The 266,812-nt window shown below is 42.4% G+C and overlaps 2 protein-coding genes across 2 annotated transcripts; one reads left to right on the top strand and one right to left on the bottom strand.

Moving 5' to 3' along the window:
• Nucleotides 1-756: 756 nt before the first annotated feature.
• Nucleotides 757-45,057, top strand: SMARCA5 (SNF2 related chromatin remodeling ATPase 5). Its single transcript, XM_077815301.1, has 24 exons — nucleotides 757-1,101; nucleotides 4,499-4,573; nucleotides 6,691-6,857; nucleotides 7,785-7,885; nucleotides 9,504-9,604; nucleotides 10,645-10,824; nucleotides 14,828-14,983; nucleotides 15,074-15,205; nucleotides 16,464-16,532; nucleotides 18,517-18,626; nucleotides 18,952-19,178; nucleotides 28,230-28,351; nucleotides 28,433-28,585; nucleotides 29,786-29,922; nucleotides 30,925-31,069; nucleotides 31,292-31,411; nucleotides 31,646-31,756; nucleotides 34,726-34,839; nucleotides 35,077-35,199; nucleotides 37,553-37,685; nucleotides 40,604-40,722; nucleotides 41,818-42,030; nucleotides 42,996-43,106; nucleotides 44,764-45,057. Exons 1-24 carry the CDS (start codon nucleotides 967-969, stop codon nucleotides 44,827-44,829), a joined length of 3,120 nt encoding a protein of 1,039 aa, XP_077671427.1. The 5' UTR covers nucleotides 757-966; the 3' UTR covers nucleotides 44,830-45,057.
• A 2,430-nt stretch (nucleotides 45,058-47,487) lies between these two features.
• On the bottom strand, nucleotides 47,488-157,087 carry FREM3 (FRAS1 related extracellular matrix 3). Its single transcript, XM_077814453.1, is given in 25 exon segments — nucleotides 47,488-47,991; nucleotides 48,992-49,138; nucleotides 49,224-49,411; nucleotides 50,469-50,595; nucleotides 52,252-52,386; nucleotides 53,204-53,331; nucleotides 53,576-53,680; nucleotides 54,570-54,762; nucleotides 57,175-57,506; nucleotides 61,193-61,324; nucleotides 62,702-63,005; nucleotides 64,460-64,618; nucleotides 67,869-67,999; nucleotides 68,397-68,579; nucleotides 73,385-73,549; nucleotides 74,612-74,809; nucleotides 76,377-76,586; nucleotides 80,615-80,764; nucleotides 97,421-97,672; nucleotides 102,314-102,439; nucleotides 103,975-104,205; nucleotides 108,531-108,677; nucleotides 149,530-149,619; nucleotides 151,961-156,818; nucleotides 156,821-157,087. Coding segments are annotated over 25 exon segments (9,462 nt in total).
• Nucleotides 157,088-266,812: the final 109,725 nt, after the last annotated feature.

The following is a 266,812-nucleotide window of genomic DNA, read 5'->3' on the forward strand; positions in this document are numbered from 1 at the left end:
GCAGGAGGCCAGGTGAAACCGGCCCCTCTCAGCCCTGGGGCCAGGATAGGAAGCTGCACAGACCCATCACTCAAGGGCGATGCTTACAAGCAGGGAGCCGCCTGGGAGAGGACGGGTGGAGAGTCCCAGGGGCCAGGCGCTTCAGAAGGATGGAGGCGCCCCCTCAGTTGAAGGTTTTGCTCTGGGCCCCTAACGCTTTGCGCGGCCCTGCTCAGCGGTCTGGCAAAACGCGCAAACCAGCCGGCAAATAAACAGAGGCAGCCGTGATTTTAACAGTATTTTTTTTTTTAAATAACGTAACGGCTGTTGGGGGCCTGACCCCCGCCTGCACGACGCGTGGGACTGGCCCTAGCGCGCCGCTTCGCGAGCCCGTCCTATAGCAAACGCGTGCCGCCGCCGCCAGCACCCTCCCCCGGGCCCTGCGCCTGACCTAACCCCTTTATTCCATTCCCCGCGCACTCCACCCCCCAGCTGTGACGCTCCATGGGGGCGGGGCTCCATCATCAGGCTCTGCCTCGCCGCTCCTTTTACACCCCCCTATACGTGGGGGAGGGGGAGAAGCAGTGACGCAATAAGCCTGCGGTTGTCCCGACCTAAATCCTCGCGCGAGCGCAGCCCCGCCCCCTTTTTCGTAGGAGACTCGTAGTAGTAGGAGCACCTCGTGGGTTGGCGGGGGTGCGGGAGTTGCCCAACTGGGGAAGTGTTGGCTGCGCAGGTCCGTTCGCTCCCTGCTAGAGTTCTCGCGAGATCTGGAAGCCGGCTGGGTTGGTTCCTGGTTGGTGGGGAGCGCGCTGAGAAAGCCGGGGCGGCAGCAGTGACGGGGGGCCTCAGCGCGGAGTCTGTGAGCGGCGCCCCCCCACCCCCTCCAGCAGCTGTGTGAAGGGTCGCTCCTCCTCCCCGCCCAACCGGCACAGCGGGAGCGGGGTCCCGGCCCGGCATTGTCTGCGGGGCGGGCGCACCGGGATCATGTCCGCCGGGCAGCAGGAGCCGCCGCCCGATGAGACCCTGCCCCCCGCCAGCACCGCGCCTCCCGCAACCACTAACAACGGCAGCGAGGCCGCGGGGGCACCACCCCCCGCCGCGGGCGACGCTGACATGGAGGTGAGGACCCCCGTCCCCGAGGAATAGGAGTGTGAGCGAGGAGAGACCGCCCTGGGCTGTGGTGCCCCGATTCTCACTCCGGGGTTCTCCTGCTCCGGCCCCAGCGGTCCCCTCCGGACACTCGGTGCCCCTCTGCCCTCCACTTGGGGAGAAGGGGCCCGGGGCGGGGATGAGCCGGGCAGAGTCCCCCCCGGTCTGTTCGTAGCGCCACGCGGTAGCCGGTGCCCGAGCCCCTTTCTACCCGCCGCCCGTCGCGCCGTGCCACGAGGGTTGGGTGCGGGAGCCGCGTGGGGCAGAGACAATAGAGCGGGCGGGCGGATGAGGAGCCCTCAGCGGCGTGTGTGAGGAGGCGCAGAGCGGCAGCGGAGATGCCTCCCTCGCTGACCGCCTACCCCGCACAGCGTGTGCGCGTCGCCTTCCTCCCCTGGGTTCAGCAATGAATGGGGTGGGGGGTCAGGAAACGGGCGTTGCGTCTCCTTGTGTGCAGGGGCTGTGGGAGTCTCTCGAGTTACCAAGGGGCTGGGAAGCGGGTAGCTGTTGTGCGGCATAAAGAGCAGCTGTTACAAATGCTTCGAGCAGAAAGTAGAGTCTCCTCCCTCTCAACTTCCCTTCAGCGTTGTTGCTCTTTTTCTGTTCATTGCCCGGCCTGTCAGTTCGGTGGGCGCTGTGTACATCAATCCATTCAAACAGGAGGTCCCCTCCCCCTCGCTCATTGTTGGTGTACTACAAACTTCTAGAAAGATGAGAACACCAAGAAATATCGACGGGATGCACTTTGACTAACTGACGATTTTAAAAAATTAATCTGAAATATGGATTTTGAAGGCACACTGAAATCCTCCCACGTTAACAGTTGAATTCATTCGTCCTCTCTTCCAAAGTGAGCATCCCAACAAAGACTTATGTTTAGCTATGTTTTCTCTTTAAATTATGGAAAAATTGAGTACATTTAGCAATGTTTTATAAATCAGTGGCATTTTCTGTAATCTGAAATGTCTTATTTTGGCAATGCGTGCCTAATCCAGAAATTTCCAGGGTTTAGGAAAACCTGGGATTTGAACGAATGCCTAGAGATAATTGTTTTGAAACAGCATTTGTTTCTTTAGCCATACATGGACACCAGTTTGTTTTTTTTATTGCTGAACATTTCATGTTTTGTATCATTCTTTATAGTCAACCTACGTAATCTGACTAGTTTGCAAATTACATATTTTTAAGTAGCTTCTTTAGATGAACAAATCACTAAAGCATTGGTGTAATAAATACTATTTAAACCTACAAAAGTAAGGCAACGCAGAGTTAGGGCTGTTTAAAAAAAAAAAGTAAAAGCTAAGTGGGAAGCTGTTAAACAAGGATTTTTGATGTATGTGGTTTTTGTCTTTTGTATAGTTATAGTTCTATTAAGAAGAAACCAGACTACTTTGGATGTTTGTTTAAAATTATTTCTTGACACCTACTATATTTGGTATTTCTTTTTTTAACTGGATTGGAAAGTTTCCTGATGAAGATTTATAAGTGCTCTGCCTCCTTCCTCTAGAATATTGGTTTACGTTGATTCAGAACGAAAGGCCTTTAGCTGTTGTTACCAGATTTGCTCTTTTCCCCCCCTGAGGTTGCTTAACTAGCCAAAAAGGCAATCAGATCCCAGCCATAAACTCACTTCCTTCATCCTATATGAAGAGCTACTAGGGTCTTGTCTGCGCTAGCATTTTTTTTAATCTCCCACCATTGCACCACTACTGATGTAACTCTTCTATTAGTAACAATGGTGAAAAAGCTAGGGTAGACCAGCTGCTGGTGTTCTAAGGGTCAGAGGAGATATGGTGATAAAAATGTTGGTGGGCAGGGAATCTTGTTGCTATCAGTGGTAGGAGACTTGAAGGAAAAATGCTAATGTAGACACATCCTAGGAAGCCATGAAGAACAATGACACTTCTTTGGATAGAAAGTATAGCTTCCATTTTGGGAAACATGCCATAATTAGGTAATTTTCATCTGAGAATTTTTGTTCATGTGGTTCCTTCTTATACAGAGGAGGCCAGCAACATATAATGAAATAAATGTTCAAAAGAGGAAAAAAGAACAGCTGATTTATTTACAAAACTTCAAGCATTACGTGAATTCAAACTTGGTTGAAGAAGTGTCTAATGGTGTCTTGACTATTTTATGAACTCCTGGTTTCAAAATCTTATTGGCATGTTAAGAGGAAAATGCTTGTCCTAAATTCAGTCTACAGTTGCTGCCCATTCATTGTCTTTTTAAAGTTGTACAATGTAATCATTTGTGTGTATATAGATTTATGTGAATAACTTGTCAAAAGTGTCTGTCTCCTGTGCAGGGTTCACAACAGTTCTCCTTGTCTCTTAGCAAAAAGCAGGAGAGGGTTTCAAGTAGACCCTGGCTAGATGGGCAGCACAGTCTGGTATAGAAAAGGTTGAGAACTACTGCCTTAGTGCAGTGAATTTTCCACCTCTTTTCTGTTGGATCCTTCCCTCTTTACTGGCAAATTAAAATTCTGCTTTTACACTTTCATATCCCCTTTTGATAAGTCTTGCCTTGGCATAGTACTTACTATGTCTCCTTTTTATGTCTCTCTTCTTTCTTTTCCATCCTTTGCTTTGTGCATGTTCCTGCCTGTTCTGTTTTGATATTACTTGTCCATTACCCACTGGCCACTAGGTACTGAAGTGAGGTAAATAACTTTTTGCATAGGCCATCTATTCTAAACAGATGGTGGATGGTAATTGTCTGTAGATATCTCATTCTCTTCCCCAACCTCCTTCAGAACATATGTTGTAAAATGCTCCCTCAGGACAGTTGCATGGGGGAGGATCATGCCAGTAGTATTTCCACTTCCACTACACATTGCCTCTGTTCCTAGCACCAGAAGCAGAGTGAAACTTGTAAATTGTTAATGGAGATGCATTTGTGTGATGGGGTTATGGCGATGAAACAGAGTACTTTATTGCCAGAGGGGAGAATGGGATTTTTATTTATTCCCTATCTGAAAGGGTAGACAAAGAAAATACCTTCGCGTTCCAGCCCCCCCCTTTCCAAAAAGGGAAATGTGTGTGGGGTAGAATCAAATTACTGAATGGAGACTTGTTTTTCTGTCCCAAATCTAATCATCAGTGATAATTAGTTGGTTTGGTAGGCAAAAGAAAATCAAATAGCACCTCCTTATTAATTTACCACCCTGCCACTAGGTCAAAACTAAAATTAAAACAGTGCAATTCTTGGTAAGTAAAATTGATCTTGGTTTGAATGTATCAAGGAATTGAGATAGAGGTTTCATCCTCTGGGTAAATGGTAATATGAATAAAATAAGATTTCTGCGCAAGGCTGGATATCTTTATAAAGGAGAGTTCAATTTGTATTTAATTTTTTTCCCTCCTAGGAAGCTTTTGATGATGCATCACCAGGAAAACAAAAAGAAATCCAGGAACCAGATCCTACATATGAAGAGAAAATGGTTTGTAATTTTGAGCACATGTGCAATATGGTACAAATAGCCACTATTGATGTAATTGCTTTTTATAGAAAAGTTAATTTCTTGCTTTTATTTGAGACGTCTTAACTTGTTTCCTGGTACTCTGACTAAGCATTTCTGCAGAAATCCTCATTTTGAGATTTGTAGGCTGCTTCCTCTTCATATTTTGTCCTCTACTTCTCCCTTATTTTCCCACACACCTTGACATGGTACAAGCTTCTGCAATTTTTAGTGGTCTAAATGAAGTGAGATGTCCTAGGATTTTGGGGGTACTGTTTACAAGGAGTGGTGTAATGTGAAGATCTGCCTTGTGACACATTGTTCAGAACTTGATTCTTTCCACTTGTGTTGGGAGTGGAATGGTGGTGATGTATTGAGCTTCTGGAGGGAGGGAACACTTCGCATATGTTATACATCCTCTGGCTAGTTCAGAGCTGTGTCTATAGACTCTTGAGGCAGTTGTGCCTGGTCGTGCAAAGGACTCAGGCCACCTTAAGAGAAGTTGAGAAATAATCATTCACCCTCTGAAACAGGAACTTGTATCTGGTCTGAGGGAGCCCATCAGTATCTTAAATCAAAACCCCATAGAATTACTCCATAACTTTCTTAAAATATAGGGTCAGATAAAGTCTAATGACCACGGCCTTTATTTTCCTGCTCTAGGAAAAAAGTTTACTATCTGACATTTTTTACTACAAATGCTATAGCCCTATACCAGTTGTCCCCAAACTGTGGGGTGCCACACCCCTAGAGTGGTGTGGAGGAACTTTGGGGGGGCAGGGCTGGGCCAGCCCGCATGGGGGGTGGGGAGGGAGTGCCACCCAGCCCTGCTCCCAGCTGTGTTGCAGCCTCAGCACTTGGCTGTGGCTTCACACTCTCCTGCAACCCTCAGCCCTTGGCTGCAGCTTTGCTCCCTGCTCCAGCCCTGCCCCCTGACGGGAGCGGGAACATAAAAAGTTTGGAGACCACTGCCCTATACAGTAAAAGAGAGGTAGTTGTAGTGTGAGGGAAGAACAAAAAGCTATGCACCAGAAGGCTCTGTGTTGGTGCTGAAAGTTCTCTGAAGTTGTATTAATTACCAGTCAAAATAGATTTGAGATGGGAAGGCTTCAAAGTAGGTAGAGTCTTCTGAAGTAGCATGATTTAGTGGACTAGCGTACTAGACTGGGAGGCAGGAAATTCTGAGTTCTAATCCTGACTCTGAGTCATAGTGTGACCTTGGGTTGGTGACTTAATCCAGGGCTTGCAAAATGTACTAGGCATCAGAACCTGATATAGAAGAACTGAGGTGTAGGGGCAATACCGCTGTGAAGACCTGCCCTCTCTTTTCCCCCCCGCTTTAAAAGGGGATGTCACTGGCTGCTTTAAGAGGGGATATCACTAGCATTCATAACAAGTTAATGGATGATCTTCTGTCAAACTCTGGCTGGTATGTAGGGAATGAGGCCATCCACCACCCTATCTACTCTCCTGTCAAAATTTCCTTTTTTACATCCTTCCTATTAATAACTCAAGTACCTGTGTCTGCTTATAGCTTTACTAAGCTGCGGAAGCGTGAAACTGAAGTGGATGTTCTCAGTTCACTGCTTCCCTTGTGGTACTGAATTATTAACATTGAAAATTAAGGATCTTTGTCAGTTTAATACTGCTGTTTCCTGCCAAAATTATGGACAGCGGTTGCACTAAGACTTTGTGAGTCTGCACACTGACAACACTACATTGGTTTACTTACAAAAAGGTTGTCTTTGCCCTACTGGTGCTTCACCATAATAAACCAGACTTCTCATATACAGGGGTTTCTTCAGTCTTGGACATAGCAATTTGTATTTTGGAGCTTCCTGGTCTCAAAGTTAGATTTCAGTCTTATTCAGGTGTCCTCTGTGACCTTGGCCTAGACTTATTCTGGGATATTTGATGGGCTCTCGTTTGATGGGCTCAAATCCATTTCACAGCCATTAACTTTTGTAGCTACCTATTTTAAAGAATAGAATTTGAATCATTCTAAGCCATTCATTGTAAATAGATTCTAAATTTTTATAATATGAGCATATTGTAATGTCTCACTTGCTCAAGTGACTTGTTTTTCATTATATCAACAGCAAACAGACAGAGCAAACAGATTTGAGTATCTGTTAAAGCAGACTGAGCTGTTTGCTCATTTCATTCAGCCTGCTGCTCAAAAGACTCCAACTTCACCTTTGAAAATGAAACCAGGACGTCCACGAATAAAAAAGGATGAGAAACAGAATCTGCTGTCAGTTGGCGAGTAAGTAATACCTCTTCTTCTAGTTATGCCTGCAGTATGTTTCTGTATTTTTTTGCAGATTAGGAGCTTCCTTTAAAAGATGAGTGATGCTGGAGGGTATTTTGCTTTATCTTCTCAAAATTGCTGATGTTTTGGCTTTGTTTTTTAGACACCCATACAGCATTATAAAATGGAGAGTCATTTTGCAAAATAACCACGGCTGTTTATAAATTGAACTTTGGTCAGAATCCAAATAATTTTTGCGGTGATGAAGTGAATGAAGAAAGAAGGTGGTGGTGGGGAATAAATTTAACGTCTCTTGGGGAATCCACGTGTACTGAATTTTGTAGGGGAACCAAAATGCTAACAAGAAATATATTTTGTTTTTGCTTTTATTGCCGTTTATAAAGTTGTAGATATTTTTCTAACTCCTGAAAGAGAGCTCTAGAGCAGTTGCCTCTGAGAAGCTTTGCAGAAGCTTAGAAACTGCCTGTTAAAAGTACAACCTCCCTGTTAGAGGATAATGTTAGCATCCTTCCTATAGTCTTTGCATTTTTGCCCTTCTCCAAGCATTTTGCTCCCTACCCTTGTATTGGAGCCCTGGTAGTAACAGAAGGAGAGAGAATATTTCTTCTACACATAGGTAAATGCAGCTGGAAGTCGAGCTGTCAGCACAGCACTAAATACTCCAATCAACATAAATCAGCAAACATAGTGACACAAAACAGTAGATGAGCATGTAAGACCATGCTGTGGAAAGAGTAATTGTCCACAGCATGGTCTTACAAAGCATATTGCAAATGTTTATAAGAAATCAGTCTGCAAGTTTCTTCAGACCTCTCTTGTTTACCTTTATCAAGAATGGTATCAAGATTTTATTATGGAGCAGTCTGGTGTCTTCTCAATCTAGTTTGAAATTTGTTTTATATTTTACTTTTGATCTTTTAGCTATCGACATCGTAGAACAGAACAGGAAGAAGATGAGGAGCTATTGACAGAAAGCTCCAAGGCAACTAATGTATGCACTCGATTTGAAGATTCTCCATCATGTATGGTTTGCTCTTTCATTCTTTGTTCTTGGTAAAATCTCAGTGGACCCTACAATTCTTCTATTTCTAGTATTCTTGCATTCCTGAGAAGCGTGTCTTTCCTGCAAGATCCCCATAATCTAGAACAGTGATTCAGAAATCTTTTTTTCTGAATACCCAATTGAAGAAAATTATTGATGCCCGTGGCCCAGTGGAGCTAGGGGTATGTGTGGGTGGCGCGGGGGGTGCTCAGTGCTAGGGCAGAGGGTTGGGGTGTGGGCTTACTTTGGGCGGCTTCCGGTCAGCGGTGCAGCGGGGATGCTAAAGCAGGTTTCCTGCCTGTCCCGCCACTGCGGATTATGCTGCGCCCCGGAAGCAGCCAGCAGCAGGTCCGGATCATAGCTGGAGGTGTGCAAGCAGCTCCATGTGGCTCTCGCCCTCAGGCACCGCCCGCCCTCTCAGCTCCCGGCCAGTGGGAGTGTGACGCCAATGCTTGGGGTGAGGGGCAGTGCACAGAGCCCCATAGCCGCCTCCCATGGAGGAGGAGCCGGACCTGCTGCTGGCCGCTTCTAGGGCGCAGCGTCAGAACAGGTAGGAACTAGCCTGCCTTAGCCAGGCAGCACCACCGACGGGACTTTTAACAGCCCAGTCGACAGTGCTGACCGGAGCTGCTGCGACCCAGTGCCTTACATTCTGCGACCCAGTACTGGGTCGTGACCCGCAGTTTGGAAACCACTGAGTTTATGGAAAACTGTAAATTTGCAAATGTTTGGATTTTGGATATTCGTGAATCTGTTTGAGGATCTGGCAGTTTAAATTTTTAACTTGCTATGTGGCTGGAAATTTACTTTTTTAAGATGAGTTTTGATTCTGCAAAAAAAAATAATTTATGCTGAAGATGTGATACCTGTGCTTCAGTAGGGAATTTTTGCACTGTGTAATTTCAATAACTTTTGCTATGAACAGCAGATGCAGGACTTTCTTCTCTGCAGCTGGGGGTAGAAAAGTAGGACTCTACTCTCTCCTTCCTGCGTCCTCACCAGAGTATTTCCATTAACAGCAGTGCTGCCTGCAAGTAGCTTTCCTTGGTAGCATAGTGAAGTTTACTGTAATGTAGTTTGACTCCTATTCAAAAGATTCAGAGCAGCAGCTGGAGTGATTTTACTGTGAAAGACACATACTGGTACAGTACTTGCCAGTGGTGGGGTTTTATTTTTCAGATTATGCATACTACGTATTTAGCACCAGTCTAATCTATCTTCCAGTACAATTTAATCTAACTGATTGATTGATCTTAAATTTTGAGGAGAGATAATATACTTTAACCTGATATTGCTTGGTGGTTACAGCTTGGGTTTGAGATTCGAATTAAGATTATTACATTAGAATTTTACCACGTCTAGTGATGTTGAGGGAAACACGCTCCTTATGTTTTCACTCTTCAGGCTCAGAGACGTGTATTAAGAAATGCCACAGCCTCTGCTGGCAATGTCCTAATTACTCTCTGGAAAGTATTACTGTCACATTCTCCTACCTTTAGATAAGAAATACTGTCAGTTAGCAATAAGGGAATGCTGTGATGGCTTCAAATATATTTTTACAAATCTTTTAATCTGTTTTTGCATGTCCTCACTTTTAGATGTAAAATGGGGTAAACTACGTGATTATCAGGTCCGAGGGTTGAACTGGCTCATCTCTTTGTATGAGAATGGCATCAATGGTATCCTGGCAGATGAAATGGTAAGTGCTGCTAATTATTGTTGAGACTGTATGGGGAGAGAAGACATGAAGTGTAATCAAATTTTGGTCTAGTTAATTTTTTTAAAAAAGCTGTTTATATTATAAAATGCAAGATGTTACTTGTTATGATATGCTTTGAATGATTTTTTTTTGTAAAGTGTGGTTAATTCATACCACAACATTTTTGTTAAAACTACATGCATGACATTACTGCAACAGCTGTCAACTATGGAACAGCTTCCTTCGTGAAATGGAATCACTTGGATGTGCTTATCTACCTCAAGGAAATCCAAACCCAGAAAAAGTTTGTTTTATGGAACAAACGGCCCTTCATAATATTTTAAAGCTGCAACTGTTTTGAGTGGTATTCAGAAAGTTCTCATGGTAAGGAGCATTTAAGGTGCAAAAAGAATGGCAGCTGCAGGGAACCAGATGGAAGCCATTTTCCTCGGGCCCCAGTCACTATAGAACCCTAATAGAGTGAGAGAAAAACCCCCACTCCCTCTCTAGTCGTCATTGCTGTAGAGAACAATTTGTGGGACACTTAGTGTTGTGAGTAGGGTTAGCTGACTTGATTGCAAAAATGCCTGTTTCCTCTAGATTAGCACTTCCCCTAATGGGAACTGTAGCAATAGGACATTTCATAGGGTGCTACCTGGTGTGCTGCACTGTCTGGCTTGATAAGGTCAAGGGTTTTTCTATACCAAATGATAGAAGTACAATTCTAACTGGTTTCAGAGTAGTAGCCATGTTAGTCTGTATTTGCAAAAAGAAAAGGAGTACTTGTGGCACCTTAGCGACTAACAAATTTATTTGAGCGTAAGCATAAACTTTTTATTTCACTGTGTGCTTTAAAAATAAAGTAGTTGTCTGTCAGTTCAATGTATCTTGAGGATCTCTGTTTGTTGGGATTTCTTATTTTTACTAGTTTTGTTTTCACCTGCCTTTTTAAAGTTTACCACTGAGTTGCTAAGGACATTTTTTTTTTTAAGAGAGCCTTTCCCCACTAATAATAGAAATAAATTTTAACCTCTTAACAGGGTCTTGGAAAGACACTGCAAACGATTTCTCTTCTTGGGTACATGAAACACTACAGAAATATTCCTGGCCCTCACATGGTATTAGTTCCCAAATCCACTTTACACAACTGGATGAATGAGTTCAAGAGATGGGTACCAACACTCCGAGCAGTTTGTTTGATAGGTGACAAAGACCAAAGAGTAAGTATGAGACACTATTGCATATTCATATTTTTCTTCTCCCCTGCCCCAAAGTGTTTATATATGGTAGACCCAACATATAAACTTGCCACCTTGTTATGTTTTCTAATCAACAAGTAGCTGCTGTAGATTGTTCAGGAGGAAGACTAATGCTTCCAGAAGTAGATGCCACAGAATTTTCAACTTAGGCTCAGATGTGCTCTGTATTAGATACTAGATGACACCCCTTTTTTTTGCAAGCAAACAAAAATTGACAAATGAACATATAAAAGTATACAAATCTATTCAGTAACTTGGACTTTTGTTGGTCAATATAAGACCTAAAAGGGATGCTATTATTTGAAATCAACTTAAAAAAAGAAAAGTAATTTCAAGCACTCCCTGTCCTCTTTAATTTCCTCATTGAACAAGGGTGATTGGTTTGCTGCTCTTGATTTGAAGGGTGCCTACTTCTGCATAGACATCCATCCTACACACAGAAGATTCTGGAGATTCACTGTAGGTCAGGACTACTACCAAACCAGAGTGCTCCTCTTCGTCCATGCAACATCGCTATGGGTGTTCACAAAGATGATACTGGCAGCCCACTTCGGCTGCCTGGGCTCATCAGTTTCCCCTACCTCTGACTGGTTACTAATGGGAAAATCTAAAGAGGTGCAGATAGCAAACTGCTCCCTACTCACTCTTGCACTCATGGGGACCTTGAGCAAATGTAGAAAAGTCTATTTTAGTTCCCCCAAGGACTATAGACTTTATTGTGGCAACCCTGGACTGTATTAGTGCCACGCTTACCTACCTCAGGACAGATTCCAGTTCATAAGAATCTCATCACTCCACCTCAGCTGCATGCGCAGATGTCTGTTCATGCCTGCCTCCTCCTCTTAGGTCATATGGCTTCATGTACTTGTGACACCCTTCACAAGACTTTGCCTTTGATGTCTGCAGGGTTCGATGCAGATAGTTTACATACTGAGTAAACAGTTTGGACAAATTAGCCTTGCCACCCCACAGAGTGCAAGTTTCCCTCTTCTGGTGGGAGAACAAGGAAGTAGTGTGTATATGTGGTTCCCTTTGACCCTCCTCCACCTACAGAGAGATTGATCACAGCTACTTCCTTACAAAGGATGGGAAGCTCAATGTGAATATGTAGCACAAAGTATATGGACCCCCTCCCGCCAAATTCCAGTTGCACAGAAATCTCCTGGAGCTGTGGGTAGTCCATGAAGCCTGCAAGTGGTTCATACCATTTATTGTAACCTTGCATGTCCAAGTCACGTCTGAAATGGCAAGTGTTCTGCATCAATAAACAAGGAGTAAGGTCTCCCCCTTTCTTTGTATAGAAGAAGTCACGCTTTGGAGCTGGTGTATTTTCTCTTGGCAGAGCACCTCTCAGAGATACATAAGAAGTTAGGAGATAACCTCAAGAGGCACTTCTCCAGGGACCGGCGAATGGGAGCTACATAATTCAGTGGTTCATAACGTATTTCAACAATGGGGGCCCCTATCTTGGAACCTCTCTGTGTGTCAGGAGAACAAGAAATGCCCAATCTACTGTTCTGGGGGGACTCAAGGTTAGGGATCCTGAGGAGACTCTTTTCTACTACCATTGTTGGGACAACTAACATTCACACTATGCCTTCACACCTTTTCCACTCTTACCCTGAGCCCTCAGAAAGATCAAGCAAGTGGGAGCCTTGGTGATGCTTATTGTCCCAGATGGCCCAGACCATTCTGGTTTCCTGACATTCCAAATGTCAGCATGTCCATGCATCCGTATCCAGCTGTTCCTGGACCTATTGACCCAGCACAAAGACATCCCAGTCCAACTTTCCTTCACCTAACAGCCTGGTATTTGGATGGGCAAGAAACCTAGAAACAACATGCTCAGAAGAGCATATCTTTAGTAATAGGAAGGCGTCAAACAGGAATGTGCTATATTTCAAAGTAGAAATGATTTTCTGTCTGGTGTCAATACTTTCAGGTAACACCAGAAGATTCCGACATTCCTGTCACCTGAAAATATCTCCTGTCCTCAAAGACTTCAGGTGTTTCTCTTTGCTATCTCTGTGTGCACATAGCAGGTATCAGCATCTGTTCCCTTTGGTTGACAAACACTCTATCCTTACCCATCCTGTGACAGGTACATTGTTAGAACTTTTCCCCTGATATTGAAATCTATCCCGACTTGGGACCTCAGTCTAGTCCTATCAGCATTAATGAAGATTCTGTTTGAACCCTTAGACATATGTTCCTTAGCTCACCTATTGATTTGTGGAGGCTATCACTACAGCCAGAAGAGTGGGTGAGCTGGGAGCCCTTGTGGTTAATCTGTTTTACACAGCCTTCCATAGGGACAGTGTGTCTCTGAGATTATACCCGAATTTCACCCCAAGATGATCTCAGAATTAATTTACCAGTCTTCTTCCTAAAGCTGTATGTCACCAATGAGGATAGGAAGCTTTGCTCTCTGGATGTCGGTTGAGCGTTGACACTACCTGCAAAGGTCTAAATCCTTTAGGAAATTATCTAGATTATTTGTATCCTTTGCAGAATGTGAAGCTATCTCATCCCAAAGACTGTCCGATTGAATTTCAGGTTGCATGTTGCTCTGTTATGAGTTAACAGCAATTCCTCCCCTAAAGAGTGTGAGGGCCCACTCACTTAAAGCTCAGTCTGCATCAATAGCGGCAGTTTGAGAAGTCCCTCTCCTGGAAATCCTTAAAGCGGCAACATGGGGCTGTGTTCACAAGATGTTATGCCCCCAGTGCAAGCTGGTACAGCATGGGTCCTTGCACCCTCTTACTCAATGAATACTACTTGTTAACTCACCCACAGTGGAATACAGATCAGGACTATCACTCAAAGAAGAAAGATTATGTACCTTAGAGTAACTGGAGTTCTTTAAGATGTGTGGTCCGTATCTGTATTCCGCTACCCGCCATTCTTCCCCTGTTCTTTGGTGCCGTATCCTAGGGTTATTTTGTGGTCAGAAGGTACTAAAGAGGCAGCTGGTCTGTGCTTCCTCCACCATGACCTTGGTTCAGAGCACGAGGAGGAGAGGGGCCTAGGCATGGATTAATGTACGCTGGTAGCGAGAATCTTCTGGTCTCAAGAGCATGCACACTGGTGGTGGATTAGAGGATAGGGACCACACATCTCGAAGCCCAGTTATTGTCACATAAATAACCTTTCTTTTTGAATTCTCCACTGTTGGGCTGTATTGTAGTCCCTAGATGACTGCACTCAGTAGCTCAGTTTTTTTTAAATTAGCCTAGCGGAGTCACAGCTTGGATTTGCTTTACATACTCCAGACCCGTTATACTCTAATCTAGTGGTCCCCAAACTGTTTACCTCACACCTCCCCTTACTTCTGTCCGCACCCACCCCCAGAGCCAGGAGCATAACCGCAGCTCCAGGAGGTGGGAACGTGGACAGGAGTAAGGGGGCCGAGACTGGGGCCACAGCTGGGGGTGGGGTGGGAGCAGAGCAGGGGCCGAGGCCAGCAGCCACAGTGGAGCACAGATCCCTGGGTGCAGGGCTGGTAGCCGGCGTTGAGACCAGGAGCGGAGTTTGGTGGTGCTCCCCCGAATGTTCCTCTGCACCCCCCCAGATTGGGGACCATTGCTCTAATCCAACTTGAAAATATTGTAACATTACTGGTGTTAGTGCTCCTTTATGATTTTTAACCTTACAATTTACCCATTCAAAAACTTTTGCACCTACTCTTCTGGTAAAGACTGATATCTGAAGCTCACTTTTCTTCCCCACTTAAAAATGAGATATTGGCACTTGTTCAGTCTAGTGAATCTCTAAGACTAGAAAGCACATCTGTTGCATTGAGGCTACAATGAATTTTATTTTTAACCCCTAATTTTGCAATGTGAGGGGGAAATTTTGTTTTGAACACTAGACAGAATATACTTTGATTTGATTTAATTTAGTTATGAGATATGGTAGTTAATCTTCAAGAACTAAGTTTTTCTTTTTCTTTCTTTCTAACCAGGCTGCCTTTGTCCGAGATGTACTGTTGCCAGGAGAATGGGATGTCTGTGTAACATCATATGAAATGCTCATTAAAGAGAAATCTGTGTTCAAAAAATTTAACTGGAGATATCTAGTTATAGATGAAGCCCACAGGATCAAAAATGAAAAATCAAAGGTAATTTAGAATTTACTCAAAGTAGACATTTGCATAGATTACAGATCTTTACAATAATACAGTCTTGATAATTGTCTTGATCTTTTTCAGTTGTCAGAAATTGTGAGGGAATTCAAGACGACAAATCGGCTGCTGTTAACTGGAACTCCACTTCAGAACAATTTGCATGAACTCTGGGCACTTCTCAACTTTCTTTTGCCAGATGTCTTTAACTCAGCTGATGTAATGTTTTTTATTTTTCTTTAACTGAGTTTATTTAATTTTTAATCTGCTGACTTGAGAGAAATACAAATAACTTTAATAGAGCTGGTTAATTATGTTGTGACTGACAGTCCATTCATTTCTGGTTGTTGAAAGGTATAGTATGTAGATGAATTAATCCAGTATATTGTCCACTGTAAGTTGTTTTAAACATTATTGTCCACTTAGCACACACAGTGGGTGTTTCAGTCACTGTGATTTGATACTCATTTTCATGCTGATGATTTTTAAAGAAGGATTCTGTACTGTGGTATCTTAAATGACTAACTTTTATTATCTAATCAAATTTTAAGAATCATTTTGTTATTTAGTCTTCACATCTTGAAATTTAGTTAGCAAGATTTTGATTCCATATGAGTTGGGAAAGCCAATGCAATTGTGTAGTGCATTCACTGCCAGGCTTGAGTGCCTTGTGCCCACATCTGATGGTGCTGAAAAGGCAGTGTATTTAAGTCCAGATTCAGTAAGGTTGTTTTGCTTAAGGTTATGTGCTTTTGCTTAAGTACTTAGCTGAATTGGGCTTTAGCCCCTGTGGGAGAACAAGCTTTGCAATGTATTCAGGTAGCGTGCATAGCTTCCCACCTTTTCCATCCATCAAATGCTCAGTGGCATCCAGCCAGAGCGGATAGTGATATTCTTACTATAGAAGATCTGACTGTGGTTGCTCCCTTCAGCAGAAAAGAGTTGGTACATTAAATGTTACTATGAGTGTACAGAGGTGTTCCATAATGACCATGAGAAAAAATGACCTTCATATTGGAGCAAACAAGAAACAGCACTTCGATTCCAAAAGCAACTTACTTGGCTGTTTGCTTTCTGTATTTTTCTCTTCTTTGATTTTGAACAAACTGTCTTCCTCCTATATCAGCTTCTGTTGTGAAGTCATCCTGTTTTTGTGGACAGGGTGTGGAAATAAGTATAGTGTCAAAAAATCAGCATTGTAACTTAAGGGTGAGTTATACAGTTTTTGTACTGCTATAACCATATTACTGACATAGTTAAAGCAGTACAACCTCTTGGGGGGGATTCAGTCGTATCTAGTATAAATGTGCTTATATTATTATAGCTGATTACATATCAGTATACTTAATTACTGACGTTGTGAAATTTAATTTGAATTTGTAACGGTCATGTGGTGAACTACTTTCTTTATTGCAGTAGATTAACTTTCTTGGTGTAATAAAATGATTTCTATATATAAAACATTTTATTAATATAGGACTTCGATTCATGGTTTGATACAAATAACTGTCTTGGAGATCAAAAGCTGGTGGAACGTCTCCACATGGTAAGGTGTTTTTTTTTGGTGTGTTTTTTGTTTTGTATGTGTCACGTTCATATAATGTTGAATGAGTATTATGTCATTAACCAGTCCACTTGTTCCAAAGACTTTTCTGATGTCTTTGCTCATAGAACATTAAAGAAAATATCCTTATTCCAAAACATATACTAGACTTTTAGACTATTTTTCAGAATAATTGCATCCTGACTTCAGTGATGCAAAGGATGTATTTCGTTCTTAAATAGGCCTGGTTGAATAGCTTTAAGCCCAGATCTTACATTTTGAAAAAGGTATACAAATTCCAATATAAACAGGTATTGTGTGTGTTCAACCCCACCCCCCATGTTAAAAGATTATTATTAAGATTGCAAAGTCAAGCATTCATATTAGGAAATGCTTGAATTAAGGTTGTCTGTACAACTTTGAGTTCCCTTGTGCATATATATTGTGATACAATCTTTAGTTAGAAGATCACATACTGTTTTTTTCCCACAGAACCCCTGCCTCATTCTGTGCACAGGTTGGATGGTGCTAATTTAATGAGCAGCTATTTAATAGTTTGTTTTCTTGTCACTGTTCAAATATGTGGCCCAATGCCTTATTTACTGAACACTCTCCTAAACCCCTGTTCTTAAGACAGAATTTATTTATTTCCTCTCGCTTTTGTATGGCACTTATCTCTATAGTATCTGAGTGCTTCATAAATATTGGTAAATGTATTTTCACAACATCCCTGTGAGATGTGGGAGTATTAGCCATATTTTGCAGATGGGGAACTAAGGTACAGACAGATTATAGTCAAAAGTATCCTGTAATTCTGGGTGTATAATTTGAAATCCCTATCATTCTGAAAAATCAGGTCCTTAGCATTTTATATGTTCAAAGCACAACTCCCATATTCTTATGATCCTATTCTCCTCTGTAGGCCTGGCTCTCTGTTCTTACTAACTCTCCCATGGTGCATCAGTCTCCCCTTTTGATGAGGGTAGGTGATGCATTATGATGTCCCATGGCTGCAGTGCAGCGTGGGACATGACATCCAGCTAGGGAGGAAATAGACATTAGACAACCAAACTATAGGTAGTATGAGGCACTATGGGGGCATATCTGAAGTATTTTATTTTTGGCAGGCAAACAATTTTCTATGGAAAACAGCCACTTGTGAAACATTTTTATTTAATTGAAAAATCATTTTTTTGTCAAGACAGATTTGACAAAAAAATTTCACCCATTTTGAGTTGTAATGTAAGTGCATGAGAAACCAGAATATGAAACTGACCCTAAAGAAACTGAAACTGGTGAATCTAAATCTTTTTCCAGCTTGAATCATATACATTGAAAGTACCAGAAACACTAAAATGTGAAGAAAATTCAGAAATGTAAGGTGTTCCTACTCATCTTGTCTGGCACAGATAACTCATACCACTCGGCAGGAGTTGGGGGACGACGACAAAACAAAATTCTTGTGAGATCATCTCTTAGAGAGTTAGGGCTTGATGGGCAAAAATGAGTGTGGGCATCTCTAGCAGCTTTTCATATCAGTGATGCCACTTTGATTTATGGGGCATCCTAATGCAGCTTGGTTATCTGTTACTGCTTGCCATGCTTGATAACAAAAACAGAGGTGGGGCATTTGGATCATAGCAATACTGGTACTAACCATGCTAGTATTTCTTCCTTTTCTCCCTGTGGCTCTCAAGATGGTCTGATTTGGATCCTTCAGAGGAAACTCAAACGTGTTCCTCTGGAAGATAGCTGTCTATGTGTTAATCATTTTTCCAGAGGACCTAGTTATGTTCTGGAGTTTGTTCCTCCTAGAATTTCAATGAAACATGGCTTTAAAGTACCAATGGATTCGTTTTCAGAAATGTATTCAGTGAATCTTCTCTATTTTATTGATAGCTCTTGCTTGTCTAGGAAATAAGAAACATGAAAGACTTTAATTTCTTGCTTTATTTGAAACTCAGTTTAAACATTCAATCTTCTCCAGGTGCTAAGGCCATTCCTCCTACGCCGTATTAAAGCTGATGTAGAAAAGAGTTTGCCTCCAAAGAAGGAAGTTAAAATTTATGTGGGTCTAAGCAAAATGCAAAGAGAATGGTAAGTAATTCAGGCATTTGTCTGTACTACTGTTAAAGCTGACTAGAAATCTGCTGTCTACAACTGAACTAATTAAACTACAACTTCTGCAGAAAAATGCTGTTGTATTGTGCAGAACCTGATTTAATTGCTTATGATGCAACCAGCTGGGAGGAATTTAATGTGTTTCCTTGTGATAGCTTTACCTAATAGCTAAGTTGCTGTTTATGCAGTCATCAGTGAGCTCTTCTTATGGAATGGGGGAGGGTCTGCTTTTGAATTCTTGCTTTATAACTTATACAATAAGAGGGCCTTTACATAATTTAAGTATCACTTTCAATTATAGGTATACACGAATCTTAATGAAGGATATAGATATATTGAACTCTGCTGGGAAGTTGGACAAAATGAGACTGTTGAACATCCTGATGCAATTGCGAAAATGTTGTAATCATCCTTACCTCTTTGATGGAGCAGAACCTGGTCCACCTTACACAACAGATATGCATTTGGTTACCAACAGTGGCAAAATGGTGGTATTGGACAAATTGCTACCAAAGTTGAAAGAACAAGGTATGACTCCTATTTCTTTCCTGATTTGTTTGAATCATTTGTCTGATTTCTTGTCTGAGTCATTTGATTTTAATAGATGGAATTTAATCTCCAGATGTATTTTCTCTGTAGATCATAGATGTTGTGGAGGGTAGGGTGGCCTATAGGTAGTTGGATCACAATCCATTAAAGGTTTTATAGATCAGGATCAGGACTTTGAAATCTGTTCTTCAGTTAAGTGGGGGCCACTGAAGCTTCAGTTGGTCCTGAATGTAGTAACCTGTTTTCTCAGCAACAGGTGCCAAAAGCACATCACTGTGGAGTTCTGCTAACTATACTGGCTCTCTATAAGATGCCAGATCATATTCAAAACCTTGGTGTTAACCTTCAAGGCCCTCTATGGAATTGTTCCAAGGTACCTTGGAGCATGTCAGTCTCCCTTAATGGCAACATTCTCAGGACATATGAAATTCAAGGGGAAGCTTGTGAAAGTGGGGGAACTATGCTTTCTTGGCAACAGGGTAAAGGCTCTGGAATTCATTACTGCAGGAGCTCAGATTCACTACAGATATTCCTTCCTTCAGAACAAAGCGTAAAATTTACTAATTCAGTTAATGTTTTTACAGACAGACCTAAGCACAGCAAAGGAGGAGACAGTAGAAAACTTAGGGGCAAGGGAAGATGTTAAAGAAAAAACAGCCATAGGCAATAGGAAGTAAACCTAGGCTTAGCCCTTTGGCCTGTATTTTTGCTTTATCCCTTGGGAGATATCCAGACACTATAGTGATGGATGCCATAAGACAGGAGATAGGAGTTAACAAATCAAAATGATAGTGTTGGCATTTTTTGCTTATGAGGCTTGTTGCTATATACTGTTTCATTTTCAGCTGTCATGTGACCGTTGCCTTTAGTCCTAGAAAAAATTATCTGGATTAACTAAAAATGGATTGCAGTGAATAGTATTTATCTAGTGTAAAGGGTAAGCGTCATAACTAACTGAACATGGAAGAAATAATGGTGGCAATTTTTTTTGCCATTTATGAACACCATAAACAGGATAGGGAGTTTGCAGTTCTGTTGTGTTGCAGTAGAGCACATTCTTGACTGACTTACCAAGACCAGCATTCAAGTGGGTACTTGCCTCTCAGAGGATTTATTTTAAAAATGTGTTTAAATCTTCATACTTGTTAAATGCTTTAATGTCCCAAATTGCTCAGTTCATCTTTAAATTTTAATTTTCAAGTATTTGCACAAGGGTATGGGGGGAATGGCTTGATTTTAATTACACTTTTTTAATGAAAAGGTGAATCAGTGGTGGTTTCTATTGAAATCCTTATTTAGTGTGTGCCTTTGTGTTTTAAGTTGTCCTTGTATAGAACTTGCAGTAAAGGATCAATATCATTTTCACATTAAGGATGAAGAATTTTTAAACAATATTGATATGTCTATGATAATGCTATGGACATTTATTGAGTAAAATATTGAATAGCAATATCTGACTATTGCAGGTCAGCATTATATATGTATTTCTGTTGTTCCATATTAAATGAGGTGGTTCTTCGAGTGTTTGTTCACATCAGTTCCAATCAGGTGTGCACGCGTCGCATGTACGACTGTCTAAAATTTTTCCCTTAGCAGCACCTGTCGGGTCAGTCATGGAGCCTCCTGGAATGGCGCCTTTATGGCGGTCAATATATGATCCTGCCGACCCGACCCACCCTTCAGTTCCTTCTTACTGCTGGTGACGGTCATTGAAATAGCATTCACTTGCCTCACGAGTTCTTCCCTTAGCTTGTTGGTTAGGTCTATAGTTTAGCATAGGTTTCACTTCTTAGTTTAGCGTAATTTAGAGTTAGAGCCCGGGGTTTCACCCTATCCATTACCTTCCCTTGGGATCAAGTGTTTAAACCGTGTGGGACCTGCAGTAAGCCCATGTCAACAGGTGACCCCCACGATGTATGCCTGAAGTGTCTGGGGGAAGAGCACCAAACAGACAGGTGCAAAATCTGCAGGTCCTTTCCACCCAGGATGAAAAAAGAGCGGGACTTCCATCTCAAACAGCTTTTGATGGAGTCCTCTCTTTGTCCTCAACCTGCCTCTGAGCCTGGGGTCCTGGCGCTGAGCTAATCAGTGCGCAGCACTCTGGCCTTGGTGCACAATACCGCAGTGAGAACAGAGTCCAGAGATCCTCGGCACTGCTCTCCAGCTCTCCAGACTACTTGGCACCGTTCGCACTTGTCAGTACCGGGGAAGAAAACTGACAGAGGCCACTCACAGAAGCCGAAGGCGTCTCACCCTCTGGGTGCATCAGCAGTGCGTCCCGGGAAGGAGCACTCTGTACCCAAGGGTCAAGAGTCAGCACTGTTGATTTTGGTTCCCTGATGGGGGAATGTTGAGTCTGGTGCCCAGTAACTCCCTCAGACAGGCAGTGCCAGGTGGAGGAATTGAAGTTACCCTCCTCCCCGGACACTTTCAAAGCTGACAGGGAGTTGTGAACTGATGGCACCGCAACTCCTGGTGGTCAGGGACCAGCCCCCTTTACCTCCACGCCTGGCACCATCTACAGGGAAACCAGCTATGATGCGGCATTCTCCTCCTGTACAGTGCCGTTGTCCTTGGCGCCGCTCCCGCTCGCCATCTCCCAGGCACTGGCAGCCATCTCGGGACCCCTTACACTTCTCCCTGGTGCCGCCCAGGCGATCTAGATCTCTGGCACTGTTAGAGAGGCAGTGATCTCCAGCACCCAGCTCTCAGCATCGATCCCCGATGCGGGGACGTTGGTACTGATCCCCTGTGCAATACTGGTTGGTGCTGCCATGCTCGTCCAGGTCCAGATCGGGGTTGTTGGACTCAGATGCGGAATCATTCCACTGCTGCCACAGTGGGCGCTGTTCCCACAGACGTAGGAGCAAGACACCTGTGGCTTGGCCTCCGCACTAGCAGCCTCAGCTGCAATGGCCCTTTTGGACCCCCGGGCTTATTGCCAGGTCCAGGATTTGTTCTCCAGGGACTCTCGTTCGGTTGTCTCTGAAACCAGAGCACCCCAACCACCTAGGGATCGCCCAGCCCCTAAGGGATCAGAGACTGCTACTTTCTGTGAGCAGGTGGCCCAGGTCATCACAGAGGTTGTCACGGTGACCATATCGATTGCGGACCAGGCTACGGTTGCAATGTGGGTCAGCCCACAGGGCCCAGATATCAAACAGGAGGAGGCCAGAGAGTTTGAGGGTCAAGAGGACCCTGTGCCACTCCTAGCCTCATAATCCTCATCCCCGATGAGGCAGTGGCAGGGGCCTTGGCTTCTGGACCTCCACCGATAGATCATAGGGCATACCAGGACCTCCTGTGCAGGATCGCCTGCAACATGGGGTTGCAGGCGGGGGAGGTCATCAAAGCCTATGGTTGATATCCTAACACCAGAGGGCCTGCCCAGGGTTGCTCTGCCCAATTAAAGCTCTACAGACAATGTAAAAATGCTCTGGCAGACCCTGGCATCCATTCTCCCCCTCCCCGCCCAACTGCAAGGGGCGTCGAATGCAAGTACTTTGTCCCGTCCAAGGGATAGGAGTACTTGTTTCCTCAGCAGCAGCCGTGTTCCCTGGTGGTCACCACTGTTGATGAGAGAGAGAGAGAGACGGGCAACAGGGGCCGACTCCAAAATCAAAGGAGCCAAAAAGGTTAGACCTATTTGGTAGGAAGGTCTATTTTACTGGGGGCCTACAGCTGAGGATAGCTAGTCAACAAGCTATCCTTAGCAGATATAATTTCAACTCGTGGGCTTCGGTGTTTAAGTTTAAGGAGCTTATACCATCAGACTCCAGAGCCGAATTTAAGGCTATCATTGAAGAAGGAAATCAGTGGCAAGGACCTCCCTTCAAGCTTTTCTTGATGCGGTGGACTCTGCCACTCACACAGTTTCGTCTGGTCGAGCCATGAGAAGGGGTGCGTGGGTGCATAGCTGCAGGCGTCTGGTCTACCTCCAGAAGTGCAGCAAACCCTGCTGGACCTTCCGGGGCACAGAGTTATTCTCAGACCAGACTGATTTTAAGTGCACAGCTTAAAGGACTCTGGCAATGATGAAGTTGCTGGGGATGCATACCCCGGCAAAACATTTCAAGCTTCAACAATGGTTCTACCCTCCTCATCCCAGACAAGACTTTTACAGGTGGCTAGAAATTTTAGGTGCAAACCAATCCACTCCCAGTCAGGGCAAGGCCAGGGCCCAACCAAGCCATTGTCTGGCTCAAAGCAGGCCTTTTGAAAGTGCACCTGAGGATGGCATACCCACCATGGCACCAGATCTTCCCCCTTACTTTTTGAATTGCCTATCCCACTTCTACTGTGCATGGTCCCAAATAACATCGGACCAATGGGTTCTTCACATGGTAGAGGTGGGATATTCTCTTCAGTTCTGCTGCTTCCTTCCTTCCCTCCCTCCCTCACTCCCTCCTCAGGGACCCTTCTTACAAGCAACTTCTTATCCAGGAGGTGTAATCGCTCCTAGATGTAGGGGCAGTGGAGGAGGTTCCTCAGGAGCAAAGCAGCAAGGGATTCTACTCTTACTTCCTCATCTCCAAGGCAAAGTGGGGGTCTCAGACCCATTTTACATCTGCGTGGTTCATGGTAAAGTTGAAATTCCACATGGTCTCCCTGAGCACAATTATCCCTTCCCTTGATCCGGGAGACTGGTACGCCACCCTCGACATGAAAGACGCGTAGTTGCACATAGCCATTCAACCTCAGCACAGACAGTTTCTGCGGTTTGTGGTCAGCCATAAACGTTACCAGTTCACGGTCCTCCCATGCGGCCTATCGACTACGCCCTGGGTATTCACCAAGTGCATGTCGGTGGTAGCAGCCTTCTTCCACAGGAGGCAGGTACAGGTATATCCCTACCTAGAAGACTGGCTGCTGTGGGGCCGTTCCAGAGAGCAGGTGGAGTCTCATGTCCAACTAGTCAATCCATGTTTTAGAGACTAGGTCTCCTCCTCAGCCTGAACAAGTCAACCCTATCACTGACCCAGAGAATAGAATTAATCAGGGCAGTGCTGGACTTGGTACAAGAGAAAGTGTACCTACCAGACACATGATTTCAAGCCATGGCAGGCATCATTCAGAGCCTCATGCAGTACCTGACCACTATGGCGCGGGGTTGCCTGGCCCTCCTTGGCCACATGGCAGCCTGCACTTACGTATCAGGCATGCCAGACTCAGGCCACCCCAAGTGTGGCTCACTTCTGTATGTCGCCCATGGCGCAACAGGCTGGACTCAGCACTTATGTTGCTACAAGTACTCCAGTCCCTCCAGTGGTGGCTCGACCTCCGTACAGTGTGCGAGGGAGTTCCTTTCAACAACCCACCTAGACCCTAATAATGGACACGTCATCGTTGGGTTGGGGGGCACACCTGGGGGGCCGCCAGACGCAGGAGCTGTGGTTGCAAGATGAGCTCTCTCTTCACATCAATATCAGGGAGCTCCGAGCAGCACGATTGGTGTGCCAAGCGTTCCAGTCCATACTACAAGGCCATTGTGTGGCAGTGATGACAGACAACACCACTGCCATGTTTTACATCAACAAGCAGGGGGGGAGCGTGTTCCTCCCCCCTATGTGAAGAAGGCCTTCAACTTTGGGAGTTCTGCATATCCCACTCCATGCACCTGGAGGTGTCCTATTTCCCAGGAGTGCAGAATGAATGAGCGGACCACCTCAGCAGATCGATCACAATCACGAGTGGTCTATCTGACCCGATATCAAACACTCCATCTTCCAAAGGTGGGGATTTTCCCTAAGTCAACCTGTTTGCCACCAGGAACAACAGGAAATGCCCGATGTTCTGCTCCTTTCAGAACCACAGCCCAGGCTCCCTCTTGGGTGCATTCCTACTACCCTGGGGAGACGATCTCATGCACAGGGTACTACTCAAGATCTGCAGAGACAAGGCAAAGGTAATCCTCCTTGCTCCAGTGTGGCCCCATCAGCACTGGTACATCATGCTTTTGGAGCCATCAGTGGACGACCCAATAGCTCTACCACTCTGCTTTGACCTAATCACACAGGGCTATGGTTGCCTTCACCACCCAGACCTTCAGATCCTCCATCTCATGGCCTGGAAGCTTCATGGTTAAATCCGACAGAACTCCTGTGCTCAAGTCCTGTCAGGAATGTCCTTCTTGGTAGTAGGAAACCATCCATCAGGGCCACTTATTTAGCCAAGTGGAAAGGGCTCACATGCTGGTGTGAGGAGCATCCTGTAGCTCCCTTACAGGCATCAGTTCTGCTCATCTTAGAGTATCTCCTACACTTGAAACAATAAGGCCTTTCACTGTTGTCTATTAAAGTACACATCTCGGCCTTCCACCTGGGAGCGTCTGGCTGTTTCGTATTCGCCAATCCCATGGTAGAGTGTTGCTTGAAGGGGCTGGAAAGGTTATACCCACATGTTTGTCAGCCAGTACCCGTGTGGGACCTTTAACCTGGTATTATCCGGGCTCTTGTCTCCCCCCAGCCCTCCCCAAGCGATTGGCAACTTGCTTTTTGCTCTATTTGTCCTGGAAGGTGGCCTTCCTGGTCACTATCACATCAGCTAGGAGGGTGTCTGAGTTGAAAGCACTAACTTCTGATCCACTTTACACAGTCGTTAAGGTGCAACTCAAGCCTCACCCAGCTTTTCTTCCCAAGGTGGTATCTCGTTTTCGTACCACGGAAGATATCTTCCTGCTTGTTTTTTATCCCAAGCCTCATGTCAGTGCCGGGGAACAACTGCTTCATTCACTGGATGTTCAGAGGGCGTTGGCATTCTACATTGAGCGCACTAAGCTGTTCAGAAAATCGAGCCAACTGTTCATAGAAGTTGGAGATCGGATGAAAGACTCCTGATCTCTTCAAAGTGTATTTTGTCTTGGATCGCAGACTGTATCCACACATGCTATGAGCTGGCCAAGGCCCCGGCTCCACCTATTACAGCAAACTCCACAAGAGCTCAAGCTTGTTTGGTGGCATTTCTGGCCCAAGTCCTGGTACAGATTTGCAGAGCAGCTAGTTGGTCATTGGTGCCTACATTCACCTCTCAGTACGCCATCACCCATCACGCCGGAGACAGTGCAGCCTTCGGCAGAGCGGTGCTCCAATCAGTAGTTCCTTGACTCTGACCCCACCTCCAGGGTAGAGTTTGGGAGTCACCTGATTAGAATTGAAGTGAACAAGCACTCGAAGCAAAAATGGTTACTCACCTTCTCGTAACTGTTCTTTGAGATGCGTTGTTCGTGTCTATTCCAATACCAACCCTCCTTCCCCTCTGTCGGAGTAGCCAGCAAGAAGGAACTGAAGGGGGGTCGGGTCAGCAGGATCATATATTGAGCGCCATAAAGGTGCCACTCAAGGGGTCTCCATGGCCAACCCAACGGGTGGTGCTAAAGGAAAATTTGCCGACGATCGTCCATGCAACATGTGCACACCTGATTGGAATGAACGTGAACAACCTGTCTTGAAGAACAACGTTTACGAGAAGGTGAGTAACTGTTTTTAGAACCTTAAATGTCAGTTCTTTAATACAGCAACTCCTCGCTTAAAGTTGTAGTTATGTTCCTGAAAAATGCAACTTTAAGCAAAATGATGTTAAGCGAATCCAATTTTTCATAAGATCTAATGTAAATAGAGGGGGTTAGGTTCCAGGGAAATTTATTTCACTGAACAAAAGACTATATTTTATATATCTGTATATTAAAAAAATAGTCTTTTGTCCAGTTTATTTCTCTCTCTCTCTCTAACATTTAATACTGTATACAGCAATGATGATTGTGAAGCTTGGTTGAGGTGGTGAAGTCAGAGGGTGGGATATTTCCCAGGGAATGCCTTACTGCTAAAGATGAACTAGCACTCAGTTGTTGTTAACATAGCCTCACACTCTGCAAGGCCGCACAAATCGAGGGAGGGGAGACAGCATGGCAAACAGACACCCTGTGTGAGAGAGAGAGATGCGCATTGCCCCTTTAAGTACGCTTACCCCACTCTAAGTAGATCAGCAAGCTCCCTCTGTTCTGAGCCCTGTTGTGTCTCCCCTCCCCCTCCCCCCACCGCTCTATGGAGATGAGGTAGGCAGGGGGCAGGAGCAGGGGAACACCCCCCAGCAAGCAGGAGACTCCTGGGAATGGCTCCAAGGCAGAGGGCAGGAGTAGCATATGGCAGTGAAGGGAGGGACAGCTAAACTGCTGGCAATTGATGGACAGCTGCTGCATGGGGAACTTAAGGGAGCAGGGAGCTGATGGGGAGGAGCGGGGGGCTGCTGGTCCACCCTGGTTCCAAGCCCCCACCAGCTAGCTCCAACGGGCTGCTCTTTCTGCAAGCAGTGGATAAAACAGGCGGCTGCCAAACAATGTTATAAGGGAGTATTGTGCAACTTTAAACGAGCATGTTCTCTAACTGATCAGCAATGTAACAAGGAAACAATGTTAACTGGGACAATTTTAAGTGAGGAGTTTTTTAATCTAGATTAGATTTTAAAAAATTAGTTTTAGTAATATTTTTCAGGTATCATTTTATCAGTTTCTCACATTTTGAAAAAAGAAAAGGAGTACTTGTGGCACCTTAGAGACTAACCAATTTATTTGAGCATGAGCTTTCGTGAGCTACAGCTCACTTCATCGGATGCATACTGTGGAAACTGCAGCAGACTTTATATACACACAGAGATCATGAAACAATACCTCCTCCCACCCCACTGTCCTGCTGGTAATAGCTTATCTAAAGTGATCATCAAGTTGGGCCATTTCCAGCACAAGTCCAGGTTTTCTCACCCTCCACCCCCCCACACACAAACTCACTCTCCTGCTGGTAATAGCCCATCCAAAGTGACAACTCTCTACACAATGTGCATAATAATCAAGGTGGGCCATTTCCTGCACGGCTGTTACTCTGAAACCTGTCACATTTTGAAATAAATGTAATCTAACTAGATGCCCACATTGATTAATTTTTACAGGTTTAAGAGTAAATAAAACCCCCAAAGCTAGTGTTTATATATAAATTCTTAGCTATTTATTTGTTGAACAATTTTACTTTTCACCTCTAATAGGCTCACGAGTATTAATCTTTAGTCAGATGACAAGAGTACTAGACATTTTGGAAGATTACTGCATGTGGCGAAATTATGAGTATTGTAGATTGGATGGACAGACACCTCATGATGAGAGACAAGTGAGTTAATTAAAATAAAAATTAAATAAAATTGCGTACTCAAAATATACAGTTACATTGACTACTTTCTTATTTCTACAGGATTCTATTAATGCATATAATGAACCTGACAGCTCCAAGTTTGTGTTTATGTTGAGCACGCGTGCCGGTGGTCTTGGAATCAATCTGGCTACCGCTGATGTCGTAATTCTTTATGATTCAGACTGGAATCCACAAGTAGATCTTCAAGCTATGGTAAGAATTCCAAGCCAGAAATATCATTATATATCAAACTTGCTTTTCTTACAGAACTGCCATACAAATGTATATATTGCATTTCATAGTGCCCTGGGTTTGGTTCTATATATACTTTGGTCCATTTTAATTCAATAGTGCAGTCTTTTTAAAATTAAGACTGATGTCAGCTACTCTTGGAGCACAGAAATTAAAAAGGGCACAGCACTTAGGTCAAATTTGGCCTAAAACTTAAAAAAGCCTTAATCTGTCATTTTAAGACATTGGAGTAATCATCACTATTATCTCTTGAGTTGAATCAGCTTTTCTGTTACTAACTTGCATTATAGGGGCACACATGCTTAATCTTTATATCCAAAAATGTTGCTTCTCAGTCTTTGATCTTATGGAGATAACAATGTATTGACTTACACGTTACAGAACAAGAAAGTCAATATTTTTAAAACTTTCATATTAAAGGTATAAATTATAAAATATGTATGTACAAACCAGATATCTGTGTGCACATTGGCATGTTGAAAACCTGAGGATTTCAGCCAGGCTGCAGATATTTTCAGATATGCTTAATAAAGGTTGTTCAAAAGAATGACACAACAAAGGCGTAACAGGAACCACTGGATGGAAGTTAAAGCTGAACCAATGGATGGAAGTTAAATCCAAACAAATTCCAGTTGAAAATGATAGTTTTTTAACAGTGATGGTTCAAAGTAAGACTTGAAAGCAAAGCCTCTTTGGAAGATACTTTAGTCCAACACAAGTTATTAAACTCAATATAGGGTTAAGTGGCTGAAATTTTCTGAGCTGTTTATATACAGGAGGTCAGACGAGATGATCTAATCTCTTTTGGCCTTAATATTTGTGAAATATCTGTTTAAAATATGTACCATGTCTTAGGCAGGAATCTTAAGCAAAGTGCACTGTTCGCTGTGCAACAGACCTCATTAAATAAGCTTTATAGTGCCAATAACAACTTTTTTGAGCGGCCATGTCAACTGGATTTATGAAAGGATTTTAACTTGGAACATAGGGATTTTTTTGTTTTGTTTTTTGTTTTTTTTCCCCCACAAACAAGTATGGTGATAGCTACTCTCTTAAAACCTGATTTAAATTCAAGCAATAATTGTATGTATTTGTATTTCAATACAAACACTTTACCGTGCTATGTTAAATGACATGAGTATTTCATAATTTTCTGCATAGGACCGAGCACACAGAATTGGCCAGACAAAAACCGTTAGAGTGTTCAGATTTATCACAGACAACACTGTGGAGGAAAGAATAGTGGAAAGAGCAGAAATGAAACTTCGTTTGGATTCCATAGTCATTCAACAAGGCAAGTGTATTGACAGCTTTTCTACCTTTGTACTTTGCTATTTCTCTCCTTTGCCACTCCCCTTTTTTTCACATGTAAATTCTGGGTAAAATTTTGGCCCCATTGAAGTCAGTTGGAGTTTGGCCATTGAAGTCAGCAGGGCCATGATTTCATATCCTGTTCTTAGGATGGAAGGGGATGATAAATTTAAATTTGTTTTTTTTCTTGTGTGGCAATCTTTCAGCATAACACTTGTTACTGCATTATGGAATGACTAGGGCATCCCAGATGGCTAAGAATGCGTATACTTTAAAGCATTTTCACTTTTTATATTTTTATTTAAGAGGGAAGTGTAATAATAAAGTTTCATTTCTGTGTCTAGTTTTAGGGTAATGGAATAAAAGAGTAAGGCTGATGTAACTCTGTACATTAGCCTAACTCAGGGGTTTTAAAACTTGCACCGCAACCCCCTTCTGACAAAAAAAAAATTACTTCATGACCCCGGGGTGGGAGGGCAGGACCAAAGCCTGCCCAAGCCCCAGTGCCCCAGAGGTGCAAAGCCCGAGCCTCACCATTCTCGGCAAGGGGGCCAAAGCTGAAGCTCAAGGGCTAACTTTTTGACTAGTCTAACTTGAAATCAGTTATTTTTAAAAAGTACCATAGCTATTGCTGTCATGTGCACAGGGAGATGTGGACTTGAAATTGTGAAGATGCTGGCCAGGAATGAAAAGCTACATGGAAGACTTAAAATCCTGAGTCTGTTTTTTGATGGACCCCATTAATTTGTATTACTAAGCAAGAACCAGTCCTTGCTTAACTATCTAGATTTCTGTCAATTTTAAAAAAAAATTTTTTTAAATGTTGAAAATAGTTCTTGTGACTGATTTATGTATGGCCTGTGACAAACATAATAAACAAGGAGGGAAAGGAAGTGTTCTTTCTGTTCCTGACACATCCAAGTGATTGGCCTAAAATCACTAAGGTCTGCAATAAGGTATTGTCCTCCAATATTTTTGTCTTCAGGAAGACTGGTGGATCAAAATCTGAATAAAATAGGAAAAGATGAAATGCTGCAGATGATTCGACATGGAGCTACGCATGTGTTTGCCTCAAAGGAGAGTGAGATTACTGATGATGATATTGATGGTATTTTGGAAAGAGGTGCAAAGAAGGTGAGCTGCAAATTAAAGAAACCTGAGATGTGTTTCTACTATGGATAATTTGAATAACATTACAAATGCAATTAAAATTTTTCAGACTAAAATTTACATAGTAGATCAGGAGTGTGTTTTTTGGCGTTAAGATCCGTACTAGCAAGTCATTTTTGGAGTGTCTCTCATGAATGAGGAGGAGCTTTTTTGAAAAGTGTTTCTCATTGATAACTTCTTTTCCAGACTGCAGAAATGAATGAGAAACTCTCAAAGATGGGCGAAAGTTCACTTAGAAATTTTACAATGGATACGGAGTCCAGTGTATACAACTTTGAGGGGGAAGATTATAGAGAGAAACAAAAGGTAATGTCTGAATTTGTTTTGGAAGAATTCACTGGTAGTATTTGTATGTGTTTACTGCATGTTGCTGGTTTGGTGAACATGTGATACGTAATATGAAGGTTTCCTTGCTCGTTAACTTTGTGGAAGGCTATTATTGTTTCACGTACTTTAGTTCTAGTTTTATGTAAAATTTATACTTTGTATAAAATACCTTAGAACTTGAAGTCACTTTAATTTATTTCTTTAATATTATAGATGGCATTCACAGAGTGGATTGAGCCACCTAAACGAGAAAGAAAAGCCAACTATGCTGTCGATGCTTACTTCAGGGAAGCTCTTCGTGTCAGTGAACCAAAAGCACCGAAAGTGAGTTGACGTACTTTAAACCAGAAAATGATTGAAATGTATAGAAGACAGACTTATCTTACTTGCTTCCAACTATAAATCAATTTGTACACTTTTTTATAAATTTCCATCAGTGGAAAATTTTTGTAAAATAAATGAATGGTGTATATAAAGGCATTTTAAAGATGCAAACTGGTGTTCAAAGGAATCTCAACATAGGACTCATGGAGGGAGAGGAAGATTAAAAGAATGAGATCTTTCAGTCAGGTGGTGGAAGATAAGGACAAGAGAGGGTGAGAAGTCTAGAATTAGATTCTAAATACCTAAGTAGATTTACCTTAAATAAACTTTTTCTCAAGCAATTCTTTGGCCTTCCCAGTGGTCCTACTTAAAATGTTGTTATTCTCCTAGTTTCTAACTTCTTAAACAACTCAAATTACATTTGATGTGCAGTGGTGTTATCCTTCTTTCCACAATATGAACAGTAGCTTTCCTCATACAGTATTACGAAGTAGTGTTTTGTTGTGACTGTGTGATGCTCCCAACTGTGCACAAGAGCATGAGTACCAACCTGTTAAAAACCATGGCACAAACCCCAAATTCGCTGGTAGTTAAAAATTAGATTTCACCCACCAACTTCAGAGTCTTAAGGCACTTCAACAGCCTTAAAACGGAATCACAAAGTCTGTCATCCCACACAGGTGAGCGTTTCTCTGTGATACATGGCCCCTTACATCAAAAATCACAGCAATATTTGTTACTCCTAATTCCAAAGGACCAGTCACTTACCCCAGGTTGATTATACTTTAGGTCTCTCATCAAATACAACACTTGTAGCCAATCCTATAGTAAACCATATGAAGACTTATTAAATATGAAAAGGAAATTAGAGAGTTATTTACAAGGTTAAAGCAAAGAAACATAGACACAAAAGTGAGTTACAGTCTTACCTTTCAAAAGATAATAGAGGCTTCTATAATAAGCAAGCACTGTTCTTTAGGGTTAGCCTAGGTTAAGCAGCTGGGGATCTCTTGCTTATGCCTAGAAACACCTCGCTCCCACAGAGTCTGAGCAGCACGGAGATCCTTAGTACCTTATGGCTTTTATCCCCTCCAGGCATGCTCTGAGCTGCAAACTCAGCTGATGGGAGGAGTCCATTTTCATGACTCATCTTTACGGGGGATGGGAGCAGAACAACAATAAGAGTCTTTCGTCTTTTTGTTGATGGTTTCTCATAAGAACATAAGAATGGCCATATTGGGTCAGACCAATGGTCCATCTAGCCCAGTATCCTGTCTTCTGACAGTGGCTAGGTGCTTCAGAGGGAATGAACAGAACAGGCAGTCATCAAGTGTTTTGGTCCCCTGTTGTCCACTCGCAGATCCTGGCAGTCAGAGGCTAGGGACACCCAGAGCATGGGGCTGTCTCCCTGACTATCGTGGCTAACAGCTATTGATGGACATATCCTCCATGAACTTACCTAATTCTTTTTTGAAGCCCATTAGAGTTTTGACCTTCACTACATTCCCTGCAACAAGTACCACAGGGTGACTGCATTGTGTGAAGAAGACTTTCTTGTGTTTGTTTTAAACCTGCTGCTTATTAACACACAAACCAGTGGTCACCCAATGAAATTATGCAAAGGAGTAAATAACACTTTCTTATCCACTTTCTCCACACCATTCATGATTTAAATCCAGATGTAGGGAGTTTCCAGGTGTAAGATCCAACTGTAGCCTGTCTGGTGGTATTGCGTCCCCTCTTTCGGGAGGGGCATCACAATTTTTGTAGAAGAGCAACTCTTCACACTAATGTCCCTTTCCTGCATGGTGATTCATAGTGTCAGAGGCTCACAATACAACTGCTCAAATATTACATTACAATACGGAGCATGGATATTACAAGTAAAAGATTAATGCATGCAGCAAGTCAGACATTCAATAGAGTTGAAATACTAAACACTTTCTTATAATTCTAATACCGATTTTATCAATATTAACCCACAAGTGAGCCAGATAGATTCCAGCTATGTATCTTCATGTCTGGACATGAAGACTTTGGCATCAGCTGACACCTGGTCTGCCAGTGTCCGTCTCCATTGTGAAACAAGAACAAAGGTTATTAACCTCTTAACAAAGGTTCTTGTGTATATTCTTATACAACCAAAGCTCTAGCTCGGGGTGGGCAAACTTTTTGGGCTGAGGGCCACATCTGGGTGAGGAAATTGTATGCAGGGCAGGGGGTTGGGGTGTGGGATGTGGGAGGGGAAGAAGTGTGCGGGAGTGGGCTCAGGGCAAGGGATTGGGACAGAGGAGGGTGTGGGGTGTATGAGGGGGCTCAGGGAAGGGGGTTGGGGTGCAGAGTGCAGGAGGGGGCTTAAGGCAGGGAGTTGGGGGGCAGGGTGTAGGAGGGGTCTGGGGTGCAGGCTCCGGCCCAGCGCTGCTTACCTAAAGCAGCTCTGGGGTGGCAACGGCGTGCACTGGGGCCAGGGTTAGGCTCCCTGCTTGCCTGCCCTGGCCCGACACCACGTCGCGCCGCGGCCCCTGGATGAGTGGGGGGCACAGAGCTCCGTGCACTGCCCTTGCTGTGCCTCCAGGTACCTCCCCTGAAGCTCCCATTGGCCGCAGTTCCCCATCCCTAACCAGTGAGAGCTGCGGGGGTGGTGGTGCCTGGAGGCAAGAACAACGCACGGAGCCCTCTGCTGTCCCCCACCTGAGCTGCAGGGATGTGGTGCCAGCCACTTCTGAGAGCGGCGAGGGGCCTGTGGCACCACAGGGGACAATCCTGCGGGCTGGATCCAAAGCCCTGGATCTGGCCCGCAGGCCGTAGTTTGCCCAACCCTGCTCTACCTTCTGATGGACTACAATTTTACTTTTTTTTTTAAATTACATGGTTTCTGAATAAATTTAACTATAAGCAAAACATACTAAACTTTAAAGTGAATTAAATGTAAAGTATATCTTTGATTTTTATTTATTTATTTTTTTAAGGCTCCACGACCTCCGAAACAACCTAATGTTCAAGATTTCCAGTTCTTTCCTCCACGTTTGTTTGAACTACTAGAAAAAGAGATTCTGTATTACAGAAAAACTATTGGGTACAAGGTATTAAAACTGCTCTTACACAGTATTTGTGTATGTGCTCTTCTGTCTTGAGAAACTTTAATTACTGCAATTAAAAATATTTTAATGATGACACTTTGTGTGTGCTGTTTTGTCACTCATAATTCAGATGGAATACTGTTGTTTTGCATTCTGAAAAAATAATCAGTTCTTATCTGGAGAGTTCTGGTTAAATTCTGTGAAACTGAAATGTAAAAGCTGATGAAATTTCTCTCTCAGGTACCTCGTAATCCAGACTTGCCAAATGCAGCCCAAGCACAAAAAGAAGAACAGCTTAAAATTGATGAAGCTGATCCCCTTAATGATGAAGAGTTAGAAGAGAAGGAGAAACTACTAACACAGGTATGGTCATTCTCTTAAAATAACCTCCAGTTGTACCTAACTTCATTTGCTTTATCTTACAGATAGATATAGGAAAAGCCTTTTGACTCTGTGGAATAGACCACTGGTTCTCAAACTGCAATTGTGAATCTGGTTCTAGCATCTTTCTCCAACAGATATTCTGATACAAACCAGAATGAGACTTGGAAAATAGCTCCTAGGTGTCGCAGGCCGCTCGTTGAGCTCCCCCTGCTGGACACTCTCCATGCTACTGTATTTGGATCTAAACACTGGATCCTGTGGGCATCTAAGCCCACTGAGTCTGAACAGCATCAGGGCTCTGCCTCTTGCTTCTGGCTTTCTCTAGTATCCCTTCTCAGACCCTGCAGTCCAGCTGCCTTAGGCCACAAGATCAATGCTGACCCCTATCCCCAGTCTCCCAAGTAGCATAAGCACATCTTTTCCCAGAGTACTTCCAAGAACTTGAAGGTTTGCAAAGCCTTAAATGTGCGCCCCACCCCCAACTCACTCCCTTGCATAGAGGAAGCATAGAGACTTACAAACTCATGCAATAACCTTCCCTCCATTGTCCTCACCACTCTTAAGAGTTTGTTTTAGGCCAGTCCATTCAGAGTACCCAGATCCTTCTCTCCTACTAAGCCTTCAAGATTTCTCTCACCTGTTCAGGTCCAATAGTAAAATGGTTCGTGTAGCTCAGAGAACATGTGCCTTTTATCAGCAACTGTGAGCACCTCTTCCTTTGTTCTGTTCTGCTGGGGAATTTCTATTGCCCCAACTCCCTCCCTGCAGACAAACTGGAATAACAAATTTCCTTCACTTGGTCAATCTCTTTAGCATGTCCATTGGATTGCCACGGTAAAGTCATTCCATGTTAACAACTTATTTGATTATCCTGTAGCTGCTTTGTGACATGACACAGTTTTTGTCAGCAAACAGCTGATTTTAATACACACTGAGAGTTAGTTATATACACAGAATTAATAAAATCAGTCAGAATTCATAAGTTTTACATAGATTCCCCAAAGTATCATGAGGCAACAGGCAAAGAGGGGAAATTTGGTACTAATTAACGTAAAGTCCTACTCGTGAGAAGGAAATAAATAACTAAGCCGATATATTCATTAAAGCAAGTTTAATTCAGCTTCTCAATAATGTACTGATGATAATTTTTCAAATAACAAATCAAGTGAGCTGTCTCTAAAATAATGCCTGGGTGAATATTATTATTTTAATAAACAACAATGGTAAATAAAATTTGAGGTGGAAAAAAATGCTTTAAACTCAAAACTGGACCAATTTGGTACTCACCAGGTTATAATCTGGTAGCCGTTGGAGAATATCAGGGTATTTTTTTTATAAGCCAGTCTAGTTCCTAATGGATAAGTATCCTCATCAAGGACGTTTACTACTGACATTTATTGAAGCGTTCTTTGCTGTATAGGGGTGGGCAGAAGCCCACAAGTTCAAACCTAGAGCTAATCTTTCTTTTAGGGCAAAAGCATTTGTGCATGGGAGAGATGTAGAGACTATTCTTGCAAAATATACTGGGTCATGCTAGATGATTTTTAACATATATTTTGTGGTTCAGCTATCTATGACCGATGGAGCTGTTAAGAGGATTAGCTTCTGAGGGAGCTTATTCCCTTCAAAGAATATCCATGGATGCCTTTATAAGGAGAAACCTTTGAAGGTGGAGGAAGAGGGTGTTTGATTAGGACCTTGAAATGGAAAAAGAAAAGTGGACTTGGGACTGGAGAGACAAGTGGGGATAATGTTTATAATTCTGGGATCCTCCTGTGCAACAGTATTGGGGGGAGAGGAGGATGAGTAACCTCTCTCCCCCTCTGCTCTAGTGGAGAAAATGTTTTCACATTAGCATGAAACAAACTGTACAAGAACAGATTTTAATGCTACTGGTGTTCTGTTGTTGTGCTGAGGCAGTGATACTCAACCAGTACATTTACTCCTGGGGTACACAGAGGTCCTCCGGGGGTACATCAACTCATCTAGATATTTGCCTAGTTTTACAACAGGCTACATCAAAAGCACTAGCTAAGTCAGTACAAACTAAAATTTCATACAATTACTTGTTGTTCTGCTCTATATACTATACACTGAAATGTAACTAGAATATATATTCCAATTGATTTATAATTATATGGTAAATAAAAGAAAGTAAGCAGTTTTTCAGTAGTAGCGTGCTGTGATACTTGCACCTAGAGTCTTGTATGTGTGTCTTTAGTATTTAAATTGAAATTAATGTCATGAGTTTTTTTGTTTTTTTTTTTTTAAATGAAGAAAACCCAACACAGTTAACTAAAAGATGTCTGTATTGCTTCTTATTGCTTTCAAGGGATTTACCAACTGGAATAAAAGAGATTTTAACCAGTTCATCAAAGCTAATGAAAAATGGGGCCGTGATGATATTGAAAATATAGCTCGTGAAGTTGAAGGAAAAACCCCAGAGGAAGTCATTGAGTATTCAGGTAGTTTTCTCCTTGAATGACGTGAACGTATAACTAACTTGTAGTGGATGGTTCCTGATGTATTTTGGCACTTTTCCAGTTTGAAATGCCTGTAAACATACACCTTTTTTTTTTTTTTTTGCTTTTGAGAAGTTTAGATAATGGCTCTTTAAGACATGGTGAAATAATTGATGTTGGAAAAGGACATGGGTTATTTAGTCACGTATAGCCACTTAGTAGTTTAAAGCTGCACTGAGATTGAAATTAAGGAGAGTTAAGAGTTGGATCCCAGGAGGTACTTGTCTGCATCTTTCACTTAAATACTTTTATAAGTCTGGCCCCCGGTCTCCAACACTTTTAGACATCAGCCCTCCAGCCTTCTTGCCCCAATCCTAGTCTACCTCGTATTAGTAGCAATGGGGTGTTGAGTTGCAACTCCTCTGCAGAGGCAGCTGTGTCCTGTGGGTATGGGGGAGAATCCTGGTCTGATGTACCTGAGGGAGTGTGTAGCAATAGGACTTTTCTGCAGAGATTGCCCATAAGCTTTTATAGCCATAACTGGCAAGCAGTGCTGAGCAGGGGAGCATCTGCTGACTCCCTGGCCCCTCTGCCTAGTCCAGTTACTTGCTCAGAGTAGGTAAACTGCTCCCTGGTTCCAAGTCCCACCCCTCACTTTCCTGTTACAGACAAAATAATTTTTCTCTTTTCCTTTGTTATTGTGAATGTTCACTCTAATGAATGGTGGGGGGGGAAGTGAAGAGGAGAAATGCTTTTTCTCTTTTAGTTTGGAATGAGGTTGGGAGGAATAATGCCGGAGACTACCTGTTCAGATTGGTCCAATCAGGACAGCTCCTCATTCTGCTCTGATGAACCACAGGAGGCTTGTCGGAAGATGATGCACTCCTACAGTGGAGTGGATAGGCCTGCCCCTGTGGCACCTTCAGCTGCAATTCTCTTCTCTTCTCCTCTGACCAACCCTCTCTTTAGTAATACTGGCTTTGGACATGGTGGGAGGTAGACTTGCGGATGAAGAGACACCTCAGGCACAGAGCTGTCCACCCCACTTTGGGGAGATCGTCATCTTCTGGCAGACATCAGGTTTGCCAGAGAGGAGTCCCAGTTTGACAAATCCAACAAGGTGTGCCAGAATGGAACTCTTGCTGTATTTGGGTTATGACTTAACGAAACTGGAGGGACGGGCGTGTGTCTTGTGTGCAGAAAGCCCTCCATGTTCTATCACTTCCCCACTCTCAACTATGTATATAAGGCTTCTGCATGGTATGCAAGTGGGGGAAGGCATGGAAGTGCTGATGTTCCTGTTCATGACTGGGTAGGGAGGCCAGTCTAATACAGCCTAGATTACCCTTTAGTTTGTCCCACCTGTTGTGTTTCCCTGGTTTTGGGGAAGAAGTGGGCCAGCCAGTGGAGCTCCAAAGCAACAAATTGCCTGTGGATCACCAGACTAACTCTGCTTGGGTGAACCAGAGGTTTATTCTGACCTGCTTCTCACTTCCCATCTAACAAGGTTTTTAAACATTGATATACGTGTTTGAAAGCTTTAGTTGGTATGGGAGGTGAGCATATCAAGCAGTGGGGCTGCGTTTGGGAGCAAGTGTGGTGACGCAACTGTATAGAGAGCTCTCAAAGAAGGGGCCCTGAGGGTTGGGAGAGTGAGGAGCGGCCCGGACCAGAAGGAGAAGGGACTATTTGTGTAATCTTGACCAACTAACATTGCAGCCCCATTCTTATAAAATGGGACTATTGGCCTGTGTTTGTAAAGCATTTTAAAGCTTCTTTGAGAAGTAATGAACCAGGTGCTAAATATTTTATTTTTAGTATGTCATTAGTGTATCAGTCCCCATCATAATCCATATCCGATAGATAACTGGGTTCCCAGTTAAAGATCTACAGTTAATGGCCGCCTCCATTTTTCTATCCCTGCCTCTCAAAATAGTATTTTATGTGGCTTAGGACAGTGGTTCTTAACCTCAGGTACGTATACCCCTGGGGGTACTCAGAGGTCTTCCGGGGATACTCAACTCATTTAGATCAATGTTTCTCAACCTACGGTCCACGGGTGGTCACAGGAAGGGATTATCGGGGCGTTGCAAGTGCAGTGCCAGCATTAGGGGGTGGGTTTCAGCCCTGGGTGGCAGGGCTTGGGCTTCAGACAAGGCTCACAAGTGACAAACAGGCTCAAGTATCATATGGAAATGTAAGTATAATATTTATATTCCAGTTGTTTGTTTTTGTTTTATAATTGTATGGTACAAATGAGAAAGTAAACAATTTTTCACTAATAGTGTGCTGTGACACTGTTTTGTATTTTTATGTCTGATTTTGTAAGCAAATAGTTTTTAAGTGAGGTGAATCTTGGAATACGGAAGACAAATCAGACTCCTAAAAGGGATACAGTAGTCTGGAAAGATTGAGAACCACTGGCTTAGGGTATGTCTACACTGCAGTTAAACATCTGTGGTTGGCTCATGTCAGCCGATTTGGGCTGTGGAACTTTTAACTGCGGTGCAGAAGTTCAGGTTCAGGCACCCTCCCCATTTGCAGGCTCCGGAAACTGGCCTCTAGCCTGTTCCCAAATATGTACACTGCAGTTAAACAGCCCCATGGTCTGTGTTGGCTGACATGGGCTAGCCGTGGGTATTTATTTCAGTGTAGACATGCACTTAAGGAAGTGGAAAAGATGGTTTTTAAGCACAGCTTAGTTTCAGCAGCTGGAGCTTCTTTATTATGTAAAGTTTGTGCCTATGTCAGCAGTAGTGCCATGGCTATCACTGTTATGCAGGAGTAGGAATTAGTTTCTGACTAAAGGAAACTGCAAGTGAATAACATTTAACAGGGTTTTACCATATAAAGGTGTTTGAGTCATATGTGTGAGAAGAGACTAGCAAATGTGTTTTTTGTTTGTTTTTTTTAACTGTTAGCTGTGTTCTGGGAAAGATGCAACGAACTCCAGGACATAGAGAAGATCATGGCTCAGATTGAAAGAGGAGAAGCTAGAATTCAGAGGCGGATTAGTATAAAAAAAGCACTTGACACAAAGGTATTTGCTGTGGTTTTTTTTTCCTTCCTTTTATTGTCCTGTATCTTTTGGGCTAAACGTGATCTAATTCTAGCTACCAGTCTTTATAGGGGTGAGATCTGCACTAGTCGTATGTTTGGAGCCCATGTAAAAGGGTGCGGAGATAAAGCAACACTATTCTCACTGCCAGCAACTGTCTCCCCGGTCTTTCCCACCCCTTCATAAAAAGTTATATACTTGCATATAACTTGCTACTTTACCAATAAATTGCTGATCTCTTCCTGCTTTGGCTGATATCCATAATCTGTCAAACTGGGTGTTTTTATGGCTTAATCTGTTGCTAGTTACTTTAGCTCTTTGTGGTTTCATGATATGAATTGTTCATCCTGTGATCTGTGAATGTCTAGCACAGATTTGGGAGATGTGAAAAACACAAATTTGAAAAAATCCAGCTCTTCCAAAGTATTTAGCCAAACTCACTTTATACAGAGAGGGAACTCTGACTCCATTGTCAGAATGTAATTGAACCACAGTACTTTACTTTCATCTGTGGGGGTGCAACATGGGGTAAAATGCTCTTTAAGTAAAATACACATTTCTTAAGTAACAAATTTACTTTGTGCAGAGGTATTGTCCAGACGGTTACTGATTTTGATATTAACCTGTACTGATATTCAGAGCTTTTAATTGTAACAGGGTTTAATAAAAATATCTACCGTTCAGCAACTGGGTTAATATAAATCTACTCTTGAACTGCTAGTGGGATCTGAATATCAATTTTGCAAATATGACAGTGGTGTCAGGACTCAAAATCTTAAAGCTGGTCAGAAAAGATTACTAGTCACCAAACATGTCTGGATCAGCTACCCGTGCTGCTATTCAAACATTTAAACTGGTAAATTCATCACCTGAATTTGTCCCTTGGACAAGCTGGATTCATCTACTTGACTTATTTTTACAATTTTAATTGACTACCATTTGTGTGTCATGGACTGTTTAAATGATGTATTTTTAGTATTGGTTGCATGTGATCTGTAGCTTGATATGAAACATTTGTCTCTAATCTAAGTTGTTCCTTAATTTTGTGTACTCAAACCTTGTCTGTCTTTCCTTTAGATTGGCAGATATAAAGCACCTTTCCACCAGCTGAGAATATCATATGGTACTAACAAAGGGAAGAATTATACAGAGGAGGAGGATCGCTTTCTAATCTGTATGCTTCACAAGCTAGGATTTGATAAAGAAAATGTTTATGATGAATTAAGACAGTGTATTCGAAACTCTCCCCAGTTCAGATTTGACTGGTTCCTGAAGTCCAGAACTGCAATGGTATGTGTTGGTTTGGATCCTTTTGTTCATTGTTTTTATTCACAAGACATTCTCATCCACATAAAGTTTATATTTGTCTGTTCTGTTTTAAAACCTGTGTGTACAAACTCTACCAGGGAGAGAACATTTTCATGGCAGGGCTTTTAATGGCCTTTGAAATACGCAGGTTCCTATAGAGAAGAAATAGTGGGCAGGGGGCAAGTAGTCTGAGGTGCAGGATGAATTCACTGATCAAATGGCTGCAAAGCTCATCAGAATATGATGAGGGATGTGGGGGTGTGTGTGTGTGTGTGTGTGTGTATATATGTGTGTGTGTATATGTATGTGTATGTGTATATATATATATAAAAAAAGTTTTCACTATTGAAAATTGATGAATGAAGTTTAGGCTTTTGGTTCCTGTATGCAGCATCTGTAGCTTAATCCTGATTCCTTTTTAATCTTACGAATAGCTTTGACTGTAGAACTGTGTAAAACAAACCTGTTTCTGCACATTTGGAAAAACAAATATTCTTGCCTCAGTTCATATGAGACTTTAATATAGGCTTGTGTGGTACAGAAGGTCTTTTTAGAATACAGGATCTTTTTTTAATATCAAAACTGAAAATTAAAGCATAAACACTTAATATTGAAAGGGTTTGGTTTTAAACCAGCAAATAGCGGTAACTTTGGAATAAATAAATGGAGTTTTTGACTTCACTGTGGGTTTCATTCAAACCTTGTTGGGTGTTTTGAGACTGGATTAAATGTTAGTTATTCAAGACTTTGCACTGTTAAATACAGAAGTCTGTTAAAACACTGGCATAAGTAACAACTCAAATGGCACTAAGGTCTTGAATTTGTGAGTCTATAAAATTTTATAATTCCCCCCACCCTCCAAGTGTACAACTGATGTGAAAAACCATGTCTGAAGATAGGTACTATATAGGTGGAGTAATCAAATGGCTATCTTGTGTGTAACTTAGGAGCTACAGAGGAGATGCAATACCTTAATCACTTTGATTGAAAGAGAAAACATGGAATTGGAAGAAAAGGAGAAGGCAGAGAAGAAGAAACGTGGACCAAAGCCTTCTTCAGTGAGTTTTAATGCATCTTAAATCTCTGTTCAAATGCTTTGCTGAAGAAAATTACCTAGTTATAGGCTGCATCTCTGGTGTCTGAGAAGTACTGGGTACTTATCAAGTGTCTGGAAAATAGTGTGACTTCTCAAAAGTGGTGCCTAAAGTGCCATTCTATGGGTCCATCTACTTAACACATTTACAAACCAGCGTGCCTGGAAGCTAGGCTCCTAAAGCCATACTTTTGCACCTAAATAAGTGAATTGATTTTTCAGAGGGTGTAGCTTTTTATTTTGGGCACTTGGGTTTGAAAATCTTAGCTTAGTTTTGTAACTACAGACCTGGAAACAACCTGGAATCTGAAACACAGAGCTCTTTAAATTTCTTGCATCATCAGTGGCAATAGATTTGCAATCAAAAATTGATTGAGTTTTACAGATTTATAAAACAGAATAAAATCCAGGCTCATTTTCTTGTGTTTATATATGGTTTGCAGGGCTTTGCTGTATTTTAAGCTTTTTACTAAAATAAGTAGATATGAATTAGACTTTCAGGAGGCAGATGCTAAGCAAGTTAAAATGGGAATTTCTTTATCACAACCCTTCTTAGCACAGAAACGCTTTCAATAAGAAATGGGCAAAGAAATGCAAATGAAAATGTTCTCTAGTTTTTGGCATTATTTTTGCATTGTTTCCAAATTGGTTTAGCCACCACACTGTAGCTTATGCAAAAATATGGTGAAGATTTGATATCTGCCATGAGTAGAACCACCCTTAAATTTCATTAGATTTGAATTTAAAATGGGAGTCCTCTCTAGGGTATAAATTCAACAGGATAATTCTGACCTTCATTATTCACCCTTCTGTAAGTGTGACAGTGTTACTCTTGTTCATGCAGCTATTCAACTTTTGCTGACCTGCCATACCAAACTGGTTCCACCTTAAAGAGCTGTAGGCCTCTTATCCCTGATAACATTCACTTATTCAGAATAACAGGTATCAGAGTAACAGCTGTGTTAGTCTGTATTCGCAAAAAGAAAAGGAGTACTTGTGGCACCTTAGAGACTAACCAATTTGAGCATGAGCTTTCGTGAGCTACAGCTCACTTCATCGGACGCATACTGCAGAAGACTGCAGTTTCCACAGTATGCATCCGATGAAGTGAGCTGTAGCTCACGAAAGCTCATGCTCAAATAAATTGGTTAGTCTCTAAGGTGCCACAAATACTCCTTTTCTTTATTCAGAATAAGTAGTTGAAGGCAGCAGCTGATTGAGTAGGGAGATAACCATGGAATATGCTTTAGGCTCCAAAAGCATCATTAAAGTCTCTAATACTCACTGTTCAACCCAGTTAATATACTGGGTATTCACTTCTGCAAAAAATAAGCATGCATGTTATGTAAAGTCCATAGCTCTTTCTGCTAAGTAGAAGAAAGCCTGAGCCCTCCCCTATACTGGAAATTGACCAGGGTTATCTGAACTGTTTAATGTCCTTGCAAAATAAGGGTTGTCTGACTCTTCGTTTTAAACGGCTGTGCTCCATTGTTACTGGCCAAGCAAACAGTTAACTTGAACCCACTTTTAACATTATACAGTTTCCAAATAGGTGGGAATTTTTGTTACAGTAAGCAAATTTTGGGGACAATAACGTAGTGACCCATATATTTATCTTACAGGCACAGAAGCGTAAAATGGATGGTACTCCTGATGGTCGAGGCAGGAAAAAGAAGTTAAAGCTGTGAATGCTGAACTTTTGTAATCACTAAATTTTTAAAAAGTAGTTCTTTAATTTACGGGTCTTCATAAGATGTACTGTACAATGCTCAACTATTATGTCATTAAAGGACATCAGGTTCATCTGTTTACTGAACTAGAAACATAGTACTTAATGTAGTTTCACTTTTTTAAATGCAACAGCTGTGCTGAACTTTTTTTTACCATTAAAGTAATAAAATAGGCTTCATTTATTAATAAAAGGCTTCAGTTGACTTTTTCTTTTAAAGCGCTCCAGCTGAAAGCTTGTGAACTGGTTTTAGAGTTGTGTAACTTCAAACTCTTGTGGATATTTCCCCCCCCCCCTTTGACATTTGTGTGGTAATTGGAGTGACTGCTTACTCCAGTCAAGAGTGCTAAACAGACATGTAAGTGTGGTCCACCAACTTTTGTAGGCCTCTAGGGTTTTTTTCTGACCTGCTACTTATTTACAGACCTCAAACAGCATCTGTTGGTGAACTACTCAACAAAAAGTGATGGAAATATAACTACAGTGTTCTGCTTTGCCCTAACACATTGGAATCGATGATGGATATCCAGATTTGCCACGAATCTGTGGATTAGGCCAAAATAGCTCATCTCGCAAGCCAGAGTGAGTGTGGAAGTAAAATTACTTTGTTGAATCTCTGTACTCCACTGAAATTAATAGTATGACAACAGCCTTAGCTAGGAGCATTTGTATAGACGGCTTTCAGTAAGTCAAGACCCAGTCAAGTTAGAACTACATGGTTAGGAAAAACACAAGTGACTATCATTTTGTCTGATGTGAAAGAAAAGCATCTGAGTTCAGTGTTCTGGCCCAGCTCATGGCTTTCTCACACTTCTGTAATGTTGACTGAGTAACTTTGCAGGATGGGCACAATCATGTAGCGAGGAAATCGATATGCTGTCCCTGGTGTTTCTGAATGTGAGACTTTAATTCAGTGCATTTTCTGGAGGACTGGCAAACTAACTCTACAAAACCAGAAAAAGCTCACTTTGTGCAAATGAGCATCTTTGCACAAAGTTTTCTAAGATTAAGCCCTTTCTTAAATACCACAAAGATGGATGTGGTATTTGAGAATTTGGAACAGAGCAAAATAGTGAGAAAAGACATCTCTACAAAATCAACTTGTTTAATACTGTACAGCAACACTGCATCAGGGTTGGTTCACAATTTAGTGTTCCTTCCATTTCACTACTTGCAGATGGTGAATTTTTGTTTTAGCACACAAGTGTACAATATAATGCTGCTTTTGCATTTACTATTTGAGTTCTGCCTCTACTTTCCAAAAGCATAAAAAGACGTAAGAGGAGCCCCAGAAATGTTGTACCATAATTAACCTCTACAAATATTGTTTCCCTTTGAATACTGTAACAGGAGTGGTTGTATATGGCTTTTAAGTACATTTATAATCTAGCGCCCTGGCAAAACTGAAATTGGCAGCTAAGAGCACCACTGTGTTTACATCAAACAAAAGCCTGAAATTGTTTTGTTTCTGCTTTCAGCAAGGCCAAGAAGTTTATATATCATCATAAATGTAAATTTTTACAGTATACCTTTGTGAACTGGAGCGCAGAGCACATAACTTACCGGATGGATTTCTTAGCTGCAACTGCAAACTTTATGCTATGGATTTTTGTGATTATTCTGTACTTACTAATTGAGCTACAAATTGCTGCTTGTTTTCTATGTGACTAAATAATGCATCCTGAGGTCCTTTTTCAGCCAAAGATAGGAAACTAACTTTTTTTGAGGACAGACATTTCCCAGAGTACTATTGCCTCAAGTCCTGATTGATTAAATCCTACATAATTTTCACTCAGCTTAATTACACAGATTTGACAGTGATTTTCATTGGCGTTATTTACTAGGTGCTGACAGCCAAGAGGCAGAATTCCCACATCCTCCTCCTTGACCCATGACTGTTCATGTAGGAGCTTATAATTTGCTTGTTAAATTCAAGTGATTACAGTAGTCTTTAGTAGTAATCAAGGACATTCTAAAATAGTTATGGAGTAGCATGTTACGTATTCTTTCATTACTCAGAGTAATGTTTATAGCCTTTGCTTATTTGTTAGTTTACAGAACTTTACCATTCCCTTAAATTACTATTTTTCAAGGGGGTCAGGGAATGGTCTTTGTTCTACATTGGTGTAGCCAACAGGTACTAAGTTCTTCTTTGATAATCACAGCCGCTAGGCGTCCAATAATTCTGATCTTCCCACAGGTCTGACTAGCAGATTTGATTGGCACTGAATATCCCTACTAAGATCTGAGAGGAGAATTTATTGATTTTCTTCCTCAGAGATTTATGTAATTTTCACTATACATACTGCTGTTTTTCTTTTCACAAAAATAAATCTATAGTGTAGCAACTCAACATCAGGTTTACATAGTGGCTATAAAGGCAGAGTTAGAGCTGTACCTACACTGGTTCAAAAAGCCCCCAGGGTCCTCTCTTGTTCCTGGAAAATGGTTTTGAACTCTAAATCAATCATTCACACCTGAACCTGTTTTTAGTACTAACACATGCCCCAACCAATTACGTATCTGTGCAAAGTCGTGAGCCAGACACTTAATTGCAAAAGCAAATTCAGGCAAATGACATCTTAGAAGGACAGAGAACTGGGCTTTGAGAAGCCCCCTACACTTCAGAACGGTCACTACTGCTGTTAGGGGTGGTCATAGTTGCACTGCTGCTGGAGTAGGTGACAAATGGCTTCCTCTTCCTCTCAGAGGACTGTCCCCTTTGCTTTAACAGAAATACGACTACCAGAGTGCCGATCAGAAGCAGCAGCCCGCCTGCTCCTCCCACAACAGGTATTATGCTGTTTTCAGAGTCTCTACCAGTGATTTCCAATACTGGTCTTTGATACGGCTCACCTGCCAGGAACTGTTCATTCTGGGTGATTTTACTGGAATGGTAGAGGACTATATGCTGAATGTTTGTGCCCCTGTTTTTATTTGTTCCTATGTCTTGTGTGAGGGCAGGGCCATCAGGATTGGCTCTCCGACTGCGCTTCGGGGTCCTGGTGCTGCTGAGTGCCTCATGATGCTCTAGGCTTCTCTTGCCCATGCCTCGGTTAGCATTCTCTCTTGCCCTAACCATGTAAATTGTATGAATGTACCACTCTTGTCCTGCTGCTACCTTTGAACAAAACAAAAAAACTCTTTACTATACATTGAAATCACAAGGAGATGATAAAAAACAGTAACTTGCAACATCTGTGCCTAGACAGCTGTGCACAGCTTTCAAGTAAAAGTACTTTTTCCATTTGCTAGTACCCTCAAACCGGGTTCTTCAAATTGTGCTTCTCTATAAAAGCATCTTTAGGTTAATCTTGGCCCATCCCCATTAGTAATACCATTGGCTCTAGTTTCTGCTCCCAGTCACAAAGCCATGCAATCTCATTGTTTTCAGCAGTTCGCATCGAGATAGCTCACCTTAGGGCTTGGCTACAGTATGCCACAGTGCAGACTGGAGCAGTGTGACTTGTCGAGCACCCCAAAATACTGTGCTGTAACTGCCTTGTGTGGACATTGTACTAACACAAACTAAGTAACTTTGAGGTCAGTCTTCTTTCCAACAGGACCGTGTTAACGTGAACCGGGCACCAGCATCCACCCAGGGCAGTTACGGCACAACGTTCTGGTGTGCTTGGGAATTCACCCTCCCCATTGTCTACAGTGTGGCAGAGCACACACAATGCTGATACACAAGAAGAAAAAAAATCTAGTTCCTTCTTTTACCTGTGCTGAATCTACAGGACTAGCAGTAGTAAAAAGCAGTACAAATGACAATAAATACATGCAGGGAGCTGATCCGTTGAGTCAGAAGATCTCATGCTTTTCAAGGTAGAAAGCCATTTAAAGAAAGTGTAGCTAATTCACACAAGCAAAATACTGAAAAGCGCTGGTGAGGAGGGAGAGTTCACCTATCACATCCCTAGAGGCTCAGCAGCTGCTTGAGATAGGTTTATGGTTTTCATGGGGTGTTTTTTGTTTGGGTGACTCTTCTGGTTGGTTTCCAGATCACAGGTGAGCATGATAGAGTAAAAAGAACCAAAGTAGCCCATGATGATAAAATGGAGATAATATCCTTTTCCCATGAGTAGCTTTTTGTATAACATAAATACCAGAGAACTTACCTGGAAGAGAGGAGAGGATGACAGACTGAAACCATCAGAACCAGGCTGCTTTACTAAAGGAAAAGCATCTGCATGATCAATAGCTAATTTAGCATGAAACTTCACATTTCCAAACACTTCTGCCTGAGTGTCAGGTTGAGCTTTATCCTGGGGGAGTGAATAAAACATTACCAGATTACTATTTTCAAGCTTTATTTCTAAATTACTCTATGTGAACTAACCATTTACATACCAGGATCTTGAATCTGTACAATAGGCTAGGTGAGTCAGCCAGGCACCCATATTCCTTATTATCCGGACTGTATTTGGGCACATATCCATCAGCCCCAGTGCACAGGAACACCTTCTCAATGTTGCAGATGAAAGAGTCTCCTAAGTTCTGAACAGGGTCCACCATCACTAGGCCATAAATTTCAGACCCTAATAAAGCAAATTAAACACTTGGTAACCACACAGGAAGTAATTAATTTCACGTTGTACAAACAATGGTACGTAATAATAAAACCAATGCAATGAGACCCATGGCTGTGTAGTCAGGAAATGACCATGTTAAGGTCTCAATTGCCTGTAGTTGTATATAGTACCTTTATTACTGATTTAACACTGGCAACTAATCTGCAGTAGTTAGTGCATTGTAAGCAGTGTTTCCTGAGTAAGCAGGCTTTTTTCTTCTTCTCACTAGGGGGCAACCCATAGCCACGTAAAAAGGTATCCAACATGATAGCTATTATGCTCAAGTAACAAACTACTGATCTATGAAGTGTTGGTGTAGTCAGGTCCATTCCAGGATATCAGAGAGACAAGAAGGGTGAGGTAATATCTTGGATTGGACCAACTTCTGTTGGTGAGAGAGACAAGCTTTTGAGCTTACACAGAGCTGGTCCAATCCAAGATATTACCTTCCCCGCCCTGTCTCTCTAACCTACTGATCTAGCAGACTATCTAGGTTTCATAAGGAGGTCTTGTGTTGGAGACCAGTTACGCACATAATGAATTGTGCTGTAATATTGGCATAATTGAACTTTATTATGAATCCCTGAAGCACATCCAGAACTCCAGTCAGTGCACAACGTGAAAACACGTAACGTATGCTCAAGTCTTTGCCTTGGCTTCCTACTTCTGGTTGCAATTCATTGTGATGGTGATTGTTATGGGTGAGGCTCCCAGTTACTTGAGAGAGTGAGCTCTACTTTTCTGGTGGTAGGATCTTCCCAATTAAGTGGCCCTATCTGTCTTGAATTTGCTCACACCAGAGCTACAGTCTAACAACATTCAGGGCAAGAATAATTTATTTTGTTTAGCCTTTGATAAACATTTAGAAATCCCACAAGCACCACACAGGTGCCTCTGTAATAGGTGCTATAGAAATGAGTAAAAGAAACATTCAATTATTGTTCAAAGTAGAGCTATTTCCGTGTCCATAACAGATTAGCAGTATGTAGTACAATGGGATGCGGGCTACTAAAAGTGTGCTTACCTTCAGCAAACGCCACATCTGTTCCTTCCCCAAATCCCATGGAGACATTGGATATCCAGAGCTCCTTCTTGGACAGCAGGAACATTTGTGTATTGAGACTGAACTCAGCCGCTACTGGGTCACTGACCTGTGGCAAAAAAAAAAGAAGCTCTGAAATCTAGCTACAGTTTTACAAATGTCAGTGCTTACTGCAGATTCTGTGATGTTCAGCTAATCAGATCACTCAGTACTCTGTACATCTCAAATCCGAATGTAAAATTAATACATGCAGGGTTGCTGTACAGGATAAAATGGGATAAAATCATCATTTAAGAGCTCTATGAGCTCTGGCACTGGTCCCATGAATGATAATGTGTCACGAAGAAGATCTGTGAAGCTTGAAAACCTCTCTCTTTCAGCCTGTGTTCCTCTAGGGTGCACCTTGCCCCCACTCCTTCCTTCTGGGGCTGTCTACCACCCCGCTTGCCCTATGCCTATCAAGTTTCCCACCAGTTGAACCAGATGGGGTGGCATCAACTCTAGGAGTCAGACCATGACCAGTGAAGCTGGATTGATCACACCAACTCATTTCACATATGCCAAACACTCAGTAATGACTTTTGGTCATATTCAAACTAACAACCTAATTTGCTCCAAGTGCCACAACCCAATCCCCTGAGTTATGTTCTTCCATGTATTAAATTATTTTTAATTCAGGAAAAAAGTCAAACCCTACTGCTATAACCTTAAGATTGCATATTTGCATAGGTCTGAAAATAATTCAAAATTATTCACACAGCAACCCTAACCCCTTCCTTACCACATAAATCATGGTACAAAGTGTTAACTTCCTCTATGTACCTCTATATGGCTGAGTAATGACTACGCTACTGTGGAAGGCATATTTTTTAGTTTCTTGACCTTGTCTGCTTACAGCCATAATGCTGATTTAGTACATTTTTTTCATATAATTAATTACCATGTAATAAATAAGAGTCCTATTTACACTGACACAGATTTTTCAGGACTGGGTGCCTAAAATCAGGCATACAAATACTTACTTAGGCACCTGTGTTAGGGGCCTAATTTTTAAAAAGATGAGCACTGTGCAACTCCCACTGAAATCAGTAGGTGCTGTTGGGTGTGTAGCATTTTATAAAATCATGCATTAATTTAGGTGCCTACATAAGGCTTTACAAGCCTAAATTCTGGATATTTGAAAATTACAGCCACACTGCAGTTTAGTGGGAAGATGTGCTCAGTTTTGCAATCCTCTTGCTTAACTGCTACCTAGATGCTCCTTCTATCCACCGAAAGGGAGAATCTGCTACACATAAGACATCCTATAACACAAGAGAGGTAATTCACGGGACACTGTGTTCATTCATACCATTTAATTGCTTTCATAAGCACAGGAATATTCTGATTTAAATAGGCACATGTCCATGACAAATCTGAACGAAGTGTCACGTGTACAGGCCTGATTTTCCACTCCATTATAGCCAGGGTCTCAGCATTAAAAGAAGTGGGGTTCTCGTGCTACCTGTTAGGAACACAAATGATCTTATTTTCAGTCTGCTCAATTTTTAACATCCACGAACAGCTCCCATAAACATGGTGTAAAAAATATGAAGTAGTTGAGCCACAGGCTATAATAAATTGTGAAGGAAGGAAATGAAAAATATGAGTTTAATTGTCATGGCACAGCGTGAGATACACCAGACAAACACAGCTCTACAGCAATTTGAATGCATGAAGACAAGTACGGCATTTAAACAGTTAACCTTAAATAAAAATGCTGTACCTGTTGAAACCTGATATCCACTTCGAAGGTGATTGGTTCCCACGGGTTACAGGTGATAGGAAGGGTATATTCCTGGTTGGGTGCAGCAGTACATGGGATACATTTTACAGTGTAAGTGCCAGAATAGTCTCGTACCTAGCAAAACAAATCCACAACATTAGAAAGCGAACATTGCTCCATAGTCTCTGAACAACCAGTGCTTCAGTTCAAAATACAGGGCACTGCCACTACCTTTATTGTAATCCTTCAGTCTAAACAGCATGTCTATTCAAAGGCATAGGTCTTCTATCTGTTACCTTCCTACTTAACAGTGTCATATGTACACAAGGACACCCAATTGTAAATACTTTTCTCAGGGAAGCAAGACAGTTCAATCGATAGGAGTCAGAACTGGGAGCCACGAGACCGGAGTTCTAGTCTGAGCTGTGTATGTTGAACCTGCATATCAAAAGAGCTATTATATAATTTCTCCTTTTCCATAATTTTCCTGTCTTCGCCATTCCAACCCTAGGCCCCAAACCTTCATTGTAATCCACACGGTCCGCCTGCACAGATTACAATGTAGAGTCAGGGCCATGATTGTACCTATTTACTTACATGACTCCCACGACTGTCGCATCAGATTTCTCTGGCAATGACTCCCTTTGGACAAGTCACTTAAATTCTGTCTTATCTTAGGCAAATCATTTACTCTTCTTCCCCCCATCCGTATACTGGGAATAATAATATCTATACACCACACCAGGGAGTTGTGATCATTCATTATATAAAAGTAAAGCAGCTGGAAGCTGGCAAGCATTAAATGATCGTCGTTGTTATATCCTTGATCAAATCTATGTGAACAGACTCGGATTGATTTTGTAGAACCCACGGCAGGACAGCTTTCACCAGACCAGAAGTCAATCCTGCCTACTGCAGCCTCCCCAAATCCCCACTCTGAATGGGAACTCACAGCAAAGTCTGAGCTAAAGCTCCACTGCTGCACGGGCTGGTGGAAGGTTGGCTCACTTCGTAACAGGCTCAGTGTGAAGGTGAGGTCGGGGCGGTCAGCAGACAGCACCATCGATGACAGAGAAGTACCTGTAGAAGCGAAGGGTGAGTTATATCCTGGAAGGCATCAGCATCAATCAGCACACAATGACAGCCGACACAAAGGAATCTCCGCCATCCCTGAGAAGAATGGTTTCAATTTCCTTTCCCCCCCATCTGTTGAAACACGGTCTTTGTTATAAAACACCTCCCTTCCATCGGGAACAGACGGTGCTCCAGATGGCTGTCATGTCTCCTGGAGATACTAGTCCAGGAGAAGAGACCAAGTACTTACTTGGGTGAGACATTACAAGCTGTCCTCGGAACCAAATCTGAGTCCTGAAATTCACCACCAATCGCCCTTCATCGTTGATTCGCATGCTGGTTGGGTAGAGGGAACCTAGACGGAAAAAAGCCATCGTGTCTACCTAGAATGGTTTTCAGTTTGCTTTTTGAAAGAAAGGCTCTTTGTTAGTGTCAGTATTTGGGGAAATGAAATAGGTTGCTAAGTTCTGGCACTCTCTGGGTGATCTAAACCCTCCTGCATTATAGAACCTTACTGTGACTGATATTCAGACTAACTGACTTTAATAGAACTAAGGATCTGCTCCACTGGGACAGATTCCGAGTTACGCTGATATAAATCAGGGTAGCTCAGCTGAAGTAAAACTTCTACAGGTACTTCTCTGTCATCAATGGTGATGTCTGCTGACCACCCTGACCTCACCTTCACACTGAGTCTGTTATGAAGTAAATGGAATTACACTAGTGTAAAACAAGTACCAGTGGGAGTAGAATAAGGTCCACTGAGTTTGTCTTCAAGCTTTAACACAAAGGCTTCTGGCTCAATTTCCAGTAGGATCGCTCTTTTGCTGACACTCAAACATTTCCATTAACACAGGGGCTTGTCCATTGTTTTGTAAACCTACATCCATCTAGCACTCTGGGGGTTTACCCTCCTAAAAATGTGTTATCTACCCTCTGTTATCTATTTCTAAAATGGGGCTGTCTATTGTTTTTACTCATTCTGTGGTAGATTTAAAGGGCTATATGTTTGGGGAAAACTTTTAAAATATCTAATTCAACAACATATGGAATTAAAAACAAACAACCTTATTCTTTGGGTATTTTAATAGTGGGAATTGGCCTTGATGCTGCTTTTTGTGTGATTCTCAAGGCCAGGAGGAGTCTTGATTTAATCACACAAACTGCCGTATGCTTCCCCCAGGAAGGAAGGGGGCCATGATGGGACGAGTCTAAAAATAAGACGGAAAGGAGCAAGAACTGACCTTGGAGCTCTGATTCCGGTGGGCTGCCTATGCCATCTTTCCAAAGGATGGCGGTATCATATACAAAGGTGAGTCTCAGTTCCGACTGCAAGTCAAAGTGCTGCCAGCCACCAACGGCAGCAGGAGAGTGAAAGATGTAGGAGACATAGAGGGGCACCCGCAGCGTGACATAGGATTGCACCAGATTTAATACCTGAAAACCATTGGGGCAGAAGGTTACTGCACTTCTGTCTAATGCTGAGAAGTTAGTTGCCAAACTTTCATTCTAGCTTTCATTGTAATTTGTCAACCATAAGAAAACTCCTAATTCACTTTTATACCTTCAATTAGTCAAATGTATGGAAATGTCTCTTCTTTTTTGCCATTTGCATTGCTTACATTTCAGACCCTCCACGCATTTTACTCAATGTGTTTACAAACCTACTTTCTGCCTTTGGGAGTGACTTCCAGTGCACGTCAACGGAAGAGAGTTATGGCATAGGCTGAAGCACATCAGCTTGGGCTGCAGCTCTGGCACTGACCTAAGAGTTGTTCCAAACGCTACAGTCGTTCTGGGATATACAGACATATCCATTATGGAATAGATACTCGCAAGCTCACCTTCACGAGTGAACTCTGGTACACTTCAGCCCAAAATTCTGGAAATGAAACTAAGCTCTGGAAATACACTAAGCTCTTCCTTATTCAAAGCACCTTTTCAAACTGAACACAGCTGATGTCCTTTCAGAATTAGCAATAGCCAAGTTTTGTTGCTTTTTGTTTTTTCTTTCAGAATTGATTACAAGTTGCATGGTGTTAGAGATGGGCTGCACCAAAAGCCAGATTTGACAACCACATACTTTTGAGGCATTGAAAAACAGAACGTGGATCGAAAACCCAATTTTGAAAATGGCACGTGTCTTTATAGTATATTGAACCAAAATTCCAGACTGGAGTCTCTCCTCTGTTTTGTCCATGATGGGGTTGGAGTGGGAGAGTCTATACATACACATTTTGGCTCTAGTCCCCCAAGCTCTAGTCCCATTGGACTTCTCATTAAGGTGGCTGATTATAATGGAACTCGGTTATATCAAGGCCTTTTCTAAACCACCTCTGGGTGCAGTTACTGGCATGTCTGGCCTTTGCTGGACATTCTAGTAATTCATACATAATGAAGTCTGGGATCATGGTTGGTTATTCTCAGGAAAGTGGATGTCTGTGTGTGTTTTTTAATTTCCAGCATCCAGGCCTCTGGCTATGTTCTGTCACCTGTCTGGCAGCACTACCAAAGTGCAGTCATTGCTAAAATGACTGAGCACTGTGAATCTGTCCATAATTAGAACTCCCACTTTAAGAACTGATGAAGGGGTTTCTTTTCTTTCCATAGTCTAAAAGTGCACACAAGAGAGTTATGAGGCTTCTGACAATACGTTATGTATATATTGTCAACAGGGCCAAATCCTGCCTTTGTTTGCACCAATGTAGCAAATAAAGATAATTTGGTTGCTATTGTGTGCGCGAGCACACTTGGAAGAAGAAATATTTTGGGTTAACAAAAAGAGCTGAAGCCTACAGGCACATTCACACCCAGGTTAGGAGCAGCAGCCAACAGGAATCACACACACACAAGGTGTGTATGTGTAAAACCCGCACTGAAAAATTAATCATGGCAGCATGCAGAGGTACAGTGCCCCACCTAGTAATAAAATAAATAAATAATAATACCACTTAGCTCTTGTATTGTTTTTCATAAGTAGATCTCAAAGTGCTTTTTAATGTATTTAAAACAGTGGGGGAAAGAAAATAAACAGCACAGACACTCTTATAAAGGAGCAGTTGTTTTAAAACCAGATCTTGTCTCACTTCCTAGTTGGGTTAATTGTCAGGGTTTACTAATTAACAGAGCACTGTTTTATTTAAGCCAGGAAAGAGTAGCTTTCTATTGGAAGTCAGAGAGGAGTGAGGTGGCTCTTCTACGTTTCATCTCTCTCTATTTCCTCCTTACACTACTTCAGACAAAATCTAGAAAGGGGATTTGTGGTTATGCAAATAATCACTCTGGCTATACTGGGCTAAATCTGCCAGTCCAACTGAGCTTCTCTCAGTACAGTATGGGTGGAAGGAATATAAAGGCAGCCAGAAATCAGAAGGATGCAAGGTGAGCTGGCCACACTCCCTACACCTGGTGCCAGGATATGCTATTATCCAGCTGGATGCCAGCCTGCAATTTCCAACCGATTGGTGCAAAGCAGCCAGACTGGGAGTCAGGATCTGGCCCACTGTCTCTTCCCAGTGGTATTTCAGCAGAAATTGAGGGCACTCAGCACCTCGCTGGATTAGTCATTAGAGAGGAGACTAATTTAATGAGTGGAGCAACTGATGGAGAAGCTATTTATCAACAAATGAAATACAGGAAACTGAATGGGTTCTGGGGACTTCTGAATGTCTCTAAATTGTTCTAAAGGAATTGCGCCCAGGACAGCTGAACCTTTCTTGTGAGAATTTGTATCAAGTGATCTGTATAGCGGCTAACGCTTTTCTTATAAAATAAAGAAGTGTTTCTTGCTTGGACTTGGTTCTTCAACATTTCTGTCTCTTGTGCAAGTGCTTCCGCAGTGACACATACCTGGCCATCGGTGCCAACGGAGCCACCGCAGTCAGTCAGCAGTTCAGACACAGCATAGTAGCTGTTGAACTCCCAGAGGCAGGCCTCCAGGTTGAGGTTACGGTAAAAACGCAAGGTCTTAGTAGATCGCAGAGAGTTGCTGTACTGGTAGGGTGACGTTTCCCCAATCACTTCAGGGTTCTTGGTTTCATCTGTAACAAAACCATGTTTGGTCTGGAGCTCATTATAATCCAGAAGGTTGGAGCACTTGTGGTTGCCCACACGAGTGCCATCAGGGCTAAGAGTCAGCTCGAAGTTGGATAACGGATGAGTTGAGATGACAGGCAGCATTCCTGAAACACAATGCACACAGTCCATTTAGCATTCTCAGCTGACGAGACTGACTGGTCACATGTTCTAAGCATCTTGCAAATGTACTGACAATTCTGACATCATAAATGGGGTAGGGAAAACTTCACCCTTCTGCTACATGGGAACATTCTGAGGCTATAAGGCCATATGTACACTTCTGTACATTTGTGAGTTTGGAGACAGTATGAACGTCACGGATTCACCATGTTGTTCCAGAAGGACTTCCACTATGGCTTATGAGTATGTGAAGTATGCTATGTATATTAGCTGTGTTTGTTTCAGGTGATTTTTTTTTTTTGGTGGCTCACTATGTCTTGTGTAACAACGACCCTAAGTACAAAATCCATTGCGGATAGCAAACTTTACATTTCAGAAAAATTTGGCTTCGGCTGTTAAAGGGTTAAATGCAGACGTCCCTGCAACTGCCTAGATGCCTAATCCCTGTCACTGTAGCCGTATAGCAATAATACAGAGAACTGCATGGAAACCTTGTTCATAGTAGAAAACTGAAATGTTGCTGACCAAAGCTTTTTTAAGCAATGCTTCAACCATGTACCGGTACTGAAAAGGTTTTAGGCCTGAATGTATCTTTTGAATAGTTTCAGTGAGTATTACCGAGACTCAAATATGCTTTCTGCGATGGTATTGGAAATGATTTTGTCTCGCGAAGGCTAACATCTACACTATTGTGGAAAACCATGTTCAGCAATGGCTCAGTTTCCTAACAAAAACCAGTCTAGATAAAGTGCCCCTTGAACAAATGAAAGCAATTTCCATGGCAAACCTCTGTTCTGAAAACATAAGAGGCAAAGGCCTTGCCTCTACTTTGAGCCATGCTACTAATAACTGTGTTACAAAACATTTAACACACATGGTTCTACTAGACCTACATAACAACTCCCTTGTTCGAAGATGGCTGTCAACCACATTTTTCCAATCATTCCAACCAGGCAGTTGCTAGCAGAATTCTAACACACTGGTTTTTAGACCCATGCTAGCCCAAACTGCAGCAGCTACCTTCTGCAAACAGTCTATAGCAGTGTTTTTCAAACCGAGGGTCGCACCCCAGTACTGGCATGGCATGTAAGGCACTGGGTCGCCTTGCTCTGGTCGGCACTGCTGACCGGGACATTAAAAGTCCCATCAGTGGTGCTGTCCAGCTAAGGCAGGCTAGTCCCTACCTGTTCTGATACTGCATTGCACCCTGGAAGTGGCCAGCAGCAGGTCCGGCTCCTAGGCTGGGGGGAGGAGGCAGCAGCATGGGGCTCCGTGCACTACCCCGGCCCCAAGCACTGGCTCTACACTCCCATTGGCTGGTTTCTGGGGGTGTGCCTGCGGGCGAGAGTCCCACTGGCCGCTGGGAGCTGCGGGCGGCCATGCAAATGTAAACAAACGGTCCGGCTGCCCGCCAGTGGATTACCCTGACGGGCCGCAGGTTGCCCACCACTGGTCTATAGCATGGTTTCTAAACATGAAGTTGATTCTCCTCTCACTTTGCTTTAAGCCAGGAATCACTCTGTTGAGGTCAGTGGAGTTACACCAGTGTAAATGAGAGGAGGACCCAGCCTACTGTGAGTATGTTTACACTGCAATAAAACACCTGTGGCTGGCCCGAGTCGGTGGCCTTGGGCTTTGGCTGCAGGGTTATAAAATGGCAGTGCAGATGCCCAGCCTGAGCCCGAATGTCCACATTGCAATTTTATAGCCCTGCAGCCTGTGCTGCATGAGCCTGAGTCAGTTGACACAGGCCAGCTGCAGGTATTTTATTGCTGTGTTGACACAGCCTGTGTGTAACAAGATTTTTGTAATAGTTTCTGGTTCAGCTGCAAAGCATGTGATAACATACTAGGCTGTAACAGGGTTTGAAAACAGATTTAAACGAAGTATGTTCCATACTGTGGATAGGACCTAATCATAGAATCATAGATTTTAAGGTCAGAAGGGATCATTATGATCGTCTAGTCTGACCTCCTGCACAATGCAGGCCACAGAATCTTACCCACCCACTCCTGGAACAAACCCCTAACTTATGTCTGAACTACTGAAGTCCTCAAATCATGGTTTAAAGACTTCAAGGTGCAGAGAATCCTCCAGCAAGTGACCCGTGCCCCACGCTGCAGAGGAAAGTGAAAAACCCCCAGGACCTCTGCCAATCTGCCCTGGAGGAAAATTCTTTCCCGACCCCAAATATGGCGATCAGCTAAACCCTGAGCATGAGGGCAAGACTCACCAACCAGTCACCTAGAATTCTCTGCAGTAACTCAGATCCCACCCCATCTAACATCCCATCACAGGCCATTGGGCATATCTACCGCTAATAGTCAAAAGATAATTAATTGCCAAAATTAAGCTATCCCATCATATCATCTCCTCCATAAACTTATCAAGTTTAGTCTTGAAGCCAGATATTTCTTTTGCCCCCACTGCTTCCCTTGGAAAGCTGTTCCAGAACTTCACTCCTCTGATGGTTAGAAACCTTCGTCTACTTTCAAGTCTAAACTTCCTGATGGCCAGTTTATATCCATTTGTTCTTGTGTCCACATTGGTATTGAGCTTAAATAATTATTCTCTCTCCGTGGTATTTATCCCTCTGATATATTTATAGAGAGCAATCATATCTCCTCTCAGCCTTCTTTTGCTTAGGCTAAACAAGCCAAGCTCATTGAGTCTCCTTTCATAAGACAGGTTTTCCATTCCTCGGATCGTCCTAGTAGCCCTTCTCTGTACCTGCTCCAGTTTGAATTCATCCTTCTTAAACATGGGAGACCAGAACTACACACAATATTCCAGATGAGGTCTCACCAATGCCTTGTACAACGGTACTAACACCTCCTTATCTCTACTGGAAATACCTCGCCTGATGCATCCCAAGACCACATTAGCTTTTTTCACGACCATATCACATTGGCGGCTTATAGTCATCCTGTGATCAACCAATACTCCGAGGTCCTTCTCCTCCTCTGTTACTTCCAAGTGATGTGTCCCCAGTTTATAACAGAAATTCTTGTTATTAATCCCTAAATGCATGACCTTGCACTTTTTGCTATTAAATTTCATCCTATTACTATTACTCCAGTTTACAAGGTCATCCAGATCTTCCTGTATGATATCCCGGTCCTTCTCTGTATTGGCAATACCTCCCAGCTTTGTGTCATCCGCAAACTTTATTAGTACATTCCCGCTTTTTGTGCCAAGGCCAGTAATAAAAAGATTAAATAAGATGGTCCCAAAACCGATCCTTTAGGAACTCCACTAGTAACCTCCTTTCAGCCTGACAGTTCACCTTTCAGTGTGACCCGCTGTAGTCTCCCCTTTAACCGCTTCCTTATCCACCTTTCAGTTTTCATATTGATCCCCATCTTTTCCAATTTAGCTAATAATTCTCCATGTGGAACCGTATCAAATGCCGTACTGAAATCGAGGTAAATTAGATCCACTGCGTTCCCTTTGTCTAAAAAAATGTATCACCATACGAGAAAACCTCTCTAACCAAGAGCCTACAGTGCTGTTTCTTTCAAGAAAAATCCCTCTTTGCCAGAAGTAATGCTCAAGTTTGCTATAAGGTGGACACATGGCTCATGACTGCCACTTATCTGTGGCTGCTGGAGATGAAAGTCCAAGGCAGCATCTGATCACAAAAGGAATTCTGTGACCTTTTCATGCTTACCATCCATATGAGGCATTGTAACTGTTAATTTGATCAGGTTGGGGTAATCGGGATCATCTGGACCCGTGTAGCGAATCTTGGCTGAGAAAGGTTCTGCTCCAACCGTTCCTGGGATCCGAGGTTGACAAAGACCTGGGGAGAGGGAGAGATCATGAAGAGTCTGTTAAATTGCGAGACACTAGTCTAAACAAAAGCAAGTCAGAGCTTGTTCTACATGTCGATAGCATGGCTGGATTAAGGCAATCTGGGGCCCCGGCACACCATAATGTGGCGCTCCTTGTGTCTCCAGCTTTACCCTCCTGTCCCTGTTGCATGGCTCCAACCCTAATGCCAGGGCTCCATGTCCACTTGGAGTGGTGATGGCAGGATGTCTCCCTCCCAGAGAGGCAGGAGCAGCAGTAAAGGCCTCCAATCCCCTAAACTGTCAGAGAGGGAACGGTGGCAGCAATGGGGCCTCCCAGTATACCCCAGGAGCCAGGAGGTATCTAGGCCCATGGGGGAGTGGTCCAAGCCTGCTCCACTCTTCTCCTCCTGCCACAGGGTATGTCTACACTGCAGCTGGGAGTGAGCCTCCCAATCCAAGCAGACAGACTCCCACTAGTGGGGCTCAAGCTCGCAGGCTATAAATAGCTGTGTGGACGTGGCTGCACTGGCGGAGGCTTGGGCTAGTCAACTGAACTTGGACCCGGGGGGGTTGGGTGAGTCTGAGCTCAGGTGTCTAGCCTGAGCCTCTGCTGGTGCAGCAAGGACCACTCTGCTATTATAAGCATGCTAGCGCAAGCCCTGCTAATACAAATCTGTCCAATTGGGCAGGGAGGATCAGTCCTACCTGTAGGGGGGACATACAGACAGAGTGCTCTACACTGGGGTATTGCAGGCAGAGCCCTTCAAAGTAACGGGTCTTGGAAATAACACCGCACTGAGATGCATGGGGCAGTTCACACCATCAGAGCTATTGTTCCTGGCTCTCTGCAGACTCAGGCAGACCTCACTGCATCAGTTACACACATTTCCATGTTTTCAAGCTCTTCTTCCCACCCATCAGGCATGGAAACTTACATGCTTTAAAAAACTGAAAACAGAGATTCTGATCTAATCAGCCACATCGTTCTTGAGGAGCTGAGGCCCTGGGCATAGACCTACAGCGTCTATGCTTAAACCAGCCCTGGTCTGTAGATCTCTAAATGTTCCCATGTTCAGAAGTCCTTCGGTTCTTCTGAGCAGGCTTCACTGCTCTCTACTCATTGTCGGTAACTGTGCTGTTTTGATGTCTAAAATAGAAATATCCATATTTGCTGTACATACATATAAAGTGTAAAGCAGAGGACACACTCAGGAGTGATCTGGCTGTTTGGTTCACTAGAAATAGATGCCAAATAAATGAATCATTGTCTCCATTCCACCCCTCCCCCCCAATATGAATGACACCTGAATTATGGGTAGACATGAAATGCTGACATTACAGGGCTGATGTGGCACCTGCCTTTCATTCAACACGTTACCACATACCGTCTTCTCTGTTCACTGTGTAAATAGGGCTCAGCAGTTCCAGACCCACATCACCATTGGCACTGACAGCCCGTGCTGCACACTGGACCCTTGATCCAGCCTGGAAGTATATGGAGTCCAGGGAGATGGACTTGGTGTTGGTAAAGAAGGTGTTGGAGTCCACTGCCCGCAGGGGGCTGGTGACACCCTCGCTGCCACTCGGAGCACTGATAAGCCAGCGGTACAGGGTCAGAGTGTCATTGATGTTTTCAGCTGCACAGAGAGACCCAGTCTTGTCATAGTCTGAATACTTGGGATTACATGCCTGCACGTCAACAGACACACAAAATATACAGCGTTATCTCTAGTTGCCTGTGTGCTCTGGGAAAGCTAGCAATTAAATGCTGTTCTAATACCTACTTCTGGTAAAGTTTCAGAACTTAACACCTTCTTTTTACAGTTAGAGTCTCTGTCACACAACTCGATTGAGGAGACAGGAGCGAAGGTCTGGGACTTCAAAATTTAAGAAGGGGAAGTGTGGAAAACTCTTCACTTTATCATGTACTTGCTAACCGCATCTCCCTTTGCTGCTTAACCTTGGAACATAATGGGAGCTACAGGGCTCAGCACCTCTGAAAATCAGGCCACTTATTTGTGTGTCTAAAGATGGAGTTGGGTGCTTAGCTTTAGGCATCCAGGTTTGAAAATTCTGGTCAATCTCTGTGTCTTCATTCCTAAATCAGTAAAATAAGGGGACTTAGGCCTTACCTATATGGTCTGCAGGGTCTGAGTAACCACACATCGCAGTGAAAGGCAAGCTGTGTCACCACGTGTCACTGTAATGTGCAGCTACATGCAACAGTGAAAGGCTCCACAAAGATGGAAGCAACAGGAAAAGGTTCTGGCTGGGGGGAAAGAACAGGATACTTCGCTAAAAATAGACATGGGAGGCACTGCCTGGGTGTGGCGGGTGGGAGATCAGGCATGAAGGGCCCTCTACTTGCTTACGCCATGCCTCACCATCCATCCTGCTATTTATATCTGTGCTAGCTGGGTGTGCCGTGTCTGTACTCTGCACACCCCAGTAAGTGTAGACGCACCTTTACATACCTAAGTCACAGTGATGTTGTGGGGCCTGAATGATTAAGCTTTGAACTCTAATCCTGGTTCTATGTGACCTTCCAGTCTTAGTTTCTCTGATTTTCTTACCCACCTTTTCCCAGGGGTGTGTGCGGAATACTAAATTAATGTCCGTACAGCACTTTGACCCTGGAAACCACTCTGTAAAGGACTAATAATTATTATTTATGTACAACAACATAGCTGCACTGCTGTTACCCTGTTGGCAGGAGACCTTAAGAAAACAGAAACTTCACTGGAGGCTTGATCCAACTGTATAGGTAAACTAATTTACTGTAGACTGTAAGTTCTTCCTAGGATTGCCCTTATAAAAAAATACTATAATACTCTATAGCATTCATCCAAACCACTACACTGTACAAGTGTAAATTACTACAACGTCAGAGCCGTTGCTGTAGAATACACTAAACAAGCATGTGCACACATGGAGTTTTTTTTTTTTTTTTAAATCATGGCTATGATTGTCAGGGCTTCCCAAACTCACTCAGGCCAACAATAGCCCATAGTAACTGGCTGCTACTTGTAGTTCTTATCCAGGAGTTCTTTTTTCTCTATTTGCAGCCTGACAAGCACCAAATGCCTTCTAGGCCATTAGTAAGTAATATCGTTTAGACAAAACCATGCAGGAACAGTTCATACCGTTACACACACAATAGGGTAACCAGTTGGAGGATGTGGGTTCTCTTTGCTTTTAGAAGTGTCATCGTACATCAGGAGCGAAACAACCTGGGGCACAGCTGGGAAAGTCACATCTGCAATGCTGTTCACTTCTTCGATGTACACAATGGCTTTGTTCATCTGAATTGTGAGAACGAAAAGGTTACTACTGCAACTGAAAACGAGGAAAACGTAGTGCTGCAGCTGGACTCTGCCTCTGAAATTCGTTCGTTTTTTTCCCTCCCCAGAGTGTTCGTCAACTGTTGCCCATTGATCCTGCCTATAAAAGGATCGTCTGATGTTAAAACCCCCCCCTAAGTTTTGAGTCTCTCTGTATAAGGTCCGTTCACACACAATTAACTATTAATGAATATCACACCGCCCCTGTGCCTGTAAAGGGAAAGATAATTATTGGGAGCAAGAGTAAAGATTAATTCTAAATGCTTTCTCCACATATTCAGGTGCCATTGATACCAACAGCTGCATGTGCATGAATCCAGGTAAGTATAAGGGGCAAGATTGTTTTATAAAGGGTGGTTAATGTTAGGTTCCTAAATCCACATTTGGGTTCCTAAATGAATTCAGCCTGATTTTCACAGGTGTTGAGTACCTGATGCTTCAATTGATTTCAACAGTGCTTCTGGGTGCTCAGCACTTTTGAAAATCTGGCTGCTTATTTAGGTGCCTAAATACGGATTTAAGAACCTAATTTTAGGCTCCCAATTTTTAAAATCTTGGCCTACTTTGAGTTTACCTTGGTGGAAGTATAGGAATGGTATAACGTATCCTAGGGTTGTAGTATCTATTGCGATACATGTACACGCTGTTATATGTACGTTACCCAGATATCTCTTGATGCCAACTGCCAAAGGGCACAAGAGGTACATGGGGGTTACAGGAATCCCCAGGGCCTGGTATTTACATTCTAGCTCCCTAAAGAATGTCCTGTGAGGTTTCTGATGAAAGCTTGAGTCATACTGGGCATCAATATCACTGCAAAATGAGTGTACAGATGTTGTGTAAGGAATTACGTGTATATATTGAAAATTATGTTCTTAAGGTCTGTGTCTAGGGACTTGTCACCAGCAAAGTGAAAAACAGGTCTTCTTTCAGGCAAGAAATGTTTATGTATCTGTCTGTTTACATGTAAATTAAGTATTGTATGGTTCACAAAAGGTCTCCCCTCACCAGTCTGAACTGAATACTAAAGAGGGATTGTGAAACAATCAAACAGAGGAAAGAAACAGGAAGAGGTAAACAGCGGGAGGAGGAAACCCAGGCTTGAGGTGCACCTCGAAGGGCTGTGCTGATATATTTAGGGGTTCAAAGACACTCCTTGGCATCCTTCACCTAGTCAGTAAATGGACAGCAAATTTGCTTCATGAAAAAAAGGAATCTCAATCAGACGTGATTGAAAATGCTGGTGAGAGCTTTGGGTGAGAGAAGCTTTTTTAGAAAGAAGGATAGCCTGTTAGTTAAGCTTGGTCTCTAGGAAGCTTGTTATGATTTTGTTTGATATGTAACCGTTTGTTTCCAATATTCTTACTCACTATCTCTTGAATCTCTGTTCTTTGATAATTAACTTAGTCTTGTTTTCACTATAAATATATCTAAAGTGCTGCGTGTTCAGCAGAGCTGTGTTCTAAGGTAAGCTGCGGTGTATTGTGACCAGTAAGCTGGTAAATCTGAAGCGCATTCAGTGGACAAGGGGCTGGACACTACAGGGAATACTCTGAGGACTCAGGAGGTGGTGTGTGCCTGTCGCTAACCTGTATGGAGAGAGTGAGGCCTGTAAGGCAGTGTGTGTGTTGCCAGAGGCTGGTGGTTTCAGGGAGCTGATCCACACCAGGCACAACCAAGACTTCCTCGTGCTAAGGGTGGGCGGCGGCGAGGTGCCTCACAACCCTAGGTACCCCCAGGAAGTGTCACAATATAGTTACAAAACAAGAAGCTGTAAAAAGAGCTGAAGCCAAATCCAGTCTCTAGAATACAGTCCAAGGAACCAGGACCTTTTGGGTTGCAGTAGCCGCCAAACTCACGGTGCTTCCCTTCTGCACTTCCATGGAGTAGAAAGGAATGGCCAGGGGCTCCACATCATTACCAAGTTTGTCCCAGACCCACCTCAGCCCTGTCCCCAAATCTCCACCCATAGAGATTCAGAAGGAGTCTTTATGGACCCATACTCTGCAGTGCCGAGGGATATGGAACACTGCTCAGGATCCCCCAAAACTTCCTGTCAGAACAGCATTGTGTCTGTTGCATACAGAGCCCTCCACACCATGCAGTTTGTCCTTTACAATGAGTCTGATGGTTGAAAATAAATAGCACTGATATGGAAATATTAAAAGCTGGATCCTAACTATTGTAGCAGCCTCTGTCATGGTTTGCCCTGTCTGTAACTGAGATCAAAGTCAGTAGACTGCTGCAGAATGATTTGCATTTTATAAAGCTAGAGAGCAGAAACCAATGTCATATAGATGGGGAAATCACTGCATTCCTCTTTTTCTCCCTCCATCTGACAATCACACTGAAATCACTGGATCTATAATTCACTGTTTCCGGGGCCAGTTTTCAAAGTTTGATACCTCCATTTGTATCTAATTCATGTGCATCTGCACAGCCAGTTAGGGACCTAGCTGGCCATGTGTAAGCATGAACACCAGACTGTCATGCATGTATTGGCTATTTAAGCAACTAAATCGGCACACTGAAAATCTGAGGCTACATCTACACTTAAGGCAGCATGTAGAGCACAGGAACCACATTTGTAGATACATGCCGCAGTGAAAGGCTCTGTTAGGGGGGAGGCAGGAGGGAAAGGGTCAGGCCGTGAGGAAAGGCTCCAGCAGCTCTTTGCTGCTGGAGTCTTTTCCCACCCCCAGACCCCTTCAGTATGGCAGGGAAAGGCTCTGGCAGGGGAAGGCAGAAGGACATTGCTAAAAATAGCCATTAGATATGGGAGGCACTGTTTGGATATGTAGAGAGCTGTGTAGGGTATATATTTTGGGGGTTCAGGTGTATAGGGCACTCTACTCATATAAGCCATGCCTCACCTATGCTGCTGTTTATACCCATGTTAGCTGGGCATGCAGTGCCTGTACTCTACACACTGCCCTAAGTATGTCGCCTGAGGGGAAAGAATGTAGAAAGGGGAAGCCTTTGAAAATCTGGAGCTCTATATTTCACGAAATAGCCCTACAATTACTGCATATTATCACAGGGAAATTTTTTTTGAAAAATTTGCAATCTAAATAAAAAAAAGTATTTGTTATTAATGAATAAAGGGATATTTAAAACACTGACTGGGTTTAAAAAGCAAGCATACAAACCAAACCAAACAGACATAACAAAATTAAAAACAAAACAAAACAAAAAAATCCCCCATCGTTACCTGTGTCTCAGCCACCATATTCTCATCTGATTTCAAGTGGACTGTAAATGCTTCTCTCATTTCTCTCACTCCATCGTATAAGACCTCAACTTCAACAATATGTTCAGTTTCTCCTTCTTTGAATTCAATGTCTGGTTTAAAGACAAACAAATTAACCTTTTTTCCTAATCAATAGCAGAATCACTGTTTTCTCTATCGTGGATGTTCAAATGACACGTCATGTTGGAATGGAACACTTCGGCTTTTGAATGGAACACTTCGGCTTTTCTGTTGGTTCCAAACATTCAGAGGGGGCTATAAAGTATATGAGCTTGTTAAACTGTTGAAGTGGTCCTGCTGAATGACTGAGCCTAAGTACACTTGAGTCTACTGTCATCTGATACAAGACACATGAATCGCTAGAGTCATTTTTAAAAAAGAATTAGGGAATTATATGTAAAGCCAATAATGTTGCTGCTCGCTATACTTCATTCATTTGCATGATAACTTCCTGAACTGGCATTTCAATAATTCCATGACAATCCTTACCATCAGACATTGGATTATAGTCTTCCCCAGAGGTGGCAGAGCCATCTTTTGTGTGGATTCGCACAACAGATACTTTTGAGCTGTCACCCAGACGTAAAATGGAGATCTTTACGACTGCAATCTCTCCAGGCTCCTGAGGCTCCTGAATGCTGTGTTTGATTTTGGAGAACTTAATCACTGGTTCTGTAAGGGAATTGAAAAAAAAAAAAGTCACTCTTTCCCATTTGGATCAAGTGCAAAAGTCATTAATGGACTGCCAATAGACAGCTTACACGAGAAAAATAAGCCAAACAAACGTGGAAAGTCAAACAAAAGAGCTAACTGTTTTGTATCTTTTCTTAAAAAGAGAATGACTAGTACTGTGGTTGAGACAAAGTGGGTGAGGTAATAGCTTTTATTGGACCAACTTCTGTTGTTGAAAGAGACTTAGGCTATGTCTATGCTACCGCGGTAAGTCGACTTACGCTACACAACTCCACCTATGTTATTCATGTCACTGGAGTTGACATACCTTAGGTCAAGTTACCGCAGGGCCTACACTGCAGGGGGTCAACGGGAGAAACTTTCCTGTTGACTTAACTTACTCTTCTCATTGGGGGTCGAGTACAGGGGTCGATTGGAGAGTGATCGGTTGTCGATTTGGCGGGTCTTCACTAGACCCGCTAAATCGACCGCCAGTGGATCAATCTCAGAGCGTCGATCCCAGCTGTAGTGTAGACCTGCCCAGAGACAACCTTTTGAGCTTGCACAGAGATCTTCTTCAGCTCTGGGACAGGTACTCAGAGGTCACAGCTAAATGGTAGGTGGAATGATTGTTAAGCATAAGCGTTAACACACGTTATAAGGTACCATTCAAAATGAAGTGGGCCATTAACACCCATAGCCATAGGAACAAGAGGTGGTGGTTAGTGGGTTACAAATGGTTGTAAAGACACATAAAACCAGTGTCCCTATTAACTCCATGATTTTTGGTGTCTAGCAGAGTTAGGAATTTAAGCTCCCAGGTTTGTCTTTTGAAGGTGTTGTGCATGTTTCCTTTGAGGACAAGGACATAATATTGTGGTTTTCATTCAAGAAACACAAAGAAAAAGAAATGGTTATTTGTAAAAAATAAAACCCGTTTATCCAACTTGAATATATGCAGTAGGCTATGATAAGGCCACTGTACTTTCTTATCCAAGAGTGTACATATACAGTACTGTGTAAAAGGGTGTGACACTTAGTCTGAAAGGGTTCAGCAACTTGCAGGCTAAATGACCCAAATTTAACTTTTAAAGCCATATTAGAAAAGTATGTAAATTGTAATTGGGGCCATTCCTTATAAATAGTTAAAGCCATGTTAGACAGACTAGTGCTTTGAAATGTAGACTTGCATTGTTAGAGAATCGGAAGAAGATTGTGATTGTATTGGTCTGTTTACACCTATACATTGTTAGAGGTTAACAATATAACCAGACAGCTCCTGTCTGTCACTATTTTCTATTGATTCAGAGATCAAACGGGGATATTAACATTTAAACAGAACTTGGGTGTAATAATATCATTGTCTAGATTTCTCTTTGAAATTTGTAGTAAACTGTCTATGAACTGCTTAATGGATAACTACCTTATGCTGATGAATGCAACTAATTACCTGTGTATACACAGGAAATAGAAAGTTTTACTTCAAGGTCACAATGCTTCACCCAAGGAATACCTGCTGTCAAGAGGCTATCGATAGCCTGCCTAGGGCTCTGATCCTGTTATCTCAGATCTGCTTAAGCTTGGTCAGGGGAAGCTTGAGTTGGAAAACTGAGGTCTCTAGTGTCAGTCTGGATTACACTGCTACTTCTCATGGAAGAATTTGAACAAACTCTCTATATGGACTGCCTATTTGGACTATAACCTGATGGACTGGTTCGGGAAAGAATTTTTTTTGCAACTCAGCAGCTCACCATCTCTACTATGAAACTGACCTACAAACTTTATTAATAATCTGTATGTATAATGATCTTTTAACCACAATACTCTCTCTTTTCTTTTGTAATAATTTTTAGTTTAGTTAATAAGAATTGGCTGTAGGTTTGTATTTGGGTAAAATCTGAAATATTAATTGACCTCGAAGGTAATGTGTCTGATCCCTTGGGATTGGTAGTAGGGATGTTAATACCATTTAAAAATGTAACCTTTTAAATTATTAAAAATATTTTGTCTAAATGGTTAACTGATTGTCTAAATGGTTAACTGTGGCTGGGGCCACTTCGGCCAGGCACGGGGTTGGTGGGCTGGCACGGGGTTGGTGAGCCCGGGGTTAATGGTTAAGGCAGGTTAACCGCTAAGACTAATGTTTATCGGCTAACCTTTTACATCCCTAATTGGCAGACCTTTATATATGATGAACAAGACTTTCAGTAATCCTCATCACATTTGACTTGGCTGTCTGGGTGGGAGCCCAAGGCTGGATTGCTTAAAGGGAGCTGTGTTTATGGCTTCTGAGTAACCAGTAAGGTGTTGTAGAAGCTGTTTTGTTGCTGGCTTGGTGAATCTAATTATTAGAATAAATAACCATCAGTTGGGGGATTGTCTGCCCCATTCTTTGCAGTTTGCCCTGATTGAGCATTCTCAGTGTGCCCCCCACCCCAGGCAACCACAGGTCACACAGGGTCTTCTCAAACCCAGTGTCAGACCCTGCCGCTGTCTCAGTTTCCCTACTCTCATATAACCTAGCACGCCAACTTACCAGTCAGTGCACCAACAAAGCTCCCACCAGTGTCAGAATTTAATTTTTTCCCTGAGGGGTGCATTTATTGTTCAAATGTAAAATTCAACGTCGTGGGGGGGATGGAGACATTGGAGTCACTGCTTCATCTGTTTTGTTCTGGTGGAACCTCTGGATCTGGTGCATACTCCTCCTCAGCTGGATGAGGGGGCAGGTCCAGTTGCCTTCTACAAGGGAAGGGAAGAGAAGGGATGACTTCCCTAGCAGACTGGACCAACTCTGAGGGATACTACTGGTTCCATGGGCCCCAGTATGGCCAATAGGATGGATCAAAGTGGGGTTGTGGAGATCTCCATGGCACAGTGTACCAATAGTTTTGAGGCAGATGATGAGGTGGAGGTTGGTCCCAAGCTGGTGCAGGCCTTCTGCCCAGGAAGGTGTGTCTTTGGAGGAGGGAGTAATGGTTCACAGGGCAGCTCAGAATCTTCTGATGAGGAGAAAGCCGAATTCCAGATCCAAAAGTGGTAGAGATGGTGCCACCAGAGGGAAATCATAGCCAAAAGATGAAACAGGAGACAGACCCCTCCCAAAGGTCAGCTCTCCTGGTGGAGTCAGAACCTCTCTCGAAAGACAGGGATCCAATGGAATAGGAGACTCCGGGTCTGGGACAGCGAAGATCTCATCAGGAGGAGCATGGGTCTTGACTCTTGGGTCTGTCTGAGCTGCAGTAGAGACAGAATGTGCCACAGCCACAGAAGACAAATATGGTACCGTGGGTAACCAATGCTCTTGGTGATCGGTCTTCATTGGTGCTGGCAGATCCCAGGGTTTGTGTTTGGGAGATACCAGAGGCATCAGTGCTGCCGGATTGTGATCTGGTGCTGGTGGAGCCCTAGACTTGTGGGCTTTCTTGTCATGCCTCTGAGACTTAGTACATCCTAAGTTCTCTTGGGCTGAGCTTAGAGACTCGCTCAGTTTAGGTAGGGCTGTATCAGACTTATTTGAAGTGGATTTGGAGGAGGATTTGCTCTCATATTTACGAGAATGCTCCCTGCTCTCCCAACAAGACTCCATGGGGATAGATTCCGTCGCTTCTGAGTTGCACCCTGTGGTAAGAGATGCACTCCTTGCTGAGTCAGGCCGACACACAGTGGGGGTCCCTCGGCCTGGGTCCAACTGCGGCCTCATGGCCCTGTCCATTAGGTGCTTCCTACAGCTACGAGTGCTTCCCAGGTACGGCTGAGGAACGAACAGCAGGTACCGCAGCTGGTCACGACGCGGGCCCCCCTGAAGCACCACAGGCAGTGTTGGGTGTCATCACTGATTGAGAAGGACTGCAGGTAGGAAGCACAAATTTTGAAGGCCGGAGTACTGGGCATAATCCAGTACCCAAACAAGGTACAAGTCAGAAGGTGCTCCGAAGGTCAGGGAGGCCAACACTAAAAACTATCAGATAAAACTTTAAAACTCTCCAACTTCTAAAAACTATGTGCAGATATTTAAATATATGTTCACTGATAAAAGAATAAAGCTGAAGCTTTGGACTCCGGAGGTTCCGATCCAGACCAAGCAGTGGTGAAAAGGAACTGGAGAGATGGTCAATTCGCACTGCCCTGGATCTTCTTAGCTGGAGGCACAAAGTGAGCCCGGGCACGTGTGGACCAACAGACACTGCTTTCAAAATTCTCTGGCTCTGGGAGCATGGAGCGCATGCATATCTACAGTGGGATACACATAGGGACCAGCATTCGAAGAACTGCTATTCACCATGTATCATTACACAAGAACAGAGGGAAAATCAGTGAAATTGAAAGGTGTCAAATTCAAAACCGATAACCAGGAAAATATTCATAAAATGCACAATTAGCCTGTGGAACTCATTGCTACAACATCACATCAGAAGCTTAGCAGGAAACAAAAACTGTTTCGTCATTTATAAGGGTAGCAAGAGTATTCAGAGTTATGACAGTAAATACATAACAATAAACAACAAGATGCTTTGAAGGAATTAAACTTCTTGCTTCACATGTAAACAAACTTCTAAACTATTGGGATTAGGAGGAAACTTCCCCTAGGGGTGGGTTATTCAATAAATGTCAACTAGAGGGTTTCTTGTCCCTTCCTTTGAAGCATCTGGTACAGGCCTCCGCTGGCGATGGGATATTGGACTAGATGGACCAGTGGTCTGATCCAGAATAGCAAGTCCTATGTTCCAGCTTTCAGCTACCGCTGTGGTACTACTTTGAATTTGTATATTTAACAATAAACACAAAGATGCTTAAAAACTCACTGTCTTCTTCATCCTTAATCTTGATCAGGGTCTCTTTTTGCTCCCCAATGGAGGCACCAAACGTTGAGGTACTTTTTGGTGTTCCAAGCACTAGTCTGAATTCTTCCTCTTCTTCATAAATTGCATCATCCTCCAGTATTACCACACAGGGTTTCTCAATCTCTCCTGCAGAGAGGGGATAAAACAGGCATTACGCTCACCCTCACATGTGGTTACAAACCAATTGCAGCACAAAAGACCCAGGATAAAAACCAAATGCACCTTTAAGGTTCCCTGACTAATTTAAAAAAACAACAAAAACGACTAATCTCAAGAGAGTGGAAGCAAACAATGTAGTTCCAGGATAGGGTAACTCAGACCTTTCTGCTAGTTCTATTTGATATCACTCAACATATTTTCAGTGTGGTTTTCCTGCCATACCGTCCAGTGTCACAACAGGCACTCATGGGCATCCTCAGGAGCACTCAGTGGAGACCAAGGATTGAGTGATCACATAGACTGAGCCGCCTTCTTACCCTGGGAAGGATAGTTAGGATTGAGGTATATTGGTGGGGCAGCATAAAAAAAGCTCTTTGGTCAACAGAAAGTTCTGTCTCCAGGGCTGTTAATTCCCGTTAAACATCAGTGTTAAAATGTACTTTGAGAGACAAAAAAATGTCAGACCTAGTCTTTCCACTGAGAACTAGGACAGAAAGCCATAGTCACCAGCAGTGAAAGAGCTCATTGACCAGGTAAAACTCATTTTATTGGGAAATTAAGTGTGTCTTTTTTTTTTTAAAGATGACTCCGGGGTCCTCATGGACGGGTCCTGTGGGTGTTGGGTGCAGCCATGAAGAGTGCTGCTCGCCAATCATTGCTGCTGTGCTTCCACTGAAAGCATCAGATCTCCCTTCCTCTTATTTTTTCTGTATACGTACTCTGCTTCAGAAGGACAGCAGGGGCGACGCACTTAGGTAGTTTGATTTCCCTTCCTTCCCCATTTTTGGATATAAAATATTTGAAAATGCTGCAGACTGAAGCTGTGGGTACAGAGCTCTTTGCTGAAAGCCTGTGCTGCGGCAGCTTCATCTGACGTGAGATCCCGCTGGCATTACCTACATGGAGACTCCGCCCAAACTGTCCCCGGCACTCAGCTTTTATTCATTAGCCGATGAGTTCTTTTCCTCAAAAGCACTGAGAGTCACTATTCCTTATGAGGATCTCCAGTTCTCATGGGAAGGATTTTACCTGGCAGAAACACCACCACAGAGTCATCTGTGTTTGGTCGCTCCTGGTAGTCCATCATGACTTGAGCAGAACCTTGGCGAGTGTAGCAACGGACGGTAGATTTATGGTTAATATCACCACTACGATAAATGATAGCCACTAACTGTCCATCTTTTTCATTCACTGTGTACCATGGTTTCTTGAACTGGACTTTGGGTACTGAAAACAGAAGATTTTACACATTTCATTGTAGAGTCCACATGATAAGAATGCCCATGGCATGGGTACATTCTGGAAGAGAAATATTGGACGTGGACCTATTTCTCCTCATAGCCATTTGCAGCAATCAGAGGGGGTTCAGCTCAATAGGTGTTTTTAAAATAATACAGATTTTAACTCCTGATGAATTAAAACACTTTCAATCTGTATTGACTCAGCCACTGACTCAGGGACTGTCTACACAGCACACTAGCCTGCACCAGAGCTGTGTAAACATTAGTCCGCATTAGCATGCTGTGCACTAACTGGCCCATATGGACCTCGCTGGCGTGCACTAGAAGTTCCCTGGTGCACACGAATGTAGTCTATTTCAAACACTACTATACTGATGCTCACTTGACTAGGGAACTTCTAGTACACACTAGCAAGCTCCACATGGGTCAGTCAGTGCATGACGCACTAGTGCACACTAGAATGTACACTCCTCCGGTGTGAAGTAACACACCTTCTAGTCAAGCCCCTAGACTCTACTGACCTCACTGCCTTTCTTCAAAAAAAACAAACCAAACCAACCCAGCAGCTGAGAATTTGATGTATTTTGATCTAGTCTGTTTCTGAATGATGGGATTATTTTCTGTAAATGTGTGTTAAGGAGTCTTTTCTAGTTGGAGATTTAGGCATGGCATTAATACAAAAGCGATAGAGCAGCACAATCCTGCTCCCTCTGAAGTCAGTGTCAAAACTTCAAAAAGGTACAGGGTTGGGCCTGGTGGTTGCAAATTTCACACAGCTCGAGACTGGAACTAAACTTTGAAGAGCATGTTTAGAGACCAAACTGGCCTAGAACTATGTAACTTCATTTATTTATTATAATGGTGTTAATCTGCAGAAACTTGAGACCCCAGGAGATTACACCTGGCTACTTATCAAATAGCCAAGTGCTCTGAAAGGCATTGTGCTGATTATTAAATAATGAATATGAATTTTCCGTTTGTTATCTCATTGTGAGCAATGCAAGACAGTGAAGTAGTCTTACTCCTCAGCAGAAGAGGCACTACGTGTCATTTGATAGAGCTGCCTTTGAGCATCACAATTTGTACAATCACGTGAGAAACCTTTGAATTTTGCAGTCTTATACTAACACGGAGGCTGGATAACTCACCCACTTTTACAGTTTCATACTAAAGGCCTCAGTACCACTAACATGAACATTCATTTAATGATCAAATTCACCCAAGTGCAGCAGGCCCCGGTGAACGAACTTAAATGTATCTCTAGAAGGACAAGGAGAGCCAAGTCTACTTGTCCAAAAACACCATCTTCAACCACGTTGTGACCAAGTGAACAGGCTGCAGTATGGACCACAGAGGAGCTGTGCTACAGACTTACTCCAGCTTGTGCATAGAGTCCATTTTCCACCATGTCAGCTAAGGCAGAATTTCATGATAATGAACTGCAGTGCATAATTATACATGTAACAGCTAACACTATTGCCAGAAGATTTCCTGGACCTTGTATGTGTACTTTAAGTACTAAAAATAGAAAAAGCTTCTTGCTTTACACTTACAGTCAGTAATGCTATCATTGATGAAGATGGTAGTTTTGCTAGGCACCCCAAGCACTGCATTCATGGGCATATAGAGAATCAGCTCAAACTTCTCCAGACCCTCCAAAACAGGCTGTCCCAGGTCGTCGAGGACAGTCACTCGGAACGCCTGCATCTTGACTCCAGGAGCAAAGTCCAGATTCCGGCTGATGCCCACGTAATCAATTCCAGCTGTTTGGGAAGCAAAAAGGACATGGCCACTCATTTGCCATATATTAAGATTTTACCATTTATTTGCAGAATATGTTCACAAAATCAAGACAATCTGTGCCTTATTTTTCTGAGAAGTATTTATTTTGGATTTTTGTCACCTGTAAGTTAAAAAAAAACAACCTCCCCCCCCCCAAAAAAACAAACCAAAACCAAACAATGAGCATAAAAAGCAAAAAAAAAAAAAAAGCATAAAAGTCCTGATCCTCATTTGCACTAAAGGCTTGTCTACCCAGAAAGTTACTGTGGCAAGCCAGGGTGTGAATCTACATTGCACTAGCTTGATGCGCAGTAACATCCTGTATGGACACAGCTGACAGTACACGAAGTCCTGGAGGGCAGTTCATCTTACTGCAGTACTCCCAGCTGCACTCCAGGACTTGCACTGTGCTGGAGCAATGTCCACACTGAATGTTATTGAGCACCCAGTTGATGTGCTGTAGATTCACACCCTGGCTTACCATGCAGCAACATCCTGTATAGACAAGCCCTAAGGCCACTTTACTTCACTCTGGCTGTGCAAACGGACTAGAAATGTGTCTCTTTACACTGCCAGAATGGTATAAAGTGGCCTTGCTGTAAATGAGAATTAGGCCCATAGTCCTTACAGTTTTAAAATAACAATTTGGCCAATACATTGAGCATCATGCCCATGGGCCGTATTTGCTCTTAAAAGTTAAACAGAATTATTCAGCGATCAGAAGCAGTTTCTGAAGTATTACTTTACAGGTTAGCTTTTTAAAAATAAAGGAACAGACCTACAGTAATTCCACACAATCACTTGGGCTGGAAAGGGCCGGAGAAACCCATCTCCAGCACAATGCCAGGATTACTGTATCCCCAAAACATCTCTACCTCAGGATCTCATCATTAAGTGTTGACTTTCTCTCTCTCTCTATTTTTTTACAGTAACTTCAATACTGATGAACAGTGCTGGATTGACATTCTCTGGGGATGGATATTCGCTATTCACAGAAGAGGTAAAATATAAAGTCTTGACTGGAAAATTTCCATAGATGGTAACTCCACTGCTTCCCTGCCAAGCACATCCCATAGCCAAACTGATTTTATTCTGATTCCACAGCTCTTTGCACTATTTATTCCAAACTTTTCTCCTTCACTGCATCTTAAATGCACTATTTATAACCCTTGATCAATGAGAGCAATCATTTTCCTTCCTCCCCACAGCAGATTGAACATTATTATTTATAAACTGCTATCATTTCTTGCCTCGGCTATCTTTTCAGCAAACTCTGAAGATAGTCAGTCAGATGTAAATCTCAGCAGAATTTGACTTACGTGTTTAGCTCTCTTAACTTTTCTTTACCTTCACATGTATATGTGGACCTCCACATCATGAGACATGCCAACAGTAGAAAATAGTGTGTCACTCTCACAGTCTTCAAACATGTTATAGGCACTAGTTCTCACTGAGAATTTAGTCCTCACCAATTCTGAGCTTTATAAAATGTTATTTTGGTTTATAAAATTTTAGTCCAAAAATTTGTTTGAAAAGTTTCTTAACCAAATATTTCCTGCTTGGGTATCTCACACAGATCTAACTGGAATTTCATCAAACTTTACAAATATTTGGAAAGTATGAAAAATTTTAGAGGAAATTTTTTTTTCTCCAGAAACAGTAAATGTCTGAAAATAAGGGGTTATAACTGAAGCGTCTCCTCAAATCAGACATGTAACACCCTGAGTGCAACATTATTAAATTGCTTTGTAGCCAGCACAGAGCCCTATAGGAATCCAATAGCAATAAAAGCCTCCATTTCTTCCTGAACTAACAACTAGCCTTAATATTTACCACACGCCATGTGTGGTTGTCTAACTACTTCCCTGACTTACAGTAGTTCCATACAAACCCCCATTTCTCCTATTTCCCTGCAAGAATATCATAAGTTATTTAATTAAATGCCACCTGTACCTATTAAAGCCCTTTATTCAGAGGTGAAAGTAAGCCGGTCCGGTCCGGTACAGCGTACTGGCAAGAGCCAGTACGCCATGCAGGACCAGACTGGCTTCCCCAGGCTGGCGCTTTAAAGGGCCCTGGGCTCCCCACAGCGGCCAGAGCCCTGGGCCCTTTAAAGAGCTGCCTGAGCCCCGCTGCCGGAGCCCCTGGGGTAGCGGCGGCAGGGCTCAGGCGGCTCTTTAAAGGGCCCAGGGCTCCGGCTGCTGTGTGGAGCCCCGGGCCCTTTAAAGCACCCCCGAGGCTCCCCGCAGTGGCTGGAGGCCCCGGACCGTTTAAAGCTCCCTCCGAGCCCCACTGCCGGAGCCCTGGGGTAGTGGCGGCAGGGCTCTGGTGGTGATTTAAAGGGGCAGGGGCTCTGGCTGCTGCGGGGAGCCCCGGGCCCTTTAAAGCACCCCCCCGAACCTCTGGGGCTCCCCACAGAGCGGAGCCCCTGAGGCCTTTAAAGTGTTACCTGCGCCCCGCTGCCGGAGCCCCGGGGTGGCGGCGGCAGGGCTCCAGCGGCGATTTAAAGGGCCCGGAGCTATGCTGCGGCAGCAGCGGCCACAGCCCGGGGCCCTTTAAATCGCCCCTGAGCCCTGGGGCTTCCAGCTGCCTCTGCAGCTGGTAGCTCCGGGGGTGATTTAAAGGCCCCGGGCTCCCAGTTGCAGTTGGAGCCCTGGGGCCTTTAAATGTTGATTTAAAGGCCCCGCCTCTTCCGGTCGAGGCCACGCCCCACTGCTCAGGACTCCGGAGTACTGGTAAGTCCTTTAAGTTACTTTCACCCCTGCCTTTATTACTTGTTATTTTGGCAACAGCTCTGACCATTTATCACACACTTATTAAAAAAAAGAAAAGACTGCTTTCAACTTGATTAATGGGAAGGTCACTGAAGCATTATTTGTCTTTTGCCAGCAGATCACCAATGAGGAGGAATGAATGATCCTTAATAAATGCTGTTTGCTTCCCAATACCTAGCAGTTACCACAACCGCTCTTTATGTTGCTGGCTGCTTAATTAAATTCAAACAAACAGCATCCCAGCAAAACTCCATCCTACCCAAACGCTCCCAAAATCCCTCATAAAGAGATTGTCTTTGCAACCTGGCTGAGAGATGAGCTATTTTGCAGATGCAGTCAACAGGTCTGGGCTACTTTGGATCAAAGTGAGGAAGGGAAGGTTCCAGGGCTCTCATGGAAAATGCAATGCCAGCAGTTTCCTCTCTAATAACTGAGGGAGATCCAGCTTGTATACCCTCTTTCCCTGCAGCTGGGGCAACATTAAATGGGAAAAGAGGTAGTCTCTAAGGTAGACCAATCCCAACCCAGTTAGGGCTTTCTAGATTAAAAAAATAATTACACCTTGAATTCCACTCATGAACCAACAGACAGCCAGCACAGATCACAGAGCACTGGTGACATGTGATCCTGGTGAAATACACCACTTAAAGAGTGGACATTGGCATTCTGCCCCAAGCAGAGCGTATTGCAGTAATCTTATTACGAGGTGACAAAGACATCGATAACAGCAGTGAGGTCTACATCCCATAGAAGAGGTCATAAACTCTTTATTAGATGCAGCAGGAATAAAGCCATCCTGGCCACTGTATCTTATGATCATCTAAAGCAACTGGAGGCCTAACAACGCCCCTAAGTTGCAAACTCAGGTGACCCACGGCAGAGCAACATACTCAAAGGGGACAGTATTGTCTGTGCCATCTGTTCTAGTTGCTTCCCTCAGCCTATCCTCATCACTTCGGTCTTGTGTGGATTGAGCTATAATCAACTTATTAACATTCATGCCCCAGACTCTACCAGATGTTGGTGAATGAAATCATCTGCACTGTCTGAGTCAGACATAAGACTGGGTATCATCTGCCTGCCGAAAGCACCAGATTGCGCACTTCAATAACCCTGCAAAAAGCCTCATACACACATTTAATCAGAGGAGTGTCAGAATGAACCCTGATAGCACCCCACGTGAGTACAGATCAGAGAGCAATCTGAACAACATTTTTTATTTGAAAGCAACTCACCCTTCGCTGATACTGGCTCCATTTTCCTGGAACGTGCAGTAACGGAGGCCGGTTTGGAGAGATCTGTTCCAGTTCTCCAGACACGAACTTCAACGTAACCAGCACTTTCATCCACCCGATATTCAGTGTCGCCGAAGTATAAAGCAGGTTCTAAACAGAGAGAGAGAGAAAAAGGGGAACAGAATGGAGACAAAGGTAAATTTTCCAAAAAGCCTCATTTGTGCACGTGTAAATATGGGGACATGAACCTGCACTCTGCAGGTGCACACAGCTGGCCACCTTCTACCACCTGAACTCCCTCTTTCAATGCTCTTAACACCTGCAAGGAAACAAGTGTCAGAAACTGCACCTGCAAAGCCCATTGATACCAATGGAGTTTGCAAGTATAAATTCCGACACTTGTGAGCTCACAGGTATTAAATAACTGAACATGAGCATGCAGGTGCTAGAGTGTGTGCAGAAGCATGTATGTACATTTTTGTCCTCACAAGTGGAGGGCATGCTTTGAAAATGTGCTTTTAAGAGTGAGAGAGTATTACATTTCCTTAAGGTTTCTGTTTTTCCCCTCTGTAACTGGAGTAGGTCAGTTTAAGAACCTCAGTATTCATTCTAGCAGGTTAGAATAGAATCATAGAATATCAGGGTTGGAAGGGACCTCAGGAGGTCATCTAGTCCAACCCCCTGCTCAAAGCAGGACCAATCCCCAATTAAATCATCCCAGCCAGGGCTTTGTCAAGCCTGACCTTAAAAACCTCTAAAGAAGGAGATTCTACCACCTCTCTAGGTAACGCATTCCAGTGTTTCACCACCCTCCTAGTGAAAAAGTTTTTCCTAATATCCAACCTAAACCTCCCCCACTGCAACTTGAGACCATTACTCCTTGTCCTGTCCTCTTCTACCACTGAAAATAGTCTAGAACCATCCTCTCTGGAACCACCTCTCAGGTAGTTGAAAGCAGCTATCAAATCCCCCCTCATTCTTCTCTTCTGCAGACTAAACAATCCCAGTTCCCTCAGCCTCTCCTCATAAGTCATGTGTTCCAGACCCCTAATCATTTTGTTGCCCTTCGCTGGACTCTCTCCAATTTATCCACATCCTTCTTGTAGTGTGGGGCCCAAAACTGGACACAGTACTCCAGATGAGGCCTCACCAATGTCGAATAGAGGGGGACGATCACGTCCCTCAATCTGCTCGCTATGCCCCTACTTATACATCCCAAAATGCCATTGGCCTTCTTGGCAACAAGGGCACACTGCTGACTCATATCCAGCTTCTCGTCCACTGTCACCCCTAGGTCCTTTTCCGCAGAACTGCTGCCTAGCCATTCGGTCCCTAGTCTGTAGCTGTGCATTGGGTTCTTCCGTCCTAAGTGCAGGACCCTGCACTTATCCTTATTGAACCTCATCAGATTTCTTTTGGCCCAATCCTCCAATTTGTCTAGGTCCCTCTGTATCCTATCCCTGCCCTCCAGCATATCTACCACTCCTCCCAGTTTAGTATCATCCGCAAATTTGCTGAGAGTGCAATCCACACCATCCTCCAGATCATTTATGAAGATATTGAACAAAACCGGCCCCAGGACCGACCCCTGGGGCACTCCACTTGACACCGGCTGCCAACTAGACATAGAGCCATTGATCACTACCCGTTGAGCCCGACAATCTAGCCAACTTTCTACCCACCTTATAGTGCATTCATCCAGCCCGTACTTCTTTAACCTGCTGACAAGAATACTGTGGGAGACCGTGTCAAAAGCTTTGCTGAAGTCAAGAAACAATACATCCACTGCTTTCCCTTCATCCACAGAACCAGTAATCTCATCATAGAAGGCGATTAGATTAGTCAGGCATGACCTTCCCTTGGTGAATCCATGCTGACTGTTCCTGATCACTTTCCTCTCCTCTAAGTGCTTCAGGATTGATTCTTTGAGGACCTGCTCCATGATTTTTCCGGGGACTGAGGTGAGGCTGACTGGCCTGTAGTTCCCAGGATCCTCCTTCTTCCCTTTTTTAAAGATTGGCACTACATTAGCCTTTTTCCAGTCATCTGGGACTTTCCCCGTTCGCCATGAGTTTTCAAAGATAATGGCCAATGGCTCTGCAATCACAGCTGCCAATTCCTTTAGCACTCTCGGATGCAACTCGTCCAGCCCCATGGACTTGTGCACGTCCAGCTTTTCTAAATAGTCCCGAACCACCTCTTTCTCCACAGAGGGCTGGCCATCTATTCCCCATGTTGTGATGCCCAGCGCAGCAGTCTGGGAGCTGACCTTGTTAGTGAAGACAGAGGCAAAAAAAGCATTGAGTACATTAGCTTTTTCCACATCCTCCGTCACTAGGTTGCCTCCCTCATTCATTAAGGGGCCCACACTTTCCTTGGCTTTCTTCTTGTTGCCAACATACCTGAAGAAACCCTTCTTGTTACTCTTGACATCTCTTGCTAGCTGCAGCTCCAGGTGCGATTTGGCCCTCCTGATTTCATTCCTACATGCCCGAGCAATATTTTTATACTCTTCCCTGGTCATATGTCCAACCTTCCACTTCTTGTAAGCTTCTTTTTTATGTTTAAGATCTGCTAGGATTTCACCGTTAAGCCAAGCTGGTCGCCTGCCATATTTACTATTCTTTCAACTCATCGGGATGGTTTGTCCCTGTAACCTCAACAGGGATTCTTTGAAATACAGCCAGCTCTCCTGGACTCCTTTCCCCTTCATGTTAGTCCCCCAGGGGATCCTACCCATCCGTTCCCTGAGCGAGTCGAAGTCTGCTTTCCTGAAGTCCAGGGTCCGTATCCTGCTGCTTACCTTTCTTCCCTGTGTCAGGATCCTGAACTCAACCAATTCATGGTCATTGCCTCCCAGATTCCCATCCACTTTCTCTTCCCCCACTAATTCTTCCCTGTTTGTGAGCAGCAAGTCAAGAAAAGCTCCCCCCCTAGTTGGCTCCTCTAGCACTTGCCCCAGGAAATTGTCCCGTACGCTTTCCAAAAACTTCCTGGATTGTCTATGCACCTCTGTATTGCTCTCCCAGCAGATATCAGGAAAATTAAAGTCACCCATGAGAACCAGGGCGTGCGATCTAGTAGCTTCTGTGAGCTGCCGGAAGAAAGCCTCATCCACCTCATCCCCCTGGTCCGGTGGTCTATAGCAGACTCCCACCACTACATCACTCTTGTTGCTCACACTTCTAAACTTAATCCAGAGACACTCAGGTTTTTCTGCAGTTTCGTACCGGAGCTCTGAGCAGTCATACTGCTCCCTTACATACAGTGCTACTCCCCCACCTTTTCTGCCCTGCCTGTCCTTCCTGAACAGTTTATAACCATCCATGACAGTACTCCAGTCATGTGAGTTATCCCACCAAGTCTCTGTTATTCCAATCATGTCATAATTCCTTGACATCACCAGGACCTCCACTTCTCCCTGCTTGTTTCCAAGGCTTTGTGCATTCATATATAAGCACCTGAGATAACCTGTTGATCGTCCCTCATTCTCAGTATGAGGCAGGAGCCCTCCCCTCACAGACATTCCTGCCTGTGCTTCCTCCCGGTATCCCGCTTTCCCACTTACCTCAGGGCTTTGGTCTCCTTCCCCCGGTGAACCTAGTTTAAAGCCCTCCTCACTAGGTTAGCCAGCCTGCTCGCAAAGATGCTCTTCCCTCTCTTCGTAAGATGGAGCCCGTCTCTGCCCAGCACTCCTCCTTCATGGAATACCATCCCATGGTCAAAGAATCCAAAGCCTTCTCTCCGACACCACCTGCGTAGCCATTCGTTGACTTCCACGATTCAACGGTCCCTACCCAGGCCTTTTCCTTCCACGGAGAGGATGGATGAGAACACCACTTGCGCCTCAAACTCCTTTATCCTTCTTCCCAGAGCCACGTAGTCCGCAGTGATCTGTTCAAGGTCATTCTTGGCAGTATCATTGGTGCCCACGTGGAGAAGCAGGAAGGGGTAGCGATCCGAGGGCTTGATGAGTCTCGGCAGTCTCTCTGTCACATCGCGAATCTTAGCCCCTGGCAAGCAGCAGACTTCTCGGTTTTCCCGGTCAGGGCGGCAGATAGATGACTCAGTTAGCTTCACACCAGTCCAAAAACTGTACTATATGTAGACAAGATAGACGTAAAACTGTGGGGGTGACCCTCACAGTATCTTTTCTTTTAACTCAAAAAAAGTAGAAACATATCTGAAACTTACTATATTATACTATATTTTTAAAAAATCTCCCCAAAAATCCCAAGTCAAAGGGATACGTGTGTGGGGGTGGGGGAAGCAAATGGAACTTCAGGTATTAAAAGATCTGTTTTTAATTATTATCAAAGCAAAATTTTGACATGGACATGGCAGTTTAAAACTTAATCTTTCTTCTCTCTCTCCTGCGATCCTTCCCCCCTCCACCCCCCCACATAACAAACTGGCCTTAATTTTTAATGGGGAGGGGACAGAGTCTTAAGATCCAGATCAAGGAAAAGGTCAAAGTTAAAATGGGCTTAAGCAGTCACCCTGTTGTTTAGAGTAAGAGATCAAACATCACAAGACTGTTTCAAACTAGCAGTAATTTAGCAGCTTTTGGCAAATCAGGGTGGCTTGTGGAGGTAAGCAATGTCCTCGGAGTCCCAACCAAAAAGCATGAAGCCTGCACTGGGGGTACTTTGCACTATAGGAAAGTATAACACTACATACAGTGTCTCCTAACCTCTATTCACAGCTTCAGCTACTTCTGTCATCTAAACAATAGCTGTCTTTATATTATGACATGTATTATCTGAAATCAGGGTTACTACAGCTTGACAAGTTTTTCCCATGCTACATATTCTTACTGGTATGTATTAATGCCTAGTATAGGGAACACCGGTAATATCCAGGTAATACGATCTGTTTTCACACGGAAACCGGTACCTTTTTAATGGTAATCACTTTAGTGGCATGAAAATTTAGATGCCAGTTTAATACTTTGCACTTATATAGTACCTCTCAGAGGAAAGCTGCGTAAGTGCCATTAACTTCACTGAATAGCGGGGGAAACTGAGGCACAGAGGGGCTAAAGCCCAAATTCCCATAAATGGCCAGTAATGCAGGGTGGCTTGGTTTTCGGCACCCAGATGGTGATAACTAGGGCCTGATTTTCAGAGGTGCTGAGCCTGCACAGCTCCCAGTGAATTTAGTTGTGGGTGCTTAGCACCTTTGAAAATCAGGTCCTAGTCTATCATGTTGGGCTCCCAAAAATGAAGCCACTTCAAACTAATACCCAAATTTTCAAAAATGGTTACAAGTGACTTGTCCAACTCTGGACAGGGAGTCAGTGGCAGAGCCAGGAAAAGAATTTAGCTGTGTCTTTCGAGAATGGGAGCAGCATCTTTCAACTAACCCTTGCCACAGGCAGTATCTGCCACCCACCGACAGAGAGAGAGAGAGAGAAAAATCAAATAACCATCTGGCCTACGTCCAAACATTTGCCACCCAAGCTGTCAGACATCTTTAGGTACTTGCAGGAATTGTGTCGAATCACTGAACTGTGAACTCCTGTGTTACTTTACTAACCGACAGGTTTCAGAGTAGCAGTCATGTTAGTCTGTATCCGCAAAAAAAAAAGGAGTACTTGTGGCACCTTAGAGACTAACAAATTTATTTGAGCAGTCTCTAAGGTGCCACAAGTCCTCCTTTTCTTTTTGCTGAGTAAAACCTAATAATCACAAGAGACTCTCGGTTGCTGAAGAGGAGTCAGGGAACCTGGCACGTATTATTAAGGAAGGTACAAGTGTTCCAACTGAGGCTTCATGCATATTTACTTCCAGCCTTTTGACAGATTAGATTTAAATAAACAAAAATAAATTCTTCCTCAACAGACTGTGTAGTAGTAAGACTACCAAAATATAGACATTTTGGGATGGAGAAATCCAAGGAGAGATTTCGGTATGAAACCAGGGGCTTTTGTTTACAACAGTAAAGGCAGTAATCACTTCGCTTTTTCCCTTCAGAAATGTGCAGACTTCCGTAGCTTTTAAAACAGAAGTTTTTGGTGCTCTGCTGGATCACATTTCGGGCACTGTGGTGACCATAATTACTACTCCATTAGAACACTCCCCCACACCCCCGGAATCAGAATCTGACCCATTGACTCTGAATGGACAGGGAATAAACATTTTTTCTAAAGCACAATATAAATAGTTTATCTCAACTGTAATCATTCTAATTGTTTGGGGAGCGCAATTTTACAGAAATTGTGATTTTACTGATCTTGTTCACAAAGTACACTTGTCATTGTGCAATGTATTATAGTCCCTAGAACAGTGGTTCTCAGCTGTGGTCCACCGCTTGTTCAGGGAAAGCCCCTGGCGGGCTGGGCCGGTTTGTTTACCTGCCGCGTCTGCAGGTTCGGCCGATCACGGCTCCCACTGGCCGCTGTTCGCTGCTCCAGGCTAATGAGGGCTGTGGGAAGGGCGGCCAGCACATCCCTCGGCCCATGCCGCTTCCTGCAGCCCCCATTGGCCTGAAGCGGTGAACCATGGCCAGTAGGAGCCACGATCGGCCAAATCTGCGGACACGGCAGGTAAACAAATCAGCCTGGCCCGCCAGGGGCTTTCCCTGAACAAGCGGTGGACCACAGTTGAGAACCACTGTTCTAGGGACTATAATATATTGCACAATGACAAGTATACTTTGTGAACAAGATCAGTAAAATCACAATTTCTGTAAAATTGCGCTCCCCAAACAATTAGAATGATTACAGTTGAGATAAACTATTTATATTGTGCTTTTGAAAAAATGTTTGAGAACCACTGCCCTAGAAGGATAGCTAATAAGCTGTGCAATTTCTCTTCCCTTCTCTTCTTCTCGCCACAAAAAGAGATTGTCCCAGATACTGGACTTAGTTGAAATTAGCCTGGTTCATTTGCTCTATTGACATAGAAATTGGCTTTCAAATACCATATGTCCACTTTCTAACACGTGGCTTAACAGGTTTTGAAGTATGAATGGTAAATTCCTTTAAAATTTCAAGAGATCAAGCAATTTAACTTTCTTGCAGCCCAGGATAATTGTCTTGAGCTCAACCTTCATATGTCAGGCTCAGTGGTGCAAGCAGAAATAATTTCTTGCCGGTATGCTGCACTCATGGGAGGGACACAAAGGGGGAGCATGTGACCTCCCCACATGACCCCCCCCCATGCGACTCCTTCCCACACGGCCCCCAGCCCAGAGCCCCCACACTCTCCCCATCCACTCCCCATGATCCACATCAATCCCACGTTACCGGGGGGGCTCAGTCCTCCTCCGGCTGTGCTGGAGACTTCTGCTGTGCAGACCCCAGGCAGGAGGACTCAAGAGACACAGCTGTGTGGAAGGGCTGGGGGCTGGGCTGGGGGCAGTACAGCCGCGCCGAAGTTGCTGCTGGCATGGGGCTGCCCAGCAGCCCCATGTTCTGCTCCTTTCGCAGGGCTCTCCCAGGAACCGCAGCAGCAAAAGGAGCAGAATGTGCGGCTCCTCCAGCGGGGCTGTTGTTCCACCCTCTGCCCCAGCCCTGTCCTCCGGCAGGGCTGCTGTACAGACCCCAGGCAGGAGGACTCAGGAGAGCCAGCTGGTGGAGGGCTGGGTCTGGGCTCCTCCTGTGTCTTTCTGGTATGCTGTACCAGCTATAAATATCTTACTGGTACGGCGTACCGTACCACCCTACTTGCACCACTGGTCAGGCTCCTTAACTAAGAGAAGAGTAGCATTTTCTTTTAATCCACATGTGTCTACAAATACATGTACTGCAAACTCATTACAACTTAAGGGATCAACACTGCTTCCATTGAAAATGAGCCTATAGTTTGGAAATGGGACAATGAAAATTTGATGATCTGGTTATTGCATTGTTCTTCCTCCCCTGATGCTATCTACTGTTTGTCATTCCCATTGTAAAACCTTGTCTTAAACTGGATTGTAAGTTTTTTGGGACTGGCGCATACTGTCTATGATGAAGTGAGCTGTAGCTCACGAAAGCTCATGCTCAAATAAATTGGTTAGTCTCTAAGGTGCCACAAGTACTCCTTTTCTTTATACTGTCTAATGTATGTCTATTGCCTAGTGCAATCAGAAAATGATCTAGATTGGGACTTCTGAGCCTAAGTCTAACAACAATGAAAAACAAAAATACGTATTAAAACACTGTTCTTAATTTCTAATATTTGTGGTTACTGTAAGTTTCTAACTATGTACTTCTCATAATTCAAATGAATTTGTTTTTCATGCAATCACAATATGTCTCAAGAGAATAGTTCCTTGTGTTTATGTACATACTGTGTGTCCTTAGACCAGACTTGGAATTTTAGCATTATCAGTATTAGATCAGTTATTTTAATCTAGATACACTTATTCTCCTAGAAGTAGCAGCCATATAAACAATTAGTCAGTAGACTATGAATCAGAAATGACCTTAAGGAACATGACACTTGTCACGCCTCAATTATTACAGGGCTTTAATCGCTTGTCTCTGAAACATAATCCACTCTTACTACGTGGACCTAAACGTACAGCCAGTACCCTCTATAAAGCTGATCTTAAAAATAATTGGAGAGGAACAGAAGCCTATCTAACATATGCCTTCTTCTGTCTTGATAACAGATAACCAATACACAGGGAGTAGATTCCCAACTGAGTTAAAGCCACATGCTTTTTGTAAAATTATAACTGTGAAGCCAAACCAAAACAGTAACAAATCAAAGCCAATGAGTTAGATCACGGATCGGCAGCTTGCAGCAGGAGGACTGCATCTACTCTATCAGATCATTTTATTTGGCCTGCTGTTAGGGTCGCCCCTAGAATGTATTTATTTATTTTAAGATTGAGCCAAGGCACTGAGAGAGTCAGTCTTTTAGTACAGCTGCTCCTGACTCATACTGCTTGGCTTGGCTGCCTTCCCGTCAACACAGGCTCCAACTCCACCTCATGCCATCCAGGTCCAGTGATTGCCTCCCCACTGGCTGATTGGCTCTCAGCTCCCAAACAATCAGGTTCTGGCCAGGCCCCACCTAGCAGTGTTGTTACAACCTTAAAGCTGCCCATCCATGAGTTAGATTACAATCTCAGTGACGCTGAGGTAATCCAGAGCAACCCTATGAAAGAAAATGGTCTCATGGAAGTCACACACTTCCCTATGGTTGGTGAGAAAGCCAGTGCAAATCAGATCCCATGTTACATCAGTGGTACTTACAAATCCTGAAGAATCTGGTTCGTTAAATCACCATAAGATGTAGCTAACTCTGGCCTGGGGAAATTGCTGCTGAGGCAATGCTTTCAGTGATGACACTTATTATAAAGACAAAGAAGCAGGGCACCACACAGTATAGGAACGGGAAAGACCAATGAGCCTAAGCTGTTCTATCATTTTAACATTCATACATTGCCAGTGTACTGAAGTCACTAGCTCTCAGCTCAGCTCGGCAAACAGCACCTACAGCCCATAGTGCCCATAAATCCAGTGGGAGTTATGATCTACTGTGTTTGCTTACAACAAAGTATGCTGTGGTTCTACCTTAGAGCTACAGGGCCAGATTTTGGCCTTTTTGCACTGCTCTGATGCACAAAGCGTTCATAAACCTATCTGCAATAGACATCTGGAGATCCTCCTTGACACGGGTGGGGCTGTTACCAGAAAACATAATGCAGAGCAGCTCTAGCCTGGTTCAGCGCATGTGATGTCGCCATCTAGTGGCTGTCTGCAGAAACCAACAGTAGTACTTTAGTATAGTAGACAAGGCCCTTCTGATTTGATACCAAAATTGCTAGACTGATCCCTGTTGATGACTTTGGAATCTGTATGAGTAAGAGGCAGTAATTTGTTAGCTGTCAAATAAAATCAATGTAACTCTAACAGATGAATCAAGAAAGTATGTTGGTCTTAAAACTCTACAACAAGCCATTTGACTCTGGGATCACGCAGTCCTGAACAATTCCCCAAGAAATAGACAGTATAGCATTTTTCTCTTATCCAGGATTTAGTCTGTGTGGCCTTGCCATATAATCCCTGTAATGGTACATTCCCCATTTACCAGGGAAGGTTATGCTAATTCTTATGGGAGAATAGAAGGAAACTCTACCTTTCTTGTTTGTCCCCAATGACGTGATCAAAGAAATTCCCCTAGTTTTAATGACCATGATTTTTTTGTAAAAATTCTTTGCATTCAGAGGACATGTGCTAGTATGTCCCCTAAAATGCCTGGGTAGAATTTTCTATAGAGGTAACTCAATTTACAAAGATAAACATATCATTTGGATTTTAAACAGCTGATATTAAGTCAAAGAGGGTGGAGGGATCCCAGCCAAAGTAGTTTATCTTGAAATGCAGCGGATTAATAAAGAAAGCAACTCTAACAAAGGAGGTCATGCAAGTTTTTATCCTCTTCTTTCCTATCCCTTTCCATTCCTGCCAATGAAGAAACTATCAGTTTAATTACTAACCACTTGATTACATGAAGTAGAATGGCTTCTAAGCTAACTAATAATCTTTACTGATGGCCATGAATTGCCATAAACAAACCATTCATTCAAAATCCATATCCTAGTTTTCAAAAAGGCCTATAAAGTGTTTGCTCAGCGCAGACAACCTGGCATTCTCTTAACTATCGAAAAAACAAAGTTATGGTCCTGAAACCTTCTCTGTTTGTGATGCTACTCAGGCACTGCCAAAGAGCTGATGAAGATTTCTGCTTACTTATAAAATTATAAATTGTTTGCACCTCTTTCTTCAAAGCTCATTACTGAACAACTGGTTCCTTTTTTCAGTTACACACAGTCAGACAGCATGTTGCCACATAATATGAAAAAGATATAGAACCTAGAGTTTACTAGGATATGATCAAGGACCCATTACAAAACCCCCATTGTCTACTTGTATGTAGAGAACTTAGATCAAAGGACTGGCATTTTGTCTTGACTACCTGTTTCTGCTACTTCTTTTTTCTTTAGTATTTGAACAAACAGTTTCCTTTACTTAAATGCTACCTGTGATGTTACTGGTATGTGGAGTACTAATTAGCTTTAGATATGCTTATGCTTTAAATCTTTTCATCTGTTGAGTTAAATCAAACTGGTGCCTATGGAGGCTTTACATGAGTCCTGAGACCGAATTTTGAGTTTTCTCTGGGTATTTAGAACACATAAAAGATGTCAATTAGGGTGACCAGATGTCCCATTTTTAAAGGGACAGCCCCGTTTTTTGGGACTTTTTCTTATACAGGAGCCTATTACCCCCCCACCCCCGTCCCGTTTTTTTCACAATTGCCATCTGGTCACCCTAATGTCAATACAGGTACAGAGTAGCATAATGAAGGCCCCGATCCTGCAACAACACTGGCAGGCAGAGCCCTGCATCTGTGTAGAGCCCCATTGACTTCAACTGCACATGCTGTTGCAGGATTGGGGCCTAGGAGAAGTGACAGAAAATTCTAGTAGAAATATTATTTCAATAAACAATTACAGGATGTCTCATTATAAAGCTCTTCATTTTAAGGAACCACTTGATATATGCCTCTCAACTCCATTCAAATCCATTTCAAGCTCTTTTTAACATTCACTCCATTATAACATGAAAAATATATATGTATCCCAAGTAAAGATGGGTCAAAACTAGAACCTCAGATCTGAAACCCTTCAGAGTCTGAAGGAGAGCATGACTGCATATGAATCAGCTCCTGTGATGGTGGTCCCATGTCAGAACCAAAACCTGAAGGGGCCAATGTTTGGAAGCAGCCAAAAATTCCACAAGATTTTGGTTCAAGATAGTGAAAAATCTCATGGAATCTGGTGATCTCACAAGATTTTTGAGACTGGGCAGAAATCTCATTAGAGCTACTTGCAAGATACTAGTGCTGTCTCGTACCTACCCTAACCGTAACATGGATCTGTGACTGAACACCATCTCTTTACCTTTTCTCTAGCCCCCATACTAGACTTACAGAAAGGGAATAAGGACTCAAATTATTGCACTGGTGCTTGAACGGCTAACATTTACCTCAGCTACACCGTCTTTACTGTTAGAACAGATTTTCTGTAAGACATTGTTTAATTTGTTAAAGGTGCCATATAAATATTTAAATAACACTAATGAGGTAATAAAACTTTCTGCAAACACCTGCAATTTTTACTGCTAACATTTGAATTCACTTTCTTTCTGTTGTAAGGAGAAAGCTTAGACTGGTTACCACATGTGGCTCTGTGACTCTCACTGATTGTTGGAGCTTTAGAAATGCTTATGTCGATCGGCCCCTTAGTTCAAGGCTCTAGTGATCAAATATATAACTTAGCGCTGACACGTTTGATAATGGACTATCCGATAACCCAAACCTGTTCCATTAAGCATTTTGAGAAGTGTAAAGCAACAGACACAGGAAATAAAACCCAACACTTTGTCTCTTTACTTTCAGGAATTCTCTGGAAAGAAATCTTTTAAACCAAATCTTAAAAAATAAAATAAAATAAAATAAATTCTTTGGGCTTGATCGTGCACAGTGCAGTTACTGAGTGTTGTGCATATAAGTGCACGGTAAAAAATGATTATTGGTACAGGTAGTGCATGGGGAGCCTGATGCAGCATTAGTGAGAGAAGTGCAGTGTGGCTGCCAAGTTGCGCATGACTATTAAAGCGTAGGGGGAGAAGGCCTTGCTAAGTTTCTTATTAGAATGATAAGGATCATGCTTCTACCTACATAGCCCCTCTAAGGGTCTGATCCTACTCTCATTGAAACCAATGGCAAAATTCCCAGTGACTTCAATGGTACTAGATCAATCCCATACAGGCTGATATTATGCACTTATCTGAGTGCTAAAGTCTGTCTTCTCAGACACATCTGTTCTCTACTCACATCTCACCCCATTTGTACCCTGTGCACTTGCAGCTAAAGGGCTTTCAGAGCGGAGACTGTACCGTTCAGCGTGGAGGACTATGGCTAGCACTACCCCTTAATCTTATCTGCCCCCAAGTGCAATCTCCACTCAGACTTGTGCTGGAGTGCAGCAACCTTCTGCACCATGCAACCACTTAACGGCATCTTTTCTTGTAAAATCAAATCCTTTTATACATGGAGGTGCCTCTATTTGAGCCAACTATGGACTGTTTTTGGCTTAGCTCATGCTCCCCAACACTGACCATTTCTTCTAGGAGTGCAGTAAGCGGGAATGTTATCAAATGGATAATTTCATGCACTGGATCTTTCCCTTCAATACCATGTTTATAAGCTGCTGCTGAAGGCTGACATCCTAACTCTGGAGTAACAAATGGAAATACCTATAAAAGGGGTCAGCTTGTATACTAGAGCTCCCAGAACACAATTTACCTTACTGAGGCCACAACAAGGGTTTGTTGGGTTTTTTTTTTTTTTTTTTGATATTGTACTGTAGTAGGACAACTGTTTTGAATTCAAAAGGCCACAAGCCTAAAATGCATTTCAAGTTTTGGGTTCAGTTACTGCAAAACATTTTGTCTGACTGTGGGCCTGATCCTCCACTGCCTTGCACTTTGGGTAGTCATTTACATCTGCACAAAGTGAGGGCATTGTGGCTATGGAACGGTCTCAATCAAAATAGGAACCATTCACACGCACTTTTCAGAGGTATAAATCATCACACAAGGTAAAAAGCAGTGGAGAAGCAGGCACCATGATAGCAACTTTACCACTCGCGCTAGAGTCCACTTTCATTTGTTTTTGTCAGACCCTCTCATTTGCTCCTTCCATTAGGCTTTGGTGCAGCTCAGAGGACTAACAGAACTGTGGCACAGTGCATCTAGTCATGAGTAATTTGGTCAAAGAACTCTGTGATGAGTTACCAAAGAAATTAAACACATTATTTGGGAGGCTTGGGCATGCTCTTTGTATCTGTGTAGTTTTTGACTTTTAAAAGCTATCATTATTATTCCAGTAGGAAAGAGGCATTTTTCTGGTTTGAGAGTGCCTGCAAATCCCATTAAGCGTAACAATTTGAAATGTCAATTTGGCCCACGTGTTCTGTTTTGTTGTGTTCTATTTTACAAAAGATGTTTTTTTAAAACAAATGAAGAGATGATCTTGCAAACACTACCAGTGCTTCCTACTATGAGAAGTTCCTGTGACTTTAAAGGGACTACTCGCTGTAGTAAGCATTATGTCCATTTGTTGGATCAGGATTTTGTTCTGTAGGAAAAGGTACTGACTGAAATCCTGACTCCAATGAAGTCAGTGGGAGTTTTGCCATTCAGTGGATCCACAATTTTACCCTTAAACACTGTCTGAAATAATAGGTTGGAGAAGGATGGCTATTAGACAAACTTTATTAACTTGAAACAAACAAAAAGGTAATCTCCCCAAAAGGGAAAAAAAGATAAAAATGTTTTATTTAAAATCATAAAAACGTAATGCTGGAAGGGACCTCAAGAGGTCATCTTATCCATCCCTCCCTTGATGAGGCACGATTAAGTATAACTTAGACTATCCTAAAGAAACAACTGATTTGGAAAAGAGAGTCACATATAATACCTGCAGCAATAAGGATAGCAAAATATATTGCCATAGCTAGCCCACCATAAAATACAAGAAAACCTAAATATTGATGAAGCTGAGTGGGGTGGCGGGAGGAGGCAATGTGCCATAAATTATAAAGCAATAATATGACATAGGGACAGTACTAATTCCAGGTCCAAAGCTCATATCCAACACCAGCTACCAAAATTTGGGAGACAAAAAGTTGTTCAGCTTCTCATCTCTAGATCCAAAACCACCTATGCAGTTTTAGATTCCAGATCAGATCCCACAACAGCAGGGGCCTGTTTTCTGGATCCAGTTCAGATTTGGCTCAGGATGACTGAAATCTCATGAAATCATCCAGTCTCAGAAGACTTCAGTTATTTTCGATCAAACTCCTCCAAGGACAATTCACAAGATTTTTGAACCTAAGCCCAAGCCCTAGTTCCATCTGAGATACAAACGTCAAACCACAGCGGAAATGAAATCCAGATTTTGCCTAAATACCACTTCCTCAGACTACTGTTAGCTCTCAAAAACTCCTCTCTTGAAATCTGAAGGGAACATGTTTCACTTTGAAGTCAATGGAACTCAATTATAGTTAAGCATATACTTACGCTGGACTGAGGCCTTAGAAAGTTCTATGACTAAAAGAGACAAGCAGAATAGCCCGACGCCAAATCAAGGACCCATAAGAGGCATGCTGCAAAACAGTGGCAATTCTCAGTTGCACCCTTTGATGGCATTACGCTTGAGACAAGCACATAGCACGGGAAGCAGTTTTTAGCTACAGCTACTAAATGAATTTTTTTTCATGAAGGTAAAAATCTGGTTTTTAAATCTGGAAAAGCTCTTTTCTTTTCATGATGGCTTACTTCCTCCTTTATACTCTCCTCCTGATCCCAAAATAGGATAAAGAAGCAGCGATGTCACTGTCACTGTCAGCAGAAATTATAATGGCTTTTAGACAAGCCTCATCTAGTGAAAGACCATTATATTTTCATTAACCGAAATACCTTGGCCAAATTCATCCCTGATTTAACTTCACTAGCTTCAGGAGAATTACACCAGCGATCAATATGACCCATTCTCCTCTTTTCTTCATTTGAGAAAACAACATAGGATCTGTCCACATATCAATTTGCTAGTGTCTGTCTTGAATAGCTGAATTTCTGCAGGACAGGACAAGAAGGTAGACACAAACAATACTTAATAGTAATGCTTGTTTCTGGATCTTGGTTTTATTAACATCTCTGCTTCATTTAACACAGTGAAATACATTTTTATTGTGGAGCATAGAAAGGTAGGCCCAAAATTCCCATGACTATTGAAAGGAGTGGTAGGCCTTGAGCCTCACTAAAAACACAAATCACTGCTTCAAGAGTTCAATAGATGCCCTACTCCTACACCTAAAACTATGGAGTATAGTAAGGTGCTGTGGTTAGTTAGTGCACTAGCCTATTACCTCTAAAGCTCAAGGTTCAAATCCTGTTTCTATCACAAGTGAAAAATTGTTTTATAGTCAGAGCCTAAACCCTAAAGACTCTCCTTACAAAATCTCTGCCTAAAACAGCACAATTAGATTCTGATAAAAAAAGGACTGGATTAGCATGGACAGTGAAGATCAGTATTGAAATACATCCAATAAACTATGCAGCTAAAATACATAGCTCTTCCTTTGCTGTCTCTGTACCAATTTTTTTTCTTTCTTTCTCACCATCTCATAAAAACACATAATATCCATATCTTCCTAATAAAGTGATTAAACTAAACATATCAGGGTACAGGGTGTCAAAATAAATGAGCCATTCCCAGCAGCCTACTATCTACTTCTAATCTTCAACTTCACCTAATAATATATAGTAAAATTCTATCCAGGGCATGGTACTTCACAGAGAAAAAAAGTCTAATGCTAGATATGGATTGCATTCCAAAAACTAGACTAATCCTACATCTGTGCAAAATATTCAAAATAAGCGTAGACTTGTACTTCAGTGATACAATAGCCAGTCTAATCTAATAGATCAATCCTTGATTAATAAAATTGCAAGTCTACTCCTAGACAAGGAATAAAATTCAGTGTAATCCTGGACTCTTTACTTTAGTGAGAAAATAGCTAGTGTAAACCCAGATCTATGATTCAGATAACCATTTGATCCTAAACCTACACTTCAATAGAACAAGCAGTTAACTCCTCGGCCTATGCCCTTGTATCATAAAATAGTTTAATCTTAGTCTTTGTGTGATGGAAAAATACGGTGAAAAAAAGGCACCTAGCACTATAAGATCTACAAGAGAAAACCCCTACAGAATAAAATAACTTCTGCCTACTCACCATCCTCTGTGCTAGCCAGGATTACCACTTTGGTGCTAGGAAATTTAGCACCGATTTGCCCACCCATCGGCAAGCTCAGCGTGACATTGAAGGTCTCATCTTCCTCATACAAGGAATCATCAATAATGATGATGCGACAGGTTTTCTCTCTCTCATACTTATCAAAGTGGATGATGCTGGTGTGATCTTCAGGACGGGAGATGTAGTCAGAATAGGATAACACAGTGGAGGGATTTGTGCCTGTGGCAGAGCCTACATGGGGGAAGATGAGAGAGGGAAGAGAGAGAGAGAGAAAATGAATGAAAGGGAATCAGAATCTTGAGAAAAAACCATTCCTTCTGCGCTGAAACACAACAAAAAATGGTTTAAATGTATTTTATGCTGGTGCTGAAGTATAAATATGTTAAAAGTAATTACTTAAACACAGGTAAAAATTTGTTGAGTTCTCACAATTAACTGCATAAAGTGTTAATATATTTCATGACTGGAATAATATGCATGGAATAATGGGTAGACACTTGCATTTTTACTCCTATGTGTGTGTTATCACAAGAGTAAAAAAAAAAAACCTTTTGCTTCTTGAAGTTACTTTTTTTAAGCTATTAAAACACATTTGACACAACAGTGAATGAATGAGTTCCCTTTGAAAAGTAATTTTAAGTCGCAGCATTGCTTTTTAAACTAACATTTATGGGTCAGATCCTGCAGACGTTATTCAAGCACGATTCTGACTTCAATGGACTTGCTCAAGTATAGATAAAGGCAGATTTTGGCCTATAACGTATTTAATATTACTTCTGATCTCTGATGTACAGGATACTCAAATACTAGGATGTCAAGAGTGTGTATGCAAAAATTAATATACTGTAATGAAAAAAAACAACTATTTCTTTCTGTCCTGGCAGAAAAAGACCATTTCATTTTATCATCAAGTTGAGAAATCACATAGGTGCTCTGCCTGCAAATGGTGCCTGGATTGGACCTCCACACTGTTGAAAGTTGATGATCAGTAGACAAATCTACATTTAGACAAATCTACATCAATCCTTTTGCTCATTAGAACTGCTACATTTTTATTATGAACAAATCCTTTAAGGGCCGATCTTGTATTGCACACCCAGAACGCTCACTGAAGTTTAAGATCATGATCTCAGTCAAACAAATGGTAGGAATTCAGACTCAACTTCCAACTCGCTGTAATTTACTAGGACATAAAAATCACTCTGGCTGACTTAAATATATTTACTTAATCTAAACACTGTGAGCCAAAATTTAAGACTTAGATGCCTGAAGTGAGACAACTAAATCTGTATTAAACACCTTAAATTTGCATTCCTGGCTGATTCTCCAGAGGGCTGAACAAACTCTCATCTTGCAGTGACACCATGGTCCCCAATGTGCAGAACGTGGTCTTTCATGTGTCAGACAGGTACATGTAAGTGAGACTTTCAGGGATAGGAATGCATTAGGATAAAAATAGAAGTGAAGTGGAGGCTGCCACATTTAGGGCTTTGGATAAAATCCTGTTTTACTTGCAACCAGTTTGCTGGCCAAATAGAACAACATAGCAATTAGGGTAATTGATTGCCTATTTGGGTAAAATGGCCAGTATTGCTAAGGCCAGATAGGTTGATAATCCACAGGGATGTAAAGTCCTAAATCACTCAGTGAGATTTTCTGTGCTCCAGCATACCACAAAAGAGTGTGTTGGGGGGGCGGTGCAAGGGGAAATGCTAGTAAACCCTTGCAAATCTCTCGTAAAGGAACAAATGACCTTTGAGTCCTTTTCTAAAGATTCATGCCAGTCACTGAGGCTTTCTGACTATGACAGCCAAGGTAAGGAGCAAAATGGAAAGAGAAGACTTTAAACAGACTTTCTGAACTAGAAGTTAAAAAGAAAAAAAGGCTACAAAACTGAGAATGAGCTTCCATTTTTCTGCTCAGAGAGCATGCAGGATGTTGATATCACAGGCTATGATTAGCTGATAGAAGAATTCTTTCCACATGAAAAAGAGTCTCATCAAAATCTCCACATTTCACTGCTCAGACTAAATGCCAGTATCTATCTAAGCTTAGTTTCATTTATTAATGGTCATTGCCTTATCTTTATGAAATCTAGTCCCCTAGTACATTTTATTTTTCATCATCAAATAGTTATCTGGTATATATTACAATAGGCAGCATTTTGCCCTCCTCTGTCATCTTCCTTTTTCAATTTATAGTAATTTCAACAATAATCAGCTCTGACAGACAGATCCAGAAATTTCAGCATCATCCTGAGTGCGTTGTTTATGTAGGTAAATTCTGTTGGAAAATTTAAGATTTAAAAACAAAAAACCGCTCTGTGATAAAAGAAAAGGAGTACTTATGGCACCTTAGAGACTAACCAATTTATTTGAGCATGAGCTTTCGTGAGCTACAGCTACAAATCTAATTCTCAGTACTCTGCCTCTATTTATGAAAGTAATTCCATATGTAGCATCAAATTAGGAATGAGCACAATTCCAGGAAGCTGCATCTGGAAATCCCTGCACTTTTTGGGAAGCTGGGATCTGGGTCGGCATTCTGCAGCTGTCATCTACTCTTATAGGATATGTCTACATTGCAGCTGGGAACAAGACTCCCTGCCCAAGGAGACAGACTCGCACAAGCTTGGCTTGAGCTAGGATGCTAAAAATAGAAGACTGGCCTTTCTGGCACTGGGAGAGGCTCAGGCTAGCCACCCGAGCTCGGACCCAGGGGATTGGGTGAGTGTGAGCTAGGATGCTAACCTGAGTGTCTGCTGGTGCTGCAAAGCTCAGACTATTTTTAGTGTGTTAGCTCAAGAGTCTGTCTGCTCAGGTTGGGAGGCACATTCCCAGCTGCAGCGCAGATATACCTGCATATATATATTTGCATCTTGTCATGAGACCCCACAGCTGGGCTGACATATTTAACATCTGAAACTTCAACAGGCTCCTCCTTCCCAACAGCCGAAATGCTTCACAAACACAAACCAACTTGCCTTACTGGATCTATAAATCTTTCAGCATGTGCCTTTGTAGAAATCAGAAAGTGTTTCCTAAAAGTGAAAAACCCCAACAACTCTCTTTATATATGCTGTTCACAACCTCTCCCACTAAGGTCTGTGTAATCTGTGTAAGAAGGTACCTTTATCATAGGAGGGGTTGGTAGCACAGTCTATTATTAAGGTTGTCCAACGTATGTCCCATTATAAGAATCTATTTTCAGTTGTTTATAACTTTGAGAAACTACAGACAATAGTCTCTTTCACTACACAATCCTGATTCATCCCCAAAGCAGGTCCATCCTATGCACTGAGTGAAGCAGGGGCCCAGTGAAAAAAATAATACATGGTGATGTAATTAAAGATTGTATCATAACATATACACACAAAGGGGCTGAATTATGGTTACACAGGAAACCTTAATTCTGGCATTTCCTATCTTTTGACTGCTTGACTTTAGAACCTGAAGAATGTTAATTTAATGTAGGTTTTTGTGTTTAGTAAGAGATACGTTGTGTGGTTTACCACACAGTCACCTGTATTTGGTAAGGTGCAGTTTTTAAGACTCCAGCAGATTTCTTTGAAGGGCTAAGCTGAAACCACAAACGTATTTACATTCTCTCATTCTATGAGACTATAGCTATTATGACGTGATACACATGAAATAAGGGCATAACTGTGAGGTCAAGGTCCCCTTAGATCCCTGTACTATAGGTATTGTTTATGAATGTTCACTCAACTATCTTACAGATGAACTCCCAAGTTAAAATGAAAAATGCAAGCTAAGGCCCATATCCTACAAATTACTGTGGGTGGGTGGATCCCTTTACAGTCCCACCAAAACCAAATAGGGCTCCATGCAGGAAAAGCAGTCTGCCTACACCGAGATAGCCCCTATGGCCCTGATCTTTCAGTTAATTGTGTCAGCAATGCTACCAAATTATGCACTCCTGAATGTCCTTAGCGAAGCAGAGAGCACCAGAGGATTCTACAATCACTGAAAAGAATATTTTAAAATGTAAACTACAGTGAATTTCAGTTCTGTATTGCCTAGCCAGTGGCATTGTCAATGGGGCATTTAGCATACATTTCTGGGTTTATATATCTTGTAAATTAATTTCTGAAGTAGACCGATTGTAGAAACTTTTGATCTGAACATGGTCACAAGCTCCACAAACACAGTCCATTTTTAACACACATAAAATAGTTTATCATGAGTGACCCTAGTTACAATTTTGTGTATTTAAGCCACGTGGATCCCATTCCTGCAAATTTGCTTACATTTACACACTAAAGAGTTCCACCGATATCAATGGAAGTACTCATGGTACATAAAATTAAGCATGTGGACCAGAGTTTGCAGGCCACAGAATCCATGCAATTTCGCCTTGGAAGATGGGCAGCTAAACCACTGCTTGAAAGATGAAATAGTACTCTAGTGGCAACGAGAATTTCAGAAATATAGACAAAAACAAAATACATGTTAGCTGTAATCGCTTATTTTCCTCTATACTGTAGTATTAGATTCTGCATTTAATTTTATTAGTAATTAAAGCACAATTTTTGAAATTGGGCAGACTGAAGGCATCAGACAGATGATAACAATAGCATCTTGCTTAGAAAGTGTATACAAGACTTTTTGAAAACTATCCCTAAGATGGGCACTTGATAAATGAAAAATAATAGATAACTTGCAACCAAAAATAAGATCAGATCCAAAGCTTATTGAAATCAATGGGATCCTTTCCATTTGATTTCAAGAGGCATTAGACTGGCCGCATATTGCATAACATATATGTAAATTCATATTAATGAAGTGTCTCTATTACTCCATGTAAGGGCTGGCACAACATTGTATATCTTTGTTATCTTAGTAGGTAACATACCTTGATATGTGCAACAAATGACCATTAGTTCTTGGCTGATATCTCCAGATCTCCTAACAGGGATTAACAGCTCACCAATATCTTCCTCTACTCTGTACTCCAGCCAGGGAATATACACTATAGATTCTGGAAAACAAAAAGTGTAAGAGACAGAGTATAGTACAATGCTGATGTCATTGATGAATTTGGTCAATAGAGAGATTTAATCTGCTGCGCTAAATCCTTGTATATTTATGTGTAGCTCTATTCAAACCAATGGGAGTTTGACCTGAATCAGGATTCAACACAACAACTGAATCAAGACCCCAGGACTCAGCCCATGGACTGCCATGGGAGCTGTGGGTGTGTGATGTTACTCTCCGTGTTCTTTATGAAAATATGCTTATGATATGAATATGACATAACAGAGATATAATTTATGCAAGATGGCTCATGTGAGATATCATTGGAAAGGTTATGATTTACTGAATGTGATTATACAATGTGTATGCCTGTATCATTTCTGTATCTGAAGTTAGGAATATTGACCATGTATCTGTATTTCAAATGTGCTACTTTGGGTGTCACCCACAACTAGCCCTTCAGGTACAACAATGGAAAAGCCAGACAGGGCTGATTGCCCATTAGCAAAGACAATGGACTGTGAAACAGTTTAGTCTTCCTGTGGACACTCCAAACAGCCTGCGAGTAATGGCTGCTAGGGCCTTGCAGAGACATGTGACTGAGTCACCTAGTACTGGATCCCACCTTGGAATGCCAGTGTTTTTCCATCAGAAGACAAAGGGTTCCCACCATACACAAAAGTTATATAAGGCAGGGGAGTGACATCATCATGGTTCTCCTCTGCCTCCCCACCCAAAGAGACAATGGGAAACACCTGGAAACAAGATCTGAACTGGGGGGAGAAGAGTCAAGCCCAGGCTGGAAGGCTGTCTAACCTGTGAGTAATAATAATACCTGAAGTTTTAAGCTGCAGGCCTGTGCAGCTGGCTTTCAAGAATCTCTGTAATCTGCCGGAGACAACATTTAGGGTAAGGAACTACTATTTGTAGCCAATTTCTTTAGTGAATCAAACTTAGTTTGCGTGTTTTGTTTCATTTGCTTAGTAATCTGCTTTGTTCTGTTTGCTATCCCTTTAGCCACTTAAAATCTGCCTTTTATAGTTACTAAAATTTGTTTTGTTTATTATTAAACCCAGTTTATGTAATTTCTAACTGGCGGGGGGAAGCAAGAAGTCGCGCATATCTCTTTTCACATTGAGGAAGAGGGTGAATGTTATGAGCTTGTGCTGTGCAGATCTTTCTATATAGTGCAAGACATTATTATTTTGGGTTTATCTCCCAAAATGGGTGTGGACGTGAGTACTGGGTGAGTCCTCTCACACACAGCTGACTTCAGTCTGTGTCTGCAGCTGGGTATGGCCCTACCTGTGTGTGTGCTGCAAGAGGCCAGAGAGCCTAATTCAGCAAAACAGGAAGAGGGAATCCAGGCTGGTGGAGCAGGAGAGGCTCAGTTAAACCCTAGTACATCAGGTGGCATCCCGGGGGTGGGGTGGGGTGGGGTGGGGGGGTGTCCAACCCATCATAGGGTGATCCACACTTCTCAGGATCATGAATTTTGTGTTACGGAATGGAAGAAGGGGAGCAGTAAATGCCACATACCGTCACCAGGATCCACAATTTCAACTGTCGCTATTTCTGGAAACTCAAGGGCAGCCATGATAGGATCAGACAAAATGATCTGGAAAGTTTCAGATGCTTCATATTCATCATCTATGGTTATCCTCACTCGCCAGGTAGCCATGGTCTGTCCTGGATTAAACTGGACTTGTCTCTGAGCTTTCCCTTTGAAATCTTTATCCTTTTTTGCTGTTCCATCTTTAGTCCCAATACCTGAGTAAAAATTGGAAAAACTACTGATTTCCCAAAAGTTTATGTTTGTGTACTGAATCAATTGAATAAGACAAGATGGTGGTTTTTTAACAAGTGTCTGCCAATTACAGATCTTTAGGAAAAAAAAGTGTTTGTAAGATAGACCATACATGGCTGAAAAATGTATTATGGGGCACATTTTAAATGTGGTACTCAGGACCTGACCCTGCAAACACTTATGAATATGAAGGACTTTACTGCATGAATAATTCCACTAATTTATCCAGTGTGTACCTAAAACCTATATTAGCATGTACAACTACTTCAGTGTACGGTTTCTTGGCAACTATAGATTTGAATTGAGCACGTCTGCTCACACTGCAAAATTTCTCTCATGCATAAGTGTTTTCTAGGTTAGGCTCTCAAGTTGTACCTACAGAAAATGTTACATGTGCCTGATGACGCATGAAAAAATCTACATGAACTAATTGCATACTTGAGCAGTTACTTGTGCACATAAATGCACATTTTTCCTATTAAATGGATGCACACATATTCATTGCAGGCACAACACAGGCATCCACATTTAAAATTTTTGGTCCCATCCTAGCACAAATTAGCCACTACATAATCACAGTAACGTCTTTATTGTAATATCTCTTATTGCTTTTTATTGGTTTTGTGCTTGTATTAGTTTAAGTTACATAGAATTCTTTCCCATTGATGTAATTTGTTCCCCTATTAGAGCCCTCAGGATTTCCCCCATTTATATAACCCTTACTCTTGTAGACCTACCCATGCAGCCACCAACTTGCCAGAGAGAATGACATCACTGGACCCTTTTCCAGGAGTCACACAATATAGAGATGGACAAGCCCTACTAGGTCATTAAATCTGTAGGGTTCTTTCTACAGAAAATTTAAAACTAGACTGGGAATAAAACAAGTAAAGTGTTGTATGCACTCAGGTTTCCATCACTTCCATTGAGACGATATCCCCCCAGCTAAGAAGGTTTTCCTTTGAAGTTGCACATGGATCCATTTAGCCTAAGCCAGAATTGTACTGATAGAGGATTTAACCCTAAGAAGGTTTAGAGTGATACCTAAAACAGATGGCTAGGGCTGTGACAGCTCTAGCGAACACTCATAAAAGATGTGTGACTCAGGAGAGAAGTTAAAACAACCAGAATGCCAAAGCAGTTGTTACAGTATGCGAGAGAAATACATACAGAGAGATATAGTCTCAAAACTTGAACATACGCTGGAAATCTAAGAGAAGTATGCCACATCTGTGAGTTGTAAGATGCATTTTGCTTTTACTATTTACTATCCTTCAAATGTGTATTTCCTGTTTCTGTGTCAACACATTTCACCCCAGCAAGGAAATAACTCATTTCTGAAGCCCACATTTTCCTGACTGTGCAAGTGCTCTAGCTTCATACAACTGTACTTAAAGACTTGAGGAACTGGGGTCTAGTGGAAAGATCAAGATTCTTGTATTCTCTTCCTGGCTTTGCTTCCAGCTTACTGTCTGACTTTGTTCAAATCACTTGAAACCTCTCTGCATCAGTTTACCCATCTGTAAAATGGTCCTCATAATGACGACTACCTATTAGGGGTGTCATGAGGCTTAAACTGATTAATGTTTGTAAAGTACTTTGAGATCCACAGACAACAGCATTACAGAAGTACAGTGTTTTTAATAAGAAACATTTTGTAACAAAGTAGAAGGTACCATATTTTAAACATATAGCATAAACCAACCTAGATGTGTATTGCAGAGAAAGAGTTATTTCATTTAAAATGTAAAGGGTTTTTGCACTTTAATTTTCCAGCTGTAGAAATTTTACAGTTAGGTAAATCAAAAGAGCGTGAGCAAACTAACAGACTCCAACTGTGAGTTTAATGAAGCAAGGCTCTATACCCCACTATGGGGTTTTGGTGTTCATTACTGTCTAAAGGTTTCTACACAGCATCAAATCAAATAGGTGGACTTGTTTTTATTATGGTTTGACACTAGCAATTATGAAACACTCTACTTCCCTGGGATGAGAATAATGAACCCCTGTCATGTTGAATCCCTTACCTGATTATGAAAGAATCTGATATCCTGAAAACTGCAGTGTGAAATCATTCCCAAATTAGGACTCCCAGTTCTTACACTTGAGAAATATTTAGGAATGCTTGATTTAATACTCAGACCAAATGGGCCAAATGGACACTACTACTTAAAATCCTGGATCTGAGGCACATGAAGTGCAAGCACACCTAGAGCAGAACATCCATAGGGACACTACTTTAAAAAGAAGGAAGAGTTTTTGTCCCTCTTGACCTAGACTTTTTTCTAGATTAAAGCAAAGAGCTCTCTCATTCCTGACCACAGGCATAGGAACCTATTTGTCAAATCAATCCCTCCTGTACAAGGATGCATGGAAAGAGGAAAAGTTACTATTTCTACATATTTGAATGAGTGGAAAACTTCATGCATTCACTAATCGGGAGGAAGGATTAGTTGCCAATAGCTAGTGTAAATGCCTGACTTTCTGAAGGATGATGGATTATATATATACTCACTATTACAAATTATGGTTTTACTGTAGAACAAATCTTTGTAAAGAGAGTTTTTTTCCTCCTTTTTCTGCCAGTTCATTTAAAAATGTCAAAATACCTACTAGCTGTTGCATCACATCTTACAGTTGTGGGCAGTTGTAATAACAGGCCGGTGAGAAAGGTTACCAACCAGGCCAACACAAATCATTATAATTTATTCATAGATTTTTAGAACAGAAGGGACCTTTATGGTCATCTAGTCTGATCCTCCTGCAGAATACAGGTCTGAGAATTTCACCCAGTAACTTCTGCATCAAACCCATAACTTCATTTGAGCTACAGCATATCTTTTACAAAGATATCCAGTCTTGATTTAGAGACTTCAAGTAACGGAAAATACACCAGATTCCTAAGTAAGCTGTTCCACTGATTAATTACACTCCCTGTTACAGATTTACACCTTACTTCTAGTCTGAATTTGTCTAGCTTCAGCTTCCAATCATTTTGCCTGTTTTTGCTAAATTAAAGAGCAGTCTACCATCGAAAATCTCTTCCCCCATGTACGTACTTGTAAACTGAGATCAAGTCACCTCTTATCCTTTCCTTGGATAAACTGAACAAACTAAGCTCCTGTTGCTATAAGGCATGTTTTCTAGACCTCAGATCATTCTTGTAGCTCATCCGGAGGTTATTTTGAAACAAATAAACAGGTATGTGGGGGACAAAAGCCAGGATCCAGAAACCAAAAAGTAAATTGACGTATAAGAAACAAACAATTATTATCTTCATTATCTGTCATATGTTTTCGCTTCTTCTTTGGAATTCATTTTATTCACTGTGGGATTTTCAAAGATCCCGAAAGAACCCAACTAGGTTCCCAACTCTCAGTGAAATTTGATGGGTAGGACACCTGGCTTTAATTAGGGGCCTTTTACGCCAACAATAGTATCATCTACACTGGTGTCAGCCTGTTGAGTCCCCTGTTCTAGCTCAGTGGTTCCTTTTTTCAGCTGCTTCACAAACTGCTCCTGCATAGGAGCTTCAGCCTCCTGGTACAGAAAGCTGAGGAGCAGAACGGGTTAGGGACTTTTTCAACAACATTTTCTTTGTTGAAAAATGCTGATTTGTCAAAACTGGAAACTTTTCACAGGAAAGGCTCAGTCAGTTTAGAGGAATTTCAAAAATGCTGAAACAAAAGTTTAGAAATTGTCTAAACATCAACAATTTTCACATTTTCATAATGAACAAATCTGGTTTGCTGGTTTGAAATTTAGAAATGTAAACAAATTATAGTAAAAAAATTAAATTAAAAATGTTCAAAATTGAAACAAAAAGTTTCAACAAAACTGACTTTTCCCCCCCGATTTTTGGTTCATATTTTTGTGTGTGAGAGATATCTACTTTTCATCCCAATTTGGAACAGGAAGCGTAAATAGCTAGCACATATTGTAAGGTAGAGTGGCCCGTTAACACCTCTGTAGTCACAGGACTAAAAGAGGGGGTTAGTGGGTGGCTTGAAAGCTTGTCTCTCTCACCAACAGAAACTGGTCCAATAAAAGATATTATCTCACCCACCTTGCCTCTCCAATATCTTTGGACCGAGATGGCTACAATTACACTGCACACATACAGAGCCCTGTACCAACAATAAATAACAACTGTGGTGTCACTACCGTGGTCCCTGGATGTTGACTTGGTAAAAAACAGCAGCACCAGCTGAACAGTAGCTACTGATGCTCCATAACAAAGCTGCCGCTCCCCCCATATGACATCTAGAACAATTACAAAGTAACTCACTGATGAAAGATGTCTCTCCTAGGTATCCTCTGCGCTTGAGAGTCACCTCCAGGAACTTGGAGTCCTCGTCTACAATGTAGTACTCTTTCTCCAGTGAAATCCAAGCCCAGTTCAAACGGAAGCATTGGCCCTTTAGCTTATTTCCTCCTGTGATTCATGGAAATAACAGACATCATGATACAGCACATGAATTCCAGGACAGGGCTAGAATTCTCTGAGATTGTCATTCAAATGTATTTGCTTTGGCATCAGGGCAAATTAGGAAGCTTTTCTCCTCATCTAGGTATACTTGAGAAAACAAGTGCCCAAGCATGGAATAACCGAATACCTTCCCACAAGCTCCCACAATACACACTAAATTCACACTCTACAGACCCGAAGGCCTGGCCAGAAGGCAGAGGTCAGTGTGTTTTAGTGTACAGACTCTCTAACTGAGCTAGCCATTACTTTGCAGAAATTAGTCCTACTCCTGATAGGAAAAGTCTGGGAAGGTGGCTTTTCAAGGAGCCATGGCTAGGTCAGAATGTGGCGTTGCATTAATGCTGCTTTTGCTATGCCAATGTATACCATCTGCACACAAAAAATTGAATATAGTCTGAATTTACACATATGCCACATGTTTGGCTACTGAGTAATAAAGTGAGATACGACATTCTTTATTATGTGAGTAATACTTTGCACAAGAGGAATAATCAGGAGTTGTGATTAGTGTCCCTTCTTATTCTTAGGAAAATAATTTAACAACATTTACTTCAATAACATTTCAGATTATTCTCTGTTTTCTTTTATATAGATGAGACTAAGAGAGAACTATGAATGTAATGTCATTTAAAGCTAAAAAACCTCAAAGATAAATCATACTAAACACTCTTGAAAGGATACTTAGGGAATTTGCACATCTAACTTATATTCGAACCAACAGGAGCCAGATGTAATTTCCTTCCAGCATCAATGGGAGACCACATTAATATTGTTATTTGTATTATGGCAGTGCCTAGAGGTTGCAACTGAGATTAGGGCTCCATTGTGCCAGGCAAGATAAATGCCTTTACAGCAACAGTAAAGGCCTAATCTAACTCCCACTGAAATCAGTTGAAGGACTTCTGTTGACAGCAGCGGGAGTTGGATTGGACTCTAAATCAGGAGTAACTCCAATAAAAATCTATGAAGCTCCATCAGTGTAAAAGATAATAATCAATCCTAACATGATTCCTTCCTCTTATTCCATCTGACATTTCCAGCTTCTAATCAATTGTACTCCTGAATTAAAGATTTTAATGGCACCTAGGAAACTCAACATCCATCAATAAAGAAATCCTGAATATCACCTTTGTTAACTGCTGAAGCTTAGGGCTATTTACCAATCCACAACCTTTTCAGTTTAGCTGTTTGTTTACCGCTCTGGCTGACATGGAGTCACAATGTGTAGTCTGAAAAATTACCTCTGAAAACATAATCCACACATGCATCTTTATGACTGGTGTGCAATGGCCAGTGGAGGTGGTGATATTTTTTTGTCCTCAGAAACACCCCAATAAATCATATAATTATTTCTGGTGCAAAGTGAAATTCAGTGTGATTAATGGCCAACAATCAAAGTTGTTCTTGGTTGCTATTTGATACAGCCTTTCTTCCTTTTTCTCTACTTATCTAATCAACTGTTGTCAGGGTTGGGTTATTTCTTTTAAAAAAAAGCACTAGGTGCCCCAAATTGCCAATGCTACTTTAGCCTGGAAGTGGAGGATTGGAAACAAATGAAGTGTGAGTGTGATTCAGAGCCAGATTTTTAAAGAAAAAGACAACTTTTAAAAAAGAATCTTTTGACTCGTTGAGGGATAAACACACTCCTACAGGTGACAGTTATGCGAACAGACTACACAAGTTTTCAAGCACTTAATCCAGTCTAGGATAAACTGGAACATTTCTAATTTCTTAGCATCTACAACCAAAAGAGAGGTTTCAATTTAAGAGTACAATTTGCAAATTATGACACTACACAGACACATAGAGGAGAGAGAGTGCAACTACATGTCTGACTACATCTGTTTCCAATCATGAATACTGACTTCTTTGAAGTCAGTGTTTGCATTCTAAAGCACTCACCCCCTTCAAATCACAAAAAAGAGCAAACAAGAGTATTTTCCACATGCCTGAACTAACTGCGGAAAACAGAGGTTAGTGATGGGATGAGGAACTTGTGCTAACTTCCATAGGCCTTTACAACTTGTACATTATGAATGGAGAAAGAGAAAGCAAACTAAGTTGTTGGTCATGCACTCTTCATGGGAAGAAACTTGTGTCCACCGTGTCTGGGTGGGTTAGAATACTCTCTGGAATTTCTTCAGCAGCAACATTCCCCACACACCAAACATATTTGCATCAGTCAGTCATTAGAAATGCAATTTATGATGTGGCTCTGCAATCTATCACATATGTTCATATGTACACACTCAGGAACACACATGTATAGATACAATAGAAATATCACAGAGACAATTGGGATATCCATGTGAAAAACTGCCTTTGGTAGTCGCCCTTTATGTTACTGATATTTGCCAGTGGGGAGAGCTGTTGTTTTTATAGGCGCTTTTCGCTGCTAGAGCATTAGCATTATTAAGGCAGCCTGGTTTTTCAGGTACAGAGAGATGAAAACAGGAATGAAAATGTATTTTTAAAACTCAAAATATTTCTGAAATACTTTATCTCCAACATCCATGGTAGTCTGGTAAAAGCTTTGTTGGGAAATACCTGCATAACTCACATTCAGCTTACCACCCATGATTAACATGGACACTTAAATAAAGCATTTTTTCTCCCGTGTGAATATAGCAATCTTGTTGCTAGTGTGACAGGAGAGATATGGGACAGAAGACATCAGCGTGCATTTGCTGGTTTCATGAGCTAAGGAGGATTCGAAAACTCACCTGTAATAAACAATATCAAAAGGCGGGCGTACATATTCATTCTTACTGATCAAAACCAAAACACTGTCTAAATATTCTTATTGTCATGTTACATAAATATTTTGCCAAATGTAGGAACCATTTTTGTTCCACTTAATGTTGCTAATGTTATTCATGAAGAAAGAAAAGCATAGTTCACGGAGAAGTTTATATTGTTATGGTATGAAGATACCTACATTCTCTCTTTAGAATCAGCTAGTACATGGAAAGAGCCACAATACAGACACCAAAAACAGAAGAAAAAGAAGTGTTTTTTGCATATGTTCACCTATTAAAGCAACAGTGACCTTGGCACAATGCGTATCTTGAGGATTAACGACTAAATGGAGGAGCTGGTGACCCAAAGCAGATGGTCACTAATCCCCAGGAAATGCCCTGTACCTCTGCCATCACCGCTGAATAAAAGAGCATGAGAGGTACAGGCACACACCATTTTTCAGCAGTGCGTGCTTCAGGCTTTGATTTAGTTACTGTGACATTTTGTAAATTCCCACATAAAAATCCCTGTTAATTTACAGTTAAAGTTGTTCAAGCTCATTTCCCATCAATGCTATTGAAGAAATCAAGAAACTCCCCAGCTGAGGGAAGATAACATCCATAGCAATCTCATCCTTTATGTCTTACCACTCAAACACCACAACACCTACAAGTTCTCACAGACTCTTCACCTCTACAACAGACTTCTATTCTCTTTCCATACAACCTCCCTTACAGGGCTGGCCCTAGACCAAATGGCGCCACAAGCAAGGAGTGTCTTCGCCCCCTCCCTTCATTTGTTAAACTTTTGAATACCTTATTTTTTATTGCATTTGGAGCCCATTTCATGACTTTGATGCACAATTTGCATGCATGATTTATCCCTGTCATAGAAGAAGGTAAATTTGCACACTAAGATCTGTAAATCTGTATTTATTCATGCCATATATAAACAAAATAAAAAAACTGTTTCCTCAAAGCTTATAGAAACTTTCTAATTTTAAGAATAAGTGAAATGGACTAACATCAAGAAATTGAACTGTGCACTCACATTGGGTAGACCAGTATTAAATAGTGTTACAGTAGGTGACAGCCTTAGAATGTTACCCTAGCCTTTCAATTCAAAAGGTAGCTTTTCTCGCCTTTGCGAGCTGAAGCACAGAGTCAGAGAGATCCAAAGAGTGGCTAATGGCATTTTCAAGTGATAAAATAACAAGTGATGTCAGGCTCTCATTGGCCATCGATCCATTGAAGATATGTTTTAATGAGCCTGAGCTTCAAAAAGTTGCGCTCATCGCTTGCAACTGTGACCAGTAGCATGACCGAATCCTCAAAGCTATCCACACATTAGGGAGAAAAAAGTGTTCTTCAGCTCTGCATCATGAATGAATTGGAGAACTTGTAGTGGAGAGTGCTTCACATATTGCAAAATGTGACGGATGTTGTCCATTTAGACATAGAGGTCTTTATCATTAACTTCCGAACATTCATTGACGTCCAAACATGTGTCAGCATCCAGTGAAGGTCTGTATAATTGTTCAAGTGTTTTCCTGTCTGCCGGCAGCTTACTAAAGTAATATAAAAAAAAACAGATCTTTTCGTGGTGCTTCATTTGTCCAAACCTTCGTCAACGGATACTCGAGCCGCATCAACAAGTGAGCAAAAATATTCTCTCTTGATTTTTTTCTTCTGCAATTCCTAGCACCTCACCTCTGCCTTCGGAACCAAACTGTCTCTTCTTCTGATGAATATGAGTTTCCTTGAAGACAGGCTCAACTCCTATGTTTTCCGCCATTTCTTTGGCAGCAGTGATGGCATCTTCAAATCCGTTGTCTCTGTAGGCCACAATGAAATCAAGGCAGCTTCTCATCAAAGTAGTAGCAGTTGCAATGTCCATTGACGGAGTTTGTAATGCCTTGCTTACAATGTTTACTTGGAACAGGATATCATGCCAAACCACAATTGAGATCAGAAATTTGAAGCCAGTGATCTGGTTTGCCAGGCTTTGCTCCTTGTCGGATTCCAGCCTTAGCTTTACTTGATTGCACCAGTTCCATCAGGGCATCGTCAACCTCAGTCACTTGGTACCTCACTGGCCTTACACTGTCATGGCGACTCCCAAGTCACTTAGTGGCTTCACAGACAGATTTGTAACACTGTCTGTGAGGACCTTCCACATAATAGTTGATGCTAAAACCAGGATATATATCCTTTGCAGTACTCCGAAAAGAGATACTGAATCTAAAGATGATGACGCTGCATCTGACATAACCAGGTTGAGGAATGGCAGCCACAAGGCACGAAGAAAACTCTTGGATTCAGTGCAAGAATCCTTGCCTGGATGCCACTGTTTCTTTCCTATGTGCACATGCCATTGTTGTAGCTTTGGCTGTGGCAGTCCTGAAGCTTTATTTTATTCTCATTCAAAATATTCATCAACAGTTCTGTTATGCCGACAAACCGGAAACAGATAAAGTGTTCCTTTACTTGGATACAGCCATTCTTGTCAACAAATCTTACTGTAAAATGACATCTTTTCACTGTGACTAATGTCGGGAGTGCAGTCCATTATTACAGGATAGTACTTTGTTTTGCCGAGCCACATTAATATGTTATCAAGCACCTTCCTTGCCATAAGGTCAATGAATTTGTTTTGATTTAGTAATGGTCCATAGCTTCTTTACCAACTACTTGATGTAGGTGCTCACGTATGACATATTTTCTAAGGAGCTCTACCAAACTAAGGAAATTACCATTATGTTCGGTGAACAACTTATCCAATGAGCCCCGGAAAGCTAAATTATTCTTTGCAAGGAAGAGGATAATTGAGATCAGACGCTTGAGCACGTTCCTCTAAAGCTGTTTTTCTACATTAATAATGTGCTGTTTTTCTGTGTCTATGCATTTATTTAGTTTGAGCCTAGACTCTACCTCCATCCATTTGAAGCAGGCTGTAAAATGGTGGGATAACTTTTTATGTAGATTCAGGGCATCAGCTAAGTTATGCCAGTGATTGTACCCAGAAAGCACAAATAATGATTTGGCATTCTTATGAAATATTTTGCAACAAAAACAGAACACTTTGTCAGTTGATTTTGAGTAAACCAGCCAATGCTGATTCAGTTTCTCACCTTTCATGAGCACTCTTTTACAGTCTGCTCATTTACTGGAAATGTTATAGCCTCAATTTTCCCTGGCCCATTCAAAATTGTACAATAATATCAGCAGAATTAAGGATCACTAGCCATAAAGCAGGATCTAATATATTGATTTCTGGTGTGCAATTTTTCTCACTGCTGTTTCTGTCATCATGCAAGGCTGATTCTTGTTTATCGTTTCTCTCCTTCTCATATGAGCCACATTCTTCTTTATAAAAAGAAAAGGAGTACTTGTGGCACCTTAGAGACTAACCAATTTATTTGAGCATGAGCTTTCGTGAGCTACAGCTCACTTCATCGGATGCATACCGTGGAAACTGCAGAAGACATTATATACACACAGAGACCATGAAACAATACCTCCTCCCACCCCACTGTCCTGCTGGTAATAGCTTATCATTCTTTATCATTCTCATTTACCTCTCCAGGAAAACTGGATGATTCTCCACCACTTTCCTCAGATTTCCATTCCTTATCTTCAGGTAAATCTGCTAATTCCTTAGTAACAGAACTTCCATAATTTTACATTTCACTCCTCAATTTCTTCTGCACTGTGACGACTGGTTCTACCTAAAGCCCGGTCTATGTTGTTCTGTATCAGATATTTTCCTATCAAATTTGCCCCTTGTTGCAAATTAGATTGCAATTGAACTTTTCGCTTCCTATACTGAGCTCCTGAAGGCTTCTTCATGGGCATCTTTTATTTTCTATGGGGGAAAACAGACATTATTAGGGAGAGCAAAGCAGACATTATTAGGGAGAGTTACATTGTTGCGTAGATAGGAGTTTGACAGGAATCTCTGGTGTCTCATTAAATACGTCCTTTATTAATTGCTACTAATACTCTTCAAGTCTTAAAACATAAGTACACTTTCACAATTGCACAATAAAACAAGGTTCACAATATCGCAGTTGCGCTCTCACTTCACATCATTCTTACATCTCACTGACTGGCTGGTGATGCCCTGCCCCCTATATACCCACGAGGGCATGGCTGACAACATTCTAGGAGGTTCGAGGAAAATGTAGTTCTCATAAAGTCTGGAAGTTTCCGTGAGATTCTACAAAGGTACAGAACATTCTAGGAGGTTAGTGAAAAATGAATCCACATACAGAGTACCTGAAACATTTTAATTCAAACATTCTATTTTTCCTTGTCGTTAACAACAAAAACAACTCCCTGAGCCTGGCGCCCCAGGCAGTTGCCTGGGTTGCCTGCCCCTAAATCTGGCCCTGCTACCTCACCTCATAATGTGCACATTCAATTGCTACAAGTCGCACTCAAATGCACAAATTTAACTACACCTCCAGGAGATTAACATATTTTACTGACATACGACCATCATAAAAAAAGCAAAGGATTCTCTTCTGCTCCAGAGCTCCTCTTGTCACAGGCCGGTGGTGCCATCAGGGAATTAGTTGTGGCTTCCCAATCCTCTGCCACCTGACCCCAGTGCAAGTTAGAGCACCTGAGGAACTGCTAGACCACACTGTTACAAGGTTTGATGCCCCCCTCCCCACCGGCTCCCCACACCAGAGGCAGCTCGAGCAGGAAGTGGTTATGCTGCCTTCACAAGTTTCACACCAGCACAGAACTCCCCTGTGCAAGGATAATTCTTCAAAGATTGCAACTTGAGTGGCGACAAATGGATAAAATGGACGACGGAATCAAAGCCATAATTTGTTATTGCTACTTTAAAAAAACAAGCTGTCTGGTCTTTTCAGCCATATTATTATTTATTTATATTGCCATAGCACCTAAGAGCCCTAGTCATGAACCAGATACATGCACTGCACAAACAGAGAACAAAAAGAAGGTTCCTGCCCCAAAGAGCCTACAATATAAGTATAAGACAAGGGACAACAGATGGATACAGACAGACAGTACAAGCAAACAATGAGGAAATACCGGTCATGATGGCAGGCAGTGATAACACAGCAACAGGGATCCGACAAAGGGGAGGGTTTCAACCAACTTGTGCTGACAAACCCAATTTGCATCTCTTCAAGGGCAGACACACAATCTGGGTTTGTGGTTCATCAGACAGAAGAGCTGCTGCTCTTCCAATGATTCCTAGGTGGTTTATGAGAGAGTGGGACTTCTGCTGGTGATCCTAACATTGGCCAGCAGTTAGGGTCTGAGGAGGGGATTCTGAACAGCAGGCTCATGAGCTGACCAGCTGGCTGTCTCTACCAGCAACCTGTAGACTTTGAAAGCAGCCAACTAAACACCCAACAAGCCAATTCTGGATCAGTAGTGAAGCTGTGGAATAGAGACTGGGGTTAGGAAGCAAGGAGGCTTATGGGCTGAGGACCAAGTTCACCCTTCTGGCCAGCCTGTTTTCCTGACTCCTCACAGTTAGGAGCAGCAGAGATTGTGTATGAGAGATTATGTAGGAGATGAGCCGATGAGTCAGGGAGGGAGCCTGGCTGCATGAGGAAACTGAAGTTGACAGAATTTTACAGTTACACGGGCTACTCATTCAGAAGACCAGTTAGGTTATAACAAATTAGAGTTATTTTCCTATGTGTTTAATTGTAAAAGTTCAAAAGTGACTTGTGTTTGTGAAGTCTGCAGTTTGTGGGGATTGTTGTTATTTAGCTAGACAGCAATCACAGAAAAACTGAAGACTCTCAGGCAGCATTTCATAAAGGGGGTATTAAAAATTCCTCTGGAAAAAAGTTTGTAAATATTTTTTAAGAAAATACATGGAAAGTTGAGTTTTTTTGTGAAGAGTTATTGTGCCAAATTTGGAGTCTAACAAACAGATACTGAGCGGGTGTAAAACAGCATAGCTTTATTGACTTCAACGAAGCTATGCTGATTTATACTCACTTAGAATATGTCCTTAAATACAAAAAAATAAAAAGTGAAAAGGAAGGATTTAGTGTAAAATTCAACACTGCCTCCATAATACATTTGGTCAAATTCATCCCTGGTGTAACCCCAGTCAAGTGCAGTTGCACCATGAATTAATATGGCTCAATGTTTCGATTTTCTTTCAGTGTATTAATTTCATTAGCATAGTACTGAGGCCTTGGCTACACTTACAGATGTAGAGCACTGTGAGTTAAACCCGCCTTTGTACAGCTGAGTAGGGAAAGCGCGGCAGTCTGTTCACACTGACAGCTGCCAGCGCACTGTCCTGGCCACACTTGCAGCAGCATTGGGAGCGGTGCATTATGGGCAGCTATCCCAGCATTCAAGTAGCTGCAACATACTTTTCAAATGGGGGGGGAGTAGAGTGACAGGGAGCGTGGGGGGAGAGAGAGTGGGTTTTTGGGGTCCTGAGAGTGTGTCATCACACTGTCTTGTAAGTACAGACCCTTCTCCCTCCCCCGCCTCTCTCTCACTCACTGAAAGCAAACGGCAGCGGTTTCTTTTTTTCTCATAGACGAGATAAACAGCCGCTCGCCAAAACGGACCCCAACCCTCCAGTGCAGCCTCTCTCTTCAAGCAAACATTAGCTGTTGGCACTCCAAACGGAGCCCCCCTGCCTGCCTCTCACTCATTCAAAGCAAACGGTAGCTGTGTTTGTTTTTTTGATAAGCAGCCCCCGAAACGGAGCTTTGAAACAGCACTTCTGCGTCCGGAGTTCACAACAAAACAAGAGAGGGTGCTTAAGTTAAAATGATTATGGGGAGTTTCCGGAGGTCAATCAGTGCGTAATAATGTTACTCCCCCTTTACACTACATTTACATTGCGTCTCAGCCAATGCGCAACAGCTGTTAATCCTCTCGGGGAGGTGGAGTACCAGGAGCGCTCCAGCCAGGGAGTCAGAGCGCTCTACGTGCCTTGCCAGTGTGGATGGGGAATAAGGTAGAGTGCTCTGGGAGGCTTTATTGCGGTATAACGTGCAAGTGTAGCCAAACCCTGGGATTCGACAATACTTGACATGTGTGTTAAGAGAGAGCAAAAATAACTTGGGAAAAACAAAACCAGGAGAGTGGCTAGGAGAATGGTGCTAAAAAAAGCACTGAAAACTGAGAGAGCTTGTTTTTGGCTTAATTGACGCTCAGGATGTCTTCTTTACAAAAGTACTTTTTGACAGGAGAAAAATTGTAGGCTTTGCTTGACAGGTAAAATTGGCAATATCTGTCATTCCTAGGAGGTATGCTTTACGGCAGACATGGGCCTGTGGGCTCTGTAGTGAAAGAGTCACAGGCCTTATAAACTATAATCGCTTGATGGAGTACCTCAGCTAATTGAAGCTATGCAACTGTCATCCAGGGTAATCAGAGTGCAAAATTTCAAGGTCTGGTGTATGGTAATTCGAGTTTGAGATCCCTGCTGTAAAGGATGTAAAACTCTCTCATATTTACATTAGCTTTTAGGTCTTGAACTATGATTTGAACACAGATCTACATCAAGTGACAAAGAAACAGAATGATACAACTGAGTTGCGGACACATCTGTTCACATGTCTAGAAGCCTACCTTGGTAGTGTGCATTACGTTGGCACAGTGACTGACTGTTGTTAAAACAGCAGTAAATGGAGCGTTAAAGATCAAACAGCCTTCCTGCTGCAGTCCAGAAAGCTGAATGGAGAAATCTAGCTGCTGAGCAGCCCACAAATAGCAGGGCAGGCTCATTTCCCATGCTCTAGATTTCGCATATATTACAGGTCCACATCAAGGCTTACATTGGTGTAAACCAGGAGAAACTCCACCAAAGTCCATGGAAATAGAGCAGTGCGAGCAAAAGGACACTCAGACTCTAGAACTCTAAATAATGTACAGTTGTGTAACACTAAAAGTGGGAGGGGGAATAGAATTTCAAGCATGGAATCTAATTCAGAAAGAAAATTTAACTTCTGTAACTTGCATAAAGAAAACATATAGGGATCCTCAGGCCCACCATCCTACCAGACTTGGGGAGCCCTCTGTTTTAGCCTGACTGGCTGACCTTCATTCTATTCAGCTCCAGCAGATGAAATAATGTTCATTTACCACACATGCTCTGTGGATGCCAATATTTTTGCAGGTGACCATTGCCATTAGCAGGATAGTGGATACTAACCCATAGCTTGAAAATAAATGGGTTGCTGTCAGGTGATCAGGGAGAAGGTGCAGAGGAAATGGGCTCAGACCCTGGAAGTTGGAAGGTCTATCTTCTTGCTGCTGAATGTCAGTTATTCACAACACAAAGCTTTATAAAAGCATTTGGGCATACTGTTACTCACACAAGAAACAAGTAACCGCTGTGTGAGTAAATCAACTAAAACAGCTGTAGTGCATCTCTAATCTTGTTTAAGCTTCCTTTCTTCACCATGGATTTGCACATAAGGTCTACTGCAGGGGTAGGCAACCTATGGCACGCGTGCCAAAGGCAGCACGCAAGCTGATTTTTCAGTGGCACTCATAGAATCATAGAATCATAGAATATCAGGGTTGGAAGGGACCTCAGGAGGTCATCTAGTCCAACCCCCTGCTCAAAAGCAGGACCAATCCCCAATTAAATCATCCCAGACAGGGCTTTGTCAAGCCTTTAAAAACTTCTAAGGAAGGAGATTCCACCACCTCCCTAGGCAACGCATTCCAGTGTTTCACCACCCTCCTAGTGAAAAAGTTTTTCCTAATATCCAACCTAAACCTCCCTGGGTCATACTGCCCGGGTCCTGGCCACCGGTTCCAGGGGCTCCACTGCTGGCCTGGTGTACCGGCCGCCAGCCCGCTGCCAGCTAGGGTTCCGTCTGCCAGCCCCACTCAGCCCGCTGTCGGCCCTGGGCCCAGCCATCGGTCCAGGGGACTCCGCTGCCGGCCTGGGATACCCACCGCTGGCCCCCTGCCAGCTGGGGTTCCATCTGCGGGCCCCGCTCAGCCTGCTGCCAGCCCCGGGTACCGACCACCACTCCTGGGGGGGGCTCTGCTGCTGGCCTGGGGTCCCGGCTGCCAGCCCGGGGCTCTGCAGCCACCCCCAGCTGTGGCCCACTGGCCCCAGCCTGGGGCAGTGAGGGGTGAAGACAGGGGCAAGAGGGGGCACAGCTCAGCACCCCCACCTTTAAAAATTGTTCCAGCGCCACTGTACTGGGATATTTTTAAGTCCTGATTTGCTGCTTACATCATGTCACGTGGAACAGCACACTGCATTTGATATTGAGATTAGAATGTACATGCAAGAACTGGAATCAGAATTTTCTGACAGATTTCAAGATTTCCAGAGATCTGGCCCAATGCTTTCTTTTCTCATTAAACCTGAAAAGTTCAACAAAAGCGACTTGGATTTGTCTGTATTTCAGTGGATGGGTGTTGAAGATTTCGAAAACAGTTAAAAAGCTCAAAATTGTGGGCATCAAAGTTTGGAGATCTGCGGAGTGCACTTGAAGCTACCGAGAGAGATCATGGGGCCTCTATGCTGACCTGCTGGACGTCCCTGCCAGCGAAATTTAACTGTTTGAAGAAAATTGCATTTGCAATGCTTTCAGCATTTGGATCCACATACCTGTGTGAACAGGTATTTTGACACATGAAAACTGTCCTCTGTCCCTCTCGGAGCCGGTTAACAACTGATCACTCAGAAGCCTGTGTGCAGCTTAAAGTACCCAAATACGTGCCAAACATTGGAAAACTCAGTAAGGAAAAGCAAGGGCAAGGATCAAACTAAACTAATAAGATCTGCATTTTAATTTAATTTTAAATGAAGCTTCTTAAACATTTTAAAAATCTTATTTACTTTACATACAACAATAATTTACAGACTTATTATAGACTTATAGAAAAAGACCTTCTAAAAACATTAAAATGTATTACTGGCACGCAAAACTTTACATTAGAGTGAATAAACGAAAACTCGGCATACCACTTCTGAAAGGTTGCTGACCCCGGGTCTACTGTATACTTAGCCGCTCATTCAGGCTGTGGGCAAGCTCACTACACTAGGTAAAGGAAAACCTCGTTTTCACAAAATGTAACTTCTCAAAGTTTGATGATATATCAAAATATTTCTGTTATTAAAAGTAAAATTGGATGGATTTTTTCCTTATGAAAGGACTGTTCCTTCATATGACCCAAAAACAACGTAAATGACAAATAATGAACTGATCAAAAAGATACTACCTCAGTCACTGTAAGTCACATTGTTCTGGAAAGGGTTATCTTTTCAGACAGACATATCTTAAGCCTTAACATTCTACATTTCTGCACAACAAAAGACAAACATTTGGAGAAACATCAAGATATCAGTACAATTACTTTCTTATATACAAAGTCTCCACCTGTGCTCTCAAATACATGGAATGCAATATCATCATAAATTCCAGTCTAATGACACACCGGCACTTGCAGAATAGATACAGAATAGTTGCTGTCATTGAGCAAATCAATACAAAAATGATGCGAAGGTTATAAAATAACATTTATTTTAAGTCAATTCTTCGAGAGAGTGTCCAAATACAATAGGCAGAATGGATAACAAAGCTGGTTGTTGAATATTAAACCTTTCGCTAATATTAAATGTTCACAGTGCAGAAAGGGGATCATTTTAAAAGTGTTGCAAAAGAGTATTGGATTTCAACTGATTAAAAGTTAGCTGATGAAAAGCTGATCCTTATCCATTGCAGAGATCAGATACGTCCAAGTAACTAATTCTACAACAGCTGTACTGCCACATATGGTTGTATACATAAAAGTTTTTGACAGGCATTAAAGCATTATTTCACCCAAAATAAATCATTTAAAGTGTCTTATGTTCACTATCATTGGGAAATGTTAATGTCTTTATAGATTTATTTTAAACTATTTACACAATGAAACAGTTTTCCACTTGGCCAACCATGTAAAAAGAGAAGGAAAGGCATATCGTTGTTTATTTTCATTGTAGCAAATTGTGTTACTATAAACTATGATCTGGGGCTGAAATGCACAGTTCAAGTTACCTGGCCTCCAGATTTTAAATTTAACATAAAAGGCAGGTTTCTTTCCCCAAGAGACCTAAAAGTTCACTGAAAGAGTTGTAATTTGAGACCAATGAGCCAATGCATACAGAAAAACAGAAAGTCAGTTTGTACAGTAGGAGGCTGAGAGGCACACCACCCCCTGGTCTTTGCCCACCCAATCTCCCTCCTCCAGAGCTCTCTTAGACTCTAAGGTTGCATGTGCTGTCATTGTAGCAAAAACTGCAAGCAATTTATAAAAACCCAATCTGCTTAATGAAATAAAGCAATGCTCCTTCCTGATCAAGGATATTATTTCATGTATGGCTCAGACCTTTTGCCTCATTCACTTAACTTGATTCCATTCCATTTTACAAGAAAAACAGAACAATCCTTATTCGGACTTACTTTCAGAGTCCATTTCCCGCTCCCTCTCCACCTAAATCAAGTAGCACATCCCCCACCAAAACAGATTTTTTATTGTATTGTTTCCTTAATACTGAACACATTTTTTAAAAAGCAATCCACAATCTTGCTCCTTCGGGTAACCACTAACTCAAAAGTTGAAGTTTTCTTTAAAATCTTGACCTAATGTGCCATGATGTAATACCCCATTCTATATTATAGTAAGTTACCCAACCAAAGTCACCACAATATACCTGTAAAACACTAACTCAGTGAAACACAACAGACCATTTTTTTTTAAAACACCAGCAATGACATATATGGATAACTTTGATTGGAACACATCTAAAAGTTTTTGATATTTCCTAGTTCTAGAGGGTTAGTGTGCCAAACAGAAGAGATGACAGTAAAAGAGGCTTTTCCTCTGAAACAATACAAATGTTCTTCACAAGGTTACGGTAAAAATTTTCAAATGTCCAAGTCTAAGGTGAGCCTGCAAAATATTCATGCATACATAAAATTCACATTTACTCACAAAAAAGAATATTTTGGCTACTCAAAAGAGATAATTACCTAAGCTATTACTATTGCATGTATACATATGCTGAGTTTGTATGTACAACTTGTGAATGCAAATTAGTTGTCCACATTTGAACATTTAGCCCTGCAATCACTGCCTGCCAGAGCTGTGTCCATTCTGCATTTTAAAAAGGGATGGGAAGTAGGTTTCTAAACTCAATATGGTGTTGCTATCTGTTTCCAGTGCATTTTCTCTATGAATTATAATTTAGAGGCCATATAAAACCAGAGTAACTCCACTAAAGCCACTGGTTTACAACTGAGAGTAAAATTTGGATGTAGGTCTTTAATCCAATCAATATTTATAAGCACAGGAGGAGTGTGGATGTCCAGTACATTATAAAGAAAAAAAATCTTTACATAGACTGTGTATTGTGTCTTAATAAGGACACTGCATGTTGCCTTTTCACTGTAGATTTTAAGACTGAGATCAGAAATTTTATCAGTAGGGACTCTGAAATCTGTACTGAATCACACAATTCTATTTATAAAAAAATCTCCTTTGTTGCTAGCACAGTAGTAAAGCATTAACGTATGACATTGTCTTGTGGAATATCTGTTTAGGAAGATCTTGTTTGAAAGGACTATCCCTCGCTTGCTGCGAGAAATTTAGGTTTTCTAAAACCATCACTCTCATTCTCAGAATGGCAAAGATTCCTAAGGGGACCCTGAAGACAGGCCTTTAGATTTCCTTTTGGCAAATGTATAGCTACAAAAGGAATTCTCTTTGTAGGGACTACATATCTGGCCACTACTTGTAAAACTGAAGTCAGGACTTCCCACACCCTGAGCAAGAGGAGACCGACAGAATTGTGGAGGTTAGACAATGAGATTTACTGGGCCAGATCCTCAGCTGAAGGAAATCAGCCAAGCTTTCACTTAGGGTGCTCAGTACAGGACAACAGAGAAGAAAAGAAACAAGGAATAAAACTTGAGTCAAATGCTAGGCCCTTCTCGATCTCCTAATCCTTTTGGGTTGTTGTTTTTTTTCTTCTCTGTATGGAATAAAAAGAATTAAACCTGTTATAAATAACCTAATGTGATAATATCATCTGCATTCCCTGTTATAAATCATAATGTATTATAAACTTGTTTAGTGATCATTCATTCTTTCCAAGTTTGTTATTCAATTGCCACAGTATGAAATCCCACAACACCTAGCCGCATACAACTGCTTGAAATCATAGTCTGTTGGTGACAGTCGATATCAGTCATTTCCAAAGCGCACTGAAAAACAAAAAGAAATCTAGTGCTCAGTAAAATCTCCACACTGCATTTGGTGCTGTTTTCTTTTATAAAAATTAAAATCTTCAGCCCGACATTCTGGCAGCATTTCAATCACCAGTTGTAGAGCTGAATGCTCAGGTGTATTGACACACCACATGGCATAAGCTGTCAGGGCTAAAAAGGTAGCTCTGATTTCTCTGCCTTGGTTCCTAAAGCCAGCTGAGGGCTGGCTCGAATTTTTGCCAGCTTGGAACAGCCATTACTACGGTCAGAGATCACCAGAGTACAACATGGTCCAGCCATGATCTAGAAACACTTCCTACTTTGTGAAGATTTAGCAAGTAAGGGGTGGCTTAGGCTGGTGTAGTTGTCTGTATGCCACCCAGAGATTCCGCTCACGCCAAAGGAATCCCCACTTGTACTTTAAGGGAAACCTTATGACTACCTTGCACCACTGCAGAGGCAAAGCAACCTGATTAGGAGGCCAGCATCTGGCCTGTTGTATTCTTCCCATTCACAAGGAGAAATTGCCTGTCTAATTTTTTGCCCTAGAGGGTTCTCAGATTGCTTTACTGTCTAAGAGAAATCTATGAGATTGAAAAATAAATTGTCTGAACAAAGTTAAGATCTCTCTGCTGTACAAGTAACCTGAAGTGTCATGATGATGCCACCATTTCTTTCCACATACCCCTCATCCCCCAAAACTGTCTGCAAAGTCAGTCTTTGGGACCCAGGAAGTCCACAGCTGAGAGAGTCCCTGATTTGGGCTAATTTCATCTTTTATTTTTAACAAAATTTAAAAAAAGTTTATTTTCCTCTTCCTGGGGAGGACAGCCTTGAAAATGTAAGCTGATTACTAGGGTTGAAAGTTTGTCATGAATTTTCTTCAGGTACCACTCGTTATTCATGGTTTGCACTACAGCTGTCCAAGGACAACAGCCTTTCAGATTCATAAAAATTATTGCCACCAGTCCCTCAATTTTCTGGGGGATTTAAATCAGTTCATAGCTACAGGGGACAGTGTGTCTCAGACTGCCACTGATAGCATTAGGATAACTGCAAGCTCCTTCAGCCAGCCTTCTGACACTGAGCCAGCTTCTCTTCTGAGCAACCATTGTGACCTCTGGCTACCGGAGGGGCAGCTCAATGGTGAAAAATAACATTACATCAGTGGGCTGGGCATGAAACTGAGACTAAGAGCTTTGACATGGACGCCTTCTGTAGCCTTTGTCAAGTCACTTAACCTCCCTTCTTTAGCTTCCTCCTCTGTAAAAAGGGGATAACAATAGTATTATAAACATACCTCACAGGATTATTGTGACAAGTAGTTGAATGTTTGTACAGCACTATATTAGTGTTACAATTCACCAGAAACACCGCAAGAGCCCTCTGTGATGCCCAGCTTACACTAACAACAGTTCCTTGCAAAACAATTTTAGATGTTGGCAATGATGCACAGAGACCACCTGGACTTCACTGTGCCTGCAACAGGAGGCTAAGGGTGTCTGGAAGCTTCTGATCCCCCCGCCCCTTTCTTTCCTTACATACCAAATGAGTTACATTTGAAGTTGCATTCCGAAGAACTAACTTCTTTTCACTGTTTTGGTTCATTACATAAATCATCCAATCACAGACCAGAACAATATCAGGCGATCCATGTAAATTGCCAATCTAAATTCTGAACATTCACAATTCATGAGCAATCTGCAGACCAAAGATTATCCACTGAAAAAACATTTGTGAATGATTCCCAATAAGAAACACATTCCAGCATTTTGTGATCTCTTTGAACACAGAAAAAAAGGCACAATTCATCAAATAAATCTGGCATTAAAAATTATTCACACAGCTCTACTTAATGTTTACTACATCTATGTTCTGCCTGTGGTTTGATCCTAATCCATTCTAGTATGTCATACTTAGTTTAGACATTCTCACAGAGGGTCTAAACAAAGCACCAATCATTTTAAACATCTATCAGTGCATTTAAAAGCTGACTAGTCTGATTACCTATCCGGATGACCTGCCAAGAGTCTCAGATGTCACAAGATCAATATATACAATATGAGTTTTAACAATGACCTTATTAACACTGGAAATATAAATGCCTTACAGGCCATATTGTAGGCTGATAAACGTGCTTTGTGAGTGCTAGTACAATGCAGTCAAGTAAAACGAATACAGGATGTAAGAATAAATCAGTTTTAAGAATAGACTGACTGTTCATTATACAGATCCTTGTCTGTATTCTGGAGAAGTGCCAAAACGAGGGTCAGAAATGTAATCTCCTGCTATATGCCGAAAACATTTTTATACGTGCTTCCTGGCCCAGAGCAACCCATAAGGAGAAAGGGGCTCAAAGGCTCTCTGTGGCTTTTACAGCCTCAGGTCCATTTTCTAATTGTATCACCACACTGATACTTGCTTAACTTCCTGGGTTTGTTGCCAGAGCAGCTATAACTCTGACTCCCTCAATGATCAAACCCACTGTACTTCATCCACCTCATTGCCTTGCTCACTAATTCTCTGCATTACTGCTCCCTTGGTTGATTATCCATGCAGTTGTTTTGTGGCCTCCCTTTATTAATCGACCTGTTGCATTATTGATCATTGGCTAATTAATTTCTCTGCCACCCCGCTATCTACTTGGCATTACCCTGTCCACATGCCTGACAGACTTCTTTGCTCCTTCATTCTTTGTTTCTCCTTCCCTCTTTCCCTGCATCACTTTCCATCGCTTCTGTTTCCCCTTCCCCCTTTTCTGTTCCCACCAGCTCTATCTCCTCCGATCTCTGGTGATATCTGCATAACCCCAGGCCCTCCTTCCACCCTTTCCTTCCCCATCACCATCTCTGCCCACCTGGATCATCTCCCTTAAACTTCAAGCTCAATGCAACCTGTCTCTGTTCCTTCCTTCTCTTCTTCTACTTCCTCTGAAATGCCCTCTGCACCTCACATAAGATCACTGCCACCCATTCCCTCTGTCTCTTGTTTCTCCACCTCCCAGAACTCTCTGAAACCTGGCTCCCTCACTCTCTGACACGATCTTTGCACATCCCCAATCCCCTGATAGCTGCAAAGGAACGTGCTGGGTATGTCCTGTGAAATAGGCGTGCTCTGCTCCAGGCACACATGGACTCTTTATAACTATATCTTCCAAACAATCAGGAATAGCACTGACTGGGCTATGATAGCAGCTCCGTTCAGAGCTCCTGGTCAGGATACCATTGTGGTAAGGCGCATGTAAAAGAGAGGGAGTAAGATACCCAAGAAGAAAAATCAAAGCCTTCATGAAGGTACAGCTGCTCCAGTCATGGAATTCATAAACCAACTGGTTGTCCCTGTGTGACAATTTCCTAGTCTCTTGTGTATTGTACCACAGGGAAGAAAGACAGGTGGCAGACACATCGTATTAAAAAATGGATGGTGATAGTGGTGATGTTTGAATATAGAACACACATGACAGCTAACTGGTCCTACTTTTATCTGAAAACTTTTAACAGAACATGCTATATCCAAAAACTAAACAGATTGTCATTGCTGAAAAGTTGGCAAGGAGCTAGTGAGATGTATTACACACAACGGAGAGGAGGCTGTCTTCTGCCTGTGGATGTATTCCACCTAGTATTTCCTTCCTGCAGGTTCTTGAATTTCCAGACAATACTGTGACTCTTCAGACTGACTGATGCATAGTGCATTGACTCATTATAAATGCCCTTTACCTTAGCCACTGGAAACTGCATCACCTAGCAGAACAAAGCCTTGTGTCTGGGTCTATGTCAGGCTCCAGGCTCCCTGCTAAGACTAAATGGCTCTAGAAACAAGTCTCAGCCAAAACTCTGATAATGAGTGGCTGGGGTTAATGGCACTCAGCTAAGCCTTGGGCCATTAACTCTTCCCAGATGGCCGTTGATCCCCAGAAAATTGTGCTCTGGTTGTTACTGTTATGAGTGTCTGCTCCATGTAACAAAATAACAATGATGAGAAGTAGCCATTATCCATTATCTGAATGACAGAGCAGAATACCTACCTGGTATCTCAAATAAAGATTTATTAACAACCAATTCCTATAATCATAACTATGACAAACACAGACTATTTACTGGATCTATGTATGAAATCAAAAACTCTACAAAACTCCCCACCTGTATTTAGGTTTTATTACAAATCCAAAACTCAGCGCAGATTACTGGAAAGGTCCATAAACCTTTCAAGTGAACTTGGGCTGATTTATGATTCCATGGCCAAAACATGATAAACTTGCAGTTTTGATAAAAAAAAAATATGAAACTCCATGATTTAGATCGATTTTTGCCTTGAACAAACCCAAAGCTCAATCTGAAAATCAGGCTGTACAAACCAGTGCAATCTGTAGCCAAAGGAAAGTCAATGGAGTTACAGAAGAGATGAACTGGCTGTTGGTGTCTAATGCTAGAAGCCCTATCAGTAAGGGACACCAGATGCTAACAGTATTTCCAGCAACTAATGCCAGGCATAGCATTAGATATTAGGAGTCAAATTTTGATCTCACACTAGTTTTACACTCTGTATACTTCTATAGAGTATTTCCAGACATCTATCAGTGCAAGTAAGATCACAACTAGGTTCTACAAGATGTCTAAAGCTAGTAGCACTGCTAATAAGTAATGTGAACAATACTACTAGGAAAACCCAATAGTGTGTCATGCCTTTCTAATGGGATAAAATCTGCACAACCTTAGATCAAGATTTTGAACAGTCCCACACTTTGAAAGTTAACTTTGCCTGTGACACAATCAGAAGCGATGGAATAAGAGAGAATTAAACATCAAACAGAGTGGATATTCCTGAAAAGTACAGACCAAATGTACTTAGAAATGTATTCTTTATATGTTTGTTCCTCTGTCAGATACTGATCATGCAGTTTTGTGGGCAATTCCTGCACTAGAAAAGGAAGAACCCTTCCTTCAATATCTGAACAGTCCCGCCTTCACCTCCAGCAGAAAAGAAGGAAATAAAAGCACGTATGTAACATTACAGCAAACACCATCTCATTTAAAATGAAGTCTATTCTGTTTAAGATATGCCTACTACAGTGCTAAAAACATTCCATTCCACAATATTCATTAAGTAGTAAGACAAGATATATTACCTGTATTTAATTATCACATGGCAACCACAACTCAGAAGTGCCTAACTATTATTATAAAGGAGGAAAAAAATCATGTTTTCCAAGGCTGACTTTGTGCGTGTGCTAGCATGAGATAAAGTTGACTATGTGTAATGTGAACATTAGCTTTAGTCCTAAATTAAGTTATTCCTCTGAGTCAATGCTCTTTTGTGACACATTTTAATATGTTTGGCATTGCAGGTCCCTGAAGGTGCTGAATCTATATGGAGCTCTCAGAGACACTGTAAATCAAGAATCAGTGCAGGAGATTTATTGTATAGTTTGACCTTTGAAGAGTTCTAACCAGAGCAAGCTGACTGATTCATGGCTTGAAGCTGCCAGGTTGGAAAGTTATTGCATTTGTAACTCCCAAAATTACATCAACATGTCAAAATGTACCAATACAGCTGATGTTATAAACAGTCGCTAGGGAATGCTCCTCAGAGTGGTGTAGGCAAAGCTCAGGATGAATCACAGACAGCACCTCTGGGAAGTGAAGAAGAACTTTGCTATCTGGGAACTATAAGAATAACTAACTCATTTATCACTTGCTTTCTCACAGAAATCGGATAAATCTTCATGTTGTCAATAAAAATAGCTGCTTAGGTACAGACGTATTTCTTTCATAGACAAGCTGACATGATTGTCACCAACCTGTTGTGGCGAATCTTGAATAGCCTGATGAAACATATGCTGGCTAGCAAGGACAGAAATGAAAGCATCAGATTTGAATATCACTGAACCTGGGGAAGGTCAGACCTAGATCTGAACTTTGCAGGTAGGACCCACCACTAATACAAGCTGATTTACAGAGGTACCTGAAATGTCAAACATATTTAAGCGTGCTGTAAAAGAGCATTGTCCCTGGCTCCAGCACAAGGAGAAGGGCCCTTCAACTTTCCCCCACATTGGGCAGCTATACAAGGGCAAGGGAATGCAGACACTGCATTAGGGGGAGCACAAGGTCTCCCTCCTTCTGTGCACCCTCTAGGGTGCAGTCTATCTCAAAACAGAATGGGCCTGGGAGAATAGAAGATGAGACCACCTGCAAAGGGAACCATTTTGACTTTTGTAGCGGGAAGAATGCGGCACCATCCCAAGGAGGAGGGCTATGTGCACATCCTTGCTGCACTCCGAAGAACTGAAGGAGGATTTTGCCTCCCGAGACAAAACTCCTCTTGGTGCTTTCAGTCGCAATTAATCTGTGGCATGTGCAGTTTGTACATTCTGGCCATCAAAATGTAGCTTTTACACTTTATTGTTAAGCTCTTTGTTTTTCTTATTGTTTCAAAATATCTATTTTTTACAAAACAGACATCAGGCCAAAATGAATGGAGGATGCTAGGACACACAACAAGAAGGCTGACGTTGGGAAATTCTATGTTAATATCCAATCACTACTCTGATTGTACCCACATGTGCAGTTTTAACCTCGCATCAGTGGGCTAGTCTGCAATCAGGTTCTTCCTTTTCTAAGGGAGGTGGGCCCAAACCAAACTCTCAGACAAAAACACTACAGAACTTTGGGAAAATCTGCATCCGAATCCATATCAAAAGTTTTCAGCCATTCTCCATTTCTGTAACTTGCATAACCCAAGAAAATCTTATCAGTTCTGATATTTTTATGAACTAGAGATTTTGCAGGGGGGGACAGAATAGAAGGAGTGGATTAAAAATGTTTGAAGAGGTGTAAAGACAAGATTTTTTGGGAGCATGGGTGTGAGGATAAAAGGAAAGGGTAAGAATGTCAAAGCTGTGAGTATAAATGATGGGGAGGTTACTGGAGTTTTCAAGGGTGATAAAAAGTGTGAATATGATTAAGAAAAAAGAAAAGGAGTACTTGTGGCACCTTAGAGACTAACCAATTTATTTGAGCATGAGCTTTCGTGAGCTATAGCTCACTTCATCGGATGCATCCGATGAAGTGAGCTATAGCTCACGAAAGCTCATGCTCAAATAAATTGGTTAGTCTCTAAGGTGCCACAAGTACTCCTTTTCTTTTTGCGAATACAGACTAACACGGCTGTTACTCTGAAACCTATGATTAAGAAGAAACTCTTAGAAGTTAAAGGTTTGTCCTGTACAGGTGAAGGAAGAGGTTGGACATCAAAAGACTCAGAAAGTGGCTCAATGGAGACTGAGAGGTAGATTCAAGTATAATCACTACAGAAATGTTAAAATCTAGAGGTATTTAAATTTTGTTTGAAGAGTAGATTCTCTCTACAGCTGTAGTTTACTTAAATAAATTGCTATCAAGTAATTCTTTGATATGTTTAATTCAAAAAAGCTAAACTGGATGAATATGTTCAATATTTTGCATTTTTTAACAATAAGTACTCAGCCATGTGTAAAGAGGCCCTTCCGTGTGGGACTTATATTAAACCTTGCCAATTTCCCATCTGTTTGCTGTTTAGTTTCCATGGTGTACTCTTAATGCATACTTTAAAAACAATTAAGGTTTCCTTTTTTATTGGCATCTCTCTTTATAGTTGCATACTCCACCATAAACTTTTAAATATGATGCTTATTTAACTTTAAACATTTTGACAAATGAAGTAGCACTCAGAAGCAGTTCTCAGTACATGTCTTTGAGCAAGGACAATAGGGTAGACTCAGATGAAGACCTTGGAAGGCAAAAGCATACTTGCCCGGTTTACCCCCAATGATTATCTTATCTATACTATGAGAAAGAAGCTATGTGGCAGATCTCAGCTAGTTAACAAATCAAAGGTTTAAACACCATTCACTATGCTGAATGCAAACGCGGTCAGGGGTATTTTTTTGTTTTGTTTTGAATCCTGGTACATAAATGGCCCTGCAATAATTACTGCACTACCAAGAAAATATTGTGAAAAAGCTCATGCTTAGATTGCACCAATCCCTTCCAAAAGCACACACTGTTTTTAATTATTCTCATGTGCTCAAGCTATGATGAATCAGTAATAACACTAATAGTGCTCTATATTTATAGAACATTTTTCATCTTTTAGGATCTTTAAAGTTCTTTATTGGCTCTCTATGTAGGGATTACGCACCTAAATGAATCTAAAACAAAAATAAATGGGTCTTTGTGCAGATCTCCAAATAAATTAAACGGAATTTCTGAGTGAGACTGACAGAAGCATCTGGCAATTTATATCTAAAAATCAGTCCTATTCTGAACCTAGAAACACTATAGCTAAGGCTAGAAAGTAATTTCTAGACAAAACCACTTTATCTAAAAAGTCATAACTATAGCAAAAACGTTCCTTCCAAATTTGGTCTCAGAGTGAGAGTGGATATGTTTTTGCTAAGTTTGACCAAATATGAGTCTCCAGGTTAACATTCATGTGTATGGAGAGGACAGGGCCTGATTCTGATCTCATTTATATTGGTGCAATTCAAAAGTTATTCCACTGACATCAGTAGACTTACTCTGGAGTTATTAGTATAATAACTAACTAATATTTGACAAACTATTTGAAATTGACACTGTGGGCCTGATTCTAGATTCATGCTAAAGTCAGTCACCTAAATATGTGGCTTGATTTTCACCTCTTTCTTCCTCCAGTGTCAGTATGAGTGTTAGGTAAGAAGCACCTCTGAGAATTAAGCCGCTTTTTTGAAAGGAACATGCCTATTGGCTGGATTGTGGCTTAAATGCCACAACCCACAGATGGGAGTGGGACGAAGCCATCCCACTCCCGAAGAAGAACTGGAGCCATTTGTCCCATTTGTCCATTAGTATGGAGCAACAGATTACTTTTTCACATGCACTGATCCTCTACGAGTCAGCGCAGGGCCATGAGCCCAAACTCCTCCCTGCCCCCTTTTCAGAGTCCAGCTCCTGGGCAGGGAGCAGGAACAAGAAGCCCGAGATCCCCAGGGACCAATATCTTGAAAAATCTCACAAAGTGGGGAGAGCATCTTGCTCAGTGCTGCACCATCACAGAGTGGCAGTTCACTGTATGGGCCTATGAATCTGGGTGCCTAGCTGTGGATTCCAAACTTCACACAGAGATGCAGCTCGTTATACATTTGGAAATGGGGCACAGGAGTGTGTTCTATCGAGGCAAGAATTAGTTAGAAATCTTAACCCTTAAGAATTGAAGCCATAGGAAGTAGGAAGGGATCAGGATAAACAAGTCCATTTTATTATATTGGTAAGCGTTCTGCCTGAGAAGTGTTCTACTGTTCTCTGGAAGACTGTAGAAGAGATCAGAATACGAAAGAGGGAACCCAGGACGGGGATGCAGGAGGAAGAGGAGTTGAGACAGGAGACCAAATGAAGAGGAAGGAGAACAGAAAGACAAACCCCTGGGATGGTGAGTGGTGGGCAGGAGGTGCAAGAAAGTGGGGACTGCAGATGGGGGGATCACAATGGAAAATGGAGAGGTGAACCTGAGAAGAGGGGATGTGGAGGCTAGAGAAGACAACTTGAGCTTTTGGAGATTCTGAGGCTAATTAGGCTAATCAAGCAGCTGAAGATCCCAATAAGTTTCATCAGTGTAGCTGAGGCTTGGCCCAACGTGAGTAATTAATACATGGAGGGAGGCCTCATTTTTTGGAAGACAGAATTAGGGAAGTAAATGAGTCGTACGCTTGAAAACACAATATTTGTGCTAAATAAAGTAAGGCAATAGGTCAGTAGTTTAAGAAGACAATGTCTGAGCTAACTAAGATAAGATGGAGAACACCCAGGGAACTATATACTATGAACTATATAACAAGGGACAAAATAAGTTGGGAATGTAAAGATGAGGTAAAGAGGAAGTCAAACCATGGACAGCGCATGCTGCACAGGGACTGGTTACTGCAAAGTTACCAAGCCAATCTTAAAAGGTGTGATGCAATGTACAGTAAATACAATGAGAGGTGTAATGAATATAAGGGAAGGGGGTAACTTTGGAGCTGTGGTGTACCCTACATCCATCCCCACTTTGTTTAAGTCTGATCAACTCTATACAGCTTTGCTATATGCCAAATAAAGACACCTGAGTGATAAAGTCTGGAGTCAAACTGAGTTCTTGGGAAACTGAGTGGAAACAGGTCTCAGAGGGAATCCCAACAATCAGCATGGTGGGGAGGGGAAGAGAGGCGCCTTGGGAGTGAATAATTCTCTTCCCTTCTGCATCTATCATTTAAATGATGTTCTCCTGGCCCTATGCAGAGTGCCCTGGACAGTGAAAAAACACCTGGTCCCATTTCTACTTGCTTGGGATCCGGGGAGCATGAAAATGTCACCACTTTTTCAAAAACAAAAGAAAATTCTCAGGAAAAAATGTTAATTAAGCTGTAGCTGAGTTTGCAAATATATGTGGGTAACTTAATGGCAAAACTACTTTACGTCATTGGGAATGGTGGGTGCTCAGTGCTCTTATACAGATGACTAACTTTTAGCTAACCACAAGTTTGAAAAATTTTGGCCCTAGAATTTTAATTTACAACACTGCGAGCAGCGTATCTTGAAATAATAAGGGATGATTCAAAGCCAGTCAAGAACACTTGGATGTTTTCATTCCACTAAAGCTCATGTTTGTTCCTTCCAGCAGAAACATAATGCCTTTGCAAACACCAGTATCAAAATAAAGCATCCCGCCCCTCATAGTTCTGCACTCCTGAGGTCAACACAGGTAACATACATCATTCAATGTTGTCAAGCATGAAAGCAAAATTACAGAACATTTAAAAAGAAGTATTAAAAAGAGGTCTGCATTCTCCCGCTGAATTCTAAAGATTCCTGTAGTGCAAATTTCTTGATAAGCTTTATTGTTCAAGAAATCACATGCCTTTGTTGACTAACCTTTCTAATTTTTATTAAAAATCAGTGATATAAGTTTAAAAAAATCTTTTATTTAACTTGCTTGGGAAGGAATTTGGTTTCTTATTTAAAGCCTGGAGAAGGTGGGCCAAGAATTAGAAATCATGTGTTCTATTCCTGGCTCTGCCTTTGTGTCTCTGTACCACAGTTCACCTATCTCTAAAATAAAGTATAATAATACTTACATCACAATTAATGTCTTCAAAGTATTTTGAGATTCTTGGGTGAGAAGGGTGCAAGTACAAAAGAATATTACAACAGAATTGGCAATTCTGAGCAACAGAAAGCACTCTTTTACATGTGATGTGGTAGTGCAATGTTCTGGAAGAAAATGTTTGAGACAACTTGTACAGTCAATAGAACAATGCTTTACTTAAGCCCTAATTTAGGCTTACTACATATTAGATATAACCTGTCATTAACTACATGTCATGCAAAAACTTTACCACAGATATGGAATTTGGCCAAGAATTGAACTCTACTCATTTGGACTGTCAAAAGATTAATCAGCTGAGTTTCTCATATACAAGAAAACGTTATTATGGAAAAAAATCACCACACATCATAGGCAAGACTTGGACCAGTTAGCAGAAAAAAGAACACATACGGACATAGGTTTGCTTAAACATGCATGTATCAAAAAGTGAAGAGTAAGTAATTACTACACAAGCAATTTGTTTAGAATGTTTAAAATATTAATGTTTGGGGGGAAAATGTTTCCATTTACTACAGCAAAAACTTATTTAAAATAAAGAAGTGATAATTCTGATGTTCATCTTTGTGTGTGTATTATGTGCATGAACAAGAATCGTGATTCCCAAAGCGCTGGGACATGAACTCCAACACTATTTAAACTGTGGGGGAACTGTGTCCTACTACTTCAAGGAAGCATTTGATTATTATTGTTGCTTGTACTGCTGTAGCATCTAGGAGCCCCAATGATGCACCAGGACTCTATCGTGCTAGGCATTGTATAAACGGAACAAAAAGGCGGTCTCTGCACCAACCCAACTCCTGAACCAAAAAACACCAAAAAACCCCCCAAAAAAACAACATGGTGGAAAGAATGAAAGAATGAAATGGAAAGTTAAATAAAATAGGAAAGAAAGGAGGATGAAAAAGAAGAAAAGAGAACAGTTATTTGACAGATGTTATTAGATCTTACTGTAAACCGGTGCTAATGTTCCCCATGGACGCGTCAACCTGACACAAATTCTGTCTCCTGTGCATAACCTGAGCAGCCTGCTGCATGCTGGGAACTCCCTTGGAGCAGAAATCTTCCCAACTAGACTGCATAGCTACAGCAAAGCCACTCTTCAGCTATTACCTGCCCCTCCCTCTCATTTGGAGCTTAAATAGCTTGTGCCCCTCTTATGCCTGAAAAAGGTAGGACTGGAGAGAAGCTGGCTGATGAGTCCCTCCCGCAACCTCTCTTCTGAACCTAAATCTGTTTTGTGGATTGTGTGCGGTGCATACCCTCACTTCAGGTTCCCCAAACTCCCATACTCGAGAGAACCATGCTGATTCTACCCAGGACAGACCCTCAGCACCAACAGAGGAGGGGTCTCGATTTCACACTGATTTTCCTTACATTTTTCCCTGATTTTGACTGCTGATACTAATGTATACAGATAATTCACACCAAACTCTATGGCTCTAGTTCTTCCATCACACATACAGTAGTGTAAACTAGGAATAGCTGTACTGAAGACATCAGCTACATCAGTGTAATCAGGCCTTATCTATGCACACCGGTTCAAGACCTATAGAAAAGCACATACATATAAAAGTACAACTAATCTTAGTATCATAATGCTAGCTTTCTTGGGGGAAGATACGGGTTCTGCAATAAGGAAAAGCAATAGGGTCATATTATATTTTACCTCTCAATTTTTTCAACACTGTTATCCTAGTGAGATAAGTGTACATTTTAAAACACTCTTTCTTTACCCAGGACAGGAGAGCAAATCCTGACTGACAACAAGATTAAAGGCAAATCAGAGTAATGCAGGGCATGCACAGCACCAATTAGACTTCCCCCTTTGATTCACAGTCTATCCCCTACTGACAAAAAGCAAAAGCACTACTCGCCACACTTCTAAAAGATGTGAGCTAGTTACAGTAGCTGAAAGCTTAAAAATAAAAAAAAATGTTTAATGGAGATTTTTATAAAAAACAGTGGAAAAACAAAAACCAAAACACATTGGGCCACATTATGATCACAGTTACACTCACATGTCCCCAATGATTTTACTGGATATGTTTAAACAGAGGGCAAAATTTAACCTATATTCTTCTTCTTAAATCCAGATTTTGACTGGCCTCTGTGAGGTCTGAAAGGAAGTGGAAAGGGTGTGTCACAGTTTCACGCTCTATGCTCCGCTAAGGATAGAGTATGCTTTCTGTTAGGCCCAGAGGGCACTATCCGACCCAAGGGGTGCATCAAGGAGGTAAGAGCATGGCGGGCTTTGTAGGTATGCTTCCCCTGACCCTGCACAACTCCCCCTCCCCTAGGTTTTCATGGATACCAGGCACCACGTTATAGTCTCTAATACTACAGAATGGAAATCTCCCAGTCATAAGAAGATAGCTGGGATGATGACAAATGACATAACTTGATGGAAATGGAGAAAGTCAAACCCATAAAACATTTAAATAAGGGAAAGAAAGACGATATTATGGAAAAAGAGTGGAGGAACAGAGCCCTCGAAATCACCAGAGGAATCCTCCACATGCTCAACAAGATTAAATTAATCTGAGTACCTGGATGGAGGTGTTGGATCTGTAACCAGGTATAGCTCTTGTCACTTCAAATCTGGCCCCAAATCAGTAATAACCAAACAATACTGTAGTCAGTGTCTGGCTGCTGTTTGTCAGTCTATGAGCATTGTGTTAAATCAGTGCAACTCCTGAGCAGCAGATGAGCAGAGGGTAGGGGGAATCAAAATGTTTTTATAGCATTTAACATTCATATTAGAGATGGAGCCAAACCAGAACCCTGGATCAGACCCCATCTCTTATGCCAACCTTGAACCAGTCTGAATCTGGATCTGATCTAAATCTGAACTTTGCAGTTTAGACTTCTAACTGCAATGGGCATGGGCAGAACACACATCTTGAACTCTGAGGAAGTTCAGACCTGAATTTGAACTCTGTAGCTGAATCTCCTCTTTTAATTTTGTGATTGGTATAAAACAAGAAAAATGTAGAAAATGTCATACTTTTAGAGAATGTCAGGATTTTCCTTAACCCCACATGTAGTGTACTTGCACCATCACCAGTCTATGGTGGGTGGGAGTCCACAGTTGAAATCCTGGCCCCATTAATGTCAGTGATAAAACTCCCATAAACATCACCCCAGGCATGCTTGGAGCTATGCCAAGCGGGACCCACAGAACAAAAGAACCCCACATACTTTATATTATTAGTGTGGTAAGTGTCCCTTACCTATAGGCTTATTTTGGGCATTGACCTGATAATAGGGAAATGTTCTTAATTTTTTTTAAATGGTCAGCAGACAATCTTTAAAACAGTGCAGTAAAATTCCCTATACAACAGAATTGTAAGCGTAAAAACAGCTTTCCATGCAATGCTTAGAAGATGTCTGAACTAGTCTTGCAGGATATCAGCAAAACCCTGTAGCCTTCAGCATCAGTTAACTCTCCTTACTCTTTTTGCTACAGTAATTGAAAAGAGGTCTCCAGGGCAGCAACGATAGTGGATGTCAAAAGGTTAAGGGTACTAATAACTATAAAAAGAAAAGGTGAAGCCTCCAGGTGGTAGAGAGTTATTTATACATAGCATCGCTGAACATAAAAGAACCTGGAGAGGTATTGTTTGGTGCCCACTACTCCATCTACTGTGCTTTGCATGAAGAGCATCAGGAAAAATAATGACTTCTTCAGTATTTAAATGTCAGCATAGAGTAAAGTCAACAATAATAGGCTCAGAGTATATTGCAAATCATTACATATTGTTTCTTTGAACAAACATAATATTATGACACTGCCTCACTCAGATTTAAAAGTACATTTTATAAATACGAACCATACCTCCTTTTGTGGGTTTAATTTTTGCCAACATCTGTGCCTGTAAAATGACCCATGGACATAAATCTGAATACTTGGGCATTTAACTGCACAATCTGTGGTGTAATCAGTTGATTATAGGAGCTAGTACTCAGATTTTCACCGACAACTCAGTAGTGGGTACAGTTTGTGCAGGTAAAAGGGATACCCCACCGTTTTGAAAATTTGGTCCTGAGTCAGTCATACTCTCTCATGCACGCACACCACCAATAAACTTACCCAGTAACTCCCCTAATTGGCAAATCATACTTATGTTGCAGATCAAAACAACTCACATTTGTAATTAGTGTATTAAAGAGGGCTTTCTTTCCCCCATAAATTAAATTATGTGATTTAAAGGGAACACCATCAACTTAAAAGATCACACTTCTGTCTCAATTACTTTTGCTTCTTATTGGTACAAGTAACTTCTAACATTATTGCAAGCCAAAGTGACTGGACAGAAAATTATTTTCCCTCTAATTTTCAGTTTGCTTATTTTCTGCATTGGACAGCTGCTACTCATTGATATGATACCCTCTTAATTGACAATGGTCATGTAGTTTTTCCTGAAGTTACGGCAGTCATGTTAGCATACAAAAAACCCAGATAATAAATAACTTCAGCCACTTTCATTTATAAATACACACAGCTACATTTTAATTTACTCCCACAGTACAACTGCCTTAATCAGACACCAGCTTTCTTATTCCATTTTTATTTATATAAAGTAATATCCCATAGTACATTTATGGCCTAGTAATTTATCTAATAGGACTGCTCAGTTTAGCAGAGACTAGAAGTATTGCTGATGAAATGTCTAAAAACAGGCTCCCAGTTAAACAGACCTCCTTGTGTCCCCAGGTCGATAAGTAATGAAAGTCACCATCTGTTCACTGTGTGTGGTTCCCTCTCTCCCAGGTTTTCTAATCATTTTGCAGTTAGCCAAGTTAGTCATGCCATGGCCAGTGAAGGACTCACATATTCATCAACTGACAGCAAAATAAGACTTCTGGAAGAAAAGTAGGTGGCACTTCATAGCACCTTCTCCTGCATACTAAGTGCAATGTTAGCAAAAGGAAACAAGAAATACATCTCCAACCTGTCATAAATGACTAGACATATGTGTTGTTTAACGGCATCAGTTACATGGCATTACAAAATGGTCTAGAAAATAATTGGCTCGAGAAATATATTTTCTTTTTTGCCAATTTCTTCCCAGCTGGCTTACGTTCAACTTTTTTCTTTCATCAAAGGGAGTACAGTCCAAAGGCCATTTGCAGGCTCTCATAGCTTTGTCTATTGACTACTCTATTGGCTCCTAAAAGGGAAGATCCTTCCAGCTGTAATGTTGCCAAGGATACAAAGTGCCAGCTATGAAGTATGGCTTAGTGTATTCGTTGATTATGAAGTAGAGGCCTTCCAGTTCCTTGAAAATCAATGTGACTAAAGCTGAATGAAATAATTTACTCACCCATCTTAAACCAGAAAGGAAATTAGTTTCATTCAGACTAGGAAGGCTGTACACTTCCAAGCTGCCTACTATTCTATCTTTGTTTGTAAACATAAGACAAATTCTTCCCAGATATAATTCCACTAAAATCAGTTGAGTTATATCAGGGTTGAAATTGTTCCAATATTTTAAATTATTCTAACCTCCATAAAATGATGTAATGGTTCATAAATCAAGAAACAATAACAGAAGAGAAAACTGAAGATAATGCGCATAAAAATGAAATGTGATTGTGGTTTTACTAAAGATTTGTACTGAAATTGGGTGAGGAAATATAATAGGTACAACTAGGGACTACTAGTTCCATCATTAACAGGAAATGTACTGAACTGAACTGCCTTATTCACTCAGGGCGCAGATACTTTCATAACAGTAACTCATTTCTCAAGTATGCACCTACCTGCACTCTGATTGGCTGTGGGCAATTATTAGCCAGAGCACAGAGATTTGCATAATAAGGGTATGGGTATTTTTAATTACTTATAGTGATTGCACTACTGTGGTTGACCACTAGAAATGTCTGTGTAGACCTTCTGGGTTGATTTCTGACTGGAAATCCTCCACGGCCCAAGGAGAACTTATCACAAAGAGCTCCTCCATTTTTTCCATCCCACTTCAATCCCACAAGCCACAATGCCCTGATCTCCTAGCTAGTTTCCACAGTGTCTGGAGACCAACAGGGAAGAATCAAAGCTTCTGCTCCACCCATCCCATTGTCGGATTGCTCCTATTCTGCAATATTTTTCCTGCATTATTCTCTGATAGAAAGATGCTTGCATTATTCAGCTATGTCAGGGATCGGTAACATTTGGCATGTGGACCGCCAGGATAAGCCCTCTGGTGGCCAGGCCGGTTTCTTTACCTGCTGGGTCCATAGGTTCAGCAGATCGCAGCTCCCACTGGCCACAGTTCACCGTTCCAGACCAATGGGGGCTGCCGGAAGCAGTGGCCAGCTCATCCCTCGGCCCGTGCCGCTTTCCATAGCCCCCATTGACCTGGAGCAGTGAACCACAGCCAGTGGGAGCCGTGATCGGCCAAACCTGTGGACATGGCAGGTAAACAAACCAACCCAGCCCACCAGGGGGCTTACCCTGGAGGGCCAAACGTTGCTGATTCCTGTTGTATGTAGTGGAACAAGATAATGCTTGCCCAATGCTATTCCAGTATATGCAAGGAGGAAAGTTCCTATCAGATTCAGTCATCTTGTTTCGAAACCAAAAGAAATCCAGAAGTGATCATTAACCTTTGTACAATGGTGTCAGGATATCCTGGAAAGTAAGAATCTTGTCAGATTCACTCATCCAGCATCTGAATCAACATGATACTCAAACTAGAAGTAGGTGATAATCTATATCAGCCAATCTGCACTCACACTCATTATAGGACACTTTGGGACAAACATATGTGGCCTCCTGCCAACCACTCACAGCTGTCAGCCTCCTATACCTACACCTCAGGAACCAGACCTGCTCCCATTGAAATTAGGTGCACACAGATTAATCCAAAGACCTTCTACTCTCATCAGTGGAGATTCTCCAGATTTACAATGGTGTAACAGAGAGCAGAATCTGGCCGATTGACACTTCTGCTATTTTATCAGGATCTGGCCCTTACTTACAGGTGGTCAGCAAAATGAAATCAAGATTTACAACTCCCAGATTAGCCCTTGGTACACCTATAAACAGAAGAGTGTATTTAAAGCACATTTTAATGTTAATTTACAGGATGTCTTCCTAATTTCTTAGGTCTCAGAAGTGCTTCCAACTGCCAGCTCCCACTATGGTCATCATGCCAGGATGCAAAATCTAACTGGGGCTTATTTGTTCGATGTTTGTACAACACCTAGCACAATGAGGTTACTCCCGATCTTGATTGGCACTTCTAGGTGCTATTGTAAAACAAAGAACAATAGTAATGCATTCTCTTTGGTGGCCTATCACTATGATGAAAAACAGCATTCATGCTGTCTACGGGATTAAGGTAAGTGACTGTTCCCTTCCCAGTATTCCATAGATGTCCTAAATCTTCTTTTCAAATAAAGGACATGTAGTAAGAACCCTGGGATGAGTCCTGCATTCCTTACCTTGACAAAACTTTCATTGAAGTGAATGATAGTTTTAATAACTCCCTAAGGACTAAAGCCAAGATTTAAATAATTAAATAATTAAATAAATCAAAATCAGTGCCTATAAACAGGCCCCTGCATAAGTGGCCTGATTTTCAAAAGTGCTGTCACCTAACAATTCCCACTGAAGTGCTCAGCTCTTTTGAAAATCAGGCTGCTTATTAAGCTGCAATGTGAGGATTTAGAAGCCTAACTTGTAGGCACAGAATTTTGTAAAGCTTGGCTTTTAGATTATGGCCAGCTGACAATTTTAAAAAGCCATGAAATACTGGGGGAACCTGGGGAGGAGGGCAGGAATTAAGCTAAATTGCTATCAGTCTGCATGTTCCAATGCTGTTCGATGGTGAGTTTACAAAGTACACAATGGGACATCACACTATGATGGAGTCTAGGACTGGGAAAGAACAACACTTCCCAGGCATATCAAAGGAGGAAAGCAGCAAAAATTTACATTACAAGTGTGCTGAAATGCCCCTAGCCTGCTTACGTGGGGCACTGAGTGCTCAGTCCAAAGCTCTCATTTTTTGTTTTTAAAAACACTCCTGGGTAAAGAATCTGTACACAAAGCTGTTCACTTAACAGCAACAGGACAGCACCTTTGCTTTCCTTTTTGCAGTTTTGCTTTCAGACAAAAGTGAATGTAAAATAAGAGAGGGAGAACAAGTCCCCTGTGGGAAAACTTGTAGAAATGATCCTGAGAAAAAGCTCTTGTAGTTTCCTCCAAATTCTCTCATTGGAGCTGCAGATGGGATTTGCTCCCCTGCAAAAGTAGTACTGAGTTTGGCTTCCAAACCCCAGTGTCTCTGAATTTGCTCCAGGGCAGTGGCTCATTAATGTGTCTCCTGCAACTCTTTGCAGCACATGGTATTAAAACACTGTGTGATTTAACTATTAATCAAAGTTATTAGCCACCCAGGATGCTTTTACTATGTTATTGACCAATTAAGTTATCAACCTGCACTAAGTTAACTTATTTGCTGTGAGAATATTTGAGAGAGAGAGAGAACTATATTAAATGAAACAATGAATTTACACTACTGTGGCTCTTCTGCGTAATGTTGATTGCTAATTTGGCTCCTGAACTACTGAGGTCTGAGTATCACTGCTCCAGGGCCTTCTGGCCTATGGCCTTAACTGTTTAAGTAAAATCATCCAATAAACTAGCTCTCCATAGGATTTCAGAAATGCCTGTATTTATTCAGTTGGGTAAGAAAAACAGACATTGTTGAGCAGGAGTCCTGCACGGAGGAGGCAGAATCCCTAAATTTGGCCCATCCTGAACAACATATTAGGTATCTCTAGAGAACAGGGTGAAAGAGAATATATCCTCCCCACTCAGGCTATGGAGCTATCCTGAGTCGGCTACGATAGCCTAATAGCTCATCCTTCCCCAATCTGAAAGTGCTCTGAATCTTGTTGCTTACACACGTTACCCCACCCACTCCCACCCATGCTGTGAATGCGACAGGTAAGGAATCCCTGCAGAGCTGGGCTCTGTTATAAAATGAGGTGCATATCTACTATGTAGCCTTCCTTTTGCCCAAAGCCATCGCCCAAAGTCCATCTCCATCCTGTACGTAGAATAGCCACACCATTTCCAATGCCATAGGGTGCTCCACCGCTGCAGAGGGATGGGCTGCAATTGCCCTGGCTTCATATGCTGCCTTTATTTTAGAAACTTGTTTTCAGCAAATAGAATGTAGCCCACCTTTTCAAAACACCACAGCATCACATTAAATTTCTCTAGCTTTCCACTAAGTAATTGATCAATATTAAAATCTAACTAGACACTTTTATAGCCACTAGCTTTTCATTACTTACATTTGTTTTATCTTCCGACTTCATTCTAAAAATCCTTTGCCCTTCACACCCATCTTTCGGCTCATGAGACCATTTTGTTAAGCATCTTTTGACGTCTAAACAGAGAGCAACCCTGAAAGCCATTAAGAATGGAACTCTTTTATTGCACATTTATTGTAATTACAGAAACCTTTATAAAAGCAGCTCCTTTTCAAGCTTTGGATGCCAGATCTACCCAATAGGTTGTAATTCCTTCCTGCACTTTGTTAGACTTCATCCATCTGCTAAGTCATATAAACATATACCACCAACATACATGGCCCACATTCCCATAAGTCTCCTGGAGTAACTGGCTGGCAAACAGATTTGTTTTATTGCGATCAGCTTTCTTTTTTCCAACAGATGACCTTGTAAGGGTCTGTGTAATAAACTGTTGTGGGTAGAACACTGACATTTATGTCAGATTTCTGTTCTCTCATTTACACAGTGTGTCTTAATGAACTTTAAAGTGATACCAAAAATATCAGTGCGCTTTGGAATCACAGAACGTTAAAGTTGGATCCTCAGCAGAAACAACACGAATGAGGTAAATTCACATAATTTTAAGCAACAGTTTAGCCCTATATGTACAAATGTCCAAGCTACGGTTGCTGAAAGAGGAATAACTTAGAGCTTTAGTGAGGTTGAATTTTCATCTACAATGATATTTTAACACATTTTGATTTTAATAATATGAAGTATTTTTGAGTACTCTGAGGAGAAAGTACAAACTCTGCTCATGACCACTTGCCTTGGCTTTTCTGCTGTAAGTTAGGTCTTTTTCCCAAGCTCATTTATTTTATTTATTTATTTGTACATTTCCTACATTTTAAACTCTGTAAATCCCAGGCACAAGCTAAACACCAATTTTTATTGGAAGTCGCTAGAGAATACGTGAGCTGTCTCCATGCAACAATGTACGGTTCAACTATTTTTGTATTAACACAACTGCACATTGTGACATTTGTCCTATTTGTAAATAACATGTTATTTCCATATGATATGAATCAATAAATATGCAAAGTCATTCTTGTGACTCTATTTCTGTGTAACTATAAGCCCATGGACCTGATCTTGAAACCCCTACACAAGGCTAGATTGTGGCTGGGTGTGACATGCAGTAACATCTCCCCACTGCTTAGCAGCTGCCTGAAGCTCAGTCAACAAACTCAGCTTTCCACGAATAGAGGTATGGCTAACTGGAGAGGGAAGGAGTGAGGAAAGAGGCACTCTGCATGGTACAATCCCCTTTCAAAGGGTCACAATTTACAAGGCCACTTGCACAGTGAACTACAACTGTAGGAAGCAACAGCAACTCCTCCTCTCTGGCTTTGACACACCAGAGGAGAGTCTGAACTAATGGCAGGTGGTAAAGGACATCAATGAGAAAAGAAAACGTTCCATCCACCGCTGCCTGTGCTAATGGGAAGGGTGGATATCAGGGTGCCTTTCAATGGCGAGCAGTGCAGCATGCCAGCCTCGGCATGATCTGCAGCCCAAACTCCCTGCTGCTCGCTGGCTCTCCGAGGCAGCCCGTTTTCTCCTCTGGACAGGAAGAGGCGGTCCAAAGAATAAACGTGATCATTGGTCCAGAGTCTAATTTTGGACCAGTTTTAAACTGGCATAACTCTATTAACTACAGTGAAGTACACTGGCACAAGTGAGAACAGAATCAGTTCCATTTTTCAATAGACTACAGCGCTCACCATTCAAAAAGAGCACCATTTACCGGGCCGCTTTCCTTGTTTCCTATAATTAGAACAGGATATAACACACTGAACTAAAACAACATGGTGACAGTCATTGTACCAGAAACTAGATTTGATTTTGGGTCAACCATTTTGGAGAAAGTATTTTAATGCTATTACAGCCTTCGTTTAAGGACTGACAGCGAACAATCAAAAGGGGTGCATTTAAAAAAAATGTAATTTTTATGGAATGTTACACTTAGGGCCTGATCCTGCAAACCATCCACACACAGAACTTCCATTAGCCTCATTACATTGAATCAGCCAGGAAGTTTGCAGCACTTATTATGAAAGCATATAATGATAGATGTTAATCAGTCTGCAAAATTCAATGGACAATTTCTGCTATGGTAATACCACAGAATGAATCTTCCTGTCTTCCCTCAACTAGGGCCCATATGCAGAACTCCTGTAACTTCAATAAGAATTCAAAATGCAAAACACTTGCAGGATTGAGCCCTTGTTAAAACAAACAAGCAAAATACCCCAACTATTTCATTCAGATAAATCGTTACTGCAAAGGGCAAAATAGTGCATGCATTACCAGTGTTCATAAGGTGAATAATGCCAAACTGACATTACTGAAAGCTGAAGTACTCAAAACAGATACCTGCACAGCAGATCCTTGACTGGTGTGCTTTGTCATAACTTCGTTTAAGTCGTTATAGCTATGACAATTCACATCATGTAAAGATGGCCCCAGCATAGGTGACAGCAGTACAAATTTAACCAGGCTGCCCTATCAGCAGCATACCAGTATCTCAGTCTTGATCTAGAGCATGGGTCGGCAACCTATGGTACGCATGCCAAAGACAGCACGCGAGCCAATTTTTAATGGCACGCTGCTGTCTGCTGCGGACCCCAGCAGACAGCAGCGTGCCACTAAAAATCCTGCCCGGCCTGCTCTTCTCCGCCCTCCCGCCCACCGCTCTCTCCTTGCAGGACAGGCAAGCATCCCCCTTCCCCCCGCCTCTTCCCCCAGAGTGCTGGGTTACTGCCCCTCCTTCTCTCCCTCCCTGTGGCCAATCAGCTGACAGCCCTTGCTACAGAGGGGGAGAGGGAAAAGCGGAGCTGCAGCGCACTTGCGCTCTCTGCTCCGGAGACCTTGGGGAAGGGGGGTGGAATCAGGGCATATCCCCTCCAGCCACCTGCCACTCAGGGCAGGTGGCTGGGAGCACCCCCACGACCCCAGCCCACACCCCCCAGCCCTCTGCCCTCACCCCTGCACCGCCCTCACACACTCCCAGGCCTCTGTCCTTACCCCTGCACCCCCCCACAACGCCAGCCCTGACTCTGGCACCCTACTCACACACCCCCAGCCCCCTGCCCTGACTCTTGCATCCCCCACATCCTCACCTCCACCCTGAGCACCAAACGGGAGTTCCTGCACACACACGCACACACACACACATTCCCACCTGCACCCCTTGCACCAAATGGGAGCTGCCCAGGTAAGAGCTCCACACCCAAACCTCCTGCCCCAACCCTGAGCCCCCTTCCTCATTCTAGCTCCTGGCCAGACTCTGCACCCCAACCCCCAGCCTGCTCCTTCACCCCCAGCCCTGTACTCAGTGCACTCCCGCCCTCATCTCAGTGCAGAGAGAGGAAGAGAATGGCTAGAACCAGGGAGAAGGTAGGTACTCACTCTATGTGGACAGGGCCGGCACCCCAGACCAGCAGCGGGGCTGAGTGAGCCGTTCAGCCACTGCTGGTCTGCGGTCCCGGCCGCCGGCACTGCTCAGCCCGCTGCCGGTCTGGGGTTCTGGCTGCCTGCCCCTTGCCAGCCGGGGTCCTGGCCGCAGGACCCGCTCAGCCCGCAGCCGGCCTAGGTGAATGGAACCCCAGGCCGGCAGCGGGTTGAGCGGGCTGGCAGCGTAAGATCAGCATTTTAATTTAATTTTAAATGTAGCTTCTTAAACATTTTGAAGACCTTGTTTACATACGACAATAGTTTAGTTATATAATATATAGACTTATAGAGAGAGACCTTCTAAAAAACGTTAAAATGTATTATTGGCATGCAAAACCTTAAATTAAAGTGAATAAATGAAGACTCGGCACACCACTTCTAAAAGGTTGCCGACCCCTGATCTAGAGGGACCACCTAGATGGTGTGCTGGCAATGTAGTGTTCAGTCTCCATGCTGATTCTGTTCTTGGTCTCTCTGCTGACACTATTAACAAGAGCCACCTATAGTAATATTAAGTTTTTGTAATGAGCATGGCTGATCACTAGGAACTAGACTAGAACCAACACTTTCCACTGAACAGCAATCATATGGTAACATCTTCTAGTTACTACTGAACTGTGAGAAGATTTGAATTAGCAACACCATGGTGAAAGATTTTGTAACTCATTAAGAACTTCTTACACCATTTAGTTTTCCTTAGCAATTTACATTAATTTTAACATTATATATTTAATAAGTGATTCATCCATTATCTCAGTATAAAACTGTAAGCAAAACTCATGAACTTGCAGTAAAATAGAGTGAAGTATTTTATAATTCCAATATCAATACTATTCTGTTGCTGGATCTCATTTTAAGATATAGTATATATAAGAAGTATAACCTTACCATTGTCTTCAATGGAGAAGTAGATGATGTCACTGGTAGAACTATCGCCCTCTTTCAAGACATAGCTGATCTTCATTTCATCAATATCAGCTGATAAATGAAACATGCTAAGTGAATCACCACAGCATTTTACTGCAGAATATAACACTTACCAATAGATTTTGAACTTTAGTATTTTAATTTAGTAAACAATATTTGATAACATTCTCATAAATTACTAATTGTTTTTGAAGAATAATACTTTAACACTGTTCTGTGTCAAACAAAGAAAAAGCCAGTTTTAGAAGATGTATCACTTTAAATTGTATAAACAAGAACTCAAACTCTATTGCAGTAGCATTAGTTCCTACCATGGTCCTTGCTCTGCAGTTCAGCAGTAATTAACCTGATTATTAATTTTAAGCTAAAAAACTAACTTCTGTTTTGTTTTAATCTGTTCTTTAATATAGTATTTAAAAGTTTAAATTAATTGCAAATTCTAGTTTTCAGAAACCCTTCACCCATTATAATGAGAATGACTATGCTACACCTAAAATGTACATTGGGGAATAAAACTTGATCCCCATAGTTTTGTGCTTTAAAAAAAAAACAAAATAAAAAAAAACCCCAACAACCTGTACCACACAACTATTTCAAATGACTGGGTATCAGATGAAATAGTGTGGAAATTTTAATTAATTTTACTTTATAGTGACTATTTCTGAATTTACTAAAAGTCTGATTCAAAGCTCACTGAAGATCTTTTACTTTTGCTTCTTCACACACAAGAAATAAGTTGACAGTTTCAGTTTTAAGTGAACATTCTTTGTGCATCTTAAAGTACCCATTTCTTCATACCCAACTCAGCAATGCAAATGTCCTGGATCTAATGCTACCCTGCCATACATGGGTGTTAACTCCTGTGGACTTCAATAGCAGTGGTACCAGCTTGCCTCATGGTTGATTTCAGTACTTTTAGTTAAACTGAAATCCTAATTCTTTACAGGTGTGGAACATTTGCAGCTGAATTGTAAACAAATTTTACTACATTAGAGCTTGAAAGATTAACCGAAAGACTTTTAAGTAAAGTGATAATAAAGAACGAAAAATCTGAAATCATGCAGATTTTCAAACTAATAGCTTTTTCTTCTTTCTCTAAATCCAGAAACAAAGGTGGCTGCCTTCCCCCTTTTACCTTTGTCCCTACTTTGTTCAGGAATCTACCCATGGGAGGTGGACCAGAGATCTAGGGTCAAAGCACTTCTGGGGCCAAATTAAGACTTGATTCTCCCCCATAAGAGATGAGTAACTCCACATTGCTATCAATGGGAATTACTTATGTCCTGTGACAGAACAATACACACCATCAGTAAATCTCCAGACATTTTCAGCCCATTTTTACAGATGGTGAAACCAAAGCAGAAACGTGGAATGACTTCTCATAACTTACACAGCAAGACAGGAATAGAGGCTAGGGCTACACTTTTCAAAAGTATTTACTTGATTTAGGCTCTGAAGTCCCAGTTTCAAATGTGATTTAGAGTGATTTAGGCACCCCTTTCAAGTCTCATTGAAAGTCAATAGGGCATGTGCTCCTAAATCACATAAAGACAGGTTTCAGAGTAACAGCCGTGTTAGTCTGTATTCGCAAAAAGAAAAGGAGTACTTGCGGCACCTTAGAGACTAACCAATTTAAGCATAAGCTTTCGTGAGCTACAGCTCACTTCATCGGATTCATACTGTGGAAAATACAGATGTTTTTATACACACAGACCATGGTGCCACAAGTATTCCTTTTCTTTTTTTGTAAATCACATAAAGTATGTCTACACAGCCTGTGGAAACAAACCAGCAGCAAGCCTCCCAGCCTGGGTCAACAGATTCGAGTTTGCAGGGTTCATGCTAGTGCTCTAAGCTGCGTTGACACCACATTGAAGTTGCAGCTCGGGTTCTGAAACCCACCACATCTCTAGGCTTTAGAGCTTGAGCTCCAGCCCAACCTGCAACTTCAAAGTGCTGGCTACACAGCTAGTTTTAGAGCACTAACGTAAGTCCCACAATCCCAAGTCTGTTAACCCAGGCTCACAGCACGGGCTGTGTAGAGAAACGCTCAGGTGCTTTTGAAAATATTACCCTGTGCCTCCTGATGCATCGTACCAGGACCTGACCACACGTTAGGGATGTTATCAAGTCTTGCAAGTAAGAAAGAGAACTTTAGGTTAAGTGTTGGCAGGTAAAACAAGCCTTTCAGCTTCCTTTTAAAATGTATTTATTTGTAATTTCAAGGCTACCCATGTACCTTGTAAATGGTTTAAGATCTTTAAGTTTTTGTCATTATTTTTAAAAGACAATCCAGTTTAACCTTAAATTACCTCATAGGTGAGCAAGTGAATTGTCTAAGGTATATTCCTGGATCCAAAGGCTGTAAATGAATAAATCCATTATCACCAACCTTGTGTAAATGTGTTAATGCTCTCATTTCCAAGGCCAATATTCATGATGAATCCATGGTCTGGGCTATCTGTGATTTTGTACTTCAGCAGTTTGTGTGGGCTGTCTCGGTCTTCTGCCTTCAGTGACTTGCTGGTGATCAAGAAGCCCAAGTGTCCAGACGGAAGGTTTCTCAGAGTTGGGGCACCTTTGTTGACCGCTAACTGTGGCACCCCATTGTCCAGGGGATTGATCTGGATCTTCAACGTCTGGGGTTGATGAGTCTCCAGAATGGTGTCAGGGAAAATGTAAAAGTCTGTGTGGGTCCCGTCAGTCATAGTGAACGAGAAGCTATCCTGGCTTGTTTCTGTACCATCATGTCTATAGCTGATCAGATTCTCATTCAAATCTAATTTGGTGAAGCTGGTCACAGGATAGCTGCTGTTATATAAAATCCAGCCATGGACAGGGACCTGGGTAACTGTGAAACGGAGCAAATGGTCAGGGGTGTCCTGATCTTCCACAGTCAACTCAAAGGGGGTAATCAGTTTGGTCTTCCCTTCCTCTACTACAAGGTCATTGATAGTCAGAATTGGCTTTTTATTGTCCACGTCTGTAATGGAGATTCTGAAGGTGCGGAAGACCGGATTATAGCCATCTGTCACTTCAAACTCGAAGCTGTCCATCTTCACCTCATCCTCTGCAGTGTGGATGTAGTAAATCTTATTGCCAGCTAGCTGGAGCTGAGAGAAGGAAGCAACAGGCACCCCAGGACTGTCTGAGCTCTCTAAGTGCCCTCGGCTAGGGGCCCGGGTGATGCCAAAGCGCAGGTTCTCATCAGGGCTGTTAATGTCACTAGTGCTGAGCAGGTCAGTTGTGAGCGTCACCTTCCCACCCTCTTTCAGAGTTACCCCTTTGTTAATCACCTCAGGAAAGACTATGTCAATGCCGCTGATGGTAATATAAAAGTATCTGTCTATCAAGGGGTTAATGCCATCAGTGACATCAAATTTAACCAGGTCACGGACCCCTTGTTGGCCAGTATGAGCATAACGGATAAAACCATGGTCTATATCATCCTGGGTGAAGTTCATGCCCACTGTAATATTGCCTAATGGCTCCCCACGTCTGCTCACATGCTGCAGAAGACCCTGCCTGGGTGCCAAGCGGATGATGTAGGTGAGGTTCCTGTCTTCTGAATCTATGTCTGTGGCTTTAAGGTCTCTGTTCGTGATGACCTTAGACCCACCAATCTCTATCTCCAGCCCATCATTGATAGTCATCCTAGGGGTCTCATCATCCATAAGGATCACCATGATCAGCACTTTCTGTTCCACTGTGTGCTGGCCATCACTTAGCTGGACTTTGAAGCTGTCCTCTTTAATTTCGGAGTCATCATGCTCATAGACAATGCTGGAGGCCTCCTGGATCTCCTCCATTGTGAAGTTGCGGATGGGTATGGCACCAGTTGTCAGCTGCTGCACAATTTGCCCATGCTTGGGGAGAACACTGATGAAGAAGTGCAGGTGGTCTGGGGGAAGATCAGCATCGGCGCCATTGAGGATGGGCGTGTCAATAACCAGACTCATCCCCTCCAGCACCACAAACTCACGCACAGACAGCTCAGGCTTTTCATCATTGGTAGGGATGATGATAATGGGGAAGAAGTGGTGTGGGGAGACGTTGACACCATCAGAGCAGCAGAAAGTGAATCTGTCCTCTAAGGGCTCCACCCCCTTGTGGATGCTCTGAACATAGCTGATATGTCCCAGGTGAACATCTTTGATGGAGAAGGTGCTAATGGCAGTGCCAGCCCTAGACTTTTCAGACCCCGGGGCTGGAGAGATGTTCTCCAGGTATCCGGAAGTGGACTGAACAGTGATGGTGCACAAAATGTCATCTATGGGAGTATCCACATCCTCCACATCCAGTTGCTGCTGGGCCAGGGCTTTCTTTCCTCCCTCTGAGACAATGAGCAGCTCGGGCCCCACAATCACTTTAGGTGCAATGCTGTCCACAGGCAGCACAGTCACAGACACACATACCCCTTGCACCGTGCTGCCTCCCACCACCCGCTCATGGGAGAGGTCAGAGATGGTCAGATTGAAAGAGTCATATCTCTTCTTCGGGCCAATCTCTCCACCAGTGTGAGCATAGACTATTGTCCCACTGATAAGGTCTTGCTGGGTGAATCTCTCCATAGGCACCCGATTTACCAGAATGTCACCCAGCTTGGGCGGATCCTTCACAAAGAAAGTCAGTGCCAGATCATCAGTATCTTCATCTGTGCCCTGGAGAAGGGAAGTAGTGATCTCAGTGACACCATTTTCTAGCACATCAATAGAGGGTCCCAGCAGCTCATTACCACCAGGTAGAGTGATGCTAGGCCTTTCATCGTCCACTGGCTGCACAGTGATCCTAACAATGATTGGCACATGGTGAATGCCATCACTCACTTCCAGTTGATAGAAGTCATTGGTGGACTCATCACCATTGTGCTGGTAGGATATACGCCCACTGGCAATATCATCTAGCAGGAAAGATTCCCCCTGGACCATCAGCCCCTCCAGGTAGCGCAGGTGGCCATGCTGGGGTGCCTGGTTTAAGATGAAGACAATTTGGTCTGTGTCCGTGTCCTGGTCAGTGGCATCCAACTGACTGGTGGTGAGAAGGAAGCTGCTCCCCTCGAGCACAGTGAAGCCCATGTTGGTGATCTGGGGTGGCTGGTTGTCCACTGGCTGCAGGAAGATTGTGAAGGTCCCTGGCACAGAGTTGCTCGCTGAGTCCTCTACACTGTAGTTAAATTGTACCACCCTTGGGGTGATACCCAGCTCCTGGTCAGGAGGCCGGTATGCCACCTTCTGATGGTTGACCTGGACTTGGGTGAACTGAGTAATGGACACCAGAGGGTTGTCAGCCAGCACGATCTCTCCAGCCAGCAGAGGGTGGTTCTCATCTATGTCAGTTGGGGGTGTAAGCAGGGTGTATTTCAACTCGCTGTCATCTGTGTCCAGGTCAGTGTAGCGCAGATAGCGCTTTCTGAATTGGGTCACCTGGTACTCCAAGACTGTCATCTGTAGGCTAGTGCCTGGGTATAGCTGTGGGGGCAAATTGTCTACTGGTTGCACTTTGACGGTGAATATTTGCTCCCCAGACTGGTTAGGGGGCTCATTGTCATCCTGGAGGCGGAACACAAACTGGTCTATCACAGGACTGGTGCTATGGGGTCCTGTGTGCCTGTAGAACAGCCTTCCATCCAGGATGTCCTGCTGCAGCCATTCACTCACCACCTTCTCATACACACCCTCACTTTCCACAAAGTGCCATGAGGAGGAAGCACCACCAACCTCCTCCATGTCCTCTTCCCTCTCATAGGATGGTGGTGTCTCTGCCTGGCACAGGAGAAGCTCACCCAGGCAGTGGGAGTGTGAGGCGTGGGCAGACTCCTCAGGGTCCTTCTGAAGTATAAAGCGAATTGTCGACTCTTCAGAATCAATGTCAGTGGCGCTGAGAACGAAGGGTGAGATCTGGACAGCCTGGCGCTCTCTCAGCACCAGCCCAGTGTTGGCGTTGAGCAGGGGTGGCTGGTCATCAACAGGGGCAATGATGATGGGGAAAAGAAACTCCACCTGGTGCTGCCCGTCCTCCATGAGGAACACGGTGTTGTCACTGTAGCTGTGCTCACTGCCATCGTGCTGGTAAACTACCTGCCCAGCCTCCAGCTCGGCTGCTGTGAAGTACTCGCGGCCGGGTGGCGCGCCCAGTACCCTGAGCTCGCCATGTCGCAGGCCCCGTGTCACCCAGACCTTCACCTCGCTCAAGTTGTCCTCATCGCTTATCTCCAGAGTGCCAGACAGAGGCCTCGACTGCCCCTCAAAGAGCATGAGCTGGGGGCCAGCGGCTTGGCTGAAGGTAGCCACTGGGGCTAGCGTGTTCATGGGCTTCACCACCACCATGAAGGCAAAGGGCTGGGAAGAGGCGCCCTCAGGGTCCAGCACCTTCATTTCCATCTGGAAGATGCGCTCCTGGTCCGAGTCCACAGTGGGCGGCTGGTAGGCGACCTTCAGCTCCCTCAGCTCCCGCTGGGTGAAGGAGGTGAGGGGCCGGCCGGGCTCGTCGGTGCTGAGCAGGTAGCCCCGCAGCCGGAGATCCTCGCCTTCCCGCCCGCCGGGGCTGGGGCTGGGCCAGGGCGCGGTGAGACTGAAGAGCAGCAGGTCCGGGGGGCTCTCCAGGTCCTCGGCCGCCAGCATGTCGGGGGTGAGGGCGGTGAGCACGAACTGACCCACCTCGGCCACCAGCAGCGCCGCGAAGCCCAGGGAGGGGGCCGTGTTGGCCGCGCCGCCCCGCAGCCGCACCGCCACCTGGAAGTACTGCGGCTCCGCGCCGGCCAGCAGCTCCACCCGCATGGGGATGGCGTCGCGGCGGGACCAGGGCTCGGCCGCCGTGTGCTGGTAGCGGATCCCCGCCTGCAGGAAGCGGCCGCACTCGCTGCTGTAGCCGGGGGGCAGCGGGCGCCCGTCGGAGTCCACCAGGCGCCCGTGGGCGGGCAGGGGGGCGCCGCCGTCCGACGGGGGCCGCGCGGTGAGGCGGCAGCGACCCTCGGGGAAGCCCAGCACGCTGGCGTCCAGGGGCGGGCTGAGCCCCAGCCGCGACTCCACCTCCAGCGGCAGGTGGCGGCGGAGCAGGCGCGGCGGCCGGGCCAGCACCTCCACCGGCAGCGCCAGGGGCAGGAGGCGCGGGCGGCGGGGCGAGCCCGAGCGCAGCTGGAGGCGCAGGCGGTAGCGGCCGGGGCGGGGGGCGCCGTAGTGGGTGTAGGTGACCTGGCCGGGGCCGAAGCGGCAGGGGAAGCGCCTGGGGGAGAGGGCGCCGGGGCGGGGCGGGGCGGGCCCGGCTCTTCGGTCTCCAGCGCTGTCAGCTCGCACGTCTCTCCCGGCGGCACGCGGATCGCCAGGTCCCGCGCCGGGTCCAGCGCCACGGAGCGGCCGCAGGGCACCCGCAGCCCCCTGCCGGCCACCAGCAGCCCTCCGCCACCGAGATCCGGGGGCAGGAGGAGAGGAAGCGGGTCCGGGTCCTGCTGCGCTTCTCGCCGCGCCGCCAGGCTGCACAGCAGCAGCCCGGCTAGCAGCACCAGGCAGTGATCACTAGCCATCGCCCCCTTTGGCCGGGGTGTCCTGCTCTGGGAGCCCGGCTGCTGCACTGGCTGGGGCGGCTCCGCGGCAAGGTGCACTGGCCGCCTCCTCTTCTAGCAGCTGCACGCGGGGCTGGGCGAGCGGTGCGCTCTGTTCTGCCCCAGCCGGCTGCAGGTACGAAAGAGAAGCGGGCGGCAGCTCCTAGCACCGCCCCGGCGCAGCCTGACACAGCTCACCCGGGGACCCAGCGCCTGCCCTACAGCCTAGAGGAGAAAGCAGCTCCTGCACAAACTAACCCAGCCCCCAGGAGACAGGAACCCTCCTGCTGGGCTCTGATTTTCCACTACAGGGACTCACTCGTCTCTTCTGGGACTGCAGTGACTTCAACTGACTGGGGCTCTAGTCCCACCACAAATGGCTCTAGGTTAGTGTATACCCCCCTAGGGCACAAAGACTTCAGTTTATTCTCTGATATACTAATCTCTCACCTCACATAAGATGGTTTGTTGTGAACTACAGCTTCCCCATGCTTCCTTGGATCAGCTTTCAGAGCCAGACTCTGCACTCTGTTTAAACGCAATGTCTCTACCTTTACACAAGTGTCATTAAGAGCAGCATAGGGCTTTTCATCTCATCTCCTTCAATCAACTAACTATGTAACTGTACTATGATACAACTAATACTAAGCTCTTACATAAGAACCACAGCTGAAAATAATTAAGCTTGCTAAGTGCTGTCCAAATTGGGGAGAGTGACACTGGACCTGCTTCAAATCCCTTATTACCATAAACATCTTTCTCTGACTCTCCAACAGTGTTTAAGGAACAGGAGGGCATTCCAGACAGTTTTTTTTTTTTAAAAAAAAACACACCTGGTACTATCAACGCCTTTCCATACAGCATGCTATACATCTGGAGAAAACATACTTGCCCCTTTCCTAGTTTGGTGTCAAGTTCCATGGTGTGTATATTAAGAAGTGAAGTTTTGAGCCTACTTTGGAAAATTTCTGTTGCCTTTGAGTCACTATCTAGTTCTGCTAAACAAACACTAGCAAATCCATATGAGACAAGGCTGAGATTTTCAAACTATGGCATTAGGGAGGGAAGAGGAAGGCTTGAAAAACCAATTTACTGAATGGCTACTCTTACAGAGACAAGAAGGATCTTACCCAAACATATGCAACCATCATGACAAACTACTGTAACAGCCTTTTCTGTAAATATTGGTACGCAAATTACATTCATGGTGGTCTTTTTTTAAAATAACAAAAATCAAAAGCAAACATGCATTTAGTGATCACTAAAGTTATCACAACATTATGTGCTCAGTTTTTCTTAATTATTAAAATGGAAAGAATTGTAAAATCATATTTATGTTTTATGCTTTATTCTGTTCTACTGTTTGCAGTTTGGATAGTGAAAATAGCCTGGCCAGTGTTACATTTTCAGTAAGTTTCTTGTTAATTTCACTTTCCATCTTCATGTACCAGCTCAATGCTAGGATTGCCTACAGGGAAAATGAATGTTTATTTAAATCAATTTCCATTGGAATAAAACACAGTCTTCATTTTTTTAAAAGCACATTTTTAACAAGGTTTTTGACTAGATTTATCCTAGTACTAATCTGTTAAGGGGACAAGAGTATAAAATACTTTTATCATTATATTTTATTTACTTTCTGTAATATCCTCTTAAGAGCTTGAAGAAAAAAATACTAAAAATATTAACCCAGTTTATTTTCTTTAATGTTTGCCCTGCTACTGCTTCCATTTAAATCAATTGGTCATTTGCCATGGACTACAATGAGACCAAGATTAGTCCCTATAAGTCTTTGTGTTTAAAAAAAAAAATTTTGGTCTAATTTGTGGTTTTTGCAGCAGAAAAGCTTTCAAAAAACTTCTAGTTTGTTCGTGTAGAAGCAGTAGGGAGCACACTGGGAGACCAGATACTACTTTTATCCAGAGCTTTATACAATTTACTGCTTCTGTTAGTTTTTAAATTTGCCAATGGTGATGTAAAGAGTAAAAACTTTTCCTCTCAGATATAGCGTTTTAAGGTACAGTAGGATAAGCTATAGTTCTACAAACTCCTTGGAGTGTTCTTTGGAGTTAAGACTTCAAGATTAAAGCATGGTTGGGAGCAATCGACTTTTATTGGGATTTGCTTTTCAGTGACTTAAAGCTGTACATTGTACATCAATATATGCATAAAATTATTTGGAGAGAGACAAGGTGGGTGCGGTGATATTTTATTGGACCAAATTCTGTTGGTGAGAGAGAGCAGCTTTGGAGTTTACACCCGAAGAAGATTATTTGTAATAACGATTGTATTAAGAATGCTATCCAAAATGAAGGCCAGATCCTGCTCATCGTCCTCACACAAGTAGTTTCACTGAATAAGGTGCTTGAATAAGGTGACCAGGGCTTGGCTATTATGTTGTCTACTATTCATCATATAAGCAGCGTTCCACGTAATATGTATAGTGTGATCAGGGAATGTGCAGAATATATATTAGTCAAGCATTAGGAAAAAAGCATATCAAGGGCCTGTCACCACTGTGTTGCTCCAGTTGTACACCTGTGTAACTGACTGAAAAACAGGTGTACCATAGTGGTGAATCAACCCCTATATTTTCTTGAATACCTATCTAGCATCTATATTCTACACATTCCCTGATTAGGATCTAGTTTTTTTTCTTTATGTTCTTCACAATTTTTGTTTCTTTATGTTCTCAGATGGAATTAAACAATAAAAAAAACCCAAACCCCTTAGAGCAGCTCAAGATACAGGGTCAGATCCACAGCTGGTGTAAGTCAGTGTAGCTCCATTGACTTTAGTGAAGGGTCTGGCCCATCATTTCTAAGGAAGGATGAAGTAAGAGTAACACCTGTTTTGAGGGTTTAGTAAATGATAAAACATGTCAGAGGAAAATAAGATACTGACACAGTGTTCCAAATCTTCCCATGGAGAGTTAAACTAGCCGTGGGTGGTGGTAAGAAGTTCTTTGCAAGCTAAGCAGGAAAAATGAAAGTATTTGCCAGTCTTCTCTGATGTGAATCAATTATGTTGTTTTCTTATGACTCTAGTACATTTTGCTTTTTGTTGTGAAAGCATTGCTGCACAGAAATAACTTCTAGGAGGTGGCTAGGTAGAGTAATCCATTGTGATGACTCTGATGTACTACTGGGCTGACATTTCACAACAGACTACCATGGCAATTACAAACTGCAGCCTAAGTGAGCAGAAGGGTCTTTAACAAAACCTGATTTCTGGTAATGGACCGTGTTGTCACACTGCGATTCTTTTTCATAATCACCTTGATGAACAGGCATCAAGCTGATCGCCAGAAAGATCTCTGAATGTACAGAGCGTTATTTGTTGCACAAGTAGGTATGACCCTCTTAACACTGAAACTGAGGAAAGGTCTTTCAATAGAGGTAGCTATTTTGTAGCACTACAAAATTCCAGATTATAAACCAAATGCTACACAGGTGTCAAACTGAATGGACACTGGAATGTCCAAAGATACATCTCCTTCCCTATTTTAGGAAGTGTTGAAGTACTCTCAACTGACATTCATCAAAAGGTCTGGTTGTCTGAGCAGTGCATTGAAGTGGTGCTTCCATATTAGCCTTGGTTCATGTCTTCTGAATCAGGATAATACTCAGCTTCCAGGCCCATTCAAGCTTTTCATAGATCAAATCCCTCTTTATACAAAATGTAATGAAGAGGTTTGTTGGATGAAGCTCTGCTGCAGTATTTGTGTTTTAGGGAGGGAGGCTTTATTAATGGATATCCAGAATAGAAAAAGTACCAAGCAGTCTGAAAAATAAAAAAGGTAGAAGAGGCATGTAATAAATCATATTTCTAAATTTAAGTGTAAATATGGAACTGTTTTCTTTTGCAGATGGATGCATTTAGCTACATTAGCTAAAAAAAAATGAAATCCCCTTCTTTTGGGAGTGGTAGTATGAGCTGATCTTGGTGCATAGATATTATGACATGAGACATTCCTAAAATAGGCAAATAGATCTCAATGCAGGGTAGCAGCTTCAACCATTGCTTTATGAGGATGCACACACTGGACATGTTTTCACTTGAGATATCTTTCACAGCAACTAGGACAAAATCAACATAGCCCCCATAAGACAATAGGCAAATTCTGCCCGAGGATGTGCAGGTGGGGCTCATATTAACTTAGTTGGGAACCACACATAGCCATTTGAGAGCATAATTTGTCCTTTTTGCTAATGATATTAGGACAAGATGAAAAAATTTATCCTGGTTTCCAAAGCCTGGTTCCTCTGATTGTAATATCATAGGCACAAATGAGATTTCCAACTCTAATGCCTACACAGCAAAGAAAAAACTGAGCCCGGAAGGCCACACTGCAATGAGCCAGCCTGAGCCCTGTGAGCCCAAGTCAGTTGGCATGAGCCAGCCATAGGTTTTTCTTTGCCGTGTAGACATATCCAGAAACTCCATCCACAGGGCGGGCCTCAAGGTAAGTGATAAGCATGCAGCTGTCAGGGCCTTGCTTTGTTAGCATTCTCTTTCCCACACTGAGTAGAGGAGGTTGTTGATGCATGCTATGTGAGTGGTCTCAACTGACATTGACCCTTTGACCACCACCAACTTGAAAAAATGAACTGCAGTAGCTCAGTCTCCATTTTAAGTGCTAAAATCCTCCATTCCCCACCTTCCTTGCTGATCAAAATCTTTGACTTGTCCCCACAATTACAATGCATCCTAACCTTCTTTCCCTAATTGCAAAGTCTCCCATACAAACCCCCCACCCAGCTTTCAAACTGACACACCTAGATGTACTATACAGGTTATAGATGTTTGCCAGAGCCCCAGCAAACTTTAGCTCTCATAGCGTTTGCAAATTCCTAGTACTAACCCTGCTCCTACATCAGGACATTTGGAAGTGTTTTTAAAAATTGAATTCTCAATTCTGAAACAGAAAGAGATACACATTAGACAAACCACTTTTTTTTTTTTTTAAAGGAGTGTTAAGGAAAAGTTAGCATATGTGACTCCATTTTGGTTTAAGGCCCACCATTGTCTAAAAGCAAGCACATCATGCACCAGAAGGAGTGTTCCTTAGATACTGCATTCCTGTGAAAATCCTCCTCCTTGTCTCCAGCCTGCCTTGACTCCCGGTATCTGTTCTTTGTCAGTCCCTAAACTCCCTATCTCCTGGCCTTTGATGTGAGGCCTCCCACCCTGATAATAAAAGTTACTGATGCATGGCTGTAGGACCATGCTGTGTAATTAACATACTAGTTTAGCACGAGGAATGCACCAAGCAGGGATAGGTGGTAGATAAGAAAAGGGTTTGTTTATTGGCTAAGGTTTCCAATGCACGAGGGCAAGATGCTTTGCTAAAAAGTATATAACCTTTGTATAATCTGTATTCGGGGTCCCCTCCTGGCTAGCAGGGGGGCACCATGCTCGAGCGTAATAAACTTGGTGTTTTTTGGGAACGCGGCAGTTGTGGACTTTGTTTATGTGCCTCAGCCTAGATTCGAACTGTGCGTGTCCTACCAGGTGTAATTCGCAACAGGAGTACATTGTGTACATCTGAAACGTGACCACAAATTATGCATGGTTCCCTGACTGAGATACATAAAATTTTTGATAAACTGTTAGTCTTTAACTGACTAAGACCCCATCCTGCAAAGACTTACATTTAACTTTACACCTTGTGGGTAGCTCCATTCTGTTCACTGGGATTACACACAGTGCACATGTCTTTATAGAATTAGGGCCTAAGTATGTAGAACAGTTTCAGTACTATGCACATTGTATCCACTAGAGTTGCATCTGATGAAGTGAGCTGTAGCTCACGAAAGCTCATGCTCAAATAAATTGGTTAGTCTCTAAGGTGCCACAAGTACTCCTTTTCTTTTTGAGGATTATATGGTTTTCTTAAAAGAGGGGACCTGAGCAATAATCATGAAAATAATGCACTTTTTCTAGCTTTATCTTAGGAGATCAAACATTTCACCTAGCACCCCTTTAAAGTAGATAATGAAAGCACTGTCCCCTTTTTAAAGACAGGGAAATTTGGACACAAAGGAGCAAAGTAACACGCACAGAATCATACATCAGATGAGAGCTAGTGGACTAGAACTCAGGTTTCCTTATGTACAGGCCTGTGCTCTAGATACCACAGTTTCACATGCAAGGGCCATATCATTAGAAATATGGATGTCAAAATCCCTCCCCCCCGGAAGTCTTCTTCCAGTATAGCATCAATAAGTCAAAGAAAGTCACCAAATTGGCTGCAGCAATGACACACATGAAGGAGTTAAGAGGGCATTTTAATATTTAACAACTATAACTGATCTTTAATTTATGACAAGCAATGTACTTAAAATTGTCTGCATATCCAGTATAGAGTATGTTTATGTGATGATATTTCAGATCCTTAGAGTGCTAAATTTATTGCTGGATCAAGCAGGTACAATTCCATTAAGTTGCAAAGGGTACACATACTAGCTTTCAATTTGGCTCAGGGTTTTGGCCTGTAATCTTCAGTGTGTGAGCAACATTATGCGTATGTCCTTTCAGCAAAAGGAAAAACAAATGCCTAGTACACTTGTTTGTATTGCATGATATTAGGGCATATTGTATCATGTGATTTATCTAACTGGATATGAACGAATGAGAAAAGGTAATGTAAAACAGAGGTTGTGTGTCATAGGTTGGGCACCTACATGCAGAAGGCTTGCCACCCATGTAGCTCGATGAGAAGGTGAGCATCCGAGATTAGGCTGCTGGAGATCTGCAGGATATGATTCAGTTTGTATAGAATTCTGGTAGAATGCTTCTAAAATCCCCCCTGAAGTGTTCTATACTGGGAGCAGCTGTTGATTCTCATCAAGTATACGTAATTAGCTGCAACAGAGTTTATTTGTAAAATTCAATAGTTGTGTAAGAGTCTGGTATGGACATGGTACAGTACATGAAAACTGGATAATTAAGTCCTGAGTCTGAAAACCTTATGCAAACACCATCACTTTTATACTTTGTTCAATTGACGGCACTATGCAGAATTATGGGGAATAATTAAAATGGTGTCTGAAGAGCACTGGACAATTTGGCAGCTTTCTGGTGGGACTTTTGCAATACCTTCATCCAAAGTTTACAACTTCAGTAGATTCTATTGGGTTCTAGTAAACAACAATAATTTTGGGTGCTGTTTTCTTTCCCCCTTCTGGACAACTCTCTTCAAATCTTACCTTAAAACGTCCCATTTTCTCTTTAAAGATTGTATATTGGAATAAGTTATTTTTGTATCTTACAGTAAAAGTGATCAGACTATTTAAAGAGAAGAGTGGAGAGGACAGATCTGTAGATGCAGACCTGGGTCTTTTGAGAGCATTTCCACTATGACTAAAATATTAAAATCGAAATATAACTGAAAATGCATAACCCACTGTAACGTGACAGGGTACACACAAGCTGTGGAAGTGATAATTTAGATCAGCTGTCCTCAGATTACTTTCTGTCTGGTTTAATAAGATGTCAGATTTACTAGTGTCAGTGATTTAGGACTCGTAACTCTTTATCCTTCCTGAAGCTGAGTTTGTTAACCAGATACATGAAGAGCAAGACAAGAATATTATGCATATAAGTACTTCCTATTTCAAAACCAGCATTAGGTACCTCTAATCCTAGTAGCGAAAACCGCAATATGAAACACTGCAGTACCTAACAAATTGGTGCTGTTCTGAGCAGCACTGAAATCAAAGGGAGTTGCATGTGGGCATCTCAGGGTAGAGGGAAAAAATTAACTCCCAGAAGTGAAACCCCCAGAGAGGACTGGAAACTGACTCACTGACTGTCAAAAGGGTGGAGTCTGGTCTCTTTGGAATGATCAGGGGAAGAGGGTGGTGACCTCATTGAAAAGAGAAAGGCATTGCCAGTGGAGCAGCTGTAGCTCCATTAGGACTGTGCTATCATGGAAACCTTCTGAGCTGCAACCTTGGGGGTGGGGTGGGGAGGGGGGAGACAGACATGGCCCTCCACAACTTTTTACCATTCTGTTTTATGCCTACTTCAAGGTGGCTGTGGGACCCCCAAGGAATGTGTGTGGTTGCACCCACTGGTGGTCCCCAGCTTCTCTCCATGGTGGTGCTCCTAGCCTGTAGGAAATCTCGGCTTTAAAAAAAAAAAAAATGTTGAGAGCAATAGCATTATTGGATGTCATCATAACCATAGAGCTAAGGGTAGCCTAGAATTCCTCCTTATCTGTAAGGGGTTAAGAAGCTCAAATAACCTGGTTGGCACCTGACCAAAAGGACCCATGGGGAAAGAAGATACTTTCAAAGCATGGGTGGGGGAGGGGAGGAGGCTTTGTTTTGGTGTGTTCTCTTGGGAAGCAGAGAAGCATCAGGTCAAATCGTGGGTGGGGGAGGGGGGGAGGCTTTGTTTTGGTGTGTTCTCTTGGGAAGCAGAGAAGCATCCGGTCAGAAAACTCCTTCTCCTATAAACCATCCTAAGTCTCTCATATTACAAATTGTAAGTAAAAGCCAGGCAAGGCGTGTTAGATTATCTTTTGTTCTGCTTGTGAATTTTTCCTTTGCTGGAGGGAGGTTTATTCCTGCTTTTTGTAACTTTGAAACTAAGCCTAGAGGAAGTTCTGCTGTGTTTTTGAATCTTTTGTTACCCCGTAAAGTTATTTTCCATCCTGATTTTACAGAGGTGATTTTTACTTTTTTTTAAAAATAAAATCCTTCTTTTAAGAACCTGACTGATTTCTTTATTGTCCTAAGACTCAGGGGTTTGGGTCTGTGATCACTTTGTAACCAATTGGTTAGGATATTATTCTCAAGCCTCCCCAGGAAAGGGGGTGTAAGGGCTTGGGGGGAATAGGAACTCCAGGTGGTCCTTTCCCTGATTCTGTGTTAAATCACTTGGTGGTGGCAGTGTACCGTCCAAGGGCAAAGAATTTGTGCCCTGGGGAAGTTTTAACCTAAGCTGGTAGAAATAAGCATAGGGGTTCTTTCATGAGGGTCCCCACATCTGAATTCTAGAGTTTAGAGTGGGGAGGGAACCCTGACAGATGTTGACAGTTTCCATGGCTTCTGAGGGGGGGTGATGTTGAGGATGCAACTATCCCCCCCCAACCTCTCCCATCTATACTAGGAGATCCCTGAACATACAAGCACCTTAGACCCACAGAAAAATCTTGAACAGGTCTTAAGTGGAGAATAAGTACATCTGTTTTAGCACAGTTCCTGTGTTGAGCATGTATAGGAGCCAATTTTGACTGGTACTTGGTGAACTTTCAGCTCTTGTGTGCGTGTGCAGGTGACCCTGATTTTTTGGGATAGAATTTGGCTGACAGCATCTTGACCTAATGAACATGTCTAATAAGATTATGCTGTAAACTGAGAATGAAACCACCACTGCTTGCTTTTACTTTTACACAATTGACTTTCAGGATACTCTTATTCTCCACTCTAGTTATAAAAGCACTTCTCCAGCTGTCATGTGATTTCAGTGTTGTTAAGCTTGTGTTAATAGATATATTTCCCTCCCACCTGGGAAAAAAAAAAGTTTACTTTTGGAAAAAAATTGTTTTAAATACTTAATTTTTCCTTCAAAATGGTAAAAATTATTTTTTTTTCATAATTGGTCTTCTGGTACAGGGAAGGAATGTATTAGATTCACAGTTTAACTCTTTCACCCCAACTACTACTTCTCTACACATATACAAACAGCACATCTTGTATTGATGCTCAGGGAGTTTGCATCTTTTATCACTAAGCACATTCATTTACTTTTCACTTTACACTGCTTTCAATCACTGGACGTTCAGTAGGTTGACCAGCACAGACAGACAGACACAGACACAGACACACACACAGAGTCTACTTACCAGCCATGAGGCTACATTTGCTTTCGGGGTTGCTCAAAACACCAACGATCTCGTGATCTGCCTCGTCCCTTTGTTCTGTTAGCTTTCTCTCTTCATCTAACAGATGGCTGTTTTTCTCTCAACACAGAAACCCAAATGTACATAGAAGTATATTACATTAACTGTAGTTTCAAGTAAAGCAGATAGTCCATAAAATGATGGACACTTACAGTATACCACACTACCTACATACTGTAGATGCATTTTAAAAAGCAACTGATACAAATATTTCAGGCTCAACAGCTTTAACATTTAAAACAAAATCATGGTGTTGTGATGAAGCAAAATTGCCAAGATCCATACATTTAAAACAAAATTAGGTAATTAAATATTTTAGAACTACACACTGGTCAGTTCTGTGAATCCTAACTCTCACGACTGATTCTTATTAACATGAATAGTCCCATTGTCTTTGAGAATATGGATTACTCCCACTAGTAAGAGTACTAAGGACAGGGCCTATGTTACTAACCTAAATCCAGGTTTATTCAATAGTATTATGAAGCCTGTACATAGGCCAAATCCTGCTGGTCTTCTCTAGGTGGGGATGGGCCCGAACCAGAGTGTCTCCATTGCAGAAAGAAGACAGGATTTGGGACTCCCTGTGCTTCAATGCACATGGAGTTTTTGTGGCTAGGCAGGAGTTTTTGTGGCTAGGCCAAGGCCAGTGAATGCAGGACTACCACCAGCTATTCCCTTGCATGGAGGAAGGATGTATCAACTGTCAAGGATACTCCAGATTCTGCAATCTGAATGGAAGCAGAATTAATTCATTCCCAGCCATGATGAAGCAGCTCATAGCACAAAGAGCCATTTGGGCTACATGCTGAATTGAAGAATTGGATGCACCTTCTCCTGAGCTATTCATCTTCCAGCTGCAATTTTAATTCCATTTTGAGATTTGTGTAAAACACAGTAAAGATGAGCCATGGCAGCTAAATTTTGATTGCTTAAAAATTCAGGTATGTTTTGGTTGGCATAGCTGGTGCCCGCTCCTCTCTCTAGTGAGAGCTGAAGATGCTCAGCACTTTTGAAAACTGGACTACTTTTATTTAGATGCCTAAATGGGGATTTCACCATCACAATCTGGGCTCCCAAATGCTGCTTAGAAACCTTTACTATTTGAAAATACTTGAAATCATTTTTAGTATCTGCTGGTTTTAAGAAAAAACTAAAACTCAGATGAAATTTTAACTCATCTGCCCCTTGACTGAATTACTAAATCACATTTAGTCATTCAAGTTCACATTTAGGGCATCCTGCTATATCCTCTCTTTTGAATCGACTCTTGCCAAGAAGAATGGTATTTTCTGTGGACGTGGGCCTCACCACCATTCCCCATGGTTTGCCAGAGTTACCCATGCTTTTGGATTACTGCACTGTGCTCTACTTATACCGTCTCCTGAAGGCGGCTCAGAAATTTCAGCTGGTGCAGAATCTGGCTCACTGCCTCATTACTTGCTTATTAATGCTTCCTGCAATGAGTGTATTAGACCTGTGCTATAGAGACAGAACTGGCTGACAGCATGATTATTCTATAAAGCCCTTTTTGATTTTGGTCCTGCATTTAACTGTTACCTCTCTCTTCCTAGGTGCAACTTAGGCCAACTGGAAAGCTCAAGATGATGGTCCTTAGTTACATTTGTTTGGAGAAAGAGGGAAGGAGTTTACAAAAGAGGGCCCATGACTTTGGAACTTACTCTCCCCTGGGCTACCAGAGTCACATTCTATTGATCTAAAGGGGACCTTGCAAGATCATGGTAGACTGGAAAACACATTAATGTGACCATTGGATCAATTTGAATTTGTATTCATGTATTTTATGTTGAGCTGCACATGCGTCTAGAGTTCTGGATAAGCACATTTTATAAATAGGAATAAAGAAAAAATGCACCAAAGTTCTATAGAATACATTGTTTTAGAGCTCAAGGCTTCATCATTATAGTGCAAAACCAAAACAACTGAATAGTTAGCAATTAAGTACAGAGGTGCTTAACAGTAAGACTAGTCCTAGAATCTAGAATGATTTCTGAAGTCTAGTGAAGCCAATGTATAGACTGACATTCTTTAATTAGGAGTTAGAATCCTCTATCATTACACATGAGTAAAAACGGCTGCTTCATGACTCCCAAATCATATTTTTACATACATCACTCACACCCCGCTGCTTTTCCTTTGTGTAAAAATACTGTTGCTCTAGCATGAAGATTCATGGAATTATTAGGAAACAATCACAGAACTTTACTTTTAAGAAAATAAGCCAAGCTAGAGCAGCTATGACAAGTTCACCTAATCAAAAGATTTTGAGTACAAAAGCTTATCTATGTAATACCTGACCAACATAAGCCACATGTTTATAGAAAATAATAATATTGAGAAATACATTAGGGAAGTAAATAGTGTTAATCTAGGTGTATTGCTTTTTCTTTAGAAATAGTTTTGCAACTTACAAGATAAAGTTTGAGGATTTCCAAACTTGATATTGAAAATGGCCAACTACTACTCAACTTTTAGAGGGCTCTGTTCACTTTTTAAAAAAAAAAATATTTATTAAAGGGCCTCTGCAGCTGCTGTCACACACAACTTCTTTGGTTTTCTTAGCTCTGCAGCTGCAGAGGACAAATACAGTTCAGAAGCTTTTATCCAGAGTTCTCTGTGGAATGCCCCAGTAGGCATTTCCTACCATCCCCCTCTCCTACTATGGAGCCTGTAGCTCCACTGAGTTTGATTGACAAGGTGGGGCAATTGGGCAGTGACAGAAAAACATTAGGGAAACTCTCTATTGAAAACAAGACTGCTAAACATGTGGATAAGCTGTCCCTTGTTTAGCGGGACATTGTACTCTAGGGGACAAACAAAGGTTGCAACTAGTGCAGATAAAAGACTTTGTAAGAAGTTAGTGTTTAAAATCTTTAAATTTGTAATCTTATGTCTAAAGTAGTCTCCACAACCAGAACTCTGAGAATGACTAGTGGATCTGCATAGTCATGGATCTACCAGTCTTACCCTCAATGTCCATCTATGGCCATGTGCAGGGATTCCTCCTAGACCTGGGCTCTGCAGCATGAAGGAGTGGAGATCCTCCTGAAAACCCGGTGGTCACCCCAAATCCTGTGCTTCTGCACAGTTGAACACCACCTATTCTGCTGTATGCAAGGATGTCAGTACTGCTGAGGACAGAAAGGCCAGCATTTCTCTCCACGTACATTCTCGAATTAGCTGAGTAAAAAATTTCCGAGCCCCAGATCAGAAAATTAGCTTATCAGTAGGGCTGTCAGGTGATTAAAAAAAATTAATTGCATGATTAATTGCGCTGTTAAACAATAATAGAATACCATTTAAATATTTTTGGATTTTTTTTTTTACATTTTCAAATATATTGATTTCAGTTACAACATAGAATACAGAGTGTAAAGTGCTCACTTGTAATAAATAAATATAAAATATTTGCACTGTAAAAAACAAAATGTTATTTTTCAATTCACTTAATACAAGTAGTGTAGTGCAATCTCTGTCATGAAAGTTGACCTTACAAATGTAGAATTATGTACAAAAAATAACTGCATTCAAAAATAAAACAATGTAAAAAACTTTAGAGCCTACAAGTCCACTTGGTCCTATTTCTTGTTCAGCCAATCACTCAGACAAAAAAAAGTTTGTTTACATTTATGGGAGATAATGCTGCCTGCTTCTTGTTTTACAATGTCACCTCAAAGTGAGAACAGGCGTTCACATGGCATTGTTGTAGCTAGTGTTGCAAGATATTTATGTGCCAGATGCGCTAAAGATTCATATGTCCCTTCATGCTTCAACCATCATTCCAGAGGACATGCGTCCATGCTGATGACAGGTTCTGCTCACCAACGATCCAAAGCATTGTGTCCCGACACATGTTCATTTTCATCATCTGAGTCAGATGCCACCAGCAGAATGTTGATTTAAAAAAAATTTTTTTTTGGTGGTTCAGGTTCTGTCGTTTCTGCATCGGAGTGTTGCTCTTTTAAGACTTCTGAAAGCATACCCCACACCTTGTCCCTCTCAGATTTTGGAGGCACTTCAGATTCTTAAACCTTGGGTCGAGTGCTGTAGCTATCTTTAGAAATCTCACATTGGTATCATCTTTGCGTTTTATCAAATCTGCAGTGAAAATATTCTTGAAACAACCAGCATGTACTGGGTCATCATCTGAGACTGCTATAACAGGAAATATATGGCAGGATGAAAGTAAAATACATAGCAGGAGACATACAATTCTCCCACTAGGAGTTCATTCACAAATTTAACTAATGAGGACTTGTAGGCTCTAAAGTTTTACATTGTTTTGTTTTCAAGTGCAGTTATGTAACAAACAAAAAAAATCTCCATTTGTAAGTTGCACTTTCACGATAAAGAGGTCGCACTATGGTACTTGTATGAGGTGAATTGAAAAATACTATTTCTTTTGTTTATCCCTTTTACAGTGCAAATATTTGGAATAAAAAATATAAAGTGAGCACTGTACACTTTGTATCCTGTGTTGTAATTGAAATCAATATATTTGGAAATCTAGAAAAACATCCAAAATATTTATTAAATTTCATGTGGTATTCTATTGTTTAACAGTGTGCTTAAAACAGCGATTAATCGCAATTAATTTTTTTGAGTTAATCTTGTGAGCTAATGGTAATTAATCGACAGCACTACTTATCAGACAAACTTCCCTAAAATAATTGGCCTACAGTTAGTTCACATAGGGATAGCACTATACAGCTGTATTGAAAGGCTGTTTCAGCTTGTGTTCTTTTCTAAATTAAGATTATTTTTAAACATCTGATAAATTTATCTAGCTATTAATATGTTGGGAAATATAAAGTGAGGATAAATGGTTTAACCATATAGGTCAGTAAAGAATATAGATATTCATAGATTATTTTGTGTAATTACAGAATAATTATTATTACCAATACTTTAATGGGGAACTACTACATGTATTGATATTCCTTACAATTAGATTGCTGTACTTAGATTTAAAAGATGGTCTCCACTCCAAAAAGTGGACAATTGTGTGTGTGCGCGCACGCCATGACAAGCACTTCAGGATTCAAATCTTGAATAGGCCTTTTAGGAGGTACAGCAATACAAATAATAATCCTATGGTTCAATGCACAGAGTGCCACTCAAAGTCCTCCACACTGCTTCAGTCCCATGTAGCGGCTGTGTGGGGGATTGGATGGCTCAGCAGTCATGTGGCGGTGTTTGCATAGCCCAGTGTGATATGGCAAAGGTACCTTCTGCTCCCCTTCCCCGCTCCCACACAGACCTATGTAGTAAGACACATTTCCTGACCTTTAAAAAAAATAATTAAATCCTATCTTTCTTTATAAAAGCACTGAGCAAGAATAAGGGTGTTAATTGCCTGGGGTGGATGAGGTTACTAGTTTACTTACATTCTGATCTGGTCCTCCGGTCTTCATAATAGTTTTTACTTCTGTATTTTTTTTTAAAAAGGTGGGAGCAGCAGCAGCACCACCACCTTAAAGATCCTTCGGTTTCTTATGTAACTAGGGTCTCATTGAGGAATAGATTCAGAGATGTACTAAAAACCTGATTCCACAGCTCCTTTTGTTGAGTAGTACTCTCAGAAAAAGTTCCATTGAGGTCAGTGGGACTAATCACAAGTGCTATCCAACGTGAGAGAGGGTTGCAGAATCAGACCCTACACAAGGAATCACTTTCATGGCTCTGCGCAGGTGTGCTAGCCTTTTTGGGTAATTGGGTCAAGACCCAGGAGTTCTGGACTATTCCGGTCCAAACTCTGGCAGCAGGTGGAGGGGTTATAAAACATGTGCTTCTTCACATGTATACTAAGGGAGCTGCTTACACATCTCCATGCAGAATTGTGACATGAAGCTCCAATGCATAGAACACTGGACAAACATATTTGGGAGGCTCTCTCTGTGCGTGGCCATTACAATGGTCACACCATGGGTACACAAGAAGAAGAGGGATTGTTTTAAAGTCCTGGGCTCCTGGGTTCTTAGCCCAATTGAAGAGATCTTCAATTTTAGGATCTACCCAATCATCAGGAGAGCCAGCAGGTACCAAACATGATTATGAGAGTCCACCAGCCCTCAGGAAAAGGAAACGGAAACCTTGGACAGGCTGAGGTTTAAACTTGAACTAGCTCTAAATCAGTAGTTCTCAAAGCCAGTCCGCCGCTTGTTCAGAGAAAGCCCCTGGTGCGCCCGACCGGTTTGTTTACCTTCAGCGTCCGCGGGTTCGGCCGATTGCGGCTCCCACTGGCTGCGGTTTGCCGCTCCAGGCCAATGGGGGCTGTGGGAAGGGTGGCCAGCAAGTCCCTTGGCCCACGCCGCTTCCTGCAGCCCCCATTGGCCCGGAGCGGCGAACCGCGGCCAGTGGGAGCCGCAATCGGCCGAACCTGCGGACGCAGAAGGTAAACAAACCTGCCTGGCCTGCCAGCGGCTTTCCCTGAACAGGCGGCGGACCGGCTTTGAGAACATGGCTCTAAATGACATTGGGTCTGAATGCAGTGTATGTTACCATAACTTTAAAAAAAAAAAAAGTAACTCAGGGATAGAAATTATCTTCATAAAACAAAGTACTTGTGGAAATAAAAGGATTTCACATTTTATAATTTAAGAAATGAAGTTATAGTAAATCAAGTACCCAAATACATCTTTTCCATTTTCATTATAAATTCTTCTTCCAGTTGGAAACCAGATGAAAGTACTCTGCATACCTCCAAGTTCATGAGTAGTCTGCATATCCATTTTCATTTTGCTTTCCTATCACACTTCTTTTTCCATTTCATGCTGAATTGGATAGTCTCTACTCTGACAGGGGCTGGCGGATGCAAGCTTGAGCCTCCAAGGTCAGAATGCCTCCAAAGTCAGCTGCATCAGGTATTCCACTGTGTCCAACATCTTCTGGATAACTGGACAATTTTTGCTTGTAATTCAATGAATGCTGGGTAATAAAAAGAAAAAAAGACAATAGCATTATTGAAGGTTATACGTCTATAGAAACTGAGCTGTTGGAGCAAGGGAAGAAAATCTGAGGAAACTGAAACCAGAATAATTGCCAGCTCAGTTTCTGAAATCACTGCCATTCTCTCTCTCGCTCTCTTTTTTTTTTAAATTAAATGTGAGTGTCCTTTTCCTGAGTTGAGTGCAAAACTGGCATAATTAGGAGTCCCAGTTGAAGTTGCTCTGAAGATTACAAAGCCCAATGGCCGTGATTCCCATTGTCCTTTCTTTCTGCATTGGTATGGAGGAAGCAGTTTGCCAAAGGATTATCTAAAACCATACCCAGCCCATGTGTTGTGCTTGTGGCTTCCCCTAACTTCTGTATTTTATTTGTCAGTCTTTACACACAAGTTCATCTTTAACAACACACTATAGATTTTTGTCATGTGATGTGCCACATTGCTGCAGTGATATGTTTGGTAAGGACCTATGAAAACAAATGCTCCCCTTACTGTATGCACCATTTGCTCTGTCATATATATACTAGAGGATCTAGTTTATATTTAGCATACAGTAGCTAGCATATGGAGAGGGTTTACTTGGCTCCAAGTCAGCAGTGCTTTTGATTGCAATGCTATCTTGCTTCAGGAAGTCTGCTGGCACTCAGACGTTTTCCCTGATTTTCAGCTTTTATATACCTACCTTTTCTAGCCTCTCACAGCTTCACAGTTACTGCCACAGCCCAAAGAATTCAGAATGTTAGGAGAAATTAGGGGGAAGAGAAATATATTGTAGGCATTTATCTCCTGTTACATATGCACGTGCTCGCTTGCTCTCATGCTCTCTCTGAGAGAGAGAGAGAGAGAGAGCGCACGCAATTTTTTTTGGAGAAAGATCTCCTCCTTATTTAGATCCTTTGAGAAGCAGAAAGGTATTAATACCCTGTCAGTGATACCAGTTATCTGGAAAAAAAAAAAAAAGCTATAGTTCCACAAACTTTTTGTGTATGGGGGGGAGATTCTAATGGTACATAATATCTAGTCAGATTTCTAGGACTGCTGAAGAAGAGGTGGTAACTGAATTTAAATGAAATACATCTGCCAAACTAAGCCATTCCAAAAAGCTCTATTTTTGAGAAGGCATTTGAACAATTAGGAGAAAAATTAAAACAAAAGATGATGAAGCCATTTTATCACTGTCTACATGCCAATTAAACAAGATTCTGATTGATCACAACACAATTATAGAGAAGCATTCAGAGCCTTTAAGAAAAGTCTCACATTCTTCATGTAAGAGTTTTGACCAGGATGGTAAAGTATGGGAAAAGAGCAAACACTTGCAATCCTAATTAAGAAATCTCTCAGAGGGCCAAATATTCAAAGTTATGTGCCAAAACCATGCCTACAAAATACACGCATGCACCTGTTGACACAAAAAACTCCACATTAGAATGCACAGACATATTGGGATTGTACTCAAACACATCAGCGTGGGCTCTGTGCGAGCAACAGCTGCATTCACCTGTTTATGAGGATCAAAGATAGGTAAGCAGTTAAAAATTTGTGATGTTATGCAAGAGTCACCATGGCATTAGGAAATCAAGTACAAGGTTTGGTTGTTAAAGGACAGCTAGTAGTTGTGTCAAGTCTTGTCGTAGGTGCTGGAACTCTGGGTGCTGCCGCATCAGGATTCCAGAAACTGACCTACATTGTTCTGATTCTCAGTGACTGGACTGCACTACTACTATGAATTTATCATGCTGAATGTTGAATTTAGTTAAATCACTTGGAATATAAAAAAAATCATGTAAATGTTTCAAATTAGCCTTTTTTAAAAAAATAAAAATAATATGCATTTATAGGCATTCTATGCTGTTCATTTTTATGGTATATGAATGCCTGCAACTTGAATTTGAGCTGTCCTTGATGGCCAGTTCATACATTTTCAACTGAGGTATTGTTGCTCTTACTGGTAGTTCTTTTCTGTAAGGGACAGCTGTGTGAATTGCAGTGAACTTAAGAACACATCTGGAAAGCAAAACTCATTACAAAAAGTAAAACGAAAACTCTCTTTCAAGCTTCTTTGCTTAGGTAGTGGCTCTAATACAATCACTGGTCAAGTCATCATGGAAATAAAATTTTGCCCTCAATGTACTTTCTCTCTTCTGAGCTCACAAAAATCTCTCTAGCTCCTCCTAACTAAGAGGAGATAGTATAACAACTAAGCCTCCAGTCAAGACAGAAGAAAAGATTATGGACCTCATTCTACTTTCACTCTGGTATTTACCAGTGTAACTTTATTGAAGTCAATATAGTTACTTCTGATTTATACTGGTTAATTGAGAGAAGAATCAGGGCCTACATTTCTCCTAGCTACAACCAACAGTCCTTCCTGCAGCTACATCTCTTTCCCAGAAATAGACACTATCTATGAGCTATGACAATTTAGAGACCGATTCAGATGGGGCACAAATTTCATTCTGATCATCTTGCAGTTTCAGGGTTTGAAACAGTTTGAAATTTCTGATAGTTCAGTGCTGCAGATTTCCATTAGCCAATATATGGCTAGATTTTCAAGAGGACATGTGTTGGGGTCAGGTGGGCTGGAAAGTTGTCCCTAAGGCTTGTATTTCTTTGCAAGGTCCAGTGTGAAGTCAGAACTTCACTGTTCAGCACAAATACAGTACCTGGAAGTTCTTCTAATATTAAGACTACTAGAGAGTCACACTCTATTAATCAGACCAACTCTTCTTAAAGAAAAGGGCGTTGTATTAATTTAGATGAAATAAATGGGCCTAAAGAGTCAAAGGTGTTAACATAACCCTGAAACTGTCCAACATTAAACAGTTTGAACAAAGTTTGGGTTTGATACACAGAGATCTTGGTTTTTTAGCAAGATACATTCCTAAACTACTTAGTGTATTAACTAAAATACAGAAAAAAAAGAGCCAAGACAAGTTATAAAGCAGTCTGAAATTAAATTATTATACGAGACAAACTTAACCAAAAACCTACCAAAGTGCTTTTGTAAGACAGGATATCAGGTACAGTCCCCTTTTCAGTTGGATAATTCTTTTTAGTAGGGAGGAAAAGCCTAGTTTTGTTGCTTGGTTTCGAGATGTAAAGAAAGAAAGAAAAAGTAATCATTCTTTCGACAGAGACGAGAGCTAGAAGAGACAGGACAGTAAAGCTGGAGAAAATATGGCTTTTATTAATGTCCTTGTGATTCTGGGCAGCAGGTCTGGGTGGGCAAGTCAGCCACAATGGCAGTGCTCTGGCTCATTTTCTGGTCTGGAATGTCCTCCAGTGTGGTCTGGTCTGGTCCCCCTCCTTTCCCGGTCTCTCTCATGCTGGACAGAGCTCGATGGGCTGTCTGACCTCATTTGCTGGTGCCATGTGGTACAGCTGATCTCAAGATCAGATCAGGTGGAAAGCTGGAGGGGAGAGAGAGCACGCGAACAAACGGGAGGAAAATTAGTGGGGCAGAAAGGAACACACAAGAGAAGGGGGGAAAAAAAGCAAAAAAAAAAAAAAGCATGTGTACCTGGCTGGAGTCTCCACTGGTGCAATGGTGATGACCAGGTGTCCCCACTGGTGTGTTGAGGTCTGGCCTTGGCAATGATGCAGTGATTTTCAGCATCCTCAGGTGAAGGACAAAGTCCCTGGAGCAGAGCAGTATGGAGGCCTGACAGCCTTCCCCTCATCCAGGAATTCCCCCAGCTGGTTTGCTATTGCCCACCCTCAAAAGTCTTTTTAAAGCACCCCAAAAGGCAGTGAGAGGAGGGGCTATTCCACCCTTCATTTTGTCCCCCAGGTAGGCCTAATTTCCAACACACTAGTTTTGGTTCATTGGTTTCCAGTCTCTCACTGTTTTTGTTTACCAGCCATAATTTTCACATAGTTATATCAGTAGGCCTTTTTGGTTGGATTAATTCAATGTCTTCCCAACCCCGCCCCCGCCGCATCTTTTTCCACCAACATTTGTTATATGTTATTGTGACATCTTATTAACTTTCACTCACTTTTTACAGTGTAACCAGGGTAAATCTGTAGGCCTAATTATTATGACAGGGGTGAATAGTATCAATCACAACACCATGAATATCAAAAGATTTCACATACTGAGAACTGTAATTTTTTGTTTCAGAGAGCTACAAGCTGCTCTAGACTCTAATAGGGACCAGATCCTCAGTTGGTGAAATCATAATGCCACTAATGTCAGTTTATGCCAGTTGAGGATATGGCCCTAGGCCTGCTAACAGCAATTGGGAAGTTTATGAAGCTAAGCAAAAGTGTGCCTGTTGTTCCCTAAACTGGAGGACTTCTCTATTACCTTTAATCCGGGGTTTCCATGATCAATCAATCATCTCTGTATAGACAATACTGAGTTTCAAATGTACACACATAAAATAATGTCACCTCGCATTGCCTTTGTAAACAGAACCACACACACCTAAACTGTAAGCATAATACACCAATCATGTAATCGGTTACACTATGGCTTTCGCTCCCATGGAAATCCTTTATTTCACTCCCTAGAGTCATGCCCTGCTGTAGACAGATCAAATACATTTCTTCTGTTTATCTCTCCCAAATCATACTATTGAAATTCTTTAGCTACAGTAGTGGTGAACTCAGATGATAATTGTAAGTCAGTGGAATCCACTTCTTTATATGATGGTAATTGTTAGTGTTACCAGCTACTGACTTTTAAATTATGCAGGGCATTGCAAGAGTTTCCAGTCAGCTTGAGTTCTATGTAGACAGTCAGAGTGGGAAAATACAATGGGGACAGATTCTTAGTGGATGTAAAGTGACAACACTAATGGATTGTATCTACAATTACAACTATCAAGAATCTGTCCCATAGTTTCATTTTCTCTTGCACTCAGCGAACCGGATTAGCTGTTATATATTGGTTGAAAAACCATACTCAAAGGCCACGTCTACACTACCCGCTGCATCAGCGGGTAGTGATCGATCCCCGATCGCTCTGCTGTCGATTCCAGAACTCCACCAGGGTGAGAGGCGGAAGCGGAGTTGACAGGGGAGCGGCGGCCATCGATCCAGCACCGCGAGGACACGAAGTAAGTGATTCTAAGTCGATCTAAGATACGCAACTTCAGCTACGAGAATAGCGTAGCTGAAGTCGATGTATCTTAGATCAATCCCCCCCCATAGTGTAGACCAGGCCAAAGAGTAGTTATCTATGGTTTGCTCTCAAACTGGGAGGTCCTATCTACGGGAGTCCTACAGGGGTCTGTCCTGGGTCTGGTACTATTTAACATTTTAGTTTATGACTTAGATAGTGGAGTGGAGAGTATGCTTATAAAATTTGCAAATGACACCAAGCTGGGAGGAGTCACAAACACTTTTGAACATGGGATTAGAATTCAAGATGCCCTTGATAAATTGGACATTTGATCTGAAATCAACAAGGTGAAATTCAGTAAAGTGCAAAGTACTACACTTAAGGGGGATAAATCAAATATACGCATTGTGACAAAGCTCTGTCCTTGCCTCCGTGGGTCCCGCATTTCCTGGTGGATTTTGCTAGCCTCAGAGGCTCACTGTGACCCTCCACGTAACCCTTCTTTCTCTCGAGACAAGGGTCACAGTCTACTGAGCCATTTTCATCATAAGCCAGCAAGGGAGGTGAGGAGAAGTTATCCTTCCTTGTACAGTCTCTGTTGTCTCCCAGACTCAGTGATTAATCAGAGGGCAAAGGTGGGGGGGAGCCCGGGCCCACCCTCTACTCCGGGCTCCAGCCCAGGGACCCTAATAGTATCAGCTATGGTAGCTGACTTTTTAGAAACATGACATGTACAATTCCCTGGGCTACTTCCCCCACAGCAGCCCTCACTTCCTCAAGCTCCACTTCACCCTTACCTCAGGGTCTCCTTCCTTGTGCCTGATATGGTGTGTACTACTCAGCCTCTCCAACAGCACAACTTCCTCCCACAGCTCCTGACATGCACATCCACCTGACTGACTGGGAGGCTTTTAACTAGTTTCAGCCAGCCCTTGATTGGCTTCAGGTGTCCCAATCAACCTAGCATTCTCCCTGCCTTCTGGAAAGTTCTTAATTGGCCCCAGGTGTCTTAATTGACCTGGAGCAGCTTCCATTTCACTTAACCTGGTACTAGGGATTTGTTTAGCCTGGAGCTAATATATCTATCTCCCACTACTTTTCTATCACCATCTGGCCTTGCCCCATCACAGCATTCAAAATGGGGAATAATTAGCTAGGCAGGAGTGCTGCTGAAAAGTATCTGGGTGTTGATGTGAATCACTGATTGAATAAGAGTCAACAATGTGATGCCGTTGCAAAACCAGGTAATATTCTGGGCTAGGCTTAAGAGTGATGCAGCCTAGTGGTTAAGATCCCCTGGTAGCAACCCTCCCCCATTTTTAGCATCTCCCGCCAGTGGTTGCTCCACTGCAATGGTGGTCCCTCTTCCAGTAGATAGAGTCTCGGCCCCCAGACTAGGTAACCCTAAGAGTCCACCCCTTTCCAGAGCAACACGACTCCAAAGTCCAATATCCCCCCCGAAAAGTATCTCCAGCCCACCTCCAGGCCCCATATGCCTCACACCCTTGTCCTGGTTCCTCTTATCTTTGTTTCCAAACTTCTCTCAGTCTAGCATCTTGATTTTCTTTTTAGCACTAAATTCACTGAGACCTTCTACAGAACTAGCAGTACCATGCAAGATCCAGGAGGTCATCACCTAGGGCAGAAATGTACTTGGGTCAGCAAGCTGTATCGTAATGGTTTATCTGGCCAAGCATAAACTAGGGGAAGGGGATATTTTGCCTGGTTTGCACACAATAAAAATCCCTAAATTTGGTCCTGACTAACAACTTTTCATGTTTTGCTATGCTATTACTTCTGCATGCCATGTGTTATTTCCCCTTAGTTCTCATTTACAGCACATTCTGCAGTCCTTAGGTATGCCAGGTATAGGAAATCAAAGCACCTGCAACAGGCAACTCAAACACTGGGAAAAAGTGATATGAAAATTAACCTCCTGACTCTTTTGGGAGGGGCAGAGAGAAATCTGTGGGGGCTTTCCCCCCTTTCTTCTATTAAATACTTAGTTTTATTTTATTTGTCCTTGCAGTTATTGGAGGAGAAGCATTGAAGGGGATTCTCTGGGACACCACCAATGTGTCAGTGTCATGTTGAGACATTCATGACACCTGAGACGTGTGAGAGAGGTATCAAGGAACCAGTAATGGGCTTACTTCCTTCTGCAATCTTTGTGGTAATAAGCAGTTCAAACAGACAAATACTTATGCTGACCCTTGGGTCAGCAAGTGCCCTCTCCATCTATACATGCTTACACTTCTAGAGGCCTGAACAAAGGAAGGCTTTCTGGCACACCTTTGGAGATTTCTTTTTGAGCATCAGTATAGCCATAGGGGAATGTTTGTATATGAATTTCTCCCTTTTGAATCCTGTTATTAGGACCATACTCCCGTATTGGGGTCTGCATTGTTAATAAGGCTCTCTTTCAACAGGTTTCTCATTAAACCACTTGTGTGGGTTACTGATTTTCTGCACCAGCACTTCCATTTCCTCACAACAAAATTGGTTCTCTTCTCCATTAGCTGTGAGAGCCCCAGCAAAGATCAGTCAGACCCAGGGGTGAAAGTAAGTCAAGTGACCTACCAGAACTCTGGGGCCAGCTCCAGGAAGGGGCAGGGCTGAGGGGGTCAGAGCCAGCCCCAGCCCACCCTGTAAGGTAAGTGCCCCCCAACTGGGGTAGCAGTAGCAGCCTGGGGCTCCAGGGGCTATTTAAGGGCTGGGGTGGTAGAAGCAGGGGAGTCCTGGGCCCTTTAAATAGCCACTGTAGCCCCGCAGCTGCTACCCTAGGGCTCAGCAGCAGGGCTCTGGAGGCAATTTAAAGGGCCTGGGGCTCCAGCCACTGCTGGGAGCCCCAGGCCCTTTAAATTGCCCCCTGGAGAAGCCGGGCTGCCCCAGTATGGTGCAGCAGCTCTTGCCAGTACGCTGTACCAGCTTACTTTCACTTCTGGTCAGACCTTGCAAACTGTTTCTGGCCCACAGCAATGGAGGCAGAAGTGAGAGGGAAGGGAGGTGTGGTTGGCATTCTCCATCTAGAAGAGGGGTGGGCAAACTTTTTGGCCCGAGGGCTGCATCAGGGTTGCAAAAACGGTATGGAGGGCTGGGTAGGGAAGGCTGTGCCTCCGCAAACAGACTGGCCCCCACCCTCTGACTGCCCCCCTCAGAACCCCTGACCCATCCAACCCCCCCCGCATCTTGTCTCCTGACCATCCCCGCCCGGGACCCCACCCCGTATCCAACTCTCCCTGCTCCCTGACCCCTATCCACACACACCCCGACCCATCCAACCCCCCTGCTCTTTGTCTCCCCCCTCCTGGAACCCCTCCCAATCCCAGCCCCCTAGCCAACCCCCCGTGCTTCCTGACCGCCGCCCCCAAACCTCCACCCCATCCAACCACCCCCCGACTATCTCCCGGGACCTCCTGCTCCTTATCCAACCCCTCTCCCCCTGCACCCTTACCATGCTGCTCAGAGCGGCAGGACAAGCTTATTGGAAAGCCTGGGAGGTGGGCAGGCGCAAGCCGTGCTGCTCCCGCAGCTGCAAAAGAAAGAGGACAGCAGGGCGGGGGCTAGCCCGGACGTGGCCCACGGACCGTAGTTTGCCCGCCTCTGATCTAGGAAGAGGCTTGGATTTTGCCATCTAGTTGGCATGTACATTTTATTCCTTTTGTGCACTAAACACCATGAAGAGCAACTTGCTATCCAGTGCTGTCATGTGGGCAGTCTGCCAAAGCACCTCTGGCCCAAGGTGAGTGTACTAGAGGGATGGAAAGGGCTGCAAGGAATGCCTTTACTCTTTCCCCATGCCAGCAGGAGACTTCCTGGGTGAGTGGTGGCTCCCAACCTCCCTACTTTATTTTTAGTTTCTGCTTACAAAACAGGCACGAGCTCATGAAAAGTGCAGCACCATCACTCCACTTCCTCAGAGCACTTGTGGAAGCCGTATGTCTTCTTCCTTCAGGGCAGCTAAGGAAGTTAGGGAGTGGCAGATTGGGGACCAGGGAGGCCCCACACCACCCCAACAAAAGTCGCAGCTGCAAGCCAGAGTGCCCCTGCTCCATGTTCTATCTAGAGGCTGGAGGCCCAGACCCCTACCTCACCCCCGCACAAGGCTTTTATATGAATGACTACTACCCTAGATTGGCAATGAGAGGGGACAAGGATCATAGGGCTACTCTGCGGGGCTCTGATGAGGGCTGGATTGCCATAATCCAGCCCTGCATACATGGTATGGGTGGTGGTGGCAGTGTTTTAAGCTTCAATTTGTGCGCACCTAGAGTGGTACAATAGGCTCACTATATACACTGGAAGCTGAAATATTAAAGAAATCCCCATTACAGTCCCAGAAATCCCTGTTTGGCTTTAAGCACTTTCACTGGTGGTGTGATTTTTCTGTTTGTAGTGCTGTAGTACCTAAAAGAGCCATTTTTTGTGAATGAAAGTCTTCCAATAATCCCATTAAGAGGTTCAACTTCTGTTTATTAGTCAGTACATTGACTAAATGCAATCTGGCCACCTGGTTTACTAATAAGTGGACAAATATTTCTAAGAAGCTCTGTAATTAGTTAGAACAGAGTCTTCAAGCTTTGTACAAAGTGAGTTGCTTGTTTCTATGTACCATGTCAGTTTTATTACTATTGAGGACTATGAGAAGATAGGGTTAAAGTCTGTCAAACTGCTGAAAGCCAGGAAATCAGGATTAAAACTGAAAATCCATCCTTAACCTCCCCCATTGTGCCCAGATATTGCAGGTGAGTGATGTTTGTACCATAATACCTAGAAGACAGACATAAAAGGAAGAAGCTTAGGAGGGGATTTCAGCCTTCCCTCTGAATTTCCTGGTTTTTGTGTTTTAAAAACAGATTTGTAACATTTTGAACATCTACAGACAGCATTAAGAAAAATACACTAGCTTTAGAATGACAGGATATGGGGAGTGCCCCAAATAGGAAGGGTCAGAGAAGCATCCAGCACATCATTTTAAATTTGAGGACATATATTAATATCTTTCAGAAATTTGTATAACCCTTCATCTCCTTATGCTCATACGAACATAAGAATGGTCCTACTGGGTCAGACCAAAGGTCCATCTAACCCTGTATCCTGTCTTCTGACAGTGGCCAGTGCCAGGTGCCCCAAAGGGAATGAACAGAAGAGGTAGCCAAGTGATCTATCCTGTTGCTCATTTCCAGCTTCTGGCAAACAGACTAGGGACACCATTCCTGCCCATCCTGGCTAATAAATTCATGGAGGATCTGAATGGCTATCTAGTTCTATTTTTGAACCCTATTATGGTGTTGACCTTCACAATATCCTCTGGCAAGGAATTCCACATGTTGACTATGCGTTGTGTGAAGAAATGCTTCCTTTTATTTATTATTTGCTCCGTGCTTGTGTTGTCACACCTGCTATGGAAATCCATCATGGAATCAGCCTGTGGAATACAAGGAAGTATTTAAATTGGGGACTTTAGTATATTCAGTGGAAAGGAAAAAAACCCCCAAACTAAAATACTAACCAATTGGGTTGTGTATGGAGACAAATATTAGTTTCAGATTTTGGAAGGCCAAAATTTGACTTACAGATTTCCTATTCCCTGCTACTGTTCCATTGTCTAATTGTACCCTAAAATGTGAAGATGAGGGAACTTCTCCAAGCCAAAATATTTTACTTTTGCCAGCTCCTAACTAACATTTAGCTGACTCCTTCCAGTTCTTTGGTGGAGAGAGTCTCACAGGTTTATCTATTTAAATTCTTCTGTGGAGTTTGCAACACTTTTCTCTCCCCCTTTCAGATGTTTGCATCCAACCAAGCTGGTTTCAGCAGCTTCTCAGAGGAAGTCAAGTTCAGCTATCAGTGCAGCCTTTGCCCACTCAGTGTTATTTAACAAGTACCCTTGTGTAGCCAGCTACACAAAAGATACTTTCGAAGAGTATAGGCCAGTAGCGCGCAAGCTATGAGGAAACTTGGGGAGCTGGAGCAGGTTTTATTCAGATTGTATCATTCTCTCCTGCATCTTAAGTGCTCCACTAAAATACCAGGGATTTATTAGAGTTTGCAGGGTAGGCAGGTTCTGGACTGACTTACTGCTTTGGCTGGCTGTAAAGGCCAGTGTTTAGGGCAACCATCATTCAACTTCAGATTCAAATTTTCCCCTCAGATATTAAGCGTCCCAATATTCAATAGTCCAAAAATACAAATATGGTATATCTTTTCTGGGTATCCACACTTAAGCATGGAATGCAGCCTTACTAGTCATTTCAGAAGATGAATGGAGGGACGACGACAGGGGATTGTCTTGTTCTTTTTTGTAGAAATTTTTAAGCTGCATAACTGGACCCACTGGCTGGCTGAGAAGAGATTAGGCACAAGTAGGATTTGTTAAAGCCCATTGCTTAAGATATGACAAAGTCAGTCAACTGTGAAGCTGAGCTACTCAGACATCCAGGAAGTCTTCTGAAGACAGGAGATTATATATTGCGCTCATAAAGAAGCCAAGTCAGGGGCAACAAGATCAAACAAATGCTTTAAGTGCCATTGCCAATAAGAGTATTGTATTTATTAAGTAATGTTGCTTGAATCTGTCTGCTAGTTCTTTCTACATATGTAAGAGATTATAGAGCGGACAGTGGGATCAGTTCAGTACAAATATGTATGTCAACCTTCTGAGTGATTATACAATAAAATGAAAAGAAGTGAAAAGGGAATATCTAGACAGGGAAATATAAACCAACACAACCTGTAAGTTTTTTCCACTCCTGTTATGAAAGCAAGGCATTAACAAATATAGTATTGTGTTATATGCTGCATTATCCCTGATAGATAATGAAAAGTCTGAAAGATTAGCTTATTTACAGTTCAAAGAGGAGGTCTGGCCATACTATGATTGTGAGAAAGTGGACAGGCAAAAGTTTATTACTAGTATTACTCCCACCATTCTGTAAAATAAATTGCACCACCTCACACTATTATGCCTCCACCAGAGGAGTTATATGGCTCCCATTTATCTAACATCAAGCCAAATTCAATGTGTGGGTCATTACATCATTTTGCCTAACTACAGTAAAAATTCCCCTTTACTTTGCATTAGAGATCCTATAGTTAATTTGGGTTTTAACTTATTGTTTAGCACCCCCACTGTATATGCTGTTACACAGTGTTCATCCCCAGGGTAGCTGCACTCTAGGACTATGGCCCAGGGCTGCATTCACATCTGTGGCCCAGATCCACAAAGGGACTTAGGTGCTGGGAGGTGGGAGACCCAGGCTTCAGTGACTCTGTACAAAGTGGGACAGCTTCAACAGGAGAGCTAAAGGGAGACCCTTCTCTTCCCCTCTGGGAGGGCGGGGGGTGGGAAAAGAGGGGAGAGAAAAAGGGGGATTTGAACCTGGGTCTCCCACATCCTAAGCAAGTGCTCTAATCCCTGGGCTGAAAGATGTAGGACGGACAGCAGCTGCAGCACCACTACCAGTCCCACTCATATGCCCAGCAACCACTCTTCATAGATCACCAAGCAGAGTTAGGCACCTATCTCCCAGAGAGGGATGGGGCTTAGCCCTCATCACTGTTCCTGGCATCGCCCATTGGCTCATTTAGGTGGCTCCGTGCCTACCATGCTGGGCTTGTGGATGCTGAGGGGTCTATCTTTCCCCATTAAATTGTATGGAGAGTCTACTCACCTAATTAGGTTTGTAGATCACAGTGCTGTTCCTGTGATTTTCCTAGGTGACTAAAAGACAGCAACAGTGAGTATCACAGTGCCAACGCCTAAGTGCCTTTGCGGGTCCCACCCAAAATCCATAGCTTATTTCCATGTGTCTCAGTTTCTGGGTAACTGCACCTGTATTCCCTCCTACCCTCCCTGCCCACCCAATCTGTGTTCCATCCAGGAGTACCCTGTCAGGTCTCCAGCCATCACTTGTATCTGGGCAGGGACCATTGTCCCACTCCCTTCTGACCTGGGAGTTTTAAGGCTGCACAGCAGCGTCTCTGCCTTACACTATGATATCCCCAGCAAGCCAGTCTGCCTAACAGCCAGTGTCTGTGTATTGCTTTCTATCAGTGCTATGAACACTGCATTTCTAGCAGTTGCACCTCATCACACAGCTCTAAGCAAGCATATTTATTTTTAAGGTAAAAGCCTCCAGAGAGGACAAAAAACACCAATACAATTTCCTATATGCATGCTAAAAGATGACCAGCGGTCACCCATCAGTCTTACGGGGCTCTTGTAGGCCAAAAAAAGTCTTTCCAATCCTTCCAAAGGTCAGGGCTCCCCCTTAGAAAGAAAGAAGGTCCTGAGTCAGTTAAATGCAACCTTTTAGGGCAAAAGCTCTTTGTCTGTTGGTCTCCAGAAAACGCAGTATCTGCAAGTTCTCCCAGTGGGTAGTACCTGTCTGTTTGGAACCCAAGTGATTCACCTTAATGACCCCATTGTTTTTAGTTCCTGTAAGAGCTATGGCAACCTCCCACCCTGGAATTACATATAATTCCTGATCCACAGTGATACATAAAACTTAATACAATATATTCCTCTAAAGATACTCCATATGGTTGCAATGTCACACCAGGTTTCTGATCAGGTGAGTTACTCTGATAATTGTGGTTTCAGAGTAACAGCCGTGTTAGTCTGTATTCGCAAAAAGAGAAGGAGGACTTGTGGCACCTTAGAGACTAAGCAATTTATTTGAGCCTAAGCTTTCGTGAGCAATTGTGACATCAAGATGCTGATGGGGGAGGTGGGAGAATTTAATGTGACTGAGACAACAAGTAGTGACAGACACACCCTACTGCTGCTCATACCAATGTGCTAGCTGAAAACTGAGATAGACGCTCCTCAGCCAAACTATTATTTAAAGAAATTTGGTTTTGCAGAGAAAAATGTAAAGGATACACTTACATTAAACAGTTTCATGTTGCGTGCTCAGTAAAAAAGCTTGATAGATAAGGTGACAATATTTTCAAAATAAAATCAGGACATTTTTGTGGTGACATTTTTAAGATCACAAAATAATTCGAAAGACAAAAAGTACACTTAAAAAAAAAAGCATGCTGTCACTGCTTCCAGATCTTACTCAAGAGCACCACATGCTCTTTCCTTGAGCACAGGATTCTTCCAATAATTTAATATTCTGAATGAGTTTGACACACTAAACAAGTATTGTTAGCATTCATTCCATGCAAAACAGTAGCTTTGATAGCATAAACTTTAAATTGACTTTTCTCTTCCCTCTGAACACTCCGCATGACACAGTATTCATTCCATGGGAACATTCTAGTCACCACAGAGCAAATTCTGCTCAGTAGAGGAAAACGTTTTAGCTCCCAAAGTTTCCTACTACATTTTTTGTATTTTTCCTGCCCTCTTTTAAAATCAGAGAATAAAAAACTTTAGAAGCATATCTTCCAGTCATGGGGAAGGGTGGGGAAAAGAAATCAAAAAGTCAAATCCAACTAAGAGCAATCTAGGGAATAAGGACGAAATGTGAGCCTGGCGACAACTGTGAAAGCTTAAATCAGAACTCTCAATGACATTTTTATTACAACCATGCAAGGAAACTAAGGGCTAGCAACACAGAACAAAGGTCAGATGTGAAGTCAACATAAAGCATTTTTCCAAGTGAAGTGCAAAAGCCTTACAACAACACGTCAGCGTAAAGAAATATTTCCCAGACCTCTGAACTGTAGTCACCAAATTTGTGCAAGTTAACACATAGCAGCTCAGATAGAAAGTAAGTCCTATTTTAACCTTTGTTAAAATCTTTACAGAATACAAACCATAAGACCTCAATTTGATAACTTGGTGCACAGTTAAGGTATTCTTATTGCAAAAGACTGTTTCAGAGTAGCAGCTGTGTTAGTCTGTATCCGCAAAAAGAAATTGGGTATTTGTGGCACCTTAGAGGCTAACAAATTAGAGAATAAGCTTTCGTGAGCTACAGCTCACTTCATCGGATGCATACAGTGGAAAATATAGTGGGAAGATGTTATATACACAGAGAACATGAAACAATGGGTGTTTCTTGTTACAGTCTGTATGGTATCACCCATTGTTTCATATGTGTATATAACATCTGTGTATGTAACATCTCCCCACTATATTTTCCACTGTATGCATCCGACGAAGTGAGCTGTAGCTCACGAAAGCTTATGTTCTAATAAATTTGTTAGTCTCTAAGGTGCCACAAATACACCTTTTCTTTTTATTGCAAAAGGACCCTTTTTCATTTGCTTATAACATTGTCAAGAGTTTCATCTTTTCAGTTCAAATTTGGTAGGTTTACTTTGAATAATTTGTTGCTGAAAGTTTCTTCTAAAACATTAGAGCCTACACCCTGGCTCCATCATATCAAATCAGATTCCATTGATTAGAGCTTGGCAAAAAACAGATTTTTCAGTGTGCTGGAAATTCTGGGGGAAAAAATGTTTTGGGTTGAATGAAATATTTTATTTCAACAAAACAAAATGTTTTGTTTCAATTTCAACCATTTTAAAAGTTGATTAAAAGTTAGACTTTTGAAACAGTCATTTCAAGCCCCAAATTGAAACATTTTGATTTCTCTCGTGTGTGTGTGTGTGTGTGTGTAAAAACAACAAAACAGAAACACTGATGTGAATTCACAAAAAAAAAAAATTGTTGTGCCAAATCTGCATTTTTTTTTTTATTTTTATTTTTTTCAGAAAATAGTTTTGGCTGAACAATTCTGCCCAAATTTATCACTGACTAAGGAGCTGTTTTGAAAATAGCTATTTGGATAAATTGTTTTTATTTAATATTTGTGACTTAATACAATTCAGTCTCTTTTTTCAGAAAAATGAAATCCAGAAAGAATGTTGATTGTTGAAGACCCGATCTCGGTATATGCCTGGAATTCCTAGTTATTTTATTTTGTAAGGGAGTTGCTTTATATAAGCAAGATAATTTACAATTTTTCTCCCTGTCCCTCTCTGCTTTCCTTTTCCTCCAAGTGCTTCTTTGCAACTGTGTCGATATAGTGATTATAAAACTGCAGGAAAAATATCAAATATACAGTGATATAATCTTTTCTGGAAGCTCAGAGACTTATGCGTGTGACAATTAGCAGGCGAATTTTAATCTCCATACAATAACAATCTACCTCACCAGATAAAAATATGGGGCCACATTCTCAGATGATGTTAACTAGTTTAGCTCTACCTGGCCCACGATTTAAATTACTCGTTTCCATCCTATTTTAGATATGATCTGTCTTCACCTACCACCCTCCATCAAGTTATTCAGAAGAGTGAAAAATTAATGTAAAAGTATGAGTGGAGAGGGGAAAAAAAAAAAGAGCACAGAGGGTTATTCTGTACACAGAGATAGAATCAAACCCAGAACTTTTATCTAAACTCTCCCTAAACTTCGATGCATCTGATAAAAACAGAATCCACATCCCATGAGCTTCTTCTTAGTTTGGTCTGGCAAAACAAAAACCCAGCTGACAAAGTTTTGCAAAGCGAACATCTAGCTACCTTGGCCTCTCTAGAACCAATTGAAGACTCTCCCCCCGACCCCGCAAGGGTTCTGCTTAGCCCTCTCAGAAGGCAATAGAAGGCACTGTTGTGTTTTAGGTTTTAATAGTACTCTTCTCTTCATTGCTTGCTTTTCAAGCCTCGTGAATTAGGTATCAGGAGTTTAGACTCATGGTGCACTGCCTTTCATAAGGGCCATTTCCTTCAGCAAGCTTCTAGCTTTGTGGTGAATGATTAACTGTTAGCTTCTAGGCTGACCATGTATCTGAGGATTAGTTTGGCATCGGTTCTCATTCAGCTTTACCTAAACTGTCATTCCAAAGGCGCAGTTATGAATCTGAACTTTATTCCCTTTTAGTCCATTATTCTTTAAATGAGCCATGCCTGACAAGTGTCTGGGGAAAAGGTCTGAAATCTAGTCTTTTGTTTTAAAGCATTTTTTCCCCTGTGGTGCTGTAGGTATGGTAGATTTTGTCCCCTCATCCCAGAGAGTTTTTCCATGTCCCTATTGAAACAATGATCCTTCACTTCTTACCACCTGACAGCTGACATACCTGAGCTAGCTTGGATCTTGGAACAGTGAAGTGTGGCAGTGAGTAATTTCCCAGAGTTCCAGATGGGCTTGTATAATCCAGGCTGAAGCAGCTTCAAGGTTCTGGAACCAGAGCTAGTTGATTAAAACTAGCTTGGGTATGTCAACTTGACCTGCAATCAAAACCTGTGACTGCAGTGTAAACATACCCACCATAACTATATGTTGCAAGACCTTACTTCCCTTATGTCTCACCAATACAGCTCTTTGACCAAAGGCTAGTGCACACTATTTACATAGTCACCTACCAGAGTCACACATCTAATATTATTATAATACACTTTCTGACAGGAGCTTAGTGCTGGGGATACTGGACAGCTATTTGACAAGCATATTTATCTGGCAAAGAGGCTGCTCACAGTCCAAGAATTGCCCATTCTCCTTAGTTCAAAACTTTTTAATCATGAGTTAATGAGTATACCAGTGCCTTAGGCCAGCAAAGGTCAAGGAGCCTGTGGAAAAGTAGTAGCTAGCTACTCATTGTTCTATGGTAGAACAACTTGTATTGAAGAAGATCGGAGTGTTCAATGAAGGGATTTATGTAAACAATTAGATTAGAGCTTTTTAATTAGTATTTTTTTAAAAAAAGGGGAAGAGGCCAATTTTAGGATCTCTGCTGCCAGCAGCTAATTTTTTTTCTTTTTAATTAAGAAGCCAAAACTACATCCAATTTAGAAACCATTTTGGATCAATTTAAACAGATAAGCGTGAGCATTAAACACTGCTCATGGCCACTTTTAAGCATGTTAGGCACAGTTCCAGTTATTCTCCCATGTAAAACAAAAAAGTAGCAATTAAAACCAGAGTATTCTAGAACGTAATAAACAGTCACTGTCCTACGTCTCTCAAAGCTGACAATGACTTCTCCTAGCACAGAGGATTCTCCTGCTTGTTTCACCTTCACCTAAGTGACCACATGACATGTTCTTTTCTGGTACATGGCTATTTTTCAATTGATTGTCCCAGTCTTTAAGAACTTAAAACAGGATACCAAGCATCTGTTTTGTGTTCAGGAGCGTGTCTGGGTAGGGAGTGCTGTATATGCTTTAGGAAGCTGTTCTCTCTAACTCCTGTGGACAGCAGCAGCTCTTCAGGGAAGAGACTGTCAGTGGTACCAGGACAGCATCACCATCTTGTGGCCACCAGGCTGACAGCAGTGGGACCTATCATTCTGGCAAGAATGGGGCTCAGTCAGCAGTGATGAGGGTTGAGGAGGGCAAGAGCACAGGCTCCCTGCTCAGTGGGGAGTGACAGGTGACCCATTTTTCCTTTGGAAACCTGATCACATTACCAAAGGCCACTACACAGAGTTTAAATACTGAGCTGCATGCAGTTAGCTGCAGTCTGATTCTTCTGTTTAGCATTCTTCCCTTTGGTGTGCAGTAGTCTAGTAGCACTGCATTTGGTCTTTTGAGTTATCATTTTTGGTTACTTATGGATGTAATAGTGAAAGTGCTGTTCTGAGGTGAGGAGTGTGGTATTGGGAACTGTAACGTCAAGGGTTTTAGCTTCCCAGAGAAAGTCTGGGGGAAGAGATGCTGAAGAAGCCACGTTGTGTTATGCAGAGGCATTTTGGAATTAAGTCCCTGTTTCTCCTTCATGGACTTTGGGCCCCAGAGTGATTCCCGAACATCCACATGGTATTCAATCACCCTGATATCTGTTGGGAGAGCAATACAGCGGTGCACAGACAATCCAGGAAGTTTTTGGAAAACGTAGGGTACAATTTCCTTGTGCAAGTGCTTGAGGAACCAACTAGGGGCAGAGCTCTTCTTGACAGGCTGCTCACAAACCAGAAAGAATTAGGAGGGGAAGCAAAAGTGGATCGGAAACTGGGAGGCAGTGACCATGAGATGGTCGAATTCAGGATCTTGACACAAGGAAGAAAGGAAAGCACCAGAATACGGACCCAGGACTTCAGAAAAGCAGACTGACTCCCTCAGGGAACTGATGGGCAAGACCCCCTGAGAGAATAACATGAGGGGGAAAGGAGTCCAGGAGAGCTGGCTGTATTTTAAAGAATCCTTATTGAGGTTACAGGGACAAACCATCCCGATGTGTAGAAAGAATAGTAAATATGGCAGGCGACCAACTTGGCTTAACAGTGAAATCCTTGCTGCTCTTAAATACAGAAAAGAAGCTTACAAGAAGTGGAAGATTGGACAAATGACCAGGGAAGAGTATAAAAATATTGCTCGGGCATGCAGGAGTGAAATCAGGAAGGCCAAATCACACCTGGAGCTGCAGCTAGCAAGAGATGTTAAGAGTAACAAGAAGGGTTTCTTCAGGTATGTTAGCAACAAGAAGAAAGTCAAGGAAAGTGTGGGCCACTTACTGAATGAGGGAGGCAACCTAGTGACAGAGGATGTGGAAAAAGCTAATGTACTGAATGCATTTTTTGCCTCTGTCTTCATGAATAAGGTCAGCTCCCAGACTACTGCAATGGGCAGCACAGCATGGGGAGGAGGTGACCAGCCCTCTGTGGAGAAAGAAGTCGTTCGGGACTATTTAGAAAAGCTGGACATGCACAAGTCCATGGGGCCGAGAGTGCTAAAGGAGTTGGCGGATGTGATTGCAGAGCCATTGGCCATTATCTTTGAAAACTCATGGCGATCGGGAGAAGTCCCGGATGACTGGAAAAAGGCTAATGTAGTGCCAATCTTTAAAAAAGGGAAGAAGGAGGATCCTGGGAACTACAGGCCAGTCAGCCTCACCTCAGTCCCCGGAAAAATCATGGAGCAGGTCCTCAAAGAATCAATCCTGAAGCACTTAGAGGAGAGGAAAGTGATCAGGAACAGTCAGCATGGATTCACCAAGGGAAGGTCATGCCTGACTAATCTAATCGCCTTCTATGATGAGATTACTGGTTCTGTGGATGAAGGGAAAGCAGTGGACGTGTTGTTTCTTGACTTTAGCAAAGCTTTTGACACGGTCTCCCACAGTATTCTTGTCAGCAAGTTAAAGAAGTATGGGCTGGATGAATGCACTATAAGGTGGGTAGAAAGTTGGCTAGATTGTCAGGCTCAACGGGTAGTGATCAATGGCTCCATGTCTAGTTGGCAGCCGGTGTCAAGTGGAGTGCCCCAGGGGTCGGTCCTGGGGCCGGTTTTGTTCAATATCTTCATAAATGATCTGGAGGATGGTGTGGATTGCACTCTCAGCAAATTTGCGGATGATACTAAACTGGGAGGAGTGGTAGATATGCTGGAGGGCAGGGATAGGATTCAGAGGGACCTAGACAAATTGGAGGATTGGGCCAAAAGAAATCTGATGAGGTTCAATAAGGATAAGTGCAGCGTCCTGCACTTAGGACGGAAGAACCCAATGCACAGCTACAGACTAGGGACCGAATGGCTAGGCAGCAGTTCTGCGGAAAAGGACCTAGGGGTGACAGTGGACGAGAAGCTGGATATGAGTCAGCAGTGTGCCCTTGTTGCCAAGAAGGCCAATGGCATTTTGGGATGTATAAGTAGGGGCATAGCAAGCAGATCGAGGGACGTGATCGTCCCCCTCTATTCGACATTGGTGAGGCCTCATCTGGAGTACTGTGTCCAGTTTTGGGCCCAACACCACAAGAAGGATGTGGATAAATTGGAGAGAGTCCAGCGAAGGGCAACAAAAATGATTAGGGGTCTGGAACACATGACTTATGAGGAGAGGCTGAGGGAACTGGGATTGTTTAGTCTGCAGAAGAGAAGAATGAGGGGGGATTTGATAGCTGCTTTCAACTACCTGAGAGGTGGCTCCAGAGAGGATGGTTCTAGACTATTCTCAGTGGTAGAAGAGGACAGGACAAGGAGTAATGGTCTCAAGTTGCAGTGGGGGAGGTTTAGGTTCGATATTAGGAAAAACTTTTTCACTAGGAGGGTGGTGAAACACTGGAATGCGTTACCTAGGGAGGTGGTAGAATCTCCTTCCTTAGAAGTTTTTAAGGTCAGGCTTGACAAAGCCCTGGCTGGGATGATTTAATTGGGGATTGGTCCTGCTTTGAGCAGGGGGTTGGACTAGATGACCTCCTGAGGTCTCTTCCAACCCTGATATTCTATGATTCTATGATTCTATGGAATACATGAGTTATGAGGAGAGGCTGAGGGAACTGGGGATGTTTAGTCTACGGAAGAGAAGAATGAGGGGTGATTTGATAGCTGCTTTCAACTACCTGAAAGGGTGTTCCAAAGAGGATGGCTTTAGACTGTTCTCAGTAGTAGCAGATGACAGAACAAGGAGTAATGATCTCAAGTTGCAGTGGGGGAGATTTAGGTTGGTTATTAGAAAAAACTCTCTCACTAGGAGGGTGGTGAAACACTAGAATGCGTTACCTAGGGAGGTGGTGGAATCTTCTTCCTTAGAAGTTTTTAAGGTCAGGCTTGACAAAGCCCTGGCTGGGATGATTTAGTTGGGGATCGGTCCTGCTTTGAGCAGGGGGTTGGACTAGATGACCTCCTGAGGTCTCTTCCAACCCTGATATTCTATGATTCGGAGTAAATAGAAATTAAATAACTAGAATGGAAGAAGAGAGCATCTTAAAGCTCCACCAGAGCTGAAACTCTCCGGAAACAGACAGTGAGAAGAGATTTAAGTTGAGCTTCAGTCTGTATCTGCAAGCTCTGGGAACCAGTGACAAGGAAGACTATCAGAAGGTAGTCATTTCTGACAATAGCAAGTTCTGATGCACTTGAGGTGCATAACAGTTTTCAGTGAGCCCTGTTTGCCTGAGTTACCTATGAAACCGTAGTGCAGAAATTTGGGGAACATAGCTCTCATTTTACATTAAGTGCAAAGATATTTTTAGCCAGAGGTTACACAAAGAACATGAAAACTATACATGAGTGTATGGTTGATCTAAGGCTGAACAGCCAATCTTGTAATTTTATTAGAGACCAGATTATAGCTGGAATACAGAACAAAAATAAAATAAAAATCAGAGACTACTGGGTCAGAATTAGTCCTGGAGTATTTGCCAAGCAAGGGAAGTCCTCCCATCTGGAACAAAAGCTTATGAACATAGAAGTGCGATGACACTATAGACATGATTGCAAATCCAAAATATGACAAGAGACTTGAGGCCGCAAGACAAGAGAAGCTCAAAGTCAGACTCAAGCAAGACCAGCACATGGAAATGCACACTGTCATCTAACACAAGTCAGGAAAATGCTCAGTATGTGGGAAAAGATGCAAATATCACTTTGCAAGAGTTTGCAAGCACCAGCAGAGTGTGCAAAGCATGGACCAATGGGATGATGACAGCAGCACCACTATCTCAGGTGAATTTTTCATAGGAGCAATGGACATTGTTGCAGCTGCAGATGATTGGACTGTCAGCCTGAAAGCAAATAGTCCCTTTATTCATTTTAAATTGGAAACAGGTACACAAGCCACTGTATTTCCAGACAACCACTGTTAATAACACTAAAAGAAAAGCCACAGGTAATGAAAGGTAAACTGGGAAAACTAATGACAGGTTTCAGAGTAGCAGCCGTGTTAGTCTGTATTCCCAAAAAGAAAAAGAGTACTTGTGGCACCTTAGAGACTAACAAATTTATTTGAGCATAAGCTTATGCTCAAATAAATTTGTTAGTCTCTAAGGTGCCACAAGTACTCTTTTTCTTTGGGAAAACTAAGGCTCACAGGGTGAGCCCATCCCCACTAAAGGTATAGGAGAACTAGATATATGGGTAAAGCAACTGGAAGTGATAAGACTTGTAATAGTACTTGGCAAAAAAAAGAGCCCCCATTATTGGGTTAAGAGTGTGTCAAGCCCTTGTTCTCATCAAGAGGGTGCACTCATTGGAGGGGCAGTGGACCAAAATACTTGAGAAAGAGTTTGAGGATATATTCCAGGGGAAAGGAAAGCTCTCAACAGAGTACAGAATAGAGCCAAAAGAGCCCAACTATCCCACAATTCAGACCCCTACAAAAGTTCCAGTCGCCCTGAGGGAGAGGCTAGTAAGAATAGCTGGATAGGCCTATTGCTCTGGGAATCAGAGTGAGTAAAAGAACCAACAGGTGCACTTAGTCTTCGGGGGGGGGGGGGGGGGGTGAGAGAAGAAAAAGAAAAAGACAGAACAGAAGCCTCCTCTTACATGTAAATCCAAATGTTAAATGTTAAAAGGGAACACTTCTCACTATCTACAAGGGGAGACATTTTGGGGGAGATGTCGGATGCCAGGAGGGTTCAGGCAGATGCCTTGAGAAAAACAGCACATATCTGTGCACATGCCACATCCCCGTTGGTAAACATCATTTCCGCAGACCATTGCTTAGATTGTGTTCTGCACCCAACATGTTTCACTAGAAACAACAATTTTTTAAATGCTATAGAGGGTACTAAGCTCTAAAATAGATTATGTTGTCAGTAGAAAAGCATGATCAAAGATCCAGTGTAGCCAACGATTTTAGTTTGTTATCCATTTATTGTGTGATGTTATGATTAATCAAGGTTATATTACATATATTCATTGTATGTTAGAGTTAATTTGTAGGATTATAAAGGTATAAGATTGATCAGTATTTAGAAGAACCAAGTATTAGACATGAGTCAGACAAGCTGAAACACAAGAACCTGTAGGTTGAGGCATACAAGACTTTAGCTTAGCTATTTTAGGCCTTGGAAACAAGAAATTACATCATAAGTGACCGGAAAATAACTCGATGCCCTAAGATTATGGGAAAAGAGGTACCAAGTGGTAATATTGTGAAAGATTACCCAGAAGATTAATATTAAATCATAAAAATACTGTAAAGGAGCATATGTCTCTGACATGTGTCTTAATCACAGGATACAGCTTGGGCATCAATGCTAATGAGAATAAAGAGAATTTACACAGCCTATATAAAATTGGGGTCCCTTAAGTTTCTAGGGGACACAGACTGAGAAGAGGGTTGACACTTTTATGGACATGCACAGAATGTAGGTATAGCCAGAATCACACTATAAAAAGGGGATGCCCAGAACAGGAAAATTGAGCTCCCTATGAGAGACTCCAGTAGAGACCATCCCTCTACTGATGATTAAGCCATGAAAGACCCATCAGATCCTAACACTGTTGTTAAGGTTGAGAGTATAACTATATTTGTAACTTGTGCATAGGTCTGTATAGAATTTCTATATGCTTGGGTAATCATAACTTTAATTGTAAACTGTAATAAAACTTGTAAAGCAGACTAGACCTTGTACTTGTGAATGTATGTGTGGTCACTACCTTTGGTCTTTATGTGTGGTCCTAGAGACTCCAGATCTGAAGCAAGTAGCAGAGGTGATGTTCACTCTGTTAAGCTTGCAACTGTGGCTGCTAGAGCCGAACCCAGGGTGGTGTAACACCACATTACAAAATTTATTTTAAATAAAATAAAAGGCTACACCAGGCAGCTCTGAAAAGAGCAAGAGCTGCTGGGTCTAAAGCTGAACAAACAAATGTGAATTTCATATAATGCAAATAGCATATCCAGGAGAGAAGTGAATACAGTAAGGTGCACAGATAAGATCACGGCAAGGTTGAGGCCATCCACAACATGCCTGCCCCAACAGACAAGGAAGGGGTACAAAAATTCCAGGGAATGGTGAACTACACAGGGAAATTAATCCAGCTGCTCAAACCAGCAACCCAAGAGCACTACCTTGCAAAAGATGTCCAGTGGACACAGGATGCAAAATCATGTCCAGTTCAATGTATAGCCTTACTTTAGGCCTCTGTTTATTCTCCAACAGAAAAAAAAGGTAATATCTTGTTCCTAACCTAGATTGTAGCTACCACCCAGGCTAAGAAGTCTACAGAGCCTCTTTCCCCTTCATACTCCTCTGTTGCAGCCACTCCCAGGCCCCCATTTGTATCCCCCAGCTGGGAATCATCAGACCCAATCTCTTGTTGCCATCCATCTGGGTTTAATGAGGCCCAACACCTACCTGCCAAGCTATTTTTCAGAACAGAGCTGGTAACTCCGCAGCACCCTGACCGTTAAAGGGGCAGACTACTCTGTTACAGTGTGCGCAAGTAATTTGTTGGATTCTGGGTCTTCAGCTCCCACTGAAGTCAGTGAATGTTTATGAACGGCAAGGAATAGAGCAGCAGGAGGCTTTGTTTATAATATTCAGACAATTGGAACAAAAATACATGAGTGGAAGGTACACTTCATCCTGACACCAGTTTTTACCCACAAGACATGCTAAATCACCAGGACACAGAACCTCAGTACATGAGTGTATTGTCTAAGCTAAAAGCAGGCTCTGATCCTGAAAAGGAATCTGTGTGGAAGGACTCTCATGCCCATATGGTTCCTTTTGCAGGAATGGGGTTTAGACTAGGAATTCAAGGATGCATAAATCAATTTAACAACTCATGCCTTTATTCCTATTCTTTCCTCAGTATGGAACCATGATACTGAACAGTGGTAAATGTCACCTTTCTCTGCATTGCTTCTCTATGCAACTGCTTAGAAAATTAAACAAAAAAACAAACCAACCATCTTGACATGCAGGCTGCTGGGGAACCCAGATTTCAAGGGTCCATGGTTCTGGGACAGTGCTGTCCTTCACTCAGGGTGGCCACTAAAAGGCAGGGCTGCCTTTGTGGGGAGGGAGGAGGCAAAAGGGGCTCTTTGCCCCAGTATCTCTGTTTGAGAGGGCCCCCAAACCAGTGGAACAATATGACAGGGGGTGATGTGGATGGCTGGGCCTGTGACCTGGCATGCAGGGTCACAGCACAGCATCAGGTTTGGCCTGGGTGACTAGGCCAAATTTGCATGAGTAGCTTTACAAGCTGGGGTGTGGAGTTGCAGCTCCACAGTAGCTAGATCAGCGCTTGCATGCAGCACACTGGGGCCTTACTTGCCAGCTGCAGAAACCATGGAGGCTTCTCTCAGCACTGGGGACCAGCCAGGAAGCTGGATGGACCTCTCTCACTGGAGAGTGAAGCTCACCAGCAGGGAGGGATAATGTAAGGAGTAGGCGAGGGGAGTCCAGGGCTCTGGGAGGAGGTGGGTTTACAGGCCCATGGGCCAGGGGTGGGGTGGGGTTAAGGCTTTTTGGAAGGGTGGGAAGCTTCAGTCTCAGATTTTGCTCCAGACCCCCCACAACTCCTGCTGAAAGGCACAATTCCTAATACTACAAGGAGCACCTACACTGACTAGCTACATGGGGCACCAAGATGGAAATGCAATTCTCTGTAGCATAGAGAGGTCAGGTTCTGTGTCACTACACACACACACACACAAAATTGCTTCTTCCTGTTCACTTGAACTTAAAACAACTGCTTCCCATTAGGTCCTTGCACTGTGTATATTTTCCAGTGTACAGAGGAAGATCTGCAGGCCGTGATTTCCTACACTTGCACCTCGGTGACATTAATAGATAACACCACCACCTTACAAGACACCCTGAGTAGGGACAGCACATAGTTGTGCTTCCTCATGTTCACACCATGTACTGAATTGTGACTCAAGCACTCTTTGGTCCTTGCCTTCCCTCCCACTTTCTCTGCAGGGGAAGTAAGCTGCACCAGCCCTTTTTCTGGCACAACTTACTTCCCCAAACATGCTGGCTCAGCTGTATTCCCCTTCCCCTTGTAAGGTGATATCTTTTGCTCTCTTACTTTCTTACTGTGGGCACAATGTAGGCAGCTCACAACTGAGCACTTAGAAAAGGGCTGCCCAGGTAAAGAAATGGAACTTCTATGCTCTTGTATCCTTTGCTGAATTCAGGTATAGGAGCCAATTGTATTAACATTTATTTTTATTAGTACAATTGATAGAAAGCAAAAACAGGAGAAAACTGACAAATGCCATTGCTTCCTCTTCACCTCTCTTCTAATTTTGTATTTAACACCATCCTCCCCAACCCAAGGAAAGTAGCAATGCTAGAACTAATATGTTTCCCTCATGCCTCCATTCTTTACTCAAGGCCAAATCTCCTTTGAAGTCAATGGGAGTTGTTTGTCCTGCAATGGACTGAGAAAGGACTGCAAAAGATTTGGGCATTACTCCATTAATAATGATCAAGAACAGTCTGGTTTGTGAACCATTTGTTTGGACCAAATTCTGCCCTTAGATAGGTCTGTTCAATTCCCACTGAATTCCCAGACAGAACGTGGCCCCATGTTTTAAAGGTTGCTGAGCCTGGAAATGGCCTGCCATCTCCACATTCTTTAGTGAATGCAAATAAAGTATATTTTGCAAGTAACTCAAGCTGTTTTTACGAGGAGCAGCATTACTGAATGCTTAGTTGATTGAGCAAATGAACTCATTTCAGAGTTGTCATTATGTCCATCTGACCCTAGAATGAAATGAAAAGCATTCCTGAATGTTAGCAAAATTTTCCCCCAGTGACATAATAGTACCATGAGAGCCATAGGAAACACAGCAAAGGAAAGGAGAATACATTTCCCTGCACAAGGCCTTTCTAGATTAGGAAATTGGCAAATACCCAGCTCAAGTAACAAACTTTATTACAATATACTTAACTGCTGTCCAGTTTCAATAGCCTATGAAGGTGTGAGTTTATCAAGCCACTGGCTAATGAAAGATCTCACATTTGGAAGCTGCTCATCAAGGGCAAGTTACACCAGAGATCAATTTGCCTCAATGATCCTGCCACTTTGCGTTTGAAATCTGGAGCCATGTAGCAGTGGGAGGAAATGATGAACATCACTGGAGCAGCTGGCTATAAATATACACTTTTACCTTAAGGGAAGCAGCCAAAAAACCTATTTGCAGAGCCTTAGCAGAAATATATTTTCTCTGTCGCCTTATTCTATAGGTGCTGGAACTAGGGATGCTGCCACACCCCCTGGCTTGAGTCAGTTTCCATCATATACAGAGCTTAGAGTTTGGTTCAATGACTCAGTATCCCCACTATACGCCCTTGCCTCATTCACCTGCTTTGTAACCATGGAGACCTTTTGTGAGCAACAAATCACACCCTGGGTTGGTTTCTGTTTCTGGGGTGCAGGGCTTGCAGTGTAGTCAGTGCCAAATTCATCGCTGTTGAAGGATTTACCTATGGCATTGCCTTTTTATCATGTGCCCTAAGTCTGTCTTCAAAGCCCAAGCATTAAGAGGAAGCAAAAATTGAGTGTAAATCTAATTCTGGAAGCAGTTTCAGATGCTATATTAAGGTCTCCACTCTAAAGTATCCCTTCAAGTTTCTAAGCCATAAAAATAGATGCTCTTATAAAATTATGCTAAGTTCTTGCAGTACCATTTATACCCTATTTCCAGCCCTCTGACCTCCACCCAGGAATACGTTTGGTCCACAAGCTTGGAAAAACATAACATTCTGGTTGTTCTCTGTGATCCTTTTGTTCAAACTTTGAGCCATTTGTTTTTAAAACCATCAAAATAAGCAGCTGCAAAACTGCAAATACTTGATTACTGCCCTGTCATGTCTGTGCATCCAGCTCCTTGTCAATGACAGCTTGGGATTGCCTCACTGTCAGTTCCTTGCAGGTAACCCATCCATCATTTTGGGGCACTTCACAAGGACCTTTGTTCTTTCTGTAGTTCAGAAAATTGCTTTGACTGTTCAGACTGATGGTTATTGGAAAACCAAGTGCCTGACATTACCCCTTCCTTGGCTTCCTTTCAATAGTTTGCAGAGTTTTCAACTGTTCCCCAGTATGGGAGAAAATCCTATCACAGAATAATTCGCCACCCTTCAAGAGCCAAAATATAAGACATTGACTGATAAAGTGAGAAGTAGCCAAAATGGGAAGAGAACAAAACAAAAATATAGCTAGGAAGAAAGCTTGATATGTGGGATTAGTGATGTAAAAAGCTCTTCTTTTCCTATAATCTCAGTTTCATAGCTCAAAGGTCAACAATAATAAACGGTAAGATATCAATAGTTTATATACCTCATAATCAAATACCATTGACCAGTAAGATTCCAAGAGTTGTAACAATAAGATAGTATTTACGATAAACTCCTGCCCAAATTCTATTTTGAATTCTGCTCCTCTAAATTCACCCTGTCCTATGATATAATGTTACTGCAAGCAGTTAAACAGTTGCTGTCCTGCACCCCAGAAGGAACTGCTTTTTGTTGGTAGGAAAAATAATTCCAATTAGGATAGTTAATAGATCTGTTTTCAGATTTTAAAGAACTTTGGAAGCTTTGCAGATTAAATGGGCTAAATGTAAATCTATTAAAAAATAGACAAGATAAAAAAGAAAAGGGGGCTGGATTTATTTTGATAAAAAAAAAATCCACACAAAAACAGTCATGCCTTCTTATCCCCATAACCACATGTACTTTGTATAGTTACCAAGTAAAAAATAGTAACAGTGAAGAGATGGTAAACCTATCACTAATCTGTTTCTACTATTCACAAATTAGTGTACTGATGTTTAAAATTCCATTATACTATTTGGTTTAGCATCTTTCAGAATGAACTGTAGCCCCTAATGCTTCAGAAAGTTTAATAAAATGATACACTGTAATAATATAATTAGAAATATAATAATTGGGTGAGATAAAGGCAACAAATACAAGATGGCATAGGTCAGACGGGTTTTTCATCTTAGATTTAAATGTGATGGGGAGGGATACAGAAGGCAGGAGAATCAGCATAAGCGCTTGAACAAATCCATTGCCACACTGGAAGATCCCTAACCCATTTCCATTAATAGAATGAAGAGGGGGAAATGCTTTTTAGCCTGCTGGGGACTTAGGATGAAACACAATTAGTCACTCTTAAGTATTTATCTTCCTAAACCCAACACAAAGGGTCTTCTCTTCTTTGGTACACCAGTTTTATCTCATCATAATTCCATTTACTTCAGCGGAGCTACTCTTGATTACCATTAGTGTAAGTGAGATCAGAATCTGCTCCAAAAATAGAACACTAGTTGGGACATAGAGCGAGTCTAATTTGGTTCTGAGGGCTTTCGACATGGTGACTTACTGCACAGCAAGCCAGGTGTGAATGTACAATGCATTAGCCAGCCATACATTAACCTACATTGTGGTCCCTGCTGCTGCACACTAGAAGTTCCATACTTCTCTTTGATGTAGTCTCATTTCAAAGAGCAGTACGTTGATATGTACTATAGAATTTTTAGCGTGTGGTACCAGGGTCCACACACCCAGTTAACATGTGCCAGACTACTGTGCTGTAGATTGACACCCTGGTTTGCCATACACTAATTCGCAATGAAGACTAGCCCTAAGTAGAAGAGAGGACTGTGTGAATAGCACAACCTTTGCATTTTTACTTTTCAGTCTCCCAAACACCAGAATGAAACCTATTTCACAGTGGCTGTGTGGCTATATTTTATTAATCTTTTCATGAAAGGTGCTGACATCAATAGATCTACACTAGAAAAATTTACTGGCTAAGCACACTTAAGCAGACATAAATTGTCTGAGCATTTTTGTGTGTGGATGTGAGGTATTTTTACAAGTGTGCCATCAGCTATGCTCCACAGATTATGATTTTTGTTTTAGAGTTAAGTACTAGTTTATTTTGAGCTGTTTCAGCCTGAACCTTTTTAGCATGCCAGCAATCCTCTTCTTCAGGGATGCCAGCCCAAACACCAAATCCTGTTCCGAGGGAGCAACTATTCCCCAGGAATTGACTCTAGTTAGAGAGACTAAGACAGAGAGCAATCTCCTTTGATGCCTGCCACAGCTCCCCAAAGAATTTGCATCACAAAAACAACAAAAAGCACCCCCATAAATTTCTCCTAACCCTAAAAACTTGCTCACACACTAAGAAAAAGAAACTGTAAGCCTACGTGTAACAATGCCAATTAGTGACATCTCTCATAATAATATTTATTCCATGTATATCACCACAGTATCTGAACACTGATATGGCAGATGCTGTGGGACACCACAAAATCCTGTAGTTTAGTCCATGGATCTACTATATTTCAAGCTTGTACTATGTTTTAAAAACTAGGGGTTTTTAATGGAGATTGCATTGATAGTTCCATAAACATTTCTAAAGCTTGAGCACATATCTTTCTTTAAATATGGCTTACTGCTAAATAAGCATCAAAGTATTTAATCACTGTCTTACGGGGTTTAGGAAACCCCAAAATACTTAATTATTTTGTGCACCAGATTATTTTTTGGTAGGTTGAAAATTCTCCTTTATTTCTTCCATACAGGGATCTACCTGTTCTGCACCCTGGCTTTGCAGCATGCAGCACCAGCCTGGTTTTTGCTCTATCAATCAAACTCTAAAATATGTTCTGCTGTCAGCTATTCCTGCACTTACTTATATATTTTCTTCACAGTCAATAAAGCTGCAATTGTTCAGCCGTCACACAGTAATCTCCCCAGACCAATTACTGGGCCTGGCCAGAAAATAAGAATTCCATTTAGTGAAGAATGTTTAGGTTGAGATTTGTTTTCATTTTGCATTGCCAGTGCTACAGAAACTAGTTATTATTATTAGACCTGGTTTGAATTTGGCCCACTATATTAGAACTTTGAGCAGCTGTTGATAAAAGAAAAAAATGAAGTAAAAGAAGGAAAATCTGCTATTACATTATAGCACAATGTCTAACTGTATCTGACAAGAATTCGATTCTGCTAAAGATGTTAAACCTGTTTAGTTTAGTGTTACATCAACAAAAAGGAACATGTTATTTACAAGTTCTTTTCAGCTTTCGAAAAGAGGGCCTGGTTATCTACTTTGTGGCTGTTTTTTGTCTGCTTTTAAAGTGACGTCTAGAGAGCTGTCTTGCCATCATTATCACTATACATTTATCTCTTTCGTATCCTGTGTATAGCTAGACAGATTGTTCTCAAATGTGTGATGGAAGCTCAAGATGGAAACCTGAGCCAGCAATCATTCCGGAATGATAGACATTTCCCAGAGCTTTCCTCCAATACTCTTCATCTCCTGATTCTGTAGGACAGTGATCTCACACATCAAATCTTTAAGAAAAGAAAAAAAGAAAAGAGCACACAATGGGAGGAATAATACGCAGTATCACTTTCATAGAGCCATGACCATGGCCAGCTATCATTTTATGGCTTCAAAACACATCTGGTGTTTGCCAAAAGACTCCCCTGCTGTACAACCTACTGGCTTCATCAATTCTTCTCTTTTATTTGTAGTTTGCCAGTTTGCACATTTGGATGTAGGAAAAATGTAGAGTTGTGTTTCACATGTTGTGTCTCATCCAGATAAAAAGGGTTTGTATTCTATAATCTGAACACCCCTCCCCCACTGTGGAAATTTAAGTACCCAGACTTTGAAACCAGAAGATGCAGATTACTTTTATTTCTAAATGAATCTAGTGCTGATGAAAGAACGGCCATTGATTCTTCTACCAGATTGCAACTGGAGTATTTGAGGCGTGAAAAAGGTATTATCTTTACATGAGTAAGGGTATCACAATCTGGCCCCAAATACAGTGGTGGAAGTGACAGTGTAAGGTTCCCCAAACCTACAATTTAAACACAACTTCATTCACCTTCCGTGTCCCACTCAATTCAATTAACTCACCCATCACCCTCATCTCAGAAATCCCTCACAGTCCATCTACCATGACTACCAATGTTTCTGATGCTGAAGGAGGTATGCACAATTTTGCAACAGTGAGGAATTTTTAGTTTGTTTCTCAAGAGTAGACAAGGCCTTAGTGCAAGCATGGTTCCTACTGCAGATAATGAGTTATTGCAACAGGTTTTTTGTGTTTGTTTTTTTTGAAGGAACTTTACTGGAGTAACATTTTCTGAAGTGTCTTAGAACTAGATTTTCTGAAATATGTAGGCACCTAAAGATGCAGATAGGTGCCTAAAAACCTTTGAAAACCTGGACCTTAATAAATAGGTGCTTTTGAAAATTTTACCGTGTCTAATGTCACAATGTCTAATGACTTATAAAATGCTGTTTGTTCTTCTTCAACAGAGATGCAAAATTCAGAAAGCAATTTAATTAGTATAGTCTGACATTGTCCACAATTGTCTGGATATTAATATGGAAGAATATGGCACATCTTCAAAGTAGTCCACAGAGATATTCCTTTAGGTCCTTTAGCTTCTTTAGTTGCATATGACATATGCATATGACAGAAAATATCATAATGTCACATTAGACATAAATCAATAGAAGTTTGCTCATTTGCTTTCATTGCTAGCAAAGTGGAAAGCCACTCTGAATTGAAAACTAGAGCTGGCATGACAATGGATATCAGATCTCTGGGATATTTAGCTCCTTAGAAAATGTCCCCTATCACCCACGGACAAGTTAGCAGACTAAATTATTTTTCAAAAGAATCACAGTAGACTTTGAATAGCAACATGATTGCATTAAATTTTGAATACTATTCAACTTATATCTTTGCTTTATTATTTTCTTTTCCATTGACCTGGAAACTGTTTTTATGTAGTTCTGCTTTTGTCACGGTTGTAAAAAGTTTCAAAGATCGAGTTCATCCTTGCATATTCAGATAGAATGGGGACAATAAATTAATTTTGGATACCTGTAGTTTCAGATAACCAGGGGAATAATAGATATTGGGGAAACACAAACTTGACTAGGAAAGGAGGGCGTTTTGGAATTATTTGCCACTGCTGAGTATCCTGAGGTATGCTATAACCATGCATCCACAACCAGGTACCTCATTTTGGAAGCTATTCAGGGACTATTAATTGCTAAGAGTGAAATGTGGCTGAGCAGTTCATTTTTAGCTGAATTTCTTAAGATAATTTATTTTGTACAGCTGGTGATGTGAAATCAGTTTTCCTTTGTCATTGTGGATGGGTTTTGTTTTGTTTTTGCTTACTTGTTTGTTTTTGAATGGTGGAAGGGCTTTAAGAGATTGTATTCTTTCAGGCTTAACTGATTTTCAGAGAGTCTAGCTAGATTACAGATAAAGTGATTCTAACTTATTTAATGGAAAGTTGCTGCATGGAACGCTGGCTTACAACTTGTTTAGTGGCTCTGGTAAAATTAGTGTTAAAAGATGTTTAAAACCATTGCTCTCTTTCTCTAGCCATGAGCTGTGTTAGAAATGGAATCTAACAGCCCCATGTTTCACAATGCTGGTTTAAAAACCAGTTTGGCTAAACTGACACAAAACCTCATCTGTGGATACTCTTAAATTAATTTAAATCTGCTTTATATTGATTTAGTTTAAGTTAGTTCCTTACTGAATTAAGCTAAATGGTTATAAGTCTTTTAAAACAGATTTAAGTGTGCGTACAGGGGTTTGCACTAAATTGGTTTAAAAACTGCTGCAAGTTTGCGTGTATACTAGGCCCATGAGGAAAGTATTCATGTCATTGTTAACTATGGACCTTATATTCTCACCAGGCCATATTCTATCCTCACACACATGCTACTGCAAACAGATATAATAACTAAAGCAGTGTGCTTGTGTAAGTAAAATGAAGGGTAGTATTTGACAGTGATCCCACCTTGCCACACAATCCCACATGGTCAATCTGTAAAGGAAACAGAGAGATTCTGCTTGACTCAGAGTTTACTTCAGCAATTTCAGCAGGCCAAATTAATCCCTGGTGTAGCTGAATTGAAACTCTGGCAGCTGCACAAGAAATGATTATTCTTGGCCAGACTATCTAAACACACCAATACATACACAAGAAAGTGGATTTGGACATGTAGCAACATGGTGCTTCTAAATTCCCAGTGAGTGAATTGTAGAGATACTTCTGAAGGACTCATTGCAGAAATTTTTCAGTGGCTGCTGCTGTCCAGGGTGAGTTATTGCCTGCTCACTTCACTACCAAGATTGTGGCTGTAGGATAAATGTGGTATTTGATATGGGGCATTTCCATAAGGTATCTACCTGGAGCTGTAACATATGTTTCCATGAGCTTTCAGTGAAAACTACTTCCTACTGCAAGATATTTTAATTTGCAATTACAGCCCTATGTCTGGTATATTCGACATGAGTAATTCATACAGAATCAATGAATAGTTACCACTTCCTTGTTATCGTATAAAAGATTCGTGTTCAGTACATGCTATTAAAAATTCAAAGCTATGGCAAAACATTTAAAACATTTACATCTTTGCAGAGAAAGATGTGACTCTGCAGTGTCTAGTATTTGCATGTGGACACAGGAAATAGAATATGCTAATATTAGTAATCAGGAATCTCATATAGTTGAGAAGCTCTCACTGGATATACCCCTTGAAACACAAATGCTTAGCCAATTTTTTTATGTTACTTCTACCTACTTGTGACCCACTGTGTTACTCAGTTCAGTGCTCCTTCTATACCTTCACAACTGTCAAGTTTCTGGCACTTTGTGCTGAATTTAGCCTAATGAGGAGTGTCACATTCAACAGCACATTTCACACCCCTCAAGGATCTGCTCTAATGGCTGATCTCAACTTCCTGCATGCAGAGGACATCCAGGGAGTTCCAAGCATGTGGGGAGAAAAAAAAAATGAGTCAAGTTCTCTAGTGTGCACGTGACCTGAGAATTTTATACTGAGGTACAGCCCCACCTCCATGGATACAGCACTCCCTCCAGCAGTAGGGTCCATATGGTTCGACCTCAGATGGGAGACGGTTGGGTTCAAGGATGCTGCACAACAGCTACTGAGCCAAGCTCTCTGGGGCCCTTTCATGTCAGTATGCAAATGTGGGAAAGGATGGAGCAAGGGAAGACTGGGATAGGATGAAAGAATCTGCTATTTAAATCCCCTGGTCTTCCATCAGCAGTTAAGCCATTTTCAGGGTGTGTGGAGCTACTTTTTGACATAGGCATAACTTTTCTGCCAGGAGCCGTCAGCAGCAACAAGGGCTGGGTTCAAATGGTCAAGAGGGATTCCTCTTAAAACTTAACAAACACCACCAGCTTGAGTCCCAACCCAGAAACCTGGGAAAAGTAAATACCTTCCCTGGTTGCTCTTAACAGGCAATACTGCTCCACTCACCAGCACTGAGTTTGTGTGTGAAACAGGAAAAGACTTTCAGGGGACATGGCATGAGCTTGGGAGAAATTACAACAGTATGCAAAGTGAATTATAAGCAAAACATCCACTCCTATTGTCCTTTCCTTCAGTACTTGACAAAGCCCTGGCTGGGATGATTTAACTGGGAATTGGTCCTGCTTCGAGCAGGGGGTTGGACTAGATGACCTTCAGGGGTCCCTTCCAACCCTGATATTCTATGATTCTATGATTCTATGATTCTATACTCCACCCATCAGTGTGAATATCTGGTAGGCAAATGCCCCATTAACGCATCACTTCCCCCTCCATTGTGCTCACTCACAGTTTGGTGTCAGTGGATAGCATAGTCCCTGAGTCTGAGAGAGCAGTTGGGCGTCTCTGTCTCTAGTCCCTAGGGGAAGTGCTGCCTGGTCCAGCCCGGTGGCTCTGTCACCTAACCTAGCCATAGCGATTTCAGCTTTATTAGTGCTGGGGAGGGGATGGGGCCTCACCAGAGTTCACTCAGCTTTGTTGCTTCAGTGAAGAGTCAGCTCTGCATCATCTCTCATAGTAAGATTGTCTCCATCATCTATTCACAAAATATTCAGTGGAGGAGGAGAATCAATAGCATATAAAACCCTTGAGCAGAGTCTTTGCCACCAGGGATGCATTCCTTGCCACAGGGTAGAAACTCCTTTACCCTTGTCTCATCTCACCCCACCAAGAGTTAATGTCCAAGTCTTATGAGTCCCCAAAGTGTCACTTGGAGGATTTCTGGGTATAAAGCTTATGCAAATAACTTCTGTAGCCATACTTCCCCTTCTTCGCCAAAAGATGGGAGCAGAGAACTCCTTTCTGTATGAAGCTTCTGTCCACCTGTTTTAACAGATAGTAACAATGAGTTCCATACCTCCAGGCCACAGAACATACATTGGGCTAAAGCACCCTCAGTGAAGTGGCTGTGGAGCCACTCCAGGGGTTCAGGCAAGACACCCATCACCTGAGCACCTAGCCTAGATACTCAGACTAGATGGTGGGTTGAAAATTTAGCCCCAAGTAAGTGAAAACTTTCTCTATTTGGTGTAGATTCCATCAGTAGCAGTGCTTGAATTTAGCACCATTCAGACTGAAGTAGCTGAACATCACAGAGGGAGATGCTCTTTTATGGATGATACATGCCTGTGACACTGCTGATCACTCTGATTCAACCTGTTCAAATTAACTAGGAAAAGGCTATGGAAACTTGTATTTCTCCCACCTGGCTCTCCCACATGAGCACCCTTGCCATGGGGCTATAGAGTCAGTCTTTCTTCCTCTGGCCCAATTAATATTTATTTATATAAAGTGGAATAGTTCCAACAAGAGGCCCCACAATAAGATTAGCTGATAGCCTGGTGGTTAGGGCATTCACTTGGGAGGTAGGAGACCCAGATTCAAATCCCTGCTCTGCTTAACTCAGGGCAGGGACCTGAATCTCCACTGCCCCCACATGAATACCCTAACCCCTGGGCAATCAGCTACTCTGAAGTCTCCCTCAACCAGAAATTCCATTCTGGACCTGAGAAAGTTTAGTTAAAACTTTCCTGCAAAAAGTTTCAGTTTTGACAAATTGGCATTTTCTAATGAAAAACATTTAATCAAAAACTTCCCAACCAGCTCAGGCTATGAGAGCTACAGATGAAGAGTATTATGTAGACATTAGTTATGTTAAGGGTTGGATCCTGAAACATTCCTCTGCATAGAACTGATCCAGAAATTAATGGAAGTTGTGCAGAACACATGAAGGACCATCCCCTTACATTAACAACGCACACTGAATGTTGTCGTCATCTCAAACAACCAAGAAATGCAAAAGCCAAGTTTCCAACAGCAACATTGACTCTCAGCTGTCTTGTACAGGGTGTAACAGAAACTTTTGCTATATTATAGCATTTACTGCTGATAAACTCATAATTTAACCTACACATTTTCTACTTCATTGTCATCTTCCAACTTGACTAGTATGAACTGATGGGAATTATTCCTACAGTTGGAGAGGTTTCAGCTGGCAAAAACTGACTTGCCTTCAATGTAGTTGGTTCTGAGTGTGAGAGACAATATAATGGATTTTTAATCTCTTCCTGAAAAAAATGTTTCCAGTCTAATATGTTAGCTGGCAGAGTTTTCCTACAAGTAGATTAAATACAGTGTAAAATATAATGAAGAATACAATGCTACTATCTGTGGTTAGAAGTCCCACACTGAAGGACTGGATCAAGGACATTTTTGGAATGTTTTATTATCTGCTGTGAGTGGGTTGAAACCGTTACAATGAATACAACATGCCAAGAATAACTGCGGCAAAAGAAGATAAAACAATTTTCACCCCTTTCTTTGGGCTGGGGAAATATATCCTAACTTCAGTCAAAAGTGACAATCAATCCCATCCACAGGGAAGACTCTCAGACCACGCGCTTTACTGAAACAGGCAAAGCCGGCTTAAAAAAACATCATTGCTTCAGGTGCACCTTTCCACTCTTTCCAAACTTGCAAAAGCAAGACCGACCAGCTGAAATTCCACACACCTCGCTTCAAACTGCACACTGTTGACATACAGGGCTCTCATCACTGGGGGCAGGCAAGAACATTTACTCAGGCTTAAGGAGATATATCCTAGGCCTCTTATAGAGAGAGACAGATCCTGATTTCAGCTATACCAGAGTAATGCCATTGACACCAGAAAAGTTATTTTAGATTTACACCGGCATAGTTGAAATCAGCATGTGGCACAATCTCTTTTAGAAGTTTTATTACAAATAAACAAACTCACCCCAAGGTTACATACCGTAGTGAAGAATTATAAACCATGAAAGAATGTACATTTGTTTTCAAATCTATTTTGTATCTTCTCTATTAAAAGGGTCCATCCTCATAACTCCAAGTGTTTGCAGAACGATTATAGAAAACCCCCCAATAAACTAGACTTTTCTTCCTGATCCATAAATTGATCATCACCAAAAACATAGATTAAAACCAGTTCTAAGACAGAATGCGCCAGATACTCAGGGCAGGGACCTGAATCTCCCTTCCCCCAGGTAAGTACCCTAACTGCTGGGCTATACTGCTCTTTACTGCAATTGACAGGTTTCAGAGTAACAGCCGTGTTAGTCTGTATTTGCAAAAAGAAAAGGAGTACTTGTGGCACCTTAGAGACTAACCAATTTATTTGAGCATAAGCTTTCGTGAGCTACAGCTCACTTCATCGGATGCATACTGTGGAAAGTGTAGAAGATCTTTTTATACACACAAAGCATGAAAAAATACCTCCCCCCACCCCACTCTCCTGCTGGTAATAGCTTATCTAAAGTGATCACTCTCCTTACAATGTGTATGATAATCAAGTTGTGCCATTTCCAGCACAAATCCAGGTTTTCTCACACCCCCCACCCCCGCACACACAAACCCACTCTCCTGCTGGATTTGTGCTGGAAATGGCCCAACTTGATTATCATACACATTGTAAGGAGAGTGATCACTTTAGATAAGCTATTACCAGTCGGAGAGTGGGGTGCGAGGAGGTATTTTTTCATGCTTCGTGTGTATAAAAAGATCTTCTACACTTTCCACAGTATGCATCCGATGAAGTGAGCTGTAGCTCACGAAAGCTTATGCTCAAATAAATTGGTTAGTCTCTAAGGTGCCACAAGTACTCCTTTTCTTTTTACTGCAATTAGCATTATAGTCACAAACACTGTACCATATGATATTTACCATATATTTGTGTACTGTGGTGTGTAATGCAACCTTTCTTCTCTGCAGTTTTAATTCTTCTTGTTTTACATTTCATCCATTAACTACTATGAAATTGTCAGGAAGACATTTTTAATAGGCATCTTTTATAGTCTCTGATGACCTCCTATTTAAGGCAGGTGTCAATTAACATACACGAGAGCAACTGCTTTCGAAAGTATCCATTGTCTCCAGAGATTTCAAGGCTCAGAGTCAAAAACTTGGATCTTAAAACTGAAACTCTGAAGAAGGTAAGATCCAGATTCAAATGTGTCACTTGGCATATCTCTAAATCAGAGGTGGGCAAACTATGGCCCATGGGCCACATCTGGTCCACGGGACCATCCTGCCCAGCCCGTGAGCTCCCGGCCGCAGACGCTAGCCCCAGGCCCCTCCCCTTCTGTCTCCCCTCCCCTGCAGCCTCAGCTCGCTGTGCCACCAGCACCGGCTTGACCTGGTGCTCTAGACTGTGCAGCGGCGTGGCTGGCTCCGGCCGGGCAGTGTGGCTCCCAGTCCTGGTGCTCTGAGCGGCATAGTAAGGGGGCAGAGAGTGGGGGGGTTGGATAAGGGGCAGGGTCCCTCGGGGGGCAGTCAGGGGACAGGGAGCAGGGGGCAGCTGGATGGGGCGGAGGTTGGGGGGGGTGGTCAGGGGATGGGAGGGTTGGATAGGCGTAGGAGTCCTGGAGGGCCTGTCAGGGGGCAGGGGTGTGGATAGGGGTTGGGGCAGTCAGGGGACAGGAGCAGGGGGGTTGGATAGGGGGTGTGGTCCTGTGGGGGGGCAGTTAGGGGCGGGGGGTCCCAGGAGGGGGCTGTCAGGGGACAAGGAACAGGGGCGGTTGGATGGGTCAGGAGTTCTGAGGGGGGCAGTCAGGGGGCGGGAAGTGGGAGGGGATGGATGGGGGTGGGGGGGAAGGCTGTTTGGGTAGGCACAGCCTTCGCTACCTGGCCCTCCGTACAGTTTCGGAACCTCGATGTGGCCCTCCGTCCAAAAAGCTTGCCCTCTCCTTCTCTAAATAGTACATCTAGCCTATAGAATGAGAGACTAAAGAACCAGGGTCAAGTAGGGATGGAAAGAATAATTTTACAAAGTTTAGAATATAGCAAGAAATACTTTAAAATCAGAATCTTTATTGCTTGAATTACCAGGCTCCCATGCAGAGAAATATTTGTACTCAAAGGTTACCTGCCAAAAGGGTGGAGAAAATGCTTTCGCCCTTTTGTAACTGTGATGGGGTAGTCTGCCCCTTAAAGGCTGTAGTGCCTAGAGGACAGCCCAGCCCACCACATGGCATGGTCTTTTAAGGGTTTGCAAGGTCCAATATAAGGACCGAAAGGGGATATGGATAGCCTCAATGAGGGTATTATTGACTCATAGGACCTGAGTTATTGAGTTACTGAGATGGGAAACTGAGGCAGGAATGCCTGGAACTGCAGGACAGTTACACCTTGAAACAGTAACCTAGAAAGAATTGGCTTATCTTCCTCCTGAAACTGGGTTCAGACAAAACCACACAACACCGTCCCCTCCCCCTCCCCCAATACATCTGGGCAATTACTCATCTGCAGAAAAAAATTCCTATTTGACCCCTGCAAGGGACCTGCTGAAGCCCTGAAGCATGAGATTTAATTGTAGTCATTGTCTTAATGCAGAGCTGCAAGCATTGAGCAGCGCAGGCCATCCTGTTCTCCCTAGGGCCCATGAAAAAAGGAGATTAACAGGGGGATTCATAGACTCCAAGGCCAGAAGGGACCTGCCTGACTCTCTGCGCCCACAGACAGCATATTTTTAGATGTAAGCAGTGTCAGGATGAGCTCCACCCTGACATCTGGTGGTGAGGTGTGGCAAGTTGTGGAAAAGAACTTCAGGGGCCGATGTCATTTGCATAGGCACACCCACCACGCCTAGAATGAGACCATAGCTGCTCAAATGGTCACTTTGGCTGCTGTGGGATCCCCAGCGTCTCTGTTATTGGGGCAGGAAGAATAAATTGTTATTACCCTGATTATGGGAACTGTGCTTGGAACTGTACGTGGCCTTTTGTTATGATGGAGGGATTCACCATCAACTAAGTAGCACTCGCTAGGCAAGGGTCATGGGTTCCAAAACTGTGTGAATAGAGAGAGGCTGGGGACAAGTATTAATACTTGGTGGTATGGGCCCCTTGGTGAGGGCCTTCTATGCTAATTGCACTTCCTCCTCTCTCCACTGTGGAATATCAGAGCTAATTTTGATTTCATTAGAAGTCTAGTTATAGGCTGCTGAGCTCACTTTGGGCTGACAGTGCACCAGCACTGGGGCTCCCCTACTACAAGCTGAATTCACCTAAGAGCTGAAATCACTGAGTGTTGTGTTAAGTAGTGGGGGAGCCTGAAGATATATTGTGGAGCAGTTTGCGGCACGGCTGGTGAAGCAGTTCGACGCGGAGCAGTGCGTGGATGGCAGGAGCTGCTTGTGGGTCGTGGAGCTGAGCGAAGGAGTTCGTGGGGCAGCTGGCGGAGCGGAGCGCAGCTGAGCGAAGGAGTTCGTGGGGCAGCTGGCGGAGCGGAGCGCAGCTGAGCGAAGGAGTTCGTGGGGCGGCTGGCGGAGCGGAGCGCAGCGGAGCGAAGGAGTTTGTGGGGTGGCTGGCGGAGCGGAGCGCCGCTATGGAGCTATGGGGCGGTCAGCTTCAGATCATGTAAGGTGCCTCTTACCCCCGTCCCATTTCCACCCAGGTTGGGAGGTAAAGCTCCGCAGATAAACTTTCGAACTCTGGGGCTGCCCTGACCAGGGACAGAGACTTTTGGGGCATTGGACTTTTGGGACTTTGGGTGATTTGGGGTTGCTGGACTCAAGAACCAAAGGGAAAAGGGCATGCCCCAATTTGCCTGGGGTAGGTTTTTTTTTGCTCATGGGTTGTGTTATGAATCCTGTTGGTGGTGTTTCCCCAACATAATGCCACATTGTTTCTCTCTGTTATTAAAAGGCTTTTGCTACACTCAGGCTATGTGCTTGCGAGAGGGGAAGTATTGCCTCTTGGAGGCGCCCAGCGGGGGTGGTATATATTTGTCCCAGGTCACTGGGTGGGGGCTCGAGCCGGTTTGCATTGTGTTATTGGAATGGATCCCCTAGATATTGAACCCGGCCCTTGTTGCTGCCAACTCTGACGGGCAGAAGGGTTACATTTTTGGGGGCTCGTCCGGGATAGCCTGGGTCAGTACCCCTCGCAAGCACCTGTTGAGTGATCCACTACATTGGGAAACAATTTATATTTTTTTTGTTTTGTTTGTGCTTATATTTTGAGGAAATTACTGTTTGTATAATGGCTAATATGTCAGGTTTGTTGGGCCCTGGCTCAGCAGCTTCTAGCTCAGGGGCTGCAGCCTCGGCTGATGATTGGACAAAAGCTCTGGGGCAAATATTGGAAAAGGTTGTGCTGCCCCATGCTGAGTCAGACTCTTGTCGTAAGTTAAGATTATTTGCTGGGGAGGAGGAGTTTGAACCCTGGTTAGAGCATACCACTGAAATGCTGCAAGAGTGGGCCGTACCAGATGCAGAAAAGCGAAGATGCCTTATAGAGAGCCTTGGCGGCCCAGCATTAGATGTGATTCGCACCCTGAAGCTCATTGACCCTGGGGTCAGTGTGAAGGACTGCCTAGAGGCCCTTGAACACAACTTTGGGAGCAGTCCTGTACCAGGAAGTGGAAGGCAAATGTAAACCTGTAGCCTTTGCCAGCCGAGGATTGTCTGATAGTGAAACTCGCTATCCCACCCACAAGCTGGAATTTTTGGCCTTGAAATGGGCCATCACTGAGAAATTTCGAGACTACTTGTATGGTGCTCAGTTCCAGGTGTGGACAGACAACAATCCACTGACTTATGTGTTAACAAGTGCTAAGCTGGATGCTACAGGGCAGAGATGGGTGGCCGCCTTGGCTAGCTATGAGTTCAGCATTCAGTACCGATCAGGGAGAAGCAATGTAGATGCAGATGCATTGTCCAGGCGTCCGCAGGCTCCAGAAGTTGCTGTGATACCCACAGATGGAGTGAGAGCTATTTGCAGTGTGAGTCGCCGAGAGCCAGAGGCCCATGAGGGCTTTCAGGGATGTGTTGCAGAAGCTTTGGGCCTGCCCCCTGAATGCATGCCTTCTGCTTCAGTGAACTATATTGCATTAGACCAATCTCCTTTGCCCATGCTCAATGCGGCTGACTGGCAAGAAGCCCAGCGGCAAGATATTGACATTCGTGATACACTACTTGCCAAAAGGGAGGGGCGAAGCCCAGCTGCGGTTGTCCCACCTAACCCGGAGGGTAAACTACTATTGAGAGAATGGACCAAACTAAAACTGATTCAGGGAGTGCTACACCGAATGACCACTGACCCTTTACAAAAACAACGAGCACAACTAGTGCTGCCAAAAAAGTACAGAGCCCTGGCCATGAGGGCCCTGCATGATGACTTTGGGCATTTAGGGATGGAGAGGACCCTGGAACTTATTCGTAGTAGGTTCTATTGGCCCCGAATGGCTGAAGATGTTCGCAGTAAATGTGAGACTTGCGCTCGATGTGTTCAAAGGAAAACTCTGCCCACGAGGGCTGCATATCTCAAGAACATCACCAGCAACAAACCTTTGGAGTTGGTATGCATTGATTTCTTGTCTGTAGAGGTAGACAAGAGGAATGTTGGAAACATTCTAGTAGTGACTGACCATTTTACACGGTATGCACAAGCATATCCCACACGTGATCAGAGGGCCACCACCGTTGCTCGAGTATTGTGGGACAAATATTTCTCAGTCTATGGATTCCCGGCTCGGATACACTCTGATCAGGGGCGGGATTTTGAGAGTCACCTTCTGAAGGAGGTGCTGAAGATAGCAGGAATTAAAAAGTCTAGGACAACGCCTTATCACCCCCAAGGTGATCCTCAGCCAGAGAGGTTCAATCGAACCCTATTAGATATGTTGGGAACTTTGCGACCAGAGCAGAAGGCAACCTGGAGCCAGCATGTCGCATTTCTGGTGCATGCCTACAATGCCACAAAGAACGATGCTACGGGAGTCACCCCATATCTCTTGATGTTCGGGCGAGAACCAAGATTACCCATAGACTTGTGCTTTGGTGTATCAGAGGATGGAGATAGCTATGAAACTCATCAGCAATATGTATCCCGACTAAGAGAAAAGCTGCGGGATGCTTATCGCTTAGCTACCGCTGCGGCTCGGAAGAACGCAGACCGCAACAAACATCGATATGATGCTAGAGTGCGTTCGCAGGAGCTCCAGCTGGGGGACAGAGTCCTGCTGCGAAATTTGGGTATTGCTGGCAAACACAAGATAGCTGACAGATGGAAGGCAATACCTTACCTGGTGATGGAAAGGCTGGGAGATCTGCCGGTCTACAAGATCAAACCTGAAGACGGTCCAGGGCAAATAAAGACGGTGCATAGAAACCTTTTGCTCCCTGTGGGGGAATTGGTAAGCACCCCTTATGAGATGGGCCACGGCAGGGCCGCCGGGCAGAACAGAGGTGCTAGACCAAAGCCGCCATCCAACACAGACAGTGGGCCCCCTGCAGCTAACTTACCCCTATTCTGCACATCTGAGAGTGAGTCTGAGGAGGAAGACACAACCCTGGTGTATCCTGGGATGGAGACAAGATTTCAGTCTCGATCAGCTGAACCAAACGAGAGTTTTCCCTCTTCCGCCCTAAACCCAATGGCGGAACTATTTAGGCCCCTTTCTGATACCCCGGTGCTGCTGATGAGACCCCCCTGTGATGACACACACAGGTTACTGGACAATGGGGACAGACAGGTAGAGGATGTCCTGGGCACCTTGGACCCTCCAGCGTTAGAACTAGGAGTGCAGGGGCCTACGCCAGTAGCCGAGGGACCCTCCAGGGAAGCCTCTCCATCCGTCACTCAAGAGGATGTTCCCCCTACCTCGGCAACAGAGATTCTCAATAGACGAGACAGGGTGATAAGACCAGTGAAACGGTTAACTTATGATGCACCTGGGGTGACTAGTGAGGAGCCAATACATTTAGCACACAGGCTTGTGGAAGCTAAAGTGGGCTTCCTGAGGCCCTTTGGAGGAAACCAATGAGTTGGTATAAAGGGAGTGTGATTTGTCGGGACGACAAAGTCTCGGCTGGGGGGAGGATGTAAGCAGTGTCAGGATGAGCTCCACCCTGACATCTGGTGGTGAGGTGTGGCAAGTTGTGGAAAAGAACTTCAGGGGCCGATGTCATTTGCATAGGCACACCCACCACGCCTAGAATGAGACCATAGCTGCTCAAATGGTCACTTTGGCTGCTGTGGGATCCCCAGCGTCTCTGTTATTGGGGCAGGAAGAATAAATTGTTATTACCCTGATTATGGGAACTGTGCTTGGAACTGTACGTGGCCTTTTGTTATGATGGAGGGATTCACCATCAACTAAGTAGCACTCGCTAGGCAAGGGTCATGGGTTCCAAAACTGTGTGAATAGAGAGAGGCTGGGGACAAGTATTAATACTTGGTGGCATGGGCCCCTTGGTGAGGGCCTTCCATGCTAATTGCACTTCCTCCTCTCTCCACTGTGGAATATCAGAGCTAATTTTGATTTCATTAGAAGTCTAGTTATAGGCTGCTGAGCTCACTTTGGGCTGACAGTGCACCAGCACTGGGGCTCCCCTACTACAAGCTGAATTCACCTAAGAGCTGAAATCACTGAGTGTTGTGTTAAGTAGTGGGGGAGCCTGAAGATATATTGTGGAGCAGTTTGCGGCACGGCTGGTGAAGCAGTTCGACGCGGAGCAGTGCGTGGATGGCAGGAGCTGCTTGTGGGTCGTGGAGCTGAGCGAAGGAGTTCGTGGGGCAGCTGGCGGAGCGGAGCGCAGCTGAGCGAAGGAGTTCGTGGGGCAGCTGGCGGAGCGGAGCGCAGCTGAGCGAAGGAGTTCGTGGGGCAGCTGGCGGAGCGGAGCGCAGCTGAGCGAAGGAGTTCGTGGGGTGGCTGGCGGAGCGGAGCGCAGCGGAGCGAAGGAGTTTGTGGGGCGGCTGGCGGAGCGGAGCGCCGCTATGGAGCTATGGGGCGGTCAGCTTCAGATCATGTAAGGTGCCTCTTACCCCCGTCCCATTTCCACCCAGGTTGGGAGGTAAAGCTCCGCAGATAAACTTTCGAACTCTGGGGCTGCCCTGACCAGGGACAGAGACTTTTGGGGCATTGGACTTTTGGGACTTTGGGTGATTTGGGGTTGCTGGACTCAAGAACCAAAGGGAAAAGGGCATGCCCCAATTTGCCTGGGGTGGGTTTTTTTTTGCTCATGGGTTGTGTTATGAATCCTGTTGGTGGTGTTTCCCCAACATAATGCCACATTGTTTCTCTCTGTTATTAAAAGGCTTTTGCTACACTCAGGCTATGTGCTTGCGAGAGGGGAAGTATTGCCTCTTGGAGGCGCCCAGCGGGGGTGATATATATTTGTCCCAGGTCACTGGGTGGGGGCTCGAGCCGGTTTGCATTGTGTTATTGGAATGGATCCCCTAGATATTGAACCCGGCCCTTGTTGCTGCCAACTCTGACGGGCAGAAGGGTTACATAGATATATATCTAATCTTATTTTAAAGACTCTAAGGCATGGTGATTCCACTGCCTGGAAAGCTGTTCCAGTGGTTAATTACCCTCCCGCCCAGGAAATTGCATCTTGTTCCAGGTTGAGTTGTCGAACTTTGATTTCAAGTCATTCGATCCTTTGCCTTTTGTCAGTAAGACTGAAAAGCCTCTTACTGTCAAATATCTTTTCCATGTGTACACAATGATCAAATCACCTCTCTGCCTTCTCTTCAGCACGCTGAATGTTGTCTGCTTAAGCCTTATAGTTTCCTAAAATCTTTGGGGGCTGAAGACCCACACATGTTCTATACTTCAGTTCTTCTACGCATTCATTTGGCAAAGCAATCTACTAATAACTATTGTTTTAGGGATAAAAAAGGAGTTCTCAAATATTCTCATAGTATGAACCATGTCTTACTACAGAGTAAGTTTCATGGACACTTCTCCCATTCCTAAATCACATGGCACAGGCATGTTAACTATACCAATTGTGTACCCAGAAAGCATTAGCAAGGTAGTTAATACATTTTTAGCTTCTTTTCTTGGGGTTAAGCAATTGGAAACAAGAAAGAGAGTACAGTCTGACCAACCAGCTGTCTCTAGACTACCAGCAAAGGCTTTGCAGACTGCATTTCAAGGGCCAAATACTGCTATTTTGCTACTCTGTCACTGATTTATTTTTGGGTTTTATAGCACCAGCCTTCTACCTTAAGTGTGCCGTAGTAATTAAACAGAAATTAGTACACATTTCAAATTGCCAATGCTCCTATAGTACAAACCCACCACATAATAACAGCCATCCCAAGTCAAGCTCCCTATAACCAGGTCCATAGGTTCCAGAGATTGAGGTGGGGTGGGATGGGGTGGGGACGTATGAACCATTGTACCTCCCCTTTAGAAAACTAGGCTGGAAGGGAGCCTGCTGTGGACTGGCCCAGCTGGCTGGCAGCTGGGTCCCACTGTGTGTTATGTTGAATGCAGCATGCCACACAATGGCCAGGTCCAGCTCTGTGTTGTGCCACACACAGGCAGCTGGCCCTTCACCAACCAGCTGCTGAATTGGGCAGCAGCTCCTTTTGGCTCTGGGGACCGGCAAGGTCCAGGAAGTGGGGTGGACCTATCATCCAAGGGTCTTGGATTCACCAGCAGGGTGATAGGCTCTGGGATGGGGGGCGTCCTTCCAGAACAGTCATCAACCTACAGTTACTTGGAGTAAAATGGAACTGCAGTCTCTCGGCTGTCTGTCTAACAGAGCATCTGAGCAGCTAAAGAGATTTCTAAGACTGGCTACCAAACCTACTGCAGTCTCCAACAGGCAGTATCCAGGTGAGGTCACTGATACATGGTGATTCACGTAGCCCATTCTCAGTAGTAGACTAGATGTTAATCTCCCACACAGCAAAATGTCTGCCTCAAGCCCAATCTCATGCATCAACCTTTGTCAAATGACATTCCTTTGCTGACCTATTTCATTCTAACTTCTGGTGGCTGGCAGTTGATCATCTGACATAGAAGATGCCTTCTTGTTGTAATGACTTTATATAAACTCTGGATTTTTTTACAGGAGATAAAGATAATGAAGTTGCCGTCATCTGATACAGTTCCCATTCAATTTCAATCACATGGTTACTTATGTTCTGTAAATTTTACAGTATAGTAATTCTAGTTAGAGTGACCTGAGCATTTCTCAAATGCGGCCAATGTGGGGGTTTTTCTTGCGGCCACAGCCTCTTGGGTGGTTATTGGGGCGGGGGGAGGAGGGGCAAGGGACAAAGCTGTGGCCCCTCTCTGGAGACACAAAATCTGGAGGAGCAGGCAGCCAATAAGTTTCCTACCTTCCCAGGGGCGGTGGGGTTGGGCTTCAGCCCTTGGGTGGCAGGCTCCAGCCACGGGGCTTTGGGCTCCGTTCCCCAAGATCACCACCCCTCCCATCACCTCTGGCCTGTGCTGCCTCCCCTAGTGCCCCGTTGCCCCTGGCTCTCACTGCCTCCATACCCACCTCCCCATCTAGGGCTCAATTTGTCCCCGGGCTTGCTGGAGCTGAGTAAGTCTGCTGTGAAAAGTGATATTTGTGTGTTTGTTAATACCACTTTGCACAGCAGACTTAGTAGCTAGCAAGTCTAAAAAAAAAGCAACCAAAAAAGCAAAAGAAACAATAAGAAAAAAGACAAGAACATGCAAAGCACCTTATTTGTGTTTCTATTCTGTTTAGGTTCAGTAAAGAATAGAGACAACCGTACATTATTTTTATTATTGAGTCTGCAAAAAACCCCAAACCCTACATAAATAAATTACAAAGATTTAGACATGTATATGTGAATATTCATTTGTTTTTTCTAAAGTGAATTAAGTATTTTAGGAAAAATTGTCAGAGCCACTCTGAGGCCACCAAAAATTTTGTGAGAACCCCTGCCATAGAACTCCCTGTATAAGTTACTATGTGGATTTTAGATGTTACCAAACTTTCCTGAAAATGACACAGATGAGTCACTTTTCTGTGCATTTTCTAATCAAATAGGTTATCAGAATAAAAAAAGGACAATGAATTTGCTATAATACTTATTTATTGCAACATAACTATACTAGCAGTTGCTGCTGCCCTCTCCAGGGCTTCCCCAACTTCAATAGTTCATTACAACACTCAGCCTTTGCTAACTATTTACCCAGCACAGATTTGCATTTTGCATTTGAATTTAACAATTCCTGTATGTTTAGTACTGTGATCTAGAAATCTCTTATCTTGTGATATCAAAATTCATATCCCAAGTACCATGCACTGCATAACTGGCTCTGAGGTTGTTCTTGTCTGTAGTGCATATCTGCTGATACCAATATAAATCTGTCAGTGGATTGATTTTTTTCATTTTGCACTCCTTTTGAAGTTGTGTTTTCAGCATTGGTTTGGATCATTTAAGCCAAGGGTGGACAAACTTTTTGGCCCGAGAGCCACTTCTGGGGGGTGGGGGAAATTGTATGCAGGGCCATGAATGTAGGGCTGGGGCAGAAGGCTGGGGTGCAGGAGGGAGTGCAGGGTGTGGGAGGGGGTGTGGTGTGCAGAAAGGGGCTCAGGGCAAGGGGTTGGGGTGCAGGAGGGGTGCGGGATGCAGGAGGAGGCATAGGGCAGGGGGTTGGGGTGCAGGGTGTGGCAGGTGTTGGGGTGCAGGAGGGGGTGCAGAGTGCAGGAGGGGGTTCAAGGCTGGGGGTTAGGGGGCTCAGGGCAGGGGGTTGGGGTGTGGAGTGCAGGAGGGGTTTGGGCTCCGTCCCGGCACCGCTTACCTCGAGTGGCTCCGGAGTGACAGCAGTGTGCAGCAGGGATAAGGTAGGCAGGGATGTGGTGCCGTCCGTTTTTGGGAGCAACACGGGGCCAGGGCAGGCAGGGAGCCTGCCTTAGCCCCACTGCCCCACGGGGCCGGCAATCCCGTGGGCTGGATTAAAAGCCCTGATGGGCCGGATCCGGCCTGCGGGCCATAGTTTTCCCTCCCCTGATTTAGGTTCACCTGGAGAAAGACCATAGGGTTGGAATGCTGTGCTGTGTCATATGTGGCTTGATATTTTTTATTTACTATTAGAGATTGCAAAAAGAAAAGGATGAATCCGATGAAGTGAGCTGTAGCTCACCAAAGCTTATGCTCAAATAAATTGGTTAGTCTCTAAGGTGCCACAAGTACTCCTTTTCTTTTTGCAAATACAGACTAACATGGCTGTTACTCTGAAATCTATTAGAGATTGTAATTAATAAATTTATTAATATATGATAGGACTGGGCTTGTTACTTTTTGGGGTGCACTCGTTCTACTTTTGTCTAGCAGTGCTTTGCAGTTGTTACTCATCACTCATATGGCATTATAATCTCTGGATTAGAGTTCAGTCTCTTTGCAATTTTTACTGCTGATAATCAAACAGCAACAGAAATATTTGTGTATGCCTCTGATCATCATGAGCTGAAGTACTGCCAATCCAGAGAGAGACTTCTGCTCATGGTCTTACAGTCAGAACCATGGGTAGTAATTACTTGCAGCATATTTACTAGTTTTGATAATTTTGTCATGAAGCTTCTGTGCTTTTAAATACAAAATGTATACAATTAAACATTACAAGTCAAATACATTTTCATGTACTAACATTTCTGCCTGTAATAAATGCTGATTTAGGCACTCCATGGGAAAAGAGTAGTTATAGTTTGTTGATGTACCTAATGAAAGGGTTCACTGTAGTCATTAACAATGCTCTAAACGCACATAATTTGCCAATCCAAGTTTCTTTTCCTTTGATGAATATTTGGCTACAACAAGCCATGTCTCCAAATAATACAGAAAAAGAAAGTTCCCCTGGAGTATTTGCAGTATCTGAGAATTATTCGTTTCTTTCATTGCTTAGGGCTATGCCGGGCTCATGAAGGATCAAAAAGTATTTTGTAAACACAGGTTGGTAAAGGAGGCTTATTTCTGACCTATAGGGTAACCAGCAGCCACAAAGCAGATGTTATCTCTGGGAAGTGATGGCACCCAGTTATTAAAAAGGAGACTGTAGTTCATGGGGGCAGGGTGAGACTGTTCCGTATTTAGGAGATGTTGCCATAAGTGAGACACTCTTAATTTGAATCAAGAAGCCTGCATTCACCTGGAGGCTATAGCTTGTCTGTCTCTGACCTGTCTACCAACACCTTCAATTTCCTCTTACTCTCTTCTCCCCTTGAGCTGAAAATCCACACCCCACTCAGTGCATGTTTTGCCATTAATGTGAGGCTCAGCTTTTCACGCCGCAGCCCTGCTTAATTACCAAAGGGCAGCACTAAAAGAGAAGTCCGGGGTTAACTGAAAGTGCATATTGTGCATGGCTAATATGCTAATTATCATATTGCCTCAAAGTCTCCAAACATTGTCCAAATTCATAGCAATTTTGTACAGTAAAGTTACTTTAAAAAAATAACTGTTTTTATGGCCTAGATCTTCAGGACAATCAGTTTTTATGGGAATGGAGCCTACTCTTCCCCGTAGTGCATATTAGGGCTGTTGATTAATCAAAGTTAACTCACGTGATTAACTAAAAAAAATTAATCACAGTTAAAAAAATTAATTGCAATTAATCACAGTTTTAATCGCACAGTTAAACAATAGAATACCAATTGAAATTTATTAAATATTTTTGGATGTTTTTCTACATTTTCAAATATATTGATTTCCATTACAACACAGTATACAAAGTTGACAGTGCTCACTTTATAATATTATTTTTGATTACAAATATTTGCATTGTAAAAATGGCAAACAAAAGAAATAGTATTTTTCAATTCACCTCATACAAGTACGGTAGTGCAATCTCTTTATCATGAAAGTGCAACTTACAAATGTAGGGTTTTTTTTGTTACATAACTGCACTCAAATACAAAACAATGTAAAACTTTAGAGCCTACAAGTCCACTCAGTCCTACATATTGTTTAGCCAATTGCTAAGACAAATAAGCTTGTTTACATTTACGGAGCTGCCTGCTTCTTATTTACAATGTCACCTGAAAGTGAGAACAGGCGTTCACATGGCACTTTTGTAGCCGGCATTGCAAGGTATTTACGTGCCAGTTTTGCTAAACATTCGTATGCCCCTTCATGCTTTGGCCACCATTCCAGAAGACATGCTTCCATGCTGATTATGCTAATTCAAAAGATAATGCATTGATTAAATTTGTGACTGAACTCTTTGGGGGAGAATTGTATGTCTCCTACTCTGTTTTACTCGCATTCTGCCATATATTTCATGTTATAGCAATCTCGGATTTAACAAAACACAAAGAAGGTACCAATGTGAGATTTCTAAAGATAGCTACATCATTTGACCTAAGGTTTAAGAATCTGAAGTGCCTTCCGAAACCTGAGTGGGATGAAGTGTAGAACATATTTTCAGAAGTCTTAAAAGAGCAACAGTCTGATGAGGAAACTACAGAACCCAACCCACCACAAAAGAAAATCAACCTTCTGCTGGTGGCATCTGACTCAGATGATGAAAATGAACATACAGGAATGCATCCGACTAAGTGGGTATTCATCCATGAAAGCTTATGCTCCAATACGTCTGTTAGTCTATAAGGTGCCACAGGACTCTTTGCTGCTTATACAGGAATGAACATTCCTTGTCTGCACTGCTTTGGATGGTTATCGAGCAGAAGCCATTATCAGCATGGATGCATGCCCTCTGGAATGGTGGTTGAAGCATGAAGGGACATATGAATCTTTAGCGTATCTCACACATAAATATCTTGCGACGCCTGCTACAACAGGGCCATGCGAACTCCTGTTCTCACTTTCAGGTGATACTGTAAACAAGAAGCAGGCAGCATTATCTCTTGCACATGTAAACAAACTTGTTTGTCTGAGTGACTAGCTGAACAAGAAGTAGGACTGAGTGGACTTGTAGTCTCTAAAGTTTTACATTGTTTTATTTTTGAGTGCAGTTATATTTTGTACATAATTCTACATTTGTAAGTTCAATTTTTATGATAAAGAGATTGCACTACACTACTTGTATGAGGTGAATGGAAAAATACTATTTCTTTTGGTTTTTACAGTGCAAATATTTGTAATAAAAAGTAAATATAAAGTGAGCACTGTACACTTTGTATTCTGTGTTGTAATTTAAATTAATATATTTGAAAATGTAGAAAATATCCAAAACTATTTTAAATAAATGGTATTCTATTATTGTTTAATCGTGCGATTAATTGCGATTAATTTTTTAAATCTCTTGACAGCCCTATTTTCTAGATGTTTATAAAGATTGCATTAAGTTTCCTGTTTTTTCTTTCTTGTAATCTATCATTTCCTGGTTCTGGTTGGGAGTCTTGGGCCTAGAAGTTACAAAATATCACAGGAAGGTACTAATAGCTCATATGCCCACTGAGCCATTTTCTTTAAATATTCCTCTACTCTGTGGTGCTCTGGGAGGCTGGCCTGAATATGCTCCCGTGCCTGAGCTGTGGGAGAAGAGAAGCAAAGCCAAGCCAAGCTGGGCTGCAAAGCTGTTGCTGCTCCAGTTCATTACACATGACTAGCTCCTGCATCAAGGGAATTGGGGGCTACTTTACAGACATGGGAAGGAAGAGTGTGGCCCACAAGGAACTGCCTGACATGTTACCTACAGACTCAGGAATAAGTGCAATGCAGGGTGCGAGGGAGGAAGGGTGATGCAGTTTTCACTGTCCTCACCTTTTCTTTGTGCACCCTGTGAGCTACTATTGTTGTCACCTCCCCGCAGCTTGGGAAACCCCAACCTAGATTGCACAGGATGTGGTATTGTTGATTCAGGCGACGCCTTTCCAAGTTGCTACTGAACCAATGCCCTAGGACACTCTGCTGCTAGAGCTGTATCTATTCGCATGAGAAGTAAGGCGGAGGTAATTAAAAGTGTCCCATGACACTTTTATTAAGAGTTAATGGCATTGTCTGTGGTGTCCTGGTTGAACTCCAACTCCACTAATACATTCTGTCTACTTAATTCCCTTTTCAGACACACACTGTTAAGAATACAGCACCTGCCAGAATGGGGTTAGTGTCTCTAGGTGTTATGGCAAGAAAATATGTCTATTTGTGTGCATGCAGTTCTTTGCAAGGACATGCTTGGTATTTAAAAAGATGATTGCACCTGTAAATCTGGTGCCTGGACATCTAGATTATTTTAATTGAACATGGATTTATTTACCTCTATTTGAAACATCTTGTCCACATTGAATAATCCATAACATTATAGGTTTATTAGATAAGAATAATGTTTTTATGGCTAAGGCACTGGCCTTGGATTTAGGAAAACTGGGTTCTAATCCCAGAACCACCACAGACTTCCTGCATAATCTTGCACAAAACATGAGGGTATGTCTACACTGCAGCTGGGGGTGAACGTCCCAGCACAGGTAGTCAGACATATGCTGGGTCCACTCAAGCTAGCATGCTAAAAATAGCAATGTAGCTATTGCAGCATGGTAGTGGAATGAGCTAGCCACCCAAGTACAAGCCTGCTCAGCCCCCTGGGTCTGTGCTCGTGTGGCTAGCCCGTGCCACTGCCCAGATGATAACATCCACACTGCTATTTTTAGCACGCTAGCTTGAGTTGAGCTAGAGCATGTCTGTCGACTAGGGCTGGGAGGCATGCTCCAGTTCCAGTATAGACATACCCATAGGGTCTGATTTGCAGATGCTCTGAGCACCCATAATTCCAAGTGAAGTTAATGGGACCTGTGGGTTCATGGCACTTCTGAAAATCAGGGCCTTAATTTGTATCAATTCCTTATCTGTAAAATGAGGCTAATGCTTCCCTACCTCAAAGGAGAGTCATGAGGATATCTGTAATATTAATGAATGGCTCAGAAGCTATGGCGGTGATTGCCACAGAAAAGCCTATACATTGGCATATAAAAATCTGCATTATCTAGTTATTTTGATTGCCTATTTGATAATTCTTTTAAAACTAATCTGACTTGGCAAAGTGTGTGGGGGAAAAGCAGTTATTTCCACAGACAGGTGGTTTCTAAGAAGAGCTTATTTTAATACAGATCTCAAAATTACCCTGTTTACATAGCAGTTTGCAGCTGGGGTAATCTGATCTAGAACCCGGCAGGGTTACATGATGCTATAAAGGGTGAAAATAAAGCTTAAATATCACTCTTATGTAAATAGTGCTGGCTGTTAAGTCTAGATGTGATTATTCATATTATATTTATATCTGTACCACTTACAGTAGTGGAAGATGGTTGGTGTAGGAACACTTAAAGATGCTAAGAATATTCTCCTCAATCCTACTGGGGCCCATTTACCGGCACGGAAGTAATAAACCTGCTTTTAGCAGCTATTTAATACCACTAACTGAGGGAACTGCATATTTTTGGGTAATAAACTGACCCTCAAAATTAGAAACCTGAACAAATCAAATAAACCTGGGTGAAAGTAACAAAATGGTTAATGCACTAGCTTTCTGTCTCTGAAGCCTCTAATTCATATCCTGTTTAGGGTACAAGTGAGATGAGTCTGGTATTCTCAGCCTACTCACATCTGTAAACCACATTTCTAACAAGTGTGGCGTTCTTAAGAGGATCCAATGGGTAGGCACATTGTAAATGTTGCAGCCTATATGTTAAGACCTAGGTGCATTATTTGGTAGAACTATATGGAGATGACAGCAGAATGTCCGGCTTCACTGCTGTCGGTGCTAGTCATGATTTTTTTGTGATTACTAAAATCACTAAGAAACTGTCTACACTAATTCCTGTTATGTTATGGGACCTTGTTAATAATATGGTAATTCTCTGACAGAGTGAAAACATGATTCTGTCTTGCACTTTAGGTGGCGGTCAGACCATATCCCTGAATCATGCCACACTCTGGCACATTTGCAGGGCAATAACGTGGTTCATGTTAAATATAGTTCAGTCACAAGCATTTCCTGATCGTCTCTTCCCTGCCTGACTGGCCTTTTCCTGAGAGCTGTTCCCTGGGCATGGGCTGAGAAGAGAAGTATCCAGCCCTCTTCTCATTGTGCATCATGAGATGCCTCAGCTTAATGTTGTAATGGACAAGTCTTGACCTGATGAGAATTACGCTGAGGATCTGGCTTCCTGTGTGTTGGATCAAACATTGAGGCTCAGCTCAGGGAAGTCTAAATGCAGCTGGCTCAGCTGGGGTTTGGACTTTCCCCTAGCCCTAACTGGGAGATTGGATAGAGTGGGTGGAGAGAAGGTGAGAGAAGATAAGAGTTGTTTGTGATGTCAGATGACCACTAAGTTCATAGTTTTTTCCATTTCTTGCATATTGTTAAGTCAAAAGTTGGCCATCACTTCTGATAAAATTGCAAAATATAGTTTTATAGCCTTGATTTTTAATACTGATGGCACTGTTTTAGTAATGACAAAAATCATTAGAGATTTTGTGATACCGCTATGTGTGCAATTTTCAATAATAAACAGGAATGTGGATTTGAGTATCCCCCCCACCCAAATATTCTTGTTTTCAGAAAAGTAGCTGTACAGATATATTTGGACCTTCCATTATTCTTAAAGGAGAGCCGAGGAGTGAAAGACTGGTTTTGTGTCCTTTATGAATTATCTTGTATAAAGTTCTAGATTTTTTATTTAATGAACTTTGAACACTAATGAACACTAGTTGTGTTAGGGCAGGGTGGAGCAATGAAATATCTGGACTCTCTGATGTTCCCTGGTTTTGCTGGAGGTCTTCTTGGAAAACTCTGATGTGGTTGGGAACTCTCAGCCTATAGCTGAAAGAGTGGGGATGTTTGATTTTTATATACACTGCTTAAAACCCATTTTAGTATTCAGTTTAACTCAAATGCCTGATAAACTGGACGACTCACTTCCCCTCTAAATTAGTTATATTTCACTTTCCTTTATAGCTGTTGTGTCATCATAATCTTACTAATTCTCCATTTGTCTGCTGAGACTTCCACCTAAAGGTCTGAATCTTCACTGTAAAAGAAAGGCCAAGAAAACAGCCAATAAAACAGTGCTTGTGCTGTATGCAAGGTGCCAATCTGAATTCCTTGAACCAGTTACAATAAATCTGTATTGAGAAGGGAAATGGGAGAAGCCTCATTCCACAGAACCCTTATGGATATTAGCGTGGGTATGGATGACATTTTAACCGCTATTTTCTTTTTGAAGGAAAAAGGCTCAAACACATTTTCAGGTACACAATCCCTGAGCATTGGGTATGCAATTCTACTTAGTCTTCTGAAACCGACACTAATTTCAAACTCTTCTTCTCCTTTACAGAATCATCCTTATTGAAAATCCTCTGTGCCTAAGAAGAATTGAGAGCTATTACCAGTAGATGCTGCCCCCTAGTGTATTTTGTTTAAACTTAGGCCTTAATTTTTGTTGCGGGTCATTGGTAACTATACAAAGACCAATTTTAATTTAACTTGGTTTTCTTAAAAGAAGATTTTTTTAAAAAAAGAGAAGGATAGTGTTAGGTCAACGTTTAATTTATCAGACCTCTGTTCTTAAAGGAATACTAAGCAAGAGACAAAATGGATGCAATGTATGAAGATAAGAATTAGATGGAATAATGGTAGGGATCAAAGCATAAGGCAGCATGGTTATCACTTAATTGTTGTTTTAATTAGTGTCAGAATTCTAGCTTCTCAAACATCTAAAGTTGGTTGAATGTTTTCCAATGGAATGTATGTCAAAAATGCTATTTTGTCAAAAAACAAGACAAATTACATTTCGGAAAAAAGTGAAAAGCATTTTGATAAGGTCAAAATACTCCTTTTTGACATTTTTGGAATGGAACATTGATTTTTCATTTTGAAATAACTTTGTTTAGAAATGTATTTTCTATTATACAAAATTAGTCTAAAAAACAAAAACATTTTGATAGATACAAAAAGAAACATGAAATTTCATTTTTCAGGATATTTTAAAGTGTTGTTTTTGTTCCGATTCAAAACTAATCAAGTTTCAAAACTGCACAATTTCCCACAAAACAAATTCTAGTTCCCACAGAGCTCTAGTAACATCATTTGAAGTGACCAGCTTTTTAGGATAAGGCATCAAAGTTATGTTATTTATGCCATGGGTAACTGTGAACCAAGTTTCAAAACACTGAATTAAAGGAGAATACTATATAGTGTATATTTGTAGATAACTAAAAATTAGATACATTAACTTTATTTTAGTGGGCAGGCTACAGGGATAAGTATGTACATTTTCATCCAGTGTATGGAGATGAGAACTCTGTCACTGATAAGACAAAACATTGCTATGCCTGAAAAGAATCTGCAGCCGTATTAATTTTGAGCTGTGATCTAATCAATGTGCATAAATTAGACAGTCAGGCCAAATTAACAACTGAAATTAAAAGAGAAAAAATCCTGGTGCTTTGGGAAGGTCTTGATGATTCAGCAAGTAGGTGGCACGCTTCCCTCTGAGTCAGTATCAAACTACTGTGCCACATCATGTTAGTGACACTGTGCTGTTGGAGGTGCTTTCTTTCCAATGACAAGAAAAACTGCTGTCCTGGCCACTTAATTTTATTAAAGATTCCATGGCACTTTCTTCAAGAAGAGGTGTATTAACCTCTCTGTCTTGGCCACATTCCATCTTGGGTATTCTCATCTGTGCTACTTTTATAATTATGTTTAGCCCTTCAGCTGGGTAAGGTATTTTTCTATCTCTGTTGTTGTGCAATGTTATTGCGCATTGTTAAATTGCTTCTTTGTTTCACTACAGAGCTGGCTGCATTTTCATGGTAGATTAAATGAACCCTGTGCATAGTTTGCATCTTTCTTGTTAGTTTGGAGTGTGCTCTTGGATATAAATAACAAAACAAAAACTAAAAAGCAAAATAAGTTATATAGTTATATCTTTCAGCCTGACTATAATGAATGGACAGTAATTTGTAGTGGTGTGGAATGAATTCAGAGGTGATGTGTGTTAGTTCACTTTAGACCTATTTATACACACTCTCTTCACATGTAAGTTTGATGTAGCTTACTTGTTAATGAACTGGAAAAAGGTGCAAATTAAAGTACATTTTTCTGGCCCCATAGGGTAAAAGCAACTTTCACATGAGAGGAGTGGATATAAGTATGTTTAAAGAACTAATCCAAAACTCATTGAAGTCAACAGGAGTCTTTTCATTAACTCCATTCATTTTTTGATGAGGTGCTAAGGACTCAATCCTGCAAGGTACTGAACACTCCAGGCTCGATCTTGCCAGGCAGTTGAGCACTTGTTTATCTTTAAGCAGACTGCTTTGCAGGATCAGAGCCAGAGTTTTCAGCAACCTTGCAGGATTGAGCCCTTTGTGAGTTTAACTGCCTCACACACTATGTCTGAATCTAGCCCAGTGCAAACAGACAAACATGCTATGGATCTTTGTGTCAGAAAACTCACTTGCCGTGGGGCTGTCACAAAATATAACTGAAGTGGACTGGATGACTTGGGGATGGTACTGATAGAGCCTTCTAGCTACCTGCTTAGAACCTAGCAAAGCCTCATAGGGAGAAGGAGAAAGTTGTTTCATTACGATCCAATGGAAGTTAGATGGCTCACATGGAATTTATTCCCATTTATACTAACCTACTAAAAAGACCACACATCTCAAGGCTTGGGGTGCTCTCGATGTTAAACATACATTTCATTTCCAAGTGAACGTGGCCACATCAGCAAGAAAAGCTAACATGGAAACCATCCTTCCTCTAAAAAAGCTCATCATTAAGACATCCAAGCCAGACAGCGCCACTCCATCCTAATGTTGTTGAAATCTTCCAGTGGAAATGAAGCTTCTGAGATCATAGAATCATAGAATATCAGGACTGGAAGGGACCTCAGGAGGTCATCTAGTCCAACCCCCTGCTCAAAGCAGGACCAATCCCCAATTTTTGCCCCAGTTCCCTAAATGGCCCCCTCAAGGATTGAACTCACAACCCTTGGTTTAGCAGGCCAATGCTCAAACCACGTCTCCTGAAAACACTATGGGTTAAATCTTGCTCTCTGCCATACTGGTGTGCAAGGAAGAGAGGCAGAAGGGAATGAGGGCACAAGTCTCTTTCCCAAACCTATAGGAAAAGCAGGCTGGTGTGTCACTATAGCTCTCGAGAGCTGTAGGAGAACAGGTCCTAATCCATCATCCCAGGCGCAAGTCGTCTGTTGGTGTGCAGGATAGGACGTAGGGGGTTGTCTAGCTCCCAGCCAGCTGGGCACATGCCTAACATGGTCAGCATCAAGAATTTCATATCATCAGGGTGGGCATACTTTGCTGAGCTCAGAGATTCAACAACATGCTCACCAGTCTTGTACTCTGGTTCTCCTTGTGGGTTCCTACCAGGCAGCAGGGAAATCTGTAGTTTCCCTTGCTGCACAAGCCGGGACAGGATTTATTCTTGTTCTCTTAAAGAAAACGTGGGGAAAACAAGAGATTTAAAAAATTCACTCCCCTATTAGTCAGATTAGTGGAAGTGCATGGAGAAAGAGGGCAAGTGCCAGTGGTATTAGCAGCCTCAGGAGGCAAAGCAGGTTGTCGCCGGAGGGAGTATGGTCCAGATGCTAAATCTAGTGAAGTTCATAAAAGCACATTGGAATACACCAGAAATATCCCTAGCATCAGGATTCCCAAGAACACTAGCTATAGCAAGACTTCTACTAAGTGCTGTCGAAATGTAGCTCAAGTAACTAATATGTTGACTACTTCAAAGGTTCACGAGACTTAGTCTTGCCATATATGCACACCAGGAGCTTTTGCTGCTCTAGAGAGAATAATAAACACTGTTCAAAGTCTATGTGCTCAGACTTCATGTCTAGAGTTGACAAATGAGTGGTATAATTCTGTCTCAAAATATACCATGAAGCAGAGGGATGATATATGTCCCACAGGAAATAACAGAGTAATGGATATGACTCTACTGATTATGCTAGATCTTTTAAGTGCCAGGAGAATAGCAAATGGTCCATGAAGAATGATTCTGCTAACCCTAAAAACAACTCCTCTCTTCCTCATCTGCACCCCATCACTATAGCTATGATTTATTACTGGGTAAGTAGCCATGTTGCCAGATTTCCTCCTCCCTTATAATAAATTGTGCAAATCGCTCTTGAACTGATTTATACCACTTGCTTCTATTGCCAGTTCTGGTAGTTTGTTTCTTATTTCAACTGACCTTTGTGTAAATTCTGCCTGAATTGCTTCTAGGCTAGGCTTCTCCTTAAATCCTGCGGGCATCAGCACTTGTCTCCAGTCTTTCCATTGCCGGCAATAGATTTCTTGCCAGGCAGTATTGACTAGTGATGTCAAGGGGTCAGTCTTGTCTTTGTTATCAGCCCTAACAGCTGACTGGCAGTTTATTCCATGCTTTTCAAGAGCTTATGAATCAGCATGAGACTCTCCTCAGAAAGTTTGCTTCCCTATGTGGCCCTAGCGAACTTTCACTTGTAATATTTGGTACTGCTAAATCTTGATGTAGTCTGGTAGTGCACATATGCATTGATCCAATTTCTTTGGTGTCCTTTCGGAAATCTGGTGCACAGAATGGCACACCCAATAACATGCTCCAACTATCTGCTTGTCACCAAGTGCCATCAAGTGGCAAAATAAGTTTTACAGTTTTCTACTTTGCATTGACACATTGGAGTGTTTGCTGCCAAACATGCTACATATGGATTCATTGTGTTATCCACAGTTGCTCTTTGCAGGTCTGTCATTTTCTGACCTCAGTATCAGACTAGCCCCTTTGATTAATGTTAAAGACATGGTTAAAGGACAAAGTTTGGGTACAAATCTGGATTTTCCCCAAAGCTCAGATCCAGGGTTTCTGTGAGATCCAGTCAAAAAGAAAAACTCAGATGTGGACTCAAACTTTTATCAAGTTTGAGGTGTTCAGATCTGGGATTTGGTTTTGGGACCATATCTACTTATTTTTGGTGCTTAATCTCATTATTGCTAAAATGAATTACAATGAATTGCTAGGGATGGAAGGCTCAGCCCCACAATTGGGGCTAGTGTTTCAGAAGAGTTCAACTCCCATGTAAGCACTAACATAAATGACTGGATTTTCAAGAGCTCATCACTGTGGGTGCAGAACTCTTTTGAAAATCAGGTCAGAAGCAGCACAACAGGAGCTACTGAGCACTGATCTCTGAAAAACCTGACCCCAGGTCCTGAGCTCTTGAAAACTAGCATGGAGCTATTTGGAAGTCTGGCTCCAAACCTTTTGTGGATTTGTTCATCTTATCCCAGAATACTCATTTGCTTATCCTTTGCCCCACATCTGTGCTATCCTCCGATTTCCTCATCCTGGGGAATTATTTTCTCATCCTTGTGATTTTACATAGCACAGTTAAATAAAAGACCGTTTAATATTGCTGATCCTTTTGGCACTCCACTTGTTACTATCTTCCCCCATCAGGATAAAATGGGAATAAAAGCAAAGCTTTTCTTTTTCAGGGATAAGGAGGGCAGAAAAAACTGGAATGCTGAATAGTGTTAAAAAAGGTAAGCGGAGGTTGAGAAGAATATTGGATTATGGATGTATGCAGCATAATTGCATACATGGAGGATAAGAGGTAGGGCTTCCAGCTAAAATAAAGTCTGTTTGTATGTAATGTGATATGAAAAGGAAACTGAGTACTTGTGGCACCTTAGAGACTAACCAATTTATTTGAGCATAAGCTTTCGTGAGCTATAGCTCACTTCATCGGATGCATTCAGTGGAAAATACAGTGTTTATATACATAGAGAACATGAAACAATGGGTGTTACCAAGTAACTTGGTAACACCCATTGTTTCATGTTCTCTATGTATATAAATCCCCCCACTGTATTTTCCACTGAATGCATCCGATGAAGTGAGCTATAGCTCACAAAAGCTTATGCTCAAATAAATTTGTTAGTCTCTAAGGTGCCACAAGTCCTCCTTTTCTTTTTGTGAATACAGACTAACACGGCTGCTACTCTGAAAAGGAAATTGTATCCCTATAACACTAATTCAATGAATAAGCTACATGTATATTGTGAGAAAATGCAAGGACCTATAAATAAAATGACTGTGCAGGGTAGTAACTACACAGCTAAAACTTCTATATATAAATGTATTTTGTAAAACAGATCCTTTGTCACATGTGCATAATACTATGAACAGAAGACTGTTATATATCGATTTCTCTGTTTGGGTTTATTGATTGTAGGCTCCAACCTTCTCCCTTCCTCATTCAGAACCTTTAAAGAAGCTGTAATAATTTTGATCATAAACTTTAGGTAAGTGATCATTATTTCTCTTTTTTCAGAGAAAATTCTTTGGTAAACTACTTGTCTACCTATCACTGCTACCATGATGCTAATGACATTTGTGACTTAGTACCACAAAGTAGAATCAGATGTATATCACCTCAGATGACTTAGACAAATCCTAAATATTTGCATAATTGTGGGCAGTGAAACAAATCCCTCTACAGGGCTTGGTGTATTTCAGAATGACAGGTCTGTGCTCTATTAAATGGAACCGAAGGAAATTTTACACATTTCTTAATCTTTGAGAGAAACTAAAGGGGACTTTTGAAAATCATTCTAATTCAAGAAATACACTGGAGAAGTACTTGAGCTGTCTTCAGTGGCTCACAGTACTACCTCGTTCCTCCAAGATGTTTCAGTGATATTAGAAACATTTGGATACATAGGAGTTCAGATAATTCACTGGAGAACTTACTAGGACAGAGGTGTGTGTGTTGTATGAACAGAATATTTCTGTATATGTTATGCATAAGAGTTCTCTCAGTGAGCAATTCCTATCTGGAGGGGTATGAATTCTATTTTATTTTCATTCTTCAAGCACCAATTCCAAACATTTTCTAAGATTATTACTGTATAAACTGCCAGGCCCTCACTTAGTCCTAAGCAAAACATTGAGGTCCTTTCACGCTTCTCCATGGCTCAAAATAGGGGAGGGGAAAAGGAGAGTCACACACATACTGTCACTGCAGCATAAACATGGGATAAGCCAATGGGGAGGCAGCTTATGGTTAAGTAGCAGTGAGCATTCTAATACAAAGCGAAGATATGCCTTCAAGTGACCTGTTCTTTCCTTTTAAATATTTTATTTATTCCCATTTTATTCTCTCCAGTCTTGCATAGTCTCTTCTCTTTTTTTTGGTTCAAGTCCACAGTAAGATTTTTTTTTTAAATGAGAAGAACTGCTGGTATCCAGCTTCTAATGGGAAAAAGCACAGAGTGAGGCTCCAACATTATTCACCCTGATGCAGTTAGAACTAATTGCTGTGATCCCTCCTGTTAGCTTTTAAATTAACAGCCAACTGTAGGAGAATCAGCACCGCTTTCAGCGGCCAGAAGCCCTTCACAACAGCAACCCCTATCATTGTTTAATTTTTACAACTTTGAGGTCACAGAAGAGGCCACTAAATGATTCAATGACTCTGTATAGGGTGGGGGAGGCTGAATGATTTGTTTCTGATTTAGGATTTAATTTGAACAATCTGGATTTCTCCATTAGCATATAATAATCAGCACGTTGCACCAATTTCCCACACATCATTTTCACTGGACTGCCAACCTTATGTAAGCAGTGTCAGGATGAGCTCCACCCCGACATCTGGTGGTGAGGTGTGGCAAGTTGTGGAAAAGAACTTCAGGGGCTGATCTCATTTGCATAGGCACACCCACCCCACCTAGAATGAGGCCATAGCTGCCCAAATGGTCATTTTGGCTGCTGTGGGATCCCCGGTGTCTCTGTTATTGGGGCAGGAAGAATAAATTGTTATTACCCTGATTATGGGAACTGTGCTTGGAACTGTACTTGGCCTTTTGTTATGATGGAGGGACTCACCATCAACTAAGGAGCACTTGCTACGCAAGGGTCATGGGTTCCAAAACTCTATGAAGGGAGAGAGGCTGGGGACAAGTATTAATACTTGGTGGCATGGGCCCCTGGGTGAGGGCCTTACATGCTAATTGCACTTCCTCCTCTCTCCACTGTGGAATATCAGAGCTAATTTTGATTCTATTAGGAGTCTAGTTATAGGCTGCTGAGCTCACTTTGGGCTAATAGTGCACCAGCACTGAGGCTCCCCTACTACAAGCTGAATTCACCAAAGAGCTGAACTGACTAAGAGCTGAAATCACTGAGCATTGTGTTAAGTAGTGGGGGAGCCTGAAGATATATTGTGGAGCAGTTTGTGGGATGGCTGGAGTGCCTTGTGGACAGGCTGGTGGAGCAGTTCATTGGACGGCAGGAGCTGCTTGTGGGACGTGGAGCGGAGCAGTTCGTGGACTGGCTGGTGGAGCAGCGGAGCCGAGCGAAGCAGTTCGTGGGGCGGCTGGCGGAGTGAAGGCCTATGGAGCTGTGGGGAGGTCAGCTTCAGTTCATGTAAGGTGCCCCTTACCTCTCCCCCCCCATCTCCACCCAGGTTGGGAGGTAAACCTCTGCAGATAAACTTTCGAACTCTGGGGCTGCCCTGACCAGGGACAGAGACTTTTGGGTCATTGGACTTTTGGGACTTTGGGTGATTTGGAGTTGCTGGACTCAAGAACCAAAGGAAAAGGACACGCCCCAATTTGCTTGGGATGGTTTTTTTTTGCTCATGGGTTGTGTTACGAATCCTGTTGGTGGTGTTTCCCCAACATAATGCCACATTGTTTCTCTCTGTTATTAAAAGGCTTTTTGCTACACTCAGACTATGTGCTTGCGAGAGGGGAAGTATTGCCTCTTGGAGGCGCCCAGCGAGTGTGGTATATATTTGCCCCAGGTCACTGGGTGGGGGCTCGAGCCAGTTTGCATTGTGTTATTGGAATGAATCCCCTAGATATTGAACCCAGCCCTTGTTGCTGCCAACTCTGACGGGCAGAAGGGTTACACTTAGGAGCATGTGTTTAGACAATGAGCACTTGAGCCACTGAGATCTATTTTGAGTGCATTGATCACATCAGCTCTTGGTTTCAGTCATCTTTTTTTAATTTGTATATCATTGTTAGTCATTTTCCACCATATCCAGGATTAACATGCACACAGGCCACACAATTTAGCCTTGTAGCATCTCTAGACAGTTATAAATATTATTGTTACTGATTTATAAATATATATATAAAGTTACTGATTTAGATCATAGGAAACGTTTTCACTAGAAGATGAATTATTTTAAACAGAATATAGTAAAGTAATATAAAAGGGCTCCAGGAAATCAAATATCAAAATTTACATTTTCCTTCCCTCTCCCCAATTTTCTACATTCACATACATATATTTTATAAGTGATAAAATCTCACATATAGAGAAAAATATTTATTTATTGAACCAGTTTCTGGCTGCTCCTATTCTGCAAAACACATGTAACATAAACCAAAACACCCATGTTAATAAAAAATAAACCCCAAAGCTGATTGAAAATGGGGAAATATTTTGCAAAGATTTTCATGAAAAAATTGTCTTGTTGTTTGTCAAATATTTTGAAACGTTTTGACCAGCTCTAGGAAACTGTGTTGCGATAGGGATCAGTACAGCGACCCACTTTATTTGATTTATGCAAAAAATAAAATATTCTATCCAGTGTTCTAGGTGCCCCTGAGATAAATTACAAAACCAAATAAAATTAGACCGCACACTGAAAAAAAATTCTCCTCCCACTCACAGATCTGATGTCTGTCAAAAGCCCAACTCCACAGCCTGCATAGGAAGTTTGAGGTTTTGAGGTTTTCTGGGTTTGAGGAAAGCCTAATCTTGAGCTGAGGGCCCCTCACTGAGAATGATCTACTGTCATCCCCCTTGCTCAAAATGAGAATGGTCCAGCTTGCGTGCCTGTACCCTATGGTATGAGGAAATCTCAAATGCCAAGGTCCCCAAGCCATTTAAGGCTTGTGAATCAAAGCCAACACTTTAAATTTGGTCCAAAATACAAGCTGAAACTCTTACTGTGGCCAAAGCAAACAATAAAAAAAAAAATCAAAAAAAAAATCAGTGCTACTTTGAGCCTCTTTCCTCACCCTAGGATTTAGAAAGTCACAGCTGGGAGAAGAGGAGGAGGGAGACTCAGTAATACTAAGGCACTGATCTCCCAACTGACTCCAGGTGGTGCACCCATGGTGGAAGGGGCTGGAGCCTGCTGAAGTCAGTGGAATTCTATGTGGGTGCTAGCGTGGATTCACAAGCAGTCAACTGCAGGATCAGGGCCTACTTGTATTTAGTGTCTTGCAGCCACTTCAGCTTGTAACTTTTTTCACCTTGCTTCTTTTACTGTGATAGCCCTAGACTATCTTTTTAACTTGAATATTTTGATATGTTTTAATTCTGTTGAGCAGATAGCCTCTAGTTTTCTAAACAATCAAGTGATGGTAATTCTGCTCACACTATGAGAAACAATAATTATTTTAAAACTCCAAACACTTTATAACAGGATTAGATCCCATAATTTGCCTTATGAAAGTTAGCAGTAGACTATACAGATTCTTGAGTAAATATCAACCAAGATTTTCTTTAAATTAGCTACCGGGGGAGTCCACATCATCCCAGGAATAATAGAAATGTCTTATTAGTAATAATCCTCATCACCATCATAATAAATACTTTGCACTTTCTAATACTTTGTGCTCCTGAGGATCTCAAAGTGATTTACAGGTGTTAATTAAGCCTCACAAGGTCTCAGCAAGTTTTGAAATTAACGTAAGTAGAAATTGAATATTTGACATAAGATGAAGTGTTCAAAGTGCTGTGATGCATGCCCAGAAAGGGTTAAACATCCTGTAGAATAAATGACTCAAATTCAACCCTGAAAGGCAAATAGGGGGATAATGTTTGTGTTTCTGTATATGGGTAGTGGTCAACAAAGTAATCAACAGTCCCTGTCTATGATGCATTCTGTTAATTCAAAGATCAAAAGAACATCCTAGCACTTAAATGAATTGTAAACATGGGATATTGCTGTATTCATCTCAGACCTGCTTAAGGAACTAGGTATTTTAGTTCGGAAAAGAAGAGATTAAGGTGTGTGTGGGGGGACATAATAGCGATTTTCAAATACTTGATAAGATGCCATAAAACAAGATGGAGAAAAATTGTTGTCTCTTGCCACAGAGGGCAGGACAAGAGGCAATGGGTTCACATGATAGCATAGCAGATTTAGATTAAATCGCATGAAAAACTTCCTAACTGTAAGAACAGTACGACAATGGACCAGACTGCCTAGGGAAGTCATGGAAGCTCCTTCACTGGAGATTTTCAAAAAGAGGCTGGATAGGCATTGTCTTGAATGGTTTATGTACAAGTCTTGCATCTTGGTAATGGTTAGACTAAATGACCCTTGCAGTCCCTTCTAACCCTATGGTTCTATGATTCAAACCTAACATTTTTTTTAAAATGCGATTTTAGAGAAATCACAAGTCTGCCCAAAAACAGTAAGTTCCAGTGCTTGGCACTGTCATCACAAATATCCAACATTTTCCATAATATCTAGGCTTATATGTACAGCAGTCAGCACAATAGGGATATGGGTGCTACCATAAAAGAAATACTTCTTAATCATCATGAGTGGGGAATGAGGATGCCAAGGAGAGCAATCTTATTATACTGGAGATTGGATACTGGAGAAGCCTCTCAAGGCCTTTTTATAGTTACCTCTGGTGAGGGGAACAGGGTGAGAGGATATGAATAGAGCCTCCAGAACTGTCCACGTGCCTCTTCACAATTTTCCCCATTAAGTGGTTGCATAGGTATCATGTGTAGGATTCCCAGTGTAGCCATTGTGCACCCCGTCCACTTTGAAGCAGTCAAATCACACTGATTCTGCTGCCAGTGAATCCTCTGTCTGCTGGGGAGGATGGATTTACCCCTTAGCACACAAAGAAGGAGTTCTGATTGATAAAACATCAGTTGTGGTTCATAAGTACATGGTTGTTATTTTTTGATGTACATCAGAGGCAGAAAGCCTGCCAAACAATCAGTGGGGTCACCAGATGATCGAGGTGCTAAAGGGGCACTTAGAGAAGACAAGGCTGTTGTATAGAAGCTAAATTAATTCTTTGAATTGGTCTTCACCGCAGAGGATATAGTGAAGATTCCCGCATCTGAGTCATTCTTTTTAGGTGACAAATCTGAGGAACTAACCCAGACTGAGGTACCAATATAGGAGGCCTTGGAACAAATTCATAAATAGTAATAGGTCACCATGGCCAGATGGGATTCACCCAAGAGTTCTGAAGGAACTCAGGTGACATATCACAGTTAGTAGTTCTGCAATTTCATATCTGTCACTTAAATCAGCCTCTGTACCAGATGACTGGAGGATAGCTAACTTAACACCAATTTTTTAAAAAAAGCCCAGAGGTGATCCTGGCAACTACAGGCTGGTAAGTCTAACTTCATTACCAGGCAAATTGGTTGAAACTATAGTAAAGAACAGAATTATCAGTCACATATATGACCATGATATGTTGGCGAAGAGGCAACACAGCTTTTGTAATGGGAAGTCATGCCTCAACAATCTATTATAATTCTATGAGTGTGTCAACAAGCATGTGGACAAGAGTGATCCAATTGATATAGTGTACTTGGACTTTCAGAAAGCCTTTGACAAGGTCCCTCACCAAAGTCTCTTAAGCAAAGTAAGCAGTCCTGGGATAAGAGGGAAGGTCCTCTCATGGATCAGTAACTGGTTAAAAGATAGGAAACAAAAGGTAGGAATAAATGGTCAGTTTTCACAGTGGAAAGTAGAAAATTATCAGGGTCCCCCAAGGATATGTACTGGGATCTGTGCTGTTCTGCATATTCATAAACAATCTGAAAAATGGGCAAACAGTGAGGTGACAAAGTTTTCAGATGATATAAAATTATTAAATAATTAAGTCCAAAGCTGACAGTGAAGGATTACAAAGGGATCTCACTAAGCTGGGTGATTAGGCAACAAAATGACAGATACAATTTCGTGTTGATAAGTGCAAAGTAACTCACATTGGAAAAAATGATCCCAACTATATATTCCAAATGGTGCAGTCTAAATTAGCTGTTTCCAAAATCTTTCTTGAGTGGTGTTATTGTGGGTAGTTCTGCTCAATGTGCAGTGCCAGTCAAAAAAAGCTAACAGACTGTTAGGAACCATTACAAAAGGGATAGATAATAAGACAGAAAGTATCATAATGCGACTACATAAATACATGGTACGCCCAGATCTTGAATGCTGCATGTGATTCTGGTTGCCCCATCTCAAAAGAGATATTAGAATTGGAACAAGTACGGAGAAAGGCAAGAAAAATGATTAGGGGCATGGAACAGCATCCTTGTGAGGAGAGATTAAGAAGACTGGGACTGTTCAATTTAGAAAAGAAATTACTAAAGGGAGGATATGATAGAGGTCTATAAAATCATGAATGGTGTAGAGAAAAATGAATAGAGATGCATTACTTACCCCTTCACATTACTTACCCCTTCACATAACACTAGAACCAGAGGTCACCCAATGAAATTAACAGGCAGATTTAATACAAAACATAAGAAAGTATTTATTCACACAATACACGGTCAACCTGTGGAACATGTTTGTGAAGACCAAAAATATAACTTGGTTAAAAAAAGAATTACATAAGTTCACAGATGATAGAGTATGTCAATGGCTATTAGTCAAGATGGTCAGCAATCCCATGCTCTGGGTGTCCCTAAATATCCCACTGCCAAAAGCTGGGATTGGTGGACAGGGAAATGATCACTCAATAATTGCTCTGTTCTCTTCATTCACTCTGAAGCATCTGCACTGGCCACTATCAGAAGGCAGGATACTGTGCTCGATGGACCATTGGTCTGACCCAGTATGGCCAATTTTATATTCTTAATCTGGAAGCTATTTGAATTTAATAGCAGGCACCATTTTGATAGCTAGCAGGACTTAATATTTGGCACAGTTCTTCAGATGCTAAAAGAAAGTTAGAAATGTGTTAGCTAGACAATGTGTTAACCAAGACTTCTATGTACCAAGAAACTACCTAAAAATAACCATGTTTTGCGGTAAGGTGGAGCCCAAGCTGTACAATTCAGTCTAAATTCTGAACTCTTACAAAGGTGTTAGTTCTTGTCTCTAAACTGTAGCAGTGATCAAATAATTAAAAAAATAACCAATTGCATCTGAATTAGGTATGAGCAAACTAAGACAGAGAATATAATTGTTCTGAACAAAAATAATTGTCCACTAGAACCAGAAACTGAATTGCCAAAATACCCCAAGAAAATCTCATGTTATTTATGGTCTGACTAGAAGCAGAAAATGTTAGACATCTTGTGGGAGTGTCTGTTTTTGTTTTTTTTTAGACATCTTGTGGGAGTGTCTGACTCTTCCCCAACAAATTATGTTAATCTATGTGTCTGACAATTCTGTTGTTTACTATAGTTTCAATCAGTTTGCCCGGTAGTAAAGTCAGGCTTACTGGCCTGTAATTGCCAGGATCACATCTGAAGCCCTTTTTAAAAATTGGCATCACATTAGCTATCCTCCAGTCATTTGGTACAGAAGCTGATTTAAATGATAGGTTACAAACCACACTTAGTTGTTTTGAAATTTCACATTTGAGTTCCTTCAGAATTCTTGTGTAAAATACCATTTGGTCCTGGTGACTTATTACTGTTCAATTTATCAATTTGTTCCAAAACCTCCTCTAATGACACCTTTATCTGAGACAGTTCCTCAGATTTGTCATCTTAAAAGAATGCCTCAGGTTTGGGACTCTCCTTCACATCCTCAGCCATGAAGATTGATGCAAAGAATTCATTTAGTTTCTCTGCAATGGCCTTATCGTCCTTCAATGCTCCTTTAGCATCTCAATTGTCCAGTGGCCCCACTGGTTGTTTAGCAGGCTTCCTGCTTCTGAGCGACTAACAATTTTTTTTGCTATTACTTTTTGAATCTTTGGCTAGCTGTTCTTCAAATTCTTTTTTGGCCTTTCTAATTATATTTTTACACTTCGTTTGCCAGAGTTTGTGCTCCTTTCTATTTTCCTCACTTCCACTTTTTAAAGGATGCCTTTTTGCCTCCCACTGCTTCTTTTACTTTGTTGTTTAGCCACTGTGGCACTTTTTTGGTTCTCTTACTATGTTTTTTAATTAGGGGTATACATTTAAGTTGAGCCTCTATTATGGTGTCTTTAAAAAGTTTCCATGCAGTTTGCAGGGATTTCACTTTTGGCACTATACCTTTTAATTTCTGTTTAACTAACTTCCTCATTTTTGTATAGTTCCCCTTTCTGAAATTAAATGCTACCATGCTGGGCTGCTGTGGTGTTTTCCCTGCCACTGGGATGTTAAATTTCATTATATTATGGTCACTATTACCATTTCAAAATACTTAGTATCTGTTCAACATATATGAAAACATCATCAACCACCATTTTACCTTTTAAAGATGGAGAAATACCCTGTGTACACTTATCCTGGGCTGAAAGTGTCTTTTCCTTTACTTAATGTCCATTTAATCACCTTCTCTGATCCAAACTCTTACTACCTACAGTACAGGCACCTAGGCCAAGATTTTCAAAACTGACTTGTGATTTTTCTTGCTTCAGTTTTTGGGGGCTCAATTTGAGACACTTTGAAGAGGCCCGATTTACAGGAAGTGCTGAGCACCCACTCTCCAGAAAAAAAGATGCCACAGCTGAACCTACAAGAAGAGATTCCATTCTGTGCAGTCCCACATTTACGCTGCTCAAATAAGTCAGACCCTCTTCTAAAATAACACTTTCCAAATATAAACAACCAGGTGTTAGTGTTAAAGTTCTCTTTAGAAGAATGCATTCTACTTTATGCAGCAGACTACTGATACAGCAAGACATCAAAGGTGCAATTTACTCCAATGCAGAGAGCCAGCACAAGATTCATGCATCTACTTAAGCCTTTGCTTTAAATTATGTATGTATCTATCTGTCTATCTCACACACACACATACGCACACACACACACGGACTATTAAAGAATGAATGGCACTTTTTTTTTTCTTGGAACACTACTGCTGAGAAATACGCAGCCCTATTTTAACAGTCATGGTCCTCAGTTTAGCATGGCCCTCATGATGTTTCCTGTCTAGATTAGATTACTACAGGTTAACTAGATTCCTACATATCTTTGCTTTTGTTAGGAAAGAGAGAGAGAAATTAAGTTACTGAAGAAAGAAGTTGTGTAGATATGTCTATGGCAGAGTGGATAAGCCCATATTTTTTCTGGTCATTCTTTTTATGGCAGTTGGCAGATAAAATCCAACTGACTTTTTGCCTCACTCTAAAACAACATTGACCAGCACCAGCAAAAGTGCATTTGGGAACTTTTAGCAATGAGACGACACTTCAAAACAAAACAAAAATGATCCCCTCCCACCACACCTCTAAAATTCTAGAGGTCTAAATTTTAATCCATTAAAGGGGGTTTGTGCTGGAAATTTTAGAGGTCATGTAGGATTGAAAATGCAGCCTCAAGTTTAATTCTAATTATCAGTTATGACAGTCCTTTTACTACGCACGCAAAATGGGCTGTCTCAGTTGAAGCAACTCTGTGGCCAGCATGGATTCAAAGCCCAAGATTCAGTGCAAAAGCTCCTCCTCCCCCATCTGCCCCAGATTCCTGTGTTGCAGTAGCCAGGAGAAGTTGTGAGAGGTGCACTAGAGATCCTGTTCAGAGCAGGTGTGTGCGTGCACATGCGTGCGCATTTGTAGAGTGAGTTGGGGACTAGTAAGTGGAAATTCCCTGTTAAATAGGAGGAAGAGGGAAAACTTGTGTTGTGCCCTAGCCAAAGCTGTGATAAGATAAGAGCAGAGAAATTCTGATTCCCCAGGGGTCTCAAGTGATCACCACAGTATTCTCAGTCAATATACACCAGCTCATGCTATATTCTACACCAAATGGGTACTGGAGCTTGAGCAAGAAATGTCATGCCAACCTTTCAATCTGTCCTTGAGGATCAGCAACTGCAGGTTTCACAGTATGGTGTGAATTGACCCTGAAGTTGTGAACCCTTATTTAAACCAGTTTCATTCTTCCTTTGAATTCCTGGCAGGGGAAAACAGTTTTAAATTTAAGAGCACATGCACCTGACTGGCATCTTACAGTGCAACCAATTAAAAACAACAACAACGATGGCATCAGAAATATGAAGATGACAATAAGTATACGGAGTGACTGCAATCACACAAGATTAACTGCAGTAACTCTTTTTGTGTCATCACCACTGAGGAATGCCACAATGACAGCAAGGTATGGTATACTCTGAAGTATTAGGATTTAAATATTTTCTTGATCATGTTTAAACGTCTTCTTTCGGTGGTCTAGTCTTCAGCTCAAGTTCAGAACTCTTAACTTCTCCCTCTTTCCCCTCAAGCCCTCCCTGCTATCTCTTTTCTTGAACACTGTGGACAAAAACATCATCCTGCCCGTAACCTGGGCGTCATATTCAACTTAGACCTCTCTGTAGGTCCTAGCATCCAAGCTACATATACGTCTTGCAGATTCTTTTTGCACAACATCCTCCAAAATACAACCTTTCCTATCCAACCACACACAGCTAAAACTCTCATCCAGGCTCTGGTCATCTTGTATCTCAATTACTGCAACATCCTTTTCTCTGGCCTTGACAAATACAATCTTGCTCCAGTTGTATCCATTCATCATTGCTTTGACCATGTCACCCCTTTCTTTGCATCCCCCCACTGGCTCCCTCTTTTCTATCCCATCAATTATAAGCTACATGTCTTCAGTTTCAAGGCTCCCCATGGCCTATCCCCACATCACCTCTCATTCAGTACTGAAAGGTCACCTCCCTCCTCTGATCAGCCTATGATGCCAGCTACCATCACTCACTTGTATAAATTTTCAAACAAACGTCTCCGTGGTTTCTTCCACGGTACCCCTCATGCTCAGGAAGAGCACCTTGTACACTTCCACCAAAATCTACCTCACTATTGTCCTTCAAATCCCTCCTCAAAACTCTCCTTTGCTGTGAGGCCTGCAAACAACTTGACAGTGGGTACATTGCTGGTGTGCTGAAACTACTGCCCATACAACTGACCAATATTATTTTATTGTTTCCTTGTACTTCCATCTGACTGTATCCATCTGATGTTTCTCCTTTTATACTTAGGCTTTGTCTACACTGGCAACTGAGCCACAAAACTTGTGTCATTCACAGGTGCTTAAACCCCACCCCCCACGAAAGACAAAAGTTTTGCCGCGGCAAGTGGCAGGGTAAACAGTGAGTTGTTGGCAGGAGCTCTCCTGTCGACAACGTGAATGCTGCTTGTAGGGGGTGGAAGTATTTTGTCAGCAAAAGTGCCAACAAACAGCATTTACACTGCCCAACTTTTAGCTACATAGCCGTGTCGCTAAAAGCTGTGTAGTGTAGACAAAGCCTTGGACTGGAAGGGATGTAACTTCATGACCTTGGTGTCCCTAAGCCTTGGACTGCCAAATGCTTGGGCTGGATGACAGGGGATGGATCACTATGCAACTGATGAAGTGGTTTTAGCCCTCGAAAACTTATGCCCAAATAAATTTGTTAGTCTCTAAGGTGCCACAAGGACTCCTCGTTTTTTTTGAATGGTAAATCCTGCTTCTAATAAAAGAAGTTGGACACTGAGCTGCACTATTATACTCAGTACAGTTTTCAAGAATATCAACGTTTCCAGCACAGGGCAATTTAACACCAGCTTGCTTGAGTGAAGCTGCCTCTTTCCTTGGTTGTGGTTACAAGCTAACATTTTTGTTTAAATGGGAAAATCCCCTTCACTCCTACTGGGGCACTGGCAGCGGGAGGACAGCTGGGGAAGTTGTCCCATGCAGTAGGTCAGTGCACTGCCAACCTCCTCTGCTTAGTTAGCCTGCTGACTTCCTCTCCTCAGGGCACTATTGTGCTGAGCTATTGCACAGCATCAGTCCCCATTGGCCATCCTTAGGAGTTGCTCATGTTTCTGCCTCTTTGTTAGTTCAGTTGCTGCTGCAGCAGCTCCTCTTCACGGACCCTTCCCACCCCCATGACTGTGTATCCTTATCTTCAGCCCCACACTCCCTCTGAGACATTTATGAGGGTGGTATCCCCTGGGACTCAACCTCCTTTTCCTCTTCCTCTCCTGCCTAATTACCCACCACAAGAGAGATAGCGCCACCTAAGCTCCCCCCACTCCAGAGTAGCCTCAGAGTTTTGGGACCCCTTCCTCCATGCAGACAGCTCCTTCCTCTGGCCCTTCCCCCCCCATAGGCAGTCAAATGTATATAGGAGGGAGTGGAGGAGAGAGTACGGGGTAGATGAGAAGGAAAGGATAGAAAATAATAATAATAATACCTAGCGCTTATTAGCACTTTTCATCTTTAGAACTCAATGCACTTTACAAAGGAGGTAAATCTCATTATACCCATTTTACAGATGGGGACACTGAGGCACAGTGAGATGCAGTGACTTGCCCAAGATCACCCAGCAGGGCAGTGGTCTCTTGAGATCCAGTCTAGTGCTCTGGCCAGGAGACCACAGTCTCCCCTATGTGAGAGTGAGTGAATGGGTGAGTGAAGGTGGTAGTGGGAGAGAATAAATGAATGTAGGGGATAGAGAGCCCTTGGTGGAAAGAGATAATGGAAAACAAGCCTAACACCAACAAATCCTGGTTGTCGGCAGCTGGGAATCAAACCTTGGACTTTGGGAGCTTACTGCATGAGCGTTCTACTTGAGGTAGGAGACATCTTGCTTAGACAATGCAGTAGCAGACTTATCAAGCTCTAGCTGGTTTAGCTGCCACTAAGGGGGAACAGAGCACCACACCAAGCAGGCATGGGTGACACAAGCAGACCTGAAAGCTATTAAGAGGAAAAAATATAAGATTATATAATAATAATGCAGAAAATACAGAAGAGAAAGAAAAAAGAGCAAGATATTAGGTAAGACTTGAAGAGAAACCAGAAACGATGAGATGGGTCCCTACAATAGATGCAGGTGGCCACAACACTATGGGACAGCTAAGGCAATAGATGCATGGAGGGTCCCTATTTCAGTCTCTTTTCTTGGGTTCTCTAGGTCCTGGCTGCTGCCTGACCCTACACTCTGCAACCTTCATGGTGTGTATCACAGGCTAGGTGGGGAGTGTTTTTTATGGGAGCCACTCATGAATATATGAGTAGCACATCAGTGCTAAGCAGCTTTCTAAGTCAGGTTTTAATCATTATTTTGCAATGGTTAGAAAACATGGGCAAAGCTACCAAGGACAGTCCATGATTTAATACAAGTGGAAAACTTTTTAGTACCTTTCCTTGTGAAATACTCACCATCACTCTTTTAAAAACAAGTTCTGCTTCAACCCATGGAAACCCAATTTGATATTTCAAAATAAGTTCTGAGGACAATAAAGCTGGCAACCTACAGTTTGCCTTACTAATAGTCTGATTATTATTCTATTATGGAATAATAGAAACTGGTCACATATTAGGAGCTTGACATTTTAGCAGGCAAAACACTGGCAACTGTGAACTTTAGGAATAGATGGTTATATTTACAATGGCTGCCTAAAGCAAAATAGGAAAAATCCCAAAATACAGTAGCTGCCTAGGACAACACTGAAAATATCCATTGCTGATAACTTATTTTAGTTGACTAAAGCAAAAGCTGACATCTGATGGTAAAACTCTGAAAAGACACTGACAGACTGAAAATATTGGAAACTGAGGGGCATTTGTGCTATTACATGTTCAAATTAGGTATTTTCACAAATAGCTGAATGCTAAGATACCTAACTGGCTATTTGGATCTGCAAATATCCAAGCTTTTGTCCTGTAACTGCTCAGGTAATTTAGGCATCTGCTTTTTTTGTGTACAAGTCCCTGGGTTCTTGCTTGAGTCACTCTGAGACAGAGAAGAAAAGAGGCATATAGGAGGCAAGGTAGCCTAAGTGGCTGTAGCACTGGACTAGTACTCAGGAGACCTACGTTCTAGGTCTAGCTTGCTGGTGACTTGGGTAAGTCACTTTACCACCCCAAGCCTCAGTTTCCCCATCTGTAAAATGGGAATAATGATAGTTTTCACCTCCTATTTATTATTATTTTTTATTGTTACCCCAGAGTGGTCAGAGAACAGGATGCTATGCCAGAAGAGACTGCAGTGGACATGTTTCCTCGTTAGTGCTGGCAGACACTCCTATCTCTTCACATGCCCTCTGTGGGTAGAAAACCACATTAACCTTGGTCTGACTGGTTCATTCTGGCTGCAGCTAGTTGGCTCAGGAGGCAGGGGTTGTGCTGGAAGCCATGGCTTCTAGTTGCAAGTGAATGGTACGGCTGGTAAGAGATGCTGCTGAGACACTGCTCTTTGGTCTGGAGCAGCAAAATTGAAGAGTTTACTAGTTCTTAAAGCAAAGCAAGTTCAGTCTAGAGCAGGCACAAATGGGCTTGAGACTTTCCTCAACTCAGCGTGCATAACTATGCTAAGTGATTAACCACATTTGTACCCAAATGTAGCTTCAGCACACACTTGGGTGGAAGCGCAAAAACCTTGCACTTCCTGCTGTATACTGCATGAGGACTTGTAGAATTAAGATCTTCAGCTGTAAGGAAGTCTCTGTACATCATGTTTTTTTAAACACATTTTTTATTCACATACACATAGGGTCAGTTCATTGGGGTTCCACATTAACTTTGACATAAAATATGATAAAAGTGGCTGACATGGCAAATGGGATAGGTCAAGCCTATTTCCCCCCCAACCCTCCTGAATTGTAGGCTCAGGAATAAACTACGCAGAGCTGGGGGAAAGAGAAAGGAAGGTACCAGAAAGCTGAAGAAAAGAAGGCCTTCTTCCTTCATTCTTTTATTAGTCTTCATCCATCCTCGCTCAGCTAAGAATGGCTGCTCCCTGTCTTAGCCTGCTGCTCAGGCTGAAAGTACCTGTCAGCCCACTTGGCTGCCTTTGCCCTCACTAGACAGGGAAACTCTCTACTCCTATGACTCAGCTGCAGCAGACAGAGGTGAAGCAGGCACAAGGACTTTGTGCTCTAATGTCATTGAGGGAGGGAGCGGTTTTTACTGCAGCTGTTTATCTGCCTCCACCTCATTTGAGTCTCCCGCACCTACCCTTTCACTTGAATTTCTCCCTCCCACAACATCACTATCTTCACCCACTGGGGATTACCCTACTTAATCTCCCTCCATCTCCTATCCTCCTGGTGGTATTCACTGATCACTGGGAGCAAAGGAGTCTGACAAGGATCTGCTTCATTCAGGGTCTGAGTTCTAACTGAGCAGCATGGCATGATGTGACCCTTTGCATAACAATCAATTTCAACTAGCTTTCACCAGAGCCTCCTCAAAGGTACAGTTTCCCACACTCCTCACACTGCCACTATACTACTTGTCTGAAAGCAACTTGTTGGGTGGGAGAGGGGAAATAAAAGGAACATTTGGTAGTGAGGGGACTACAGGGGAAAGGGTGGATAGAACAAATAGAGGGCAAGACACTTTAATTTAAGACCGAGGAAAGTAAACCAGCAAGATATATATTAAAAAAAAAAGCATGAAAGTGTGAACAGCACCTAAAAGGTGATACATATGGTAGTTTTAATTTTTAATGAAATTGTCCTGCCGAAATGTTGTTACATAAACAATTGCGTATGTGTGTTCTGTGTGTGTATGAACAGGATAGGGTCTGTTGCGTGCTGGTCACAGCTATTTTCCTGATCTCATGTGTCACATCCTTGTAAATGGACTAGCATCCTGACTTCTAGTAGATGTCACCTCCTTAAGTCACAAAAAAGAGGAGTACAGCAGCTATCTGGATTTCCACCTCTCCCCTGAGAGGTTGTGTATCCGATATACCCATAACCAGCTGGTTGCATATTTATTTACCTGTGGTTTGAGTATGTATTTGCGATTTCATGGCGGTACATCAGAAGTGTGATATTTGTCAGCCGCTAAAAGTTGTCAGTCATGTATGTGGTTGATTGACCAGAAGAACAGCTAGAGACAAAGAAAAGGAAACTGTTTATGAGATTTCCACTCAGAGAATTAGTTAGGCTTTTAGCTCATGAAAGCTTATGCTCAAATAAATTTGTTAGTCTCTAAGGTGCCACAAGTCCTCCTTTTCTTTAGGCTTTTCTGTAATCCTCATCTGACCACTTCCTTCCATCTGCAGGTTAGCTGAGGTGACACACTAAAAACCTTTAACGGCTGTGTATAAACAAACAAGGATATTATTTCACACAATGAGATTTAACAAAGATCTAATTTTAAGTGCCTGTCAGTTTCATTTTGGTTCTGTGAACAGAAATGTTCATGGTGATATACAGATATGACATACACATTTAGGAGTAGCTGAAAAAGGTTTTGATCCTCCAGTTACTGCAATGGCATCCTGTGCAGATGCAACAGTATATCCAGATGTATTTCACTGTGGGATCAGTGTCCATGTAAATCTTAATATGTGCCAGGAATCAGATTCTTCTATCAAGGCATTTCCAGCTGTTAAGGAGCAAAGTCTATTAATTTTTTTTTAATTCAAAGTGCTTGATTATATCACAGAAATATTGGAACTGTGGTAAAATTTTACAAGGCCTGTGTCCGTAAAACTGAAGAAGTGATTTTCAGAAATACAGTATAAGATAGGTCTGCTTAGAACACCCTATGCTTTAAGACCTTTGTTAAGAATAAGAGACCTCCTTTCATGAAGAGGTTTTTTTACTCAATAGGCTGACCTAGAAATGATCAGTGAAGCAGAAACTTGGTTCTGACAAAGAAAAAACCTTGTGGAAAGACTCTTCATGGAGAAGGGATGGTGATGGGAATGACCTCTCAGACAATTATATGGTGTCAGTGCTTAATTTGTAATAAAAGATGCTGGGGCTCAAGCAATTTTTTTACTTTCATAACTGATGCAGCAAGCCTCAGTGGGGAGGGATAGTTCAGTGGTTTCAGCACTGGCCTGCTAAACCCAGGGTTGTGAGCTTAATCCTTGAGGGGGCCATTTAGGGATCTGGGGCAAAAATTGGGAATTGGTCCTGCTTTGAGGAGGGGGTTGGACTAGATGACCTCCTGAGGTCCCTTCCAACCCTGATATTCTATGAAGCCCAGAGGTGCTGGGGCTTGCTCCACCTGAATTGCCAAGCCTAGAGGTGCTGGGGCTCAGCCCTGGCACAAATTAAGCACTGTATGGTGTGGATTGTTATGTTATTATCTTAAATTACAATGTGGAAACTAAATTACCATGTTTGGGTTTTTGGCATCCTGAGGTGTTCTCTCAGGGACAAAGGCCTTCCCACACAAATCTGATTGTAGGTTCAGGGCCATGGCAGTAAAAAGCAGGGAAAGGCAACACAGTACAGCTACCTCAGGAACAGCTACGCTTATGTTACTTTCGCAATATTTTTCATTTTTCCCCCTTTTGTCCATCTGCCATTCCCCCATGGCACTTACCGCACCCCTCTTCAGCCTCTCAGCATCCATCCTCTTCCTCCATCCCTCTCCCATCCCCCCACCACTGGCTCCATTTTACCCTCACCTCTCTACAGTTCTCACCAGCTCCTCTCCCCCTCCATCCCAATCTCCTCTCTCTGCTCATCAGCACAAATCCAGAGCTTACATCCCCCCTTCCTCACCTGTGGTGACATTTACCTCAACTGTGGCCCTCCTTCAAACCCCACCCTCTCCACCTCTCACACACATCCCCAGCCCCACTTCCCCTTTCTCATGCCTTCATTTATAACCATATGCCCACCCTCCTCCTTCCCCTCCATCTTGTTGTCTCTGGAATGCCCAATACATCTCTAAAAAAGATCATAATTACCTATAATTTCTTCATATCTCAATCCCAGCTCTCTCCCCTTCTCTCTCTCCCTTTGTTTGACCCTGCCTCTACCTACCTGCTAATTACAGCCCCAATCCTATTTAGACAAAGCTTTCATTGCTTTTAAAGCTCCCCAAGCTTGACTACATATATCAAGATTGATCATAATGTCTCAAGGAACTACTTGGAGAATAAAAGCTTCTACCACCTCTCAGAACAGAAAAACTTGGAAAGAAAACTATTTTATTAACCTATGATTACTTCAGGTTAGGCTGGAAATAAACAAGTCATTTGGATTTGAGAACAACTGCTCCTAAAAGTTCAACTGCATGCATGTGAACAAATGAGTGATGTTCTTTGTGACCAGTCTCATTCTCTTTATATTCAGAGTTATTGGGGAGGGGGAGTGTTCCCTGAGCACCAGAAATAAACCAAAGTGAAACTGGTGTTCTATGAAAACTTATTGTTTGTGAACTACACTGCCTTAGAAGGGGAAAAAAATCAAAGCCCTAATAGAGATAGGCAGCAGTTGGTACCTGTATGCAGACTGGTAGTTAATTAAGGCATGTACCTAATAGCAGCCCTAGAAAAGTTCTTAAAGAGACAATGTACATGTTACAAACATGATTAATTCCCTCGATAGTAAGGCATCTTTAAAACCAGTGATGAAAGGAAAAAGCTTAAGGATAAAGGGAGTGAATTCCTAGCTAAAGCAAGTCTAGATTTCCTGAAAGAAGAACTTCTCAGCAGAAGTGGTTTCAAATCACAGAATTTGGATCCAAATTTTGAACACACCAAATTTCAGGGGTGTATAGAGCAGAGATTTTGGTGTGACTCATTATAAAGATAGTGGTTGCTAGCAAAAATTAGATCTGATTGCCAGTTATTATTCTGAACCTCACAAAGTTTTGGGTATCCACAGTCATGGTTTTGGTTCAGGCTCAACTTTACTTCTCAGCTAAGAAATGAAAGATTGCTGTGGACGCTAGGATAGCTACTTATCAAAGCTAGGTGCAGTTATTGTTTAAATAATTTCCTTTCTGTTTAAAACCTGCCGTTTTCATGGTTAAGCCACAACATTTTTGTGGCAGAATTTCCATTACCTCAGCAAGTCTATTTTCTTTCTAGTGGGGGAGTTGATTTTTTCATATTTGTCCTCTCTCCTTCCTGCTATATTCCAATAACAGCTTCCTCCAGATGCTCTGATTGAATGGCCTTGACACTCATATTATTGCTCTCTCACTAGTCTTCCAATTTAATTTTCTTAAAAAAAAAAAAAAAAAAAAAAGCAGCAGCTTGTGGTCTCCTCAGTAATGAGTAATCAGCTAGCAATCTCCTTGGTGGTTTTTACTCTGAGTTGCTCTCTTCCATGTGGCTAATAATCTCTCTCTCACTCAGAATGAAGGTAGAACTAGGTGAATAACTGAGTAAACCTGCAAATCTTCTTTCAGGTGGACACAGTTTTTCCTTACTGAAATTTATTGTTTGACCAAAACAAAATGTTTAATTTCATTTTGGCTTTGGTTGTGTTTTTAATCCCCTTTTTTGTGGTTAAAAAAAAATCTATCTACAATTTGAAATGAAAAATTGAAATGTTCCAAATAAAGTGTTCTGATTTTTTGTAGACTTTTTCTTTCATTTTTTCCCCAGCCAGAACTATTGGCTGTATTCAACCCAAATTTGTGGACTTTTTCTTTCATTTTTTCCCCAGCCAGAACTATTGGCTGTATTCAACCCAAATTTGTGAACAGTTTCAGGCACCCAAAGTTGTATTTTTTGGTGAACAAACTATTAGCCAAAAACTTTTGCTTGGCTCGAGATGAATATTCCTTCTTCCCCTTTCTCCTTATTCCCCATGATCTCAGTGTAACCTTTCACACTATGAAATATGTTGGATCAGCTTCTATCAGTCAAAATGTTCTCTCTTCTCTGGTTGTTATTCCTTCCCTGAACTATGACGCTTCCTCTGTGGAGTTCTCATTTCTTGGCCCACTGTTCTTTATTATCTGCTTTTTCTCTGTGTCATTTTCATCTGGGCTTTTAAATTTACCTAGTACTTCACCACTGCTTATCACAACGTACACTTACAGCTAGGATGGCTCCTCCTGGCTGCTCCGGGGACTAGCTCCTCCCAGTTTGGACACCCCCTTCTGTCGCTTGTTTGTGTGCCCTGCTGCTTCTCTCTCAGCAACGCAGCACTCTCTCTTTGTGGCTTGGCCCCCTGGTCAGCTCACTGTATGTTTTCCCCTTCCAGGGTTTATCAAAGTCTTTCCGTCCAAAATGGCAGTCTTCTCCCTCACTGCCCAGACTGTGCGACTTCCTCAGTGGCTGGTAGCCTCCCTCTACTCTGGGTTCCAGCTAAGGGACCCTCTAATCAGCAGTTGGTCATTTTCCTTTCCTTTCCCTGCTCTCTCAGACTTTTGCTCCACCAGCCTTCTACTCTCCCCTGGGTTTCATTCCTCTTCCTCTCCCTCTCTAACAGCCAGAGTGTCTACAGGCTCCCACACTGCTCCTATTTTCTCCTGCCAACTTTCTGGCTTCAAACTAGCACTACCTGTTCCTTCTCAGCTGTACTCTATCAAATCAATCAGGGCCACCCTCAGGTGTGGCCTATCCGATTAATTGGCCCCTTCTCAGCCTCATTAACCCTTCCTGTGTAGGGTGACCATACATCCTGTTTTGGCAAAAGTGGGCATTTGTCAAAAAATTGGGGCACACACCCCTAGCAGGGCGCAAAGGAACATGCGGGGGATGGGGAAAAGTGGCAATGCCAGCCCTGAGGGGGAGGGGAAACAATTTTAGGTGAGCAGCAACAGCCAGCAAATGGGAGAGAGGCAGGGTTCGGGTGAGCAGTGCTTCCAGTCACATGGGGGACAAGCTGGACTTGGACAAGAGCCCTGCACATGGCAGGGGCAGGGCTTGGGCCATTAACTCGGGTCAGCCCAGTGTGCGGGGTGGTGGCAGGGCATGGGTGAGTGGCTTGGCCTAGCCCTGCAAGGTGTCCTATTTTCCCTTTGTGAAATATGGTTACTTTATTCCTAGGCGAGTGCGAAGTGAACACCCCCTCACACTGCTTTTATACCCCATGCCTGTCCTGACCAAATAAACTTGTTGCTTCATCCCAGTTTTCTCAGCACAATATCTCAAAGACAAAAGTTCTTCTCTTGTAGGAGATTAGTGTCCTTATACTGACTCATCTAAATAGTATTGGCATCATGTACCATTTTGCCTGCTTGCAGGGGTATACAGACAACAGCTACATTTAAGAATGTCTGTTAATCAGAGAGAGAAAAAGAGACTAGGGAAAGAGAGGACTTCATTAATGACATTCTCACCATCTATAGAAAGCTGTGCCTCAACTGAAAAAAGGCATTTGTTCAAGAAAGAGCAGCCCAAGTAACGGAACTTTCAACACTGTTTTTAGCAGCACCCTTTGGAGACTCCCAATAATTCTTTGTCAATCTCTTCTATTTCCATTTTTGACTCAAACCTCCCATTTACACAATCCCTGGAATCATTCTGCTCCTGAATCTGTTATGTCAGTAAATCTGCCTTGTGGCTGAGGCCTGGCCTTACGTGAGTAATTAACACACGGAGGGAAGCCTCATTTTTTGGAAGATAGAATTAGGACATAAATGAATCATCAGGTTGAAAACAGAATGTGTGTGCTAAGTAAGATAAGTTAGTAGCTCAGTAGACAGAATGTCTGAGCCAACTAAGATAAGAGGGAGAACACCCAGGGAACTATTTACTATGAACTAGATAACAAAGGATAAAATAAGTTAGGAATGTAGAGATGAGGTACAGAGGAAGTCAAACCATGGACTGTGCATGCTGCACAGGGATTGATTCCTGCAAAGTAACTGAGCCAATTCAAAAATGTGTGATGCAATGAATAGTAAATGCAATGAGATGTGTAATGTGATTGCTAGTAGCAAATATCCCCAATGGCTGGTGTTGGGACAGTAGATGCAGAGAGCTCTAAGTTACTGCAGAGTGACTTAGACCCTAGCTGTACTTCAGTCTAGCTGTTGGGTCTTGCCAAAATGATCAGGGTCTAACTAATCACCATATTTGGAGTCAGGAAGGACTTTTGCCATGGGAAAGATTGGCAGAGACCCTGAGTGTTTTTCACCTTCCTCTCCAGCCTGGGGCACATGTCACTTGCAGATTTAAACTAGGGTAAATGGAGGATTCTTTGTAACTCAAAGTCTTTAAATCGTGATTTGAGACTTCAGTAACTCAGTCAGAGGTTATGGGTTTATTACAGAAGTGCATGGGTGAGGTTCTGTGGCCTGCAATGTGTCAGACTAGATGATCATGACGGTTCCATCTGGCTTTAAAGTCTATGAGTTGTTAATACAAACTTATCCTCTCAGACTCATCCCTTGAGGAAGTCTTTCCAGTAAAAGATTCAGACTCACTGCTGGGCAAGCTCTCACTACCACTGCCTGTCCTACAGTCCTTACTCAGGCCTAAAACCATAAACATCAAGGAGAGTTTTGTCTAAATATCAACTTCAGGAACGGGGCCAAATAAGAAATGGTGGTGTACAAACACAATTTAACAAAAATGCTCAGCAATGTGACTGTGAAGATTGGGGGAAGAGTCTGTACTGCATCAGAACTGACAACCTACCTGGAGGACAATGGTGGCTTTAAGTCACATGGCCCTCCCAGTTTGGGGCTGTCGAAGGAGTTAGTGAATTTCCTGGTGTACTAGAGCAGCAGAGGCTGCACAACAGCTTGAAGTAGCACAGAATCTCCATAAAAAGAAAAGGAGGACTTGTGGCACCTTAGAGACTAACCAATTTATTTGAGCATAAGCTTTCGTGAGCTACAGCTCACTTCATCGGATGCATCCATAGTAGCAGCCCAAGTGCTCTCCATAGTGCTCAGTGTACAGGGACTCCCTTGACATGCTGTCTCATGCCTCCAGCCTCATCCCTAGCATGCCTCCTGCTCCAGGGTCTCAGTCTAGGGATGCGTATGGAAGCCCTACACAGGGCCTGCACCAAAGAAGTTCTTTGCCATCTGGTTGCAGCATTTTTATGGCCCAGGGCAGTGTACAGGGGTCACTCAAAGTAAAGGGGAGGATCTCTCTCTAGATGGACTAAGTTTATGTTGGCAGTTTGCTGCAAACCATATGTAAACAACTCTCTCCCTGCACACACGCGCGCACACAAAATAATGAAAAACATTTTCTTTTCTGACCACAGTTCACTCAAGAATGGAAGCTAATTTGCTTTCTTGCAACTCTTTCCAGGATCACTGCCAAGAAGCACGTAGTAGTTAAAAATAAAATCCAATCAGAAGAAATTATAGTTTCTAGTAGTGAAAAGGAAAAGCTGAGTGAAATGTCCAGCTCCAGCCTTAGTAGCACTCAAAATAAACCTGGGTTCAAATCCAGCATGCATCAGTGTACAAGGAGGGGTATGTTGGAAAAGTATTTGTATCTTAAACCTTTCACTGAAACTTGTTGTAAATGTTTTGCTCTACATGGATATCTGGGGCCACTCTGAAGCCCGTTTGCAGATTCACTTCAAGGGGTTGTGCTGGAAAACAGCACATTATGCATCGTTACTCCTGTACTGAGCCCACCCCATATGACATTGAGGATCATGAGAAGTCATTTTAATTTGGTTTCCAGAGACAGAAGCTGCATTTCGTTGTGGCCTCCGAGGCAGGATAAATTAAAAATAAAATAATAATAATTCTGGTATGCTCAGAGCCTATGTCTGTCTGACTCTGGTAGGCAATGGTCTAGTACTTAAAACAGTCTTTATTCCCTGTGCTAAAGGGAACTGCACTATTTTATACTTATTCCATAACTGAATATACCCCCTGATGTGAGAGTCCTGCTGCGCCATAGCTGAGGTCCAGTGTCAGCGTATGCCTGTCAGTCTCTGAAACTGGCACACCACTTTAATTTCCTTCCCTTAGCCTCACATTAGGGGCCTATTCTTACACGTACAGCATCCAATGGGAGCCGAAGGTGCTCACAGGAGGGGTTCAGCCCCTTGCAGGATTGAATCCTATGTTAGTTTTACAAAACACATGTTTCTTGATGCACAATTCTGACTCAACCAGTGCTACCATATCCTTTACCACTCAGGCGAAGTTTCTACCCAGATGCAGTGGAGACCTGCACCCTTCACAATATTTTATGACAGCAGCATTGTACTGTCACAACAAAACTACTATTGAAACCATGCTCGCCTTCCCTTTAATCTCTCCAGATATTTTCTGAAATGCTGTCACACATTTGTAGTCCTCTCTACACTTCCTTCAACCATAGCTCATTTCTTTTCAGTGGAGATGGCATGCTTCATCCTGCAACCAAACTTCTCTGCTTTGGTGACCAAAAAAGGATGAGACCTGCCCCTGAGAGTGTCCCTCCACCTGTCTATCTCTCCCTCCTCCACACTCATTGCCTCTCTTAGACATAAGTATTTTAAATATATATGTGATGTTGTATTTAACATTTGTTCTTGGCTCTCTCTAAAAACTCCTCCCACCAATTGCTAAATAAACCCATCAATGATTTTTCTAATACAAACACTAGTCCCACATTCCATTCTAGCAACCCAGTGAACTGTGATCATGCATGAATCTGAGCCTTAACAAGGAATCTGCAATGAAATTCAGCCACATGACACCCTGGCTTCTCCAAATCCAAGCTTTCTGGAACTTAGTGGCCTGCGAATCCATACAAATTGATTCAGTTTCTTAAACAAAATGTCACAAATCCATTTTGCACAGAGTTTACAAGGGTTTGTATGGCTTTAATAAAAAGATTTAAAAATACTGTGCATGCATCTTTTGAGAGGTAGATTTCAATTATTTTCCAAATACATTAAGTCAAGATCTTGTTTGTCTGTAGGACAACCTAGGTCTTAGTAGATTAAATTGTAATTTTAATCTTATTTGAAATACCTAAGACCAATATCCTTTAAATTCCAGGCACATATATTTCTTTTTCCATCTTATTTTATTTCAACTCAGCCATTAAATTAAAGCTAGCAAAAATATTTTACAAATCCTGGGTATTCCTGCTGCAGAAGTATCAAAATACTTTGGAGGGATCTTGAAAGGTGGTGAGCAATCCCATTTCCTATTGAGTTCAATGGGAGATGCAGCCGCTCACCACCAATCAATAGCTCCATCGATAAGGCTGAGTTGAACTTTGCATTTAGAGTAGGGACTTTTAGGCAGTACACACACAAGACGTGATTCGCCTCTCACGTACATTCACTGCACACTTGTGGAACTCCCTTGAGTTCAGAGGAGTTTTTCCTGATATACAGAGGTGCCAAGGAGATTAGGGAATACTGTACATCCATATGTATACACACACAGAGGGAGGGATCACTTGACCCATCACTGAAATACAGACATGGATTTTAATTTAGATTTGTAAACTGTGAAGTAAAAAGTTCATCTGAAGGGCAAATCACTTATCATCTTAGCTTCTGCCCCTTGGTCTACTCCTGAGTATCTAATTAACCCTAGGAAGGAGAGTGAATCTTAGATTTACACAGATTAGAACAGGGGTGGCCAACCTGAGCCTGAGAAGGAGCCAGAATTTACCAATGTACATTGCAAAAGAACCACAGAAATACATCAGCAGCCCCCCATCAGCTGCCTCCTGCTCCCAGCGCCTCCCGCCCACTGGCAGACCCACCGATCAGCGCCTCCCCATCCCTTGCTGCACCTCCCGATCAGCTGTTTCATGGCATGCAGGAGGCTCGGAGGCGGAGGGGGAGGAGTAAGGACATGGCAGGCTCAGGGGAGGGGGTGGAGTGGGGGCAGAGTAGGGTGACCAGACAGCAAGTGTGAAAAATCGGGACGGGGGTGGGGGGTAATAGGAGCCTATATAAGAAAAAGACCCCAAAATGGGGACTGTCTCTATAAAATCGGGACATCTGGTCACCCTAGGGCGGAGCCAGGGGTTGAGCAGTGAGCACCTCCCAGCACATTGGAAAGTTGGCACCTGTAGCTCCAGCCCCGGAGTCGGTGCCTATACAAGGAGCCGCATATTAACTTCTGAAGAGCCGCATGTGGCTCTGGAGCCACAGGTTGGCCACCCCTGGATTAGAACTTGCTTTGATATGTCTGTCAAAAGCTGGCTAGAAAGAAATAGTTCTCTAATATCCATGGTAAATGGTGAGAATGCTCACCATTTCCTACAACAGATGTGGCATGTGAAGGGAAGGCTATGGTTTTATACATCACTCAATATGTCACACAGAAGGGAAGACCGGTGCTGTCTGTGATAGCATGCTAACATTCCATCTTTCACAAAACCCATCAAGTTAACATTCCATTTCCTCTAATCTATGGCTGACCAAATGCTTGTTACGGAACTTCTTTAAGCATCTTGTCATCCATGATAGCGCAGTCACTTTGTTAACTTTCATCTGAATCTATGGTTTTAAAGCTGCTAATGAGAGCTGAGATCTACACATATAATAAGCTTCTCTTTATGAAAGTCATCATGAAAGAAGACCTGACGCATATGATAGAGAGGATTAACGCTGTATTATATGAGGTCAAGAGATAAGTGGTCAATCCTCAGATGCCTTGCACCAGCAACTAAAAAATGAGCAACAATAATACAGGACTCTTCCTTCATGGTCTGATCCTATAAATGATTAATTATGCAGTATTTACAGAAACCATCACAGCACCTGATTATGAATATTGGATGTCCAGGGGATTAGGCTTAATCATCATGAATAATGATTTCATTCATAAAACATGTAGAAGGAATGAAATAATAGGATAATCAGGATTTTTTTTCAACTTGTCAGTTCAAGCAATGGTCTACAAATGGAAATGAGGCTTGAAGAACGACACAAAGTTATTGCAAACTAAGAAAATTAATGCAAAGCGTAGCAAAGGAAAGGAAAAGAAAGACCTGTGGAAATCTGAAATATAATTATTTATAATGAAATGAAAATCATAACTGTTCAGAATGTGCTGCAGAGACACATGTTGTTCTTAAGAAGCATGTAGGGCTCAATGTTTACTTTTCTTGCGGTGATAATTGTCAAATGGCAATATTCAGCGGGGAAGAACATAGTATAAGAGGGGACTCTCCTGCCACTACTACAGCTACTATAATTAGAATAAATTAGGAACTTAATTCTATAACTTAAGCCTATTCTGTATCTTTTTCTTGCCATTGGACAATCACAACTGAGTATATTCACATATGCACATCAAGCTTTCTTTTGTTGCCAGAAGACATTCATGAATCTGACTCACACTGTGTTATGAATATTGAAATAAACATTCCCAAAAAACACAGAATCAAGAAATGTTTGAAATGCACTTACTTTTTAACCCTTGTCGGATTTCCTTTTTAAGAAAACATGGAATATACACTATAGAATGAATGTATGCTGTTCCTTTTGGCGGATTAGAAACATGCTCTTATTTATTAATGAAGTGGCACTCTTGATTTACCAGGAGACACAAAAGAGATATTGAAATGTGATAGTTTTACTACCTCTGCAGTGCTCTGGTGTTTTACAGGCAGGTAAGAACTCAAGGTCCTTGCCCCAGAGACTTTACATTATAAACGCCAGATAGGGACTTGGGGTAAAATTTCCTTCTGGACTATACACCACTTCTTCCACCCCTTGAGTCTAGATGTGCAATAGTGAATGGACGAAGTGTGCCCACTTGTCCCTGGAGCAGGTGGGCAGGGAGTTGCAGGGAGTGGCTGGAGGCTTGGCTCTGCCACAATGCACTGGCTAGTGCAGCTGTGCCAGGATGGTGGGTGTCATTGGTATAGGCCAGCAGCAAATTACTACTTCCTCATCAGAGAAAGGGAGAAGCAGGGAGGAAATTGACTTGGAGGGGAATATCTGAGGCACAGTGCTTCCTAGGGCTACTCTGGGGGGCTACTCTTCCTCACTCCCCCTTGCTCACAGCTGTGCCTAAACCACAATCTCTGCCTTAGAGAAATCCTGTTGATATAACTTCTTACAGCACCTGGATGGTTCTTGGAGGTCTCACATCTGTGTAATGACCAGGTCTAAATCTGCTTCACTTACAATGTAGCTGTCAAGGTTCCTTCCCCACTCTGAACTCTAGGGTACAGATGTGGGGACCTGCATGAAAACCCCCTAAGCTTATTTTTACCAGCTTAGGTTAAAACTTCCCCAAGGTACAAACTATTTTACCTTTTGCCCTTGGGCTTTTTTGCTG

The sequence above is a fragment of the Eretmochelys imbricata genome, chromosome 4 (genome assembly GCF_965152235.1).
Source record: "Eretmochelys imbricata isolate rEreImb1 chromosome 4, rEreImb1.hap1, whole genome shotgun sequence".
Classification (NCBI taxonomy): Eukaryota; Metazoa; Chordata; order Testudines; family Cheloniidae; genus Eretmochelys; species Eretmochelys imbricata.

What these genes read in the sequence shown, in the direction of transcription:
- SMARCA5 (XM_077815301.1), top strand. Translation starts at nt 967, where the DNA reads ATGTCCGCCGGGCAGCAGGAGCCGCCGCCCGATGAGACCCTGCCCCCC. An exon ending in TAGGTGACAAAGACCAAAGA is followed by an intron (nt 10,825 to 14,827) that starts GTAAGTATGAGA and finishes CTTTCTAACCAG; the next exon opens with GCTGCCTTTGTCCGAGATGT. An exon ending in TGGAAAGAGGTGCAAAGAAG is followed by an intron (nt 31,070 to 31,291) that starts GTGAGCTGCAAA and finishes CTTCTTTTCCAG; the next exon opens with ACTGCAGAAATGAATGAGAA.